This window comes from Saccoglossus kowalevskii, chromosome 14 (genome assembly GCF_978046115.1).
Source record: "Saccoglossus kowalevskii chromosome 14, keSacKowa6.1, whole genome shotgun sequence".
NCBI lineage: Eukaryota > Metazoa > Hemichordata > Enteropneusta > Harrimaniidae > Saccoglossus > Saccoglossus kowalevskii.
The window spans coordinates 36,099,773-36,388,130 of record NC_140654.1 but is presented as its reverse complement, the minus strand read 5'-3'; the positions used below and the strand labels follow the sequence as shown (position 1 = coordinate 36,388,130).

The 288,358-nt window shown below is 38.3% G+C and overlaps 1 protein-coding gene and 2 long non-coding RNA genes across 5 annotated transcripts; 1 reads left to right on the top strand and 2 right to left on the bottom strand.

The window, feature by feature from the left end:
- Window positions 1-7,198: 7,198 nt before the first annotated feature.
- LOC146734702 (uncharacterized) lies at window positions 7,199-8,065 on the bottom strand. The gene is made up of 2 exons (XR_014931643.1): window positions 7,715-8,065; window positions 7,199-7,438 (listed from the first exon to the last, which is right to left on the bottom strand). It is a non-coding gene; the product is annotated as an uncharacterized LOC146734702 (long non-coding RNA).
- Window positions 8,066-54,550: 46,485 nt separating this feature from the next.
- On the bottom strand, window positions 54,551-274,244 carry LOC102802756 (extracellular sulfatase Sulf-1-like). 3 transcript variants are annotated; one of them, XM_085508186.1, is made up of 19 exons: window positions 273,983-274,244; window positions 191,324-191,538; window positions 188,918-189,157; window positions 188,236-188,386; window positions 187,188-187,358; window positions 186,368-186,518; window positions 185,114-185,289; window positions 183,390-183,509; window positions 183,103-183,162; window positions 157,562-157,667; window positions 157,151-157,322; window positions 155,802-155,983; window positions 154,010-154,266; window positions 152,741-152,812; window positions 151,590-151,774; window positions 99,804-99,946; window positions 88,145-88,268; window positions 86,464-86,543; window positions 54,551-57,043 (listed from the first exon to the last, which is right to left on the bottom strand). In XM_085508186.1, exons 2-18 carry the CDS (start codon window positions 191,523-191,525, stop codon window positions 86,494-86,496), a joined length of 2,562 nt encoding a protein of 853 aa, XP_085364312.1. In that variant the 5' UTR covers window positions 191,526-191,538; window positions 273,983-274,244; the 3' UTR covers window positions 54,551-57,043; window positions 86,464-86,493. The 3 variants fall into 3 exon arrangements, with proteins under 3 accessions (XP_085364312.1, XP_085364310.1, XP_085364311.1); XM_085508184.1 differs by having other exon boundaries at window positions 86,498-86,543; XM_085508185.1 differs by lacking the exon at window positions 273,983-274,244 and adding an exon at window positions 242,947-243,022 and having other exon boundaries at window positions 86,498-86,543.
- Window positions 163,692-164,558, top strand: LOC146734701 (uncharacterized). The gene is made up of 2 exons (XR_014931642.1): window positions 163,692-164,042; window positions 164,319-164,558. It is a non-coding gene; the product is annotated as an uncharacterized LOC146734701 (long non-coding RNA).
- Window positions 274,245-288,358: the final 14,114 nt, after the last annotated feature.

Genomic DNA, 288,358 nt, shown 5'->3' with positions numbered 1-288,358 from the left:
GCTACCAATTACATCTGATATGCACAAACCATGCTAAATGGATTACATTACAGATATCAATTACATCTGATATACACCAAGAATGGTAAATGGATTACATCACAGCCAGCTATCAATTACATCTGATATACACCAACCATACTAAATGGATTACATTACAGCTATTAATTACATCTGACATACATTAACCATGCTAAATGGATTACATTGCAGATATCAATTACATCTGATATACACTAGCCATGTTAAATGGATTACATTACAGCTTTCAATTACGTCTGACATACACCAACCATGCTAAATGGATTACATTACAGCTACCAATTACATCTGATATACACAAACCATGCTAAATGGATTACATTGCAGATATCAATTACATCTGATATACACCAACCATGCTAAATGGATTACATTACAACTATCAATTACATCTGATATACACTAACCATGCTAAATGGATTACATTGCAGCTATAAATTGCATCTGATATACACCAACCATGCTAAATATATTACATTACAACTATCAATTACATCTAATATACACCAACCATGCTAAATGGATTACATTACAACTATCAATTACATCTGATATACACCAACCATGCTAAATGGATTACATTGCAGATGTCAATTACATCTGATATACACCAACCATGCTAAATATAATACATTACAGCTATCAATTACATCTGACATACACTAACCATGCAAAATGGATTACATTACATCTATCAATTACATCTGATATACACTAACCATGCTAAATGGATTACATTACAGCTACCAATTACATCTGATATGCACAAACCATGCTAAATGGATTACATTACAGATATCAATTACATCTGATATACACCAAGAATGGTAAATGGATTACATCACAGCCAGCTATCAATTACATCTGATATACACCAACCATACTAAATGGATTACATTTCAGCTATTAATTACATCTGACATACATTAACCATGCTAAATGGATTACATTGCAGATATCAATTACATCTGATATACACTAGCCATGCTAAATGGATTACATTACAGCTTTCAATTACATCTGACATACACCAACCATGCTAAATGGATTACATTACAGCTACCAATTACATCTGATATACACAAACCATGCTAAATGGATTACATTGCAGATATCAATTACATCTGATATACGCCGACCATGCTAAATGGATTACATTATAGCTATCAATTACATCTGACATGCACTAACCATGTTAAATGGATTACATTACAGCTATCAATTGCATCTGATATACACCAACCATGCTAAATGGATTACATCACAGGTATCAATTACATCTGATATACACTAACCATGGTAAATGGATTACATTACAGCTATCAATTACATCTGATATACACCAATCATGCTCAATAGATTACATCACAACAATCAATTACATCTGATATACACCAACCATGCTAAATGGATTACATCACAGCTATTAATTACATCTGATATACACCAACCATGGTAAATGGATTACATTACAGCTATCAATTACATCTGACATACACTAACCATGCTAAATGGATTACATTACATTACAGCTATCAATTACATCTGATATACACCAATCATGCTCAATAGATTACATCACAACAATCAATTACATCTGATATACACCAACCATGCTCAATGGATTACATTACAGTTTTTCAATTACATCTGATATACACCAACCATGCTAAATGGATTACATTACAGATATCAATTACATCTGATATACACCAGCCATACTAAATGGATTACATCACAGGTATCAATTACATCTGATATACACCAACCATGCTAAATGGATTACATTACAGCTTTCAATTACATCTGATATACACCAACCATGCTAAATGGGTTACATTGCAGCTTTCAATTACATCTGATATACACTAACCATGCTAAATGGATTACATTACAGCTACCAATTACATCTGATATACACTTACCATGCTAAATGGATTACATTACAGCTACCAATTACATCTGATATACATCAACCATACTAAATGGATTACATTACAGCTACCAATTACATCTGATATACACAAACCATGCTAAATGGATTACATTGCAGATATCAATTACATCTGATATACGCCGACCATGCTAAATGGATTACATTATAGCTATCAATTACATCTGACATGCACTATCCATGTTAAATGGATTACATTACAGCTATCAATTGCATCTGATATACACCAACCATGCTAAATGGATTACATCACAGGTATCAATTACATCTGATATACACTAACCATGGTAAATGGATTACATTACAGCTATCAATTACATCTGATATACACCAATCATGCTCAATAGATTACATCACAACAATCAATTACATCTGATATACACCAACCATGCTCAATGGATTACATTACATTTTTTCAATTACATCTGATATACACCAACCATGCTAAATGGATTACATTACAGCTTTCAATTACATCTGATATACACTAACCATGCTAAATGGATTACATCACAGCTATTAATTACATCTGATATACACCAACCATGGTAAATGGATTACATTACAGCTATCAATTACATCTGACATACACTAACCATGCTAAATGGATTACATTACATTACAACTATCAATTACATCTGATATACACCAATCATGCTCAATAGATTACATCACAACAATCAATTACATCTGATATACACCAACCATGCTCAATGGATTACATTACAGTTTTTCAATTACATCTGATATACACCAACCATGCTAAATGGATTACATTACAGCTATCAATTACATCTGACATACACTAACCATGGTAAATGGATGACATTACAGCTATCAATTACATCTGATATACACCAATCATGCTCAATAGATTACATCACAACAATCAATTACATCTGATATACAACAACCATGCTCAATGGATTACATTACATTTTTTCAATTACATCTGATATACACCAACCATGCTAAATGGATTACATTACAGCTTTCAATTACATCTGATATACACTAACCATGCTAAATGGATTACATCACAGCTATTAATTACATCTGATATACACCAACCATGGTAAATGGATTACATTACAGCTATCAATTACATCTGACATACACTAACCATGCTAAATGGATTACATTACATTACAACTATCAATTACATCTGATATACACCAATCATGCTCAATAGATTACATCACAACAATCAATTACATCTGATATACACCAACCATGCTCAATGGATTACATTAAACAGCGTCCGGATAACTTTCGGAAATTCCGTCGCGTTTCGGAAAGATTTAATTTTCACAACTTTTGAATATTTATTCATACTTTTAGGCTAGTGAGGAGGTTATAATAATTTTTCATTTCACTTTAACTCTGTTTTTTTCACCCCTCAGACCCCTTTGAAAAGTCACTTCTGGCCATTGTAATGGCCACTATTTTCTTAATGGCCAGAATACCAAGAAGAAATTTTTTAATGGTCAAAATATTGGCCAGTATTTTCAAACTGGTAGTTATAATGACCACTATTTTTACACTGGTCAGAATAGTAGTAATTTTTTATTTAATGATGGAGTGGGTGACAATCTATTTTTTTAATGGGTATTATAATGATCATTTTATTTTTCATTACATGAATAAAATGGTCATTTTTTTTCCATGTCACAGATATACCCGGTAATGGCACATGGGGATTGACAGCTCTCCTCTTTTTCCTCACTCGCTTCAGTTTGCTTCAATTTTAAGCCAGTACAATTGTAGGTAAACGTAAAATACAAGATTTTGAAAAATTTGAAAAAATATGACGTTTTGGGTTAATTTGTTTTTAAAATCACAACAAATCATGCACTTGATACTGTTGACTTAATATATAGTATAATGCAATAGGTTATTGAACATAGAAGATGACTCGTTTTCAAAATTCGGTCTAAACCCTTATCACGGGTGCTAATGAAGTGTGTGCAAACATTGAGCCCAGGCTAATCACCCAAAATACCATTGTACTTGATGTCCATTTGAAAATTTAACTATTATATTCATAACTATTCTTATTCATAACTATACTAAACTTGACAATCAATACAAGCACATTCTGTGACATTATTCTTGAGATAAAAATGGACTGACAATGAGACTCTGTACTACATCCTGTTCTTATAAAGGCAATGTCTATCATTATAATACCTTGAACAAACAAACAAGACATTCACTACTGAACCTTTGAAAAGTGTGCAACCCCAAAAATACTCAGCAACTGACTTTCCACCAAAAAAAGTCACATAAACAGCTGGTTACTCCAAAAAGTCACAGGGAGTTACTCCAAAAAGTCACATAAACAGCGAGTTATTAATCCGAAAAAGAGCCTGTCTTTATGAGTGGGGTTAAGCTCAAACATAAACAAAATTCCCATTTTAATAATGACAAAAAACTAAAGTTTAGTCTTCAAATACACCCAAACTATAACATTTTAAATTGAAATACTTAACCAGTAACTTTTCATAACATGTGTTATAAACTGTAGAAGTTTATGTTGAAGGGTTGATGGAAGGTGATTTTAAAGTGGCTAAGACAGTCAACTAAAAAATACCCATGATGCTCTGCTTTATTTTTATATTTTGCTATTTTCTCTATTATGAATGGTTTAATGTGATATGAAAATTATCTGTGAAAATATTCCACGACTACTGCATGTGTACAAAACGGTGTTGGGTGGTTCAGTAAGTTATATGGGGGGGGGGGGGTCTAGCATAGAGCTCCATGTGTGTAGCTAGCTGACTTAGCAGTGAATGGCATGTTTGTTTGTTCACGGTATTATAATGCTGTACAATAATAGTGTTCATGCTACATGAAGTACTGGCTAAGATTTTAGCTGATGTTTTGACTAGACCCAATTGCATCCATGCATTGGGAGGGCCAGTCCTTAGCACGGGCTAAGGGGCGCTGTTTACGAACGCAAAATTTCTGCTGCTGACATGTTTCATTCTAATTTATGAAGCGAAGTGCACTGGAACACGAGCGTAGACAGACCGACTTATTTGGATGCACAGGAACAGTATATAACGGCGTTACAGAATGCAGAGTTTTATTAGTGCATGTTGTAGACAGCGAACCAAATTGGCGTTGTATGCTCTACTACAGCGACCCAATCAGTGTGGAAGCATGTACGGAGTAATTAATGACTGGTGGGATACTAGTTGACGACTTCCCCAGAAGTCCAAGATATGGTGTTTCGCATGCGCACGCATGCCGTTTTGGAGTGTAACGTAAATTGCACATGTGATATTGCTTTTGAGTGTACCAATCAACATCACAAAAATTCCCTTCTAACAACTATCAGCAAACTAGTATCGGAAGCACCACAATGGTTTAAAAAAAAAACAATTGAAAAAACTGGTGATGATATTAATAAAAAAAAATAAGCATTATAAATCAATAAAACATGGAAAAGGAATGAAAAAAAAAAAATATTAAGGGAGAAAAATATATGGTGGTTGTTTCGATAATTTGTGGTTGGTTTATTTCGGTTAACAGTGTAGTTATAGAACTGTACCATTGCTGTTTAATTGTTTGTTCATAATTGCTGCCTCCCTTGGGAAACAAGTTTGGGTGTTCTTAGCCAGTGCACAGACCCTCAACACTGTGGCCTGTGCTATAACTGTTGGACCCTCCTGTGAGTGAACACAATTGCGTATAGCTGATAAGCAAACATTTGAGATTAGCTTAAATCTTAGCCTGTACTTGGTCAAAGTCCCTCTTATGACTATGACTTGGTGTAGCCTGAAACCAGACTACTGTGGATCAGCGATGTTTTGTAATGGATTACCTCCCTGATGAGTACATTTAAATAACAATGGAAACTAGCATATCACTGGCAACACATATAAGGATTTTGGCAAATTGTCACCGTTTTGTATGAAACTATTTTCACAACAACATTAATGTTTTACAATAAATTATATCAAACATATGTATAATTTAGTAGTATTAAAACTTTTTAAGTTTTTTTGAATTAAGAATGCACCAATCTTACTAGGAATCTATTCAAATCTAACCTAATGTGTGCTATTAATAATGGCTCATCAAAGGTATTGAATTACTGAACACACATCTTTGCATAGTTTCCAAAACTAAAATATTATTTCATGCACTGCCCCCTCTCATGTAACAGTTTGTTAAGAATACGTACATTATTTAAAATCATTTTAAAAATGTGACTGGAATATCCAGGCCCAAACTTCTGCTGCTGCAACATCCGACCATTCCTGCATGTACATGCAATTGTTTCTCTGAGATTCTGCATGCAACCAGTTTATTTTTTGAACTGAATAACAGATTCCTAGAAGTTTATTTTGACATTTTCAAATAACACTATATATAATTTAACAATTTCAGGAATAGATTAGATTGCTTGCTATTCCATTAGAAACTCTTACTTCCAAGTGTGATTTTCAACAAGCGTTCATATGTTTAGCTACTAGTAACCAAAGGGAAACAAAAGCATAGTGACAGGAAGTCAACACAGCAGAAAGTATGACAAAGGTTTACACTTCAAAAATGACTGGAAAGTAAATAATTTATAACCAAAGACCATCTATGCATAAACAACTAAAGATCTGGGAGGTACAGCTTTGCAAAGTAAAAATGTCATATGGGGGGAGGGGGGGGGTTAAAACATTGCTTCAAACACAGTCCCTCTATCACTGTGCTTCAAAACATCATCTTAATTATTCAGCTCAGTGTACAAACACATAAAGTACAGAAATTGGATAATTAATGAAAACATTAGACAAAACAAGAATATGTAAGCAATATTTTGTTTTGTTTTTGAAAAATCATGATGTAGTGCACAGCCATACAGACTGTTTTAGTGGATAATAATATTTTAGGTTTGCAATGTCATACTCCTCCAGATATTCATCAAGTTTTCTTGAGAGGCGATTAGCTTAAGGAGGGGGCTGTGCAAAATGTTTTTTCTCCTCTTTGTTTTTGTGCTATTCTTTTTCTAGTGTAAAATATTTTTTCTCAAAGATGTAGGCATGTCAAATTTGTTCATGTTTTTGATCTCTACAGGATTTTTTCAATAATATTTTCCTGTTAATTATTATTAACATGAAAGATTGTGGAGTGAGTGTGGGTGTGTACAAAAGGGTCAGCAAGAAGAACTATATAAGATAGCTGAAAATCATGAAATACCAGTTGAAAGATGTCACTTTTATTTGAGGGAAAACATAAAAAAAGGAATGTACAGTAACTCTACACACTTGGAACTTTCAAAATCTGTGTGCAAATGTAAAACTGATAAACATGCAAATGCTAAACCATTGCATCCATCAATACTGGTTAAACTTTTTTTTTCCCTTAACGTCCATAAATTCTGGTTCTTCAACTTCTTACGTTCCATTTATATAGTATTTCCTTTTTTTAAATTGTCATTATCTGCAAAAAATAATTCAGATTGCTATTAGCTTACAATGACCAGTTTTTAATTAAGACACTTTGTAATCAATTTTGGAAACAAAAATTTGTGGTGTCTGTATTCTGGCATATTTCTGTCCTCACTAATAACAATGTGGATAAAATGACATCTTGTGATATGTCAATTTTTCCCCTATGCAATTCAGATATACTTCCAAAAAGATGATACCCGGTACATTCTGATTGAAAAAATATAAATATCAAATAAAACAGAATAACATCAAATTGTTTCCTAACCGAATATATTAGGGGTTGTGCCATATATACACACAGTTCATCTCTTGAGAGACTAGGACAGTACACAGTCCCTCTGTGGACAGTACATTGCTGTACTTGGGAACCTAATTTCTGAGAACAATAGGGGGATTTAACTTCCTACAAGAGACAAAAGAATGTTATGTAACAATGCAGCTGCATGATTTTGTCTTTCAAAGTAGGAAGCTGTGTACATACAAAATTATAGAGTCCCTCCACAATGGGAATGCCACCATGCATGTACAACTTCATCGATCCCCAGGTACTTTCACAAAATAAATAATTGTATTATAATTATGATCCAATACAATACCATATTTGCTCTAAAATTACATTTGTGGATACTAAATCATGAAAATATTACATATTTCGACCATTGAAGATCCCTGTAATAATAATTAATAAACTAATAGAGTAATTATGTTAAGTGTAATATTGTTTCTATATTTTTTTTTCAAAATCAAAAAAATGATATTAAAAATATAAAAACAGTTTAGTTTGAAAAGTGAAATAATGGTATTCAGATGGTTATGATTTAAGCATGACCTTAGAAAACAGGGTCATGCAACTTCTGTCTGAGACAATGTGCAATGTGGATTATAACCTCCTGTATAATCTCATTAATACATATACATGTACCTAGAAGATTTATATATCTGAAACAGTTTTTACTAGTATTCCCATTAGTCAGTGTATAACAAGTGCACTATGCTATATCTGTTCTAAATATGATGAAAAATCCACTTGTTATAATGACACAAATTTCCACAGGTCATTGTTTACTTTTAGGCAGTTTTGTTTCCTTGCAGAGAAAACTTACCATTTTTGTTTCCCTTTCCTGATTTCATAGTGGAATAAAAATTGTTAATTTTTAGTTTCACTCGCATCAATAGAATGGACTTGGCTATTCAAGTTTTGATCAAATTTAATTTTTCTGATTATATTCCAACCACAAAATTGTCTCATTTTGTGTAGCTACACCCTGGCAGCCATGTTTGGCTTATGAAACAGGAGAAGATGTAACAGTGGTGTTGACATAGATTTATTATCAGTTTCTCTAAGGTGTTAATTTGGGTAGGGGGATTATAACTAAGGTTACATGAAAGGGGTAGCCACAGTAGCATGTCCCTGTTCTCTAAGGTCTATGATTTAAGTACCGTTATATAGACTAAATATTTTTTTGTCCAAGTTGAGCAAGAGTACCCATGATCAATTTGGCTGACCCAGAAATGCCTAGGACATTTACTGACTGCATATTACACTTTCATTATATTTTGTTTAAGTCTCGCCCATTTGCCCCCTGTATCTTCAAAAGTAGTGTTCATGCTACACAAAGTACGGGCTAAGATTTAAGCTAATCTCATATGTTTGAGTTCATGCACAGAAGGAAACAATGGTTAGCACGGGGTAAGGAATAGGCAAAATCTTCAGAAATTTTAACTATGAGTGCTCAGTAAGAGTAAGTAGGAAGGTTAGTTCTACAGCTATAAAACAATACCAAAGCAAATTCAGAAAGTGCAAATTGCAGAATAACAGGAAGTAGCACAGTATCTCATCATCGGTACATTTTTTCTTGAGTCAATCTCTCTATATGTGTTAGCGTTGATTGTCATGCAGGAAATGGCACACCAAAATAAAAAGTTATGAATATAGTAGTAAATCTCCTAAATGAACATTAAATACAATGTTTTTTTTAGCCGAGCTAAGCGTTCATGCATGCATGTTTTGTTTTGCCTGTGCTAAGGCTTTGGACTGACCAGATTTACTCTGTACCTAGTATTTCTTAGCCTGTATTCATGCACATTTTTTTAGCACAGGTTAAGGTATTGGACCTCTTAGCCTTTGCTAAAGAGCTCTACGTGAATGCTACGAATAAGTGTCTTCTGTTTATTTCTACCTTAGGTGCATACATTAAGATTCACTTCCCCTTTATATTGATCTCTACAACTCATTCAAATCAAATCAAAGATGAGCAAAGAATATTAGATTCAATTGAAATTTAGTATAAATCCATGCTAAATTAAAAGTTATTTTGAGTATGAGTTTTACTTTTTTCTTTTGTGCGCAAAGAAAAATGAACTGTTGCACACTGTAGGCATATATCATCTATACTAGTTTACAGGAAAAAGGGATTCTGTATGGTATTTGATGTTATGGGCATAATATATACATGTATAGTTAATACATGATTACTAAATTTCCCAGTGTACAGTACACTATTGCTGGTATTGTCTGAAGAGAAAAAAAAAAACAATATACATAGTCTTCAAAAATTTAAAAAAAACAAACATTTTGCAGTCAGTTAAATTATTTTATTAAAATAATTTGAAAACATTGCCATGAATGGAAACAAATTTACGTTGATGATTTTTTGCAGATTTCAGGAGTTGGAAATAACTTTTGTTTATACTTTTCTTGTATTAACAAACATAGGAGCTAATCCTCATTAACACCTACTTGAGCTTGTTGTTTGACAATTATGAATAATAATGAAGCATTACTTACACAGTGTGCCATGACTGAACAAAAACGAAAGCCCCAAAAGACTATCCTGCTACATAAACAGCAACAAAAGTATCTAATATTGTATTGAAGTCACTGTAAAATGGTAAAATAATTACAAATTCATACCTTGATGTGCCAGTTGCAGTACTGCAATCGTCCTATGATTCAACACCATCTAAATACTCCGCAGGTTATGCAGTCCACCAGCAGTCACTGGCATCAGCGTTACTATGAAATTTCACTGGGGATCGAGGCAATATTCGCGAAATTTCATTTAAGTGTACTTGGAAGCGCCAGTGAAACTTGGGGAAAAATAAATTCCCACACGTATATTGAGGCTGTTTTCTGGGCCATTATATTTAGAGACATGAACAAAAATACTGGTCATTTTATGTATGTAATGAAAAATAAAATGACCATTATACTGCCCATAAAAAAAAAATGTTCATCAACTCCATCATTTAAAAAGCAATTGTAATTATTCTGACCAGTATAAAAAACATGGGTCATTAAAACCACCATTTTAAAAACACTGGTAAATATTTTGGCCACTTAAAAAATTCTGGTCAATACTCTGGCCATTAAGAAAATAGTGGCCATTATAATGGCCAGAAGTGACTTTTTAAAGGGGTCTGAGGGGTGTAAAAACAGTGTTAAAGTGAAATGAAGAATTATTATAACCTTCTCACTAACCTAAAAGCACAAATAAATATTCAAAAGTTTTGAAAATTAAAACTTTCCGAAACGCGACGGAATTTCCGAAAGTAATCCGGACGCTGTTATTACAGTTTTTCAATTACATCTGATATACACCAACCATGCTAAATGGATTACATTACAGATATCAATTACATCTGATATACACCAGCCATACTAAATGGATTACATCACAGGTATCAATTACATCTGATATACACCAACCATGCTAAATGGATTACATTACAGCTTTCAATTACATCTGATATACACCAACCATGCTAAATGGGTTACATTGCAGCTTTCAATTACATCTGATATACACTAACCATGCTAAATGGATTACATTACAGCTACCAATTACATCTGATATACACTAACCATGCTAAATGGATTACATTACAGCTACCAATTACATCTGATATACATCAACCATACTAAATGGATTACATTACAGCTATCAATTACATCTGACATACACTAACCATGGTAAATGGATGACATTACAGCTATCAATTACATCTGACATACACTAACCATGCTGAATGGATTACATTACATTACAGCTATCAATTACATCTGATATACACCAATCATGCTAAATAGATTACATCACAACTATCAATTACATCTGATATACAACAACCATGTTAAAACGATTACATCACAGCTATCAATTACATCTGAAACACAATAAACATGCTAAATGGATTACATTACAGCTGTCAATTACATCTGATTTACTCTAACCATGCTAAATGGATTACATTGCAGATATCAATTACATCTGATATACACCAACCATGCTAAATGGATTACATTGCAGATATTAATTACATCTGATATACACCAACCATGCTAAATGGATTACATTACAGCTATCAATTACATCTGATATACTCTAACCATGCTAAATGGATTACATTGCAGATATCAATTACATCTGATATACACCAACCATGCTAAATGGATTACATTGCAGATATCAATTACATCTGTTATACACCAACCATGCTAAATGGATTACATTGCAGATATCAATTACATCTGATATACACCAACCATGCTAAATGGATTACATTGCAGATATCAATTACATCTGATATACACTAACCATGCTAAATGGATTACATTACAGCTATCAATTACATCTGATATACACCAACCATGCTAAATGGATTACATTGCAGATATCAGTTACATCTGATATACACCAACCATGCTAAATAGATTACATTACAGCTACCAATTACATCTGATATACACCAACCATGCTAAATGGATTACATTGCAGATATCAATTACATCTGATATACGCCGACCATGCTAAATGGATTACATTACTGCTATCAATTACATCTGACATGCACTAACCATGTTAAATGGATTACATTACAGCTATCAATTACATCTGATATACTCTAACCATGCTAAATGGATTACATCCCAGCTATCAATTACATCTGAAATACACTAACCATGCTAAATGGATTACATTACAGCTACCAATTACATCTGATGTACACCAACCATGCTAAATGGATTACATTACAGCTACCAATTACATCTGATATACACTAACCATGCTAAATTGATTACATTACAGCTACCAATTACATCTGATATACATAAACCATGCTAAATGGATTACATTACAGATATCAATTACATCTGATATACACCAACCATGCTAAATGGATTACATCACAGCTATCAATTACATCTGATACACACCAACCATACTAAATGGATTACATTACAGCTATCAATTACATCTGACATACATTAACCATGCTAAATGGATTACATTACAGATATCAATTACATCTGATATACACCAACCATACTAAATGGATTACATTACAGCTACCAATTACATCTGATATACACCAACCATGCTAAATGGATTACATTGCAGATATCAATTACATCTGATATACACCAACCATGCTAAATGGGTTACATCCCAGCTATCAATTACATCTGATATACAATAACCATGCTAAATGGATTACATTACAGCTACCAATTACATCTGACATGCACTAACCATGTTAAATGGATTACATTACAGCTATAAATTACATCTGAGATAAATTAACCATGCTAAATGGATTACATTACAGATATCAATTACATCTGATATACACCAACCATGCTAAATAGATTACATCACAGGTATCAATTACATCTGATATACTCTAACCATGCTAAATGGATTACATTACAGCTTTCAATTACATCTGATATATACCAACCATGCTAAATGGTTTACATTGCAGCTTTCAATTACATCTGATATACACTAACCATGCTAAATGGATTACATTACAGCTATCAATTACATCTGACATACACTAATCATGGTAAATGGATTACATTACAGCTATCAATTACATCTGACATACACTAACCATGCTAAATGGATTACATTACATCACAGCTATCAATTACATCTGATATACACCAATCATGCTCAATAGATTACATCACAACTATCAATTACATCTGATATACACCAACCATGCTCAATGGATTACATTACAGTTTTTCAATTACATCTGATATACACCAACCATGCTAAATGGATTACATTACAGCTTTCAATTACATCTGATATACACTAACCATGCTAAATGGATTACATTACAGCTATCAATTACATCTGACATACACTAACCATGGTAAATGGATGACATTACAGCTATCAATTACATCTGACATACACTAACCATGCTGAATGGATTACATTACATTACAGCTATCAATTACATCTGATATACACCAATCATGCTAAATAGATTACATCACAACTATCAATTACATCTGATATACAACAACCATGTTAAAACGATTACATCACAGCTATCAATTACATCTATAACACAATAAACATGCTAAATGGATTACATTACAGCTATCAATTACATCTGATATACACTAACCATGCTAAATGGATTACATTACAGCTACCAATTACATCTGATATACACGAACCATGCTAAATGGATTACATTGCAGATATCAATTACATCTGATATACACCAACCATGCTAAATGGATTACATTGCAGATATCAATTACATCTGATATACACCAACCATGCTAAATGGATTACATTGCAGATATCAATTACATCTGATATACACCAACCATGCTAAATGGATTACATTACAGCTACCAATTACATCTGATATACACCAACCATGCTAAATGGATTACATTGCAGATATCAATTACATCTGATATACGCCGACCATACTAAATGGATTACATTACAGCTATCAATTACATCTGACATACATTAACTATGCTAAATGGATTACATAACAGCTACCAATTACATCTGATATACACTAACCATGCTAAATGAATTACATTACAGCTACCAATTACATCTGATATACACAAACCATGCTAAATGGATTTACAGATATCAATTACATCTGATATACACCAACCACGGTAAATGGATTACATTACAGCTATCAATTACATCTGACATACACTAACCATGCTAAATGGATTACATTATATACAGCTATCAATTACATCTGATATACACCAATCATGCTAAATAGATTACATCACAACTATCAATCACATCTTAAATACAACAACCATGTTAAAGCGATTACATAACAGCTATCAATTACATATGATATACACTAAACATGCTAAATGGATTACATTACAGCTACCAATTACATCTGATATACACAAACCATGCTAAATGGATTACATTACAGATATCAATTACATCTGATATACACCAACCATGGTAAATGGGTTACATTACAGCTATCAATTACATCTGACATACACTAACCATGCTAAATGGATTACATTACATTACAGCTATCAATTACATCTGATATACACCAACCATGCTAAATGGATTACATCCCAGCTATCAATTACATCTGATATACACTAACCATGCTAAATGGATTACATTACAGCTACCAATTACATCTGATATACACTAACCATGCTAAATGGATTACATTGCAGATATCAATTACATCTGATATACACCAACCATGCTAAATGGATTACATGTGATATACACCAACCATGCTAAATGGATTACATTACAGCTACCAATTACATCTGATATACACCAACCATGCTAAATGGATTACATGTGATATACACCAACCATGCTAAATGGATTACATTACAGCTACCAATTACATCTGATATACACCAACCATGCTAAATGGATTACATCACAGCTATCAATTACATCTGATATACACCAACCATACTAAATGGATTACATTACAGCTACCAATTACATCTGATATACACCAACCATGCTAAATGGATTACATTGCAGATATCAATTACATCTGATATACACCAACCATGCTAAATGGATTACATCCCAGCTATCAATTACATCTGATATACACTAACCATGCTAAATGGATTACATTACAGCTACCAATTACATCTGATATACACTAACCATGCTAAATGGATTACTTTACAGCAACCAATTACATCTGATATACACAAACCATGCTAAATGGATTACATCTGATATACACCAACCATGCTAAATGGATTACATCACAGCTATCAATTACATCTGATATACACCAACCATGCTAAATGGATTACATTACAGCTTTCAATTACATCTGACATACACCAACCATGCTAAATGGATTACATTACAGTTTGAATTACATCTGATATACACCAACCATGCTAAATGGATTACATCCCATCTATCAATTACATCTGATATACACTAACCATGCTAAATGAATTACATCACAGCTATCAATTACATCTGATATACATCAACCATAAATGGATTACATTACAGCTATCAATTACATCTGATATACACTAACCATGCTAAATGTATTACATTACAGGTTTCAATTACATCTGACATACACCAACCATGCTAAATTGATTACATTGCAGCTTTCAATTACATCTGACATACACCAACCATGCTAAATGGATTACATTACAGCTTTCAATTACATCTGACATACACCAACCATGCTAAATGGATTACATTACAGCTTTCAATTACATCTGACATACACTAACCATGCTAAATGGATTACATTACTGCTACCAATTACATCTGACATACACCAACCATGCTAAATGGATTACATTACAGCTTTCAATTACATCTGATATACACCAACCATGCTAAATGGATTACGTTACAGCTTTCAATTACATCTGACATACAGACCATACTAAATGGATTACATTACGGCTATCAATTACATCTGATATACACTAACCATGCTAAATGGATTATATTACAGCTTTCAATTACATCTGACATACACCAACCATGCTAAATGGATTACATTACAGCTTTCAATTACATCTGATATACACCAACCATGCTAAATGGATTATATCACAGCTACCAATTACATCTGATATACGCCAACCATGCTAAATGGATTACATTGCAGATATCAATTACATCTGATATACAACAACCATGCTAAATGGATTACATTGCAGATATCAATTACATCTGATATACAACAACCATGCTAAATGGATTACATTACAGCCCTCATTTACATCTAATATACACCAACCATGCTAAATGGATTACATTGCAGATATCAATTACATCTGATATACACCAACCATGCTAAATATATTACATTACAGCTATCAATTACATCTGACATACACTAACCATGCTAAATGGATTACATTACAGCTACCAATTACATCTGATATGCACAAACCATGCTAAATGGATTACATTACAGACATCAATTACATCTGATATACACCAAGAATGGTAAATGGATTACATCACAACTATCAATTACATCTGATATACACCAACCATGCTAAATGGATTACATTGCAGATATCAATTACATCTGACATACACTAACCATGCAAAATGGATTACATTACAGCTATCAATCACATCTGATATACACTAACCATGCTAAATGGATTACATTACAGCTACCAATTACATCTGATATGCACAAACCATGCTAAATGGATTACATTACATTACAGCTATCAATTACATCTGATATACACCAATCATGCTCAATAGATTACATCACAACTATCAATTACATCTGATATACAACAACCATGTTAAAACGATTACATCACAGCTATCAATTACATCTATAACACAATAAACATGCTAAATGGATTACATTACAGCTATCAATTACATCTGATATACACTAACCATGCTAAATGGATTACATTACAGCTACCAATTACATCTGATATACACGAACCATGCTAAATGGATTACATTGCAGATATCAATTACATCTGATATACACCAACCATGCTAAATGGATTACATTGCAGATATCAATTACATCTGATATACACCAACCATGCTAAATGGATTACATTGCAGATATCAATTACATCTGATATACACCAACCATGCTAAATGGATTACATTACAGCTACCAATTACATCTGATATACACCAACCATGCTAAATGGATTACATTGCAGATATCAATTACATCTGATATACGCCGACCATACTAAATGGATTACATTACAGCTATCAATTACATCTGACATACATTAACTATGCTAAATGGATTACATTACAGCTACCAATTACATCTGATATACACTAACCATGCTAAATGAATTACATTACAGCTACCAATTACATCTGATATACACAAACCATGCTAAATGGATTTACAGATATCAATTACATCTGATATACACCAACCACGGTAAATGGATTACATTACAGCTATCAATTACATCTGACATACACTAACCATGTGTAATGGATTACATTATATACAGCTATCAATTACATCTGATATACACCAATCATGCTAAATAGATTACATCACAACTATCAATCACATCTTAAATACAACAACCATGTTAAAGCGATTACATAACAGCTATCAATTACATATGATATACACTAAACATGCTAAATGGATTACATTACAGCTACCAATTACATCTGATATACACAAACCATGCTAAATGGATTACATTACAGATATCAATTACATCTGATATACACCAACCATGGTAAATGGGTTACATTACAGCTATCAATTACATCTGACATACACTAACCATGCTAAATGGATTACATTACATTACAGCTATCAATTACATCTGATATACACCAACCATGCTAAATGGATTACATCCCAGCTATCAATTACATCTGATATACACTAACCATGCTAAATGGATTACATTACAGCTACCAATTACATCTGATATACACTAACCATGCTAAATGGATTACATTGCAGATATCAATTACATCTGATATACACCAACCATGCTAAATGGATTACATGTGATATACACCAACCATGCTAAATGGATTACATTACAGCTACCAATTACATCTGATATACACCAACCATGCTAAATGGATTACATGTGATATACACCAACCATGCTAAATGGATTACATTACAGCTACCAATTACATCTGATATACACCAACCATGCTAAATGGATTACATCACAGCTATCAATTACATCTGATATACACCAACCATACTAAATGGATTACATTACAGCTACCAATTACATCTGATATACACCAACCATGCTAAATGGATTACATTGCAGATATCAATTACATCTGATATACACCAACCATGCTAAATGGATTACATCCCAGCTATCAATTACATCTGATATACACTAACCATGCTAAATGGATTACATTACAGCTACCAATTACATCTGATATACACTAACCATGCTAAATGGATTACTTTACAGCAACCAATTACATCTGATATACACAAACCATGCTAAATGGATTACATCTGATATACACCAACCATGCTAAATGGATTACATCACAGCTATCAATTACATCTGATATACACCAACCATGCTAAATGGATTACATTACAGCTTTCAATTACATCTGACATACACCAACCATGCTAAATGGATTACATTACAGTTTGAATTACATCTGATATACACCAACCATGCTAAATGGATTACATCCCATCTATCAATTACATCTGATATACACTAACCATGCTAAATGAATTACATCACAGCTATCAATTACATCTGATATACATCAACCATAAATGGATTACATTACAGCTATCAATTACATCTGATATACACTAACCATGCTAAATGTATTACATTACAGCTTTCAATTACATCTGACATACACCAACCATGCTAAATTGATTACATTGCAGCTTTCAATTACATCTGACATACACCAACCATGCTAAATGGATTACATTACAGCTTTCAATTACATCTGACATACACCAACCATGCTAAATGGATTACATTACAGCTTTCAATTACATCTGACATACACTAACCATGCTAAATGGATTACATTACTGCTACCAATTACATCTGACATACACCAACCATGCTAAATGGATTACATTACAGCTTTCAATTACATCTGATATACACTAACCATGCTAAATGGATTACGTTACAGCTTTCAATTACATCTGACATACAGACCATACTAAATGGATTACATTACGGCTATCAATTACATCTGATATACACTAACCATGCTAAATGGATTATATTACAGCTTTCAATTACATCTGACATACACCAACCATGCTAAATGGATTACATTACAGCTTTCAATTACATCTGATATACACCAACCATGCTAAATGGATTATATCACAGCTACCAATTACATCTGATATACGCCAACCATGCTAAATGGATTACATTGCAGATATCAATTACATCTGATATACAACAACCATGCTAAATGGATTACATTGCAGATATCAATTACATCTGATATACAACAACCATGCTAAATGGATTACATTACAGCCCTCATTTACATCTAATATACACCAACCATGCTAAATGGATTACATTGCAGATATCAATTACATCTGATATACACCAACCATGCTAAATATATTACATTACAGCTATCAATTACATCTGACATACACTAACCATGCTAAATGGATTACATTACAGCTACCAATTACATCTGATATGCACAAACCATGCTAAATGGATTACATTACAGACATCAATTACATCTGATATACACCAAGAATGGTAAATGGATTACATCACAACTATCAATTACATCTGATATACACCAACCATGCTAAATGGATTACATTGCAGATATCAATTACATCTGACATACACTAACCATGCAAAATGGATTACATTACAGCTATCAATCACATCTGATATACACTAACCATGCTAAATGGATTACATTACAGCTACCAATTACATCTGATATGCACAAACCATGCTAAATGGATTACATTACATTACAGCTATCAATTACATCTGATATACACCAATCATGCTCAATAGATTACATCACAACTATCAATTACATCTGATATACACCAACCATGCTCAATGGATTACATTACAGTTTTTCAATTACATCTGATATACACCAACCATGCTAAATGGATTACATTACAGCTTTCAATTACATCTGATATACACTAACCATGCTAAATGGATTACATTACAGATATCAATTACATCTGATATACACAAACCATGCTAAATGGATTACATTACAGATATCAATTACATCTGATATACACCAACCATGCTAAATGGAGTACATCACAGCTATTAATTACATCTGATATACACCAACCATACTAAATGGATTACATTACAGCTACCTATTACATCTGATATACACCAGCCATACTAAATGGATTACATCACAGGTATCAATTACATCTGATATACACCAACCATGCTAAATGGATTACATTACAGCTTTCAATTACATCTGATATACACCAACCATGCTAAATGGGTTACATTGCAGCTTTCAATTACATCTGATATACACTAACCATGCTAAATGGATTACATTACAGCTACCAATTACATCTGATATACACTAACCATACTAAATGGATTACATTACAGCTATCAATTACATCTGACATACACTAACCATGGTAAATGGATGACATTACAGCTATCAATTACATCTGACATACACTAACCATGCTGAATGGATTACATTACATTACAGCTATCAATTACATCTGATATACACCAATCATGCTAAATAGATTACATCACAACTATCAATTACATCTGATATACAACAACCATGTTAAAACGATTACATCACAGCTATCAGTTACATCTATAACACAATAAACATGCTAAATGGATTACATTACAGCTATCAATTACATCTGATATACACTAACCATGCTAAATGGATTATATTACAGCTACCAATTACATCTGATATACACTAACCATGCTAAATGGATTACATTGCAGATATCAATTACATCTGATATACACCAACCATGCTGAATGGATTACATTACATTACAGCTATCAATTACATCTGATATACACCAATCATGCTAAATAGATTACATCACAACTATCAATTACATCTGATATACAACAACCATGTTAAAACGATTACATCACAGCTATCAATTACATCTGAAACACAATAAACATGCTAAATGGATTACATTACAGCTGTCAATTACATCTGATTTACTCTAACCATGCTAAATGGATTACATTGCAGATATCAATTACATCTGATATACACCAACCATGCTAAATGGATTACATTGCAGATATTAATTACATCTGATATACACCAACCATGCTAAATGGATTACATTACAGCTATCAATTACATCTGATATACTCTAACCATGCTAAATGGATTACATTGCAGATATCAATTACATCTGATATACACCAACCATGCTAAATGGATTACATTGCAGATATCAATTACATCTGTTATACACCAACCATGCTAAATGGATTACATTGCAGATATCAATTACATCTGATATACACCAACCATGCTAAATGGATTACATTGCAGATATCAATTACATCTGATATACACTAACCATGCTAAATGGATTACATTACAGCTATCAATTACATCTGATATACACCAACCATGCTAAATGGATTACATTGCAGATATCAGTTACATCTGATATACACCAACCATGCTAAATAGATTACATTACAGCTACCAATTACATCTGATATACACCAACCATGCTAAATGGATTACATTGCAGATATCAATTACATCTGATATACGCCGACCATGCTAAATGGATTACATTACTGCTATCAATTACATCTGACATGCACTAACCATGTTAAATGGATTACATTACAGCTATCAATTACATCTGATATACTCTAACCATGCTAAATGGATTACATCCCAGCTATCAATTACATCTGATATACACTAACCATGCTAAATGGATTACATTACAGCTACCAATTACATCTGATGTACACCAACCATGCTAAATGGATTACATTACAGCTACCAATTACATCTGATATACACTAACCATGCTAAATTGATTACATTACAGCTACCAATTACATCTGATATACATAAACCATGCTAAATGGATTACATTACAGATATCAATTACATCTGATATACACCAACCATGCTAAATGGATTACATCACAGCTATCAATTACATCTGATACACACCAACCATACTAAATGGATTACATTACAGCTATCAATTACATCTGACATACATTAACCATGCTAAATGGATTACATTACAGATATCAATTACATCTGATATACACCAACCATACTAAATGGATTACATTACAGCTACCAATTACATCTGATATACACCAACCATGCTAAATGGATTACATTGCAGATATCAATTACATCTGATATACACCAACCATGCTAAATGGGTTACATCCCAGCTATCAATTACATCTGATATACAATAACCATGCTAAATGGATTACATTACAGCTACCAATTACATCTGACATGCACTAACCATGTTAAATGGATTACATTACAGCTATAAATTACATCTGAGATAAATTAACCATGCTAAATGGATTACATTACAGATATCAATTACATCTGATATACACCAACCATGCTAAATAGATTACATCACAGGTATCAATTACATCTGATATACTCTAACCATGCTAAATGGATTACATTACAGCTTTCAATTACATCTGATATATACCAACCATGCTAAATGGTTTACATTGCAGCTTTCAATTACATCTGATATACACTAACCATGCTAAATGGATTACATTACAGCTATCAATTACATCTGACATACACTAATCATGGTAAATGGATTACATTACAGCTATCAATTACATCTGACATACACTAACCATGCTAAATGGATTACATTACATTACAGCTATCAATTACATCTGATATACACCAATCATGCTCAATAGATTACATCACAACTATCAATTACATCTGATATACACCAACCATGCTCAATGGATTACATTACAGTTTTTCAATTACATCTGATATACACCAACCATGCTAAATGGATTACATTACAGCTACCAATTACATCCGACATACACCAACCATGCTAAATGGATTACATTACAGCTTTCAATTACATCTGATATACACTAACCATGCTAAATGGATTACGTTACAGCTTTCAATTACATCTGACATACAGACCATACTAAATGGATTACATTACAGCTATCAATTACATCTGATATACACTAACCATGCTAAATGGATTACATTACAGCTTTCAATTACATCTGACATACACCAACCATGCTAAATGGATTACATTACAGCTTTCAATTACATCTGATATACACCAACCATGCTAAATGGATTATATCACAGCTACCAATTACATCTGATATACGCCAACCATGCTAAATGGATTACATTGCAGATATCAATTACATCTGCTATACAACAACCATGCTAAATGGATTACATTGCAGATATCAATTACATCTGATATACACCAACCATGCTAAATGGATTACATTACAGCCCTCATTTACATCTAATATACACCAACCATGCTAAATGGATTACATTACAACTATCAATTACATCTGATATACACCAACCATGCTAAATGGATTACATTGCAGATATCAATTACATCTGATATACACCAACCATGCTAAATATATTACATTACAGCTATCAATTACATCTGACATACACTAACCATGCTAAATGGATTACATTACAGCTACCAATTACATCTGATATGCACAAACCATGCTAAATGGATTACATTACAGACATCAATTACATCTGATATACACCAAGAATGGTAAATGGATTACATCACAACTATCAATTACATCTGATATACACCAACCATGCTAAATGGATTACATTGCAGATATCAATTACATCTGACATACACTAACCATGCAAAATGGATTACATTACAGCTATCAATTACATCTGATATACACTAACCATGCTAAATGGATTACATTACAGCTACCAATTACATCTGATATGCACAAACCATGCTAAATGGATTACATTACAGATATCAATTACATCTGATATACACCAAGAATGGTAAATGGATTACATCACAGCCAGCTATCAATTACATCTGATATACACCAACCATACTAAATGGATTACATTACAGCTATTAATTACATCTGACATACATTAACCATGCTAAATGGATTACATTGCAGATATCAATTACATCTGATATACACTAGCCATGTTAAATGGATTACATTACAGCTTTCAATTACGTCTGACATACACCAACCATGCTAAATGGATTACATTACAGCTACCAATTACATCTGATATACACAAACCATGCTAAATGGATAACATTGCAGATATCAATTACATCTGATATACACCAACCATGCTAAATGGATTACATTACAACTATCAATTACATCTGATATACACTAACCATGCTAAATGGATTACATTGCAGCTATAAATTGCATCTGATATACACCAACCATGCTAAATATATTACATTACAACTATCAATTACATCTAATATACACCAACCATGCTAAATGGATTACATTACAACTATCAATTACATCTGATATACACCAACCATGCTAAATGGATTACATTGCAGATGTCAATTACATCTGATATACACCAACCATGCTAAATATAATACATTACAGCTATCAATTACATCTGACATACACTAACCATGCCAAATGGATTACATTACATCTATCAATTACATCTGATATACACTAACCATGCTAAATGGATTACATTACAGCTACCAATTACATCTGATATGCACAAACCATGCTAAATGGATTACATTACAGATATCAATTACATCTGATATACACCAAGAATGGTAAATGGATTACATCACAGCCAGCTATCAATTACATCTGATATACACCAACCATACTAAATGGATTACATTTCAGCTATTAATTACATCTGACATACATTAACCATGCTAAATGGATTACATTGCAGATATCAATTACATCTGATATACACTAGCCATGCTAAATGGATTACATTACAGCTTTCAATTACATCTGACATACACCAACCATGCTAAATGGATTACATTACAGCTACCAATTACATCTGATATACACAAACCATGCTAAATGGATTACATTGCAGATATCAATTACATCTGATATACGCCGACCATGCTAAATGGATTACATTATAGCTATCAATTACATCTGACATGCACTAACCATGTTAAATGGATTACATTACAGCTATCAATTGCATCTGATATACACCAACCATGCTAAATGGATTACATCACAGGTATCAATTACATCTGATATACACTAACCATGGTAAATGGATTACATTACAGCTATCAATTACATCTGATATACACCAATCATGCTCAATAGATTACATCACAACAATCAATTACATCTGATATACACCAACCATGCTAAATGGATTACATTACAGCTTTCAATTACATCTGATATACACTAACCATGCTAAATGGATTACATTACAGATATCAATTACATCTGATATACACAAACCATGCTAATTGGATTACATTACAGATATCAATTACATCTGATATACACCAACCATGCTAAATGGATTACATCACAGCTATTAATTACATCTGATATACACCAACCATGGTAAATGGATTACATTACAGCTATCAATTACATCTGACATACACTAACCATGCTAAATGGATTACATTACATTACAGCTATCAATTACATCTGATATACACCAATCATGCTCAATAGATTACATCACAACAATCAATTACATCTGATATACACCAACCATGCTCAATGGATTACATTACAGTTTTTCAATTACATCTGATATACACCAACCATGCTAAATGGATTACATTACAGATATCAATTACATCTGATATACACCAGCCATACTAAATGGATTACATCACAGGTATCAATTACATCTGATATACACCAACCATGCTAAATGGATTACATTACAGCTTTCAATTACATCTGATATACACCAACCATGCTAAATGGGTTACATTGCAGCTTTCAATTACATCTGATATACACTAACCATGCTAAATGGATTACATTACAGCTACCAATTACATCTGATATACACTTACCATGCTAAATGGATTACATTACAGCTACCAATTACATCTGATATACATCAACCATACTAAATGGATTACATTACAGCTACCAATTACATCTGATATACACAAACCATGCTAAATGGATTACATTGCAGATATCAATTACATCTGATATACGCCGACCATGCTAAATGGATTACATTATAGCTATCAATTACATCTGACATGCACTAACCATGTTAAATGGATTACATTACAGCTATCAATTGCATCTGATATACACCAACCATGCTAAATGGATTAGATCACAGGTATCAATTACATCTGATATACACTAACCATGGTAAATGGATTACATTACAGCTATCAATTACATCTGATATACACCAATCATGCTCAATAGATTACATCACAACAATCAATTACATCTGATATACACCAACCATGCTCAATGGATTACATTACATTTTTTCAATTACATCTGATATACACCAACCATGCTAAATGGATTACATTACAGCTTTCAATTACATCTGATATACACTAACCATGCTAAATGGATTACATCACAGCTATTAATTACATCTGATATACACCAACCATGGTAAATGGATTACATTACAGCTATCAATTACATCTGACATACACTAACCATGCTAAATGGATTACATTACATTACAACTATCAATTACATCTGATATACACCAATCATGCTCAATAGATTACATCACAACAATCAATTACATCTGATATACACCAACCATGCTCAATGGATTACATTACAGTTTTTCAATTACATCTGATATACACCAACCATGCTAAATGGATTACATTACAGATATCAATTACATCTGATATACACCAGCCATACTAAATGGATTACATCACAGGTATCAATTACATCTGATATACACCAACCATGCTAAATGGATTACATTACAGCTTTCAATTACATCTGATATACACCAACCATGCTAAATGGGTTACATTGCAGCTTTCAATTACATCTGATATACACTAACCATGCTAAATGGATTACATTACAGCTACCAATTACATCTGATATACACTAACCATGCTAAATGGATTACATTACAGCTACCAATTACATCTGATATACATCAACCATACTAAATGGATTACATTACAGCTATCAATTACATCTGACATACACTAACCATGGTAAATGGATGACATTACAGCTATCAATTACATCTGACATACACTAACCATGCTGAATGGATTACATTACATTACAGCTATCAATTACATCTGATATACACCAATCATGCTAAATGGATTACATTACAACTATCAATTACATCTGATATACACCAACCATGCTAAATGGATTACATTGCAGATATCAATTACATCTGATATACACCAACCATGCTAAATATATTACATTACAGCTATCAATTACATCTGACATACACTAACCATGCAAAATGGATTACATTACAGCTATCAATTACATCTGATATACACTAACCATGCTAAATGGATTACATTACAGCTACCAATTACATCTGATATGCACAAACCATGCTAAATGGATTACATTACAGATATCAATTACATCTGATATACACCAAGAATGGTAAATGGATTACATCACAGCCAGCTATCAATTACATCTGATATACACAAACCATGCTAAATGGATTACATTGCAGATATCAATTACATCTGATATACGCCGACCATGCTAAATGGATTACATTATAGCTATCAATTACATCTGACATGCACTAACCATGTTAAATGGATTACATTACAGCTATCAATTGCATCTGATATACACCAACCATGCTAAATGGATTACATCACAGGTATCAATTACATCTGATATACACTAACCATGGTAAATGGATTACATTACAGCTATCAATTACATCTGATATACACCAATCATGCTCAATAGATTACATCACAACAATCAATTACATCTGATATACACCAACCATGCTCAATGGATTACATTACATTTTATCAATTACATCTGATATACACCAACCATGCTAAATGGATTACATTACAGCTTTCAATTACATCTGATATACACTAACCATGCTAAATGGATTACATCACAGCTATTAATTACATCTGATATACACCAACCATGGTAAATGGATTACATTACAGCTATCAATTACATCTGACATACACTAACCATGCTAAATGGATTACATTACATTACAACTATCAATTACATCTGATATACACCAATCATGCTCAATAGATTACATCACAACAATCAATTACATCTGATATACACCAACCATGCTCAATGGATTACATTACAGTTTTTCAATTACATCTGATATACACCAACCATGCTAAATGGATTACATTACAGATATCAATTACATCTGATATACACCAGCCATACTAAATGGATTACATCACAGGTATCAATTACATCTGATATACACCAACCATGCTAAATGGATTACATTACAGCTTTCAATTACATCTGATATACACCAACCATGCTAAATGGGTTACATTGCAGCTTTCAATTACATCTGATATACACTAACCATGCTAAATGGATTACATTACAGCTACCAATTACATCTGATATACACTAACCATGCTAAATGGATTACATTACAGCTACCAATTACATCTGATATACATCAACCATACTAAATGGATTACATTACAGCTATCAATTACATCTGACATACACTAACCATGGTAATTGGATGACATTACAGCTATCAATTACATCTGACATACACTAACCATGCTGAATGGATTACATTACATTACAGCTATCAATTACATCTGATATACACCAATCATGCTAAATAGATTACATCACAACTATCAATTACATCTGATATACAACAACCATGTTAAAACGATTACATCACAGCTATCAATTACATCTGAAACACAATAAACATGCTAAATGGATTACATTACAGCTGTCAATTACATCTGATTTACTCTAACCATGCTAAATGGATTACATTGCAGATATCAATTACATCTGATATACACCAACCATGCTAAATGGATTACATTGCAGATATTAATTACATCTGATATACACCAACCATGCTAAATGGATTACATTACAGCTATCAATTACATCTGATATACTCTAACCATGCTAAATGGATTACATTGCAGATATCAATTACATCTGATATACACCAACCATGCTAAATGGATTACATTGCAGATATCAATTACATCTGTTATACACCAACCATGCTAAATGGATTACATTGCAGATATCAATTACATCTGATATACACCAACCATGCTAAATGGATTACATTGCAGATATCAATTACATCTGATATACACTAACCATGCTAAATGGATTACATTACAGCTATCAATTACATCTGATATACACCAACCATGCTAAATGGATTACATTGCAGATATCAGTTACATCTGATATACACCAACCATGCTAAATAGATTACATTACAGCTACCAATTACATCTGATATACACCAACCATGCTAAATGGATTACATTGCAGATATCAATTACATCTGATATACGCCGACCATGCTAAATGGATTACATTACTGCTATCAATTACATCTGACATGCACTAACCATGTTAAATGGATTACATTACAGCTATCAATTACATCTGATATACTCTAACCATGCTAAATGGATTACATCCCAGCTATCAATTACATCTGAAATACACTAACCATGCTAAATGGATTACATTACAGCTACCAATTACATCTGATGTACACCAACCATGCTAAATGGATTACATTACAGCTACCAATTACATCTGATATACACTAACCATGCTAAATTGATTACATTACAGCTACCAATTACATCTGATATACATAAACCATGCTAAATGGATTACATTACAGATATCAATTACATCTGATATACACCAACCATGCTAAATGGATTACATCACAGCTATCAATTACATCTGATACACACCAACCATACTAAATGGATTACATTACAGCTATCAATTACATCTGACATACATTAACCATGCTAAATGGATTACATTACAGATATCAATTACATCTGATATACACCAACCATGCTAAATGGATTACATTACAGCTACCAATTACATCTGATATACACCAACCATGCTAAATGGATTACATTGCAGATATCAATTACATCTGATATACACCAACCATGCTAAATGGGTTACATCCCAGCTATCAATTACATCTGATATACAATAACCATGCTAAATGGATTACATTACAGCTACCAATTACATCTGACATGCACTAACCATGTTAAATGGATTACATTACAGCTATAAATTACATCTGAGATAAATTAACCATGCTAAATGGATTACATTACAGATATCAATTACATCTGATATACACCAACCATGCTAAATAGATTACATCACAGGTATCAATTACATCTGATATACTCTAACCATGCTAAATGGATTACATTACAGCTTTCAATTACATCTGATATATACCAACCATGCTAAATGGTTTACATTGCAGCTTTCAATTACATCTGATATACACTAACCATGCTAAATGGATTACATTACAGCTATCAATTACATCTGACATACACTAATCATGGTAAATGGATTACATTACAGCTATCAATTACATCTGACATACACTAACCATGCTAAATGGATTACATTACATTACAGCTATCAATTACATCTGATATACACCAATCATGCTCAATAGATTACATCACAACTATCAATTACATCTGATATACACCAACCATGCTCAATGGATTACATTACAGTTTTTCAATTACATCTGATATACACCAACCATGCTAAATGGATTACATTACAGCTTTCAATTACATCTGATATACACTAACCATGCTAAATGGATTACATTACAGCTATCAATTACATCTGACATACACTAACCATGGTAAATGGATGACATTACAGCTATCAATTACATCTGACATACACTAACCATGCTGAATGGATTACATTACATTACAGCTATCAATTACATCTGATATACACCAATCATGCTAAATAGATTACATCACAACTATCAATTACATCTGATATACAACAACCATGTTAAAACGATTACATCACAGCTATCAATTACATCTATAACACAATAAACATGCTAAATGGATTACATTACAGCTATCAATTACATCTGATATACACTAACCATGCTAAATGGATTACATTACAGCTACCAATTACATCTGATATACACGAACCATGCTAAATGGATTACATTGCAGATATCAATTACATCTGATATACACCAACCATGCTAAATGGATTACATTGCAGATATCAATTACATCTGATATACACCAACCATGCTAAATGGATTACATTGCAGATATCAATTACATCTGATATACACCAACCATGCTAAATGGATTACATTACAGCTACCAATTACATCTGATATACACCAACCATGCTAAATGGATTACATTGCAGATATCAATTACATCTGATATACGCCGACCATACTAAATGGATTACATTACAGCTATCAATTACATCTGACATACATTAACTATGCTAAATGGATTACATTACAGCTACCAATTACATCTGATATACACTAACCATGCTAAATGAATTACATTACAGCTACCAATTACATCTGATATACACAAACCATGCTAAATGGATTTACAGATATCAATTACATCTGATATACACCAACCACGGTAAATGGATTACATTACAGCTATCAATTACATCTGACATACACTAACCATGCTAAATGGATTACATTATATACAGCTATCAATTACATCTGATATACACCAATCATGCTAAATAGATTACATCACAACTATCAATCACATCTTAAATACAACAACCATGTTAAAGCGATTACATAACAGCTATCAATTACATATGATATACACTAAACATGCTAAATGGATTACATTACAGCTACCAATTACATCTGATATACACAAACCATGCTAAATGGATTACATTACAGATATCAATTACATCTGATATACACCAACCATGGTAAATGGGTTACATTACAGCTATCAATTACATCTGACATACACTAACCATGCTAAATGGATTACATTACATTACAGCTATCAATTACATCTGATATACACCAACCATGCTAAATGGATTACATCCCAGCTATCAATTACATCTGATATACACTAACCATGCTAAATGGATTACATTACAGCTACCAATTACATCTGATATACACTAACCATGCTAAATGGATTACATTGCAGATATCAATTACATCTGATATACACCAACCATGCTAAATGGATTACATGTGATATACACCAACCATGCTAAATGGATTACATTACAGCTACCAATTACATCTGATATACACCAACCATGCTAAATGGATTACATGTGATATACACCAACCATGCTAAATGGATTACATTACAGCTACCAATTACATCTGATATACACCAACCATGCTAAATGGATTACATCACAGCTATCAATTACATCTGATATACACCAACCATACTAAATGGATTACATTACAGCTACCAATTACATCTGATATACACCAACCATGCTAAATGGATTACATTGCAGATATCAATTACATCTGATATACACCAACCATGCTAAATGGATTACATCCCAGCTATCAATTACATCTGATATACACTAACCATGCTAAATGGATTACATTACAGCTACCAATTACATCTGATATACACTAACCATGCTAAATGGATTACTTTACAGCAACCAATTACATCTGATATACACAAACCATGCTAAATGGATTACATCTGATATACACCAACCATGCTAAATGGATTACATCACAGCTATCAATTACATCTGATATACACCAACCATGCTAAATGGATTACATTACAGCTTTCAATTACATCTGACATACACCAACCATGCTAAATGGATTACATTACAGTTTGAATTACATCTGATATACACCAACCATGCTAAATGGATTACATCCCATCTATCAATTACATCTGATATACACTAACCATGCTAAATGAATTACATCACAGCTATCAATTACATCTGATATACATCAACCATAAATGGATTACATTACAGCTATCAATTACATCTGATATACACTAACCATGCTAAATGTATTACATTACAGCTTTCAATTACATCTGACATACACCAACCATGCTAAATTGATTACATTGCAGCTTTCAATTACATCTGACATACACCAACCATGCTAAATGGATTACATTACAGCTTTCAATTACATCTGACATACACCAACCATGCTAAATGGATTACATTACAGCTTTCAATTACATCTGACATACACTAACCATGCTAAATGGATTACATTACTGCTACCAATTACATCTGACATACACCAACCATGCTAAATGGATTACATTACAGCTTTCAATTACATCTGATATACACCAACCATGCTAAATGGATTACGTTACAGCTTTCAATTACATCTGACATACAGACCATACTAAATGGATTACATTACGGCTATCAATTACATCTGATATACACTAACCATGCTAAATGGATTATATTACAGCTTTCAATTACATCTGACATACACCAACCATGCTAAATGGATTACATTACAGCTTTCAATTACATCTGATATACACCAACCATGCTAAATGGATTATATCACAGCTACCAATTACATCTGATATACGCCAACCATGCTAAATGGATTACATTGCAGATATCAATTACATCTGATATACAACAACCATGCTAAATGGATTACATTGCAGATATCAATTACATCTGATATACAACAACCATGCTAAATGGATTACATTACAGCCCTCATTTACATCTAATATACACCAACCATGCTAAATGGATTACATTGCAGATATCAATTACATCTGATATACACCAACCATGCTAAATATATTACATTACAGCTATCAATTACATCTGACATACACTAACCATGCTAAATGGATTACATTACAGCTACCAATTACATCTGATATGCACAAACCATGCTAAATGGATTACATTACAGACATCAATTACATCTGATATACACCAAGAATGGTAAATGGATTACATCACAACTATCAATTACATCTGATATACACCAACCATGCTAAATGGATTACATTGCAGATATCAATTACATCTGACATACACTAACCATGCAAAATGGATTACATTACAGCTATCAATTACATCTGATATACACTAACCATGCTAAATGGATTACATTACAGCTACCAATTACATCTGATATGCACAAACCATGCTAAATGGATTAAATTACATTACAGCTATCAATTACATCTGATATACACCAATCATGCTCAATAGATTACATCACAACTATCAATTACATCTGATATACACCAACCATGCTCAATGGATTACATTACAGTTTTTCAATTACATCTGATATACACCAACCATGCTAAATGGATTACATTACAGCTTTCAATTACATCTGATATACACTAACCATGCTAAATGGATTACATTACAGATATCAATTACATCTGATATACACAAACCATGCTAAATGGATTACATTACAGATATCAATTACATCTGATATACACCAACCATGCTAAATGGAGTACATCACAGCTATTAATTACATCTGATATACACCAACCATACTAAATGGATTACATTACAGCTACCTATTACATCTGATATACACCAGCCATACTAAATGGATTACATCACAGGTATCAATTACATCTGATATACACCAACCATGCTAAATGGATTACATTACAGCTTTCAATTACATCTGATATACACCAACCATGCTAAATGGGTTACATTGCAGCTTTCAATTACATCAGATATACACTAACCATGCTAAATGGATTACATTACAGCTACCAATTACATCTGATATACACTAACCATACTAAATGGATTACATTACAGCTATCAATTACATCTGACATACACTAACCATGGTAAATGGATGACATTACAGCTATCAATTACATCTGACATACACTAACCATGCTGAATGGATTACATTACATTACAGCTATCAATTACATCTGATATACACCAATCATGCTAAATAGATTACATCACAACTATCAATTACATCTGATATACAACAACCATGTTAAAACGATTACATCACAGCTATCAATTACATCTATAACACAATAAACATGCTAAATGGATTACATTACAGCTATCAATTACATCTGATATACACTAACCATGCTAAATGGATTATATTACAGCTACCAATTACATCTGATATACACTAACCATGCTAAATGGATTACATTGCAGATATCAATTACATCTGATATACACCAACCATGCTGAATGGATTACATTACATTACAGCTATCAATTACATCTGATATACACCAATCATGCTAAATAGATTACATCACAACTATCAATTACATCTGATATACAACAACCATGTTAAAACGATTACATCACAGCTATCAATTACATCTGAAACACAATAAACATGCTAAATGGATTACATTACAGCTGTCAATTACATCTGATTTACTCTAACCATGCTAAATGGATTACATTGCAGATATCAATTACATCTGATATACACCAACCATGCTAAATGGATTACATTGCAGATATTAATTACATCTGATATACACCAACCATGCTAAATGGATTACATTACAGCTATCAATTACATCTGATATACTCTAACCATGCTAAATGGATTACATTGCAGATATCAATTACATCTGATATACACCAACCATGCTAAATGGATTACATTGCAGATATCAATTACATCTGTTATACACCAACCATGCTAAATGGATTACATTGCAGATATCAATTACATCTGATATACACCAACCATGCTAAATGGATTACATTGCAGATATCAATTACATCTGATATACACTAACCATGCTAAATGGATTACATTACAGCTATCAATTACATCTGATATACACCAACCATGCTAAATGGATTACATTGCAGATATCAGTTACATCTGATATACACCAACCATGCTAAATAGATTACATTACAGCTACCAATTACATCTGATATACACCAACCATGCTAAATGGATTACATTGCAGATATCAATTACATCTGATATACGCCGACCATGCTAAATGGATTACATTACTGCTATCAATTACATCTGACATGCACTAACCATGTTAAATGGATTACATTACAGCTATCAATTACATCTGATATACTCTAACCATGCTAAATGGATTACATCCCAGCTATCAATTACATCTGATATACACTAACCATGCTAAATGGATTACATTACAGCTACCAATTACATCTGATGTACACCAACCATGCTAAATGGATTACATTACAGCTACCAATTACATCTGATATACACTAACCATGCTAAATTGATTACATTACAGCTACCAATTACATCTGATATACATAAACCATGCTAAATGGATTACATTACAGATATCAATTACATCTGATATACACCAACCATGCTAAATGGATTACATCACAGCTATCAATTACATCTGATACACACCAACCATACTAAATGGATTACATTACAGCTATCAATTACATCTGACATACATTAACCATGCTAAATGGATTACATTACAGATATCAATTACATCTGATATACACCAACCATACTAAATGGATTACATTACAGCTACCAATTACATCTGATATACACCAACCATGCTAAATGGATTACATTGCAGATATCAATTACATCTGATATACACCAACCATGCTAAATGGGTTACATCCCAGCTATCAATTACATCTGATATACAATAACCATGCTAAATGGATTACATTACAGCTACCAATTACATCTGACATGCACTAACCATGTTAAATGGATTACATTACAGCTATAAATTACATCTGAGATAAATTAACCATGCTAAATGGATTACATTACAGATATCAATTACATCTGATATACACCAACCATGCTAAATAGATTACATCACAGGTATCAATTACATCTGATATACTCTAACCATGCTAAATGGATTACATTACAGCTTTCAATTACATCTGATATATACCAACCATGCTAAATGGTTTACATTGCAGCTTTCAATTACATCTGATATACACTAACCATGCTAAATGGATTACATTACAGCTATCAATTACATCTGACATACACTAATCATGGTAAATGGATTACATTACAGCTATCAATTACATCTGACATACACTAACCATGCTAAATGGATTACATTACATTACAGCTATCAATTACATCTGATATACACCAATCATGCTCAATAGATTACATCACAACTATCAATTACATCTGATATACACCAACCATGCTCAATGGATTACATTACAGTTTTTCAATTACATCTGATATACACCAACCATGCTAAATGGATTACATTACAGCTTTCAATTACATCTGATATACACTAACCATGCTAAATGGATTACATTACAGCTATCAATTACATCTGACATACACTAACCATGGTAAATGGATGACATTACAGCTATCAATTACATCTGACATACACTAACCATGCTGAATGGATTACATTACATTACAGCTATCAATTACATCTGATATACACCAATCATGCTAAATAGATTACATCACAACTATCAATTACATCTGATATACAACAACCATGTTAAAACGATTACATCACAGCTATCAATTACATCTATAACACAATAAACATGCTAAATGGATTACATTACAGCTATCAATTACATCTGATATACACTAACCATGCTAAATGGATTACATTACAGCTACCAATTACATCTGATATACACGAACCATGCTAAATGGATTACATTGCAGATATCAATTACATCTTATATACACCAACCATGCTAAATGGATTACATTGCAGATATCAATTACATCTGATATACACCAACCATGCTAAATGGATTACATTGCAGATATCAATTACATCTGATATACACCAACCATGCTAAATGGATAACATTACAGCTACCAATTACATCTGATATACACCAACCATGCTAAATGGATTACATTGCAGATATCAATTACATCTGATATACGCCGACCATACTAAATGGATTACATTACAGCTATCAATTACATCTGACATACATTAACTATGCTAAATGGATTACATTACAGCTACCAATTACATCTGATATACACTAACCATGCTAAATGAATTACATTACAGCTACCAATTACATCTGATATACACAAACCATGCTAAATGGATTTACAGATATCAATTACATCTGATATACACCAACCACGGTAAATGGATTACATTACAGCTATCAATTACATCTGACATACACTAACCATGCTAAATGGATTACATTATATACAGCTATCAATTACATCTGATATACACCAATCATGCTAAATAGATTACATCACAACTATCAATCACATCTTAAATACAACAACCATGTTAAAGCGATTACATAACAGCTATCAATTACATATGATATACACTAAACATGCTAAATGGATTACATTACAGCTACCAATTACATCTGATATACACAAACCATGCTAAATGGATTACATTACAGATATCAATTACATCTGATATACACCAACCATGGTAAATGGGTTACATTACAGCTATCAATTACATCTGACATACACTAACCATGCTAAATGGATTACATTACATTACAGCTATCAATTACATCTGATATACACCAACCATGCTAAATGGATTACATCCCAGCTATCAATTACATCTGATATACACTAACCATGCTAAATGGATTACATTACAGCTACCAATTACATCTGATATACACTAACCATGCTAAATGGATTACATTGCAGATATCAATTACATCTGATATACACCAACCATGCTAAATGGATTACATGTGATATACACCAACCATGCTAAATGGATTACATTACAGCTACCAATTACATCTGATATACACCAACCATGCTAAATGGATTACATGTGATATACACCAACCATGCTAAATGGATTACATTACAGCTACCAATTACATCTGATATACACCAACCATGCTAAATGGATTACATCACAGCTATCAATTACATCTGATATACACCAACCATACTAAATGGATTACATTACAGCTACCAATTACATCTGATATACACCAACCATGCTAAATGGATTACATTGCAGATATCAATTACATCTGATATACACCAACCATGCTAAATGGATTACATCCCAGCTATCAATTACATCTGATATACACTAACCATGCTAAATGGATTACATTACAGCTACCAATTACATCTGATATACACTAACCATGCTAAATGGATTACTTTACAGCAACCAATTACATCTGATATACACAAACCATGCTAAATGGATTACATCTGATATACACCAACCATGCTAAATGGATTACATCACAGCTATCAATTACATCTGATATACACCAACCATGCTAAATGGATTACATTACAGCTTTCAATTACATCTGACATACACCAACCATGCTAAATGGATTACATTACAGTTTGAATTACATCTGATATACACCAACCATGCTAAATGGATTACATCCCATCTATCAATTACATCTGATATACACTAACCATGCTAAATGAATTACATCACAGCTATCAATTACATCTGATATACATCAACCATAAATGGATTACATTACAGCTATCAATTACATCTGATATACACTAACCATGCTAAATGTATTACATTACAGCTTTCAATTACATCTGACATACACCAACCATGCTAAATTGATTACATTGCAGCTTTCAATTACATCTGACATACACCAACCATGCTAAATGGATTACATTACAGCTTTCAATTACATCTGACATACACCAACCATGCTAAATGGATTACATTACAGCTTTCAATTACATCTGACATACACTAACCATGCTAAATGGATTACATTACTGCTACCAATTACATCTGACATACACCAACCATGCTAAATGGATTACATTACAGCTTTCAATTACATCTGATATACACCAACCATGCTAAATGGATTACGTTACAGCTTTCAATTACATCTGACATACAGACCATACTAAATGGATTACATTACGGCTATCAATTACATCTGATATACACTAACCATGCTAAATGGATTATATTACAGCTTTCAATTACATCTGACATACACCAACCATGCTAAATGGATTACATTACAGCTTTCAATTACATCTGATATACACCAACCATGCTAAATGGATTATATCACAGCTACCAATTACATCTGATATACGCCAACCATGCTAAATGGATTACATTGCAGATATCAATTACATCTGATATACAACAACCATGCTAAATGGATTACATTGCAGATATCAATTACATCTGATATACAACAACCATGCTAAATGGATTACATTACAGCCCTCATTTACATCTAATATACACCAACCATGCTAAATGGATTACATTGCAGATATCAATTACATCTGATATACACCAACCATGCTAAATATATTACATTACAGCTATCAATTACATCTGACATACACTAACCATGCTAAATGGATTACATTACAGCTACCAATTACATCTGATATGCACAAACCATGCTAAATGGATTACATTACAGACATCAATTACATCTGATATACACCAAGAATGGTAAATGGATTACATCACAACTATCAATTACATCTGATATACACCAACCATGCTAAATGGATTACATTGCAGATATCAATTACATCTGACATACACTAACCATGCAAAATGGATTACATTACAGCTATCAATCACATCTGATATACACTAACCATGCTAAATGGATTACATTACAGCTACCAATTACATCTGATATGCACAAACCATGCTAAATGGATTACATTACATTACAGCTATCAATTACATCTGATATACACCAATCATGCTCAATAGATTACATCACAACTATCAATTACATCTGATATACACCAACCATGCTCAATGGATTACATTACAGTTTTTCAATTACATCTGATATACACCAACCATGCTAAATGGATTACATTACAGCTTTCAATTACATCTGATATACACTAACCATGCTAAATGGATTACATTACAGATATCAATTACATCTGATATACACAAACCATGCTAAATGGATTACATTACAGATATCAATTACATCTGATATACACCAACCATGCTAAATGGAGTACATCACAGCTATTAATTACATCTGATATACACCAACCATACTAAATGGATTACATTACAGCTACCTATTACATCTGATATACACCAGCCATACTAAATGGATTACATCACAGGTATCAATTACATCTGATATACACCAACCATGCTAAATGGATTACATTACAGCTTTCAATTACATCTGATATACACCAACCATGCTAAATGGGTTACATTGCAGCTTTCAATTACATCTGATATACACTAACCATGCTAAATGGATTACATTACAGCTACCAATTACATCTGATATACACTAACCATACTAAATGGATTACATTACAGCTATCAATTACATCTGACATACACTAACCATGGTAAATGGATGACATTACAGCTATCAATTACATCTGACATACACTAACCATGCTGAATGGATTACATTACATTACAGCTATCAATTACATCTGATATACACCAATCATGCTAAATAGATTACATCACAACTATCAATTACATCTGATATACAACAACCATGTTAAAACGATTACATCACAGCTATCAATTACATCTATAACACAATAAACATGCTAAATGGATTACATTACAGCTATCAATTACATCTGATATACACTAACCATGCTAAATGGATTATATTACAGCTACCAATTACATCTGATATACACTAACCATGCTAAATGGATTACATTGCAGATATCAATTACATCTGATATACACCAACCATGCTAAATGGATTACATTGCAGATATCAATTACATCTGATATACACCAACCATGCTAAATGGATTACATTGCAGATATCAATTACATCTGATATACACCAACCATGCTAAATGGATTACATTACAGATATCAATTACATCTGATATACGCCGACCATACTAAATGGATTACATTACAGCTATCAATTACATCTGACATACATTAACTATGCTAAATGGATTACATTACAGCTACCAATTACATCTGATATACACTAACCATGCTAAATGAATTACATTACAGCTACCAATTACATCTGATATACACAAACCATGCTAAATGGATTTACAGATATCAATTACATCTGATATACACCAACCACGGTAAATGGATTACATTACAGCTATCAATTACATCTGACATACACTAACCATGCTAAATGGATTACATTACAGCTACCAATTACATCTGATATACACAAACCATGCTAAATGGATTACATTACAGATATCAATTACATCTGATATACACCAACCATGGTAAATGGGTTACATTACAGCTATCAATTACATCTGACATACACTAACCATGCTAAATGGATTACATTACATTACAGCTATCAATTACATCTGATATACACCAACCATGCTAAATGGATTACATCCCAGCTATCAATTACATCTGATATACACTAACCATGCTAAATGGATTACATTACAGCTACCAATTACATCTGATATACACTAACCATGCTAAATGGATTACATTGCAGATATCAATTACATCTGATATACACCAACCATGCTAAATGGATTACATTGCAGATATCAATTACATCTGATATACACAAACCATGCTAAATGGATTACATTGCAGATATCAATTACATCTGATATACACCAACCATGCTAAATGGATTACATGTGATATACACCAACCATGCTAAATGGATTACATTACAGCTACCAATTACATCTGATATACACCAACCATGCTAAATGGATTACATCACAGCTATCAATTACATCTGATATACACCAACCATACTAAATGGATTACATTACAGCTACCAATTACATCTGATATACACCAACCATGCTAAATGGATTACATTGCAGATATCAATTACATCTGATATACACCAACCATGCTAAATGGATTACATCCCAGCTATCAATTACATCTGATATACACTAACCATGCTAAATGGATTACATTACAGCTACCAATTACATCTGATATACACTAACCATGCTAAATGGATTACATTACAGCAACCAATTACATCTGATATACACAAACCATGCTAAATGGATTACATCTGATATACACCAACCATGCTAAATGGATTACATCACAGCTATCAATTACATCTGATATACACCAACCATGCTAAATGGATTACATTACAGCTTTCAATTACATCTGACATACACCAACCATGCTAAATGGATTACATTACAGTTTCAATTACATCTGATATACACCAACCATGCTAAATGGATTACATCCCATCTATCAATTACATCTGATATACACTAACCATGCTAAATGAATTACATCACAGCTATCAATTACATCTGATATACATCAACCATAAATGGATTACATTACAGCTATCAATTACATCTGATATACACTAACCATGCTAAATGTATTACATTACAGCTTTCAATTACATCTGACATACACCAACCATGCTAAATGGATTACATCACAGCTTTCAATTACATCTGACATACACCAACCATGCTAAATGGATTACATTACAGCTTTCAATTACATCTGACATACACCAACCATGCTAAATGGATTACATTACAGCTTTCAATTACATCTGACATACACTAACCATGCTAAATGGATTACATTACAGCTACCAATTACATCTGACATACACCAACCATGCTAAATGGATTACATTACAGCTTTCAATTACATCTGATATACACCAACCATGCTAAATGGATTACGTTACAGCTTTCAATTACATCTGACATACAGACCATACTAAATGGATTACATTACGGCTATCAATTACATCTGATATACACTAACCATGCTAAATGGATTATATTACAGCTTTCAATTACATCTGACATACACCAACCATGCTAAATGGATTACATTACAGCTTTCAATTACATCTGATATACACCAACCATGCTAAATGGATTATATCACAGCTACCAATTACATCTGATATACGCCAACCATGCTAAATGGATTACATTGCAGATATCAATTACATCTGATATACAACAACCATGCTAAATGGATTACATTGCAGATATCAATTACATCTGATATACAACAACCATGCTAAATGGATTACATTACAGCCCTCATTTACATCTAATATACACCAACCATGCTAAATGGATTACATTACAACTATCAATTACATCTGATATACACCAACCATGCTAAATGGATTACATTGCAGATATCAATTACATCTGATATACACCATCCATGCTAAATATATTACATTACAGCTATCAATTACATCTGACATACACTAACCATGCTAAATGGATTACATTACAGCTACCAATTACATCTGATATGCACAAACCATGCTAAATGGATTACATTACAGACATCAATTACATCTGATATACACCAAGAATGGTAAATGGATTACATCACAACTATCAATTACATCTGATATACACCAACCATGCTAAATGGATTACATTGCAGATATCAATTACATCTGACATACACTAACCATGCAAAATGGATTACATTACAGCTATCAATCACATCTGATATACACTAACCATGCTAAATGGATTACATTACAGCTACCAATTACATCTGATATGCACAAACCATGCTAAATGGATTACATTACAGATATCAATTACATCTGATATACACCAAGAATGGTAAATGGATTACATCACAGCCAGCTATCAATTACATCTGATATACACCAACCATACTAAATGGATTACATTACAGCTATTAATTACATCTGACATACATTAACCATGCTAAATGGATTACATTGCAGATATCAATTACATCTGATATACACTAGCCATGCTAAATGGATTACATTACAGCTTTCAATTACATCTGACATTCACCAACCATGCTAAATGGATTACATTACAGCTACCAATTACATCTGATATACACAAACCATGCTAAATGGATTACATTGCAGATATCAATTACATCTGATATACACCAACCATGCTAAATGGATTACATTACAACTATCAATTACATCTGATATACACCAACCATGCTAAATGGATTACATTGCAGCTATAAATTGCATCTGATATACACCAACCATGCTAAATACATGTATATTACATTACAACTATCAATTACATCTAATATACACCAACCATGCTAAATGGATTACATTACAACTATCAATTACATCTGATATACACCAACCATGCTAAATGGATTACATTGCAGATATCAATTACATCTGATATACACCAACCATGCTAAATATATTACATTACAGCTATCAATTACATCTGACATACACTAACCATGCAAAATGGATTACATTACAGCTATCAATTACATCTGATATACACTAACCATGCTAAATGGATTACATTACAGCTACCAATTACATCTGATATGCACAAACCATGCTAAATGGATTACATTACAGATATCAATTACATCTGATATACACCAAGAATGGTAAATGGATTACATCACAGCCAGCTATCAATTACATCTGATATACACCAACCATACTAAATGGATTACATTACAGCTATTAATTACATCTGACATACATTAACCATGGTAAATGGATTACATTGCAGATATCAATTACATCTGATATACACTAGCCATGCTAAATGCATTACATTACAGCTTTCAATTACATCTGACATACACCAACCATGCTAAATGGATTACATTACAGCTACCAATTACATCTGATATACACAAACCATGCTACATGGATTACATTGCAGATATCAATTACATCTGATATACGCCGACCATGCTAAATGGATTACATTACAGCTATCAATTACATCTGATATACACTAACCATGCTAAATGGATTACATTACAGCTTTCAATTACATCTGACATACACCAACCATGCTAAATGGATTATATTACAGCTTTCAATTACATCTGACATACACCAACCATGCTAAATGGATTACATTACAGCTTTCAATTACATTTGACATACACCAACCATGCTAAATGGATTACATTACAGCTTTCAATTACATCTGACATACACTAACCATGCTAAATGGATTACATTACAGCTACCAATTACATCTGACATACACCAACCATGCTAAATGGATTACATTACAGCTTTCAATTACATCTGATATACACCAACCATGCTAAATGGATTACGTTACAGCTTTCAATTACATCTGACATACAGACCATACTAAATGGATTACATTACAGCTATCAATTACATCTGATATACACTAAGCATGCTAAATGGATTACATTACAGCTTTCAATTACATCTGACATACACCAACCATGCTAAATGGATTACATTACAGCTTTCAATTACATCTGATATACACCAACCATGCTAAATGGATTATATCACAGCTACCAATTACATCTGATATACGCCAACCATGCTAAATGGATTACATTGCAGATATCAATTACATCTGATATACAACAACCATGCTAAATGGATTACATTGCAGATATCAATTACATCTGATATACAACAACCATGCTAAATGGATTACATTACAGCCCTCAATTACATCTGATATACACCAACCATGCTAAATGGATTACATTACAGCTTTCAATTACATCTGACATACACCAACCATGCTAAATGGATTACATTACAGCTTTCAATTACATCTGATATACACCAACCATGCTAAATGGATTATATCACAGCTACCAATTACATCTGATATACGCCAACCATGCTAAATGGATTACATTGCAGATATCAATTACATCTGATATACAACAACCATGCTAAATGGATTACATTGCAGATATCAATTACATCTGATATACAACAACCATGCTAAATGGATTACATTACAGCCCTCAATTACATCTGATATACACCAACCATGCTAAATGGATTACATTACAGCTATCAATTACATCTGACATACACTAACCATGCTAAATGGATTACATTACAGCTACCAATTACATCTGATATGCACAAACCATGCTAAATGGATTACATTACAGACATCAATTACATCTGATATACACCAAGAATGGTAAATGGATTACATCACAACTATCAATTACATCTGACATACACCAACCATGCTAAATGGATTACATTACAGCTTTCAATTACATCTGACATACACCAACCATGCAAAATGGATTACATTACAGCTATCAATTACATCTGATATACACTAACCATGCTAAATGGATTACATTACAGCTACCAATTACATCTGATATGCACAAACCATGCTAAATGGATTACATTACAGATATCAATTACATCTGATATACACCAACCATGCTAAATGGATTACATTACAGCTTTCAATTACATCTGACATACACCAACCATGCTAAATGGATTACATTACAGATATCAATTACATCTGACATACATTAACCATGCTAAATGGATTACATTGCAGATATCAATTACATCTGATATACACTAACCATGCTAAATGGATTACATTACAGCTATCAATTACATCTGATATACACCAACCATGCTAAATGGATTACATTACAGCTTTCAATTACATCTGATATACACAAACCATGCTAAATGGATTACATTACAGATATCAATTACATCTGATATACACAAACCATGCTAAATGGATTACATCACAGCTATCAATTACATCTGATATACACCAACCATGCTAAATGGATTACATTACAGATATCAATCACACCTGATATACACCAACCATGCTAAATGGATTACATTACAGCTTTCAATTACATCTGATATACACAAACCATGCTAAATGGATTACATTACAGCTACCAATTACATCTGATATACACCAACCATGCTAAATGGATTACATTACAGCTTTCAATTACATCTGACATACACCAACCATGCTAAATGGATTACATTACAGCTTTCAATTACATCTGATATACACAAACCATGCTAAATGGATTACATTACAGCTATCAATTACATCTGACATACACAAACCATGCTAAATGGATTACATCACAGCTATCAATTTTATCTGATATACACCAACCATGCTAAATGGATTACATTACAGATATCAATCACATCTGATATACACCAACCATGCTAAATGGATTACATCACAGCTTTCAATTACATCTGATATACACAAACCATACTAAATGGATTATATCACAGCTACCAATTACATCTGATATACACCAACCATGCTAAATGGATTACATTACAGCTATCAATTACATCTGATATACACCAACCATGCTAAATGGATTACATTACAGATATCAATCACATCTGATATACACCAACCATGCTAAATGGATTACATTACAGCTTTCAATTACATCTGATATACACAAACCATGCTAAATGGATTACATTACAGCTATCAATTACATCTGATATACACCAACCATGCTAAATGGATTACATTACAGATATCAATTACATCTGATATACACAAACCATGCTAAATGGATTACATTACAGCTTTCAATTACATCTGATATACACAAACCATGCTAAATGGATTACATTACAGCTATCAATTACATCTGATATACACCAACCATGCTAAATGGGTTACATTACAGCTATCAATTACATCTGATATACACTAACCATGCTAAATGGATTACATTACAGCTATCAATTACATCTGATATACACTAACCATGCTAAATGGGTTACATTACAGCTATCAATTACATCTGATATACATCAACCATAAATGGATTACATTACAGCTATCAATTACATCTGATATACACTAACCATGCTAAATGTATTACATTACAGCTTTCAATTACATCTGACATACACCAACCATGCTAAATGGATTACATTACAGCTTTCAATTACATCTGACATACACCAACCATGCTAAATGGATTACATTACAGCTTTCAATTACATCTGACATACACCAACCATGCTAAATGGATTACATTACAGCTTTCAATTACATCTGACATACACTAACCATGCTAAATGGATTACATTACAGCTACCAATTACATCTGACATACACCAACCATGCTAAATGGATTACATTACAGCTTTCAATTACATCTGATATACACCAACCATGCTAAATGGATTACGTTACAGCTTTCAATTACATCTGACATACAGACCATACTAAATGGATTACATTACGGCTATCAATTACATCTGATATACACTAACCATGCTAAATGGATTATATTACAGCTTTCAATTACATCTGACATACACCAACCATGCTAAATGGATTACATTACAGCTTTCAATTACATCTGATATACACCAACCATGCTAAATGGATTATATCACAGCTACCAATTACATCTGATATACGCCAACCATGCTAAATGGATTACATTGCAGATATCAATTACATCTGATATACAACAACCATGCTAAATGGATTACATTGCAGATATCAATTACATCTGATATACAACAACCATGCTAAATGGATTACATTACAGCCCTCATTTACATCTAATATACACCAACCATGCTAAATGGATTACATTACAACTATCAATTACATCTGATATACACCAACCATGCTAAATGGATTACATTGCAGATATCAATTACATCTGATATACACCAACCATGCTAAATATATTACATTACAGCTATCAATTACATCTGACATACACTAACCATGCTAAATGGATTACATTACAGCTACCAATTACATCTGATATGCACAAACCATGCTAAATGGATTACATTACAGACATCAATTACATCTGATATACACCAAGAATGGTAAATGGATTACATCACAACTATCAATTACATCTGATATACACCAAGAATGGTAAATGGATTACATCACAGCCAGCTATCAATTACATCTGATATACACCAACCATACTAAATGGATTACATTACAGCTATTAATTACATCTGACATACATTAACCATGCTAAATGGATTACATTGCAGATATCAATTACATCTGATATACACTAGCCATGCTAAATGGATTACATTACAGCTTTCAATTACATCTGACATACACCAACCATGCTAAATGGATTACATTACAGCTACCAATTACATTTGATATACACAAACCATGCTAAATGGATTACATTGCAGATATCAATTACATCTGATATACGCCGACCATGCTAAATGGATTACATTACAGCTATCAATTACATCTGATATACACTAACCATGCTAAATGGATTACATTACAGCTTTCAATTACATCTGACATACACCAACCATGCTAAATGGATTACATTACAGCTTTCAATTACATCTGACATACACCAACCATGCTAAATGGATTACATTACAGCTTTCAATTACATCTGACATACACCAACCATGCTAAATGGATTACATTACAGCTTTCAATTACATCTGACATACACTAACCATGCTAAATGGATTACATTACAGCTACCAATTACATCTGACATACACCAACCATGCTAAATGGATTACATTACAGCTTTCAATTACATCTGATATACACCAACCATGCTAAATGGATTACGTTACAGCTTTCAATTACATCTGACATACAGACCATACTAAATGGATTACATTACAGCTATCAATTACATCTGATATACACTAAGCATGCTAAATGGATTACATTACAGCTTTCAATTACATCTGACATACACCAACCATGCTAAATGGATTACATTACAGCTTTCAATTACATCTGATATACACCAACCATGCTAAATGGATTATATCACAGCTACCAATTACATCTGATATACGCCAACCATGCTAAATGGATTACATTGCAGATATCAATTACATCTGATATACAACAACCATGCTAAATGGATTACATTGCAGATATCAATTACATCTGATATACAACAACCATGCTAAATGGATTACATTACAGCCCTCAATTACATCTGATATACACCAACCATGCTAAATGGATTACATTACAGCTTTCAATTACATCTGACATACACTAACCATGCTAAATGGATTACATTACAGCTTTCAATTACATCTGATATACACCAACCATGCTAAATGGATTATATCACAGCTACCAATTACATCTGATATACGCCAACCATGCTAAATGGATTACATTGCAGATATCAATTACATCTGATATACAACAACCATGCTAAATGGATTACATTGCAGATATCAATTACATCTGATATACAACAACCATGCTAAATGGATTACATTACAGCCCTCAATTACATCTGATATATACCAACCATGCTAAATGGATTACATTACAGCTATCAATTACATCTGACATACACTAACCATGCTAAATGGATTACATTACAGCTACCAATTACATCTGATATGCACAAACCATGCTAAATGGATTACATTACAGACATCAATTACATCTGATATACACCAAGAATGGTAAATGGATTACATCACAACTATCAATTACATCTGACATACACCAACCATGCTAAATGGATTACATTAGAGCTTTCAATTACATCTGACATACACCAACCATGCAAAATGGATTACATTACAGCTATCAATTACATCTGATATACACTAACCATGCTAAATGGATTACATTACAGCTACCAATTACATCTGATATGCACAAACCATGCTAAATGGATTACATTACAGATATCAATTACATCTGATATACACCAACCATGCTAAATGGATTACATTACAGCTTTCAATTACATCTGACATACACCAACCATGCTAAATGGATTACATTACAGATATCAATTACATCTGACATACATTAACCATGCTAAATGGATTACATTGCAGATATCAATTACATCTGATATACACTAACCATGCTAAATGGATTACATTACAGCTATCAATTACATCTGATATACACCAACCATGCTAAATGGATTACATTACAGCTTTCAATTACATCTGATATACACAAACCATGCTAAATGGATTACATTACAGATATCAATTACATCTGATATACACAAACCATGCTAAATGGATTACATCACAGCTATCAATTACTTCTGATATACACCAACCATGCTAAATGGATTACATTACAGATATCAATCACATCTGATATACACCAACCATGCTAAATGGATTACATTACAGCTTTCAATTACATCTGATATACACAAACCATGCTAAATGGATTACATTACAGCTACCAATTACATCTGATATACACCAACCATGCTAAATGGATTACATTACAGCTTTCAATTACATCTGATATACACAAACCATGCTAAATGGATTACATTACAGCTATCAATTACATCTGACATACACAAACCATGCTAAATGGATTACATCACAGCTATCAATTTTATCTGATATACACCAACCATGCTAAATGGATTACATTACAGATATCAATCACATCTGATATACACCAACCATGCTAAATGGATTACATCACAGCTTTCAATTACATCTGATATACACAAACCATACTAAATGGATTATATCACAGCTACCAATTACATCTGATATACACCAACCATGCTAAATGGATTACATTACAGCTATCAATTACATCTGATATACACCAACCATGCTAAATGGATTACATTACAGATATCAATCACATCTGATATACACCAACCATGCTAAATGGATTACATTACAGCTTTCAATTACATCTGATATACACAAACCATGCTAAATGGATTACATTACAGCTACCAATTACATCTGATATACACCAACCATGCTAAATGGATTACATTACAGCTTTCAATTACATCTGATATACACAAACCATGCTAAATGGATTACATTACAGCTATCAATTACATCTGACATACACAAACCATGCTAAATGGATTACATCACAGCTATCAATTTTATCTGATATACACCAACCATGCTAAATGGATTACATTACAGATATCAATCACATCTGATATACACCAACCATGCTAAATGGATTACATCACAGCTTTCAATTACATCTGATATACACAAACCATACTAAATGGATTATATCACAGCTACCAATTACATCTGATATACACCAACCATGCTAAATGGATTACATTACAGCTATCAATTACATCTGATATACACCAACCATGCTAAATGGATTACATTACAGATATCAATCACATCTGATATACACCAACCATGCTAAATGGATTACATTACAGCTTTCAATTACATCTGATATACACAAACCATGCTAAATGGATTACATTACAGCTATCAATTACATCTGATATACACCAACCATGCTAAATGGATTACATTACAGATATCAATTACATCTGATATACACAAACCATGCTAAATGGATTACATTACAGCTTTCAATTACATCTGATATACACAAACCATGCTAAATGGATTACATTACAGCTATCAATTACATCTGATATACACCAACCATGCTAAATGGGTTACATTACAGCTATCAATTACATCTGATATACACTAACCATGCTAAATGGATTACATTACAGCTATCAATTACATCTGATATACACTAACCATGCTAAATGGGTTACATTACAGCTATCAATTACATCTGATATACACTAACCATGCTAAATGGATTACATTACAGCTACCAATTACATCTGACATACATTAACCATGCTAAATGAATTACATTACAGATATCAATTACATCTGATATACACTAACCATGCTAAATGGGTTACATTACAGCTATCAATTACATCTGATATACACCAACCATGCTAAATGGATTACATTACAGCTATCAATTACATCTGATATACACTAACCATGGTAAATGGATTACATTACAGCTATCAATTACATCTGATATACTCTAACCATGCTAAATGGATTACATTACAGCTTTTAATTACATCTGATATACACCAACCATACTAAATGGATTACATTACAGCTATCAATTACATCTGATATACACTAACCATGCTAAATGGATTACATTACAGCTATCAATTACATCTGATATACACTAACCATGCTAAATGGATTACATTACAGCTTTCAATTACATCTGATATACACCAACCATACTAAATGGATTACATTACAGCTATCAATTACATCTGATATACTCTAACCATGCTAAATTGATTACATTACAGCTTTCAATTACATCTGATATACACCAACCATACTAAATGGATTACATTACAGCTATCAATTACATCTGATATACTCTAACCATGCTAAATGGATTACATTACAGCTTTCAATTACATCTTATATATATACACCAACCATGCTAAATGGATTACACAAAATGACAGCTTATAATTACAACAGATATACATTTAATTATAAAGTCATCAATTTTTTTTGGCATCAAATTACAATAAAATATTCTAGTATTTCTATATAGAAAGGGGAATAAAATTTAGAAAGCAGTTCTTTTTTGTTTTAACACTTTAAAATTATGAATATGAATTTTACTTTATGTAAATAATGATTCTATGACAATACTAACTACAAATCAACATCCATAATTGCTATATTCACAAATCACCATAAAACTAAGCACATGTAAAAATGTTTTGAATCAAACTCAATATATTTGTTTTTAATGTTTGTACCTTGAGTACTTAAATAACATTCACTTTGTGTTTGAACTACAGTGACAGTGACAGAACAATTACATTACAAATCTATACACTGTTTTTCTAAAAGTGTGTGGGTCAAAATGACAGCCTTGGATTATCATTGCCCTAATAAATGGATATTTCACATATTTATTGCATGTTATGGTAATTAAGACACTCTCAAACTGCCGTATTAATAACATTCCCTCCCTCCCTTTCCACAAACAAGGCACTAAAGTCAAAAAGACTAATTTTCTTTGAATTTCACTTCGAAAAGTACATTGTAACTTCCCTGAAATCATGGTGAATTTGTGACGACTAACATATCCAGCAATATTAAATGACAAGGAGTATATTTTTTGTTGCAAATAAATATTCAATCTAGCCTCAATACTTTGCTAAAGTTGATAGCACAAACAAAATCCCCAAAATATTGACAACTGTGCAAACAAATCACTAACTGTTCAGTGGTGGGAAAAGTTATAAAATCTTTGTGTACTTCAATTATAATGTTGAATGTGTATTTACTGCGGCTAAATCACAAAATCTGAGCATATCAGGACAATTTGTTTTAAAGAAATAAACATACTAATAGAGTACATAATGGTGTCCAATAAGCAATGATCACTCAAATTCTGACTTTAATTTATGTACACAATTATATCTCACACTAAAATGTTAAAAGCATGTATTACTTATATCAATATGAAAAAAACAGTATTGACATGTTCAGTATTATACCTGCTTTGCTAGAAGACATTACCAATAATACATATATTATCATACAAAACAGATATTATACTACTCACTACACAAACCTTTGTATTCACTAACAATCTTTGCAATCTGTATCAATATGTTTCAGTCTTTTATATTATTTCATTTAAAATTTATTAAATATTATCATTCCAAAAACAAAGTCCACTCTGTATGAAACATCATTTTTAAATTATGTAGTCATGTTCTTCCAAATATTATTAATGTCCAGGGAAGCTACAAATAAAAAAGTGTCAACCTAGTTTGTCATGAAGTTAACCTTTATTTGATTCTAAAGATCTCGTCAGAAACTGGAAATCCTTTATTGTGATACTGACATGGAATTATTTTTTTACTTAAATTATAAATATGTAAAATTCATAGAGATTGATATTCTAGTACAATTTGGTAATATCAATTAAAGCTAAAACAAAATCTTCTTTTCAACTACATTATCAAAAGATTACAAAACAAAGGACATACAAAAATATAAACCAAAAAATATAAAGCATTTCAAAAAATAGGAAGTACCATAAATGTGAGGCAAGGCAAAATGATGCTGTGCATTATTGGTACAAACATGGTAAAAAGCCTGTATGTATTGGGGGAGTATAGAGGGTAAAATATGGATGAAGAGGGTAATATGGATGAAGAGGGTAATATGGATGAACAGGGTAATATGGTACAGGGATATGGATATGGATGAACAGGGTAATATGGTAAAGGGATATGGATATGGATGAACAGGGTAATATGGTACAGTGTAATATGGATGGCGGTAATCATAAACAGATCCTAAATACAAAAAATATTATAATAATATATACCATAAACAGAACAAGCCAAAGGTTTATCAGACAAGGCATATTTTTAAGTACCTGTAACTGTAACAGGAAAATAAAATAAAGCAATGTAACATCAATCTTGAAAGCTTTAATAAATAAATATTGCTAAAATGTATTCGGTGGGATTAGTAATTGCTTGGTTATTTTAGTTGTAGTATGATGGCATTCTATGTAGTATACAGTATGGCGTTCTATGTAGTATACAGTATGGCGTTCTATGTAGTATACAGTATGGCGTTCTATGTAGTATACAGTATGGCGTTCTATGTAGTATACAGTATGGCATTCTATGTAGTACACAGTATACTTAGTGCAAGCAATATATTAGATTATAGATTACATTGTTGTACAATGCACTCGAATGTGCATAAAGTCAGCAATTGTACTCAAGATTCAAAACAACCAGTATCCAGAACCTGACTCTTTTTCATAACCAGACGACTCATATTCTTCATCTTCACTAAATATCTGCACACCATCCCCTAGACCACTGCTTTCAAAGTCACCGCTACCTTCAAATAATTTTCCCTGTGAGGTCTCAAGGTATTGGCTATCCCAAGTATTATCCTTGCCATCCATTCCATAAGGAGCTAAATTAAAAAATATAAAAGATAAAATAAACAGATTCACTCTCAGTAATACATGATATTATAAGAAAGGTGCATTCAAAGAAGAAAGAGGCAAAGCAGAATGTGCAGTTATTTCAGTAAAGGAGGGATATAATTAAATGGAGTAAGAGGTAGAGAAAATTGGCTGGTGTTCCAGCAAAGAAGGAAGGAAAGAAAGGATGTGCTGTTATCTCAAGGAACGAATAGTGGGTGTTTTTTATGAAGGAAGAAATGAATTAGAATTTGCTTGTGTGTAAATGAGAATTGGAGTGGAGTCTATTGAACAAGCAGTCTGTCGGCTGAGATAGCTCCGCTGTTAGCAATGCACATTTCAATTAAAGAACAGAAGATATCATTAGAAAATGAACAATATGTATATATAGTACATTGTATCAAAGCAATCAGACTTGCTGTTCTCAATTAGAAGTGGAAAATATCACATTTTACCAAAAATATTCTCTAAAATTAGAGAATTGAAGATATCATCACAAAATGAAAAAACCTGAGAGAGGTCCACATGCTGTACCTATATATGTAATATCAAAGCAATTGATCTTATGGTTTTCAACAAGAAGTCGAAAATATCACTTTTTATCAAAAATTACAAAAATATTCACCAAAAATAGAGAATTTGAGATTTTGACATGAAATGAACAAATCTGAGAAAGAACCATCCAAGGTACTTGCATATCAAATTTAAAAACATTCTGACTTGCAGTTTCGAAGAAGAAGTTGAAATTGTAAAGTTGACGACAACCAGTAATATGAACAGCTTCGCTGTGTTGACTTTGCCGACAGCAGAGCTAAAAAGTGGGAAGGAATGACAGAGTAGTGCTGGCTAATGTGAACGAGTAATCATTGATTAAAGCATATTATTATATTGAGTCTTTATTCCTAGTTTTAATTCTATCTGAGAAAGCAAAGTACTGAGATGAATGCATGCACAGGTCAAGAGAGCACCCACATGAATACATGCACAGGTAAAATGAGTACCCAGATAAAAGCATGCACAGGTCAAGAGAGCACCCAGATGAAGACATACACAGGTCAAGAGAGCACCCAGATGAAGGCATACACAGGTCAAGAGAGCACCCAGATGAAGGCATACACAGGTCAAGAGAGCACCCAGATGAAGGCATACACAGGTCAAGAGAGCACCCAGATGAAGGCATGCACAGGTCAAGAGAGCACCCACATGAAGGCATACACAGGTCAAGAGAGCACCCAGATGAAGGCATACACAGGTCAAGAGAGCACCCAGATGAAGGCATACACAGGTCAAGAGAGCACCCAGATGAAGGCATACACAGGTCAAGAGAGCACCCAGATGAAGGCATGCACAGGTCAAGAGAGCACCCACATGAAGACATTCACAGGTCAAGAGAGCACCCAGATGAAGGAAGGCATGCACAGGTCAAGAGAAGAGCACCCATATGAATGCATGCACAGGTCAAGAGAGCACCCAGATGAAGGCATGCACAGGTCAAGAGAGCACCCACATGAATGCATGCACAGGTCAAGAGAGCACCCAGATGAAGGCATGCACAGGTCAAAAGAGCACCCAGATGAATGCTTGCACAGGTCAAGAGAGCACCCAGATGAAGGCATGCACAGGTCAAGAGAGCACCCAGATGAATGCATGCACAGGTCAAGAGAGCACCCAGATAAATGCATGCACAGATCAAGAGAGCACCCACATGAATGCATGCCCAGGTCAAGAGAGCACCCAGATAAATGCATGCACAGATCAAGAGAGCACCCACATGAATGCATGCCCAGGTCAAGAGAGCACCCAGATGAATGCATGCACAGGTCACGAAAGCACCCACATGAATGTATGCACAGGTCAAGAGAGCACCCAGATGAATGCATGCACAGGTCAAGAGAGCACCCAGATGAAGGCATGCACAGGTCAAGAGCACCCAGATGAATGCATGCACAGGTCAAGAGAGCACCCACATGAATGCATGCACAGGTCAAGAGAGCACCCAGATGAAGGCATGCACAGGTCAAAAGAGCACCCAGATGAATGCTTGCACAGGTCAAGAGAGCACCCAGATGAAGGCATGCACGTGCAGGTTGAGTAGAAATACAAAAACATGAATTAGTCAGATTAGTTATTTGTTAGAAAGTGAACTGTGAAACAATGCAAAGACAAACTATATTTCATTAATAAGTGAATGTTTTTGATAAAACTTTTCATGCAAGCAATCTGAAACCTTAGTCCTGTGAGCACAACTAATAAGCCTTTGATTTATCTCATTAAATTGACTGGATAATCCTAAGTAACTCTGAATTTGAAATTAATTCGACAAATGTAAAGCTGTTTTGTGATCGAAAGCTAGAAGAGGAATATGGACGACCTGCATAGCAGTATAACAAATAGAAAGTAAGCTAGTTTCTAAAAAAAAATATATTTAATATTACACTCAAGTTTAAGCTTTCCTTGATAAAAAGTGGTTTTCACATATGTAAATCACTAATGACATGTGATGAGACACATAGATAAAACAAGTCATTGAAAATGACATAGTCACTGTTAAATTTTTGAAAGTTTTCTTTGTGCACGTCATATTAAAGCGGAAGGGTTGTCGCAAGCGTGTCCTTGAAACTTGAGTTCCAAGTGGCGTATACAACAGAATGTTTATTTACATCAAAACATGTGTTCCTTGTTATTAGTAATATGGCCAAAAATAAAACAGCCATTATTCGGCCATCTTTGATCTGATTATGAAACACACTGATATGTATGATATATGTGCCAAATACGAATGAAAATGGTACATAAATTGTGGAAATATAGTAGTAAGGCCAAAAAGTCAGATGGCTGTCTATTGGCCATCCTTGACCAGATTTTGAAACAAATTGTCACGGACATGCATCCTAACATGTATAAAGTACATGTATGTGCCAAATTTGAATGAAAACTAACAGAGCACGTCCAAGATATTGCATAAAAAAAACAAAAACAAGATGCCTGCCAGTCGACTATCTTTGATCAAATTGCGAAATAAATCATCATGGACATGTATCCTAACATGTATAATCTATGTACCAAGTTTGAAGGAAAACTGACAAAGCATGTCCAAAATACAACATTTTCAAAAAACAAGATGGCTGCCAGTCGGCCATTTTGAATAGAATTGCTAAACCACTGCATGTGCATATATCCCACATAAAGTACTAGGCGAATGCGAAGAATGAACGCAATAGGTCCAAGGGATTCTGAGATATGACTCCGGACGGGCGCACGAATGCACAGAAGGAGACCCCGTTTTCGGACTGCGGCTGAACAGGGACTAATAAGATAATTCAGTTCTACTGACAGTTTTATGAAAAAGTAGTTTTTATAATTCTTCCTACTGTCAGTTCTAAATGTGAAGTACAAATTGCCCATCGCCATTTTATATGGTACATTTATACTAACATCTCACCATAGAGTAGCATAAACTAACATCTAAGCATAGAGTAGCATAAACTAACATCTCACCATGGAGTAGCATAAACTAACATCTCACCATAGAGTAGTATAACTAACTTCTCACCATAGAGTAGTATAAACTAACATCTCACCGTAGACGACCATAAGCCAACATCTCACCATGGAGTAGTATAAACTAACATCTCACAATAGAGTAATAAAAACATCTAACCATAGAGTAGTATAAACTAACATCTCACATGGAGTAGCATAAACTAACATCTCACCATAGAGTAGTATAACTAACTTCTCACCATAGAGTAATATAACTAACTTCTCACCATAGAGTAGTATAAACTAACATCTCACAGTAGAGTAGTATAAACTAACATCTCATCGCAGACGACCATAAGCCAACATCTCACAATAGAGTAGTATAAACTAACATCTCACCATAGAGTAGTATAAACTAACATCTCACAGTAGAGTAGTATAAACTAACATCTCACCGTAGACGACCATAAGCCAACATCTCACAATAGAGTAGTATAAACAAACATCTCACCATAGAGTAGTATAAACTAACTTCTCACCATAGACGACTATAAGCCAACATCTCACAATAGAGTAGTATAAAATAACATCTCACCATAGAGTAGTATAAACTAACATCTCACAGTAGAGTAGTATAAACTAACATCTCACCGTAGACGACCATAAGCCAACATCTCACAATAGAGTAGTATAAACAAACATCTCACCATAGAGTAGTATAAAATAACATTTCACCATAGAGTAGTATCAACTAACATCTCACCATAGAGTAATATAAACTAACATCTCACAATAGAGTAGTATAAACTAACATCTCACAATAGAGTAGTATAAACTAACATCTCACAATAGAGTAGTATAAACTAACATCTCACAGTAGAGTAGTATAAACTAACATCTCACCGTAGACGACCATAAGCCAACATCTCACAATAGAGTAGTATAAACAAACATCTCACCATAGAGTAGTATAAACTAACTTCTCACCATAGACGACTATAAGCCAACATCTCACAATAGAGTAGTATAAAATAACATCTCACCATAGAGTAGTATAAACTAACATCTCACAGTAGAGTAGTATAAACTAACATCTCACCGTAGACGACCATAAGCCAACATCTCACAATAGAGTAGTATAAACAAACATCTCACCATAGAGTAGTATAAAATAACATTTCACCATAGAGTAGTATCAACTAACATCTCACCATAGAGTAGTATAAACTAACATCTCACAATAGAGTAGTATAAACTAACATCTCACAATAGAGTAGTATAAACTAACATCTCACAATAGAGTAGTATAAACTAACATCTCACCATTGAGTAGTATAAACTAACATCACACCATACAGTAGTATAAACTAACATCTCACAATAGAGTAGTATAAACTAACTTCTCACCATAGAGTAGTATAAACTAACTTCTCACCATAGAGTAGTATAAAGTAACATCACACCATAGAGTAGTATAAACAAACATCTCACAATAGAGTAGTATAGACTAACATCACACAATAGACGACTATAAGCCAACATCTCACAATGGAGTAGTATAAACTAACATCTCAACATAGAGTAGTATAAACTAACATCTCAACATAGAGTAGTATAAACTAACATCTCACCATAGAGTAGTATAAACAAACATCTCACCATAGAGTAGTATCAACTAACATCTCACAATAGACGACTATAAGCTAACATCTCACAATAGAGTAGTAAAAACATCTCACCATAGAGTGGTATAAACTAACATCAAACCACAGAGTAGTATAAACTAACATCTCACCATAGAGTAGTATAACTAACATCTCACCAAAGAGTAGTATAAACTAACATCTCACCATAGAGTAGTATCAACTAACATCTCACAATAGACGACTATAAGCTAACATCTCACAATAGAGTAGTAAAAACATCTCACCATAGAGTGGTATAAACTAACATCACACCACAGAGTAGTATAAATAACTTCTCACCATAGAGGAGTATAAATAACTTCTCACCATAGAGTAGTATAAACTAACATCTCACCGTAGACGACCATAAGCCAACATCTCACAATAGAGTAGTATAAACTAACATCTCACCATAGACGACTATAAGCCAACATCTCACAATAAAGTAGTATAAACTAACATCTCACCATAGAGTAGTATAAACTAACATCTCAACATAGAGTAGTATAAACTAACATCTCACCATAGAGTAATATAAACTAACATCTCACCATAGACGACTATAAGCCAAAATCTCACAATAGAGTAGTATAAACTAATATCTCACCATGGAGTAGTATAAACTAACATCTCACAATAGAGTAGTATAAACAAACATCTCACAATAGACTATAAGCCAACATCTCACAATAGAGTAGTAAAAACATCTCACCATAGAGTAGTATAAACTAACATCTCACCGTAGACGACTATAAGCCAACATCTCACAATAGAGTAGTATAAACTAACATCTCACCATGGAGTAGTATAAACTAACATCTCACCATAGAGTAGTATAACTAACATCTCACCATAGAGTAGTATAACTAACTTCTCACCATAGAGTAGTATAAACTAACATCTCACCATAGAGTAGTATAAACTAATATCTCACCGTAGACGACTATAAGCCAACATCTCACAATAGAGTAGTATAAACTAACATCTCACAATAGAGTAGTATAAACTAACATCTCACCATAGAGTAGTATAAACTAACATCTCACCATAGAGTAATATAAACTAACATCTCACCAGAGTAGTATAAACAAACATCTCACAATAGACTACTATAAGCCAACATCTCACAATAGAGTAGTAAAAACATCTCACCATAGAGTGGTATAAACTAACATCACACCATAGAGTAGTATAAACTAACATCTCACCATAGAGTAGTACAAATAACTTCTCACCATAGAGGAGTATAAATAACTTCTCACCATAAAGTAGTATAAACTAACATCTCACCGTAGACGACCATAAGCCAACATCTCACAATAGAGTAGTATAAACTAACATCTCACCATAGACGACTATAAGCCAACATCTCACAATAAAGTAGTATAAACTAACATCTCACCATAGAGTAGTATAAACTAACATCTCAACATAGAGTAGAATAAACTAACATCTCACCATAGAGTAATATAAACTAACATCTCACCATAGACGACTATAAGCCAAAATCTCACAATAGAGTAGTATAAACTAATATCTCACCATGGAGTAGTATAAACTAACATCTCACAATAGAGTAGTATAAACAAACATCTCACAATAGACTATAAGCCAACATCTCACAATAGAGTAGTAAAAACTAACATCTCACCATGGAGTAGTATAAACAAACATCTCACAATAGACTATAAGCCAACATCTCACAATAGAGTAGTAAAAACATCTCACCATAGAGTAGTATAAACTAACATCTCACCGTAGACGACTATAAGCCAACATCTCACAATAGAGTAGTATAAACTAACATCTCACCATGGAGTAGTATAAACTAACATCTCACCATGGAGTAGTATAAACAAACATCTGACCATAGAGTAATATAAACTAACATCTCACAATAGACTATAAGCCAACATCTCACAATAGAGTAGTAAAAACATCTCACCATAGAGTAGTATAAACTAACATCTCACCGTAGACGACTATAAGCCAACATCTCACAATAGAGTAGTATAAACTAACATCTCACCATGGAGTAGTATAAACTAACATCTCACCATAGAGTAGTATAACTAACATCTCACCAGAGTAGTATAACTAACATCTCACAATAGAGTAGTATAAACTAACATCTCACAATAGAGTAGTATAAACTAACATCTCACCATAGAGTAGTATAAACTAACATCTCACCATAGAGTAATATAAACTAACATCTCACCAGAGTAGTATAAACAAACATCTCACAATAGACTACTATACGCCAACATCTCACAATAGAGTAGTAAAAACATCTCACCATAGAGTGGTATAAACTAACATCACACCATAGAGTAGTATAAACTAACATCTCACCATAGAGTAGTACAAATAACTTCTCACCATAGAGGAGTATAAATAACTTCTCACCATAGAGTAGTATAAACTAACATCTCACCGTAGACGACCATAAGCCAACATCTCACAATAGAGTAGTATAAACTAACATCTCACCATAGACGACTATAAGCCAACATCTCACAATAAAGTAGTATAAACTAACATCTCACCATAGAGTAGTATAAACTAACATCTCAACATAGAGTAGTATAAACTAACATCTCACCATAGAGTAATATAAACTAACATCTCACCATAGACGACTATAAGCCAAAATCTCACAATAGAGTAGTATAAACTAATATCTCACCATGGAGTAGTATAAACTAACATCTCACAATAGAGTAGTATAAACAAACATCTCACAATAGACTATAAGCCAACATCTCACAATAGAGTAGTAAAAACTAACATCTCACCATGGAGTAGTATAAACAAACATCTCACAATAGACTATAAGCCAACATCTCACAATAGAGTAGTAAAAACATCTCACCATAGAGTAGTATAAACTAACATCTCACCATAGAGTAGTATAACTAACATCTCACCATAGAGTAGTATAACTAACTTCTCACCATAGAGTAGTATAAACTAACTTCTCACCATAGAGTAGTATAAACTAACATCTCACCATAGAGTAGTATAAACTAACATCTCACCGTAGACGACTATAAGCCAACATCTCACAATAGAGTAGTATAAACTAACATCTCACAATAGAGTAGTATAAACTAACATCTCACCATAGAGTAATATAAACTAACATCTCACCAGAGTAGTATAAACAAACATCTCACCATAGAGTAGTATCAACTAACATCTCACAATAGACGACTATAAGCCAACATCTCACAATAGAGTGGTATAAACTAACATCTCACCATAGAGTAGTATAAATAACTTCTCACCATAGAGTAGTATAAATATCTTCTCACCATAGAGTAGTATAAACTAACATCTCACCGTAGACGACCATAAGCCAACATCTCACAAAAGAGTAGTATAAACTAACATCTCAGCATGGAGTAGTATAAACTAACATCTCACAATAGAGTAGTAAAAACATCTCACCATAGAGTAGTATAAACTAACATTACACCATAGAGTAGTATAAACTAACATCTCACTATAGAGTAGTATAAACTAACATCTCACAATAGACTATAAGCCAACATCTCACAATAGAGTAGTAAAAACATCTCACCATAGAGTAGTATAAACTAACATTACACCATAGAGTAGTATAAACAAACATCTCACCATAGAGTACTATAAACAAACATCTCACCAGAGAGTAGTATAAACTAACTTCTCACCATAGACGACTATAAGCCAACATCTCACAATAGAGTAGTATAAACTAACATCTCACCATAGAGTAGTATAACTAACATCACATCATAGAGTAGTATAAACTAACATCTCACCATAGAGTAGTATAAACAAACATCTCACCAAAGAGTAGTATAAACAAACATCTCACCATAGAGTAGTATAAACTAACATCTCACAATAGACTACTATAAGCCAACATCTCACAATAGAGTAGTAAAAACATCTCACCATATAGTATAAACTAACATCTCACCATAGATGACTATAAGCCAACATCTCACAATAAAGTAGTATAAACTAACATCTCACCATAGAGTAGTATAAACTAACATCTCAACATAGAGTAGTATAAACTAACATCTCACCATAGAGTAATATAAACTAACATCTCACCATAGACGACTATAAGCCAACATCTCACAATAGAGTAGTATAAACTAATATCTCACCATAGAGTAGTATAAACTAACATCTCAACATAGAGTAGTATAAACTAACATCTCACCATAGAGTAATATAAATTAACATCTCACCATAGACGACTATAAGCCAACATCTCACCATAGAGTAGTATAAACTAATATCTCACCATGGAGTAGTATAAACTAACATCTCACCATGGAGTAGTACAAACATCTCACCATAGAGTAATATAAACTAACATCTCACAATAGACTATAAGCCAACATCTCACAATAGAGTAGTAAAAACATCTCACCATAGAGTAGTATAAACTAACATCTCACCGTAGACGACTATAAGCCAACATCTCACAATAGAGTAGTATAAACTAACATCTCACCATAGAGTAGTATAAACTAACATCTCACCATAGAGTAGTATAAACTAACATCTCACCATAGAGTAATATAACTAACATCTCACCATAGAGTAGTATAACTAACTTCTCACCATAGAGTAGTATAAACTAACATCTCACCATAGAGTAGTATAAACTAACATCTCACCGTGGACGACTATAAGCCAACATCTCACAATAGAGTAGTATAAACTAACATCTCACAATAGAGTAGTATAAACTAACATCTCACCATAGAGTAGTATAAACTAACATCTCACCATAGAGTAATATAAACTAACATCTCACCAGAGTAGTATAAACAAACATCTCACCATAGAGTAGTATCAACTAACATCTCACAATAGACGACTATAAGCCAACATCTCACAATAGAGTGGTATAAACTAACATCTCACCATAGAGTAGTATAAATAACTTCTCACCATAGAGTAGTATAAATATCTTCTCACCATAGAGTAGTATAAACTAACATCTCACCGTAGACGACCATAAGCCAACATCTCACCATGGAGTAGTATAAACTAACATCTCACAATAGAGTAGTAAAAACATCTCACCATAGAGTAGTATAAACTAACATTACACCATAGAGTAGTATAAACTAACATCTCACTATAGAGTAGTATAAACTAACATCTCACAATAGACTATAAGCCAACATCTCACAATAGAGTAGTAAAAACATCTCACCATAGAGTAGTATAAACTAACATCTCACCATAGATGACTATAAGCCAACATCTCACAATAAAGTAGTATAAACTAACATCTCACCATAGAGTAGTATAAACTAACATCTCAACATAGAGTAGTATAAACTAACATCTCACCATAGAGTAATATAAACTAACATCTCACCATAGACGACTATAAGCCAACATCTCACAATAGAGTAGTATAAACTAAAATCTCATCACAGAGTAGTATAAACTAACATCACACCATAGAGTAGTAAAAACATCTCACCATAGAGTGGTATAAACTAACATCAAACCACAGAGTAGTATAAACTAACATCTCACCATAGAGTAGTATAACTAACATCTCACCAAAGAGTAGTATAAACTAACATCTCACCATAGAGTAGTATCAACTAACATCTCACAATAGACGACTATAAGCTAACATCTCACAATAGAGTAGTAAAAACATCTCACCATAGAGTGGTATAAACTAACATCACACCACAGAGTAGTATAAATAACTTCTCACCATAGAGGAGTATAAATAACTTCTCACCATAGAGTAGTATAAACTAACATCTCACCGTAGACGACCATAAGCCAACATCTCACAATAGAGTAGTATAAACTAACATCTCACCATAGACGACTATAAGCCAACATCTCACAATAAAGTAGTATAAACTAACATCTCACCATAGAGTAGTATAAACTAACATCTCAACATAGAGTAGTATAAACTAACATCTCACCATAGAGTAATATAAACTAACATCTCACCATAGACGACTATAAGCCAAAATCTCACAATAGAGTAGTATAAACTAATATCTCACCATGGAGTAGTATAAACTAACATCTCACAATAGAGTAGTATAAACAAACATCTCACAATAGACTATAAGCCAACATCTCACAATAGAGTAGTAAAAACATCTCACCATAGAGTAGTATAAACTAACATCTCACCGTAGACGACTATAAGCCAACATCTCACAATAGAGTAGTATAAACTAACATCTCACCATGGAGTAGTATAAACTAACATCTCACCATAGAGTAGTATAACTAACATCTCACCATAGAGTAGTATAACTAACTTCTCACCATAGAGTAGTATAAACTAACATCTCACCATAGAGTAGTATAAACTAATATCTCACCGTAGACGACTATAAGCCAACATCTCACAATAGAGTAGTATAAACTAACATCTCACAATAGAGTAGTATAAACTAACATCTCACCATAGAGTAGTATAAACTAACATCTCACCATAGAGTAATATAAACTAACATCTCACCAGAGTAGTATAAACAAACATCTCACAATAGACTACTATAAGCCAACATCTCACAATAGAGTAGTAAAAACATCTCACCATAGAGTGGTATAAACTAACATCACACCATAGAGTAGTATAAACTAACATCTCACCATAGAGTAGTACAAATAACTTCTCACCATAGAGGAGTATAAATAACTTCTCACCATAGAGTAGTATAAACTAACATCTCACCGTAGACGACCATAAGCCAACATCTCACAATAGAGTAGTATAAACTAACATCTCACCATAGACGACTATAAGCCAACATCTCACAATAAAGTAGTATAAACTAACATCTCACCATAGAGTAGTATAAACTAACATCTCAACATAGAGTAGAATAAACTAACATCTCACCATAGAGTAATATAAACTAACATCTCACCATAGACGACTATAAGCCAAAATCTCACAATAGAGTAGTATAAACTAATATCTCACCATGGAGTAGTATAAACTAACATCTCACAATAGAGTAGTATAAACAAACATCTCACAATAGACTATAAGCCAACATCTCACAATAGAGTAGTAAAAACTAACATCTCACCATGGAGTAGTATAAACAAACATCTCACAATAGACTATAAGCCAACATCTCACAATAGAGTAGTAAAAACATCTCACCATAGAGTAGTATAAACTAACATCTCACCGTAGACGACTATAAGCCAACATCTCACAATAGAGTAGTATAAACTAACATCTCACCATGGAGTAGTATAAACTAACATCTCACCATGGAGTAGTATAAACAAACATCTGACCATAGAGTAATATAAACTAACATCTCACAATAGACTATAAGCCAACATCTCACAATAGAGTAGTAAAAACATCTCACCATAGAGTAGTATAAACTAACATCTCACCGTAGACGACTATAAGCCAACATCTCACAATAGAGTAGTATAAACTAACATCTCACCATGGAGTAGTATAAACTAACATCTCACCATAGAGTAGTATAACTAACATCTCACCAGAGTAGTATAACTAACATCTCACAATAGAGTAGTATAAACTAACATCTCACAATAGAGTAGTATAAACTAACATCTCACCATAGAGTAGTATAAACTAACATCTCACCATAGAGTAATATAAACTAACATCTCACCAGAGTAGTATAAACAAACATCTCACAATAGACTACTATACGCCAACATCTCACAATAGAGTAGTAAAAACATCTCACCATAGAGTGGTATAAACTAACATCACACCATAGAGTAGTATAAACTAACATCTCACCATAGAGTAGTACAAATAACTTCTCACCATAGAGGAGTATAAATAACTTCTCACCATAGAGTAGTATAAACTAACATCTCACCGTAGACGACCATAAGCCAACATCTCACAATAGAGTAGTATAAACTAACATCTCACCATAGACGACTATAAGCCAACATCTCACAATAAAGTAGTATAAACTAACATCTCACCATAGAGTAGTATAAACTAACATCTCAACATAGAGTAGTATAAACTAACATCTCACCATAGAGTAATATAAACTAACATCTCACCATAGACGACTATAAGCCAAAATCTCACAATAGAGTAGTATAAACTAATATCTCACCATGGAGTAGTATAAACTAACATCTCACAATAGAGTAGTATAAACAAACATCTCACAATAGACTATAAGCCAACATCTCACAATAGAGTAGTAAAAACTAACATCTCACCATGGAGTAGTATAAACAAACATCTCACAATAGACTATAAGCCAACATCTCACAATAGAGTAGTAAAAACATCTCACCATAGAGTAGTATAAACTAACATCTCACCATAGAGTAGTATAACTAACATCTCACCATAGAGTAGTATAACTAACTTCTCACCATAGAGTAGTATAAACTAACTTCTCACCATAGAGTAGTATAAACTAACATCTCACCATAGAGTAGTATAAACTAACATCTCACCGTAGACGACTATAAGCCAACATCTCACAATAGAGTAGTATAAACTAACATCTCACAATAGAGTAGTATAAACTAACATCTCACCATAGAGTAATATAAACTAACATCTCACCAGAGTAGTATAAACAAACATCTCACCATAGAGTAGTATCAACTAACATCTCACAATAGACGACTATAAGCCAACATCTCACAATAGAGTGGTATAAACTAACATCTCACCATAGAGTAGTATAAATAACTTCTCACCATAGAGTAGTATAAATATCTTCTCACCATAGAGTAGTATAAACTAACATCTCACCGTAGACGACCATAAGCCAACATCTCACAAAAGAGTAGTATAAACTAACATCTCAGCATGGAGTAGTATAAACTAACATCTCACAATAGAGTAGTAAAAACATCTCACCATAGAGTAGTATAAACTAACATTACACCATAGAGTAGTATAAACTAACATCTCACTATAGAGTAGTATAAACTAACATCTCACAATAGACTATAAGCCAACATCTCACAATAGAGTAGTAAAAACATCTCACCATAGAGTAGTATAAACTAACATCTCACCATAGACGACTATAAGCCAACATCTCACCATAGAGTAGTATAAACAAACATCTCACCATAGAGTACTATAAACAAACATCTCACCAGAGAGTAGTATAAACTAACTTCTCACCATAGACGACTATAAGCCAACATCTCACAATAGAGTAGTATAAACTAACATCTCACCATAGAGTAGTATAACTAACATCACATCATAGAGTAGTATAAACTAACATCTCACCATAGAGTAGTATAAACAAACATCTCACCAAAGAGTAGTATAAACAAACATCTCACCATAGAGTAGTATAAACTAACATCTCACAATAGACTACTATAAGCCAACATCTCACAATAGAGTAGTAAAAACATCTCACCATATAGTATAAACTAACATCTCACCATAGATGACTATAAGCCAACATCTCACAATAAAGTAGTATAAACTAACATCTCACCATAGAGTAGTATAAACTAACATCTCAACATAGAGTAGTATAAACTAACATCTCACCATAGAGTAATATAAACTAACATCTCACCATAGACGACTATAAGCCAACATCTCACAATAGAGTAGTATAAACTAATATCTCACCATAGAGTAGTATAAACTAACATCTCAACATAGAGTAGTATAAACTAACATCTCACCATAGAGTAATATAAATTAACATCTCACCATAGACGACTATAAGCCAACATCTCACCATAGAGTAGTATAAACTAATATCTCACCATGGAGTAGTATAAACTAACATCTCACCATGGAGTAGTACAAACATCTCACCATAGAGTAATATAAACTAACATCTCACAATAGACTATAAGCCAACATCTCACAATAGAGTAGTAAAAACATCTCACCATAGAGTAGTATAAACTAACATCTCACCGTAGACGACTATAAGCCAACATCTCACAATAGAGTAGTATAAACTAACATCTCACCATAGAGTAGTATAAACTAACATCTCACCATAGAGTAGTATAAACTAACATCTCACCATAGAGTAATATAACTAACATCTCACCATAGAGTAGTATAACTAACTTCTCACCATAGAGTAGTATAAACTAACATCTCACCATAGAGTAGTATAAACTAACATCTCACCGTGGACGACTATAAGCCAACATCTCACAATAGAGTAGTATAAACTAACATCTCACAATAGAGTAGTATAAACTAACATCTCACCATAGAGTAGTATAAACTAACATCTCACCATAGAGTAATATAAACTAACATCTCACCAGAGTAGTATAAACAAACATCTCACCATAGAGTAGTATCAACTAACATCTCACAATAGACGACTATAAGCCAACATCTCACAATAGAGTGGTATAAACTAACATCTCACCATAGAGTAGTATAAATAACTTCTCACCATAGAGTAGTATAAATATCTTCTCACCATAGAGTAGTATAAACTAACATCTCACCGTAGACGACCATAAGCCAACATCTCACCATGGAGTAGTATAAACTAACATCTCACAATAGAGTAGTAAAAACATCTCACCATAGAGTAGTATAAACTAACATTACACCATAGAGTAGTATAAACTAACATCTCACTATAGAGTAGTATAAACTAACATCTCACAATAGACTATAAGCCAACATCTCACAATAGAGTAGTAAAAACATCTCACCATAGAGTAGTATAAACTAACATCTCACCATAGATGACTATAAGCCAACATCTCACAATAAAGTAGTATAAACTAACATCTCACCATAGAGTAGTATAAACTAACATCTCAACATAGAGTAGTATAAACTAACATCTCACCATAGAGTAATATAAACTAACATCTCACCATAGACGACTATAAGCCAAAATCTCACAATAGAGTAGTATAAACTAATATCTCACCATAGAGTAGTATAAACTAACATCTCAACATAGAGTAGTATAAACTAACATCTCACCATAGAGTAATATAAACTAACATCTCACCATAGACGACTATAAGCCAACATCTCACCATAGAGTAGTATAAACAAACATCTCACCATAGAGTACTATAAACAAACATCTCACCATAGAGTAGTATAAACTAACTTCTCACCATAGACGACTATAAGCCAACATCTCACCATAAAGTAGTATAAAGTAACATCTCACCATAGAGTAGTATAAAGTAACATCTCACCATAGAGTAGTATAAACTAACTTCTCACCATAGAGTAGTATAAACTACATGTAACTTCTCACCATAGACAACTATAAGCCAACATCTCACAATGGAGTAGTATAAACTAACATCACATCATGGAGTAGTATAAACTAACATCACACCATAGAGTAGTATAAACTAACATCTCACAATAGAGTAGTAAAAACATCTCACCATAGAGTAGTATAAACTAACATTACACCATAGAGTAGTATAAACTAACATCTCACCATAGAGTAGTATAAACTAACATCTCACCATGGAGTAGTATAAACTAACATCTCACCATGGAGTAGTATAAACTAACATCTCACAATAGAGTAGTAAAAACATCTCACCATAGAGTAGTATAAACTAACATTACACCATAGAGTAGTATAAACTAACATCTCACCATAGAGTAGTATAAACAAACATCTCACCAAAGAGTAGTATAAACAAACATCTCACCATAGAGTAGTATAAACAAACATCTCACCATAGAGTAGTATAAACTAACATCTCACAATAGACTACTATAAGCCAACATCTCACCATAGAGTAGTATAAACTAACATCTCACCATAGATGACTATAAGCCAACATCTCACAATAAAGTAGTATAAACTAACATCTCACCATAGAGTAGTATAAACTAACATCTCACCATAGAGTAGTATAAACAAACATCTCACCAAAGAGTAGTATAAACAAACATCTCACCATAGAGTAGTATAAACAAACATCTCACCATAGAGTAGTATAAACTAACATCTCACAATAGACTACTATAAGCCAACATCTCACAATAGAGTAGTAAAAACATCTCACCATAGAGTAGTATAAACTAACATCTCACCATAGATGACTATAAGCCAACATCTCACAATAAAGTAGTATAAACTAACATCTCACCATAGAGTAGTATAAACTAACATCTCAACATAGAGTAGTATAAACTAACATCTCACCATAGAGTAATATAAACTAACATCTCACCATAGACGACTATAAGCCAACATCTCACAATAGAGTAGTATAAACTAATATCTCACCATAGAGTAGTATAAACTAACATCTCAACATAGAGTAGTATAAACTAACATCTCACCATAGAGTAATATAAACTAACATCTCACCATAGACGACTATAAGCCAACATCTCACCATAGAGTAGTATAAACTAATATCTCACCATGGAGCAGTATAAACTAACATCTCACCATGGAGTAGTACAAACATCTCACCATAGAGTAATATAAACTAACATCTCACAATAGACTATAAGCCAACATCTCACAATAGAGTAGTAAAAACATCTCACCATAGAGTAGTATAAACTAACATCTCACCGTAGACGACTATAAGCCAACATCTCACAATAGAGTAGTATAAACTAACATCTCACAATAGAGTAGTATAAACTAACATCTCACCATAGAGTAGTATAAACTAACATCTCACCGTAGACGACTATAAGCCAACATCTCACAATAGAGTAGTATAAACTAACATCTCACAATAGAGTAGTATAAACTAACATCTCACCATAGAGTAGTATAAACTAACTTCTCACCATAGACGACTATAAGCCAACATCTCACAATAGAGTAGTATAAACTAACATCTCACCATGGAGTAGTATAAACTAACATCTCACCATTGAGTAGTATAAACTAACATCACACCATACAGTAGTATAAACTAACATCCCACAATAGAGTAGTATAAACTAACATCTCACCATAGAGTAGTATAAACTAACTTCTCACCATAGAGTAGTATAAACTAACATCTCACAATAGACTATAAGCCAACATCGCACAATAGAGTAGTAAAAACATCTCACCATAGAGTAGTATAAACTAACATCTCACCGTAGACGACTATAAGCCAACATCTCACAATAGAGTAGTATAAACTAACATCTCACAATAGAGTAGTATAAACTAACATCTCACCATAGAGTAGTATAAACTAACATCTCACCGTAGACGACTATAAGCCAACATCTCACAATAGAGTAGTATAAACTAACATCTCACAATAGAGTAGTATAAACTAACATCTCACCATAGAGTAGTATTAACTAACTTCTCACCATAGACGACTATAAGCCAACATCTCACAATAGAGTAGTATAAACTAACATCTCACCATGGAGTAGTATAAACTAACATCTCACCATTGAGTAGTATAAACTAACATCACACCATACAGTAGTATAAACTAACATCCCACAATAGAGTAGTATAAACTAACATCTCACCATAGAGTAGTATAAACTAACTTCTCACCATAGAGTAGTATAAAGTAACATCTCACCATAGACGACTATAAGCCAACATCTCACAATAGAGTAGTATAAACTAAAATCTCATCACAGAGTAGTATAAACTAACATCACACCATAGAGTAGTATAAACTAACATCTCACCATAGAGTAGTATAAAGTAACATCTCACCATAGAGTAGTATAAAGTAACATCTCACCATAGAGTAGTATAAACTAACTTCTCACCATAGACAACTATAAGCCATCATCTCACAATGGAGTAGTATAAACTAACACCACATCATGGAGTAGTATAAACTAACATCACACCATAGAGTAGTATAAACTAACATCACACCATAGAGTAGTATAAACTAACATCTCACCATAGAGTAGTATAAACTAACATCTCACAATAGACTATAAGCCAACATCTCACAATAGAGTAGTATAAACAAACATCTCACCATAGAGTACTATAAACAAACATCTCACCATAGAGTAGTATAAACTAACTTCTCACCATAGACGACTATAAGCCAACATCTCACCATAAAGTAGTATAAAGTAACATCTCACCATAGAGTAGTATAAAGTAACATCTCACCATAGAGTAGTATAAACTAACTTCTCACCATAGAGTAGTATAAACTACATGTAACTTCTCACCATAGACAACTATAAGCCAACATCTCACAATGGAGTAGTATAAACTAACATCACATCATGGAGTAGTATAAACTAACATCACACCATAGAGTAGTATAAACTAACATCTCACAATAGAGTAGTAAAAACATCTCACCATAGAGTAGTATAAACTAACATTACACCATAGAGTAGTATAAACTAACATCTCACCATAGAGTAGTATAAACTAACATCTCACCATGGAGTAGTATAAACTAACATCTCACCATGGAGTAGTATAAACTAACATCTCACAATAGACTACTATAAGCCAACATCTCACCATAGAGTAGTATAAACTAACATCTCACCATAGAGTAGTATAAACTAACATTACACCATAGAGTAGTATAAACTAACATCTCACCATAGAGTAGTATAAACAAACATCTCACCAAAGAGTAGTATAAACAAACATCTCACCATAGAGTAGTATAAACAAACATCTCACCATAGAGTAGTATAAACTAACATCTCACAATAGACTACTATAAGCCAACATCTCACCATAGAGTAGTATAAACTAACATCTCACCATAGATGACTATAAGCCAACATCTCACAATAAAGTAGTATAAACTAACATCTCACCATAGAGTAGTATAAACTAACATCTCACCATAGAGTAGTATAAACAAACATCTCACCAAAGAGTAGTATAAACAAACATCTCACCATAGAGTAGTATAAACAAACATCTCACCATAGAGTAGTATAAACTAACATCTCACAATAGACTACTATAAGCCAACATCTCACAATAGAGTAGTAAAAACATCTCACCATAGAGTAGTATAAACTAACATCTCACCATAGATGACTATAAGCCAACATCTCACAATAAAGTAGTATAAACTAACATCTCACCATAGAGTAGTATAAACTAACATCTCAACATAGAGTAGTATAAACTAACATCTCACCATAGAGTAATATAAACTAACATCTCACCATAGACGACTATAAGCCAACATCTCACAATAGAGTAGTATAAACTAATATCTCACCATAGAGTAGTATAAACTAACATCTCACCATAGAGTAGTATAAACTAACATCTCACCATAGAGTAATATAAACTAACATCTCACCATAGACGACTATAAGCCAACATCTCACAATAGAGTAGTATAAACTAACATCTCACCATAGAGTAGTATAACTAACATCACATCATAGAGTAGTATAAACTAACATCTCACCATAGAGTAGTATAAACAAACATCTCACCAAAGAGTAGTATAAACAAACATCTCACCATAGAGTAGTATAAACTAACATCTCACAATAGACTACTATAAGCCAACATCTCACAATAGAGTAGTAAAAACATCTCACCATATAGTATAAACTAACATCTCACCATAGATGACTATAAGCCAACATCTCACAATAAAGTAGTATGAACTAACATCTCACCATAGAGTAGTATAAACTAACATCTCAACATAGAGTAGTATAAACTAACATCTCACCATAGAGTAATATAAACTAACATCTCACCATAGACGACTATAAGCCAACATCTCACAATAGAGTAGTATAAACTAATATCTCACCATAGAGTAGTATAAACTAACATCTCAACATAGAGTAGTATAAACTAACATCTCACCATAGAGTAATATAAATTAACATCTCACCATAGACGACTATAAGCCAACATCTCACCATAGAGTAGTATAAACTAATATCTCACCATGGAGTAGTATAAACTAACATCTCACCATGGAGTAGTACAAACATCTCACCATAGAGTAATATAAACTAACATCTCACAATAGACTATAAGCCAACATCTCACAATAGAGTAGTAAAAACATCTCACCATAGAGTAGTATAAACTAACATCTCACCGTAGACGACTATAAGCCAACATCTCACAATAGAGTAGTATAAACTAACATCTCACCATAGAGTAGTATAAACTAACATCTCACCATAGAGTAGTATAAACTAACATCTCACCATAGAGTAATATAACTAACATCTCACCATAGAGTAGTATAACTAACTTCTCACCATAGAGTAGTATAAACTAACATCTCACCATAGAGTAGTATAAACTAACATCTCACCGTGGACGACTATAAGCCAACATCTCACAATAGAGTAGTATAAACTAACATCTCACAATAGAGTAGTATAAACTAACATCTCACCATAGAGTAGTATAAACTAACATCTCACCATAGAGTAATATAAACTAACATCTCACCAGAGTAGTATAAACAAACATCTCACCATAGAGTAGTATCAACTAACATCTCACAATAGACGACTATAAGCCAACATCTCACAATAGAGTGGTATAAACTAACATCTCACCATAGAGTAGTATAAATAACTTCTCACCATAGAGTAGTATAAATATCTTCTCACCATAGAGTAGTATAAACTAACATCTCACCGTAGACGACCATAAGCCAACATCTCACCATGGAGTAGTATAAACTAACATCTCACAATAGAGTAGTAAAAACATCTCACCATAGAGTAGTATAAACTAACATTACACCATAGAGTAGTATAAACTAACATCTCACTATAGAGTAGTATAAACTAACATCTCACAATAGACTATAAGCCAACATCTCACAATAGAGTAGTAAAAACATCTCACCATAGAGTAGTATAAACTAACATCTCACCATAGATGACTATAAGCCAACATCTCACAATAAAGTAGTATAAACTAACATCTCACCATAGAGTAGTATAAACTAACATCTCAACATAGAGTAGTATAAACTAACATCTCACCATAGAGTAATATAAACTAACATCTCACCATAGACGACTATAAGCCAAAATCTCACAATAGAGTAGTATAAACTAATATCTCACCATAGAGTAGTATAAACTAACATCTCAACATAGAGTAGTATAAACTAACATCTCACCATAGAGTAATATAAACTAACATCTCACCATAGACGACTATAAGCCAACATCTCACCATAGAGTAGTATAAACAAACATCTCACCATAGAGTACTATAAACAAACATCTCACCATAGAGTAGTATAAACTAACTTCTCACCATAGACGACTATAAGCCAACATCTCACCATAAAGTAGTATAAAGTAACATCTCACCATAGAGTAGTATAAAGTAACATCTCACCATAGAGTAGTATAAACTAACTTCTCACCATAGAGTAGTATAAACTACATGTAACTTCTCACCATAGACAACTATAAGCCAACATCTCACAATGGAGTAGTATAAACTAACATCACATCATGGAGTAGTATAAACTAACATCACACCATAGAGTAGTATAAACTAACATCTCACAATAGAGTAGTAAAAACATCTCACCATAGAGTAGTATAAACTAACATCTCACCATGGAGTAGTATAAACTAACATCTCACCATGGAGTAGTATAAACTAACATCTCACAATAGAGTAGTAAAAACATCTCACCATAGAGTAGTATAAACTAACATTACACCATAGAGTAGTATAAACTAACATCTCACCATAGAGTAGTATAAACAAACATCTCACCAAAGAGTAGTATAAACAAACATCTCACCATAGAGTAGTATAAACAAACATCTCACCATAGAGTAGTATAAACTAACATCTCACAATAGACTACTATAAGCCAACATCTCACCATAGAGTAGTATAAACTAACATCTCACCATAGATGACTATAAGCCAACATCTCACAATAAAGTAGTATAAACTAACATCTCACCATAGAGTAGTATAAACTAACATCTCACCATAGAGTAGTATAAACAAACATCTCACCAAAGAGTAGTATAAACAAACATCTCACCATAGAGTAGTATAAACAAACATCTCACCATAGAGTAGTATAAACTAACATCTCACAATAGACTACTATAAGCCAACATCTCACAATAGAGTAGTAAAAACATCTCACCATAGAGTAGTATAAACTAACATCTCACCATAGAGTAGTATAAACTAACATCTCAACATAGAGTAGTATAAACTAATATCTCACCATAGAGTAATATAAACTAACATCTCACCATAGACGACTATAAGCCAACATCTCACAATAGAGTAGTATAAACTAATATCTCACCATAGAGTAGTATAAACTAACATCTCAACATAGAGTAGTATAAACTAACATCTCACCATAGAGTAATATAAACTAACATCTCACCATAGACGACTATAAGCCAACATCTCACCATAGAGTAGTATAAACTAATATCTCACCATGGAGCAGTATAAACTAACATCTCACCATGGAGTAGTACAAACATCTCACCATAGAGTAATATAAACTAACATCTCACAATAGACTATAAGCCAACATCTCACAATAGAGTAGTAAAAACATCTCACCATAGAGTAGTATAAACTAACATCTCACCGTAGACGACTATAAGCCAACATCTCACAATAGAGTAGTATAAACTAACATCTCACAATAGAGTAGTATAAACTAACATCTCACCATAGAGTAGTATAAACTAACATCTCACCGTAGACGACTATAAGCCAACATCTCACAATAGAGTAGTATAAACTAACATCTCACAATAGAGTAGTATAAACTAACATCTCACCATAGAGTAGTATAAACTAACTTCTCACCATAGACGACTATAAGCCAACATCTCACAATAGAGTAGTATAAACTAACATCTCACCATGGAGTAGTATAAACTAACATCTCACCATTGAGTAGTATAAACTAACATCACACCATACAGTAGTATAAACTAACATCCCACAATAGAGTAGTATAAACTAACATCTCACCATAGAGTAGTATAAACTAACTTCTCACCATAGAGTAGTATAAACTAACATCTCACAATAGACTATAAGCCAACATCTCACAATAGAGTAGTAAAAACATCTCACCATAGAGTAGTATAAACTAACATCTCACCGTAGACGACTATAAGCCAACATCTCACAATAGAGTAGTATAAACTAACATCTCACAATAGAGTAGTATAAACTAACATCTCACCATAGAGTAGTATAAACTAACATCTCACCGTAGACGACTATAAGCCAACATCTCACAATAGAGTAGTATAAACTAACATCTCACAATAGAGTAGTATAAACTAACATCTCACCATAGAGTAGTATTAACTAACTTCTCACCATAGACGACTATAAGCCAACATCTCACAATAGAGTAGTATAAACTAACATCTCACCATGGAGTAGTATAAACTAACATCTCACCATTGAGTAGTATAAACTAACATCACACCATACAGTAGTATAAACTAACATCCCACAATAGAGTAGTATAAACTAACATCTCACCATAGAGTAGTATAAACTAACTTCTCACCATAGAGTAGTATAAAGTAACATCTCACCATAGACGACTATAAGCCAACATCTCACAATAGAGTAGTATAAACTAAAATCTCATCACAGAGTAGTATAAACTAACATCACACCATAGAGTAGTATAAACTAACATCTCACCATAGAGTAGTATAAAGTAACATCTCACCATAGAGTAGTATAAAGTAACATCTCACCATAGAGTAGTATAAAGTAACATCTCACCATAGAGTAGTATAAACTAACTTCTCACCATAGACAACTATAAGCCAACATCTCACAATGGAGTAGTATAAACTAACACCACATCATGGAGTAGTATAAACTAACATCACACCATAGAGTAGTATAAACTAACATCACACCATAGAGTAGTATAAACTAACATCTCACCATAGAGTAGTATAAACTAACATCTCACAATAGACTATAAGCCAACATCTCACAATAGAGTAGTATAAACAAACATCTCACCATAGAGTACTATAAACAAACATCTCACCATAGAGTAGTATAAACTAACTTCTCACCATAGACGACTATAAGCCAACATCTCACCATAAAGTAGTATAAAGTAACATCTCACCATAGAGTAGTATAAAGTAACATCTCACCATAGAGTAGTATAAACTAACTTCTCACCATAGAGTAGTATAAACTACATGTAACTTCTCACCATAGACAACTATAAGCCAACATCTCACAATGGAGTAGTATAAACTAACATCACATCATGGAGTAGTATAAACTAACATCACACCATAGAGTAGTATAAACTAACATCTCACAATAGAGTAGTAAAAACATCTCACCATAGAGTAGTATAAACTAACATTACACCATAGAGTAGTATAAACTAACATCTCACCATAGAGTAGTATAAACTAACATCTCACCATGGAGTAGTATAAACTAACATCTCACCATGGAGTAGTATAAACTAACATCTCACAATAGAGTAGTAAAAACATCTCACCATAGAGTAGTATAAACTAACATTACACCATAGAGTAGTATAAACTAACATCTCACCATAGAGTAGTATAAACAAACATCTCACCAAAGAGTAGTATAAACAAACATCTCACCATAGAGTAGTATAAACAAACATCTCACCATAGAGTAGTATAAACTAACATCTCACAATAGACTACTATAAGCCAACATCTCACCATAGAGTAGTATAAACTAACATCTCACCATAGATGACTATAAGCCAACATCTCACAATAAAGTAGTATAAACTAACATCTCACCATAGAGTAGTATAAACTAACATCTCACCATAGAGTAGTATAAACAAACATCTCACCAAAGAGTAGTATAAACAAACATCTCACCATAGAGTAGTATAAACAAACATCTCACCATAGAGTAGTATAAACTAACATCTCACAATAGACTACTATAAGCCAACATCTCACAATAGAGTAGTAAAAACATCTCACCATAGAGTAGTATAAACTAACATCTCACCATAGATGACTATAAGCCAACATCTCACCATAGAGTAGTATAAACTAACATCTCACCATAGAGTAGTATAAACAAACATCTCACCAAAGAGTAGTATAAACAAACATCTCACCATAGAGTAGTATAAACAAACATCTCACCATAGAGTAGTATAAACTAACATCTCACAATAGACTACTATAAGCCAACATCTCACAATAGAGTAGTAAAAACATCTCACCATAGAGTAGTATAAACTAACATCTCACCATAGATGACTATAAGCCAACATCTCACAATAAAGTAGTATAAACTAACATCTCACCATAGAGTAGTATAAACTAACATCTCAACATAGAGTAGTATAAACTAACATCTCACCATAGAGTAATATAAACTAACATCTCACCATAGACGACTATAAGCCAACATCTCACAATAGAGTAGTATAAACTAATATCTCACCATAGAGTAGTATAAACTAACATCTCAACATAGAGTAGTATAAACTAACATCTCACCATAGAGTAATATAAACTAACATCTCACCATAGACGACTATAAGCCAACATCTCACCATAGAGTAGTATAAACTAATATCTCACCATGGAGCAGTATAAACTAACATCTCACCATGGAGTAGTACAAACATCTCACCATAGAGTAATATAAACTAACATCTCACAATAGACTATAAGCCAACATCTCACAATAGAGTAGTAAAAACATCTCACCATAGAGTAGTATAAACTAACATCTCACCGTAGACGACTATAAGCCAACATCTCACAATAGAGTAGTATAAACTAACATCTCACAATAGAGTAGTATAAACTAACATCTCACCATAGAGTAGTATAAACTAACATCTCACCGTAGACGACTATAAGCCAACATCTCACAATAGAGTAGTATAAACTAACATCTCACAATAGAGTAGTATAAACTAACATCTCACCATAGAGTAGTATAAACTAACTTCTCACCATAGACGACTATAAGCCAACATCTCACAATAGAGTAGTATAAACTAACATCTCACCATGGAGTAGTATAAACTAACATCTCACCATTGAGTAGTATAAACTAACATCACACCATACAGTAGTATAAACTAACATCCCACAATAGAGTAGTATAAACTAACATCTCACCATAGAGTAGTATAAACTAACTTCTCACCATAGAGTAGTATAAACTAACATCTCACAATAGACTATAAGCCAACATCTCACAATAGAGTAGTAAAAACATCTCACCATAGAGTAGTATAAACTAACATCTCACCGTAGACGACTATAAGCCAACATCTCACAATAGAGTAGTATAAACTAACATCTCACAATAGAGTAGTATAAACTAACATCTCACCATAGAGTAGTATAAACTAACATCTCACCGTAGACGACTATAAGCCAACATCTCACAATAGAGTAGTATAAACTAACATCTCACAATAGAGTAGTATAAACTAACATCTCACCATAGAGTAGTATTAACTAACTTCTCACCATAGACGACTATAAGCCAACATCTCACAATAGAGTAGTATAAACTAACATCTCACCATGGAGTAGTATAAACTAACATCTCACCATTGAGTAGTATAAACTAACATCACACCATACAGTAGTATAAACTAACATCCCACAATAGAGTAGTATAAACTAACATCTCACCATAGAGTAGTATAAACTAACTTCTCACCATAGAGTAGTATAAAGTAACATCTCACCATAGACGACTATAAGCCAACATCTCACAATAGAGTAGTATAAACTAAAATCTCATCACAGAGTAGTATAAACTAACATCACACCATAGAGTAGTATAAACTAACATCTCACCATAGAGTAGTATAAAGTAACATCTCACCATAGAGTAGTATAAAGTAACATCTCACCATAGAGTAGTATAAACTAACTTCTCACCATAGACAACTATAAGCCAACATCTCACAATGGAGTAGTATAAACTAACACCACATCATGGAGTAGTATAAACTAACATCACACCATAGAGTAGTATAAACTAACATCACACCATAGAGTAGTATAAACTAACATCTCACCATAGAGTAGTATAAACTAACATCTCACAATAGACTATAAGCCAACATCTCACAATAGAGTAGTATAAACTAACATCTCACAATAGAGTAGTATAAACTAACATCTCACCATTGAGTAGTATAAACTAACATCACACCATACAGTAGTATAAACTAACATCCCACAATACAGTAGTATAAACTAACTTCTCACCATAGAGTAGTATAAAGTAACATCTCACCATAGAGTAGTATAAACTAACTTCTCACCACAGACAACTATAAGCCAACATCTCACAATAGAGTAGTATAAACTAACATCTCACCATAGACGACTATAAGCCAACATCTCACAATAGAGTAGTATAAACTAAAATCTCATCACAGAGTAGTATAAACTAACATCACACCATAGAGTAGTATAAACTAACATCTCACCATAAAGTAGTATAAAGTAACATCTCACCATAGAGTAGTATAAAGTAACATCTCACCATAGAGTAGTATAAACTAACTTCTCACCATAGAGTAGTATAAACTAACATCTCACAATAGAGTAGTATAAACTAACATCTCACCATTGAGTAGTATAAACTAACATCACACCATACAGTAGTATAAACTAACATCCCACAATACAGTAGTATAAACTAACTTCTCACCATAGAGTAGTATAAAGTAACATCTCACCATAGAGTAGTATAAACTAACTTCTCACCATAGACAACTATAAGCCAACATCTCACAATAGAGTAGTATAAACTAACATCTCACCATAGACGACTATAAGCCAACATCTCACAATAGAGTAGTATAAACTAAAATCTCATCACAGAGTAGTATAAACTAACATCACACCATAGAGTAGTATAAACTAACATCTCACCATAAAGTAGTATAAAGTAACATCTCACCATTGAGTAGTATAAAGTAACATCTCACCATAGAGTAGTATAAACTAACTTCTCACCATAGAGTAGTATAAACTAACTTCTCACCATAGACAACTATAAGCCAACATCTCACAATGGAGTAGTATAAACTAACATCACATCATGGAGTAGTATAAACTAACATCACACCATAGAGTAGTATAAACTAACATCTCACCATAGAGTAGTATAAAGTAACATCTCACAATAGACTATATGCCAACATCTCACAATAGAGTATACACTAACTAATTGGTATAAATTCCATCCATAGATATGTGCACATAAAATTGGATATTGTCTACATACATGTACACAGCATAGGAAATATGGTAGTAACTACCTTTCTATATTGCCATGTTCTCTCACATCCTCCACATTTTCAGAATCTGTACAAGAAAAATGATTTATCAGTTTCACCATAGCAACAATGAAAGACTAAAGAATTAATTGATGAATACTGCATTCGTTTAGAATTATTTTATATACAGACAAAAAGATATGACAATTATATAGAGTGTTATATACTGTATTTGCTTTATCAGAAGTGTGTCTCCAAAGAAAATGCACTTAACACCAAAAATGGTATGAGTGATGGAAAGCACAATATGTTTACAACCATGAGTATGAGTGATGGGAAGCATAATGTATTCACAACCAGGAGTATGAGTGATGGGAAGCACAATGTGGTCACAACAAGGAGTATGAGTGATGGGAAGCATAATGTGTTCACAACCAGGAGTATGAGTGATGGGAAGAACAATGTATGAGTGATGGGAAGCACAATGTATGAGTGATGGGAAGCATAATGTGGTCACAACAAGGAGTATGAGTGATGAGAAGCACAATGTGTTCACAACCAGGAGTATGAGTGATTGGAAGCACAATGTGGTCACAACCAGGAGTATGAGTGATGGGAAGCATAATGTGGTCACAACAAGGAGTATGAGTGATGAGAAGCACAATGTGTTCACAACCAGGAGTATGAGTGATTGGAAGCACAATGTGGTCACAACCAGGAGTATGAGTGATGGGAAGCATAATGTGTTCACAACCAGGAGTATGAGTGATGGGAAGCATAATATGTTCACAACCAGGAGTATGAGTGATGGGAAGCATAATGTGTTCACAATCATGAGTATGAGTGATGGGAAGCATAATGTGTTCACAGCCAGGAGTATGAGTGATGGGAAGCACAATGTATGAGTGATGGGAAACACAATGTTATCACAACCAGGAGTATGAGTGATGGGAAGCACAATGTGGTCACAACAAGGAGTATGAGTGATGGGAAGCATAATGTGTTCACAACAAGAACTATGAGTGATGGGAAGAATAATATGTTCACAATCAGGAGTATGAGTGATGGGAAGCATAATGTGTTCACACCCAGGAGAATGAGTGATGGGAAGCATAATGTGTTTACACACAGACGTATGAGTGATGGGAAGCACAATGTATAAGTGATGGGAAACACAATGTTATCACAACCAGGAGTATGAGTGATGAGAAGCATAATGTGTTCACAACCAGGAGTATGAGTGATGGGAAGAACAATGTATGAGTGATGGGAAGAACAATGTATGAGTGATGGGAAGCACAATGTATGAGTGATGGGAAGCATAATGTATGAGTGATGGGAAGCATAATGTGTTCACAACCAGGAGTATGAGTGATGGGAAGCACAATGTGGTCACAACAAGGAGTATGAGTGATGAAAAGCACAATGTGTTCACAACCAGGAGTATGAGTGATGGGAAGCACAATGTGGTCACAACCATGAGTATGAGTGATGGGAAGCATAATGTGTTCACAACCAGGAGTATGAGTGATGGGAAGCACAATGTGTTCACAACCAGGAGTACGAGTGATGGGAAGCACAATGTATGAGTGATGGGAAGCACAATGTACGAGTGATGGGAGGCACAATGCGTTCACAACAACTACATTCTAAGAGGAACTAAATAGCAACATTGATATCTTGACATACCTTGATATTCCAGCTCTGGTTTAGGATTACAGTCTTTTGGTCCTTTGCAACCCTTTAGCGAGTTTAGTGCATTTTTCAATTCTCGTCGAACTTTATCAGTCAAGGAGTGGATTATATTTGTTCTCTAAAAATGTAAAGCATTTAGTGAGGATTATGTATATTGATTGAGGGGGGGGGGGCTCATCATTAGGTTTCATTGGACAGTATAACATCACGGTGTCTGTCTCTTAAGCATACAAGGGAGAGTTCCAGTGATATGCTGCATGTGAAAAAGATACCTTGATTTTTCATACATGAACTGAGTATACAGACAGCACATGAAACAACTGCAGCAAGCCTGGGAAGTGGGCAGTATGTACTTTCTATATTTAGTTGTATCTATAGCTCGAAGAATTGTTTGCTGTTATCATAGTTATGCTTTAGTTGTGTGATATTCCCTATAGACCCAGGACACTGTATGCTTTAGTTGTGTGATATTCTCTATAGATCCAGGACACTGTATTCTTTAGTTGTGTGATATTCCCTACAGACCAAGGACACTGTATTCTTTAGTTGTGTGATATTCCCTATAGACCCAGGACACTGTATTCTTTAGTTGTGTGATATTCCCTATAGACCCAGGACACTGTATTCTTTAGTTGTGTGATATTCCCTATAGACCCAGGACACTGTATTCTTTAGTTGTGTGATATTCCCTATAGACCCAGGACACTGTATTCTTTAGTTGTGTGATATTCCCAATAGACCCAGGACACTGTATTCTTTAGTTGTGTGATATTCCATATAGACCCAGTACACTATTCTTTAGTTGTGTGATATTCCCTATAGACCCAGGACACTGTATTCTTTAGTTGTGTGATATTCCCTATAGACCCAGGACACTGTATTCTTTAGTTGTGTGATATTCCATATAGACCCAGTACACTATTCTTTAGTTGTGTGATATTCCCTATAGACCCAGGACACTGTATTCTTTAGTTGTATGATATTCCCTATAGACCCAGGACACTATTCTTTAGTTGTGTGATATTCCCTATAGACCCAGGACACTGTATTCTTTAGTTGTGTGATATTCCCTATAGACCCAGGACACTGTATTCTTTAGTTGTATGATATTCCCTATAGACCCAGGACACTATTCTTTAGTTGTGTGATATTCCCTATAGACCCAGTACACTATTCTTTAGTTGTGTGATATTCCCTATAGACCCAGGACACTGTAATCTTTAGTTGTGTGATATTCCCTATAGACCCAGGACACTGTATTCTTTAGTTGTATGATATTCCCTATAGACCCAGGACACTATTCTTTAGTTGTGTGATATTCCCTATAGACCCAGTACACTATTCTTTAGTTGTGTGATATTCCCTATAGACCCAGGACACTGTATTCTTTAGTTGTGTGATATTCCATATAGACCCAGTACACTATTCTTTAGTTGTGTGATATTCCCTATAGACCCAGTACACTATTCTTTAGTTGTGTGATATTCCCTATAGACCCAGGACACTGTATTCTTTAGTTGTATGATATTCCCTATAGACCCAGGACACTGTATTCTTTAGTTGTGTGATATTCCCTATAGACCCAGGACACTGTATTCTTTAGTTGTGTGATATTCCCTATAGACCCAGGACACTGTATTCTTTAGTTGTGTGATATTCCCTATAGACCCAGAACACTATTCTTTAGTTGTGTGATATTCCCTATAGACCCAGGACACTGTATTCTTTAGTTGTATGATATTCCCTATAGACCCAGGACACTATTCTTTAGTTGTGTGATATTCCATATAGACCCAGTACACTATTCTTTAGTTGTGTGATATTCCCTATAGACCCAGGACAACGTATGCTTTAGTTGTGTGATATTCCCTACAGACCAGTACACTATTCTTTAGTTGTGCAATATTCCCTACAGACCCAGTACACTATTCTTTAGTTGTGTGATATTCCCTATAGACCCAGGACACTATTCTTTAGTTGTGCGATATTCCCTATAGACCCAGTACACTATTCTTTAGTTGTGTGATATTCCCTACAGACCCAGTACACTATTCTTTAGTTGTGTGATATTCCCTATAGACCCAGTACACTATTCTTTAGTTGTGTGATATTCCCTATAGACCCAGGACACTATTCTTTAGTTGTGCGATATTCCCTACAGACCCAGTACACTATTCTTTAGTTGTGTGATATTCCCTATAGACCCAGTACACTATTCTTTAGTTGTGTGATATTCCCTATAGACCCAGGACACTATTCTTTAGTTGTGCGATATTCCCTATAGACCCAGTACACTATTCTTTAGTTGTGTGATATTCCCTATAGACCCAGTACACTATTCTTTAGTTGTGTGATATTCCCTACAGACCAGTACACTATTCTTTAGTTGTGTGATATTCCCTATAGACCCAGTACACTATTCTTTAGTTGTGTGATATTCCCTATAGACCCAGTACACTATTCTTTAGTTGTGTGATATTCCCTATAGACCCAGGACACTATTCTTTAGTTGTGTGATACTCCCTATAGACCCAGGACACTATTCTTTAGTTGTGTGATATTCCCTATAGACCCAGTACACTATTCTTTAGTTGTGTGATATTCCCTATAGACCCAGGACACTATTCTTTAGTTGTGTGATATTCCCTATAGACCCAGTACACTATTCTTTAGTTGTGTGATATTCCCTATAGACCCAGGACACTATTCTTTAGTTGTGTGATATTCCCTATAGAACCAGGACACTATTCTTTAGTTGTGTGATATTCCCTACAGACCCAGTACACTATTCTTTAGTTGTGCGATATTCCCTACAGACCCAGTACACTATTCTTTAGTTGTGTGATATTCCCTATAGACCCAGGACACTATTCTTTAGTTGTGCGATATTCCCTATAGAACCAGGACACTATTCTTTAGTTGTGTGATATTCCATATAGACCCAGGACACTGTATTCTTTAGTTGTGTGATATTCCCTATAGACCCAGGACACTGTATTCTTTAGTTGTGTGATATTCCCTATAGACCCAGGACACTGTATTCTTTAGTTGTGTGATATTCCCTATAGACCCAGGACACTGTATTCTTTAGTTGTGTGATATTCCATATAGACCCAGGACACTGTATTCTTTAGTTGTGTGATATTCCCTATAGACCCAGGACACTGTATTCTTTAGTTGTGTGATATTCCCTATAGACCCAGGACACTGTATTCTTTAGTTGTGTGATATTCCCTATAGACCCAGGACACTGTATTCTTTAGTTGTGTGATATTCCCTATAGACCCAGGACACTGTATTCTTTAGTTGTGTGATATTCCCTATAGACCCAGGACACTGTATTCTTTAGTTGTGTGATATTCCCTATAGACCCAGGACACTGTATTCTTTAGTTGTGTGATATTCCCTATAGACTCAGGACACTGTATTCTTTAGTTGTGTGATATTCCCTATAGACCCAGGACACTGTATTCTTTAGTTGTGTGATATTCCCTATAGACCCAGTACACTATTCTTTAGTTGTGTGATATTCCCTATAGACCCAGTACACTATTCTTTAGTTGTGTGATATTCCCTATAGACCCAGGACACTGTATTCTTTAGTTGTGTGATATTCCCTATAGACCCAGGACACCGTATGCTTTAGTTGTGTGATATTCCCTACAGACCAGGACACTATTCTTTAGTTGTGCGATATTCCCTACAGACCCAGTACACTATTCTTTAGTTGTGCGATATTCCCTATAGACCCAGTACACTATTCTTTAGTTGTGTGATATTCCCTATAGACCCAGTACACTATTCTTTAGTTGTGTGATATTCTCTATAGACCCAGTACACTATTCTTTAGTTGTGTGATATTCCCTATAGACCCAGGACACTATTCTTTAGTTGTGTGATATTCCCTATAGACCCAGTACACTATTCTTTAGTTGTGTGATATTCTCTACAGACCCAGTACACTATTCTTTAGTTGTGTGATATTCCCTATAGACCCAGGACACTATTCTTTAGTTGTGTGATATTCCCTATAGACCCAGTACACTATTCTTTAGTTGTGCGATATTCCCTATAGACCCAGGACACTATTCTTTAGTTGTGTGATATTCCCTACAGACCCAGTACACTATTCTTTAGTTGTGTGATATTCCTTATAGACCCAGTACACTATTCTTTAGTTGTGTGATATTCCCTATAGACCCAGTACACTATTCTTTAGTTGCGTGATATTCCCTACAGACCCAGTACACTATTCTTTAGTTGTGTGATATTCCCTATAGAGCCAGTACACTATTCTTTAGTTGTGTGATATTCCCTATAGACTCAGTACACTATTCTTTAGTTGTGTGATATTCCCTATAGACCCAGTACACTATTCTTTAGTTGTGTGATATTCCCTATAGACTCAGTACACTATTCTTTAGTTGTGTGATATTCCCTATAGACCCAGGACACTATTCTTTAGTTGTGTGATATTCCCTATAGACCCAGTACACTATTCTTTAGTTGTGTGATATTCCCTATAGACCCAGTACACTATTCTTTAGTTGTGTGATATTCTCTATAGACCCAGTACACTATTCTTTAGTTGTGTGATATTCTCTATAGACCCAGGACACTATTCTTTAGTTGTGTGATATTCCCTATAGACCCAGTACACTATTCTTTAGTTGTGTGATATTCCCTATAGACCCAGTACACTATTCTTTAGTTGTGCGATATTCCCTATAGACCCAGTACACTATTCTTTAGTTGTGTGATATTCCCTATAGACCCAGGACACTATTCTTTAGTTGTGTGATATTCCCTATAGACCCAGTACACTATTCTTTAGTTGTGTGATATTCCCTATAGACCCAGTACACTATTCTTTAGTTGTGCGATATTCCCTACAGACCCAGTACACTATTCTTTAGTTGTGTGATATTCCCTATAGACCCAGTACACTATTCTTTAGTTGTGTGATATTCCCTATAGACTCAGTACACTATTCTTTAGTTGTGTGATATTCCCTATAGACCCAGTACACTATTCTTTAGTTGTGTGATATTCCCTATAGACCCAGTACACTATTCTTTAGTTGTGTGATATTCCCTATAGACCCAGGACACTATTCTTTAGTTGTGTGATATTCCCTATAGACCCAGTACACTATTCTTTAGTTGTGTGATATTCCCTATAGACCCAGTACACTATTCTTTAGTTGTGTGATATTCCCTATAGACCCAGGACACTATTCTTTAGTTGTGTGATATTCCCTATAGACCCAGGACACTATTCTTTAGTTGTGCGATATTCCCTACAGACCCAGTACACTATTCTTTAGTTGTGCGATATTCCCTACAGACCCAGTACACTATTCTTTAGTTGTGTGATATTCCCTATAGACTCAGTACACTATTCTTTAGTTGTGTGATATTCCCTATAGACCCAGTACACTATTCTTTAGTTGTGTGATATTCCCTATAGACCCAGTACACTATTCTTTAGTTGTGCGATATTCCCTACAGACCCAGGACACTATTCTTTAGTTGTGTGATATTCCATATAGACCCAGGACACTGTATTCTTTAGTTGTGTGATATTCCCTATAGACCCAGGACACTGTATTCTTTAGTTGTGTGATATTCCCTATAGACCCAGGACACTGTATTCTTTAGTTGTGTGATATTCCCTATAGACCCAGGACACTGTATTCTTTAGTTGTGTGATATTCCCTATAGACCCAGGACACTGTATTCTTTAGTTGTGTGATATTCCCTATAGACCCAGGACACTGTATTCTTTAGTTGTGTGATATTCCCTATAGACCCAGGACACTGTATTCTTTAGTTGTGTGATATTCCCTATAGACCCAGTACACTATTCTTTAGTTGTGTGATATTCCCTATAGACCCAGGACACTGTATTCTTTAGTTGTATGATATTCCCTATAGACCCAGGACACCGTATTCTTTAGTTGTGTGATATTCCCTATAGACCCAGTACACTATTCTTTAGTTGTGTGATATTCCCTATAGACCCAGGACACTGTATTCTTTAGTTGTGTGATATTCCCTATAGACCCAGGACACCGTATGCTTTAGTTGTGTGATATTCCCTACAGACCAGTACACTATTCTTTAGTTGTGTGATATTCCCTATAGACCCAGTACACTATTCTTTAGTTGTGTGATATTCCCTATAGACCCAGGACACTATTCTTTAGTTGTGCGATATTCCCTACAGACCCAGTACACTATTCTTTAGTTGTGTGATATTCCCTATAGACCCAGGACACTATTCTTTAGTTGTGTGATATTCCCTACAGACCCAGTACACTATTCTTTAGTTGTGTGATATTCCTTATAGACCCAGTACACTATTCTTTAGTTGTGTGATATTCTCTATAGACCCAGGACACTGTATTCTTTAGTTGTGTGATATTCCCTATAGACCCAGTACACTATTCTTTAGTTGTGCGATATTCCCTATAGACCCAGTACACTATTCTTTAGTTGTGTGATATTCCCTATAGACCCAGTACACTATTCTTTAGTTGTGCGATATTCCCTATAGACCCAGTACACTATTCTTTAGTTGTGTGATATTCCCTATAGACCCAGTACACTATTCTTTAGTTGTGTGATATTCCCTACAGACCCAGTACACTATTCTTTAGTTGTGTGATATTCCCTATAGACCCAGTACACTATTCTTTAGTTGTGTGATATTCCATATAGACCCAGTACACTATTCTTTAGTTGTGTCATATTCCCTCTTGACCCAGTACACTATTCTTTAGTTGTGTGATATTCCCTATAGACCCAGGACACTATTCTTTAGTTGTGTGATATTCCCTACAGACCCAGGACACTATTCTTTAGTTGTGTGATATTCCCTATAGACCCAGTACACTATTCTTTAGTTGTGTGATATTCCCTACAGACCCAGGACACTATTCTTTAGTTGTGTGATATTCCCTATAGACCCAGGACACTATTCTTTAGTTGTGTGATATTCCCAATAGAACCAGGACACTATTCTTTAGTTGTGTGATATTCCCTATAGACCCAGTACACTATTCTTTAGTTGTGTGATATTCCCTATAGTTCCAGGACACTGTATTCTTTAGTTGTGTGATATTCCCTATAGACCCAGTACACTATTCTTTAGTTGTGCGATATTCCCTATAGACCCAGGACAGTATTCTTTAGTTGTGTGATATTCCCTATAGACCCAGTACACTATTCTTTAGTTGTGTGATATTCCCTACAGACCCAGTACACTATTCTTTAGTTGTGCGATATTCCCTACAGACCCAGTACACTATTCTTTAGTTGTGTGATATTCCCTATAGACCCAGTACACTATTCTTTAGTTGTGTGATATTCCCTATAGACCCAGGACACTATTCTTTAGTTGTGCGATATTCCCTACAGACCCAGTACACTATTCTTTAATTGTGTGATATTCCCTATAGACCCAGGACACTATTCTTTAATTGTGCGATATTCCCTATAGACCCAGGACACTATTCTTTAGTTGTGCGATATTCCCTATAGACCCAGTACACTATTCTTTAGTTGTGTGATATTCCCTATAGACCCAGTACACTATTCTTTAGTAGTGTGATATTCTCTATAGACCCAGGACACTGTATTCTTTAGTTGTGTGATATTCCCTATAGTTCCAGGCCACTGTATTCTTTAGTTGTGCAATATTCCCTATAGACCCAGTACACTATTCTTTAGTTGTGTGATATTCTCTATAGACCCAGGACACTGTATTCTTTAGTTGTGTGATATTCCCTATAGTTCCAGGCCACTGTATTCTTTAGTTGTGCGATATTCCCTATAGACCCAGGACACTATTCTTTAGTTGTGTGATATTCCCTATAGACCCAGTACACTATTCTTTAGTTGTGTGATATTCCCTATAGACCCAGTACACTATTCTTTAGTTGTGTGATATTCTCTATAGACCCAGGACACTGTATTCTTTAGTTGTGTGATATTCCCTATAGTTCCAGGCCACTGTATTCTTTAGTTGTGCGATATTCCCTATAGACCCAGGACACTATTCTTTAGTTGTGTGATACTCCCTATAGACCCAGTACACTATTCTTTAGTTGTGTGATATTCTCTATAGACCCAGTACACTATTCTTTAGTTGTGTGATATTCCCTATAGACCCAGTACACTATTCTTTAGTTGTGTGATATTCCCTATAGACCCAGGACACTATTCTTTAGTTGTGCGATATTCCCTACAGACCCAGTACACTATTCTTTAGTTGTGTGATATTCCCTATAGACCCAGGACACTATTCTTTAGTTGTGTGATATTCCCTATAGACCCAGGACACTATTCTTTAGTTGTGCGATATTCCCTACAGACCCAGTACACTATTCTTTAGTTGTGCGATATTCCCTACAGACCCAGTACACTATTCTTTAGTTGTGTGATATTCCCTATAGACCCAGTACACTATTCTTTAGTTGTGTGATATTCCCTATAGACCCAGTACACTATTCTTTAGTTGTGTGATATTCTCTATAGACCCAGTACACTATTCTTTAGTTGTGTGATATTCCCTATAGACCCAGTACACTATTCTTTAGTTGTGTGATATTCCCTATAGACCCAGGACACTATTCTTTAGTTGTGTGATATTCCCTATAGACTCAGTACACTATTCTTTAGTTGTGCGATATTCCCTATAGACCCAGGACACTATTCTTTAGTTGTGTGATATTCCCTATAGACCCAGGACACTATTCTTTAGTTGTGTGATATTCCCTATAGACCCAGTACACTATTCTTTAGTTGTGTGATATTCTCTATAGACCCAGGACACTATTCTTTAGTTGTGCGATATTCCCTACAGACCCAGTACACTATTTTTTAGTTGTGTGATATTCCCTATAGACCCAGTACACTATTCTTTAGTTGTGTGATATTCTCTATAGACCCAGGACACTATTCTTTAGTTGTGCGATATTCCCTACAGACCCAGTACACTATTCTTTAGTTGTGTGATATTCCCTATAGACCCAGTACACTATTCTTTAGTTGTGTGATATTCTCTATAGACCCAGGACACTATTCTTTAGTTGTGTGATATTCCCTATAGACCCAGTACACTATTCTTTAGTTGTGTGATATTCCCTATAGACCCAGGACACTATTCTTTAGTTGTGCGATATTCCCTATAGACCCAGTACACTATTCTTTAGTTGTGCGATATTCCCTATAGACCCAGTACACTATTCTTTAGTTGTGCGATATTCCCTACAGACCCAGTACACTATTCTTTAGTTGTGCGATATTCCCTATAGACCCAGTACACTATTCTTTAGTTGTGCGATATTCCCTATAGACCCAGTACACTATTCTTTAGTTGTGTGATATTCCCTACAGACCCAGTACACTATTCTTTAGTTGTGTGATATTCCCTACAGACCCAGTACACTATTCTTTAGTTGTGCGATATTCCCTATAGACCCAGTACACTATTCTTTAGTTGTGTGATATTCCCTACAGACCCAGTACACTATTCTTTAGTTGTGCGATATTCCCTATAGACCCAGTACACTATTCTTTAGTTGTGTGATATTCCCTATAGACTCAGTACACTATTCTTTAGTTGTGCGATATTCCCTATAGACCCAGGACACTATTCTTTAGTTGTGCGATATTCCCTACAGACCCAGTACACTATTCTTTAGTTGTGTGATATTCCCTATAGACCCAGGACACTGTATTCTTTAGTTGTGTGATATTCCCTATAGACCCAGGACACTGTATTCTTTAGTTGTGTGATATTCCCTATAGACCCAGGACACTATTCTTTAGTTGTGTGATATTCCCTATAGACCCAGGACACTATTCTTTAGTTGTGTGATATTCCCTATAGACCCAGGACACTGTATTCTTTAGTTGTGTGATATTCCATATAGACCCAGGACACTGTATTCTTTAGTTGTGTGATATTCCCTATAGACCCAGGACACTATTCTTTAGTTGTGTGATATTCCCTATAGACCCAGGACACTATTCTTTAGTTGTGTGATATTCCCTATAGACCCAGGACACTGTATTCTTTAGTTGTGTGATATTCCCTATAGACCCAGGACACTATTCTTTAGTTGTGTGATATTCCCTATAGACTCAGTACACTATTCTTTAGTTGTGCGATATTCCCTATAGACCCAGGACACTATTCTTTAGTTGTGTGATATTCCCTATAGACCCAGTACACTATTCTTTAGTTGTGTGATATTCCCTACAGACCCAGTACACTATTCTTTAGTTGTGCGATATTCCCTATAGACCCAGTACACTATTCTTTAGTTGTGTGATATTCCCTATAGACTCAGTACACTATTCTTTAGTTGTGCGATATTCCCTATAGACCCAGGACACTATTCTTTAGTTGTGCGATATTCCCTACAGACCCAGTACACTATTCTTTAGTTGTGTGATATTCCCTATAGACCCAGGACACTGTATTCTTTAGTTGTGTGATATTCCCTATAGACCCAGGACACTGTATTCTTTAGTTGTGTGATATTCCCTATAGACCCAGGACACTATTCTTTAGTTGTGTGATATTCCCTATAGACCCAGGACACTATTCTTTAGTTGTGTGATATTCCCTATAGACCCAGGACACTGTATTCTTTAGTTGTGTGATATTCCATATAGACCCAGGACACTGTATTCTTTAGTTGTGTGATATTCCCTATAGACCCAGGACACTATTCTTTAGTTGTGTGATATTCCCTATAGACCCAGGACACTATTCTTTAGTTGTGTGATATTCCCTATAGACCCAGGACACTGTATTCTTTAGTTGTGTGATATTCCCTATAGACCCAGGACACTGTATTCTTTAGTTGTGCGATATTCCCTATAGACCCAGTACACTATTCTTTAGTTGTGTGATATTCCCTATAGACCCAGTACACTATTCTTTAGTTGTGCGATATTCCCTACAGACCCAGTACACTATTCTTTAGTTGTGCGATATTCCCTATAGACCCAGTACACTATTCTTTAGTTGTGCGATATTCCCTATAGACCCAGTACACTATTCTTTAGTTGTGCGATATTCCCTATAGACCCAGTACACTATTCTTTAGTTGTGTGATATTCCCTATAGACCCAGTACACTATTCTTTAGTTGTGTGATATTCCCTATAGACCCAGTACACTATTCTTTAGTTGTGCGATATTCCCTATAGACCCAGTACACTATTCTTTAGTTGTGTGATATTCCCTATAGTTCCAGGCCACTGTATTCTTTAGTTGTGTGATATTCCCTAAAGTTCCAGGACACTGTATTCTTTAGTTGTGTGATATTCCCTATAGACCCAGGACACTGTATTCTTTAGTTGTGTGATATTCCCTATAGTTCCAGGCCACTGTATTCTTTAGTTGTGTGATATTCCCTATAGTTCCAGGCCACTGTATTCTTTAGTTGTGTGATATTCCCTATAGTTCCAGGCCACTGTATTCTTTAGTTGTGTGATATTCCCTATAGACCCAGGACACTGTATTCTTTAGTTGTGTGATATTCCCTACAGACCCAGGACACTGTGTTCTTTAGTTGTGTGATATTACATACAATATCCTGATTAAGATAAACAATAATTTACACCAAGCATTACCTGATGAGGGTCTTCTTTCATATCAAAGAACTCAAGAAACCCAGTAACAAATTCACAATATAAAAAGTTGTGTGTAGTGTTGATTGTTCGCAAACACCAATATGTATTATTAACAGCACTGGGACAGAAACAAAATGATCCTACTGGAAAAGAAAATAACATATACAATATTGTATTATTGATAATTTTTTAAAAATCTGTTATATTTGTTATATTTTACCAAAAGCAAAATTCTTTATGAGTATTTATATTTGAGTTTCACTTAATCTACCACAGTTGCATTTCTGGCAATACAGGTACTATACATTGCATTTAAATACCTAGACTGAACTAGTTTCAGTAATACAAGTGTAGCTATTTTTTATGATATTCATTGTTTTATTGGATAAGTGTATAGAATGCCAGTGTTCAACAAAGGAAATGGGCAGTGTAATGACCAACTGTAATCAGTGAGATGAGTCCAGGTGGCCAGCAGAACTACCTGTAATCAGTGAGATGACTTCGGGTGGCCAGCAGAACCAACCGTAAACAGTGAGATGAGTCCAGGTGGCCAGCAGAACAACCGTAAACAGTGAGATGAGTCATGGTGGCCAGCAGAACCAACTGTAATCAGTGAGATGAGTCCATGTGGCCAGCAGAACTACCTGTAATCAGTGAGATGAGTCCAGGTGGCCAGCAGAACCAACTGTTATCAGTGAGATGACTTCAGGTGGCCAGCAGAACCAACTGTAATCAGTGAGATGAGTCCAGGTGGCCAGCAGAACTACCTGTAATCAGTGAGATGAGTCCAGGTGGCCAGCAGAACCAACTGTAATCAGTGAGATGACTTCAGGTGGCCACCAGAACCAACTGTAATCAGTGAGACGAGTCCAGCTGGCCAGCAAAACTACCTGTAATCAGTGAGACGAGTCCAGGTGGCCAGCAGAACCAACTGTAATCAGTGAGATGACTCCAGGTGGCCAGCAGAACTAACCGTAATCAGTGAGATGGATCCAAGTGGCCAGCAGAACCAACTATAATCAGTAAGATGACTCCAGGTGGCCAGCAGAACTAACCGTAATCAGTGAGATGAGTCCAGGTGGCCAGCAGAACCAATTAATCAGTGAGATGGATCCATGTGGCCAGCAGAACCAACCGAAATCAGTGAGATGGATCCATGTGGCCAGCAGAACCAACCGAAATCAGTGAGATGGATCCATGTGGCCAGCAGAACCAACCGTAAACAGTGAGATGACTTGGGGTGGCCAGCAGAACCAACCGTAAACAGTGAGATGACTTCAGGTGGCCAGCAGAACCAACTGTAATCAGTGAGATGACTTCAGGTGGCCACCAGAACCAACTGTAATCAGTGAGATGACTTCAGGTGGCCAGCTGAACTACCTGTAATCAGTGAGATGAGTCCAGGTGGCCAGCTGAACTACCTGTAATCAGTGAGATGAGTCCAGGTGGCCAGCAGAACCAACTGTTATCAGTGAGATGACTTCAGGTGGCCAGCAGATCCAACTGTAATCAGTGAGATGAGTCCAGATGGCCAGCAGAACCAACTGCAATCAGTGAGAAGACTCCAGGTGGCCAGCAGAACCAACCGAAATCAGTGAGATGACTTCGGGTGGCCAGCAGAACCAACCGTAAACAGTGAGATGAGTCCAGGTGGCCAGCAGAACCAACCGTAAACAGTGAGATGAGTCCAGGTGGCCAACAGAACCAACCGAAATCAGTGAGATGAGTCCAGGTGGCCAGCAGAACCAACCGTAAACAGTGAGATGAGTCCAGGTGGCCAGCAGAACCAACCATAAACAGTGAGATGAGTCCAGGTGGCCAGCAGAACCAACTAATCAGTGAGGTGGATTCATGCGGCCAGCAGAACCAACCGAAATCAGTGAGATGACTTGGGGTGGCCAGCAGAACCAACCGTAAACAGTAAGATGAGTCCAGGTGGCCAGCAGAACCAACCGAAATCAGTGAGATGACTTCAGGTGGCTAGCAGAACCAACTGTAATCAGTGAGATGAGTCCAGGTGGCCAGCAGAACCAACCGAAATCAGTGAGATGACTTCAGGTGGCCAGCACAACCAACTGTAATCAGTGAGATGAGTCCAGGTGGCCAGCTCAACTACCTGTAATCAGTGAGATGAGTCCAGGTGGCCAGCAGAACCAACTGTTATCATTGAGATGACTTCAGGTGGCCAGCAGATCCAACTGTAATCAGTGAGATGAGTCCAGATGGCCAGCAGAACCAACTGTAATCAGTGAGAAGACTCCAGGTGGCCAGCAGAACCAACCGAAATCAGTGAGATGACTTCGGGTGGCCAGCAGAACCAACTGAAATCAGTGAGATGAGTCCAGGTGGCCAGCTCAACTACCTGTAATCAGTGAGATGAGTCCAGGTGGCCAGCAGAACCAACTGTTATCATTGAGATGACTTCAGGTGGCCAGCAGATCCAACTGTAATCAGTGAGATGAGTCCAGATGGCCAGCAGAACCAACTGTAATCAGTGAGAAGACTCCAGGTGGCCAGCAGAACCAACCGAAATCAGTGAGATGACTTCGGGTGGCCAGCAGAACCAACCGTAAACAGTGAGATGAGTCCAGGTGGCCAGCAGAACTACCTGTAATCAGTGAGGTGAGTCCAGGTGGCCAGCAGAACCAACTGTTATCAGTGAGATGACTTCAGGTGGCCAGCACATCCAACTGTAATCAGTGAGAAGACTCCAGGTGGCCAGCAGAACCAATCAAAATCAGTGAGATGACTTCGGGTGGCCAGCAGAACTACCTGTAATCAGTGAGATGAGTCCAGACGGCCAGCAGAACCAACCGTAATCAGTGAGAAGACTCCAGGTGGCCAGCAGAACCAACCGAAATCAGTGAGATGAGTCCAGGTGGCCAGCAGAACCAACCGTAAACAGTGAGATGAGTCCAGCTGGCCAGCAGAACCAACCGTAAACAGTGAGATGAGTCCAGGTGGCCAGCAGAACCAACCGTAAACAGTGAGATGAGTCCAGGTGGCCAGCAGAACCACCTGTAATCAGTGAGATGAGTCCAGGTGGCCAGCAGAACCAATTAATCAGTGAGAAGGATCCATGTGGCCAGCAGAACCAACCGAAATCAGTGAGATGGATCCATGTGGCCAGCAGAACCAACCGAAATTAGTGAGATGGATCCATGTGGCCAGCAGAACCAACCGTAAACAGTGAGATGACTGCAGGTGGCCAGCAGAACCACCTGTAATCAGTGAGATGAGTCCAGGTGGCCAGCAGAACCACCTGTAATCAGTGAGACGAGTCCAGGTGGCCAGCAGAACCAACTGTAATCAGTGAGATGAGTCCAGGTGGCCAGCAGAACCAACTAATCAGTGAGATGGATCCATGTGGCCAGCAGAACCAACCAAAATCAGTGAGATGACTTCGGGTGGCAAGCAGAACCAACCGTAAACAGTGAGATGAGTCCAGGTCGCCAGCAGAACCAACTTATCAGTGAGATGACTTCAGGTGGCCAGCAGAACCAACAGTAATCAGTGAGATGAGTCCAGGTGGCCAGCAGAACCAACCGTAATCAGTGCGAAGGATCCAAGTGGCCAGCAGAACCAACTAATCAATGAGATGGATCCATGTGGCCAGCAGAACCAACCGAAATCAGTGAGATGACTTGGGGTGGCCAGCAGAACCAACCGTAAACAGTAAGATGAGTCCAGGTGGCCAGCAGAACCAACCGTAAACAGTAAGATGAGTCCAGGTGGCCAGCAGAACCAACCGAAATCAGTGAGATGAGTCCAGGTGGCCAGCAGAACCAACCGAAATCAGTGAGATGACTTCAGGTGGCCAGCAGAACCAACTGTAATCAGTGAGACGAGTCCAGGTGGCCAGCACAACCAACCAAAATCAGTGAGATGGATCCATGTGGCCAGCAGAACCAACCGAAATCAGTGAGATGGATCCATGTGGCCAGCAGAACCAACCGAAATCAGTGAGATGACTTCGGGTGGCAAGCAGAACCAACCGTAAACAGTGAGGTCAGTCCAGGTGGCCAGCAGAACCAACTGTTATCAGTGAGATTGACTTCAGGTGGCCAGCAGAACCAACAGTAATCAGTGAGATGGATCCAAGTGGCCAGCAGAACCAACTGTAATCAGTGAGATGTGGCCAGCAGAACCAACTGTAATTAGTGAGATGAGTCCAGGTGGCCAGCAGAACCAACTGTAATCAGTGAGATGACTCCAGGTGGCCAGCAGAACTAACCGTAATCAGTGAGATGGATCCAAGTGGCCAGCAGAACCAACTGTAATCAGTAAGATGACTCCAGGTGGCCAGCAGAACTAACCGTAATCAGTGAGATGAGTCCAGGTGGCCAGCAGAACCAATTAATCAGTGAGAAGGATCCATGTGGCCAGCAGAACCAACCGAAATCAGTGAGATGGATCCATGTGGCCAGCAGAACCAACCGAAATTAGTGAGATGGATCCATGTGGCCAGCAGAACCAACCGTAAACAGTGAGATGACTGCAGGTGGCCAGCAGAACCACCTGTAATCAGTGAGATGAGTCCAGGTGGCCAGCAGAACCACCTGTAATCAGTGAGACGAGTCCAGGTGGCCAGCAGAACCAACTGTAATCAGTGAGATGAGTCCAGGTGGCCAGCAGAACCAACTGTAATCAGTGAGATGAGTCCAGGTGGCCAGCAGAACCAACTAATCAGTGAGATAAATCCATGTGGCCAGCAGAACCAACCAAAATCAGTGAGATGACTTCGGGTGGCAAGCAGAACAAACTGTAATCAGTGAGATGAGTCCAGGTGGCCAGCAGAACAACCGTAAACAGTGAGATGAGTCATGGTGGCCAGCAGAACCAACTGTAATCAGTGAGATGAGTCCATGTGGCCAGCAGAACTACCTGTAATCAGTGAGATGAGTCCAGGTGGCCAGCAGAACCAACTGTTATCAGTGAGATGACTTCAGGTGGCCAGCAGAACCAACTGTAATCAGTGAGATGAGTCCAGGTGGCCAGCAGAACTACCTGTAATCAGTGAGATGAGTCCAGGTGGCCAGCAGAACCAACTGTGATCAGTGAGATGACTTCAGGTGGCCACCAAAACCAACTGTAATCAGTGAGACGAGTCCAGCTGGCCAGCAAAACTACCTGTAATCAGTGAGACGAGTCCAGGTGGCCAGCAGAACCAACTGTAATCAGTGAGATGACTCCAGGTGGCCAGCAGAACTAACCGTAATCAGTGAGATGGATCCAAGTGGCCAGCAGAACCAACTATAATCAGTAAGATGACTCCAGGTGGACAGCAGAACTAACCGTAATCAGTGAGATGAGTCCAGGTGGCCAGCAGAACCAATTAATCAGTGAGATGGATCCATGTGGCCAGCAGAACCAACCGAAATCAGTGAGATGGATCCATGTGGCCAGCAGAACCAACCGTAAACAGTGAGATGACTTGGGGTGGCCAGCAGAACCAACCGTAAACAGTGAGATGACTTCAGGTGGCCAGCAGAACCAACTGTAATCAGTGAGATGACTTCAGGTGGCCACCAGAACCAACTGTAATCATTGAGATGACTTCAGGTGGCCAGCTGAACTACCTGTAATCAGTGAGATGAGTCCAGGTGGCCAGCTGAACTACCTGTAATCAGTGAGATGAGTCCAGGTGGCCAGCAGAACCAACCGAAATCAGTGAGATGGATCCATGTGGCCAGCAGAACCAACCGAAATTAGTGAGATGGATCCATGTGGCCAGCAGAACCAACCGTAAACAGTGAGATGACTGCAGGTGGCCAGCAGAACCACCTGTAATCAGTGAGATGAGTCCAGGTGGCCAGCAGAACCACCTGTAATCAGTGAGACGAGTCCAGGTGGCCAGCAGAACCAACTGTAATCAGTGAGATGAGTCCAGGTGGCCAGCAGAACCAACTAATCAGTGAGATGGATCCATGTGGCCAGCAGAACCAACCGAAATCAGTGAGATGACTTCGGGTGGCAAGCAGAACCAACCGTAAACAGTGAGATGAGTCCAGGTCGCCAGCAGAACCAACTTATCAGTGAGATGACTTCAGGTGGCCAGCAGAACCAACAGTAATCAGTGAGATGAGTCCAGGTGGCCAGCAGAACCAACCGTAATCAGTGCGAAGGATCCAAGTGGCCAGCAGAACCAACTAATCAATGAGATGGATCCATGTGGCCAGCAGAACCAACCGAAATCAGTGAGATGACTTGGGGTGGCCAGCAGAACCAACCGTAAACAGTAAGATGAGTCCAGGTGGCCAGCAGAACCAACCGTAAACAGTAAGATGAGTCCAGGTGGCCAGCAGAACCAACCGAAATCAGTGAGATGAGTCCAGGTGGCCAGCAGAACCAACCGAAATCAGTGAGATGACTTCAGGTGGCCAGCAGAACCAACTGTAATCAGTGAGACGAGTCCAGGTGGCCAGCACAACCAACCAAAATCAGTGAGATGGATCCATGTGGCCAGCAGAACCAACCGAAATCAGTGAGATGGATCCATGTGGCCAGCAGAACCAACCGAAATCAGTGAGATGACTTCGGGTGGCAAGCAGAACCAACCGTAAACAGTGAGGTCAGTCCAGGTGGCCAGCAGAACCAACTGTTATCAGTGAGATTGACTTCAGGTGGCCAGCAGAACCAACAGTAATCAGTGAGATGGATCCAAGTGGCCAGCAGAACCAACTGTAATCAGTGAGATGTGGCCAGCAGAACCAACTGTAATTAGTGAGATGAGTCCAGGTGGCCAGCAGAACCAACTGTAATCAGTGAGATGACTCCAGGTGGCCAGCAGAACTAACCGTAATCAGTGAGATGGATCCAAGTGGCCAGCAGAACCAACTGTAATCAGTAAGATGACTCCAGGTGGCCAGCAGAACTAACCGTAATCAGTGAGATGAGTCCAGGTGGCCAGCAGAACCAATTAATCAGTGAGAAGGATCCATGTGGCCAGCAGAACCAACCGAAATCAGTGAGATGGATCCATGTGGCCAGCAGAACCAACCGAAATTAGTGAGATGGATCCATGTGGCCAGCAGAACCAACCGTAAACAGTGAGATGACTGCAGGTGGCCAGCAGAACCACCTGTAATCAGTGAGATGAGTCCAGGTGGCCAGCAGAACCACCTGTAATCAGTGAGACGAGTCCAGGTGGCCAGCAGAACCAACTGTAATCAGTGAGATGAGTCCAGGTGGCCAGCAGAACCAACTGTAATCAGTGAGATGAGTCCAGGTGGCCAGCAGAACCAACTAATCAGTGAGATAAATCCATGTGGCCAGCAGAACCAACCAAAATCAGTGAGATGACTTCGGGTGGCAAGCAGAACCAACTGTAATCAGTGAGATGAGTCCAGGTGGCCAGCAGAACAACCATAAACAGTGAGATGAGTCATGGTGGCCAGCAGAACCAACTGTAATCAGTGAGATGAGTCCATGTGGCCAGCAGAACTACCTGTAATCAGTGAGATGAGTCCAGGTGGCCAGCAGAACCAACTGTTATCAGTGAGATGACTTCAGGTGGCCAGCAGAACCAACTGTAATCAGTGAGATGAGTCCAGGTGGCCAGCAGAACTACCTGTAATCAGTGAGATGAGTCCAGGTGGCCAGCAGAACCAACTGTGATCAGTGAGATGACTTCAGGTGGCCACCAAAACCAACTGTAATCAGTGAGACGAGTCCAGCTGGCCAGCAAAACTACCTGTAATCAGTGAGACGAGTCCAGGTGGCCAGCAGAACCAACTGTAATCAGTGAGATGACTCCAGGTGGCCAGCAGAACTAACCGTAATCAGTGAGATGGATCCAAGTGGCCAGCAGAACCAACTATAATCAGTAAGATGACTCCAGGTGGACAGCAGAACTAACCGTAATCAGTGAGATGAGTCCAGGTGGCCAGCAGAACCAATTAATCAGTGAGATGGATCCATGTGGCCAGCAGAACCAACCGAAATCAGTGAGATGGATCCATGTGGCCAGCAGAACCAACCGTAAACAGTGAGATGACTTGGGGTGGCCAGCAGAACCAACCGTAAACAGTGAGATGACTTCAGGTGGCCAGCAGAACCAACCGAAATCAGTGAGATGACTTCGGGTGGCCAGCAGAACCAACCGTAAACAGTGAGATGAGTCCAGGTGGCCAGCAGAACCAACTGCAATCAGTGAGAAGACTCCAGGTGGCCAGCAGAACCAACCGAAATCAGTGAGATGACTTCGGGTGGCCAGCAGAACCAACCGTAAACAGTGAGATGAGTCCAGGTGGCCAGCAGAACCAACCGTAAACAGTGAGATGAGTCCAGGTGGCCAACAGAACCAACCGAAATCAGTGAGATGAGTCCAGGTGGCCAGCAGAACCAACCGTAATCAGTGAGATGAGTCCAGGTGGCCAGCAGAACCAACCATAAACAGTGAGATGAGTCCAGGTGGCCAGCAGAACCAACTAATCAGTGAGATGGATTCATGCGGCCAGCAGAACCAACCGAAATCAGTGAGATGACTTGGGGTGGCCGGCAGAACCAACCGTAAACAGTAAGATGAGTCCAGGTGGCCAGCAGAACCAACCGAAATCAGTGAGATGACTTCAGGTGGCTAGCAGAACCAACTGTAATCAGTGAGATGAGTCCAGGTGGCCAGCAGAACCAACCGAAATCAGTGAGATGAGTCCAGGTGGCCAGCTCAACTACCTGTAATCAGTGAGATGAGTCCAGGTGGCCAGCAGAACCAACTGTTATCATTGAGATGACTTCAGGTGGCCAGCAGATCCAACTGTAATCAGTGAGATGAGTCCAGATGGCCAGCAGAACCAACTGTAATCAGTGAGAAGACTCCAGGTGGCCAGCAGAACCAACCGAAATCAGTGAGATGACTTCGGGTGGCCAGCAGAACCAACAGTAATCAGTGAGATGAGTCCAGGTGGCCAGCTCAACTACCTGTAATCAGTGAGATGAGTCCAGGTGGCCAGCAGAACCAACTGTTATCATTGAGATGACTTCAGGTGGCCAGCAGATCCAACTGTAATCAGTGAGATGAGTCCAGATGGCCAGCAGAACCAACTGTAATCAGTGAGAAGACTCCAGGTGGCCAGCAGAACCAACCGAAATCAGTGAGATGACTTCGGGTGGCCAGCAGAACCAACCGTAAACAGTGAGATGAGTCCAGGTGGCCAGCAGAACTACCTGTAATCAGTGAGGTGAGTCCAGGTGGCCAGCAGATCCAACTGTAATCAGTGAGAAGACTCCAGGTGGCCAGCAGAACCAATCAAAATCAGTGAGATGACTTCGGGTGGCCAGCAGAACTACCTGTAATCAGTGAGATGAGTCCAGACGGCCAGCAGAACCAACCGTAATCAGTGAGAAGACTCCAGGTGGCCAGCAGAACCAACCGAAATCAGTGAGATGAGTCCAGGTGGCCAGCAGAACCAACCGTAAACAGTGAGATGAGTCCAGCTGGCCAGCAGAACCAACCATAAACAGTGAGATGAGTCCAGGTGGCCAGCAGAACCAACTGTTATCAGTGAGATGACTTCAGGTGGCCAGCAGAACCAACTGTAATCAGTGAGATGAGTCCAGGTGGCCAGCAGAACTACCTGTAATCAGTGAGATGAGTCCAGGTGGCCAGCAGAACCAACTGTAATCAGTGAGATGACTTCAGGTGGCCACCAGAACCAACTGTAATCAGTGAGACGAGTCCAGCTGGCCAGCAAAACTACCTGTAATCAGTGAGACGAGTCCAGGTGGCCAGCAGAACCAACTGTAATCAGTGAGATGACTCCAGGTGGCCAGCAGAACTAACCGTAATCAGTGAGATGGATCCAAGTGGCCAGCAGAACCAACTATAATCAGTAAGATGACTCCAGGTGGCCAGCAGAACTAACCGTAATCAGTGAGATGAGTCCAGGTGGAGAGCAGAACCAATTAATCAGTGAGATGGATCCATGTGGCCAGCAGAACCAACCGAAATCAGTGAGATGGATCCATGTGGCCAGCAGAACCAACCGAAATCAGTGAGATGGATCCATGTGGCCAGCAGAACCAACCGTGAACAGTGAGATGACTTGGGGTGGCCAGCAGAACCAACCGTAAACAGTGAGATGACTTCAGGTGGCCAGCAGAACCAACTGTAATCAGTGAGATGACTTCAGGTGGCCACCAGAACCAACAGTAATCAGTGAGATGAGTCCAGGTGGCCAGCAGAACCAACCATAATCAGTGTGAAGGATCCAAGTGGCCAGCAGAACCAACTAATCAATGAGATGGATCCATGTGGCCAGCAGAACCAACCGAAATCAGTGAGATGACTTGGGGTGGCCAGCAGAACCAACCGTAAACAGTAAGATGAGTCCAGGTGGCCAGCAGAACCAACCGTAAACAGTAAGATGAGTCCAGGTGGCCAGCAGAACCAACCGAAATCAGTGAGATGACTTCAGGTGGCTAGCAGAACCAACTGTAATCAGTGAGATGAGTCCAGGTGGCCAGCAGAACCAACCGAAATCAGTGAGATGACTTCAGGTGGCCAGCAGAACCAACTGTAATCAGTGAGGTCAGTCCAGGTGGCCAGCAGAACCAACTGTTATCAGTGAGATTGACTTCAGGTGGCCAGCAGAACCAACAGTAATCAGTGAGATGGATCCAAGTGGCCAGCAGAACCAACTGTAATCAGTGAGATGTGGCCAGCAGAATCAACTGTAATTAGTGAGATGAGTCCAGGTGGCCAGCAGAACCAAGTGTAATTAGTGAGATGAGTCCAGGTGGCCAGCAGAACCAACTGTAAACAGTGAGATGACTTGGGGTGGCCAGCAGAACCAACCGTAAACAGTGAGATGACTGCAGGTGGCCAGCAGAACCACCTGTAATCAGTGAGATGAGTCCAGGTGGCCAGCAAAACCACCTGTAATCAGTGAGACGAGTCCAGGTGGCCAGCAGAACCACCTGTAATCAGTGAGATGAGTCCAGGTGGCCAGCAGAACCAACTGTAATCAGTGAGATGAGTCCAGGTGGCCAGCAGAACCAACTAATCAGTGAGATAAATCCATGTGGCCAGCAGAACCAACCAAAATCAGTGAGATGACTTCGGGTGGCAAGCAGAACCAACTGTAATCAGTGAGATGAGTCCAGGTGGCCAGCAGAACCAACTGTAATCAGTGAGATGAGTCCAGGTGGCCAGCAGAACCAACCGAAATCAGTGAGATGACTCCAGATGGCCAGCAGAAACAATCGAAATCAGTGAGATGGTTTTGGGTGGCCAGCAGAACCAGCCGTAATCAGTGAGATGAGTCCAGGTGGCCAGCAGAACCAACCGAAATCAGTGAGATGACTTCAGGTGGCCAGCAGAACCAACTGTAATCAGTGAGATGAGTCCAGGTGGCCAGCAGAACTACCTGTAATCAGTGAGATGAGTCCAGGTGGCCAGCAGAACTACCTGTAATCAGTGAGACGAGTCCAGGTGGCCAGCAGAATCAACTGTAATCAGTGAGATGAATCCAGGTGGCCAGCAGAACCAACTAATCAGTGAGATGGATCCATGTGGCCAGCAGAACCAACCGAAATCAGTGAGATGTATCCATGTGGCCAGCAGAACCAACCGAAATCAGTGAGATGACTTCGGGTGGCAAGCAGAACCAACCGTAAACAGTGAGATGGATCCAAGTGGCCAGCAGAACCAACTGTAATCAGTGAGATGAGTCCAGGTGGCCAGCAGAACCAACTGTAATCAGTGAGATGACTCCAGGTGGCCAGCAGAACCAACTGTTATCAGTGAGATGACTTCAGGTGGCCAGCTGAACCAACTGTAATCAGTGAGATGACTTCAGGTGGCCAGCAGAACCAACAGTAATCAGTGAGATGGATCCAAGTGGCCAGCAGAACCAGCAGTAATCAGTGAGATGGATCCAAGTGGCCAGCAGAACCAACTGTAATCAGTGAGATGACTCCAGGTGGCCAGCAGAACTAACCGTAATCAGTGAGATGGATTCAAGTGGCCAGCAGAACCAACTGTAATCAGTGAGATGACTCCAGGTGGCCAGCAGAACTAACCGTAATCAGTGAGATGGATCCAAGTGGCCAGCAGAACTAACCGTAATCAGTGAGATGGATCCAAGTGGCCAGCAGAACCAACTGTAATCAGTGAGATGAGTCCAGGTGGCCAGCTGAACTACCTGTAATCAGTGAGATGACTTCAGGTGGCCACCAGAACCAACAGTAATCAGTGAGATGAGTCCAGGTGGCCAGCAGAACCAACCATAATCAGTGTGAAGGATCCAAGTGGCCAGCAGAACCAACTAATCAATGAGATGGATCCATGTGGCCAGCAGAACCAACCGAAATCAGTGAGATGACTTGGGGTGGCCAGCAGAACCAACCGTAAACAGTAAGATGAGTCCAGGTGGCCAGCAGAACCAACCGTAAACAGTAAGATGAGTCCAGGTGGCCAGCAGAACCAACCGAAATCAGTGAGATGACTTCAGGTGGCTAGCAGAACCAACTGTAATCAGTGAGATGAGTCCAGGTGGCCAGCAGAACCAACCGAAATCAGTGAGATGACTTCAGGTGGCCAGCAGAACCAACTGTAATCAGTGAGGTCAGTCCAGGTGGCCAGCAGAACCAACTGTTATCAGTGAGATTGACTTCAGGTGGCCAGCAGAACCAACAGTAATCAGTGAGATGGATCCAAGTGGCCAGCAGAACCAACTGTAATCAGTGAGATGTGGCCAGCAGAATCAACTGTAATTAGTGAGATGAGTCCAGGTGGCCAGCAGAACCAAGTGTAATTAGTGAGATGAGTCCAGGTGGCCAGCAGAACCAACTGTAAACAGTGAGATGACTTGGGGTGGCCAGCAGAACCAACCGTAAACAGTGAGATGACTGCAGGTGGCCAGCAGAACCACCTGTAATCAGTGAGATGAGTCCAGGTGGCCAGCAAAACCACCTGTAATCAGTGAGACGAGTCCAGGTGGCCAGCAGAACCACCTGTAATCAGTGAGATGAGTCCAGGTGGCCAGCAGAACCAACTGTAATCAGTGAGATGAGTCCAGGTGGCCAGCAGAACCAACTAATCAGTGAGATAAATCCATGTGGCCAGCAGAACCAACCAAAATCAGTGAGATGACTTCGGGTGGCAAGCAGAACCAACTGTAATCAGTGAGATGAGTCCAGGTGGCCAGCAGAACCAACTGTAATCAGTGAGATGAGTCCAGGTGGCCAGCAGAACCAACCGAAATCAGTGAGATGACTCCAGATGGCCAGCAGAAACAATCGAAATCAGTGAGATGGTTTTGGGTGGCCAGCAGAACCAGCCGTAATCAGTGAGATGAGTCCAGGTGGCCAGCAGAACCAACCGAAATCAGTGAGATGACTTCAGGTGGCCAGCAGAACCAACTGTAATCAGTGAGATGAGTCCAGGTGGCCAGCAGAACTACCTGTAATCAGTGAGATGAGTCCAGGTGGCCAGCAGAACTACCTGTAATCAGTGAGACGAGTCCAGGTGGCCAGCAGAATCAACTGTAATCAGTGAGATGAATCCAGGTGGCCAGCAGAACCAACTAATCAGTGAGATGGATCCATGTGGCCAGCAGAACCAACCGAAATCAGTGAGATGTATCCATGTGGCCAGCAGAACCAACCGAAATCAGTGAGATGACTTCGGGTGGCAAGCAGAACCAACCGTAAACAGTGAGATGGATCCAAGTGGCCAGCAGAACCAACTGTAATCAGTGAGATGAGTCCAGGTGGCCAGCAGAACCAACTGTAATCAGTGAGATGACTCCAGGTGGCCAGCAGAACCAACTGTTATCAGTGAGATGACTTCAGGTGGCCAGCTGAACCAACTGTAATCAGTGAGATGACTTCAGGTGGCCAGCAGAACCAACAGTAATCAGTGAGATGGATCCAAGTGGCCAGCAGAACCAGCAGTAATCAGTGAGATGGATCCAAGTGGCCAGCAGAACCAACTGTAATCAGTGAGATGACTCCAGGTGGCCAGCAGAACTAACCGTAATCAGTGAGATGGATTCAAGTGGCCAGCAGAACCAACTGTAATCAGTGAGATGACTCCAGGTGGCCAGCAGAACTAACCGTAATCAGTGAGATGGATCCAAGTGGCCAGCAGAACTAACCGTAATCAGTGAGATGGATCCAAGTGGCCAGCAGAACCAACTGTAATCAGTGAGATGAGTCCAGGTGGCCAGCTGAACTACCTGTAATCAGTGAGATGAGTCCAGGTGGCCAGCAGAACCAACTGTTATCAGTGAGATGACTTCAGGTGGCCAGCAGATCCAACTGTAATCAGTGAGATGAGTCCAGATGGCCAGCAGAACCAACTGCAATCAGTGAGAAGACTCCAGGTGGCCAGCAGAACCAACCGAAATCAGTGAGATGACTTCGGGTGGCCAGCAGAACCAACCGTAAACAGTGAGATGAGTCCAGGTGGCCAGCAGAACCAACCGTAAACAGTAAGATGAGTCCAGGTGGCCAGCAGAACTACCTGTAATCAGTGAGACGAGTCCAGGTGGCCAGCAGAATCAACTGTAATCAGTGAGATGAATCCAGGTGGCCAGCAGAACCAACTAATCAGTGAGATGGATCCATGTGGCCAGCAGAACCAACCGAAATCAGTGAGATGTATCCATGTGGCCAGCAGAACCAACCGAAATCAGTGAGATGACTTCGGGTGGCAAGCAGAACCAACCGTAAACAGTGAGATGGATCCAAGTGGCCAGCAGAACCAACTGTAATCAGTGAGATGAGTCCAGGTGGCCAGCAGAACCAACTGTAATCAGTGAGATGACTCCAGGTGGCCAGCAGAACCAACTGTTATCAGTGAGATGACTTCAGGTGGCCAGCTGAACCAACTGTAATCAGTGAGATGACTTCAGGTGGCCAGCAGAACCAACAGTAATCAGTGAGATGGATCCAAGTGGCCAGCAGAACCAGCAGTAATCAGTGAGATGGATCCAAGTGGCCAGCAGAACCAACTGTAATCAGTGAGATGACTCCAGGTGGCCAGCAGAACTAACCGTAATCAGTGAGATGGATTCAAGTGGCCAGCAGAACCAACTGTAATCAGTGAGATGACTCCAGGTGGCCAGCAGAACTAACCGTAATCAGTGAGATGGATCCAAGTGGCCAGCAGAACTAACCGTAATCAGTGAGATGGATCCAAGTGGCCAGCAGAACCAACTGTAATCAGTGAGATGAGTCCAGGTGGCCAGCTGAACTACCTGTAATCAGTGAGATGAGTCCAGGTGGCCAGCAGAACCAACTGTTATCAGTGAGATGACTTCAGGTGGCCAGCAGATCCAACTGTAATCAGTGAGATGAGTCCAGATGGCCAGCAGAACCAACTGCAATCAGTGAGAAGACTCCAGGTGGCCAGCAGAACCAACCGAAATCAGTGAGATGACTTCGGGTGGCCAGCAGAACCAACCGTAAACAGTGAGATGAGTCCAGGTGGCCAGCAGAACCAACCGTAAACAGTAAGATGAGTCCAGGTGGCCAGCAGAACCAACCGAAATCAGTGAGATGACTTCAGGTGGCTAGCAGAACCAACTGTAATCAGTGAGATGAGTCCAGGTGGCCAGCAGAACCAACCGAAATCAGTGAGATGACTTCAGGTGGCCAGCACAACCAACTGTAATCAGTGAGATGAGTCCAGGTGGCCAGCAGAACTACCTGAAATCAGTGAGATGAGTCCAGGTGGCCAGCAGAACCAACCATAAACAGTGACATGAGTCCAGGTGGCCAGCAGAACCAACTGTAATCAGTGAGATGAGTCCAGGTGGCCAGCTCAACTACCTGTAATCAGTGAGATGAGTCCAGGTGGCCAGCAGAACCAACTGTTATCATTGAGATGACTTCAGGTGGCCAGCAGATCCAACTGTAATCAGTGAGATGAGTCCAGATGGCCAGCAGAACCAACTGTAATCAGTGAGAAGACTCCAGGTGGCCAGCAGAACCAACCGAAATCAGTGAGATGACTTCGGGTGGCCAGCAGAACCAACCGTAAACAGTGAGATGAGTCCAGGTGGCCAGCAGAACTACCTGTAATCAGTGAGGTGAGTCCAGGTGGATAGCAGAACCAACTGTTATCAGTGAGATGACTTCAGGTGGCCAGCAGATCCAACTGTAATCAGTGAGAAGACTCCAGGTGGCCAGCAGAACCAATCAAAATCAGTGAGATGACTTTGGGTGGCCAGCAGAACTACCTGTAATCAGTGAGATGAGTACAGACGGCCAGCAGAACCAACCGTAATCAGTGAGAAGACTCCAGGTGGCCAGCAGAACCAACCGAAATCAGTGAGATGAGTCCAGGTGGCCAGCAGAACCAACCGTAAACAGTGAGATGAGTCCAGCTGGCCAGCAGAACCAACCGTAAACAGTGAGATGAGTCCAGGTGGCCAGCAGAACCAACCGTAAACAGTGAGATGAGACCAGGTGGCCAGCAGAACCAACTGTAATCAGTGAGATGAGTCCAGGTGGCCAGCAGAACTACCTGTAATAAGCGAGATGAGTCCAGGTGGCCAGCAGAACCACCTGTAATCAGTGAGACGAGTCCAGGTGGCCAGCAGAACCAACTGTAATCAGTGAGATGAGTCCAGGTGGCCAGCAGAACCAACTAATCAGTGAGATGGATCCAGGTCGCCAGCAGAACCAACTTATCAGTGAGATGACTTCAGGTGGCCAGCAGAACCAACAGTAATCAGTGAGATGAGTCCAGGTGGCCAGCAGAACCAACCGTAATCAGTGCGAAGGATCCAAGTGGCCAGCAGAACCAACTAATCAATGAGATGGATCCATGTGGCCAGCAGAACCAACCGAAATCAGTGAGATGGATCCATGTGGCCAGCAGAACCAACCGAAATCAGTGAGATGACTTGGGGTGGCCAGCAGAACCAACCGTAAACAGTAAGATGAGTCCAGGTGGCCAGCAGAACCAACCGTAAACAGTAAGATGAGTCCAGGTGGCCAGCAGAACCAACCGAAATCAGTGAGATGACTTCAGGTGGCTAGCAGAACCAACTGTAATCAGTGAGATGAGTCCAGGTGGCCACCAGAACCAACCGAAATCAGTGAGATGACTTCAGGTGGCCAGCAGAACCAACTGTAATCAGTGAGACGAGTCCATGTGGCCAGCAGAACCAACCGAAATCAGTGAGATAGATCCATGTGGCCAGCATAACCAACCGAAATCAGTGAGATGACTTCGGGTGGCAAGCAGAACCAACCCTAAACAGTGAGGTCAGTCCAGGTGGCCAGCAGAACCAACTGTTATCAGTGAGATTGACTTCAGGTGGCCAGCAGAACCAACAGTAATCAGTGAGATGGATCCAAGTGGCCAGCAGAACCAACTGTAATCAGTGAGATGTGGCCAGCAGAACCAACTGTAATTAGTGAGATGAGTCCAGGTGGCCAGCAGAACCAACTGTAATCAGTGAGATGACTCCAGGTGGCCAGCAGAACTAACCGTAATCAGTGAGATGGATCCAAGTGGCCAGCAGAACCAACTGTAATCAGTAAGATGACTCCAGGTGGCCAGCAGAACTAACCGTAATCAGTGAGATGAGTCCAGGTGGCCAGCAGAATCAATTAATCAGTGAGAAGGATCCATGTGGCCAGCAGAACCAACCGAAATCAGTGAGATGGATCCATGTGGCCAGCAGAACCAACCGAAATTAGTGAGATGGATCCATGTGGCCAGCAGAACCAATCGTAAACAGTGAGATGACTTGGGGTGGCCAGCAGAACCAACCGTAAACAGTGAGATGACTTCAGGTGGCCAGCAGAACCAACTGTAATCAGTGAGATGACTGCAGGTGGCCAGCAGAACCACCTGTAATCAGTGAGATGAGTCCAGGTGGCCAGCAGAACCACCTGTAATCAGTGAGACGAGTCCAGGTGGCCAGCAGAACCAACTGTAATCAGTGAGACGAGTCCAGGTGGCCAGCATAACCAACTGTAATCAGTGAGATGAGTCCAGGTGGCCAGCAGAACCAACTGTAATCAGTGAGATGAGTCCAGGTGGCCAGCAGAACCAACCGAAATCAGTGAGATGACTCCAGGTGGCCAGCAGAACCAACCGAAATCAGTGAGATAAATCCATGTGGCCAGCAGAACCAACCAAAATCAGTGAGATGACTTCGGGTGGCAAGCAGAACCAACTGTAATCAGTGAGATGAGTCCAGGTGGCCAGCAGAACCAACTGTAATCAGTGAGATGAGTCCAGGTGGCCAGCAGAACCAACCGAAATCAGTGAGATGACTCCAGGTGGCCAGCAGAACCAACCGAAATCAGTGAGATGACTCCAGATGGCCAGCAGAAACAATCGAAATCAGTGAGATGGTTTTGGGTGGCCAGCAGAACCAGCCGTAAACAGTGAGATGAGTCCAGGTGGCCAGCAGAACTACCTGTAATCAGTGAGATGAGTCCAGGTGGCCAGCAGAACCAACCGAAATCAGTGAGATGACTTCAGGTGGCCAGCAGAACCAACTGTAATCAGTGAGATGAGTCCAGGTGGCCAGCAGAACTACCTGTAATCAGTGAGATGAGTCCAGGTGGCCAGCAGAACTACCTGTAATCAGTGAGACGAGTCCAGGTGGCCAGCAGAATCAACTGTAATCAGTGAGATGAATCCAGGTAGCCAGCAGAACCAACTAATCAGTGAGATGGATCCATGTGGCCAGCAGAACCAACCGAAATCAGTGAGATGTATCCATGTGGCCAGCAGAACCAACCGAAATCAGTGAGATGACTTCGGGTGGCAAGCAGAACCAACCGTAAACAGTGAGATGGATCCAAGTGGCCAGCAGAACCAACTGTAATCAGTGAGATGAGTCCAGGTGGCCAGCAGAACCAACTGTTATCAGTGAGATGACTTCAGGTGGCCAGCTGAACCAACTGTAATCAGTGAGATGACTTCAGGTGGCCAGCAGAACCAACAGTAATCAGTGAGATGGATCCAAGTGGCCAGCAGAACCAACAGTAATCAGTGAGATGGATCCAAGTGGCCAGCAGAACCAACTGTAATCAGTGAGATGACTCCAGGTGGCCAGCAGAACTAACCGTAATCAGTGAGATGGATCCAAGTGGCCAGCAGAACCAACTGTAATCAGGGAGATGACTCCAGGTGGCCAGCAGAACTAACCGTAATCAGTGAGATGGATCCAAGTGGCCAGCAGAACTAACCGTAATCAGTGAGATGGATCCAAGTGGCCAGCAGAACCAACTGTAATCAGTGAGATGAGTCCAGGTGGCCAGCAGAACCAACTGTAATCAGTGAGATGAGTCCAGGTGGCCAGCAGAACCAACTGTAATCAGTGAGATGAGTCCAGCTGGCCAGCAGAACCAACTGTTATCAGTGAGATAAGTCCAGCTGGCCAGCAGAACCAACCGTAAACAGTGAGATGACTTCAGGTGGCCAGCAGAACCAACTGTAATCAGTGAGATGACTCCAGGTGGCCAGCAGAACTAACCATAATCAGTGAGATGGATCCAGGTGGCCAGCAGAACTAACCATAATCAGTGAGATGAGTCCAGGTGGCCAGCAGAACCAACCGTAATCAGTGAGATGGACCCTAGTGGCCAGCAGAACCAACTGTAATCAGTGAGATGATTCCAGGTGGCCAGCAGAACCAACTGTAATCAGTGAGATGAGTCCAGGTGGCCAGCAGAACCAACTGTAATCAGTGAGATGAGTCCAGGTGGCCAGCAGAACGAACCGAAATCAGTGAGATGACTCCAGATGGCCAGCAGAAACAATCGAAATCAGTGAGATGGTTTTGGGTGGCCAGCAGAACCAGCCGTAAACAGTGAGATGAGTCCAGGTGGCCAGCAGAACTACCTGTAATCAGTGAGATGAGTCCAGGTGGCCAGCAGAACCAACCGAAATCAGTGAGATGAGTCCAGGTGGCCAGCAGAACCAACCGAAATTAGTGAGATGGATCCATGTGGCCAGCAGAACCAACCGTAAACAGTGAGATGACTGCAGGTGGCCAGCAGAACCACCTGTAATCAGTGAGATGAGTCCAGGTGGCCAGCAGAACCACCTGTAATCAGTGAGACGAGTCCAGGTGGCCAGCAGAACCAACTGTAATCAGTGAGATGAGTCCAGGTGGCCAGCAGAACCAACTAATCAGTGAGATGGATCCATGTGGCCAGCAGAACCAACCGAAATCAGTGAGATGACTTCGGGTGGCAAGCAGAACCAACCGTAAACAGTGAGATGAGTCCAGGTCGCCAGCAGAACCAACTTATCAGTGAGATGACTTCAGGTGGCCAGCAGAACCAACAGTAATCAGTGAGATGAGTCCAGGTGGCCAGCAGAACCAACCGTAATCAGTGCGAAGGATCCAAATGGCCAGCAGAACCAACTAATCAATGAGATGGATCCATGTGGCCAGCAGAACCAACCGAAATCAGTGAGATGACTTGGGGTGGCCAGCAGAACCAACCGTAAACAGTAAGATGAGTCCAGGTGGCCAGCAGAACCAACCGTAAACAGTGAGATGAGTCCAGGTGGCCAGCAGAACCAACCGAAATCAGTGAGATGAGTCCAGGTGGCCAGCAGAACCAACCGAAATCAGTGAGATGAGTCCAGGTGGCCAGCAGAACCAACCGAAATCAGTGAGATGACTTCAGGTGGCCAGCAGAACCAACTGTAATCAGTGAGACGAGTCCAGGTGGCCAGCACAACCAACCGAAATCAGTGAGATGGATCCATGTGGCCAGCAGAACCAACCGAAATCAGTGAGATGGATCCATGTGGCCAGCAGAACCAACCGAAATCAGTGAGATGACTTCGGGTGGCAAGCAGAACCAACCGTAAACAGTGAGGTCAGTCCAGGTGGCCAGCAGAACCAACTGTTATCAGTGAGATTGACTTCAGGTGGCCAGCAGAACCAACAGTAATCAGTGAGATGGATCCAAGTGGCCAGCAGAACCAACTGTAATCAGTGAGATGTGGCCAGCAGAACCAACTGTAATTAGTGAGATGAGTCCAGGTGGCCAGCAGAACCAACTGTAATCAGTGAGATGACTCCAGGTGGCCAGCAGAACTAACCGTAATGAGTGAGATGGATCCAAGTGGCCAGCAGAACCAACTGTAATCAGTAAGATGACTCCAGGTGGCCAGCAGAACTAACCGTAATCAGTGAGATGAGTCCAGGTGGCCAGCAGAACCAATTAATCAGTGAGAAGGATCCATGTGGCCAGCAGAACCAACCGAAATCAGTGAGATGGATCCATGTGGCCAGCAGAACCAACCGAAATTAGTGAGATGGATCCATGTGGCCAGCAGAACCAACCGTAAACAGTGAGATGACTGCAGGTGGCCAGCAGAACCACCTGTAATCAGTGAGATGAGTCCAGGTGGCCAGCAGAACCACCTGTAATCAGTGAGACGAGTCCAGGTGGCCAGCAGAACCAACTGTAATCAGTGAGATGAGTCCAGGTGGCCAGCAGAACCAACTGTAATCAGTGAGATGAGTCCAGGTGGCCAGCAGAACCAACTAATCAGTGAGATAAATCCATGTGGCCAGCAGAACCAACCAAAATCAGTGAGATGACTTCGGGTGGCAAGCAGAACCAACTGTAATCAGTGAGATGAGTCCAGGTGGCCAGCAGAACAACCGTAAACAGTGAGATGAGTCATGGTGGCCAGCAGAACCAACTGTAATCAGTGAGATGAGTCCATGTGGCCAGCAGAACTACCTGTAATCAGTGAGATGAGTCCAGGTGGCCAGCAGAACCAACTGTTATCAGTGAGATGACTTCAGGTGGCCAGCAGAACCAACTGTAATCAGTGAGATGAGTCCAGGTGGCCAGCAGAACTACCTGTAATCAGTGAGATGAGTCCAGGTGGCCAGCAGAACCAACTGTGATCAGTGAGATGACTTCAGGTGGCCACCAAAACCAACTGTAATCAGTGAGACGAGTCCAGCTGGCCAGCAAAACTACCTGTAATCAGTGAGACGAGTCCAGGTGGCCAGCAGAACCAACTGTAATCAGTGAGATGACTCCAGGTGGCCAGCAGAACTAACCGTATTCAGTGAGATGGATCCAAGTGGCCAGCAGAACCAACTATAATCAGTAAGATGACTCCAGGTGGACAGCAGAACTAACCGTAATCAGTGAGATGAGTCCAGGTGGCCAGCAGAACCAATTAATCAGTGAGATGGATCCATGTGGCCAGCAGAACCAACCGAAATCAGTGAGATGGATCCATGTGGCCAGCAGAACCAACCGTAAACAGTGAGATGACTTGGGGTGGCCAGCAGAACCAACCGTAAACAGTGAGATGACTTCAGGTGGCCAGCAGAACCAACTGTAATCAGTGAGATGACTTCAGGTGGCCACCAGAACCAACTGTAATCATTGAGATGACTTCAGGTGGCCAGCTGAACTACCTGTAATCAGTGAGATGAGTCCAGGTGGCCAGCTGAACTACCTGTAATCAGTGAGATGAGTCCAGGTGGCCAGCAGAACCAACTGTTATCAGTGAGATGACTTCAGGTAGCCAGCAGATCCAACTGCAATCAGTGAGATGAGTCCAGATGGCCAGCAGAACCAACTGCAATCAGTGAGAAGACTCCAGGTGGCCAGCAGAACCAACCGAAATCAGTGAGATGACTTCGGGTGGCCAGCAGAACCAACCGTAAACAGTGAGATGAGTCCAGGTGGCCAGCAGAACCAACCGTAAACAGTGAGATGAGTCCAGGTGGCCAACAGAACCAACCGAAATCAGTGAGATGAGTCCAGGTGGCCAGCAGAACCAACTAATCAGTGAGATAAATCCATGTGGCCAGCAGAACCAACCAAAATCAGTGAGATTACTTCGGGTGGCAAGCAGAACCAACTGTAATCAGTGAGATGAGTCCAGGTGGCCAGCAGAACAACCGTAAACAGTGAGATGAGTCCAGGTGGCCAGCAGAACCACCTGTAATCAGTGAGACGAGTCCAGGTGGCCAGCAGAACCAACTGTAATCAGTGAGATGAGTCCAGGTGGCCAGCAGAACCAACTGTAATCAGTGAGATGAGTCCAGGTGGCCAGCAGAACCAACTAATCAGTGAGATAAATCCATGTGGCCAGCAGAACCAACCAAAATCAGTGAGATGACTTCGGGTGGCAAGCAGAACCAACTGTAATCAGTGAGATGAGTCCAGGTGGCCAGCAGAACAACCGTAAACAGTGAGATGAGTCATGGTGGCCAGCAGAACCAACTGTAATCAGTGAGATGACTCCATGTGGCCAGCAGAACTACCTGTAATCAGTGAGATGAGTCCAGGTGGCCAGCAGAACCAACTGTTATCAGTGAGATGACTTCAGGTGGCCAGCAGAACCAACTGTAATCAGTGAGATGAGTCCAGGTGGCCAGCAGAACCAACTGTGATCAGTGAGATGACTTCAGGTGGCCACCAAAACCAACTGTAATCAGTGAGACGAGTCCAGCTGGCCAGCAAAACTACCTGTAATCAGTGAGACGAGTCCAGGTGGCCAGCAGAACCAACTGTAATCAGTAAGATGACTCCAGGTGGACAGCAGAACTAACCGTAATCAGTGAGATGAGTCCAGGTGGCCAGCAGAACCAATTAATCAGTGAGATGGATCCATGTGGCCAGCAGAACCAACCGAAATCAGTGAGATGGATCCATGTGGCCAGCAGAACCAACCGTAAACAGTGAGATGACTTGGGGTGGCCAGCAGAACCAACCGTAAACAGTGAGATGACTTCAGGTGGCCAGCAGAACCAACCGAAATCAGTGAGATGACTTCGGGTGGCCAGCAGAACCAACCGTAAACAGTGAGATGAGTCCAGGTGGCCAGCAGAACCAACTGCAATCAGTGAGAAGACTCCAGGTGGCCAGCAGAACCAACCGAAATCAGTGAGATGACTTCGGGTGGCCAGCAGAACCAACCGTAAACAGTGAGATGAGTCCAGGTGGCCAGCAGAACCAACCATAAACAGTGAGATGAGTCCAGGTGGCCAGCAGAACCAACTAATCAGTGAGATGGATTCATGCGGCCAGCAGAACCAACCGAAATCAGTGAGATGACTTGGGGTGGCCAGCAGAACCAACCGTAAACAGTAAGATGAGTCCAGGTGGCCAGCAGAACCAACCGAAATCAGTGAGATGACTTCAGGTGGCTAGCAGAACCAACTGTAATCAGTGAGATGAGTCCAGGTGGCCAGCAGAACCAACCGAAATCAGTGAGATGACTTCAGGTGGCCAGCACAACCAACTGTAATCAGTGAGATGAGTCCAGGTGGCCAGCTCAACTACCTGTAATCAGTGAGATGAGTCCAGGTGGCCAGCAGAACCAACTGTTATCATTGAGATGACTTCAGGTGGCCAGCAGATCCAACTGTAATCAGTGAGATGAGTCCAGATGGCCAGCAGAACCAACTGTAATCAGTGAGAAGACTCCAGGTGGCCAGCAGAACCAACCGAAATCAGTGAGATAACTTCGGGTGGCCAGCAGAACCAACAGTAATCAGTGAGATGAGTCCAGGTGGCCAGCTCAACTACCTGTAATCAGTGAGATGAGTCCAGGTGGCCAGCAGAACCAACTGTTATCATTGAGATGACTTCAGGTGGCCAGCAGATCCAACTGTAATCAGTGAGATGAGTCCAGATGGCCAGCAGAACCAACTGTAATCAGTGAGAAGACTCCAGGTGGCCAGCAGAACCAACCGAAATCAGTGAGATGACTTCGGGTGGCCAGCAGAACCAACCGTAAACAGTGAGATGAGTCCAGGTGGCCAGCAGAACTACCTGTAATCAGTGAGGTGAGTCCAGGTGGCCAGCAGAACCAACTGTTATCAGTGAGATGACTTCAGGTGGCCAGCAGATCCAACTGTAATCAGTGAGAAGACTCCAGGTGGCCAGCAGAACCAATCAAAATCAGTGAGATGACTTCGGGTGGCCAGCAGAACTACCTGTAATCAGTGAGATGAGTCCAGACGGCCAGCAGAACCAACCGTAATCAGTGAGAAGACTCCAGGTGGCCAGCAGAACCAACCGAAATCAGTGAGATGAGTCCAGGTGGCCAGCAGAACCAACCGTAAACAGTGAGATGAGTCCAGCTGGCCAGCAGAACCAACCATAAACAGTGAGATGAGTCCAGGTGGCCAGCAGAACCAACTGTAATCAGTGAGATGAGTCCAGGTGGCCAGCAGAACTACCTGTAATCAGTGAGATGAGTCCAGGTGGCCAGCAGAACCAACTGTAATCAGTGAGATGACTTCAGGTGGCCACCAGAACCAACTGTAATCAGTGAGACGAGTCCAGCTGGCCAGCAAAACTACCTGTAATCAGTGAGACGAGTCCAGGTGGCCAGCAGAACCAACTGTAATCAGTGAGATGACTCCAGGTGGCCAGCAGAACTAACCGTAATCAGTGAGATGGATCCAAGTGGCCAGCAGAACCAACTATAATCAGTAAGATGACTCCAGGTGGCCAGCAGAACTAACCGTAATCAGTGAGATGAGTCCAGGTGGCCAGCAGAACCAATTAATCAGTGAGATGGATCCATGTGGCCAGCAGAACCAACCGAAATCAGTGAGATGGATCCATGTGGCCAGCAGAACCAACCGAAATCAGTGAGATGGATCCATGTGGCCAGCAGAACCAACCGAAATCAGTGAGATGGATCCATGTGGCCAGCAGAACCAACTGTAATCAGTGAGATGAGTCCAGGTGGCCAGCAGAACCAACCGTAAACAGTGAGATGAGTCCAGCTGGCCAGCAGAACCAACCGTAAACAGTGAGATGAGTCCAGGTGGCCAGCAGAACCAACCGTAAACAGTGAGATGAGTCCAGGTGGCCAGCAGAACCAACCATAATCAGTGCGAAGGATCCAAGTGGCCAGCAGAACCAACTAATCAATGAGATGGATCCATGTGGCCAGCAGAACCAACCGAAATCAGTGAGATGACTTGGGGTGGCCAGCAGAACCAACCGTAAACAGTAAGATGAGTCCAGGTGGCCAGCAGAACCAACCGTAAACAGTAAGATGAGTCCAGGTGGCCAGCAGAACCAACCGAAATCAGTGAGATGACTTCAGGTGGCTAGCAGAACCAACTGTAATCAGTGAGATGAGTCCAGGTGGCCAGCAGAACCAACCGAAATCAGTGAGATGACTTCAGGTGGCCAGCAGAACCAACTGTAATCAGTGAGGTCAGTCCAGGTGGCCAGCAGAACCAACTGTTATCAGTGAGATTGACTTCAGGTGGCCAGCAGAACCAACAGTAATCAGTGAGATGGATCCAAGTGGCCAGCAGAACCAACTGTAATCAGTGAGATGTGGCCAGCAGAACCAACTGTAATTAGTGAGATGAGTCCAGGTGGCCAGCAGAACCAAGTGTAATTAGTGAGATGAGTCCAGGTGGCCAGCAGAACCAACTGTAATCAGTGAGATGACTCCAGGTGGCCAGCAGAACTAACCGTAATCAGTGAGATGGATCCAAGTGGCCAGCAGAACCAACTGTAATCAGTAAGATGACTCCAGGTGGCCAGCAGAACTAACCGTAATCAGTGAGATGAGTCCAGGTGGCCAGCAGAACCAATTAATCAGTGAGAAGGATCCATGTGGCCAGCAGAACCAACCGAAATCAGTGAGATGGATCCATGTGGCCAGCAGAACCAACCGAAATCAGTGAGATGGATCCATGTGGCCAGCAGAACCAACCGAAATTAGTGAGATGGATCCATGTGGCCAGCAGAACCAACCGTAAACAGTGAGATGACTTGGGGTGGCCAGCAGAACCAACCGTAAACAGTGAGATGACTGCAGGTGGCCAGCAGAACCACCTGTAATCAGTGAGATGAGTCCAGGTGGCCAGCAGAACCACCTGTAATCAGTGAGACGAGTCCAGGTGGCCAGCAGAACCAACTGTAATCAGTGAGATGAGTCCAGGTGGCCAGCAGAACCAACTGTAATCAGTGAGATGAGTCCAGGTGGCCAGCAGAACCAACTAATCAGTGAGATAAATCCATGTGGCCAGCAGAACCAACCAAAATCAGTGAGATGACTTCGGGTGGCAAGCAGAACCAACTGTAATCAGTGAGATGAGTCCAGGTGGCCAGCAGAACCAACAGTAATCAGTGAGGTCAGTCCAGGTGGCCAGCAGAACCAACTGTTATCAGTGAGATTGACTTCAGGTGGCCAGCAGAACCAACAGTAATCAGTGAGATGGATCCAAGTGGCCAGCAGAACCAACTGTAATCAGTGAGATGTGGCCAGCAGAACCAACTGTAATTAGTGAGATGAGTCCAGGTGGCCAGCAGAACCAAGTGTAATTAGTGAGATGAGTCCAGGTGGCCAGCAGAACCAAGTGTAATTAGTGAGATGAGTCCAGGTGGCCAGCAGAACCAACTGTAATCAGTGAGATGACTCCAGGTGGCCAGCAGAACTAACCGTAATCAGTGAGATGGATCCAAGTGGCCAGCAGAACCAACTGTAATCAGTAAGATGACTCCAGGTGGCCAGCAGAACTAACCGTAATCAGTGAGATGAGTCCAGCTGGCCAGCAGAACCAACCATAAACAGTGAGATGAGTCCAGGTGGCCAGCAGAACCAACTGTAATCAGTGAGATGAGTCCAGGTGGCCAGCAGAACTACCTGTAATCAGTGAGATGAGTCCAGGTGGCCAGCAGAACCAACTGTAATCAGTGAGATGACTTCAGGTGGCCACCAGAACCAACTGTAATCAGTGAGACGAGTCCAGCTGGCCAGCAAAACTACCTGTAATCAGTGAGACGAGTCCAGGTGGCCAGCAGAACCAACTGTAATCAGTGAGATGACTCCAGGTGGCCAGCAGAACTAACCGTAATCAGTGAGATGGATCCAAGTGGCCAGCAGAACCAACTATAATCAGTAAGATGACTCCAGGTGGCCAGCAGAACTAACCGTAATCAGTGAGATGAGTCCAGGTGGCCAGCAGAACCAATTAATCAGTGAGATGGATCCATGTGGCCAGCAGAACCAACCGAAATCAGTGAGATGGATCCATGTGGCCAGCAGAACCAACCGAAATCAGTGAGATGGATCCATGTGGCCAGCAGAACCAACCGAAATCAGTGAGATGGATCCATGTGGCCAGCAGAACCAACTGTAATCAGTGAGATGAGTCCAGGTGGCCAGCAGAACCAACCGTAAACAGTGAGATGAGTCCAGCTGGCCAGCAGAACCAACCGTAAACAGTGAGATGAGTCCAGGTGGCCAGCAGAACCAACCGTAAACAGTGAGATGAGTCCAGGTGGCCAGCAGAACCAACCATAATCAGTGCGAAGGATCCAAGTGGCCAGCAGAACCAACTAATCAATGAGATGGATCCATGTGGCCAGCAGAACCAACCGAAATCAGTGAGATGACTTGGGGTGGCCAGCAGAACCAACCGTAAACAGTAAGATGAGTCCAGGTGGCCAGCAGAACCAACCGTAAACAGTAAGATGAGTCCAGGTGGCCAGCAGAACCAACCGAAATCAGTGAGATGACTTCAGGTGGCTAGCAGAACCAACTGTAATCAGTGAGATGAGTCCAGGTGGCCAGCAGAACCAACCGAAATCAGTGAGATGACTTCAGGTGGCCAGCAGAACCAACTGTAATCAGTGAGGTCAGTCCAGGTGGCCAGCAGAACCAACTGTTATCAGTGAGATTGACTTCAGGTGGCCAGCAGAACCAACAGTAATCAGTGAGATGGATCCAAGTGGCCAGCAGAACCAACTGTAATCAGTGAGATGTGGCCAGCAGAACCAACTGTAATTAGTGAGATGAGTCCAGGTGGCCAGCAGAACCAAGTGTAATTAGTGAGATGAGTCCAGGTGGCCAGCAGAACCAACTGTAATCAGTGAGATGACTCCAGGTGGCCAGCAGAACTAACCGTAATCAGTGAGATGGATCCAAGTGGCCAGCAGAACCAACTGTAATCAGTAAGATGACTCCAGGTGGCCAGCAGAACTAACCGTAATCAGTGAGATGAGTCCAGGTGGCCAGCAGAACCAATTAATCAGTGAGAAGGATCCATGTGGCCAGCAGAACCAACCGAAATCAGTGAGATGGATCCATGTGGCCAGCAGAACCAACCGAAATCAGTGAGATGGATCCATGTGGCCAGCAGAACCAACCGAAATTAGTGAGATGGATCCATGTGGCCAGCAGAACCAACCGTAAACAGTGAGATGACTTGGGGTGGCCAGCAGAACCAACCGTAAACAGTGAGATGACTGCAGGTGGCCAGCAGAACCACCTGTAATCAGTGAGATGAGTCCAGGTGGCCAGCAGAACCACCTGTAATCAGTGAGACGAGTCCAGGTGGCCAGCAGAACCAACTGTAATCAGTGAGATGAGTCCAGGTGGCCAGCAGAACCAACTGTAATCAGTGAGATGAGTCCAGGTGGCCAGCAGAACCAACTAATCAGTGAGATAAATCCATGTGGCCAGCAGAACCAACCAAAATCAGTGAGATGACTTCGGGTGGCAAGCAGAACCAACTGTAATCAGTGAGATGAGTCCAGGTGGCCAGCAGAACCAACTGTAATCAGTGAGGTCAGTCCAGGTGGCCAGCAGAACCAACTGTTATCAGTGAGATTGACTTCAGGTGGCCAGCAGAACCAACAGTAATCAGTGAGATGGATCCAAGTGGCCAGCAGAACCAACTGTAATCAGTGAGATGTGGCCAGCAGAACCAACTGTAATTAGTGAGATGAGTCCAGGTGGCCAGCAGAACCAAGTGTAATTAGTGAGATGAGTCCAGGTGGCCAGCAGAACCAAGTGTAATTAGTGAGATGAGTCCAGGTGGCCAGCAGAACCAACTGTAATCAGTGAGATGACTCCAGGTGGCCAGCAGAACTAACCGTAATCAGTGAGATGGATCCAAGTGGCCAGCAGAACCAACTGTAATCAGTAAGATGACTCCAGGTGGCCAGCAGAACTAACCGTAATCAGTGAGATGAGTCCAGGTGGCCAGCAGAACCAATTAATCAGTGAGAAGGATCCATGTGGCCAGCAGAACCAACCGAAATCAGTGAGATGGATCCATGTGGCCAGCAGAACCAACCGAAATCAGTGAGATGGATCCATGTGGCCAGCAGAACCAACCGAAATTAGTGAGATGGATCCATGTGGCCAGCAGAACCAACCGTAAACAGTGAGATGACTTGGGGTGGCCAGCAGAACCAACCGTAAACAGTGAGATGACTGCAGGTGGCCAGCAGAACCACCTGTAATCAGTGAGATGAGTCCAGGTGGCCAGCAGAACCACCTGTAATCAGTGAGACGAGTCCAGGTGGCCAGCAGAACCAACTGTAATCAGTGAGATGAGTCCAGGTGGCCAGCAGAACCAACTGTAATCAGTGAGATGAGTCCAGGTGGCCAGCAGAACCAACTAATCAGTGAGATAAATCCATGTGGCCAGCAGAACCAACCAAAATCAGTGAGATGACTTCGGGTGGCAAGCAGAACCAACTGTAATCAGTGAGATGAGTCCAGGTGGCCAGCAGAACCAACTGTAATCAGTGAGATGAGTCCAGGTGGCCAGCAGAACCAACCGAAATCAGTGAGATGACTCCAGATGGCCAGCAGAAACAATCGAAATCAGTGAGATTGTTTTGGGTGGCCAGCAGAACCAGCCGTAAACAGTGAGATGAGTCCAGGTGGCCAGCAGAACTACCTGTAATCAGTGAGATGAGTCCAGGTGGCCAGCAGAACCAACCGAAATCAGTGAGATGACTTCAGGTGGCCAGCAGAACCAACTGTAATCAGTGAGATGAGTCCAGGTGGCCAGCAGAACTACCTGTAATCAGTGAGATGAGTCCAGGTGGCCAGCAGAACTACCTGTAATCAGTGAGACGAGTCCAGGTGGCCAGCAGAATCAACTGTAATCAGTGAGATGAATCCAGGTGGCCAGCAGAACCAACTAATCAGTGAGATGGATCCATGTGGCCAGCAGAACCAACCGAAATCAGTGAGATGTATCCATGTGGCCAGCAGAACCAACCGAAATCAGTGAGATGACTTCGGGTGGCAAGCAGAACCAACCGTAAACAGTGAGATGGATCCAAGTGGCCAGCAGAACCAACTGTAATCAGTGAGATGAGTCCAGGTGGCCAGCAGAACCAACTGTAATCAGTGAGATGACTCCAGGTGGCCAGCAGAACCAACTGTTATCAGTGAGATGACTTCAGGTGGCCAGCTGAACCAACTGTAATCAGTGAGATGACTTCAGGTGGCCAGCAGAACCAACAGTAATCAGTGAGATGGATCCAAGTGGCCAGCAGAACCAACAGTAATCAGTGAGATGGATCCAAGTGGCCAGCAGAACCAACTGTAATCAGTGAGATGACTCCAGGTGGCCAGCAGAACTAACCGTAATCAGTGAGATGGATTCAAGTGGCCAGCAGAACCAACTGTAATCAGTGAGATGACTCCAGGTGGCCAGCAGAACTAACCGTAATCAGTGAGATGGATCCAAGTGGCCAGCAGAACCAACTGTAATCAGTGAGATGAGTCCAGGTGGCCAGCTGAACTACCTGTAATCAGTGAGATGAGTCCAGGTGGCCAGCAGAACCAACTGTTATCAGTGAGATGACTTCAGGTGGCCAGCAGATCCAACTGTAATCAGTGAGATGAGTCCAGATGGCCAGCAGAACCAACTGCAATCAGTGAGAAGACTCCAGGTGGCCAGCAGAACCAACCGAAATCAGTGAGATGACTTCGGGTGGCCAGCAGAACCAACCGTAAACAGTGAGATGAGTCCAGGTGGCCAGCAGAACCAACCGTAAACAGTAAGATGAGTCCAGGTGGCCAGCAGAACCAACCGAAATCAGTGAGATGACTTCAGGTGGCTAGCAGAACCAACTGTAATCAGTGAGATGAGTCCAGGTGGCCAGCAGAACCAACCGAAATCAGTGAGATGACTTCAGGTGGCCAGCACAACCAACTGTAATCAGTGAGATGAGCCCAGGTGGCCAGCAGAACTACCTGAAATCAGTGAGATGAGTCCAGGTGGCCAGCAGAACCAACCATAAACAGTGACATGAGTCCAGGTGGCCAGCAGAACCAACTGTAATCAGTGAGATGAGTCCAGGTGGCCAGCAGAACCAACTGTTATCATTGAGATGACTTCAGGTGGCCAGCAGATCCAACTGTAATCAGTGAGATGAGTCCAGATGGCCAGCAGAACCAACTGTAATCAGTGAGAAGACTCCAGGTGGCTAGCAGAACCAACCGAAATCAGTGAGATGACTTCGGGTGGCCAGCAGAACCAACCGTAAACAGTGAGATGAGTCCAGGTGGCCAGCAGAACTACCTGTAATCAGTGAGGTGAGTCCAGGTGGCCAGCAGAACCAACTGTTATCAGTGAGATGACTTCAGGTGGCCAGCAGATCCAACTGTAATCAGTGAGAAGACTCCAGGTGGCCAGCAGAACCAATCAAAATCAGTGAGATGACTTTGGGTGGCCAGCAGAATCAATTAATCAGTGAGAAGGATCCATGTGGCCAGCAGAACCAACCGAAATCAGTGAGATGGATCCATGTGGCCAGCAGAACCAACCGAAATTAGTGAGATGGATCCATGTGGCCAGCAGAACCAATCGTAAACAGTGAGATGACTTGGGGTGGCCAGCAGAACCAACCGTAAACAGTGAGATGACTTCAGGTGGCCAGCAGAACCAACTGTAATCAGTGAGATGACTGCAGGTGGCCAGCAGAACCACCTGTAATCAGTGAGATGAGTCCAGGTGGCCAGCAGAACCACCTGTAATCAGTGAGACGAGTCCAGGTGGCCAGCAGAACCAACTGTAATCAGTGAGATGAGTCCAGGTGGCCAGCATAACCAACTGTAATCAGTGAGATGAGTCCAGGTGGCCAGCAGAACCAACTAATCAGTGAGATAAATCCATGTGGCCAGCAGAACCAACCAAAATCAGTGAGATGACTTCGGGTGGCAAGCAGAACCAACTGTAATCAGTGAGATGAGTCCAGGTGGCCAGCAGAACCAACTGTAATCAGTGAGATGAGTCCAGGTGGCCAGCAGAACCAACCGAAATCAGTGAGATGACTCCAGGTGGCCAGCAGAACCAACCGAAATCAGTGAGATGACTCCAGATGGCCAGCAGAAACAATCGAAATCAGTGAGATGGTTTTGGGTGGCCAGCAGAACCAGCCGTAAACAGTGAGATGAGTCCAGGTGGCCAGCAGAACTACCTGTAATCAGTGAGATGAGTCCAGGTGGCCAGCAGAACCAACCGAAATCAGTGAGATGACTTCAGGTGGCCAGCAGAACCAACTGTAATCAGTGAGATGAGTCCAGGTGGCCAGCAGAACTACCTGTAATCAGTGAGATGAGTCCAGGTGGCCAGCAGAACTACCTGTAATCAGTGAGACGAGTCCAGGTGGCCAGCAGAATCAACTGTAATCAGTGAGATGAATCCAGGTAGCCAGCAGAACCAACTAATCAGTGAGATGGATCCATGTGGCCAGCAGAACCAACCGAAATCAGTGAGATGTATCCATGTGGCCAGCAGAACCAACCGAAATCAGTGAGATGACTTCGGGTGGCAAGCAGAACCAACCGTAAACAGTGAGATGGATCCAAGTGGCCAGCAGAACCAACTGTAATCAGTGAGATGAGTCCAGGTGGCCAGCAGAACCAACTGTTATCAGTGAGATGACTTCAGGTGGCCAGCTGAACCAACTGTAATCAGTGAGATGACTTCAGGTGGCCAGCAGAACCAACAGTAATCAGTGAGATGGATCCAAGTGGCCAGCAGAACCAACAGTAATCAGTGAGATGGATCCAAGTGGCCAGCAGAACCAACTGTAATCAGTGAGATGACTCCAGGTGGCCAGCAGAACTAACCGTAATCAGTGAGATGGATCCAAGTGGCCAGCAGAACCAACTGTAATCAGGGAGATGACTCCAGGTGGCCAGCAGAACTAACCGTAATCAGTGAGATGGATCCAAGTGGCCAGCAGAACTAACCGTAATCAGTGAGATGGATCCAAGTGGCCAGCAGAACCAACTGTAATCAGTGAGATGAGTCCAGGTGGCCAGCAGAACCAACTGTAATCAGTGAGATGAGTCCAGGTGGCCAGCAGAACCAACTGTAATCAGTGAGATGAGTCCAGCTGGCCAGCAGAACCAACTGTTATCAGTGAGATAAGTCCAGCTGGCCAGCAGAACCAACCGTAAACAGTGAGATGACTTCAGGTGGCCAGCAGAACCAACTGTAATCAGTGAGATGACTCCAGGTGGCCAGCAGAACTAACCATAATCAGTGAGATGGATCCAGGTGGCCAGCAGAACTAACCATAATCAGTGAGATGAGTCCAGGTGGCCAGCAGAACCAACCGTAATCAGTGAGATGGACCCTAGTGGCCAGCAGAACCAACTGTAATCAGTGAGATGATTCCAGGTGGCCAGCAGAACCAACTGTAATCAGTGAGATGAGTCCAGGTGGCCAGCAGAACCAACTGTAATCAGTGAGATGAGTCCAGGTGGCCAGCAGAACGAACCGAAATCAGTGAGATGACTCCAGATGGCCAGCAGAAACAATCGAAATCAGTGAGATGGTTTTGGGTGGCCAGCAGAACCAGCCGTAAACAGTGAGATGAGTCCAGGTGGCCAGCAGAACTACCTGTAATCAGTGAGATGAGTCCAGGTGGCCAGCAGAACCAACCGAAATCAGTGAGATGAGTCCAGGTGGCCAGCAGAACCAACCGAAATTAGTGAGATGGATCCATGTGGCCAGCAGAACCAACCGTAAACAGTGAGATGACTGCAGGTGGCCAGCAGAACCACCTGTAATCAGTGAGATGAGTCCAGGTGGCCAGCAGAACCACCTGTAATCAGTGAGACGAGTCCAGGTGGCCAGCAGAACCAACTGTAATCAGTGAGATGAGTCCAGGTGGCCAGCAGAACCAACTAATCAGTGAGATGGATCCATGTGGCCAGCAGAACCAACCGAAATCAGTGAGATGACTTCGGGTGGCAAGCAGAACCAACCGTAAACAGTGAGATGAGTCCAGGTCGCCAGCAGAACCAACTTATCAGTGAGATGACTTCAGGTGGCCAGCAGAACCAACAGTAATCAGTGAGATGAGTCCAGGTGGCCAGCAGAACCAACCGTAATCAGTGCGAAGGATCCAAGTGGCCAGCAGAACCAACTAATCAATGAGATGGATCCATGTGGCCAGCAGAACCAACCGAAATCAGTGAGATGACTTGGGGTGGCCAGCAGAACCAACCGTAAACAGTAAGATGAGTCCAGGTGGCCAGCAGAACCAACCGTAAACAGTGAGATGAGTCCAGGTGGCCAGCAGAACCAACCGAAATCAGTGAGATGAGTCCAGGTGGCCAGCAGAACCAACCGAAATCAGTGAGATGAGTCCAGGTGGCCAGCAGAACCAACCGAAATCAGTGAGATGACTTCAGGTGGCCAGCAGAACCAACTGTAATCAGTGAGACGAGTCCAGGTGGCCAGCACAACCAACCGAAATCAGTGAGATGGATCCATGTGGCCAGCAGAACCAACCGAAATCAGTGAGATGGATCCATGTGGCCAGCAGAACCAACCGAAATCAGTGAGATGACTTCGGGTGGCAAGCAGAACCAACCGTAAACAGTGAGGTCAGTCCAGGTGGCCAGCAGAACCAACTGTTATCAGTGAGATTGACTTCAGGTGGCCAGCAGAACCAACAGTAATCAGTGAGATGGATCCAAGTGGCCAGCAGAACCAACTGTAATCAGTGAGATGTGGCCAGCAGAACCAACTGTAATTAGTGAGATGAGTCCAGGTGGCCAGCAGAACCAACTGTAATCAGTGAGATGACTCCAGGTGGCCAGCAGAACTAACCGTAATGAGTGAGATGGATCCAAGTGGCCAGCAGAACCAACTGTAATCAGTAAGATGACTCCAGGTGGCCAGCAGAACTAACCGTAATCAGTGAGATGAGTCCAGGTGGCCAGCAGAACCAATTAATCAGTGAGAAGGATCCATGTGGCCAGCAGAACCAACCGAAATCAGTGAGATGGATCCATGTGGCCAGCAGAACCAACCGAAATTAGTGAGATGGATCCATGTGGCCAGCAGAACCAACCGTAAACAGTGAGATGACTGCAGGTGGCCAGCAGAACCACCTGTAATCAGTGAGATGAGTCCAGGTGGCCAGCAGAACCACCTGTAATCAGTGAGACGAGTCCAGGTGGCCAGCAGAACCAACTGTAATCAGTGAGATGAGTCCAGGTGGCCAGCAGAACCAACTGTAATCAGTGAGATGAGTCCAGGTGGCCAGCAGAACCAACTAATCAGTGAGATAAATCCATGTGGCCAGCAGAACCAACCAAAATCAGTGAGATGACTTCGGGTGGCAAGCAGAACCAACTGTAATCAGTGAGATGAGTCCAGGTGGCCAGCAGAACAACCGTAAACAGTGAGATGAGTCATGGTGGCCAGCAGAACCAACTGTAATCAGTGAGATGAGTCCATGTGGCCAGCAGAACTACCTGTAATCAGTGAGATGAGTCCAGGTGGCCAGCAGAACCAACTGTTATCAGTGAGATGACTTCAGGTGGCCAGCAGAACCAACTGTAATCAGTGAGATGAGTCCAGGTGGCCAGCAGAACTACCTGTAATCAGTGAGATGAGTCCAGGTGGCCAGCAGAACCAACTGTGATCAGTGAGATGACTTCAGGTGGCCACCAAAACCAACTGTAATCAGTGAGACGAGTCCAGCTGGCCAGCAAAACTACCTGTAATCAGTGAGACGAGTCCAGGTGGCCAGCAGAACCAACTGTAATCAGTGAAATGACTCCAGGTGGCCAGCAGAACTAACCGTATTCAGTGAGATGGATCCAAGTGGCCAGCAGAACCAACTATAATCAGTAAGATGACTCCAGGTGGACAGCAGAACTAACCGTAATCAGTGAGATGAGTCCAGGTGGCCAGCAGAACCAATTAATCAGTGAGATGGATCCATGTGGCCAGCAGAACCAACCGAAATCAGTGAGATGGATCCATGTGGCCAGCAGAACCAACCGTAAACAGTGAGATGACTTGGGGTGGCCAGCAGAACCAACCGTAAACAGTGAGATGACTTCAGGTGGCCAGCAGAACCAACTGTAATCAGTGAGATGACTTCAGGTGGCCACCAGAACCAACTGTAATCATTGAGATGACTTCAGGTGGCCAGCTGAACTACCTGTAATCAGTGAGATGAGTCCAGGTGGCCAGCTGAACTACCTGTAATCAGTGAGATGAGTCCAGGTGGCCAGCAGAACCAACTGTTATCAGTGAGATGACTTCAGGTAGCCAGCAGATCCAACTGTAATCAGTGAGATGAGTCCAGATGGCCAGCAGAACCAACTGCAATCAGTGAGAAGACTCCAGGTGGCCAGCAGAACCAACCGAAATCAGTGAGATGACTTCGGGTGGCCAGCAGAACCAACCGTAAACAGTGAGATGAGTCCAGGTGGCCAGCAGAACCAACCGTAAACAGTGAGATGAGTCCAGGTGGCCAACAGAACCAACCGAAATCAGTGAGATGAGTCCAGGTGGCCAGCAGAACCAACTAATCAGTGAGATAAATCCATGTGGCCAGCAGAACCAACCAAAATCAGTGAGATTACTTCGGGTGGCAAGCAGAACCAACTGTAATCAGTGAGATGAGTCCAGGTGGCCAGCAGAACAACCGTAAACAGTGAGATGAGTCCAGGTGGCCAGCAGAACCACCTGTAATCAGTGAGACGAGTCCAGGTGGCCAGCAGAACCAACTGTAATCAGTGAGATGAGTCCAGGTGGCCAGCAGAACCAACTGTAATCAGTGAGATGAGTCCAGGTGGCCAGCAGAACCAACTAATCAGTGAGATAAATCCATGTGGCCAGCAGAACCAACCAAAATCAGTGAGATGACTTCGGGTGGCAAGCAGAACCAACTGTAATCAGTGAGATGAGTCCAGGTGGCCAGCAGAACAACCGTAAACAGTGAGATGAGTCATGGTGGCCAGCAGAACCAACTGTAATCAGTGAGATGACTCCATGTGGCCAGCAGAACTACCTGTAATCAGTGAGATGAGTCCAGGTGGCCAGCAGAACCAACTGTTATCAGTGAGATGACTTCAGGTGGCCAGCAGAACCAACTGTAATCAGTGAGATGAGTCCAGGTGGCCAGCAGAACCAACTGTGATCAGTGAGATGACTTCAGGTGGCCACCAAAACCAACTGTAATCAGTGAGACGAGTCCAGCTGGCCAGCAAAACTACCTGTAATCAGTGAGACGAGTCCAGGTGGCCAGCAGAACCAACTGTAATCAGTAAGATGACTCCAGGTGGACAGCAGAACTAACCGTAATCAGTGAGATGAGTCCAGGTGGCCAGCAGAACCAATTAATCAGTGAGATGGATCCATGTGGCCAGCAGAACCAACCGAAATCAGTGAGATGGATCCATGTGGCCAGCAGAACCAACCGTAAACAGTGAGATGACTTGGGGTGGCCAGCAGAACCAACCGTAAACAGTGAGATGACTTCAGGTGGCCAGCAGAACCAACCGAAATCAGTGAGATGACTTCGGGTGGCCAGCAGAACCAACCGTAAACAGTGAGATGAGTCCAGGTGGCCAGCAGAACCAACTGCAATCAGTGAGAAGACTCCAGGTGGCCAGCAGAACCAACCGAAATCAGTGAGATGACTTCGGGTGGCCAGCAGAACCAACCGTAAACAGTGAGATGAGTCCAGGTGGCCAGCAGAACCAACCGTAAACAGTGAGATGAGTCCAGGTGGCCAACAGAACCAACCGAAATCAGTGAGATGAGTCCAGGTGGCCAGCAGAACCAACCGTAAACAGTGAGATGAGTCCAGGTGGCCAGCAGAACCAACCATAAACAGTGAGATGAGTCCAGGTGGCCAGCAGAACCAACTAATCAGTGAGATGGATTCATGCGGCCAGCAGAACCAACCGAAATCAGTGAGATGACTTGGGGTGGCCAGCAGAACCAACCGTAAACAGTAAGATGAGTCCAGGTGGCCAGCAGAACCAACCGAAATCAGTGAGATGACTTCAGGTGGCTAGCAGAACCAACTGTAATCAGTGAGATGAGTCCAGGTGGCCAGCAGAACCAACCGAAATCAGTGAGATGACTTCAGGTGGCCAGCACAACCAACTGTAATCAGTGAGATGAGTCCAGGTGGCCAGCTCAACTACCTGTAATCAGTGAGATGAGTCCAGGTGGCCAGCAGAACCAACTGTTATCATTGAGATGACTTCAGGTGGCCAGCAGATCCAACTGTAATCAGTGAGATGAGTCCAGATGGCCAGCAGAACCAACTGTAATCAGTGAGAAGACTCCAGGTGGCCAGCAGAACCAACCGAAATCAGTGAGATAACTTCGGGTGGCCAGCAGAACCAACAGTAATCAGTGAGATGAGTCCAGGTGGCCAGCTCAACTACCTGTAATCAGTGAGATGAGTCCAGGTGGCCAGCAGAACCAACTGTTATCATTGAGATGACTTCAGGTGGCCAGCAGATCCAACTGTAATCAGTGAGATGAGTCCAGATGGCCAGCAGAACCAACTGTAATCAGTGAGAAGACTCCAGGTGGCCAGCAGAACCAACCGAAATCAGTGAGATGACTTCGGGTGGCCAGCAGAACCAACCGTAAACAGTGAGATGAGTCCAGGTGGCCAGCAGAACTACCTGTAATCAGTGAGGTGAGTCCAGGTGGCCAGCAGAACCAACTGTTATCAGTGAGATGACTTCAGGTGGCCAGCAGATCCAACTGTAATCAGTGAGAAGACTCCAGGTGGCCAGCAGAACCAATCAAAATCAGTGAGATGACTTCGGGTGGCCAGCAGAACTACCTGTAATCAGTGAGATGAGTCCAGACGGCCAGCAGAACCAACCGTAATCAGTGAGAAGACTCCAGGTGGCCAGCAGAACCAACCGAAATCAGTGAGATGAGTCCAGGTGGCCAGCAGAACCAACCGTAAACAGTGAGATGAGTCCAGCTGGCCAGCAGAACCAACCATAAACAGTGAGATGAGTCCAGGTGGCCAGCAGAACCAACTGTAATCAGTGAGATGAGTCCAGGTGGCCAGCAGAACTACCTGTAATCAGTGAGATGAGTCCAGGTGGCCAGCAGAACCAACTGTAATCAGTGAGATGACTTCAGGTGGCCACCAGAACCAACTGTAATCAGTGAGACGAGTCCAGCTGGCCAGCAAAACTACCTGTAATCAGTGAGACGAGTCCAGGTGGCCAGCAGAACCAACTGTAATCAGTGAGATGACTCCAGGTGGCCAGCAGAACTAACCGTAATCAGTGAGATGGATCCAAGTGGCCAGCAGAACCAACTATAATCAGTAAGATGACTCCAGGTGGCCAGCAGAACTAACCGTAATCAGTGAGATGAGTCCAGGTGGCCAGCAGAACCAATTAATCAGTGAGATGGATCCATGTGGCCAGCAGAACCAACCGAAATCAGTGAGATGGATCCATGTGGCCAGCAGAACCAACCGAAATCAGTGAGATGGATCCATGTGGCCAGCAGAACCAACCGAAATCAGTGAGATGGATCCATGTGGCCAGCAGAACCAACTGTAATCAGTGAGATGAGTCCAGGTGGCCAGCAGAACCAACCGTAAACAGTGAGATGAGTCCAGCTGGCCAGCAGAACCAACCGTAAACAGTGAGATGAGTCCAGGTGGCCAGCAGAACCAACCGTAAACAGTGAGATGAGTCCAGGTGGCCAGCAGAACCAACCATAATCAGTGCGAAGGATCCAAGTGGCCAGCAGAACCAACTAATCAATGAGATGGATCCATGTGGCCAGCAGAACCAACCGAAATCAGTGAGATGACTTGGGGTGGCCAGCAGAACCAACCGTAAACAGTAAGATGAGTCCAGGTGGCCAGCAGAACCAACCGTAAACAGTAAGATGAGTCCAGGTGGCCAGCAGAACCAACCGAAATCAGTGAGATGACTTCAGGTGGCTAGCAGAACCAACTGTAATCAGTGAGATGAGTCCAGGTGGCCAGCAGAACCAACCGAAATCAGTGAGATGACTTCAGGTGGCCAGCAGAACCAACTGTAATCAGTGAGGTCAGTCCAGGTGGCCAGCAGAACCAACTGTTATCAGTGAGATTGACTTCAGGTGGCCAGCAGAACCAACAGTAATCAGTGAGATGGATCCAAGTGGCCAGCAGAACCAACTGTAATCAGTGAGATGTGGCCAGCAGAACCAACTGTTATCATTGAGATGACTTCAGGTGGCCAGCAGATCCAACTGTAATCAGTGAGATGAGTCCAGATGGCCAGCAGAACCAACTGTAATCAGTGAGAAGACTCCAGGTGGCCAGCAGAACCAACCGAAATCAGTGAGATGACTTCGGGTGGCCAGCAGAACCAACCGTAAACAGTGAGATGAGTCCAGGTGGCCAGCAGAACTACCTGTAATCAGTGAGGTGAGTCCAGGTGGCCAGCAGAACCAACTGTTATCAGTGAGATGACTTCAGGTGGCCAGCAGATCCAACTGTAATCAGTGAGAAGACTCCAGGTGGCCAGCAGAACCAATCAAAATCAGTGAGATGACTTCGGGTGGCCAGCAGAACTACCTGTAATCAGTGAGATGAGTCCAGACGGCCAGCAGAACCAACCGTAATCAGTGAGAAGACTCCAGGTGGCCAGCAGAACCAACCGAAATCAGTGAGATGAGTCCAGGTGGCCAGCAGAACCAACCGTAAACAGTGAGATGAGTCCAGCTGGCCAGCAGAACCAACCATAAACAGTGAGATGAGTCCAGGTGGCCAGCAGAACCAACTGTAATCAGTGAGATGAGTCCAGGTGGCCAGCAGAACTACCTGTAATCAGTGAGATGAGTCCAGGTGGCCAGCAGAACCAACTGTAATCAGTGAGATGACTTCAGGTGGCCACCAGAACCAACTGTAATCAGTGAGACGAGTCCAGCTGGCCAGCAAAACTACCTGTAATCAGTGAGACGAGTCCAGGTGGCCAGCAGAACCAACTGTAATCAGTGAGATGACTCCAGGTGGCCAGCAGAACTAACCGTAATCAGTGAGATGGATCCAAGTGGCCAGCAGAACCAACTATAATCAGTAAGATGACTCCAGGTGGCCAGCAGAACTAACCGTAATCAGTGAGATGAGTCCAGGTGGCCAGCAGAACCAATTAATCAGTGAGATGGATCCATGTGGCCAGCAGAACCAACCGAAATCAGTGAGATGGATCCATGTGGCCAGCAGAACCAACCGAAATCAGTGAGATGGATCCATGTGGCCAGCAGAACCAACCGAAATCAGTGAGATGGATCCATGTGGCCAGCAGAACCAACTGTAATCAGTGAGATGAGTCCAGGTGGCCAGCAGAACCAACCGTAAACAGTGAGATGAGTCCAGCTGGCCAGCAGAACCAACCGTAAACAGTGAGATGAGTCCAGGTGGCCAGCAGAACCAACCGTAAACAGTGAGATGAGTCCAGGTGGCCAGCAGAACCAACCATAATCAGTGCGAAGGATCCAAGTGGCCAGCAGAACCAACTAATCAATGAGATGGATCCATGTGGCCAGCAGAACCAACCGAAATCAGTGAGATGACTTGGGGTGGCCAGCAGAACCAACCGTAAACAGTAAGATGAGTCCAGGTGGCCAGCAGAACCAACCGTAAACAGTAAGATGAGTCCAGGTGGCCAGCAGAACCAACCGAAATCAGTGAGATGACTTCAGGTGGCTAGCAGAACCAACTGTAATCAGTGAGATGAGTCCAGGTGGCCAGCAGAACCAACCGAAATCAGTGAGATGACTTCAGGTGGCCAGCAGAACCAACTGTAATCAGTGAGGTCAGTCCAGGTGGCCAGCAGAACCAACTGTTATCAGTGAGATTGACTTCAGGTGGCCAGCAGAACCAACAGTAATCAGTGAGATGGATCCAAGTGGCCAGCAGAACCAACTGTAATCAGTGAGATGTGGCCAGCAGAACCAACTGTAATTAGTGAGATGAGTCCAGGTGGCCAGCAGAACCAAGTGTAATTAGTGAGATGAGTCCAGGTGGCCAGCAGAACCAACTGTAATCAGTGAGATGACTCCAGGTGGCCAGCAGAACTAACCGTAATCAGTGAGATGGATCCAAGTGGCCAGCAGAACCAACTGTAATCAGTAAGATGACTCCAGGTGGCCAGCAGAACTAACCGTAATCAGTGAGATGAGTCCAGGTGGCCAGCAGAACCAATTAATCAGTGAGAAGGATCCATGTGGCCAGCAGAACCAACCGAAATCAGTGAGATGGATCCATGTGGCCAGCAGAACCAACCGAAATCAGTGAGATGGATCCATGTGGCCAGCAGAACCAACCGAAATTAGTGAGATGGATCCATGTGGCCAGCAGAACCAACCGTAAACAGTGAGATGACTTGGGGTGGCCAGCAGAACCAACCGTAAACAGTGAGATGACTGCAGGTGGCCAGCAGAACCACCTGTAATCAGTGAGATGAGTCCAGGTGGCCAGCAGAACCACCTGTAATCAGTGAGACGAGTCCAGGTGGCCAGCAGAACCAACTGTAATCAGTGAGATGAGTCCAGGTGGCCAGCAGAACCAACTGTAATCAGTGAGATGAGTCCAGGTGGCCAGCAGAACCAACTAATCAGTGAGATAAATCCATGTGGCCAGCAGAACCAACCAAAATCAGTGAGATGACTTCGGGTGGCAAGCAGAACCAACTGTAATCAGTGAGATGAGTCCAGGTGGCCAGCAGAACCAACTGTAATCAGTGAGGTCAGTCCAGGTGGCCAGCAGAACCAACTGTTATCAGTGAGATTGACTTCAGGTGGCCAGCAGAACCAACAGTAATCAGTGAGATGGATCCAAGTGGCCAGCAGAACCAACTGTAATCAGTGAGATGTGGCCAGCAGAACCAACTGTAATTAGTGAGATGAGTCCAGGTGGCCAGCAGAACCAAGTGTAATTAGTGAGATGAGTCCAGGTGGCCAGCAGAACCAACTGTAATCAGTGAGATGACTCCAGGTGGCCAGCAGAACTAACCGTAATCAGTGAGATGGATCCAAGTGGCCAGCAGAACCAACTGTAATCAGTAAGATGACTCCAGGTGGCCAGCAGAACTAACCGTAATCAGTGAGATGAGTCCAGGTGGCCAGCAGAACCAATTAATCAGTGAGAAGGATCCATGTGGCCAGCAGAACCAACCGAAATCAGTGAGATGGATCCATGTGGCCAGCAGAACCAACCGAAATCAGTGAGATGGATCCATGTGGCCAGCAGAACCAACCGAAATTAGTGAGATGGATCCATGTGGCCAGCAGAACCAACCGTAAACAGTGAGATGACTTGGGGTGGCCAGCAGAACCAACCGTAAACAGTGAGATGACTGCAGGTGGCCAGCAGAACCACCTGTAATCAGTGAGATGAGTCCAGGTGGCCAGCAGAACCACCTGTAATCAGTGAGACGAGTCCAGGTGGCCAGCAGAACCAACTGTAATCAGTGAGATGAGTCCAGGTGGCCAGCAGAACCAACTGTAATCAGTGAGATGAGTCCAGGTGGCCAGCAGAACCAACTAATCAGTGAGATAAATCCATGTGGCCAGCAGAACCAACCAAAATCAGTGAGATGACTTCGGGTGGCAAGCAGAACCAACTGTAATCAGTGAGATGAGTCCAGGTGGCCAGCAGAACCAACTGTAATCAGTGAGATGAGTCCAGGTGGCCAGCAGAACCAACCGAAATCAGTGAGATGACTCCAGATGGCCAGCAGAAACAATCGAAATCAGTGAGATTGTTTTGGGTGGCCAGCAGAACCAGCCGTAAACAGTGAGATGAGTCCAGGTGGCCAGCAGAACTACCTGTAATCAGTGAGATGAGTCCAGGTGGCCAGCAGAACCAACCGAAATCAGTGAGATGACTTCAGGTGGCCAGCAGAACCAACTGTAATCAGTGAGATGAGTCCAGGTGGCCAGCAGAACTACCTGTAATCAGTGAGATGAGTCCAGGTGGCCAGCAGAACTACCTGTAATCAGTGAGACGAGTCCAGGTGGCCAGCAGAATCAACTGTAATCAGTGAGATGAATCCAGGTGGCCAGCAGAACCAACTAATCAGTGAGATGGATCCATGTGGCCAGCAGAACCAACCGAAATCAGTGAGATGTATCCATGTGGCCAGCAGAACCAACCGAAATCAGTGAGATGACTTCGGGTGGCAAGCAGAACCAACCGTAAACAGAGAGATGGATCCAAGTGGCCAGCAGAACCAACTGTAATCAGTGAGATGAGTCCAGGTGGCCAGCAGAACCAACTGTAATCAGTGAGATGACTCCAGGTGGCCAGCAGAACCAACTGTTATCAGTGAGATGACTTCAGGTGGCCAGCTGAACCAACTGTAATCAGTGAGATGACTTCAGGTGGCCAGCAGAACCAACAGTAATCAGTGAGATGGATCCAAGTGGCCAGCAGAACCAACAGTAATCAGTGAGATGGATCCAAGTGGCCAGCAGAACCAACTGTAATCAGTGAGATGACTCCAGGTGGCCAGCAGAACTAACCGTAATCAGTGAGATGGATTCAAGTGGCCAGCAGAACCAACTGTAATCAGTGAGATGACTCCAGGTGGCCAGCAGAACTAACCGTAATCAGTGAGATGGATCCAAGTGGCCAGCAGAACCAACTGTAATCAGTGAGATGAGTCCAGGTGGCCAGCTGAACTACCTGTAATCAGTGAGATGAGTCCAGGTGGCCAGCAGAACCAACTGTTATCAGTGAGATGACTTCAGGTGGCCAGCAGATCCAACTGTAATCAGTGAGATGAGTCCAGATGGCCAGCAGAACCAACTGCAATCAGTGAGAAGACTCCAGGTGGCCAGCAGAACCAACCGAAATCAGTGAGATGACTTCGGGTGGCCAGCAGAACCAACCGTAAACAGTGAGATGAGTCCAGGTGGCCAGCAGAACCAACCGTAAACAGTAAGATGAGTCCAGGTGGCCAGCAGAACCAACCGAAATCAGTGAGATGACTTCAGGTGGCTAGCAGAACCAACTGTAATCAGTGAGATGAGTCCAGGTGGCCAGCAGAACCAACCGAAATCAGTGAGATGACTTCAGGTGGCCAGCACAACCAACTGTAATCAGTGAGATGAGTCCAGGTGGCCAGCAGAACTACCTGAAATCAGTGAGATGAGTCCAGGTGGCCAGCAGAACCAACCATAAACAGTGACATGAGTCCAGGTGGCCAGCAGAACCAACTGTAATCAGTGAGATGAGTCCAGGTGGCCAGCAGAACCAACTGTTATCATTGAGATGACTTCAGGTGGCCAGCAGATCCAACTGTAATCAGTGAGATGAGTCCAGATGGCCAGCAGAACCAACTGTAATCAGTGAGAAGACTCCAGGTGGCTAGCAGAACCAACCGAAATCAGTGAGATGACTTCGGGTGGCCAGCAGAACCAACCGTAAACAGTGAGATGAGTCCAGGTGGCCAGCAGAACTACCTGTAATCAGTGAGGTGAGTCCAGGTGGCCAGCAGAACCAATCAAAATCAGTGAGATGACTTTGGGTGGCCAGCAGAACTACCTGTAATCAGTGAGATGAGTACAGACGGCCAGCAGAACCAACCGTAATCAGTGAGAAGACTCCAGGTGGCCAGCAGAACCAACCGAAATCAGTGAGATGAGTCCAGGTGGCCAGCAGAACCAACCGTAAACAGTGAGATGAGACCAGGTGGCCAGCAGAACCAACTGTAATCAGTGAGATGAGTCCAGGTGGCCAGCAGAACTACCTGTAATAAGCGAGATGAGTCCAGGTGGCCAGCAGAACCACCTGTAATCAGTGAGACGAGTCCAGGTGGCCAGCAGAACCAACTGTAATCAGTGAGATGAGTCCAGGTGGCCAGCAGAACCAACTAATCAGTGAGATGGATCCATGTGGCCAGCAGAACCAACCGAAATCAGTGAGATGACTTCGGGTGGCAAGCAGAACCAACCGTAAACAGTGAGATGAGTCCAGGTCGCCAGCAGAACCAACTTATCAGTGAGATGACTTCAGGTGGCCAGCAGAACCAACAGTAATCAGTGAGATGAGTCCAGGTGGCCAGCAGAACCAACCGTAATCAGTGTGAAGGATCCAAGTGGCCAGCAGAACCAACTAATCAATGAGATGGATCCATGTGGCCAGCAGAACCAACCGAAATCAGTGAGATGGATCCATGTGGCCAGCAGAACCAACCGAAATCAGTGAGATGACTTGGGGTGGCCAGCAGAACCAACCGTAAACAGTAAGATGAGTCCAGGTGGCCAGCAGAACCAACCGTAAACAGTAAGATGAGTCCAGGTGGCCAGCAGAACCAACCGAAATCAGTGAGAAGACTCCAGGTGGCCAGCAGAACCAACTGTAATCAGTGAGATGAGTCCAGGTGGCCAGCAGAACCAACTGTTATCATTGAGATGACTTCAGGTGGCCAGCAGATCCAACTGTAATCAGTGAGATGAGTCCAGATGGCCAGCAGAACCAACTGTAATCAGTGAGAAGACTCCAGGTGGCCAGCAGAACCAACCGAAATCAGTGAGATGACTTCGGGTGGCCAGCAGAACCAACCGTAAACAGTGAGATGAGTCCAGGTGGCCAGCAGAACTACCTGTAATCAGTGAGGTGAGTCCAGGTGGCCAGCAGAACCAACTGTTATCAGTGAGATGACTTCAGGTGGCCAGCAGATCCAACTGTAATCAGTGAGAAGACTCCAGGTGGCCAGCAGAACCAATCAAAATCAGTGAGATGACTTTGGGTGGCCAGCAGAACTACCTGTAATCAGTGAGATGAGTACAGACGGCCAGCAGAACCAACCGTAATCAGTGAGAAGACTCCAGGTGGCCAGCAGAACCAACCGAAATCAGTGAGATGAGTCCAGGTGGCCAGCAGAACCAACCGTAAACAGTGAGATGAGTCCAGCTGGCCAGCAGAACCAACCGTAAACAGTGAGATGAGTCCAGGTGGCCAGCAGAACCAACCGTAAACAGTGAGATGAGACCAGGTGGCCAGCAGAACCAACTGTAATCAGTGAGATGAGTCCAGGTGGCCAGCAGAACTACCTGTAATAAGCGAGATGAGTCCAGGTGGCCAGCAGAACCACCTGTAATCAGTGAGACGAGTCCAGGTGGCCAGCAGAACCAACTGTAATCAGTGAGATGAGTCCAGGTGGCCAGCAGAACCAACTAATCAGTGAGATGGATCCATGTGGCCAGCAGAACCAACCGAAATCAGTGAGATGACTTCGGGTGGCAAGCAGAACCAACCGTAAACAGTGAGATGAGTCCAGGTCGCCAGCAGAACCAACTTATCAGTGAGATGACTTCAGGTGGCCAGCAGAACCAACAGTAATCAGTGAGATGAATCCAGGTGGCCAGCAGAACCAACCGTAATCAGTGTGAAGGATCCAAGTGGCCAGCAGAACCAACTAATCAATGAGATGGATCCATGTGGCCAGCAGAACCAACCAAAATCAGTGAGATGGATCCATGTGGCCAGCAGAACCAACCGAAATCAGTGAGATGACTTGGGGTGGCCAGCAGAACCAACCGTAAACAGTAAGATGAGTCCAGTGGCCAGCAGAACCAACCGTAAACAGTAAGATGAGTCCAGGTGGCCAGCAGAACCAACCGAAATCAGTGAGATGACTTCAGGTGGCTAGCAGAACCAACTGTAATCAGTGAGATGAGTCCAGGTGGCCACCAGAACCAACCGAAATCAGTGAGATGACTTCAGGTGGCCAGCAGAACCAACTGTAATCAGTGAGACGAGTCCAGGTGGCCAGCACAACCAACCAAAATCAGTGAGATGGATCCATGTGGCCAGCACAACCAACCAAAATCAGTGAGATGGATCCATGTGGCCAGCAGAACCAACCGAAATCAGTGAGATGGATCCATGTGGCCAGCAGAACCAACCGAAATCAGTGAGATGACTTCGGGTGGCAAGCAGAACCAACCCTAAACAGTGAGGTCAGTCCAGGTGGCCAGCAGAACCAACTGTTATCAGTGAGATTGACTTCAGGTGGCCAGCAGAACCAACAGTAATCAGTGAGATGGATCCAAGTGGCCAGCAGAACCAACTGTAATCAGTGAGATGTGGCCAGCAGAACCAACTGTAATTAGTGAGATGAGTCCAGGTGGCCAGCAGAACCAACTGTAATCAGTGAGATGACTCCAGGTGGCCAGCAGAACTAACCGTAATCAGTGAGATGGATCCAAGTGGCCAGCAGAACCAACTGTAATCAGTAAGATGACTCCAGGTGGCCAGCAGAACTAACCGTAATCAGTGAGATGAGTCCAGGTGGCCAGCAGAATCAATTAATCAGTGAGAAGGATCCATGTGGCCAGCAGAACCAACCGAAATCAGTGAGATGGATCCATGTGGCCAGCAGAACCAACCGAAATTAGTGAGATGGATCCATGTGGCCAGCAGAACCAACCGTAAACAGTGAGATGACTTGGGGTGGCCAGCAGAACCAACCGTAAACAGTGAGATGACTTCAGGTGGCCAGCAGAACCAACTGTAATCAGTGAGATGACTGCAGGTGGCCAGCAGAACCACCTGTAATCAGTGAGATGAGTCCAGGTGGCCAGCAGAACCACCTGTAATCAGTGAGACGAGTCCAGGTGGCCAGCAGAACCAACTGTAATCAGTGAGATGAGTCCAGGTGGCCAGCAGAACCAACTGTAATCAGTGAGATGAGTCCAGGTGGCCAGCAGAACCAACTAATCAGTGAGATAAATCCATGTGGCCAGCAGAACCAACCAAAATCAGTGAGATGACTTCGGGTGGCAAGCAGAACCAACTGTAATCAGTGAGATGAGTCCAGGTGGCCAGCAGAACCAACTGTAATCAGTGAGATGAGTCCAGGTGGCCAGCAGAACCAACCGAAATCAGTGAGATGACTCCAGATGGCCAGCAGAAACAATCAAAATCAGTGAGATGGTTTTGGGTGGCCAGCAGAACCAGCCGTAAACAGTGAGATGAGTCCAGGTGGCCAGCAGAACTACCTGTAATCAGTGAGATGAGTCCAGGTGGCCAGCAGAACCAACCGAAATCAGTGAGATGACTTCAGGTGGCCAGCAGAACCAACTGTAATCAGTGAGATGAGTCCAGGTGGCCAGCAGAACTACCTGTAATCAGTGAGATGAGTCCAGGTGGCCAGCAGAACTACCTGTAATCAGTGAGACGAGTCCAGGTGGCCAGCAGAATCAACTAATCAGTGAGATGGATCCATGTGGCCAGCAGAACCAACCGAAATCAGTGAGATGTATCCATGTGGCCAGCAGAACCAACCGAAATCAGTGAGATGACTTCGGGTGGCAAGCAGAACCAACCGTAAACAGTGAGATGGATCCAAGTGGCCAGCAGAACCAACTGTAATCAGTGAGATGAGTCCAGGTGGCCAGCAGAACCAACTGTTATCAGTGAGATGACTTCAGGTGGCCAGCTGAACCAACTGTAATCAGTGAGATGACTTCAGGTGGCCAGCTGAACCAACTGTAATCAGTGAGATGACTTCAGGTGGCCAGCAGAACCAACAGTAATCAGTGAGATGGATCCAAGTGGCCAGCAGAACCAACAGTAATCAGTGAGATGGATCCAAGTGGCCAGCAGAACCAACTGTAATCAGTGAGATGACTCCAGGTGGCCAGCAGAACTAACCGTAATCAGTGAGATGGATCCAAGTGGCCAGCAGAACCAACTGTAATCAGTGAGATGACTCCAGGTGGCCAGCAGAACTAACCGTAATCAGTGAGATGGATCCAAGTGGCCAGCAGAACTAACCGTAATCAGTGAGATGGATCCAAGTGGCCAGCAGAACCAACTGTAATCAGTGAGATGAGTCCAGGTGGCCAGCAGAACCAACTGTAATCAGTGAGATGAGTCCAGGTGGCCAGCAGAACCAACTGTAATCAGTGAGATGAGTCCAGCTGGCCAGCAGAACCAACTGTTATCAGTGAGATAAGTCCAGCTGGCCAGCAGAACCAACCGTAAACAGTGAGATGACTTCAGGTGGCCAGCAGAACCAACTGTAATCAGTGAGATGACTCCAGGTGGCCAGCAGAACTAACCATAATCAGTGAGATGGATCCAGGTGGCCAGCAGAACTAACCATAATCAGTGAGATGAGTCCAGGTGGCCAGCAGAACCAACCGTAATCAGTGAGATGGACCCAAGTGGCCAGCAGAACCAACTGTAATCAGTGAGATGATTCCAGGTGGCCAGCAGAACCAACTGTAATCAGTGAGATGAGTCCAGGTGGCCAGCAGAACCAACTGTAATCAGTGAGATGAGTCCAGGTGGCCAGCAGAACGAACCGAAATCAGTGAGATGACTCCAGATGGCCAGCAGAAACAATCGAAATCAGTGAGATGGTTTTGGGTGGCCAGCAGAACCAGCCGTAAACAGTGAGATGAGTCCAGGTGGCCAGCAGAACTACCTGTAATCAGTGAGATGAGTCCAGGTGGCCAGCAGAACCAACCGAAATCAGTGAGATGAGTCCAGGTGGCCAGCAGAACCAACTGAAATCAGTGAGATGAGTGCAGGTGGCCAGCAGAACCAACCGAAATCAGCGAGATGAGTCCAGGTGGCCAGGTGGGCCAGCAGAACCAACCGAAATCAGCGAGATGAGTCCAGGTGGCCAGCAGAACCAATCGAAATCAGCGAGATGAGTCCAGGTGGCCAGCAGAATCATATTTCAATTAGAATGAAGGCTAATGATTTAATCAAAAATGTTTCTGATTTGAGTTTAACTACATTTAGACAACTTACACGTCCAAAGAGGAGGGGTTTTCCAGTGATTATTATGGTGATAAAAGCAATTTAATCCAGGCTTCTGACAGGCATCTTCCTCTTCCTTTAGTTCAACGTCAGTTATTTTTTTACCTGCTTTCTTCAGTTTTTTAGCTTTCTTTTGTACACGCTGGTCAATTTCTTCTTCTGACAGATCAAATTTTCTTTCATACAGATAAATAAATGATGAATTATTCAAATTTGGTGAAAATTGTCTACCTGAGGCATGCATTCTCAAAAGAAAGATCTTAACAGATCTAACAGTAACCACTTTTCAATGCATTGACACCAACAAAACTAGTTAACATACGGAAAAAAATCATCAGCTAGGGTGTTCAAATTCAATCAACCTAGAGATGACATTCCAACAAAGTATCTCACTGTGAGCAAGCTAACATAAAGTCACTTTCTATTTATTTGATGGAAGACAATAAGCTCTTACTTTCATACTAGAATAAGCATTTCATTGGATTTGGATGATATGCATTAAGACACCACAGAAGCCTAACAATACATGTCTGTGACAAAACTAATAGCCTCTACGAAAGATCTAGAGCTAGAAGTGTGAATGGAATTTAATATGAAAACCAGAGTCATGTCAACAAGAGATCTAGTGAACATTAACTTGAACACAAACAATTGAGTCAGCACTCTTCCCCTCATGTAAAACATTTATAATTTTAGTACTAAGGATGTAATGATTCAAGATCTCTAAAGAGAGGTGAACAGTGAGAAATGTTTGCTGATAATTCTAAATGTAGAAAAAATCATATGCATTCATCACTGTAATTATTCATTGCATTTTTAGTGTTTTGTTCCTAAGAAACTTCTCATTTCATTCCAAAACGGAGTTCTAATCAAAACAATGTTAGTAATTTATACATTGCATAATTGACATATAGTTGTGATACATATGCATACAATTAGGCGTATACCACACTTGTCAAACTATGCATGTATAAAGATGCAATGGTATACTTCAAGCAGTCTAGACAGACTAATGTTTTTTATGAAGGTAAGTGACATTTAGAAAACGTGCACTGAAATGCATGCAACCATCAGCTTATCTTGCTACATGTAACATGAAAAACCCATACAAACACAATATGTGCAAATCAAATGCAACTCACTTGTGTAATCTCTCAATGTATTTGTCCAAAACAGCCATCTTATCAGTTTCAGATAAATTTTCTTTTCTATTTCTGCAAAAAATTTGAAAAAGAGAAATCTGACTACACAGTTCAGTTGACACCAGTCAGAGAGGAATCAGACCATACAGTTCAGTTGACACCAGTCAGAGAGGAATCAGACAGTATAGTTAAGTTGTCACCAGTCAGAGAGGAATCAGACCATACAGTTCAGTTGAGTTTACACCAGTCAGAGAGGAATCAGACCATACAGTTCAGTTGACACCAGTCAGAGAGGAATCAGACCATACAGTTCTGTTCAGTTGACACCAGTCAGAGAGGAATCAGACCATACAGTTCAGTTGACACCATTCAGAGAGGAATCAGACCACATAGTTCAGTTGTCACCAGTCAGAGAGGAATCAGACCATACAGTTCAGTTGACACCAGTCAGAGAGGAATCAGACCACATAGTTCAGTTGACACCAGTCAGAGAGAAATCAGAACATACAGTTCAGTTGTCACCTGTCAGAGAGGAATCAGACCATACAGTTAAGTTGACACCAGTCAGAGAGGAATCAGACCATACAGTTCAGTTGTCACCAGTCAGAGAGGAATCAGACCATACAGTTAAGTTGTCACCTGTCAGAGAAGAATCAGACCATACAGTCAAGTTGACACCAGTCAGAGAGGAATAAGACCATACAGTTCAGTTGACACCAGTCAGAGAGGAATCAGAACATACAGTTCAGTTGTCACCTGTCAGAGAGGAATCAGACCATACAGTTCAGTTGTCACCAGTCAGAGAGAAAACAGACCATACAGTTCAGTTGTCACCAGTCAGAGAGGAATCAGACCATACAGTTCAGTTGTCACCAGTCAGAGAGGAAACAGACCATACAGTTCAGTTGTCACCAGTCAGAGAGGAAACAGACCATACAGTTCAGTTGTCACCAGTCAGAGAGAAAACAGACCATACAGTTCAGTTGTCACCAGTCAGAGAGGAATCAGACCATACAGTTCAGTTGTCACCAGTCAGAGAGGAATCAGACCATACAGTTCAGTTGACACCAGTCAGAGAGAAAACAGACCATACAGTTCAGTTGTCACCAGTCAGAGAAGAATCAGACCACATAGTTCAGTTGACACCAGTCAGAGGAGAATCAGATCGTACAACTCATTTGTCACCAGTCAGAGTAGAATCAGACCATACAAAAAACATCCACATTGGATGCAAGTATTTAAAATATAAAAATAACCAAACATCCTTACTTCTTTTCACCAGTAGAATAAACAGTTGCAGATTCTACAATACTACTGTCATCATCATCTTCATCACTTTCTTCCAGATCTTCTTCATCCAATTCCAAGTCCCCAGATTTACATATGCAATATTTACGTTTTGGTGGCTTTGCTTTTCTCAGATAATTATGGATATCCTTTAAATCTTTAATTTTTTCCCTGAGTTCCTTTATTTGCATTGATACAAACTGTGAATGTTCATTCCACGCTTCTTTTGATGATGAGACCTAGAAAAACCAGATACTCTCTCTGAATATAGTAAAATCTAACTTTACTACACACATGCACCTCACTCAATACACTGAATAAATCTAACTTTACTACACACATGCACCTCACTCAATACACTGAATAGATCTAACTTTACTACACATGCACCTCACCCAATACACTGAATAGAACTAACTTTACTACACACATGCACCTCACTCAATACACTGAATAGAACTAACTTTACTACACGCATGCACCTCACTCAATACACTGAATAGAACTAACTTTACTACACGCATGCACCTCACTCAATACACTGAATAGATCTAACTTTACTACACATGCACCTCACTCAATACACTGAATAAATCTAACTTTACTACAAGCATGCACCTCACTCAATACACTGAATAGAACTAACTTTACTACACACATGCACCTCACTCAATACACTGAATAGAACTAACTTTACTACACACATGCACCTCGCTCAATACACTGAATAGAACTAACTTTACTACACATGCCCCTCGCTCAATACACTGAATAGAACTAACTTTACTACACACATGCACCTCACTCAATACACTGAATAAATCTAACTTTACTACACACATGCACCTCACACAATACACTGAATAAATCTAACTTTACTACACACATGCACCTCACTCAATACACTGAATAGAACAAACTTTACTACACACATGCACCTCACTCAATACACTGAATAGATCTAACTTTACTACACACATGCACCTCACTCAATACACTGAATAGAACTAACTTTACTACACACATGCACCTCACTCAATACACTGAATAGAACTAACTTTACTACACACATGCACCTCACTCAATACACTGAATAGATCTAACTTTACTACACATGCACCTTACTCAATACACTGAATAGATCTAACTTTACTACACATGCACCTTACTCAATACACTGAATAGATCTAACTTTACTACACACATGTACCTCACTCAATACACTGAATAGATCTAACTTTACTACAAATGCACCTCACCCAATACACTGAATAGAACTAACTTTACTACACACATGCACCTCACTCAATACACTGAATAGAACTAACTTTACTACACATGCACCTCACTCAATACACTGATAGAACTAACTTTACTACACATGCACCTTACTCAATACACTGAATAGAACTAACTTTACCTACACACATTCACCTCACTCAACACACTGAATAGAACTAACTTTACTGCACACATGCACCTCACTCAATACGCTGAATAGATCTAACTTAACTACACACATGCACCTCACTCAATACACTGAATAGATCTAACTTTACTACACACATCCACCTCACCCAATACACTGAATAGAACTAACTTTACTACACACATGCACCTCACTCAATACACTGAATAGATCTAACTTTACTACACACATGCACCTCACCCAATACACTGAATAGAACTAACTTTACTACACACATGTACCCCACCCAATACACTGAATAGAACTAACTTTGAGAGGAAAGAGTTACTTTTACTATCGACATACCATATTATCACACATTACTGTTCTGTTTGGATAAATCTGACATTTGGGGTCGACAACAGCATTTCTTACTGATCCATCAGACAGTGCTTTATTGTCAGGTAACTGGAATGAAAATGGATCATCTAAATCTGCCTCTGTATCGCGGACATTTCTAGATCTCATGAATCGAGGTTTATAATCATCTATATACAGAAAAACAAATAAACAAGTAATTACAACACATATTTCATTTGAGTCCTCAAGTTTAAGTAATATTTAAAGTTTGAACATGACAGGTCATGTCAATGCTCTAGAACAGCATTTGTTAAAACAAAATGGCCACCAGTTGTCCATTTTGAATTTGATCTTAGGCATGTTTGAGATACATACACAAAGGTAAACAGTGGCACTATGGCCGCTACGCCGAGGCGGCACTATGGCCGCTACGCCGAGGCGGCACTATGGCCGCTACGCCGAGGCGGCACTATGGCCGCTACGCCGAGGCGGCACTATGGCCGCTACGCCGAGGCGGCACTATGGCCGCTACGCCGAGGCGGCACTATGGCCGCTACGCCGAGGCGGCACTATGGCCGCTACGCCGAGGCGGCACTATGGCCGCTACGCCGAGGCGGCACTATGGCCGCTACGCCGAGGCGGCACTATGGCCGCTACGCCGAGGCGGCACTATGGCCGCTACGCCGAGGCGGCACTATGGCCGCTACGCCGAGGCGGCACTATGGCCGCTACGCCGAGGCGGCACTATGGCCGCTACGCCGAGGCGGCACTATGGCCGCTACGCCGAGGCGGCACTATGGCCGCTACGCCGAGGCGGCACTATGGCCGCTACGCCGAGGCGGCACTATGGCCGCTACGCCGAGGCGGCACTATGGCCGCTACGCCGAGGCGGCACTACGGCCGCTACGCCGAGGCGGCACTACGGCCGCTACGCCGAGGCGGTACTACGGCCGCTACACCGAGGCGGTACTACGGCCGCTACACCGAGGCGGTACTACGGCCGCTACACCGAGGCGGCACTACGGCAGCTATGCAATGATGGGCTGCTACGCCAAGGTGGTACTACGGCAGCTATGCAATGATGGGCCGCTATGCCGAGGCGCCACTATGGCCGAGGCACCACTATGGCCGCGGCACTATGGCCGCTACGCCGAGGCGCCACTATGGCCGCGGCACTATGGCCGCTACGCCGAGGCGCCACTATGGCCGCTACGCCGAGGCGGCACTATGGCCGCTACGCCGAGGCAGTACTACGGCAGCTACGCCGAGGCGGCACTATGGCCGGTACGCCAAGGTACGGCAGCTATGCAATGATGGGGTATAGTAGATCCAAACACCAATGAGTAATGAATTACCTTGGCTTATATGTTCTCTAATAAATAATCGCTGTGACTTTTTTTCCTTTTTGCCAAGTTTTCTGCTGCTGTTATTACACCGACATTTCTTTCTCTTTTTTCTGCTTTTCTTTTCATTTCTGCATTTTTTAAATCGAAGTGTTCCATCTTCGTTCATCACACACTCCTTGAGCTGACAGAGTTAAAACAAAAGATGATGGTTTGCAATATGGTTTCAGTTTGAAATGTGTTTCTAAGCTAACATTAATATCTGTTCAACTGATTTTCTGACCTTCTGTTTAAACTCCCAGTGTTGTATTAAGTCTGGTCTGTATGATGACTGATATTCTGGTTTACCTGCTCTGGTTGTCATAGTTACGGATATTTTATTTATCTGATTTGGCTGTCATGGTATCTGGTCATCAGGCTTACCTGCTCTGGTTGGCATGGTGACTGATATTCTGGTTTGGCACATTCCTCTTTCATCCTCTCATTTCTTGGTAAGTAATTTGAGCGTTCCCTTTCCTCAATTGGTTTCCTAGCAATAAATAATCATTACTTAATGGTGTTCTGTGATCTAACTGTCTTGTTATATTTACACAATGTCCTCAGAGTCTTGTTACATTGATGTTTATGGAAAGCTTAATATGTGGATGGATAGACAGTCTGATTTATGGCACTACAAAAGCTCCAAATGATGTTTTTATTTTTTATAGTATAGTAGAAGGTAAATACGAAATGAGTTCACAAAAGAATAGACCAATACAGTTCATTATACATTGGAATAGACCAGTCCAAATGATTTCACACAAGAATAGACCAATACAGTTCATTATACATTGGAATAGACCAGTACAAATGATTTCACACAAGAATAGACCAGTACAGTTCATTATATATTGGAATAGACCAGTCCAAATGAGTTCACACAAGAATAGACCAGTACAGTTCATTATATATTGGAATAGACCAGTCCAAATGAGTTCACACAAGAATAGATCAGTACAGTTCATTATACATTGGAATAGACCAGTCCAAATGATTTCACACAAGAATAGACCAGTACAGTTCATTATACATTGGAATAGACCAGTCCAAATGAGTTCACACAAGAATAGATCAGTACAGTTCATTGTACATTTGATTATGCATTGGAATAGACCAGTACAAATGATTTCACACAAGAATAGACCAGTACAGTTCATTATACATTGGAATAGACCAGTCCAAATGATTTCACACAAGAATAGACCAGTACAGTTCATTATACATTGGAATAGACCAGTCCAAATGATTTCACACAAGAATAGATCAGTACATTTGATTATGCATTGGAATAGACCAGTCCAAATGATTTCACACAAGAATAGACCAGTACAGTTCATTATACATTGGAATAGACCAGTCCAAATGAGTTCACACAAGAATAGATCAGTACAGTTCATTGTACATTTGATTATGCATTGGAATAGACCAGTACAAATGATTTCACACAAGAATAGACCAGTACAGTTCATTATACATTGGAATAGACCAGTCCAAATGATTTCACACAAGAATAGACCAGTACAGTTCATTATACATTGGAATAGACCAGTCCAAATGATTTCACACAAGAATAGATCAGTACATTTGATTATGCATTGGAATAGACCAGTCCAAATGATTTCACACAAGAATAGACCAGTACAGTTCAATATACATCGGAATAGACCAGTTCAAATGATTTCACACAAGAATAGACCAGTACAGTTCATTATACATCGGAATAGACCAGTTCAAATGATTTCACACAAGAATAGACCAGTCCAAATGATTTCACACAAGAATAGACCAGTACAGTTCATTATACATTGGAATAGACCAGTCCAAAGAACAACTCACTGTAGTTTGTTTTAATGTTGAATAAATATTATATTATTATTAAAATCAGTCACAGTACAACAGTGACATATTGCGCGAAATTGTTGCAAGGACAATACTTTTCTCGATTTGCGTGCCGTCGTGCGTCGATAAAAAATGCACGGAATGGTCGGCAGTTGCGATCAAGTTCATTTACTAGTGTGACCTTCGTGGCTGGCGAAAAGCAAGATGCCGTTTAATCTTTTAGATAGGCGTCAAGGAGGAGTGAAAGGCCTTAATTTGGTTCTACAATGGGCGTCATGAAATGTTGGAAAATTACAGTCAATCAAAAAAACTGTTCACATGACAACAACAAATATTCACTATATTTAATATGTATTATTTTTTTGTTAGTCGCAAATTGATCACGGTACGGCAGCTTACTTGTTTTCGAAGTGTTGCAATTGTTGATTAGTACTCAGTGGTGATTATATTAACGTACAAAAATAAATTCGTTGAATTGTTATGAAATGCAAGTAAAATTCAACTTAGTTTTATCGTAAGCAAATGATTTCGATTACATGCTAACGCTCCATGCCATACGATATCCGCCACGTTATCCATGCTGACGAGGTGTGTTTATTGACAAGATAGGTCAAGTCGCTAATCAACCAATCAAAATGATGGATGGTGCCCATGTGCTCAAATTACCATGAACATTTAAACGCCACCACGACGTTTGAATCCCGGTGAGAGCACTGCAAACCTCTTAAATCACGAAGTAAACTTTAAATTTACACAATACATAATCAATTCCTACAACAATAATAAAAAGGCAGTTTTTCTGGCGAAACTCTCGCCAGGTTAGCAATAGTTTCTCACGATCACCAAACCCGAGACACAAACGATAATACAAAGTGTCTAAATACCATAACAATGGGAAACAATACACTAACCAACCATGTGCCAACTGAATCTAGAAGATAGTGGTGAATCAAAGATGGAAATTTGTCTGAGTGGTCATATTTCTACGTGTGTATCCTTAACTGTATGAATTGATATACATCATGAGTATTTAACGAGTTATTTATGTGTGTATGTATGTGTATATATATATATTGTTTCATTAATCTTTATTCTACAATATTTAACTATTAAGCATGTATCTGAACGCCTAATTTGCATAGTGCTTGACAATAATGTTTCATGGTATTAATGGGAATTTAAGGCAATTATGAAAAAATGGCACCAAAACAACCCAGTATTGAAATAAAACTAACTGGTTAAAGTAAGATTCCCAGATGCATGCTTTTCGGGGGCCCTTAAGCCCATTCAACACTGTATTTTGTCTGCAATCGTGTATGGTTGTTTTGCTAAATCTTTTTTTTGTTTTTTTGTTTTTTTTTGCTATTGATCTTTTTGTTTCTGTGTGTGTATTATGTCAAAGGTCAAAATAGTGTCTTTAAATGTTAGAGGTATTAGGAAAAAGTATAAACGGAAAGAAATATTTCAATTTTTACGTAAACAAAAAGCACATTGTTTTACTACAGGAAACTTATTCAAGTCAAGGTGTCGAAAAAGTTTAGAAATCTGATTGGGGAGGCGAGTTGTTTTTATGTCATGGTTCAAACCACAGGGCTGGCACCGCCGTTCTTATAAACAAATCTAGTGATCTGAATATTGGCAGAAATGTCAAAGATTTACAAGGTAGATACATCCTTTTAGAGTTGTCCAAGGGGGATTACACGTTCGTTATTGCAAATATTTATAACAGCGTCCGGATTACTTTCGGAAATTCCGTCGCGTTTCGGAAAGTTTTAATTTTCAAAACTTTTGAATATTTATTTGTGCTTTTAGGTTAGTGAGAAGGTTATAATAATTCTTCATTTCACTTTAACACTGTTTTTACACCCCTCAGACCCCTTTAAAAAGTCACTTCTGGCCATTATAATGGCCACTATTTTCTTAATGGCCAGAGTATTGACCAGAATTTTTTAAGTGGCCAAAATATTTACCAGTGTTTTTAAAATGGTGGTTTTAATGACCCATGTTTTTTATACTGGTCAGAATAATTACAATTGCTTTTTAAATGATGGAGTTGATGAACATTTTTTTTTTATGGGCAGTATAATGGTCATTTTATTTTTCATTACATACATAAAATGACCAGTATTTTTGTTCATGTCTCTAAATATAATGGCCCAGAAAACAGCCTCAATATACGTGTGGGAATTTATTTTTCCCCAAGTTTCACTGGCGCTTCCAAGTACACTTAAATGAAATTTCGCGAATATTGCCTCGATCCCCAGTGAAATTTCATAGTAACGCTGATGCCAGTGACTGCTGGTGGACTGCATAACCTGCGGAGTATTTAGATGGTGTTGAATCATAGGACGATTGCAGTACTGCAACTGGCACATCAAGGTATGAATTTGTAATTATTTTACCATTTTACAGTGACTTCAATACAATATTAGATACTTTTGTTGCTGTTTATGTAGCAGGATAGTCTTTTGGGGCTTTCGTTTTTGTTCAGTCATGGCACACTGTAAGTAATGCTTCATTATTATTCATAATTGTCAAACAACAAGCTCAAGTAGGTGTTAATGAGGATTAGCTCCTATGTTTGTTAATACAAGAAAAGTATAAACAAAAGTTATTTCCAACTCCTGAAATCTGCAAAAAATCATCAACGTAAATTTGTTTCCATTCATGGCAATGTTTTCAAATTATTTTAATAAAATAATTTAACTGACTGCAAAATGTTTGTTTTTTTTAAATTTTTGAAGACTATGTATATTGTTTTTTTTTTTCTCTTCAGACAATACCAGCAATAGTGTACTGTACACTGGGAAATTTAGTAATCATGTATTAACTATACATGTATATATTATGCCCATAACATCAAATACCATACAGAATCCCTTTTTCCTGTAAACTAGTATAGATGATATATGCCTACAGTGTGCAACAGTTCATTTTTCTTTGCGCACAAAAGAAAAAAGTAAAACTCATACTCAAAATAACTTTTAATTTAGCATGGATTTATACTAAATTTCAATTGAATCTAATATTCTTTGCTCATCTTTGATTTGATTTGAATGAGTTGTAGAGATCAATATAAAGGGGAAGTGAATCTTAATGTATGCACCTAAGGTAGAAATAAACAGAAGACACTTATTCGTAGCATTCACGTAGAGCTCTTTAGCAAAGGCTAAGAGGTCCAATACCTTAACCTGTGCTAAAAAAATGTGCATGAATACAGGCTAAGAAATACTAGGTACAGAGTAAATCTGGTCAGTCCAAAGCCTTAGCACAGGCAAAACAAAACATGCATGCATGAACGCTTAGCTCGGCTAAAAAAAACATTGTATTTAATGTTCATTTAGGAGATTTACTACTATATTCATAACTTTTTATTTTGGTGTGCCATTTCCTGCATGACAATCAACGCTAACACATATAGAGAGATTGACTCAAGAAAAAATGTACCGATGATGAGATACTGTGCTACTTCCTGTTATTCTGCAATTTGCACTTTCTGAATTTGCTTTGGTATTGTTTTATAGCTGTAGAACTAACCTTCCTACTTACTCTTACTGAGCACTCATAGTTAAAATTTCTGAAGATTTTGCCTATTCCTTACCCCGTGCTAACCATTGTTTCCTTCTGTGCATGAACTCAAACATATGAGATTAGCTTAAATCTTAGCCCGTACTTTGTGTAGCATGAACACTACTTTTGAAGATACAGGGGGCAAATGGGCGAGACTTAAACAAAATATAATGAAAGTGTAATATGCAGTCAGTAAATGTCCTAGGCATTTCTGGGTCAGCCAAATTGATCATGGGTACTCTTGCTCAACTTGGACAAAAAAATATTTAGTCTATATAACGGTACTTAAATCATAGACCTTAGAGAACAGGGACATGCTACTGTGGCTACCCCTTTCATGTAACCTTAGTTATAATCCCCCTACCCAAATTAACACCTTAGAGAAACTGATAATAAATCTATGTCAACACCACTGTTACATCTTCTCCTGTTTCATAAGCCAAACATGGCTGCCAGGGTGTAGCTACACAAAATGAGACAATTTTGTGGTTGGAATATAATCAGAAAAATTAAATTTGATCAAAACTTGAATAGCCAAGTCCATTCTATTGATGCGAGTGAAACTAAAAATTAACAATTTTTATTCCACTATGAAATCAGGAAAGGGAAACAAAAATGGTAAGTTTTCTCTGCAAGGAAACAAAACTGCCTAAAAGTAAACAATGACCTGTGGAAATTTGTGTCATTATAACAAGTGGATTTTTCATCATATTTAGAACAGATATAGCATAGTGCACTTGTTATACACTGACTAATGGGAATACTAGTAAAAACTGTTTCAGATATATAAATCTTCTAGGTACATGTATATGTATTAATGAGATTATACAGGAGGTTATAATCCACATTGCACATTGTCTCAGACAGAAGTTGCATGACCCTGTTTTCTAAGGTCATGCTTAAATCATAACCATCTGAATACCATTATTTCACTTTTCAAACTAAACTGTTTTTATATTTTTAATATCATTTTTTTGATTTTGAAAAAAAAATATAGAAACAATATTACACTTAACATAATTACTCTATTAGTTTATTAATTATTATTACAGGGATCTTCAATGGTCGAAATATGTAATATTTTCATGATTTAGTATCCACAAATGTAATTTTAGAGCAAATATGGTATTGTATTGGATCATAATTATAATACAATTATTTATTTTGTGAAAGTACCTGGGGATCGATGAAGTTGTACATGCATGGTGGCATTCCCATTGTGGAGGGACTCTATAATTTTGTATGTACACAGCTTCCTACTTTGAAAGACAAAATCATGCAGCTGCATTGTTACATAACATTCTTTTGTCTCTTGTAGGAAGTTAAATCCCCCTATTGTTCTCAGAAATTAGGTTCCCAAGTACAGCAATGTACTGTCCACAGAGGGACTGTGTACTGTCCTAGTCTCTCAAGAGATGAACTGTGTGTATATATGGCACAACCCCTAATATATTCGGTTAGGAAACAATTTGATGTTATTCTGTTTTATTTGATATTTATATTTTTTCAATCAGAATGTACCGGGTATCATCTTTTTGGAAGTATATCTGAATTGCATAGGGGAAAAATTGACATATCACAAGATGTCATTTTATCCACATTGTTATTAGTGAGGACAGAAATATGCCAGAATACAGACACCACAAATTTTTGTTTCCAAAATTGATTACAAAGTGTCTTAATTAAAAACTGGTCATTGTAAGCTAATAGCAATCTGAATTATTTTTTGCAGATAATGACAATTTAAAAAAAGGAAATACTATATAAATGGAACGTAAGAAGTTGAAGAACCAGAATTTATGGACGTTAAGGGAAAAAAAAAGTTTAACCAGTATTGATGGATGCAATGGTTTAGCATTTGCATGTTTATCAGTTTTACATTTGCACACAGATTTTGAAAGTTCCAAGTGTGTAGAGTTACTGTACATTCCTTTTTTTATGTTTTCCCTCAAATAAAAGTGACATCTTTCAACTGGTATTTCATGATTTTCAGCTATCTTATATAGTTCTTCTTGCTGACCCTTTTGTACACACCCACACTCACTCCACAATCTTTCATGTTAATAATAATTAACAGGAAAATATTATTGAAAAAATCCTGTAGAGATCAAAAACATGAACAAATTTGACATGCCTACATCTTTGAGAAAAAATATTTTACACTAGAAAAAGAATAGCACAAAAACAAAGAGGAGAAAAAACATTTTGCACAGCCCCCTCCTTAAGCTAATCGCCTCTCAAGAAAACTTGATGAATATCTGGAGGAGTATGACATTGCAAACCTAAAATATTATTATCCACTAAAACAGTCTGTATGGCTGTGCACTACATCATGATTTTTCAAAAACAAAACAAAATATTGCTTACATATTCTTGTTTTGTCTAATGTTTTCATTAATTATCCAATTTCTGTACTTTATGTGTTTGTACACTGAGCTGAATAATTAAGATGATGTTTTGAAGCACAGTGATAGAGGGACTGTGTTTGAAGCAATGTTTTAACCCCCCCCCTCCCCCCATATGACATTTTTACTTTGCAAAGCTGTACCTCCCAGATCTTTAGTTGTTTATGCATAGATGGTCTTTGGTTATAAATTATTTACTTTCCAGTCATTTTTGAAGTGTAAACCTTTGTCATACTTTCTGCTGTGTTGACTTCCTGTCACTATGCTTTTGTTTCCCTTTGGTTACTAGTAGCTAAACATATGAACGCTTGTTGAAAATCACACTTGGAAGTAAGAGTTTCTAATGGAATAGCAAGCAATCTAATCTATTCCTGAAATTGTTAAATTATATATAGTGTTATTTGAAAATGTCAAAATAAACTTCTAGGAATCTGTTATTCAGTTCAAAAAATAAACTGGTTGCATGCAGAATCTCAGAGAAACAATTGCATGTACATGCAGGAATGGTCGGATGTTGCAGCAGCAGAAGTTTGGGCCTGGATATTCCAGTCACATTTTTAAAATGATTTTAAATAATGTACGTATTCTTAACAAACTGTTACATGAGAGGGGGCAGTGCATGAAATAATATTTTAGTTTTGGAAACTATGCAAAGATGTGTGTTCAGTAATTCAATACCTTTGATGAGCCATTATTAATAGCACACATTAGGTTAGATTTGAATAGATTCCTAGTAAGATTGGTGCATTCTTAATTCAAAAAAACTTAAAAAGTTTTAATACTACTAAATTATACATATGTTTGATATAATTTATTGTAAAACATTAATGTTGTTGTGAAAATAGTTTCATACAAAACGGTGACAATTTGCCAAAATCCTTATATGTGTTGCCAGTGATATGCTAGTTTCCATTGTTATTTAAATGTACTCATCAGGGAGGTAATCCATTACAAAACATCGCTGATCCACAGTAGTCTGGTTTCAGGCTACACCAAGTCATAGTCATAAGAGGGACTTTGACCAAGTACAGGCTAAGATTTAAGCTAATCTCAAATGTTTGCTTATCAGCTATACGCAATTGTGTTCACTCACAGGAGGGTCCAACAGTTATAGCACAGGCCACAGTGTTGAGGGTCTGTGCACTGGCTAAGAACACCCAAACTTGTTTCCCAAGGGAGGCAGCAATTATGAACAAACAATTAAACAGCAATGGTACAGTTCTATAACTACACTGTTAACCGAAATAAACCAACCACAAATTATCGAAACAACCACCATATATTTTTCTCCCTTAATATTTTTTTTTTTTCATTCCTTTTCCATGTTTTATTGATTTATAATGCTTATTTTTTTTTATTAATATCATCACCAGTTTTTTCAATTGTTTTTTTTTTAAACCATTGTGGTGCTTCCGATACTAGTTTGCTGATAGTTGTTAGAAGGGAATTTTTGTGATGTTGATTGGTACACTCAAAAGCAATATCACATGTGCAATTTACGTTACACTCCAAAACGGCATGCGTGCGCATGCGAAACACCATATCTTCGACTTCTGGGGAAGTCGTCAACTAGTATCCCACCAGTCATTAATTACTCCGTACATGCTTCCACACTGATTGGGTCGCTGTAGTAGAGCATACAACGCCAATTTGGTTCGCTGTCTACAACATGCACTAATAAAACTCTGCATTCTGTAACGCCGTTATATACTGTTCCTGTGCATCCAAATAAGTCGGTCTGTCTACGCTCGTGTTCCAGTGCACTTCGCTTCATAAATTAGAATGAAACATGTCAGCAGCAGAAATTTTGCGTTCGTAAACAGCGCCCCTTAGCCCGTGCTAAGGACTGGCCCTCCCAATGCATGGATGCAATTGGGTCTAGTCAAAACATCAGCTAAAATCTTAGCCAGTACTTCATGTAGCATGAACACTATTATTGTACAGCATTATAATACCGTGAACAAACAAACATGCCATTCACTGCTAAGTCAGCTAGCTACACACATGGAGCTCTATGCTAGACCCCCCCCCCCCCATATAACTTACTGAACCACCCAACACCGTTTTGTACACATGCAGTAGTCGTGGAATATTTTCACAGATAATTTTCATATCACATTAAACCATTCATAATAGAGAAAATAGCAAAATATAAAAATAAAGCAGAGCATCATGGGTATTTTTTAGTTGACTGTCTTAGCCACTTTAAAATCACCTTCCATCAACCCTTCAACATAAACTTCTACAGTTTATAACACATGTTATGAAAAGTTACTGGTTAAGTATTTCAATTTAAAATGTTATAGTTTGGGTGTATTTGAAGACTAAACTTTAGTTTTTTGTCATTATTAAAATGGGAATTTTGTTTATGTTTGAGCTTAACCCCACTCATAAAGACAGGCTCTTTTTCGGATTAATAACTCGCTGTTTATGTGACTTTTTGGAGTAACTCCCTGTGACTTTTTGGAGTAACCAGCTGTTTATGTGACTTTTTTTGGTGGAAAGTCAGTTGCTGAGTATTTTTGGGGTTGCACACTTTTCAAAGGTTCAGTAGTGAATGTCTTGTTTGTTTGTTCAAGGTATTATAATGATAGACATTGCCTTTATAAGAACAGGATGTAGTACAGAGTCTCATTGTCAGTCCATTTTTATCTCAAGAATAATGTCACAGAATGTGCTTGTATTGATTGTCAAGTTTAGTATAGTTATGAATAAGAATAGTTATGAATATAATAGTTAAATTTTCAAATGGACATCAAGTACAATGGTATTTTGGGTGATTAGCCTGGGCTCAATGTTTGCACACACTTCATTAGCACCCGTGATAAGGGTTTAGACCGAATTTTGAAAACGAGTCATCTTCTATGTTCAATAACCTATTGCATTATACTATATATTAAGTCAACAGTATCAAGTGCATGATTTGTTGTGATTTTAAAAACAAATTAACCCAAAACGTCATATTTTTTCAAATTTTTCAAAATCTTGTATTTTACGTTTACCTACAATTGTACTGGCTTAAAATTGAAGCAAACTGAAGCGAGTGAGGAAAAAGAGGAGAGCTGTCAATCCCCATGTGCCATTACCGGGTATATCTGTGACATGGAAAAAAAATGACCATTTTATTCATGTAATGAAAAATAAAATGATCATTATAATACCCATTAAAAAAATAGATTGTCACCCACTCCATCATTAAATAAAAAATTACTACTATTCTGACCAGTGTAAAAATAGTGGTCATTATAACTACCAGTTTGAAAATACTGGCCAATATTTTGACCATTAAAAAATTTCTTCTTGGTATTCTGGCCATTAAGAAAATAGTGGCCATTACAATGGCCAGAAGTGACTTTTCAAAGGGGTCTGAGGGGTGAAAAAAACAGAGTTAAAGTGAAATGAAAAATTATTATAACCTCCTCACTAGCCTAAAAGTATGAATAAATATTCAAAAGTTGTGAAAATTAAATCTTTCCGAAACGCGACGGAATTTCCGAAAGTTATCCGGACGCTGTTTTATGCTCCCAATGCAACTACAGACCAGAAAAAGTTTTTTACTAAGCTTAGTCACGAAATTAAAGTTAACTTTCCTCACTCTAACTGCATTATTGCAGGAGATTTTAATGTCCCCCTCGACCCGATTATAGATAAATACGGTAGCGGAATCGATAATAAAGGGCCTGCTAGAAGAACAATTTACAGCTTGTTGAATGATTTGAAATTACTTGATTTGTATAGAAAATTTAACCCATCAAATTATCGGTTTACTTGAAGGCGTAGAAATTCTGGTTCACGATTAGATTACTTTTTGGTTCCCGAATGGTTACAAAACTCGGTCAAAAGTTGTAATATTATGCCAAGCATTCGTACTGACCATAGCATGGTCCTTATGACCTTTGAAATTCCTGATTGTGGAAGAGGTCCCGGATTTTGGAAGTTTAATAATAGCCTTTTAAACGATGAAATTTATGTCGCGCAAATTGATGCTCTGATCATTGAAGTACAGAGAGAGTGTAACTTTTTGTATTACAATGCTCAACAAACATTTGAACATTTAAAATTCAAAATCAGAGAGAAAACCATTATTTATAGTAAAAACAAGCAAAGGAATCTGCGTAATCTGCATAATAGTCAGAATAAATTCATTTTGATTATGGCAAACCATACTCTAGCACCAGCCTTAGCAGTCTTCCTAAAAAACAGCTATGGAACAAAACAGCAACAACTATCAGTGTATTAGGCTACATTTTGTGTTCATTCTATATTCTGTATTCACCATTGGCTGCAAATTGTCTTTATTGTTTTTGATTTGTTTTATTTTTTTAGAAAAGTTTTTATTTTCTGTTTTCTTTTTTAGATTGTAGTTTTTTTTTTAATTTCTTTCTGTAAGACCCTTTTTATCCTTTCCTAAGGATTTTATGCGTCTAATAAAAAAATAAATAAATAAATAAATAACAAAGAGAACAACTTAAATAGAAAATTACAACAACTGGAAGAGCGTATTGATGAAACCCTTGATCAAAGCATTTTGCTGCAATATGAGCAAGTGAAAAATGAACTGGAAAAGTTGATTGCGCAACAAATACTATTATTCGGTCACGGGTAAATTGGTATCAATGTGGAGAAAAGAGCAATAAATATTTCCTAAACCTAGAAAAAAATAATTATAAAAAGAAGTCCATTGACAAACTTAAGGATGGGGACACTTATATTACAGTATTGAACACCTTGCAAGATTTTTACGAGAATTTATATTCCAAAAGAAAGTTGGAATAGTTATAGCTTCCTTGAAACTGCTCATATTCCAAGCCTCAATCATGAGCAATCAAATATCTGCGAAGGAGAAATTACTAAAGACGAGTTATTTGAAGCTCTTAAGAGTAGTCCTAAGAATAAAACCCCTGGCTGTGATGGAATTCTGCCCGAATTCTATTTGCGATTTTGAAAAAATATCAGTGATTGTCTTCTGGCATGCATAAATTATGCATACAACAATGTCTCTCTCTCTCTGCAACACAAAGACAAGCTGTGATTACGTTATTGCCAAAGCCCGAAAAAGACCCACTTCATATACATAACTGGAGACCAATCTCACTACTAAATACAGATTATAAGCTTGCAAGTCGCTGTATAGCAGCAAGACTAAATAAAGTATTACCTATTATTATCCATGAAGATCAGTCCGCCTTTATAAAAGGCAGACGTATTACAGATAATATTCGTCTAATTTGTGACATTATTGAATGGTGCGAAGAAACTGGTAACCAAGGTGCACTATTATTTCTAAAGCATTGGATTCATTAGAATGGTCATTTATGTATAAAGCCTTAGACGCATTTAATTTCGGGCCTTCATTAATAAAATGGGTACAAACATTCTATACAAACATTCAAAGTTGCGTTTTGAACAAAGGTGCCAGTACTGGGTGGTTTGAGGTACACAGAGGGTAAGGATGTCCTTTGTCCACTGCTCTATTTGTTGTTTCGATAGAACTACTTTTAATTCATATTAGAAATAATGAACGTATTAGGGGGTATTACATTACCCTCTGGATACCAGAGAAAAATATCTGCTTATGCAGACGATACGACATTCATACTTAAAGACAGCTCATCCATTCAGATTTTCCTAATATCATATCTGATTTTAGTAATCAGTCCGGTTTGACTTTAAATTTAGAGAAGACAGAACTAATTCTAGTAGGCAATCAGAATGGGGGATGGGTGCTTCCACAGGGCTTATCGCTGTCTTTTGGTCCCGTTAGGGTACTTGGGGTGTATGTAGGTCACGATAAATACGAAAATGAAAAACTTAATTTTTGGCCAAAAATTAAAAAAATGAAAGATAAACTTCAGATATGGAAATAGAGAGATTCAACCCTTCAAGGCTAAGCATTATTGGGCAAATGCTTCGGAGCCTCACAGTTAATTTACATTATGAATAGTATACCCGTACCAGTTAATGGTATTAAAGAAGCAGGCACATATCTATTTAAGGGGTTAGCATACGTTCACTGGTTCAATTTTTTGGCCTCAATTTACAGACTGAAACATACATCTTACCCATACATGTTATATACCATAATAAAGATCTTGTTTCAAACTTTGGAAATATGGCAATTTTTTTTAATTATGCAAATACCAAGTCACGTGATCACAAGAATACGCGAAAATGGAGTAAAACGGTTAATGACGCAATTAATAATTAATTTGCAGCACGACTGAATATATTTTTTTATGTAAATATTATAGAGAGGTGCTTCATGTACAATGTTCTTCGTTTTTTTGCAACTATAATTTGTTTTTATGTAGCCTTATTTCAAATGTTTGGACGTTAATACCTGAGTAAAAACAACATGTCTCTATATAAAAATAAGCAAAAAATCAAAACGAAGGCAGACAGAAAAAAATCCAGGAACATTCCGCCAGTACTCTATATAGCGGTAAAGTTGACCAAAAATGGTGACGATCTGACCTTTCGTTTGTTAGAAATTGCGTACTGAATCTGTAGAACTACATAGAAATCAATTTCAAGATAAACGCAAAAAACGTCCAAGGTCAATAAATCTCAAACTAAGCCTAAACATTTTGAAAAATATGAAGTTATAATTATTGAAACATGTCTGCCTAGCGACCAGCTACTAAATAATGCCTTCTAATGTCGGGGCTAAATGTTATACACGTTAAAGACAGGATGAAATATGTTTTGAAATCTCAGAACGGCCCAACCGTGTGTCAACCGACAACGTGATGACTTCCCGCGAAAGTGACGTACTAATTTGCATATTACTAATATGGTGTGGAGGCGGAGTTATTCCAAATAAAGAAAATGGTTTAAGCCGTGTGCACAAGATATCTTCAAGTTTGTTTTGATTAATGTTCACTGTAAAACTGATAGCCGTGTGGCACGTCGTAGAAAGCGTGCGAACACGGTTTCTTTTTTAGCAACCGTGGAGCAATGACTTCGTTTTTTTCCGCTCGTTTTTGTGACCGCTTGTTGAATTCGACTAGACAATTTCCGCTTTATTTTCGATCGCGAAAACCCCGAAATATCACCGCCCGCTCGCTCGCAGAAAATTTCCGAGGTTCACATTGTCTTATAATTGTCTTACTGGTTTTTATAAATGTTGAACAGCCGACAAAAGTTCAAATACTTTTCGTTTTAACTATCTATAATTATATGCACGCAATCTGACCCTTTGACTTCGATTTGGCTTGGATTGAATATTTTATTTTCAACAATACTCTGACGTGAAATACAAAATGTATTTCAACACAAGTACGACCATGGACGTACTCTCCATGGTACGACATGGTTGTCTGGGTTTTCTTTCCCGACTGTTGAGTCTTCGCAATGTGTTTACGGTTTGTATAATTATTGTTGTTTTCCTCAAGGCGAAAACAAGCTGAAGGACCATGAATCTAAATGGCAGTTCCATGCATGGGCTGAGTGAAAGAAAATATTTAATCTAAGCCTAAAATAAAACCTAATATTACACCTCTTTGTGTATTTGTTAATTTAACATGTTTGTCATGACAGTATATCTAGAAAAATCTCCTCTTTCGTTGATAATTTCCATTGTTTGGAATGTCTGTCGACCGTGCCCCAATAATTTGTTCGGGAAATCGATCCCCGTTGGTTTATCCATACTGATTTTAGGACGGGCGTCGGGCCCGATGTTCGGCATTCATCACAATCAGCCGAGACAAAACATTGACCGTAATTCATGGGGATCATGTCCCGTAATTTGTGGGCTGAAAACCCAAGTAATTAAATAATTATTTTTATTATATATATTTTATTTTACATCGCGAAACTACAACAGAGCTTGGATGTTCGCGGTGAAACAGCCGCCTTGAAGTCGATACAACTTCAACTAGCCATTTCTTACTTTGAAATCAAAAAAATAAAAATTCCAAGAGCATCGGGGAATATATTAATAACCATTTTTAGTAATCGCTAGATTTATTTTATCCGAATACATGAAATGCACGAGATTTTCGACATTTATTGACAACTTCCGCGCTGAAAATGGTTGAAAATGTGGGTGTGGTTCTCTCGCAAAATCCTGTTGATAATACGGACAAATATGGTTCTGTGACCCAGGTCGTGCTCCGATCAGGTGACTTTCAGCAAATCAATGATCTTGTAACAAAGCATATTTGACGCTAATTGAAGGGTCGTCGTACCGTCCAATCTCCGGCTTCGATTCACCTATTTTTTTTGTTCTGTGACAGGCTTCAAAATTATCCACTGAAAAACATAGGTATATTTTGACTAACGGAGGGGATTTGACCTCAGTTCAGAAAGAAGAAAAAGTAAGCTGAGTCCACGGCGAATCAGTTTTCTTTGCTAGTCGTGAAATAAAGTAACCCAGAGTAGGGTCGATGATTTTCAGCCCTGAAGGACTTCCGCGTGAATTCTGATTTTCGAATTGTTCATCGTCTGGCCACCAAATATTTATGGCTATAACTAAATTTGACACGTTTTTTTTCTGAATTATTCATTTATGTCAAGCTCTGTTCTGTTTTTTCAGAGCATGTGGCCGTTTTAGTCAAAATATTTTTTGTGGGAACACTTTTACGGTACGTATAGATCGAGCTCATTCACTGATCGTGACTTAATTTTGAAAATTAAATGTCAAATTATACCAGACCGACCGCCTGTGGACCGACGTGGTTTTGGTATCGTTATTTTTGGAATTAATCATTAACATTTTCCTCGTGTCTCTGCTCTATCGAAAGAAGTTACGCATGCCCTTTTTACGTAACTAACTCATTAAAATAAAATATTACATTTAGAACCGAAAACACGTAACAAGAGGTCCCAGTTAAGTTGCTTTGACGATTGAGTTTCATGCAACTATTAGTTTTGAAAAACCGCCATTTCGACTACGCAGTGATCAGTGTTTTGGCGAGCAGTCAATGTTTTCAATGGGCGAGCGAGCGAGCGAAAAAAAGAGCGATTAAAATGCTGTCGGTTTCCTGTCGGACAAGACCGCGCAGTCGGAAATCAAGCAATAAGCTGTGGGTGTAAAAGCGCAAGGTTGGGCGAAATGAGTACCGTAATTACGTAAACTTTGTAGTATTGATATGCAAATCGGATCTTTCATCAAGTGTAGATTAGGATTACTTTCATGCGAGTGTTGTGCTTGTGTTGGTGGTGTTTATAAACAATAACACGTGGCAATGTTTTGAAATAAAAAAAACGTCGAAATATGCCTTATAAAATGGAGTTTTTGTTTAGAATAAAAGCACAGTCATAGATACTGTCATAACAATCAATAATTTAAAATAAAAAAAAATATCGAAAAAAACACATTAAACGTATGCTAACCCCTTAATTTTCTGTGGAAAGGAAAAAAACATTAAGAACAATACCATGATTGGCCACTTTTCTCAAGGTGGCGTTAACTGTTTAGATCTTGAACTAATGAATAAAGCATTAAAATTAACGTGGATAAACAGAATATTAGAATCACAGTCATCCTGGTCTAATTTTCCAAACCATTATTTTAATAAATTGGGAGGGCTGGCCTTGCTTATGAATTGTAATTATTCGATTGACTCGCTCTCAGTCAAGATACCTATTTTTTATCGTGAAATTCTTAGTCACTGGGCAGAGTTCCAAAAATCACAAAAGATTGCCGAACCTAAGCCAGGGATGCATATAATATGAAACAATAAGTACGTACTTATTGATGGAAAATCGGTATTTTACCGCAATTGGTTTGACCACGGTGTGAAGTACGTAAGTGATTTGACTGATGAGAATGGGGAGGTTTTGTCATTCAATCAGTTCCAGACTAAATTTAATATAAAGTCAGATTTTATTAAATATTATGGTTTAACGTTCGCAATCCCCACAGAATAGAAATCTCAATTAAAACGGCGTACGTCGCCAAAGGAGACGAGACCTATTTGCGAAAACTACAAGCGATATAGAAAATTCAAATGTAATGACTACTACAATGTTTTAAGAAATTCTCAACAATATTAAATCAGACGATCCCCAGTAGCTAGTATTGCGGGTTGATAATATGCAAATAACACAAGGATTGTCACGACAATACACCTGGGTCAGTTCTGTGATGTTTATTCCAACGTTTCGCCCTAGAAATAGGGCTTCTTCAAGAAAACTCTGTTGGGATGCCGTGAGATGTAAATTGGCATGCCAAATAAGAAAATTGACAATGACAAATGCAATCAAAGAAAGCTTAGAAAGAACTCCCATGTGCTGAGAGTATTGGAGACACATTAAATATAATTCGAAATTACTTAGCTGAAAACTAATTATGCAAATCAGAAAATTAATATGACCAGATTTGAGTGTAAAACTAATGAGGTCTGCGCAATGTAACAGAAAATCTATGTCTCCAAGTTTAATTGAAATGTGATTAGAACCAAAAAATTATGAATTATTATGCTTATTAGGGAATTAATATGAACAGATTTTTACCCCAAACTAATTAGGTTTGTACATTGTCCTAGAGCATCTTTGTACTAAGTTACATTGAAATGGAATAATTAGCACCGTGAAAACTCCAAAATTTCGACCCCTCTAAAAATTTGACCGCCTATTTATTTGCCGGGTTTCGGTGTTTTATTCACCTCCAAATTTTCGACTCCACTAAAAATTGCCGACTCATTCTTATTCGAAAATTGCGACCAGTTTTAGTTTTCCCCCAAACGAAAAAAAAAAACGATGTGAGCGTTCAAACGGGACCTTCCTCAAAGGCATGAATCCGGGTTTCTGATTGACTGAGAGATTTTTATTTTATTGGTAACGAAAATATATTCTAAATAAACGAAGTTTCAAATAAAAACGAACACAAAAATCTCGGCATGCTGCGTTTCTGAATTGTTGATTATTACTGTACTCAGTAGTGATTATAATAATGTACACAAAATAAATTTGTTGAATGGTTATGAAATACAAATAAAAGTCAACTTAGTTTCATCGTAAGCGAATGATTCCGATCTCGTATAAACGTTTGATGCTGTAGGATATCCGCCATGTTCTCTTAGGTCAAATAGGTCAAATCGCTAATTAACCAATCAAAAAGCTGGATGATGCGAAAACGGCATGATTTTTTTTAAATAAAAAAATTAGTTGTTTTTAAAAAATAAACTGGTCATCTGAAGAATAATTTAACATTGTTCACAGTGATAACAGCTCATTCTCGAAAGGAAGCTTACCCGCTCACGCTAGTCACGATAAAAATCATACACGTGTACTCTTGAATAGACAGACGTCAATGACTACGGTAAAACTTAGACTCTATTTTAGCCGGCAGGATTGATTGAAATGTCCGAAAAATGACGCCAAAATACACCTTAAAAGTCCCATTTTATTTTCTTAAATCCCATTATATTTTTTAATCCAAGGGCGAATTTACGGCAGAATTTGGTCCCTCAAATCACCGGTACGGTGCTCAAATAAGGGACACGTGAGCTTTGATTCTAACCGGATACATTGCACTGGGTCGGGGAGATCGTTTGCTAAACTTCCATGTATCTTTTGTCCAATGGGTACCTGTACTTCGAACATTCGCAAGTTTTCCTAGGTAGTGCGAGACAGCTTTGTCTTTTGACCTATTAGTTTTGTGCTGACCTCTTCTCCGCGTCTTGATGTTTTGTTTTGCTTGTCATAATACTCACTGATTGATGACTTTGTTTAGATTTTGAGTTACAACTCGGCCACGACCTTTGCTTTTACCGTGAAACATGAGGAAGTTTACGTCAATTGACGGACATTGCATTTTTTTAAAACTAATGAAGCACACTGTCTATCATCCCCATTTTTTTTTGCTGATTTCTATTCTGAAAAATTCGACCGTCCGAAAATGCACCTTAATTTTGACTCTAAAAACACGTCACATTTCTAACACAAATTATTTAAAACCAGTCGAAATTTTGGAGTTTTTACGGTACTTTAGATATCAGTGTGAAAGATTAAAATTGGTTAATTACGCAAATTAGGTAATTAATATGTACAGATTTTAACCCACAATTATTCAGGTCTGTCTATTGTCCTACAGCATCCATGTACATTCATTGATATGTGATGTATAGTACCTGAGATATCAGTGTGAAAGTTGGTTAATTATGCAAATTAGGTGATTAATATGCACAAATATTTACCGGAAACTAATTGGGTTTGCATAATTCTAGATTCATTGAAATATGATGATTAGTACTTTAGATATCAGTAGAAAAGCTGAAAATTAATTATGCAAATTAGGTAATTAATATGCACAATTATTTACCCTAAAACTAATCAGGTCTCTGCATAGTCCTAAAGGATCTATGTACCAAGTTTCATTGAAATGCGATGATTAGTACTTGAGATACATGTGGAAAAGCTGAAAATTAACTAATTATGCAAATTAGGTGATTAATATGCACAAATATTTATCGAAAACAATCAATCTCTGCATAGTCCTTGAGTACTTGAGTACTTGAGATATCAGTGGAAAAACCGAAAATTGACTAATCATTATGCAAATTAGGTAATTAGTATCCACGGATTATTACCAAAAACTAATCAAAACCTAGCATTAGTTCAGAGCATCTATGTACCAAGTTTCATCAAAATCCAATGAGTGGTTGTTTAGATATCAGTGGAACAGTCATGGAACCACTAAAAAATAGCTAATTATCATGCAAATTAGGTAATTAATATGCACGGATTTTTACCAAAAATTAATCAAATCTGCGCATATGTTCAGAGCATCTATGTACCAAGTTTCATCAAAATCCAATGAGTGGTTCTTTAGATATCAGTGGAACAGTCATAGAACAGCTAAAAATTAGCTAATTATCATGCAAATTAGGTAATTAACGAGCATGGATTTTTACCAAAACCTAATCAAATCTGCGCATTGGCCCAGAGCATCTATGCACCAAGTTTCATCAAAAACCGATGTATGGTTCTTGAGATAGCAGTGGAACAGTCGGACACACATACACACATACACACATACACACATACACACATACACACATACAGACACACTAACTGCAAAGACTCCCATTTTGTGCTTCGCACATGGGAGTCAAAAACTGACCTAAAAGAAGGTTTCTTACATTTGAAATTGACGAGACACAATTTTGTCCATATAAGCGTTGCGCAAATAAAGAAACAATTTGGGGATACAATATCCTCACACAAAAATGACTGATTTCCACAGAGACGAGAACTGCGCATGCGTCATCAAAACTCGGATTAAACTCTGGTAATTTCGGGAAAAGTTGGATTTTCCAGCAGTTTTGAAGGAAAAATGTTAAAAATCAAAGAAAAACACAGTGAAACTTTGAAGAATCGAAAAAATAACTTGATGTGCATAATAGCACCATCAATTCCTGTCTCTGTACCAACTCTGAACTGAATTGGATCACACGTGTGAGAAAAAGCTGGTAACGTGGAAATGTGCACACACGAATGCACAGACATGACCCAAATTAATAACCCCCCGCCCGGATCATAGATCCGGCGGGGGCTAAAAATATCATGTGACTGAAATTAACACAAATCAAAGAAAGCTTAGAAAGAACTCCTGTATGCTGAGAGAGTATTAAAGACACATTAAAAATTAATTCATAATTACTTGTACATGAGATATTGACGGAAAAGCTGAAAACTAATTATGTAAATCAGGTAACTAATATGAACAGAACAAAACAAAAAAATTATGAATTATTATGCTAATTAGAGGATTAATATTAATCAGGCCTGTCTATTGTCCTAGAGCATTTATGTACCAAATTTTATTCAAATGTGATGATCACTAATTGAGAAATCAGTGTTAATTATGTGAATTAGGTGATTAATAAGCATAAATACTAATTGGGTCTCTGCATAGTCCTAGGTTCATTGAAATGTGATGATGAATACTCTATAAAAGTTTCATTAAAATCCAATTAGTGGTTCTTTATATATCAGTGGAACATTCATGGAAAAAAATTACTAATTACAGTACTCATTTCGCCGAACCTCCCGCCCGCTTCCGGATTTCGATCGCTTTTTTTTCGCTCGCTTTGTTCAATTCGACCGCGCAATTTCCGCTTTTTTTTTCGACCGCGCAAATCCGGAAGTATCCGCTCGCGCAATCGCTCGCTCGCTCGCCTGACAGCGCAACCGCCCGCATTTACAGTTCATTACCTACTGTTTCATGTACAAGTGTATCATTTTTGTTTTTTATGATGTTAAAATAAGAATCAATACAATCAGAAATTTATAGAACGACCGTTGAAAAAATACGGTGGATCACACGGCCATACAAAATTGGTAATAATACATACGCGTAGTAATAATGTCCACCATAAACAAGATCGAACCAAACATGTGAAATCAAATACGACACTGACACAGTCACAACTAATATGAAATAAAACCATTCTATTTTTGGTGGAGAGCGAAAAATGTCTACTGTAGATTACGGTATTCGTTGAGTAACCGTGTGTAGGGTGATGGTTGTCATGCACGCATGGTTTGGGTTTAACACGGGTCAAGTTGTAGTTATGTTAAAATCCGTGGCACCTATAACAATTGAAGAATATCTGCAGGAATAGTAAGACTGTGAAAAAAAACGACTGATCGATTGTTATAGAATGACCGTAGTGTACAATTTGTCAAACAAATACAATACTTGCAAATGTAATGTCGGCCAGCGCCCATCTTGTCCGAAGTTGTCGAAGCCGACATCAATGGAGATCGCGTTTTTTAACTAGGCGGCTGGCAAGCGGACTAACACGTTACATAAACTTGTTGAATTACAATTATGGTTTTTATTTTTGCGCCCAATGTCTCGTTATAAAATAAAGGATTCAAATTTTGCAGGGTATTCCGTTTTTTGCGAACTCTGGGCGAAATACTTTCATGAGCTGTACGTAGTTCACTTACAGCCAAAAAAAGTTTGCTTGGACATTAAGTTGTGAGACGCGACAAAACAAACGCTGCCAGTGATAGATAGATAAAAGAACAAAATAAACGCAATCAAAGGCGCCGACCACACGCTTTGGAAATAAATAGAACGCGTTGCTAAGAGGAATCGCACCTGCATCTCGACGACGTCTCCGGTCATGAGCAGGGTTTGCCGCGTCTTAGAAAAATTGAAAGTTAAAAAGGAATCAGTGTCGGGGAACCATTCACAATGTTTGCATGAAAAGTCCCACGCGAAAGAGTTTTTTTTTTCCTGTTACAAACACTATGGTACCTGAATCCCGATTAATTCATAAATAATAATAATAATAATTTTATTGCATCCTTAGAAATGCAATGAAATTCTTTTGTTTTGGGGGAAAAAACCTGGAAAAAAAAAACTGATTTTGACAAAATAATTTAGAAATTGATATTAAGAATAATTCATAACAAAATCCATATGTACCCATATTTTTTTTTCATAATTACTGATTACACACGAATATTACAGAAAAAAATAATTTGCTATATTATCTATATTTGTGCCTTTTATTTGTCTTGAATCGTGACTGAAAGGAGCTGGATGAAATTACAAACTATGTAGTGTGTTCGACAACTCATGTATGAACAACAATTTTAATAAATATGATTTTACTTGGTAAAATTACTGTATTTTTCTACATAAAAACAAAAGAATTTCATAATGTCTTTGTTATCATAGCGTTGTTGGTAATAATTGAAAATGATACATCCACGTGAACCTGCTTATATGAGATTGAAGGAGTCTCTGTTTACAACAGCCGTATACATCTAACTGCGTCATCGCTAACTTTCCTTGTGGACCACGAGCTCTGTTCCTTGTTTGCACGTTATCATGTTCACACAATCGCAGACATTATTTGTAAGGGTGCCCTTTGAAATGGCACATTTTCTCAATGTTTTAGCGAGTACTCCGCGGGTATATGGCTTGTTCTCACATCAGCATAATTTTCCTCGAGTTCACTCATCGCTTTCCCACATGCACTTCTCGTTCTTTGCTGCTAACTTTTTTGCACTATAATATGGTGTTGTTTTTGTCTTTCTAAACATCGAGTTTATTTTTGACATTCAACGAGATCGCTTGAATTTTGAATTTGATGACGGTTCGAATTTATCCACTTTTACAGCGATCAACATTGCGTTCGAGTAGAGTTACTAGTAATTACAAGCCTGATTTACATTTTTCTTGCGGTGTTTTTTGTTAATGTATTAAATATAAGTGCTTTGGGAAATAACATAATTATATTGCGCGAGTGAAAGAGTTTGGTGAGACTGTCACAACACGTTTTATTTATTTCCAACGCGCGTGGTCGGTGCCTCTGATTGCGTTTATTTTGTATTTTTGTTTTCAAAATGTATCACTGGCTGCGTTTGTTTTGTTTTCCTCAACAAATTAACTGTTCCGAGATCTCTTTCATTTTTCGTCCGGCTGCTGCCAATCCAATAATTCGTCACCGCATGTACTCAGACAAGCGATTAATCATCACAGTACTAGTAGTTTAAGTCCAATTGATTTGTAGAAATTCAGCTATGCGATAATTATATGTGCAGTTTTGTTTTGCGCACCCAGACACGAGCAAAAGTTAACCAATAGATTTTCTGAACTACAGCATTCGTATTACTTATGCAAATTGAGTAAGGGTCACAGTGTGAGTTGCGTTCGCAAATAACAAAGTGTCAAATTACTAATATTTTGAGCGCCGTTCGGAATAAATTTAGTCAAAATCACACACAGAAACACACACACAACACACAAATACTAGTACTCAATACATATCGCGATTGACCAGTTATATAGTTGAACTACACACACAAGGACGTAAATATGTAAATACAGGTCACAGTTCGACTTGCGGAGCAAACGTTACAATGTGTCAAGTGATTTGAAGGCGTCTTTGTTCCGACACAGAGAAGCAATAGGCGTTGTGTTTTGAATCGTCATTAAAACCTAAATTTATTACAAATAAAAACTTAAGTTTATACATACAATGTACGATCATTGTTACTTCAGAGGTCGGTTGGCAAGGGGACGATGTTTCTGAAGCCAGCCATAGCAGGAGCGAGCGAGCGAACAAAAGCGAACGCGAGCGAGCGAACAAAAGCGAACGCAAGCGAGCGGAAAAAAAGCGGTCGGTTTCCGGTCGGAAAGCAGCGAGCGGTCGGAAATTAAGCGATAAGCGGTCGGCAAAAAAGCGATAAAAGCGGGAGGTTGAGCGGAATGAGTACTGTATGCTAATAAGGTGATTAATATGCACAAATATTTACCCAAAAACTAGTCAGGTCTCTGCACAGTCCTTAAGTAACAATGTACCAAGTTTCATTGAAATGTGATGATTAGTACTTAAAATATCAAAAGCTGAAAATTAATTAATTATGCAAATTAGCTAATTAATATATACTGATATTACCCTGAAAACTATCAGGTCTGTGCAGTGTCCTATGACATCTATGTACCAAATTTCATTGAAATGTGATTACTACTTGAAATATCAAAAGCTGAAAATTAATTATGCAAATTAGCTAATTAATATAAACTGACATTACCCTAAAAACTATCAGGTTTGTGCAGTTTTATTGAAATGTGATGATTAGTACTTGAGATATCAGTGGACAAGCCGAAAATTGATTAATCATTATGCAAATTAGTTAATTAATATTGCACTGATTTTTACCCAAAACTAATCAAATCTGCGCATTAGTTTGGAGCATCTGTGTGCCAAGTTTCATCAAAATCCAATGAGTGGTTCTTAAGATATCAGTGGAACAGTCATGGAACAGCTAAAAATCAGCTAATTATCATGCAAATTAGGTACTTAATATGCATGGATTTTTACCAAAACCTAATCAAATCTGCTCATTGGCCCAGAGCATCTATGCACCAAGTTTCATCAAAAACCGATGTATGGTTCTTGAGATAGTAGTGGAACAGTCGGACACACATACACACACACACACACACACACACACACACACACACACACACACTGCAAAGACTCCCTTTTTGTGCTTCGCACACGGGAGTCAAAAAGCGTTAATTCTTCTAATAAAGGTTACCAATTATTTCTGAATTCACTATTTAAATGAAATTGAATCACATGCAGACTCTTCCGTTCAGAGGAAAGGTGTGTTGTTACTAGATAATGTGCTTACCCTCTCTCAACCAGGAAAGTGTCTCTCCATTGTCTTTTCTTTTTGTCCCCTGACCTTCCTCTGAAAAATACAAATGAAAGGAACATTGTTCCTGCAAGCTTATGATAATTTCATGTTGAAATTATTGTTCACACTATTCAACTGTTCATCTGAAGCAGCTTTTTTTTAGTGATCACTGGAAAAAGAATTGTTACACCATATGAGTGGATACATTGTAACTCTACACAGTGTACACTTCATGTCCAGATAAACAATTCTATAAGGAGATGTGTATAATAGTGACTAACCTGGTACCATTGAATAACAGTTTTAATACTGATTTTCCATCCATTTCTTGTGGTATTGGGATGCCAGCCATGTCCAGTATTGTTGGCGCTATGTCAACATTTAATATGATGTTAGGAATTCTGTAGTGAAAGATGGAAAAAAAATTCTCACCTCCAACACAAATAATGCAACTTGCATATATTTCTCAACTCCAACTGAACTGAACTGAACTGAACTAGCCAATCAGTGACCATGATTTTTGTAACAGCGCCCCAGTGTCAAAAACAAACTAGAAATATAAAAACTTGTCTCAACTATAGAGGGTCAAAATCACAATTACAAGAAACTTACATTTTTTTTGTCTAAAAAACCAGATATCTATGAGGACTTGGTGTTTCTGAATGTATAGGTGTCACAGAGGACATGGGTTTGAATTGCAACATGAACAGCTGGTAGTTGTTAATATTATTTACTCTGTTTTGGTACATTTTGACAAATAAAGTGTATATCAGAACATGGCAGTCCCCCCCCCCAATGTAGAGAGAGATGTGTTTGTTTCAAATAATTTTGTTTTTACTGGCAGAGCTAGCTAGGCAGAGCTACAGTGTACACAAGATTTCCAAGCCGTGTATTCAACAGGCAGGCAAACAAGCAAGTTAAATCTTCAGTCAGGAAACATTATATAAATCAGTTCAATTAGATAAATATGTTTCTTTGTCATTGTAAATTGTGAATGTAATATTTCTATTCAATTTTCTCAATGTCAATTCTGCGATAATTGAGCTGTATCTTAATTGGAACATGTTAATTTGGTGATGTTAGTTTTATGCTTTGGAAATTTAAAATGTAGTAGATAATATTTGATGATTTTTCCTAAGTAACTATTCAAAATAGCTAGATGTTCTTAGCAATGGTTCTTTATCGTTAGCATAAAACAATTTTTTAAACATATAGGTAGAACATAAGAATGTATGGACACACAAGAGCCATAAAAACAAACTGTTTAACTCATTCACTGTGCTGTACCTACGCAAGTACACCAATCTATTGTGAAATCTTTTATTGATTCCATAATAGTGTGCTTTCATATATAAATAAAGTAATAGCACTCATTTCCAACTAAAATGTACGACTATCTCAGCTATGTTGCATATATTAAGAGGTTTGTATTGGATTATTTATTATCTTCACATATTATTATGAGATTAATGCCATTATGAATAAACATGTCCTAGTTGGTTCAATAAGTCGGCCATTTTGAATAAGAACATGACTCAAATGACATGGTGTAGGAATGACCAGTCATTGTATGTCAGCAACAGCTGAGATAGCTCTACTGTTAGCAATGCACATTTCAATAAAACAATTGAAGATATCATCACAAAATGAAAGTACCTAAAAAGTATATATATATAAAATATCAAAGCAATCTGTCAAAAGTATCACTTTTTATCATCATCTCATAATTTTCTTCTATGATATTTAATTTTTTTTTAAGTTTCCAGTGTAACAGTTTTTAGTACCATATTTGATCTATAAATAGTGCTGGCGATATGTAAATTTCAGGTGTATCTATAGTCAAAATAAGTAGTATTTTAATGATTTAGTAAAGGATTTTTGTTTTATATGTACTTCTATTGGAGATAGGCAAGAGCAAAACAGTATATGCAAAATCAGCACTAATTATCTTACTAAGAATAAATAAAATTGTATTTATATCAGGTGTGACCTGATGCAAACTTACTGAATACCAGGAGGTATATTTGGCCCTCGTATATAGAATGGAACCCTTATATCAAAATCATAGGGCATGGACTTCCCTTTAACAAGACCAAATTGACCTGCATGGTAGCCGTGATCTGATGTAAAAATTATAAAAGTATTGTCCAGTTCATCCATCTCTTTCAACATATTGTACGACTGAAAAACAAAACAAAAAAAGACAAGATACATGAATGTTGGGAATTAAAGTTGCATTTCTACTTCACAAATCTGTGAGGTACTATACCATGACTAATATATACACCACCAACTGTAGAGATTGTGGACAGGTAATGAGAAATTATCTGCACATAATATGAATTCAAGTGTGCCTCCTACATAGAAATATATGAACAGCCATTCGGGAAGATTTTTCTCTCTTATTTATGGTATAATTTCTGAGAAAATATTGTGAACACAAGCAGAAAGATAGAAGGGCACTGGGGCAAAATGAACTATCCCCCTTTCTAAATGCAAAGTTGGTTCATACGCCATCTGGTGGAAATATGAAATTAAAATGCACTATTTGGCTTTGAGTTTTATTATCCCTAAAAAATAAAGGATAAAAATATAAACAAACATATTTTAGATTTTTTTTAGATTTTTAGTGTGTTTTTAACAAAAATCTGAATTAGGTACATTTTCTGTCATGTTTTGTAACACAAATGCCAACATTAATTTATACATGCCTTAACATTTCTAACCATTTTGGACATTATTTCCATAAAACAGTGATTTGTAATGATAGCCATACATGCAGAAACACTTAAAGTAATCAATGTTTATTTCTTTGTGTAATGAACTAAAACTTTGTTTTTCTTCTACATAAAATTATTTATTCAGTCAGTCAGTTTTTTTCTCACTTTTCCACTAATTATTTAAAATATTCAAACTTTGTGAATGTTGTACTTCTTCAATCGAAATGTAACGTCACATGGAATGTGTCTTCATGACTGTATCACATGTGGTGTCCTGTGTTGTCATATAACTAATTTGTTTGGTACATTTAGTTGATATTGGCAGCTTACAGTGTGGCTTCATTTATATTGTTAATCAGCTTTGAAATGTATAATGTGATGTGCAACTTATTTACTTGGAGTTAACTACTCCATACTGAACTGTAAACAACTAGACTATACTTCCTTGGGTAAGGCCTGAAATGTTCTCTATAGTGTTTATATGAAAGGTGCATTTAAAGATGAGAATTTTACAAATAACATTCAGAGATTTTCTTTACCTTTTCTACAGCATCATCAACAGATAATAATGTTTGTAACCTTTTTTGTTGTAAAATATCTGTAAATGCAATCTGCTGTGGTTCCATTTTAGTAGTATATTGAAAAATCCAGTGCTTGTCATGATTGGGGGCTATATTCCATGTTGGAGTCCTACATAATAGAATGATTGGTAAATTATGCTACACTGTCTGAAGGTTTTTGCTAGATTTAAACAAATATTTAGATTCTAGTCAAAAATATTACTTCTGATTTGTTCTTATTTCATACTTACAATATTTTTGCAGAAACCTGAAAAAAAGTCTTGAGCAGGCTTTTTAAGGCAAAATGCACCCTGACGAGAAAACATTATTTTTCACCTTGTCTGAATTATATTACAATAAACTTTTATCCAATCCAATATTGCATAATTTATACCAGTTAGGAAGCTGAAGTACGTGTATGTCTTGTATGTACAGTACTCAAGATATTGGTGACATTTCACATAAAATTGTCTTTGCATGGTTACAATTTTTATCTTTTCATCTTTAAGCTTGGAAATATTATTAATCACTATAAAATGTCAACAAAGTTCAATTTTTTTGTGACTAATGTATAATTTTCATAATATGGTTTGTTAAACATAGAAATGAGTGCACTAACTGAATACATCTACACTGCTGACCAGATGTCAGCAATATACTACTAGTAATATGGTTAAGATTGTAATGGTTACACTATATTTGTTGTTGGTCTTATCTATTACATAAGAATAATATGCAATCTTAAATTTTAGAGTAAAACGACAGACCGAGGAATAATTCACAACTATACAAATTTCACCTATGTGTCATGACTCCAGAAAACATATGCTGATACTGTGGAGCTGCATCTTCAGGTCCATGGGGTGCTGGCATTGATAACACTATTGCTACAGGTCGCGTTGGATAAACTTGTTTTGATAACTTGAAGAATGTGACACTATCATTGGCTATCAGATCTGTCAAGTAATCTCTGCAAAAATAAAAAGTATTGATTTCTTATTTTAAACTGAGAAAACATGATATTGCCACTCAAGATATCATTAAATGTTTGGTTATCAACAAAAAATCATGCAGTTTAAAAATTTATGAATGACAAAAAACACAAAATAGAATCTTCCACTCCCCAAACGTCCTTTCTTAGATTATACTATTATTGTGCGTGTTGATTAAGTGTGATTCTATTTCATTAAAACATAATATCAGTACCCTAATTTTCACTACATCGCATTAAATAATAATTTCTGCATTGAGTTTGGGATTTATTTGTGTAAACCAGCATTTTAATATCAGCATTGTAGTAAGTGTTCTAGATTTTGTATTCCAATTCAAGAGCGAAAAAGCCCTAAATAGAACATGCACATAGATGGACAAGACCACGGACGAGGCCAGCGAAGACAAAATCAACATAAATTTTGTATATTTCTATGAACTGGTAGTAATACCGACTGTACAATATTATGTGAGTAATGATTTTTTCGCATGTTAAGAAAACAGACGTGAAACCGGATGAACACTTTGTAGCAAAAAATTTGCATGTTCCTTACAAGGAGTTTTCTTGCAAAATGCACAATAATATTCACATTTTAAGCAAAAATAATTCATAATATTACAGGTTTTCCTGTATACTATTTCACTGTACACCTGCAATCACTATATAAAAGAGATTACGACTCAGTTAGATATTTAGGCCAGATTATTCAGTCTCAGGGCGGAATGTAACAGGTCTTCTCGTGCCAGCTATAAGACTTTGCTTCAGCCAATCAGATAGCTAGATTGAGATTAGATGGAACATTATCATAATATTTACATGTACTTGGCAACCCTCGATCAGAATTTAGAATACTAACTTGTAATAGTCATTTTTCATTCGAATTTTTTTGCCATTTCTATTGATAGTATAATTATAAAATCTGGAGTTGTGAACCAATCCGACCCATTCCATCCATCCTGGTGGTATATATGTACCATTATAGGTATTTAAATATTTACCAAAATAACCTGAAATAAATTAAAACGCTGTTAATGTATATTTTAGTAGATTCAAAGCATTCCCTGCATGTAAAATGAAAAACATTACAATATGTTAACAAATTGAAGCAACATGAGAAGGGATTGGTACAACATGAGAAGGGATTGGTACAACGTGAGAAAGGATTGGTACAACGTGAGAAGGGATTGGTACAACGAGAGAAGGGATTGGTACAACGTGAGAAGGGATTGGTACAACGAGAGACACTTGATATTGTTTGGTTGTGTATTCGTTTGCTAATGAATGAAATGTCAACTCCAATTGCATATGTAATGTCTGGGGTAATTTATTATGCACAATGCCACCCATGCACAGATTTGCTTGGACTTAGATATAAACAGTGCTGTGCCTAGATGTAAAGTGTGCACATGTGCACTCGTTCTTGCGTCAATTTCAGTGTGCACACACTGCCTATATAAATACTGTTACATACATCTTGAAAGTATTAGAGTAAGTGTTCATGGCTTTCTAACATTCTATGTAAAATTATGGCAACCTACCTGTTCTATAAGTATTATCTTTCAAAAATGTTGCAAATGTTTTTGTTTCAGGTCCTCTTCTCCAGCTCAAAGAACCACAGTGTTCATTATTTGTATACACATTATGATTATGTGTGTGAAGTCCTGTTAATATTGTACTTCGAGATGGACAGCACATCGGAGTTGTCACAAAGGCATTATTAAATGTAGCACCACCTTCACCTAATATATGGCGTGTTTTATTCATAGCATCCATTGAACCTGAAATATATAACAAGCCATGCATGGCACAGTCCCAGTTAATTGTCAAATTTAAGATATATAGTTTTGTTTATAGTAATATAGCTGAAACAAACATGTCAGGAATATGATGATGATGATTGTTTAACATTTAAATGATTGACATTTATATCAGATATTGCTTTGGAACAGCATTAATTAAAACAACATCAGCCATTTTGAATACATGTATAATGAATATAGCGGTATAAAATTTTAACATAATCAATCAAAGCAAGTCAGAGATATGGCACTAAAACCACATTCATTAAAACAAGTCATTGAAAATGACACAGTCCCCGTTAAATTTTTGAAAGTTCTCTTGGTGCTCATCATATTAAAGCGAAGGGGTTGTCGCAAGCGTGTCCTTGAAACTTGAGTTTCAATACAACAGATTGTTTATTTACATCAAAACACGTGTTCCGTATAGTAGTAAGATGGCCAAAAATAAAAACAGTCGTTATTCGGCCATCTTTGATCTGATTATGAAACACACTGATATGCATGATGTATGTGCCAAATACAAATGAAAATGGTACATAAATTGTGGAAATATAGTAGTAAGGCCAAAAAGTCAGATGACTGTCAATTGGCCATCCTTGACCAGATTTTGAAACAAATTGTCATGGACATGCATCCTAACATGTGTAAAGTACATGTATGTACCAAATTTGAATGAAAACTGACAGAGCACGTCCAAGAAACCGCATAAAAAAACAAAAACAAGATGCCTGCCAGTCGACCATTTTGATCAAATTGCGAAATAAATCGTCATGGACATGTATCCTAACATGTATGATCTATGTACTAAATTTGAATGAAAACTGACAAAGCATGTCCAAAATACAACATTTTCAAAAAACAAGATGGCTGCCAGTCGTCCATTTTGAATTGAATAGCTAAACCACTGCATGTGCATATGTCCCACAAAGTACTAGGCACATGCAAAGAATTAATGGAATCGGTCCAAGGGATTCTGAGAAATGACTCCGAACGGACGCACAGATGGGCGGAGACTGAATTATAAGCCCTTTTTTCGGACTTCGTCCGAACGGGGACTAAAAATAGCCGCCAGTCATCCATTTTGAATCTTATCTGAAAAACAAATTGATGTGCACCAAGGTCCTATGTAAGGGTCAGTTAAATGTACACAATAAACCATCTGGAGAGGGCATGCAATGCAAGGATGTGCAACCTGCAAGGGTCATGCAATGCCAGGATGTGCAACCTGCAAGGGTCATGCAATGCCAGGATGTGCAACCTGCAAGGGTCATGCAATGCCAGGATGTGCAACCTGCAAGGGTCATGCAATGCCAGGATGTGTAACCTGCAAGGGTCATGCAATGCCAGGATGTGTAACCTGCAAGGGTCATGCAATGCCAGGATGTGTAACCTGCAAGGGTCATGCAATGCCAGGATGTGCAACCTGCAAGGGTCATGCAATGCCAGGATGTGTAACCTGCAAGAGTCATGCAATGCCAGGATGTGTAACCTGCAAGGGTCATGCAATGCCAGGATGTGTAACCTGCAAGGGACATGCAATGCCAGGATGTGTAACCTGCAAGGGACATGCAATGCTAGGATGTGCAACCTGCAAGGGTCATGCAATGCCAGGATGTGTAACCTGCAAGGGTCATGCAATGCCAGGATGTGTAACCTGCAAGGGACATGCAATGCTAGGATGTGTAACCTGCAAGGTTCATGCAATGCCAGGATGTGTAACCTGCAAGGGTCATACAATGCCAGGATGTGTAACCTGCAAGGGACATGCAATGCTAGGATGTGTAACCTGCAAGGGTCATGCAATGCCAGGATGTGTAACCTGCAAGGGTCATGCAATGCCAGGATGTGTAACCTGCAAGGGACATGCAATGCCAGGATGTGTAACCTGCAAGGGACATGCAATGCTAGGATGTGTAACCTGCAAGGGTTATGCAATGCCAGGATGTGTAACCTGCAATGGACATACAATGCTAGGATGTTTAACCTGCAAGGGTCATGCAATGCCAGGATGTGTAACCTGCAAGGGTCATACAATGCCAGGATGTGTAACCTGCAAGGGTCATGCAATGCCAGGATGTGCAACCTGCCAAAGTAGAAACCTGATAATAAAGAAATGATATGCACTGCTAATATATTTCTGATTACCTAACATCAGATCCTGATCATCAGTCATGATTAATATGATATTTGGCTTGCTGCTTTTGTTCTTTGCTTTGTTTGATTGTTTATTCTCTCTTAAATTGCTAGAATAGGATGGCTTGTTACGATTTCTTTCTGGAGCTGCATCTATGACAGTGACGAAGTATAGAAGGGGTGCCAACAAAGAAAATAGCCATGGTAACTGCATTGTTAGTTATCAGCTGTAAAAAAAGAGTAATGATGAATATATTATTGGCAAATTTATAAGTAGTATACAATTGTTTCATTATTGGCAAGACAAATGATAACAAGATGCCCTAATATAATCAAAATTATATTAAACACGCCATGCATGGCACAGTCCCAGTTAGTTATCGAATTTAAGATATATAGTTTTGTTTATAGTAATATAGCTGGAATATAAACATGTCAGAAATATGATTATGATGTCATTTGTATCTGATTGTCAAACGAGTATTTACAGATATTTCTCTGGAACAGCATTAATTTAAACAAAATCAGCCATTTTGAATACACGTATAATGAATACTAGTATATAAAATTTGAACATACATGTAGTCAGTCAAAGCAAGTTAGAGATATGGCTCTAGAAGCCCATTGATTAAAACAAAATGAATCTGATCTAAAAATTAAAAATATAGCTGCATAGCAGCGATGACGGGTTTCGAGCCTGCGTGGCTCATGGCAAATTGCACTTGCTCGATGTGATTATTTGACGAATGTTTCATGTCTAGAATGAAAGATAGCAGACAAACTACACAACATATGGATTTGATTTCACAGGAATAAGATAAACTTAATGCAAGGACAAATAGTTCATGAGTTATAGAACTTTTTCTCTTTTACTAAATCCAAGATGGCTGCCAAAGGAAGCCATTTTTCGATAATCTAATTTAGTAACTTTGTAGAGCTATCAACAGAGATACTATATGCTAAATTGCTTTTCAAACAAGGAAGCAGTTTTTAACAAGATAATTTTTTGAGGTTTTTTGAATTTTTGTGATAAATTCAACATGGCCGCCCAAACCACTTGAATCATGGGAAATATTTTCATGAACACATAATCATCTCATTGAGCGGATGTTGTATGCCAAGTTTTGTTTAAATCTGGCAAATCGTTCATAAGTTATAGCGTACTTTCACTTTTTACTAAATCCAAGATGGCTGCCAAAGGAAACCATTTTTCGAAAATCGGCTTCAGTAACTTTGTAGAGCTATCAACAGAGACACTATATGCTAAATAGATTGTCAAACAAGCAAGCAGTTTTTAAGATAATAATTTCTTGAGGTTTTTGGCAATTTTGTGATAAATTCAAGATGGCCGCCAAAACCACTTGAGTCATGGGAAATATTTTTATGAACACATAATCATCTTATTGAGTGGATGTTGTATGCCAAGTTTTGTCGAAATCTGGAAAATTGTTCATAATTTATAGCGTAATTTCACTTTTCACTAAATCCAAGATGGCTGCCAAAGGAAGCCATTTTTCAAAAATCTGCTTCAGTACCTTTGTAGAGCTATCAACAGAGATACTATATGCTAAATTGATTGTCAACCAAGCAAGCAGTTTTTAAGAAGATAATTTTTTGAGATTTTTTGCAATTTTTTGATAAATTCAATATGGCCGCCAAAACCACTTGAATCATGGGAAATATTTTTATGAACACATAATCATCTTATCGAAGGGATGTTCTATGCCAACTTTGGTTTCAATCTGGCAAATTGTTCATGAGTTATAGCGTACTTTCACTTTTGACTAAATCCAATATGGCTGCCAAAGGAAGCCATTTTTCAAAAATCTGCTTCAGTAGCTTTGTAGAGCTATGGCCATAGGTGCTTCAAAGCAAATTTCTCATCACATGAATAAGCCATTTTTAAGTAGAAGATTTTAAAAGTTTTTTGTCAATTTTCAGAAAGTCAGTCTAATATGGCGGCCAAGGTCACATGATCGCTAAAGATTTTATTGCTGATATTTGCTAGACATGAACCAATGATGCCACACAAAAAAACCGGAAGTTCCTAGACCCTCAGAAAGTGGTGCAATTGAGCACTTCCGGTTTGTGTTCTACCTAAGATGGCGGCCAGGTCATGTGATCTACATAGCTGGTTTTGGGATATGAACCACAACTCATTTCCCTTTATCAGCATGCAAAATAGCAAATCAATCGCAGCATTATTTTTCAAGTTACAGCGGTTACAAAAAACGGCGGAAAAATAATAATAATAAATATAGCTGCAGAGCAGCTATTAACGGCTTTCAAGAAAAAAGGGCCATAACACTATCAAATTTGAAAAAAAAAAGTTTGAAGATTTGATTTGTGCAATGTATATAAGTGTAGGTTACACGATGTTCTGGCCCAATGCCTTCATTATAGCGCTATTTCCATGTCTCTAATTTCAATACTGCTTGAAATATTAGAGACATGCATATTTAATGAGATCTATGACCATATATGGTCAATGGATATGTTGGCCAATTCTCTTTTCTATTGCCTTCAATATAGTGTTTGTTCCATGTTTGTACATGGAATAGCGCTTGAGATATTAGAGACATGAATATATGGTCAACGGATATGTTGGCCAATTTTCTTTCCCAGTTCCTTCAATATAGCATTGGTACCATGTTTATACATGCAACAGTGCTTGAGATATTGGAGACATGCATATTTAATGAGTTCTATGACCATATATGGTCAACAGATATGTTGGCCAATTCTCTTTGCTATAGCCTTCAATATAGTGTTTGTTCCATGTTTGTACATGAAATAGCGCTTGAGATATTAGAGACATGCATATTCAATGAGTTCTATGACCATATATGGTCAACGGATATGTTGGCCAATTCTCTTTGCTATTGCCTTCAATATAGCATTGGTACCATGTTTATACTTGCAATGGTGCTTGAGATATTGGAGACATGCATATTTAATGAGTTATATGACCATATATGGTCAACAAATATGTTGGCCAATTCTCAGGTCCATTGCCTTCAATATAGCATTGGTACCATATTTGTACATGCAATACTCCATGAGATATTAGACACATGTATATTTAATGAGTTTTATGACCATATATGGCCAATGGATATGTTGGCCAATTCTCTTTTCTATTGCCTTCAATATAGTGTTTGTTCCATGTTTGTACATGGAATAACACTTGAGATATTAGAGACATGCATATTAAATGAGTTCTACGACCATATATGGTCAACGGATATATTGGCCAATTTTCTTGTCCATTGCCTTTAATATAGCATTGGTACCATGTTTATACTTGCAATGGTGCTTGAGATATTGGAGACATGCATATTTAATGAGTTATATGACCATATATGGTCAACTAATATGTTGGCCAATTCTCTTGTCCATTGCCTTCAGTATACCATTAGTTCCATGTTTGTACATGCAATAGTGCTTGAGATATTGGAGACATGCATATTTAATGAGTTATATGACCATATATGGTAATTGAACATGTTGACAATTTATCTTGTCCAAACCCTTCAATATAGCAATGGATCCATGTCTGTATGTGCAATAGTGCCTGAGATATTATAGATATGCATATTTAATGAGGTATATGACCTTATATGGTCAACGAATATGTTGGCTCATTTATTTGACCATTATCTTCAATATAGCATTAGTTTCACGTTTGTGCATGCAATAGTGCTTGAGATATAAAAGACACGCATATTTAATGAGTTCTATGACCATATATGGTTAACGAATATTTTGGCCAATTCCCTTGTCCGTTGCCTTTAATATTCCGTTGGTTCCATGTTTGTACATGCAATAGTTTTTGAGATATAAGAGACATGCATATTTAATGAGTTCCAAGATGGCGGCCGAACCACGTGACTAATCGAAAATCTGTTCCAGTCACTTTTAATGGCACGACATGTAGAAGGTATATACAAATTTTCAGGCAAAATGGTGCAGCCGTTTCAGAGAAGAAGTCGTTTGAAGTTGGCGGAAGAATAATAATAATAAACATAACAAAAACAATAGGCTTTCAAGCCTGAAGGGACTTGAAAGCCTAATAATAATCAAAGCAATTACAATAGGGTTTCGCCCCATAGGGCTCGAAACCCTAATAATGTGCATCAGGAACCTGTAATGTCTAATGTATGCACCAAGTTTGAACAAAATCCATCCATAAATGCTTAATATTTGATAATTTTTAGCATAAAATGGGCACCATTCGGCCATTTTGAATAGGATCGTCAAACCAATATATCTGTCTATCTATGACATGATAATAATCTTTGAATCTTATCTGAAGAACAAAATGATGTGCATCAAGGTCCTATAATGTCCAACGTATATACCAAGTTTGAACAAAATCCATTCGGCCATTTTTAATAGGATCATCAAACCAATATATCTGTATATCTATGGCATGATGTATTATGAGTATTCAAAATTTGAACATTTGAATCAGTCACAGCAAGTCAGAGATATGGCACAAGAACCACATTTATTAAAACAAAATGGCCGCCAGTCAGCCATTTTGAATCTTATCTGAAAAACAGTGATGTGCATCAAGGTCCTATAATGCCCAATGTATATACCAAGTTTGAACAAAATCCATCTGTAAACAGTCGAGAAATGCTCGATTTTGATGATTTTTTAGCACAAAAATGGCCACCATTCAGCCATCTTGAATCAGATCGTGAAACAAATTGATGTTCATATGTATAATATCATGTATGATGTACGTGTGAAGTTTGATTGTGATTGGTCCAGGCATTTCTAAGATACAGGTCCGGAGGCAAGCAAGCACACACACATGGACGGACGGACTGACAGAAGCACAGAGGTCAAAACATAAGTTCCTGTTTTCGGACTGCGTCCGAACAGGGTCTAACAAGCAGCTCGTTAGCTGATATACATGTGGCTCGAGACTGTATACATTGTAGTTACATTTACAAAAGTACATTTTTTTTATTAAAAATTACAAAAATATTCACTAAAATTAAAGAATTGAACATGCCATTTTCAAGAAGAAGTTGAAAATTTTAACAGCGCCAAATGGATGATAGATGCTGGAAAACCAACACCAGAAGACAAATGCTGAGTTCTCACTGTTTACTGTTTTCAACAATTCTAATCTGAATCTTTGGGATGGTAAATAGACATTATTTTTTGTATGCTAAATTTGTTTTGGAATGCAAGAGCAAACTGCTTTATTTTTAGAAAATTTTATTTATAAATTTTGTACCATGATGTCAATTCAAAATGGCAAAATGGTATTTATTGTGATCTGGGTCTAGTTTTCAGATTATCTCACTTTGTAGCTATAAGAACTTTATGGCAGAACTGCATTTAATTATTGTGACAGGCAAGAAATATATCATTGTTATGTTAGTTGCTATCCTGTCATGAGACAAGACAATTCTATATGTTGTTTGATTTAATAAGATTGTTCTTTGTACATGGAATTCAGTTGAATTTAGATTGCACATGTATGGTGTGATGTGTGCTGCAAAAAAATATCCATGACATGAAAATTTTGTGAAGACATATATAACTAATTCAGTTGCTTATTTCAAAAGATTTATACATGTATCTACATTTGCTTTATATAGTGTCACCTAAAGCTGTATGGAGAAAACAAACCAACACTTGCTTTGTATAGTGTCACCTAAAGCTGTATAGAGAAGACAAACCAACACTTGCTTTATATAGTACCACCTAAAGCTGTATGGAGAAGACAAACCAACACTTGCTTTATATAGTACCACCTAAAGCTGTATAGAGAAGACAAACCAACACTTGCTTTATATAGTACCACCTAAAGCTGTATAGAGAAGACAAACCAACACTTGCTTTATATAGTACCACCTAAAGCTGTATAGAGAAGACAAACCAACACTTGCTTTATATAGTGTCACCTAAAGCTGTATGGAGAAGACAAACCAACACTTGCTTTATATAGTACCACCTAAAGCTGTATGGAGAAGACAAACCAACACTTGCTTTATATAGTGTCACCTAAAGCTGTATGGAGAAGACAAACCAACACTTGCTTTATATAGTACCATCTAAAGCTGTATGGAGAAGACAAACCAACACTTGCTTTATATAGTACCACCTAAAGCTGTATAGAGAAGACAAACCAACACTTGCTTTATACAGTACCACCTAAAGCTGTATAGAGAAGACAAACCAACACTTGCTTTATATAGTGTCACCTAAAGCTGTATGGAGAAGACAAACCAACACTTGCTTTATATAGTACCACCTAAAGCTGTATGGAGAAGACAAACCAACACTTGCTTTATATAGTGTCACCTAAAGCTGTATGGAGAAGACACACCAACACTTGCTTTATATAGTGTCACCTAAAGCTGTATAGAGAAGACAAACCAACACTTGCTTTATATAGTACCACCTAAAGCTGTATGGAGAAGACAAACCAACACTTGCTTTATATAGTGTCACCTAAAGCTGTATAGAGAAGACAAACCAACACTTGCTTTATATAGTACCACCTAAAGCTGTATGGAGAAGACAAACCAACACTTGCTTTATATAGTGTCACCTAAAGCTGTATGGAGAAGACACACCAACACTTGCTTTATATAGTGTCACCTAAAGCTGTATGGAGAAGACAAACCAACACTTGCTTTATATAGTACCACCTAAAGCTGTATGGAGAAGACAAACCAACACTTGCTTTATATAGTACCACCTAAAGCTGTATAGAGAAGACAAACCAACACTTGCTTTATATAGTGTCACCTAAAGCTGTATGGAGAAGACACACCAACACTTGCTTTATATAGTGTCACCTAAAGCTGTATAGAGAAAACAAACCAACACTTGCTTTATATAGTACCACCTAAAGCTGTATAGAGAAGACAAACCAACACTTGCTTTATATAGTGTCACCTAAAGCTGTATGGAGAAGACAAACCAACACTTGCTTTGTATAGTGTCACCTAAAGCTGTATGGAGAAGACAAACCAACACTTGCTTTATATAGTACCACCTAAAGCTGTATAGAGAAGACAAACCAACACTTGCTTTATACAGTGTCACCTAAAGCTGTATGGAGAAGACAAACCAACACTTGCTTTATAAAGTACCACCTAAAGCTGTATGGAGAAGACAAACCAACACTTGCTTTATATAGTGTCACCTAAAGCTGTATAGAGAAGACAAACCAACACTTGCTTTATATAGTACCATCTAAAGCTGTATGGAGAAGACAAACCAACACTTGCTTTATATAGTACCATCTAAAGCTGTATGGAGAAGACAAACCAACACTTGCTTTATATAGTGTCACCTAAAGCTGTATGGAGAAGACGCACCAACACTTGCTTTATATAGTACCATCTAAAGCTGTATGGAGAAGACAAACCAACACTTGCTTTATATAGTACCACCTAAAGCTGTATAGAGAAGACAAACCAACACTTGCTTTATATAGTGTCACCTAAAGCTGTATGGAGAAGACGCACCAACACTTGCTTTATATAGTACCATCTAAAGCTGTATGGAGAAGACGCACCAACACTTGCTTTATATAGTACCATCTAAAGCTGTATGGAGAAGACAAACCAACACTTGCTTTATATAGTGTCACCTAAAGCTGTATGGAGAAGACGCACCAACACTTGCTTTATATAGTACCATCTAAAGCTGTATGGAGAAGACGCACCAACACTTGCTTTATATAGTACCATCTAAAGCTGTATGGAGAAGACAAACCAACACTTGCTTTATATAGTGTCACCTAAAGCTGTATGGGGAAGACAAACCAACACTTGCTTTATATAGTGTCACCTAAAGCTGTATGGGGAAGACAAACCAACACTTGCTTTATATAGTGTCACCTAAAGCTGTATAGAGAAGACAAACCAACACTTGCTTTATATAGTACAACCTAAAGCTGTATGGGGAAGACAAACCAACACTTGCTTTGTATAGTACCATCTAAAGCTGTATGGAGAAGACAAACCAACACTAGCTTTATATAGTGTCACCTAAAGCTGTATGGAGAAGACAAACCAACACTTGCTTTATATAGTACCACCTCAAGCTGTATGGGGAAGACAAACCAACACTTGCTTTATATAGTGTCACCTAAAGCTGTATGGGGAAGACAAACCAACACTTGCTTTATATAGTACCACCTAAAGCTGTATGGAGAAGACAAACCAACACTTGCTTTATATAGTGTCAACTAAAGCTGTGTGGAGAAGACACACCAACACTTGCTTTATATAGTACCACCTAAAGCTGTATAGAGAAGACAAACCAACACTTGCTTTATATAGTACCACCTAAAGCTGTATAGAGAAGACAAACCAACACTTGCTTTATATAGTGTCACCTAAAGCTGTATGGAGAAGACAAACCAACACTTGCTTTATATAGTACCACCTAAAGCTGTATGGAGAAGACAAACCAACACTTGCTTTATATAGTGTCACCTAAAGCTGTATGGAGAAGACAAACCAACACTTGCTTTATATAGTACCATCTAAAGCTGTATGGAGAAGACAAACCAACACTTGCTTTATATAGTACCACCTAAAGCTGTATAGAGAAGACAAACCAACACTTGCTTTATACAGTACCACCTAAAGCTGTATAGAGAAGACAAACCAACACTTGCTTTATATAGTGTCACCTAAAGCTGTATGGAGAAGACAAACCAACACTTGCTTTATATAGTACCACCTAAAGCTGTATGGAGAAGACAAACCAACACTTGCTTTATATAGTGTCACCTAAAGCTGTATGGAGAAGACACACCAACACTTGCTTTATATAGTGTCACCTAAAGCTGTATAGAGAAGACAAACCAACACTTGCTTTATATAGTACCACCTAAAGCTGTATGGAGAAGACAAACCAACACTTGCTTTATATAGTGTCACCTAAAGCTGTATAGAGAAGACAAACCAACACTTGCTTTATATAGTACCACCTAAAGCTGTATGGAGAAGACAAACCAACACTTGCTTTATATAGTGTCACCTAAAGCTGTATGGAGAAGACACACCAACACTTGCTTTATATAGTGTCACCTAAAGCTGTATGGAGAAGACAAACCAACACTTGCTTTATATAGTACCACCTAAAGCTGTATGGAGAAGACAAACCAACACTTGCTTTATATAGTACCACCTAAAGCTGTATAGAGAAGACAAACCAACACTTGCTTTATATAGTGTCACCTAAAGCTGTATGGAGAAGACACACCAACACTTGCTTTATATAGTGTCACCTAAAGCTGTATAGAGAAAACAAACCAACACTTGCTTTATATAGTACCACCTAAAGCTGTATAGAGAAGACAAACCAACACTTGCTTTATATAGTGTCACCTAAAGCTGTATGGAGAAGACAAACCAACACTTGCTTTGTATAGTGTCACCTAAAGCTGTATGGAGAAGACAAACCAACACTTGCTTTATATAGTACCACCTAAAGCTGTATAGAGAAGACAAACCAACACTTGCTTTATACAGTGTCACCTAAAGCTGTATGGAGAAGACAAACCAACACTTGCTTTATAAAGTACCACCTAAAGCTGTATGGAGAAGACAAACCAACACTTGCTTTATATAGTGTCACCTAAAGCTGTATAGAGAAGACAAACCAACACTTGCTTTATATAGTACCATCTAAAGCTGTATGGAGAAGACAAACCAACACTTGCTTTATATAGTACCATCTAAAGCTGTATGGAGAAGACAAACCAACACTTGCTTTATATAGTGTCACCTAAAGCTGTATGGAGAAGACGCACCAACACTTGCTTTATATAGTACCATCTAAAGCTGTATGGAGAAGACAAACCAACACTTGCTTTATATAGTACCATCTAAAGCTGTATGGAGAAGACAAACCAACACTTGCTTTATATAGTGTCACCTAAAGCTGTATGGAGAAGACGCACCAACACTTGCTTTATATAGTACCATCTAAAGCTGTATGGAGAAGACGCACCAACACTTGCTTTATATAGTACCATCTAAAGCTGTATGGAGAAGACAAACCAACACTTGCTTTATATAGTGTCACCTAAAGCTGTATGGGGAAGACAAACCAACACTTGCTTTATATAGTGTCACCTAAAGCTGTATGGGGAAGACAAACCAACACTTGCTTTATATAGTGTCACCTAAAGCTGTATAGAGAAGACAAACCAACACTTGCTTTATATAGTACAACCTAAAGCTGTATGGGGAAGACAAACCAACACTTGCTTTGTATAGTACCATCTAAAGCTGTATGGAGAAGACAAACCAACACTAGCTTTATATAGTGTCACCTAAAGCTGTATGGAGAAGACAAACCAACACTTGCTTTATATAGTACCACCTCAAGCTGTATGGGGAAGACAAACCAACACTTGCTTTATATAGTGTCACCTAAAGCTGTATGGGGAAGACAAACCAACACTTGCTTTATATAGTACCACCTAAAGCTGTATGGAGAAGACAAACCAACACTTGCTTTATACAGTGTCACCTAAAGCTGTATGGAGAAGACAAACCAACACTTGCTTTATATAGTACCACCTAAAGCTGTATGGGGAAGACAAACCAACACTTGCTTTATATAGTACCATCTAAAGCTGTATGGAGAAGACAAACCAACACTTGCTTTATATAGTACCACCTAAAGCTGTATGGGGAAGACAAACCAACACTTGCTTTATATAGTACCATCTAAAGCTGTATGGAGAAGACAAACCAACACTTGCTATATATAGTACCACCTAAAGCTGTATGGGGAAGACAAACCAACACTTGCTTTATATAGTACCACCTAAAGCTGTATGGAGAAGACAAACCAACACTTGCTTTATACAGTGTCACCTAAAGCTGTATGGAGAAGACAAACCAACACTTGCTTTATATAGTACCACCTAAAGCTGTATGGGGAAGACAAACCAACACTTGCTTTATATAGTACCATCTAAAGCTGTATGGGGAAGACAAACCAACATTTGCTTTATATAGTACCACCTAAAGCTGTATGGGGAAGACAAACCAACACTTGCTTTATATAGTACCATCTAAAGCTGTATGGAGAAGACAAACCAACACTTGCTTTATATAGTACCACCTAAAGCTGTATGGGGAAGACAAACCAACACTTGCTTTATACAGTACCATCTAAAGCTGTATGGAGAAGACAAACCAACACTTGCTTTATATAGTGTCACCTAAAGCTGTATGGGGAAGACAAACCAACACTTGCTTTATATAGTACCACCTAAAGCTGTATGGAGAAGACAAACCAACACTTGCTTTATACAGTGTCACCTAAAGCTGTATGGAGAAGACAAACCAACACTTGCTTTATATAGTACCACCTAAAGCTGTATGGAGAAGACAAACCAACACTTGCTTTATATAGTACCATCTAAAGCTGTATGGGGAAGACAAACCAACATTTGCTTTATATAGTGTCAACTAAAGCTGTGTGGGGAAGACAAACCAACACTTGCTTTATACAGTACCCCATAAAGCTGTGTGGAGAAGACACACCAACACTTGCTTTATATAGTACCACCTAAAGTTGTATGGAGAAGACAAACCAACACTTGTTTTATATAGTGTCACCTAAAGCTGTATGGGGAAGACAAACCAACACTTGCTTTATATAGTGTCACCTAAAGCTGTATAGAGAAGACAAACCAACACTTGCTTTATATAGTACCACCTAAAGCTGTATGGAGAAGACAAACCAACACTTGCTTTATATAGTACCACCTAAAGCTGTATAGAGAAGACAAACCAACACTTGCTTTATATAGTGTCACCTAAAGCTGTATAGAGAAGACAAACCAACACTTGCTTTATATAGTACCACCTAAAGCTGTATAGAGAAGACAAACCAACACTTGCTTTATATAGTACCACCTAAAGCTGTATGGAGAAGACAAACCAACACTTGCTTTATATAGTGTCACCTAAAGCTGTATAGAGAAGACAAACCAACACTTGCTTTATATAGTACCACCTAAAGCTGTATAGAGAAGATAAACCAACACTTGCATTATATAGTGTCACCTAAAGCTGTATTGAGAAGACAAACCAACACTTGCTTTATACAGTGTCACCTAAAGCTGTATGGGGAAGACAAACCAACACTTGCTTTATATAGTGTCACCTAAAGCTGTATGGAGAAGACAAACCAACACTTGCTTTATATAGTGTCACCTAAAGATGTATAGAGAAGACAAACCAACACTTGCTTTATATAGTACCACCTAAAGCTGTGTGGAGAAGACAAACCAACACTTGCTTTATATAGAACCACCTAAAGCTGTATAGAGAAGACAAACCAACACTTGCTTTATATAGTGTCACCTAAAGCTGTATGGAGAAGACAAACCAACACTTGCTTTATATAGAACCACCTAAAGCTGTATATAGAAGACAAACCAACACTTGCTTTATATAGTGTCACCTAAAGCTGTATGGAGAAGACAAACCAACACTTGCTTTATATAGAACCACCTAAAGCTGTATGGGGAAGACAAACCAACACTTGCTTTATATAGTACCACCTAAAGCTGTGTGGAGAAGACAAACCAACACTTGCTTTATATAGAACCACCTAAAGCTGTATAGAGAAGACAAACCAACACTTGCTTTATATAGTGTCACCTAAAGCCGTATGGAGAAGACAAACCAACACTTGCTTTATATAGTACCACCTAAAGCTGTATGGAGAAGACAAACCAACACTTGCTTTATATAGAACCACCTAAAGCTGTATAGAGAAGACAAACCAACACTTGCTTTATATAGTACCACCTAAAGCTGTGTGGAGAAGACAAACCGACACTTGCTTTATATAGAACCACCTAAAGCTGTATAGAGAAGACAAACCAACACTTGCTTTATATAGTGTCACCTAAAGCTGTATGGAGAAGACAAACCAACACTTGCTTTATATAGTGTCACCTAAAGCTGTATGGAGAAGACAAACCAACACTTGCTTTATATAGTGTCACCTAAAGCTGTATGGAGAAGACAAACCAACACTTGCTTTATATAGTGTCACCTAAAGCTGTATGGAGAAGACAAACCAACACTTGCTTTATATAGTGTCACCTAAAGCTGTATGGGGAAGACAAACCAACACTTGCTTTATATAGTACCACCTAAAGCTGTATAGAGAAGACAAACCAACACTTGCTTTATATAGTGTCACCTAAAGCTGTATGGGGAAGACAAACCAACACTTGCTTTATATAGTACCACCTAAAGCTGTATAGAGAAGACAAACCAACACTTGCTTTATATAGTGTCACCTAAAGCTGTATGGAGAAGACAAACCAACACTTGCTTTATATAGAACCACCTAAAGCTGTATATAGAAGACAAACCAACACTTGCTTTATATAGTGTCACCTAAAGCTGTATGGAGAAGACAAACCAACACTTGCTTTATATAGAACCACCTAAAGCTGTATGGGGAAGACAAACCAACACTTGCTTTATATAGTACCACCTAAAGCTGTGTGGAGAAGACAAACCAACACTTGCTTTATATAGAACCACCTAAAGCTGTATAGAGAAGACAAACCAACACTTGCTTTATATAGTACCACCTAAAGCTGTATAGAGAAGACAAACCAACACTTGCTTTATATAGTACCACCTAAAGCTGTATAGAGAAGACAAACCAACACTTGCTTTATATAGTACCACCTAAAGCTGTATGGAGAAGACAAACCAACACTTGCTTTATATAGTGTCACCTAAAGCTGTATAGAGAAGACAAACCAACACTTGCTTTATATAGTGTCAACTAAAGCTGTGTGGAGAAGACACACCAACACTTGCTTTATATAGTGTCACCTAAAGCTGTATAGAGAAGACACACCAACATTTGCTTTATATAGTGTCACCTAAAGCTGTATGGGGAAGACAAACCAACACTTGCTTTATATAGTACCACCTAAAGCTGTATGGAGAAGACAAACCAACACTTGCTTTATATAGTGTCACCTAAAGCTGTATGGAGAAGACAAACCAACACTTGCTTTATATAGTGTCAACTAAAGCTGTGTGGGGAAGACAAACCAACACTTGCTTTATACAGTACCCCATAAAGCTGTATGGAGAAGACGCACCAACACTTGCTTTATATAGTACGACCTAAAGCTGTGTGGAGAAGACACACCAACACTTGCTTTATATAGTGTCACCTAAAGCTGTATAGAGAAGACAAACCAACACTTGCTTTATATAGTGTCACCTAAAGCTGTATAGAGAAGACAAACCAACACTTGCTTTATATAGTGTCACCTAAAGCTGTATGGGGAAGACAAACCAACACTTGCTTTATATAGTACCACCTAAAGCTGTGTGGGGAAGACAAACCAACACTTGCTTTATATAGTACCACCTAAAGCTGTATAGAGAAGACAAACCAACACTTGCTTTACATAGTGTCACCTAAAGCTGTATGGGGAAGACAAACCAACACTTGCTTTATATAGTGTCACCTAAAGCTGTGTGGGGAAGACAAACCAACACTTGCTTTATATAGTACCACCTAAAGCTGTATGGAGAAGACAAACCAACACTTGCTTTATACAGTGTAACCTAAAGCTGTATGGGGAAGACAAACCAACACTTGCTTTATATAGTGTCACCTAAAGCTGTATAGAGAAGACAAACCAACACTTGCTTTATATAGTACCACCTAAAGCTGTATGGAGAAGCCAAACCAACACTTGCTTTATATAGTGTCACCTAAAGCTGTATGGGGAAGACAAACCAACACTTGCTTTATATAGTACCACCTAAAGCTGTATGGAGAAGACAAACCAACACTTGCTTTATATAGTACCATCTAAAGCTGTATGGGAAAGACAAACCAACACTTGCTTTATATAGTGTCAACTAAAGCTGTGTGGAGAAGACACACCAACACTTGCTTTATATAGTGTCACCTAAAGCTGTATAGAGAAGACACACCAACACTTGCTTTATATAGTGTCACCTAAAGCTGTATGGGGAAGACAAACCAACACTTGCTTTATATAGTACCATCTAAAGCTGTATGGAGAAGACACACCAACACTTGCTTTATATAGTGTCACCTAAAGCTGTATAGAGAAGACACACCAACACTTGCTTTATATAGTGTCACCTAAAGCTGTATGGGGAAGACAAACCAACACTTGCTTTATATAGTACCATCTAAAGCTGTATGGGGAAGACAAACCAACACTTGCTTTATATAGTGTCCACTAAAGCTGTGTGGAGAAGACACACCAACACTTGCTTTATATAGTACCACCTAAAGCTGTATGGAGAAGACAAACCAACACTTGCTTTATATAGTACCATCTAAAGCTGTATGGAGAAGACAAACCAACACTTGCTTTATATAGTACGACCTAAAGCTGTGTGGGGAAGACAAACCAACACTTGCTTTATATAGTGTCACCTAAAGCTGTATGGAGAAGACAAACCAACACTTGCTTTATATAGTGTCACCTAAAGCTGTATAGAGAAGACAAACCAACACTTGCTTTATATAGTACCACCTAAAGCTGTATAGAGAAGACAAACCAACACTTGCTTTATATAGTGTCACCTAAAGCTGTATGGGGAAGACAAACCAACACTTGCTTTATATAGTGTCACCTAAAGCTGTATAGAGAAGACACACCAACACTTGCTTTATGTAGTACCACCTAAAGCTGTGTGGGGAAGACAAACCAACACTTGCTTTATATAGTGTCACCTAAAGCTGTATAGAGAAGACACACCAACACTTGCTTTATATAGTACCACCTAAAGGTGTATGGGGAAGACAAACCAACACTTGCTTTATATAGTGTCACCTAAAGCTGTATGGGGAAGACAAACCAACACTTGCTTTATATAGTACCACCTAAAGCTGTGTGGGGAAGACAAACCAACACTTGCTTTATATAATACTACCTAAAGCTGTATAGAGAAGACACACCAACACTTGCTTTATATAGTGTCACGTAAAGCTGTATAGAGAAGACACACCAACACTTGCTTTATATAGTACCACCTAAAGCTGTATGGGGAAGACAAACCAACACTTGCTTTATACAGTGTCACCTAAAGCTGTATGGGGAAGACAAACCAACACTTGCTTTATATAGTGTCACCTAAAGCTGTATGGGGAAGACAAACCAACACTTGCTTTATATAGTGCCACCTAAAGCTGTATGGAGAAGACAAACCAACACTTGCTTTATATAGTACCACCTAAAGCTGTATGGAGAAGACAAACCAACACTTGCTTTATATAGTGTCACCTAAAGCTGTATGGAGAAGACAAACCAACACTTGCTTTATATAGAACCACCTAAAGCTGTATATAGAAGACAAACCAACACTTGCTTTATATAGTGTCACCTAAAGCTGTATGGAGAAGACAAACCAACACTTGCTTTATATAGAACCACCTAAAGCTGTATGGGGAAGACAAACCAACACTTGCTTTATATAGTACCACCTAAAGCTGTGTGGAGAAGACAAACCAACACTTGCTTTATATAGAACCACCTAAAGCTGTATAGAGAAGACAAACCAACACTTGCTTTATATAGTACCACCTGAAGCTGTATAGAGAAGACAAACCAACACTTGCTTTATATAGTACCACCTAAAGCTGTATAGAGAAGACAAACCAACACTTGCTTTATATAGTACCACCTAAAGCTGTATGGAGAAGACAAACCAACACTTGCTTTATATAGTGTCAACTAAAGCTGTGTGGAGAAGACACACCAACACTTGCTTTATATAGTGTCACCTAAAGCTGTATGGAGAAGACACACCAACATTTGCTTTATATAGTGTCACCTAAAGCTGTATGGGGAAGACAAACCAACACTTGCTTTATATAGTACCACCTAAAGCTGTATGGAGAAGACATACCAACACTTGCTTTATATAGTGTCACCTAAAGCTGTATGGAGAAGACAAACCAACACTTGCTTTATATAGTGTCAACTAAAGCTGTGTGGGGAAGACAAACCAACACTTGCTTTATACAGTACCCCATAAAGCTGTATGGAGAAGACGCACCAACACTTGCTTTATATAGTACGACCTAAAGCTGTGTGGAGAAGACACACCAACACTTGCTTTATATAGTGTCACCTAAAGCTGTATAGAGAAGACAAACCAACACTTGCTTTATATAGTGTCACCTAAAGCTGTATAGAGAAGACAAACCAACACTTGCTTTATATAGTGTCACCTAAAGCTGTATGGGGAAGACAAACCAACACTTGCTTTATATAGTACCACCTAAAGCTGTGTGGGGAAGACAAACCAACACTTGCTTTATATAGTACCACCTAAAGCTGTATAGAGAAGACAAACCAACACTTGCTTTACATAGTGTCACCTAAAGCTGTATGGGGAAGACAAACCAACACTTGCTTTATATAGTGTCACCTAAAGCTGTGTGGGGAAGACAAACCAACACTTGCTTTATATAGTGTCACCTAAAGCTGTATAGAGAAGACAAACCAACACTTGCTTTATATAGTACCACCTAAAGCTGTATGGAGAAGACAAACCAACACTTGCTTTATACAGTGTAACCTAAAGCTGTATGGGGAAGACAAACCAACACTTGCTTTATATAGTGTCACCTAAAGCTGTATAGAGAAGACAAACCAACACTTGCTTTATATAGTGTCACCTAAAGCTGTATAGAGAAGCCAAACCAACACTTGCTTTATATAGTGTCACCTAAAGCTGTATGGGGAAGACAAACCAACACTTGCTTTATATAGTACCACCTAAAGCTGTATGGAGAAGACAAACCAACACTTGCTTTATATAGTACCATCTAAAGCTGTATGGGAAAGACAAACCAACACTTGCTTTATATAGTGTCAACTAAAGCTGTGTGGAGAAGACACACCAACACTTGCTTTATATAGTGTCACCTAAAGCTGTATAGAGAAGACACACCAACACTTGCTTTATATAGTGTCACCTAAAGCTGTATGGGGAAGACAAACCAACACTTGCTTTATATAGTACCATCTAAAGCTGTATGGAGAAGACACACCAACACTTGCTTTATATAGTGTCACCTAAAGCTGTATAGAGAAGACACACCAACACTTGCTTTATATAGTGTCACCTAAAGCTGTATGGGGAAGACAAACCAACACTTGCTTTATATAGTACCATCTAAAGCTGTATGGGGAAGACAAACCAACACTTGCTTTATATAGTGTCAACTAAAGCTGTGTGGAGAAGACACACCAACACTTGCTTTATATAGTACCACCTAAAGCTGTATGGAGAAGACAAACCAACACTTGCTTTATATAGTACCATCTAAAGCTGTATGGAGAAGACAAACCAACACTTGCTTTATATAGTACGACCTAAAGCTGTGTGGGGAAGACAAACCAACACTTGCTTTATATAGTGTCACCTAAAGCTGTATGGAGAAGACAAACCAACACTTGCTTTATATAGTGTCACCTAAAGCTGTATAGAGAAGACAAACCAACACTTGCTTTATATAGTACCACCTAAAGCTGTATAGAGAAGACAAACCAACACTTGCTTTATATAGTGTCACCTAAAGCTGTATGGGGAAGACAAACCAACACTTGCTTTATATAGTGTCACCTAAAGCTGTATAGAGAAGACACACCAACACTTGCTTTATGTAGTACCACCTAAAGCTGTGTGGGGAAGACAAACCAACACTTGCTTTATATAGTGTCACCTAAAGCTGTATAGAGAAGACACACCAACACTTGCTTTATATAGTACCACCTAAAGGTGTATGGGGAAGACAAACCAACACTTGCTTTATATAGTGTCACCTAAAGCTGTATGGGGAAGACAAACCAACACTTGCTTTATATAGTGTCACCTAAAGCTGTATGGGGAAGACAAACCAACACTTGCTTTATATAGTACCACCTAAAGCTGTGTGGGGAAGACAAACCAACACTTGCTTTATATAATACTACCTAAAGCTGTATAGAGAAGACACACCAACACTTGCTTTATATAGTGTCACCTAAAGCTGTATAGAGAAGACACACCAACACTTGCTTTATATAGTACCACCTAAAGCTGTATGGGGAAGACAAACCAACACTTGCTTTATACAGTGTCACCTAAAGCTGTATGGGGAAGACAAACCAACACTTGCTTTATATAGTGTCACCTAAAGCTGTATGGGGAAGACAAACCAACACTTGCTTTATATAGTGCCACCTAAAGCTGTATGGAGAAGACAAACCAACACTTGCTTTATATAGTACCACCTAAAGCTGTATGGAGAAGACAAACCAACACTTGCTTTATATAGTGTCACCTAATGCTGTATGGAGAAGACAAACCAACACTTGCTTTATATAGTGTCACCTAAAGCTGTATGGGGAAGACAAACCAACACTTGCTTTATATAGTACCACCTAAAGGTGTATGGGGAAGACAAACCAACACTTGCTTTATATAGTGTCACCTAAAGCTGTATGGGGAAGACAAACCAACACTTGCTTTATATAGTGTCACCTAAAGCTGTATAGAGAAGACAAACCAACATTTGCTTTATATAGTGTCACCTAAAGCTGTATGGGGAAGACAAACCAACACTTGCTTTATATAGTACCACCAAAAGCTGTATGGAGAAGACAAACCAACACTTGCTTTATATAGTGTCACCTAAAGCTGTATGGAGAAGACAAACCAACACTTGCTTTATATAGTGTCACCTAAAGCTGTATGGAGAAGACAAACCAACACTTGCTTTATATAGTGTCACCTAAAGCTGTATGGGGAAGACAAACCAACACTTGCTTTATATAGTGTCACCTAAAGCTGTATGGAGAAGACAAACCAACACTTGCTTTATATAGTGTCACCTAAAGCTGTATAGAGAAGACACACCAACACTTGCTTTATATAGTGTCACCTAAAGCTGTATGGGGAAGACAAACCAACACTTGCTTTATATAGTACCATCTAAAGCTGTATGGAGAAGACACACCAACACTTGCTTTATATAGTGTCACCTAAAGCTGTATAGAGAAGACGCACCAACACTTGCTTTATATAGTGTCACCTAAAGCTGTATGGGGAAGACAAACCAACACTTGCTTTATATAGTACCATCTAAAGCAGTATGGGGAAGACAAACCAACACTTGCTTTATATAGTGTCAACTAAAGCTGTGTGGAGAAGACACACCAACACTTGCTTTATATAGTACCACCTAAAACTGTATGGAGAAGACAAACCAACACTTGCTTTATATAGTACCATCTAAAGCTGTATGGAGAAGACAAACCAACACTTGCTTTATATAGTACGACCTAAAGCTGTATGGAGAAGACAAACCAACACTTGCTTTATATAGTACGACCTAAAGCTGTGTGGGGAAGACAAACCAACACTTGCTTTATATAGTGTCACCTAAAGCTGTATGGAGAAGACAAACCAACACTTGCTTTATATAGTACCACCTAAAGCTGTATGGAGAAGACAAACCAACACTTGCTTTATATAGTGTCACCTAAAGCTGTATAGAGAAGACAAACCAACACTTGCTTTATATAGTACCACCTAAAGCTGTATAGAGAAGACAAACCAACACTTGCTTTATATAGTGTCACCTAAAGCTGTATGGGGAAGACAAACCAACACTTGCTTTATATAGTGTCACCTAAAGCTGTATAGAGAAGACACACCAACACTTGCTTTATGTAGTACCACCTAAAGCTGTGTGGGGAAGACAAACCAACACTTGCTTTATATAGTGTCACCTAAAGCTGTATAGAGAAGACACACCAACACTTGCTTTATATAGTGTCACCTAAAGCTGTATAGAGAAGACACACCAACACTTGCTTTATATAGTACCACCTAAAGCTGTATGGGGAAGACAAACCAACACTTGCTTTATACAGTGTCACCTAAAGCTGTATGGGGAAGACAAACCAACACTTGCTTTATATAGTGTCACCTAAAGCTGTATGGGGAAGACAAACCAACACTTGCTTTATATAGTGCCACCTAAAGCTGTATGGAGAAGACAAACCAACACTTGCTTTATATAGTACCACCTAAAGCTGTATGGAGAAGACAAACCAACACTTGCTTTATATAGTGTCACCTAATGCTGTATGGAGAAGACAAACCAACACTTGCTTTATATAGTGTCACCTAAAGCTGTATGGGGAAGACAAACCAACACTTGCTTTATATAGTACCACCTAAAGGTGTATGGGGAAGACAAACCAACACTTGCTTTATATAGTGTCACCTAAAGCTGTATGGGGAAGACAAACCAACACTTGCTTTATATAGTGTCACCTAAAGCTGTATAGAGAAGACAAACCAACATTTGCTTTATATAGTGTCACCTAAAGCTGTATGGGGAAGACAAACCAACACTTGCTTTATATAGTACCACCAAAAGCTGTATGGAGAAGACAAACCAACACTTGCTTTATATAGTACCATCTAAAGCAGTATGGGGAAGACAAACCAACACTTGCTTTATATAGTGTCAACTAAAGCTGTGTGGAGAAGACACACCAACACTTGCTTTATATAGTACCACCTAAAACTGTATGGAGAAGACAAACCAACACTTGCTTTATATAGTACCATCTAAAGCTGTATGGAGAAGACAAACCAACACTTGCTTTATATAGTACGACCTAAAGCTGTGTGGGGAAGACAAACCAACACTTGCTTTATATAGTGTCACCTAAAGCTGTATGGAGAAGACAAACCAACACTTGCTTTATATAGTACCACCTAAAGCTGTATGGAGAAGACAAACCAACACTTGCTTTATATAGTGTCACCTAAAGCTGTATAGAGAAGACAAACCAACACTTGCTTTATATAGTACCACCTAAAGCTGTATAGAGAAGACAAACCAACACTTGCTTTATATAGTGTCACCTAAAGCTGTATGGGGAAGACAAACCAACACTTGCTTTATATAGTGTCACCTAAAGCTGTATAGAGAAGACACACCAACACTTGCTTTATGTAGTACCACCTAAAGCTGTGTGGGGAAGACAAACCAACACTTGCTTTATATAGTGTCACCTAAAGCTGTATAGAGAAGACACACCAACACTTGCTTTATATAGTACCACCTAAAGGTGTATGGGGAAGACAAACCAACACTTGCTTTATATAGTGTCACCTAAAGCTGTATGGGGAAGACAAACCAACACTTGCTTTATATAGTACCACCTAAAGCTGTGTGGGGAAGACAAACCAACACTTGCTTTATATAATACTACCTAAAGCTGTATAGAGAAGACACACCAACACTTGCTTTATATAGTGTCACCTAAAGCTGTATAGAGAAGACACACCAACACTTGCTTTATATAGTACCACCTAAAGCTGTATGGGGAAGACAAACCAACACTTGCTTTATACAGTGTCACCTAAAGCTGTATGGGGAAGACAAACCAACACTTGCTTTATATAGTGTCACCTAAAGCTGTATGGGGAAGACAAACCAACACTTGCTTTATATAGTGCCACCTAAAGCTGTATGGAGAAGACAAACCAACACTTGCTTTATATAGTACCACCTAAAGCTGTATGGAGAAGACAAACCAACACTTGCTTTATATAGTGTCACCTAAAGCTGTATGGAGAAGACAAACCAACACTTGCTTTATATAGTGTCACCTAAAGCTGTATGGGGAAGACAAACCAACACTTGCTTTATATAGTGTCACCTAAAGCTGTATAGAGAAGACAAACCAACACTTGCTTTATATAGTGTCACCTAAAGCTGTATAGAGAAGACAAACCAACATTTGCTTTATATAGTGTCACCTAAAGCTGTATGGGGAAGACAAACCAACACTTGCTTTATATAGTACCACCTAAAGCTGTATGGAGAAGACAAACCAACACTTGCTTTATATAGTGTCACCTAAAGCTGTATGGAGAAGACAAACCAACACTTGCTTTATATAGTGTCACCTAAAGCTGTATGGAGAAGACAAACCAACACTTGCTTTATATAGTGTCACCTAAAGCTGTATGGAGAAGACAAACCAACACTTGCTTTATATAGTGTCACCTAAAGCTGTATGGGGAAGACAAACCAACACTTGCTTTATACAGCGTCACCTAAAGCTGTATGGAGAAGATAAACCAACACTTGCTTTATATAGTACCACCTAAAGCTGTATGGAGAAGACAAACCAACACTTGCTTTATATAGTACCACCTAAAGCTGTATGGGGAAGACAAACCAACACTTGCTTTATATAGTACCACCTAAAGCTGTATGGGGAAGACAAACCAACACTTGCTTTATATAGTACCATCTAAAGCTGTATGGAGAAGACAAACCAACACTTGCTTTATATAGTACCACCTAAAGCTGTATGGGGAAGACAAACCAACACTTGCTTTATATAGTGTCACCTAAAGCTGTATGGGGAAGACAAACCAACACTTGCTTTATATAGTACCACCTAAAGCTGTATGGAGAAGACAAACCAACACTTGCTTTATACAGTGTCACCTAAAGCTGTATGGAGAAGACAAACCAACACTTGCTTTATATAGTACCACCTAAAGCTGTATGGAGAAGACAAACCAACACTTGCTTTATATAGTACCATCTAAAGCTGTATGGGGAAGACAAACCAACACTTGCTTTATATAGTGTCAACTAAAGCTGTGTGGGGAAGACAAACCAACACTTGCTTTATACAGTACCCCATAAAGCTGTGTGGGGAAGACAAACCAACACTTGCTTTATATAATACTACCTAAAGCTGTATAGAGAAGACACACCAACACTTGCTTTATATAGTGTCACCTAAAGCTGTATAGAGAAGACACACCAACACTTGCTTTATATAGTACCACCTAAAGCTGTATAGAGAAGACAAACCAACACTTGCTTTATATAGTACCACCTAAAGCTGTATAGAGAAGACACACCAACACTTGCTTTATATAGTGTCACCTAAAGCTGTATGGAGAAGACAAACCAACACTTGCTTTATATAGTGTCACCTAAAGCTGTATGGGGAAGACAAACCAACACTTGCTTTATATAGTGTCACCTAAAGCTGTATAGAGAAGACAAACCAACACTTGCTTTATATAGTGTCACCTAAAGCTGTATAGAGAAGACAAACCAACATTTGCTTTATATAGTGTCACCTAAAGCTGTATGGGGAAGACAAACCAACACTTGCTTTATATAGTACCACCTAAAGCTGTATGGAGAAGACAAACCAACACTTGCTTTATATAGTGTCACCTAAAGCTGTATGGAGAAGACAAACCAACACTTGCTTTATATAGTGTCACCTAAAGCTGTATGGAGAAGACAAACCAACACTTGCTTTATATAGTGTCACCTAAAGCTGTATGGAGAAGACAAACCAACACTTGCTTTATATAGTGTCACCTAAAGCTGTATGGGGAAGACAAACCAACACTTGCTTTATACAGCGTCACCTAAAGCTGTATGGAGAAGATAAACCAACACTTGCTTTATATAGTACCACCTAAAGCTGTATGGAGAAGACAAACCAACACTTGCTTTATATAGTACCACCTAAAGCTGTATGGGGAAGACAAACCAACACTTGCTTTATATAGTACCACCTAAAGCTGTATGGGGAAGACAAACCAACACTTGCTTTATATAGTACCATCTAAAGCTGTATGGAGAAGACAAACCAACACTTGCTTTATATAGTACCACCTAAAGCTGTATGGGGAAGACAAACCAACACTTGCTTTATATAGTGTCACCTAAAGCTGTATGGGGAAGACAAACCAACACTTGCTTTATATAGTACCACCTAAAGCTGTATGGAGAAGACAAACCAACACTTGCTTTATACAGTGTCACCTAAAGCTGTATGGAGAAGACAAACCAACACTTGCTTTATATAGTACCACCTAAAGCTGTATGGAGAAGACAAACCAACACTTGCTTTATATAGTACCATCTAAAGCTGTATGGGGAAGACAAACCAACACTTGCTTTATATAGTGTCAACTAAAGCTGTGTGGGGAAGACAAACCAACACTTGCTTTATACAGTACCCCATAAAGCTGTATGGAGAAGACGCACCAACACTTGCTTTATATAGTACGACCTAAAGCTGTGTGGAGAAGACACACCAACACTTGCTTTATATAGTACCACCTAAAGTTGTATGGAGAAGACAAACCAACACTTGCTTTATATAGTGTCACCTAAAGCTGTATGGGGAAGACAAACCAACACTTGCTTTATATAGTACCATCTAAAGCTGTATGGGGAAGACAAACCAACACTTGCTTTATATAGTGTCAACTAAAGCTGTGTGGGGAAGACAAACCAACACTTGCTTTATACAGTACCCCATAAAGCTGTATGGAGAAGACGCACCAACACTTGCTTTATATAGTACGACCTAAAGCTGTGTGGAGAAGACACACCAACACTTGCTTTATATAGTACCACCTAAAGTTGTATGGAGAAGACAAACCAACACTTGCTTTATATAGTGTCACCTAAAGCTGTATGGGGAAGACAAACCAACACTTGCTTTATATAGTGTCACCTAAAGCTGTATAGAGAAGACAAACCAACACTTGCTTTATATAGTACCACCTAAAGCTGTATAGAGAAGACAAACCAACACTTGCTTTATATAGTACCACCTAAAGCTGTATGGAGAAGACAAACCAACACTTGCTTTATATAGTGTCACCTAAAGCTGTATAGAGAAGACAAACCAACACTTGCTTTATATAGTACCACCTAAAGCTGTATAGAGAAGACAAACCAACACTTGCATTATATAGTGTCACCTAAAGCTGTATTGAGAAGACAAACCAACACTTGCTTTATACAGTGTCACCTAAAGCTGTATGGGGAAGACAAACCAACACTTGCTATATATAGTGTCACCTAAAGCTGTGTGGAGAAGACAAACCAACACTTGCTTTATATAGAACCACCTAAAGCTGTATAGAGAAGACAAACCAACACTTGCTTTATATAGTGTCACCTAAAGCTGTATGGAGAAGACAAACCAACACTTGCTTTATATAGTGTCACCTAAAGCTGTATGGAGAAGACAAACCAACACTTGCTTTATATAGTGTCACCTAAAGCTGTATGGGGAAGACAAACCAACACTTGCTTTATATAGTGTCACCTAAAGATGTATAGAGAAGACAAACCAACACTTGCTTTATATAGTACCACCTAAAGCTGTGTGGAGAAGACAAACCAACACTTGCTTTATATAGAACCACCTAAAGCTGTATAGAGAAGACAAACCAACACTTGCTTTATATAGTGTCACCTAAAGCTGTATGGGGAAGACAAACCAACACTTGCTTTATATAGTACCATCTAAAGCTGTATGGAGAAGACAAACCAACACTTGCTTTATATAGTACCACCTAAAGCTGTATGGGGAAGACAAACCAACACTTGCTTTATATAGTACCATCTAAAGCTGTATGGAGAAGACAAACCAACACTTGCTTTATATAGTACCACCTAAAGCTGTATGGGGAAGACAAACCAACACTTGCTTTATATAGTGTCACCTAAAGCTGTATGGGGAAGACAAACCAACACTTGCTTTATATAGTACCACCTAAAGCTGTATGGAGAAGACAAACCAACACTTGCTTTATACAGTGTCACCTAAAGCTGTATGGAGAAGACAAACCAACACTTGCTTTATATAGTACCACCTAAAGCTGTATGGAGAAGACAAACCAACACTTGCTTTATATAGTACCATCTAAAGCTGTATGGGGAAGACAAACCAACACTTGCTTTATATAGTGTCAACTAAAGCTGTGTGGGGAAGACAAACCAACACTTGCTTTATACAGTACCCCATAAAGCTGTATGGAGAAGACGCACCAACACTTGCTTTATATAGTACGACCTAAAGCTGTGTGGAGAAGACACACCAACACTTGCTTTATATAGTACCACCTAAAGTCGTATGGAGAAGACAAACCAACACTTGCTTTATATAGTGTCACCTAAAGCTGTATGGGGAAGACAAACCAACACTTGCTTTATATAGTGTCACCTAAAGCTGTATAGAGAAGACAAACCAACATTTGCTTTATATAGTACCACCTAAAGCTGTATAGAGAAGACAAACCAACACTTGCTTTATATAGTACCACCTAAAGCTGTATGGAGAAGACAAACCAACACTTGCTTTATATAGTGTCACCTAAAGCTGTATAGAGAAGACAAACCAACACTTGCTTTATATAGTACCACCTAAAGCTGTATAGAGAAGACAAACCAACACTTGCATTATATAGTGTCACCTAAAGCTGTATTGAGAAGACAAACCAACACTTGCATTATATAGTGTCACCTAAAGCTGTATTGAGAAGACAAACCAACACTTGCTTTATACAGTGTCACCTAAAGCTGTATGGGGAAGACAAACCAACACTTGCTTTATATAGTGTCACCTAAAGCTGTGTGGAGAAGACAAACCAACACTTGCTTTATATAGAACCACCTAAAGCTGTATAGAGAAGACAAACCAACACTTGCTTTATATAGTGTCACCTAAAGCTGTATGGAGAAGACAAACCAACACTTGCTTTATATAGTGTCACCTAAAGCTGTATGGAGAAGACAAACCAACACTTGCTTTATATAGTGTCACCTAAAGCTGTATGGGGAAGACAAACCAACACTTGCTTTATATAGTGTCACCTAAAGATGTATAGAGAAGACAAACCAACACTTGCTTTATATAGTACCACCTAAAGCTGTATAGAGAAGACAAACCAACACTTGCATTATATAGTGTCACCTAAAGCTGTATTGAGAAGACAAACCAACACTTGCTTTATACAGTGTCACCTAAAGCTGTATGGGGAAGACAAACCAACACTTGCTTTATATAGTGTCACCTAAAGCTGTGTGGAGAAGACAAACCAACACTTGCTTTATATAGAACCACCTAAAGCTGTATAGAGAAGACAAACCAACACTTGCTTTATATAGTGTCACCTAAAGCTGTATGGAGAAGACAAACCAACACTTGCTTTATATAGTGTCACCTAAAGCTGTATGGAGAAGACAAACCAACACTTGCTTTATATAGTGTCACCTAAAGCTGTATGGGGAAGACAAACCAACACTTGCTTTATATAGTGTCACCTAAAGATGTATAGAGAAGACAAACCAACACTTGCTTTATATAGTACCACCTAAAGCTGTGTGGAGAAGACAAACCAACACTTGCTTTATATAGAACCACCTAAAGCTGTATAGAGAAGACAAACCAACACTTGCTTTATATAGTGTCACCTAAAGCTGTATGGGGAAGACAAACCAACACTTGCTTTATATAGTACCATCTAAAGCTGTATGGAGAAGACAAACCAACACTTGCTTTATATAGTACCACCTAAAGCTGTATGGGGAAGACAAACCAACACTTGCTTTATATAGTACCATCTAAAGCTGTATGGAGAAGACAAACCAACACTTGCTTTATATAGTACCACCTAAAGCTGTATGGGGAAGACAAACCAACACTTGCTTTATATAGTGTCACCTAAAGCTGTATGGGGAAGACAAACCAACACTTGCTTTATATAGTACCACCTAAAGCTGTATGGAGAAGACAAACCAACACTTGCTTTATACAGTGTCACCTAAAGCTGTATGGAGAAGACAAACCAACACTTGCTTTATATAGTACCACCTAAAGCTGTATGGAGAAGACAAACCAACACTTGCTTTATATAGTACCATCTAAAGCTGTATGGGGAAGACAAACCAACACTTGCTTTATATAGTGTCAACTAAAGCTGTGTGGGGAAGACAAACCAACACTTGCTTTATACAGTACCCCATAAAGCTGTATGGAGAAGACGCACCAACACTTGCTTTATATAGTACGACCTAAAGCTGTGTGGAGAAGACACACCAACACTTGCTTTATATAGTACCACCTAAAGTCGTATGGAGAAGACAAACCAACACTTGCTTTATATAGTGTCACCTAAAGCTGTATGGGGAAGACAAACCAACACTTGCTTTATATAGTGTCACCTAAAGCTGTATAGAGAAGACAAACCAACATTTGCTTTATATAGTACCACCTAAAGCTGTATAGAGAAGACAAACCAACACTTGCTTTATATAGTACCACCTAAAGCTGTATGGAGAAGACAAACCAACACTTGCTTTATATAGTGTCACCTAAAGCTGTATAGAGAAGACAAACCAACACTTGCTTTATATAGTACCACCTAAAGCTGTATAGAGAAGACAAACCAACACTTGCATTATATAGTGTCACCTAAAGCTGTATTGAGAAGACAAACCAACACTTGCATTATATAGTGTCACCTAAAGCTGTATTGAGAAGACAAACCAACACTTGCTTTATACAGTGTCACCTAAAGCTGTATGGGGAAGACAAACCAACACTTGCTTTATATAGTGTCACCTAAAGCTGTGTGGAGAAGACAAACCAACACTTGCTTTATATAGAACCACCTAAAGCTGTATAGAGAAGACAAACCAACACTTGCTTTATATAGTGTCACCTAAAGCTGTATGGAGAAGACAAACCAACACTTGCTTTATATAGTGTCACCTAAAGCTGTATGGAGAAGACAAACCAACACTTGCTTTATATAGTGTCACCTAAAGCTGTATGGGGAAGACAAACCAACACTTGCTTTATATAGTGTCACCTAAAGATGTATAGAGAAGACAAACCAACACTTGCTTTATATAGTACCACCTAAAGCTGTGTGGAGAAGACAAACCAACACTTGCTTTATATAGAACCACCTAAAGCTGTATAGAGAAGACAAACCAACACTTGCTTTATATAGTGTCACCTAAAGCTGTATGGAGAAGACAAACCAACACTTGCTTTATATAGTGTCACCTAAAGCTGTATGGAGAAGACAAACCAACACTTGCTTTATATAGAACCACCTAAAGCTGTATAAAGAAGACAAACCAACACTTGCTTTATATAGTGTCACCTAAAGCTGTATGGAGAAGACAAACCAACACTTGCTTTATATAGAACCACCTAAAGCTGTATGGGGAAGACAAACCAACACTTGCTTTATATAGTACCACCTAAAGCTGTGTGGAGAAGACAAACCAACACTTGCTTTATATAGAACCACCTAATGCTGTATAGAGAAGACAAACCAACACTTGCTTTATATAGTGTCACCTAAAGCTGTATGGAGAAGACAAACCAACACTTGCTTTATATAGTGTCACCTAAAGCTGTATGGGGAAGACAAACCAACACTTGCTTTATATAGAACCACCTAAAGCTGTATAGAGAAGACAAACCAACACTTGCTTTATATAGTACCACCTAAAGCTGTGTGGAGAAGACAAACCAACACTTGCTTTATATAGAACCACCTAAAGCTGTATAGAGAAGACAAACCAACACTTGCTTTATATAGTGTCACCTAAAGCTGTATGGAGAAGACAAACCATCACTTGCTTTATATAGTGTCACCTAAAGCTGTATGGAGAAGACAAACCAACACTTGCTTTATATAGTGTCACCTAAAGCTGTATGGAGAAGACAAACCAACACTTGCTTTATATAGTGTCACCTAAAGCTGTATAGAGAAGACACACCAACACTTGCTTTATGTAGTACCACCTAAAGCCGTGTGGGGAAGACAAACCAACACTTGCTTTATATAGTGTCACCTAAAGCTGTATAGAAAAGACACACCAACACTTGCTTTATGTAGTACCACCTAAAGCCGTGTGGGGAAGACAAACCAACACTTGCTTTATATAGTGTCACCTAAAGCTGTATAGAGAAGACACACCAACACTTGCTTTATATAGTACCACCTAAAGCTGTATGGGGAAGACAAACCAACACTTGCTTTATATAGTACCATCTAAAGCTGTATGGAGAAGACAAACCAACACTTGCTTTATATAGTACCACCTAAAGCTGTATGGGGAAGACAAACCAACACTTGCTTTATATAGTGTCACCTAAAGCTGTATGGGGAAGACAAACCAACACTTGCTTTATATAGTGTCACCTAAAGCTGTATAGAGAAGACAAACCAACACTTGCTTTATATAGTACCACCTAAAGCTGTATGGAGAAGACAAACCAACACTTGCATTATATAGTGTCACCTAAAGCTGTATTGAGAAGACAAACCAACACTTGCTTTATACAGTGTCACCTAAAGCTGTATGGGGAAGACAAACCAACACTTGCTTTATATAGTGTCACCTAAAGCTGTGTGGAGAAGACAAACCAACACTTGCTTTATATAGAACCACCTAAAGCTGTATAGAGAAGACAAACCAACACTTGCTTTATATAGTGTCACCTAAAGCTGTATGGAGAAGACAAACCAACACTTGCTTTATATAGTGTCACCTAAAGCTGTATGGAGAAGACAAACCAACACTTGCTTTATATAGTGTCACCTAAAGCTGTATGGGGAAGACAAACCAACACTTGCTTTATATAGTGTCACCTAAAGCTGTGTGGGGAAGACAAACCAACACTTGCTTTATATAGTACCACCTAAAGCTGTATGGAGAAGACAAACCAACACTTGCATTTTATAGTGTCACCTAAGGCTGTATTGAGAAGACAAACCAACACTTGCTTTATATAGTACCACCTAAAGCTGTATAGAGAAGACAAACCAACACTTGCTTTATATAGTACCACCTAAAGCTGTGTGGAGAAGACAAACCAACACTTGCTTTATATAGAACCACCTAAAGCTGTATAGAGAAGACAAACCAACACTTGCTTTATATAGTGTCACCTAAAGCTGTATGGAGAAGACAAACCAACACTTGCTTTATATAGTGTCACCTAAAGCTGTATGGAGAAGACAAACCAACACTTGCTTTATATAGAACCACCTAAAGCTGTATAGAGAAGACAAACCAACACTTGCTTTATATAGTGTCACCTAAAGCTGTATGGAGAAGACAAACCAACACTTGCTTTATATAGAACCACCTAAAGCTGTATGGGGAAGACAAACCAACACTTGCTTTATATAGTACCACCTAAAGCTGTGTGGAGAAGACAAACCAACACTTGCTTTATATAGAACCACCTAAAGCTGTATAGAGAAGACAAACCAACACTTGCTTTATATAGTGTCACCTAAAGCTGTATGGAGAAGACAAACCAACACTTGCTTTATATAGTACCACCTAAAGCTGTATGGAGAAGACAAACCAACACTTGCTTTATATAGTGTCACCTAAAGCTGTATAGAGAAGACAAACCAACACTTGCTTTATATAGTGTCACCTAAAGCTGTATAGAGAAGACAAACCAACATTTGCTTTATATAGTGTCACCTAAAGCTGTATGGGGAAGACAAACCAACACTTGCTTTATATAGTGTCACCTAAAGCTGTATGGAGAAGACAAACCAACACTTGCTTTATATAGTGTCACCTAAAGCTGTATGGAGAAGACAAACCAACACTTGCTTTATATAGAACCACCTAAAGCTGTATAGAGAAGACAAACCAACACTTGCTTTATATAGTGTCACCTAAAGCTGTATGGAGAAGACAAACCAACACTTGCTTTATATAGAACCACCTAAAGCTGTATGGGGAAGACAAACCAACACTTGCTTTATATAGTACCACCTAAAGCTGTGTGGAGAAGACAAACCAACACTTGCTTTATATAGAACCACCTAAAGCTGTATAGAGAAGACAAACCAACACTTGCTTTATATAGTGTCACCTAAAGCTGTATGGAGAAGACAAACCAACACTTGCTTTATATAGTACCACCTAAAGCTGTATGGAGAAGACAAACCAACACTTGCTTTATATAGAACCACCTAAAGCTGTATAGAGAAGACAAACCAACACTTGCTTTATATAGTACCACCTAAAGCTGTGTGGAGAAGACAAACCAACACTTGCTTTATATAGAACCACCTAAAGCTGTATAGAGAAGACAAACCAACACTTGCTTTATATAGTGTCACCTAAAGCTGTATGGAGAAGACAAACCATCACTTGCTTTATATAGTGTCACCTAAAGCTGTATGGAGAAGACAAACCAACACTTGCTTTATATAGTGTCACCTAAAGCTGTATGGAGAAGACAAACCAACACTTGCTTTATATAGTGTCACCTAAAGCTGTATAGAGAAGACACACCAACACTTGCTTTATGTAGTACCACCTAAAGCCGTGTGGGGAAGACAAACCAACACTTGCTTTATATAGTGTCACCTAAAGCTGTATAGAAAAGACACACCAACACTTGCTTTATGTAGTACCACCTAAAGCCGTGTGGGGAAGACAAACCAACACTTGCTTTATATAGTGTCACCTAAAGCTGTATAGAGAAGACACACCAACACTTGCTTTATATAGTACCACCTAAAGCTGTATGGGGAAGACAAACCAACACTTGCTTTATATAGTACCATCTAAAGCTGTATGGAGAAGACAAACCAACACTTGCTTTATATAGTACCACCTAAAGCTGTATGGGGAAGACAAACCAACACTTGCTTTATATAGTACCACCTAAAGCTGTATAGAGAAGACAAACCAACACTTGCTTTATATAGTGTCACCTAAAGCTGTATGGGGAAGACAAACCAACACTTGCTTTATATAGTGTCACCTAAAGCTGTATAGAGAAGACAAACCAACACTTGCTTTATATAGTGTCACCTAAAGCTGTATAGAGAAGACAAACCAACATTTGCTTTATATAGTGTCACCTAAAGCTGTATGGGGAAGACAAACCAACACTTGCTTTATATAGTACCACCTAAAGCTGTATGGAGAAGACAAACCAACACTTGCTTTATATAGTACCACCTAAAGCTGTGTGGAGAAGACAAACCAACACTTGCTTTATATAGAACCACCTAAAGCTGTATAGAGAAGACAAACCAACACTTGCTTTATATAGTGTCACCTAAAGCTGTATGGAGAAGACAAACCAACACTTGCTTTATATAGTGTCACCTAAAGCTGTATGGAGAAGACAAACCAACACTTGCTTTATATAGAACCACCTAAAGCTGTATAGAGAAGACAAACCAACACTTGCTTTATATAGTGTCACCTAAAGCTGTATGGAGAAGACAAACCAACACTTGCTTTATATAGAACCACCTAAAGCTGTATGGGGAAGACAAACCAACACTTGCTTTATATAGTACCACCTAAAGCTGTGTGGAGAAGACAAACCAACACTTGCTTTATATAGAACCACCTAAAGCTGTATAGAGAAGACAAACCAACACTTGCTTTATATAGTGTCACCTAAAGCTGTATGGAGAAGACAAACCAACACTTGCTTTATATAGTACCACCTAAAGCTGTATGGAGAAGACAAACCAACACTTGCTTTATATAGAACCACCTAAAGCTGTATAGAGAAGACAAACCAACACTTGCTTTATATAGTACCACCTAAAGCTGTGTGGAGAAGACAAACCAACACTTGCTTTATATAGAACCACCTAAAGCTGTATAGAGAAGACAAACCAACACTTGCTTTATATAGTGTCACCTAAAGCTGTATGGAGAAGACAAACCATCACTTGCTTTATATAGTGTCACCTAAAGCTGTATGGAGAAGACAAACCAACACTTGCTTTATATAGTGTCACCTAAAGCTGTATGGAGAAGACAAACCAACACTTGCTTTATATAGTGTCACCTAAAGCTGTATAGAGAAGACACACCAACACTTGCTTTATGTAGTACCACCTAAAGCCGTGTGGGGAAGACAAACCAACACTTGCTTTATATAGTGTCACCTAAAGCTGTATAGAAAAGACACACCAACACTTGCTTTATGTAGTACCACCTAAAGCCGTGTGGGGAAGACAAACCAACACTTGCTTTATATAGTGTCACCTAAAGCTGTATAGAGAAGACACACCAACACTTGCTTTATATAGTACCACCTAAAGCTGTATGGAGAAGACAAACCAACACTTGCTTTATATAGAACCACCTAAAGCTGTATAGAGAAGACAAACCAACACTTGCTTTATATAGTACCACCTAAAGCTGTGTGGAGAAGACAAACCAACACTTGCTTTATATAGTACCATCTAAAGCTGTATGGAGAAGACAAACCAACACTTGCTTTATATAGTACCACCTAAAGCTGTATGGGGAAGACAAACCAACACTTGCTTTATATAGTACCACCTAAAGCTGTATAGAGAAGACAAACCAACACTTGCTTTATATAGTGTCACCTAAAGCTGTATGGGGAAGACAAACCAACACTTGCTTTATATAGTGTCACCTAAAGCTGTATAGAGAAGACAAACCAACACTTGCTTTATATAGTGTCACCTAAAGCTGTATAGAGAAGACAAACCAACATTTGCTTTATATAGTGTCACCTAAAGCTGTATGGGGAAGACAAACCAACACTTGCTTTATATAGTACCACCTAAAGCTGTATGGAGAAGACAAACCAACACTTGCTTTATATAGTGTCACCTAAAGCTGTATGGAGAAGACAAACCAACACTTGCTTTATATAGTGTCACCTAAAGCTGTATGGAGAAGACAAACCAACACTTGCTTTATATAGTGTCACCTAAAGCTGTATGGGGAAGACAAACCAACACTTGCTTTATACAGCGTCACCTAAAGCTGTATGGAGAAGATAAACCAACACTTGCTTTATATAGTACCACCTAAAGCTGTATGGAGAAGACAAACCAACACTTGCTTTATATAGTACCACCTAAAGCTGTATGGGGAAGACAAACCAACACTTGCTTTATATAGTACCATCTAAAGCTGTATGGAGAAGACAAACCAACACTTGCTTTATATAGTACCACCTAAAGCTGTATGGGGAAGACAAACCAACACTTGCTTTATATAGTGTCACCTAAAGCTGTATGGGGAAGACAAACCAACACTTGCTTTATATAGTACCACCTAAAGCTGTATGGAGAAGACAAACCAACACTTGCTTTATACAGTGTCACCTAAAGCTGTATGGAGAAGACAAACCAACACTTGCTTTATATAGTACCACCTAAAGCTGTATGGAGAAAACAAACCAACACTTGCTTTATATAGTACAATCTAAAGCTGTATGGGGAAGACAAACCAACACTTGCTTTATATAGTGTCAACTAAAGCTGTGTGGGGAAGACAAACCAACACTTGCTTTATACAGTACCCCATAAAGCTGTATGGAGAAGACGCACCAACACTTGCTTTATATAGTACGACCTAAAGCTGTGTGGAGAAGACACACCAACACTTGCTTTATATAGTACCACCTAAAGTTGTATGGAGAAGACAAACCAACACTTGCTTTATATAGTGTCACCTAAAGCTGTATGGAGAAGACAAACCAACACTTGCTTTATATAGTGTCACCTAAAGCTGTATAGAGAAGACAAACCAACACTTGCTTTATATAGTACCACCTAAAGCTGTATAGAGAAGACAAACCAACACTTGCTTTATATAGTACCACCTAAAGCTGTATGGAGAAGACAAACCAACACTTGCTTTATATAGTGTCACCTAAAGCTGTATAGAGAAGACAAACCAACACTTGCTTTATATAGTACCACCTAAAGCTGTATAGAGAAGACAAACCAACACTTGCATTATATAGTGTCACCTAAAGCTGTATTGAGAAGACAAACCAACACTTGCTTTATACAGTGTCACCTAAAGCTGTATGGGGAAGACAAACCAACACTTGCTTTATATAGTGTCACCTAAAGCTGTGTGGAGAAGACAAACCAACACTTGCTTTATATAGAACCACCTAAAGCTGTATAGAGAAGACAAACCAACACTTGCTTTATATAGTGTCACCTAAAGCTGTATGGAGAAGACAAACCAACACTTGCTTTATATAGTGTCACCTAAAGCTGTATGGAGAAGACAAACCAACACTTGCTTTATATAGTGTCACCTAAAGCTGTATAGAGAAGACACACCAACACTTGCTTTATGTAGTACCACCTAAAGCCGTGTGGGGAAGACAAACCAACACTTGCTTTATATAGTGTCACCTAAAGCTGTATAGAGAAGACACACCAACACTTGCTTTATATAGTACCACCTAAAGCTGTATGGGGAAGACAAACCAACACTTGCTTTATATAGTACCATCTAAAGCTGTATGGAGAAGACAAACCAACACTTGCTTTATATAGTACCACCTAAAGCTGTATGGGGAAGACAAACCAACACTTGCTTTATATAGTACCATCTAAAGCTGTATGGAGAAGACAAACCAACACTTGCTTTATATAGTACCATCTAAAGCTGTATAGAGAAGACAAACCAACACTTGCTTTATATAGTGTCACCTAAAGCTGTATGGAGAAGACAAACCAACACTTGCTTTATATAGTACCACCTAAAGCTGTATGGAGAAGACAAACCAACACTTGCTTTATATAGAACCACCTAAAGCTGTATAGAGAAGACAAACCAACACTTGCTTTATATAGTACCACCTAAAGCTGTGTGGAGAAGACAAACCAACACTTGCTTTATATAGAACCACCTAAAGCTGTATAGAGAAGACAAACCAACACTTGCTTTATATAGTGTCACCTAAAGCTGTATGGAGAAGACAAACCATCACTTGCTTTATATAGTGTCACCTAAAGCTGTATGGAGAAGACAAACCAACACTTGCTTTATATAGTGTCACCTAAAGCTGTATGGAGAAGACAAACCAACACTTGCTTTATATAGTGTCACCTAAAGCTGTATAGAGAAGACACACCAACACTTGCTTTATGTAGTACCACCTAAAGCCGTGTGGGGAAGACAAACCAACACTTGCTTTATATAGTGTCACCTAAAGCTGTATAGAGAAGACACACCAACACTTGCTTTATATAGTACCACCTAAAGCTGTATGGGGAAGACAAACCAACACTTGCTTTATATAGTACCATCTAAAGCTGTATGGAGAAGACAAACCAACACTTGCTTTATATAGTGTCAACTAAAGCTGTGTGGGGAAGACAAACCAACACTTGCTTTATACAGTACCCCATAAAGCTGTATGGAGAAGACGCACCAACACTTGCTTTATATAGTACGACCTAAAGCTGTGTGGAGAAGACACACCAACACTTGCTTTATATAGTACCACCTAAAGTTGTATGGAGAAGACAAACCAACACTTGCTTTATATAGTGTCACCTAAAGCTGTATGGAGAAGACAAACCAACACTTGCTTTATATAGTACCACCTAAAGCTGTATGGAGAAGACAAACCAACACTTGCTTTATATAGTACCACCTAAAGCTGTATGGAGAAGACAAACCAACACTTGCTTTATGTAGTACCACCTAAAGCTGTGTGGGGAAGACAAACCAACACTTGCTTTATATAGTGTCACCTAAAGCTGTACAGAGAAGACACACCAACACTTGCTTTATATAGTACCACCTAAAGCTGTGTGGGGAAGACAAACCAACACTTGCTTTATACAGTGTCACCTAAAGCTGTGTGGGGAAGACAAACCAACACTTGCATTATATAGTACCATCTAAAGCTGTGTGGGGAAGACAAACCAACACTTGCTTTATACAGTACCACCTAAAGCTGTATGGAGAAGACAAACCAACACTTACTTTATATAGTGTCACCTAAAGCTGTATAGAGAAGACACACCAACACTTGCTTTATATAGTACCACCTAAAGCTGTGTGGGGAAGACAAACCAACACTTGCTTTATATAGTACCATCTAAAGCTGTATAGAGAAGACAAACCAACACTTGCTTTATATAGTGTCACCTAAAGCTGTATAGAGAAGACACAACAACACTTCCTTTATGTAGTACCACCTAAAGCTCTGTGGAGAAGACAAACCAACACTTGCTTTATATAGTACCATCTAAAGCTGTATGGAGAAGACAAACCAACACTTGCTTTATATAGTACCACCTAAAGCTGTGTGGGGAAGACAAACCAACACTTGCTTTATATAGTGTCACCTAAAGCTGTATAGAGAAGACACACCAACACTTGCTTTATATAGTACCACCTAAAGCTGTGTGAGGAAGACAAACCAACACTTGCTTTATACAGTGTCACCTAAAGCTGTGTGGGGAAGCCAAACCAACACTTGCTTTATATAGTACCATCTAAAGCTGTATAGAGAAGACAAACCAACACTTGCTTTATATAGTACCATCTAAAGCTGTATGGAGAAGACAAACCAACACTTGCTTTATACATTGTCACCTAAAGCTGTATGGAGAAGACAAACCAACACTTGCTTTATATAGTACCACCTAAAGCTGTATAGAGAAGACAAACCAACACTTGCTTTATATAGTACCACCTAAAGCTGTATGGAGAAGACAAACCAACACTTCCTTTATGTAGTACCACCTAAAGCTGTGTGGAGAAGACAAACCAACACTTGCTTTGTATAGTACCACCTAAAGCTGTATAGAGAAGACAAACCAACACTTGCTTTATATAGTACCATCTAAAGCTGTATGGAGAAGACAAACCAACACTTGCTTTATACATTGTCACCTAAAGCTGTATGGAGAAGACAAACCAACACTTGCTTTATATAGTACCACCTAAAGCTGTATGGAGAAGACAAACCAACACTTGCTTTATATAGTACCATCTAAAGCTGTATGGAGAAAACAAACCAACACTTGCATTATATAGTGTCACCTAAAGCTGTATAGAGAAGACAAACCAACACTTGCATTATACAGTACCACCTAAAGCTGTATGGAGAAGACAAACCAACACTCGCATTATATAGTGTCACCTAAAGCTGTATAGAGAAGACAAACCAACACTTGCTTTATATAGTACCACCTAAAGCTGTATGGAGAAGACAAACCAACACTTGCTTAATATAGTGTCACCTAAAGCTGTATAGAGAAGACAAACCAACACTTGCTTTATACATTGTCACCTAAAGCTGTATGGAGAAGACAAACCAACACTTGCTTTATACATTGTCACCTAAAGCTGTATGGAGAAGACAAACCAACACTTGCTTTATACATTGTCACCTAAAGCTGTATAGAGAAGACAAACCAACACTTGCTTTATATAGTACCATCTAAAGCTGTATGGAGAAGACAAACCAACACTTGCTTTATACATTGTCACCTAAAGCTGTATGGAGAAGACAAACCAACACTTGCTTTATACATGGTCACCTAAAGCTGTATGGAGAAGACAAACCAACACTTGCTTTATACAGTGTCACCTAAAGCTGTATGGGGAAGACAAACCAACACTTGCTTTATATAGTACCATCTAAAGCTGTATGGAGAAGACAAACCAACACTTGCTTTATACAGTGTCACCTAAAGCTGTATGGAGAAAACAAACCAACACTTGCTTTATACAGTGTCACCTAAAGCTGTATGGAGAAAACAAACCAACACTTGCTTTATATAGTACCACCTAAAGCTGTACAGAGAAAACAAACCAACACTTGCTTTATATAGTGTCACCTAAAGCTGTATGGAGAAGACAAACCAACACTTGCTTTATATAGTGTCACCTAAAGCTGTATGGGGAAGACAAACCAACACTTGCTTTATATAGTGTCACCTAAAGCTGTATAGAGAAGACACACCAACACTTGCTTTATATAGTACCACCTAAAGCTGTATGGAGAAGACAAACCAACACTTGCTTTATATAGTGTCACCTAAAGCTGTATGGAGAAGACAAACCAACACTTGCTTTATATAGTACCACCTAAAGCTGTATGGAGAAGACAAACCAACACTTGCTTTATACAGTGTCACCTAAAGTGTATGGAGAAGACAAACCAACACTTGCTTTATATAGTACCACCTAAAGCTGTATGGGGAAGACAAACCAACACTTGCTTTATATAGTGTCACCTGAAGCTGTATGGAGAAGACAAACCAACACTTGCTTTATATAGTACCATCTAAAGCTGTATGGAGAAGACAAACCAACACTTGCTTTATATAGTACCACCTAAAGCTGTATGGAGAAGACAAACCAACACTTGCTTTATATAGTACCACCTAAAGCTGTATGGAGAAAACAAACCAACACTTGCTTTATATAGTACCACCTAAAGCTGTATAGAGAAGACAAACCAACACTTGCTTTATATAGTACCACCTAAAGCTGTATAGAGAAGACAAACCAACACTTGCTTTATACAGTACCACCTAAAGCTGTATAGAGAAGACAAACCAACACTTGCTTAATATACTGTCACCTAAAGCTGTATAGAGAAGACAAACCAACACTTGCTTTATATAGTGTCACCTAAAGCTGTATGGAGAAGACAAACCAACACTTGCTTTATACAGTGTCACCTAAAGCTGTATAGAGAAGACAAACCAACACTTGCTTTATACAGTGTCACCTAAAGCTGTATGGAGAAGACAAACCAACACTTGCTTTATACAGTGTCACCTAAAGCTGTATGGAGAAGACAAACCAACACTTGCTTTATACAGTGTCACCTAAAGCTGTATGGAGAAAACAAACCAACACTTGCTTTATACAGTGTCACCTAAAGCTGTATGGAGAAAACAAACCAACACTTGCTTTATATAGTACCACCTAAAGCTGTACAGAGAAAACAAACCAACACTTGCTTTATATAGTGTCACCTAAAGCTGTATGGAGAAGACAAACCAACACTTGCTTTATATAGTGTCACCTAAAGCTGTATGGGGAAGACAAACCAACACTTGCTTTATATAGTGTCACCTAAAGCTGTATAGAGAAGACACACCAACACTTGCTTTATATAGTGTCACCTAAAGCTGTATGGGGAAGACAAACCAACACTTGCTTTATATAGTGTCACTTAAAGCTGTATAGAGAAGACACACCAACACTTGCTTTATATAGTACCACCTAAAGCTGTATAGAGAAGACAAACCAACACTTGCTTTATATAGTACCATCTAAAGCTGTATGGAGAAGACAAACCAACACTTGCTTTATATAGTACCACCTAAAGCTGTATGGAGAAGACAAACCAACACTTGCTTTATATAGTACCACCTAAAGCTGTATAGAGAAGACAAACCAACACTTGCTTTATATAGTGTCACCTAAAGCTGTATAGAGAAGACACACCAACACTTGCTTTATGTAGTACCATCTAAAGCTGTATGGAGAAGACAAACCAACACTTGCTTTATATAGTACCACCTAAAGCTGTATGGAGAAGACAAACCAACACTTGCTTTATATAGTACCACCTAAAGCTGTATGGAGAAGACAAACCAACACTTGCTTTATATAGTACCACCTAAAGCTGTATGGAGAAGACAAACCAACACTTGCTTTATACATTGTCACCTAAAGCTGTATGGAGAAGACAAACCAACACTTGCTTTATACATTGTCACCTAAAGCTGTATGGAGAAGACAAACCAACACTTGCTTTATATAGTGTCACCTAAAGCTGTATGGGGAAGACAAACCAACACTTGCTTTATACAGTGTCACCTAAAGCTGTATGGAGAAGACAAACCAACACTTGCTTTATATAGTACTACCTAAAGCTGTATGGAGAAGACAAACCAACACTTGCTTTATATAGTACCATCTAAAGCTGTATGGAGAAGACAAACCAACACTTGCTTTATATAGTACCATCTAAAGCTGTATGGAGAAGACAAACCAACACTTGCTTTATATAGTACCATCTAAAGCTGTATGGAGAAGACAAACCAACACTTGCTTTATATAGTACCACCTAAAGCTGTATGGAGAAGACAAACCAACACTTGCTTTATATAGTACCATCTAAAGCTGTATGGAGAAGACAAACCAACACTTGCTTTATATAGTACCATCTAAAGCTGTATGGAGAAGACAAACCAACACTTGCTTTATATAGTACCACCTAAAGCTGTATAGAGAAGACAAACCAACACTTGCTTTATACAGTGTCACCTAAAGCTGTATGGAGAAGACAAACCAACACTTGGTTTATATAGTACCACCTAAAGCTGTATGGAGAAGACAAACCAACACTTGCTTTATATAGTACCACCTAAAGCTGTATGGAGAAGACAAACCAACACTTGCTTTATATAGTACCACCTAAAGCTGTATGGAGAAGACAAACCAACACTTGCTTTATACAGTGTCACCTAAAGCTGTATGGAGAAGACAAACCAAAACTTGGTTTATATAGTACCACCTAAAGCTGTATGGAGAAGACAAACCAACACTTGCTTTATACAGTGTCACCTAAAGCTGTATGGAGAAGACAAACCAACACTTGCTTTATATAGTACCACCTAAAGCTGTATGGGGAAGACAAACCAACACTTGCTTTATATAGTGTCACCTAAAGCTGTATGGAGAAGACAAACCAACACTTGCTTTATATAGTAACATCTAAAGCTGTATGGAGAAGACAAACCAACACTTGCTTTATATAGTACCACCTAAAGCTGTATGGAGAAGACAAACCAACACTTGCTTTATATAGTACCACCTAAAGCTGTATGGAGAAGACAAACCAACACTTGCTTTATATAGTACCATCTAAAGCTGTATGGAGAAGACAAACCAACACTTGCTTTATATAGTGTCACCTAAAGCTGTATGGAGAAGACAAACCAACACTTGCTTTATATAGTACCACCTAAAGCTGTATAGAGAAGACAAACCAACACTTGCTTTATATAGTACCACCTAAAGCTGTATAGAGAAGACACACCAACACTTGCTTTATATAGTACCATCTAAAGCTGTATGGAGAAGACAAACCAACACTTGCTTTATATAGTACCACCTAAAGCTGTATGGAGAAGACAAACCAACACTTGCTTTATACAGTACCACCTAAAGCTGTATGGAGAAGACAAACCAACACTTGCTTTATATAGTACCACCTAAAGCTGTATGGAGAAGACAAACCAACACTTGCTTTATATAGTACCACCTAAAGCTGTATGGAGAAGACAAACCAACACTTGCTTTATATAGTGTCACCTAAAGCTGTATAGAGAAGACAAACCAACACTTGCTTTATATAGTGTCACCTAAAGCTGTATGGGGAAGACAAACCAACACTTGCTTTATATAGTGTCACCTAAAGCTGTATGGGGAAGACAAACCAACACTTGCTTTATATAGTGTCACCTAAAGCTGTATGGAGAAGACAAACCAACACTTGCTTTATACAGTGTCACCTAAAGCTGTATAGAGAAGACAAACCAACACTTGCTTTATACAGTGTCACCTAAAGCTGTATGGAGAAGACAAACCAACACTTGCTTTATACAGTGTCACCTAAAGCTGTATAGAGAAGACAAACCAACACTTGCTTTATACAGTGTCACCTAAAGCTGTATGGAGAAGACAAACCAACACTTGGTTTATATAGTACCACCTAAAGCTGTATGGAGAAGACAAACCAACACTTGCTTTATACAGTGTCACCTAAAGCTGTATGGAGAAGACAAACCAACACTTGCTTTATATAGTACCACCTAAAGCTGTATGGGGAAGACAAACCAACACTTGCTTTATATAGTGTCACCTAAAGCTGTATGGAGAAGACAAACCAACACTTGCTTTATATAGTAACATCTAAAGCTGTATGGAGAAGACAAACCAACACTTGCTTTATACAGTACCACCTAAAGCTGTATGGAGAAGACAAACCAACACTTGCTTTATATAGTACCACCTAAAGCTGTATGGAGAAGACAAACCAACACTTGCTTTATATAGTACCATCTAAAGCTGTATGGAGAAGACAAACCAACACTTGCTTTATATAGTGTCACCTAAAGCTGTATGGAGAAGACAAACCAACACTTGCTTTATATAGTACCACCTAAAGCTGTATAGAGAAGACAAACCAACACTTGCTTTATATAGTACCACCTAAAGCTGTATAGAGAAGACACACCAACACTTGCTTTATATAGTACCATCTAAAGCTGTATGGAGAAGACAAACCAACACTTGCTTTATATAGTACCACCTAAAGCTGTATGGAGAAGACAAACCAACACTTGCTTTATATAGTACCACCTAAAGCTGTATGGAGAAGACAAACCAACACTTGCTTTATATAGTACCACCTAAAGCTGTATGGAGAAGACAAACCAACACTTGCTTTATATAGTACCACCTAAAGCTGTATGGAGAAGACAAACCAACACTTGCTTTATATAGTGTCACCTAAAGCTGTATAGAGAAGACAAACCAACACTTGCTTTATATAGTGTCACCTAAAGCTGTATGGGGAAGACAAACCAACACTTGCTTTATATAGTGTCACCTAAAGCTGTATGGAGAAGACAAACCAACACTTGCTTTATACAGTACCACCTAAAGCTGTATGGAGAAGACAAACCAACACTTGCTTTATATAGTGTCACCTAAAGCTGTGTGGAGAAGACAAACCAACACTTGCTTTATATAGTACCACCTAAAGCTGTATGGAGAAGACAAACCAACACTTGCTTTAATGCCAAGGATCCTGTGTAGAAAGAAAAGCCAACATTTGGTTTAATGTCATTGAATCCTGTGTGAAAACACAAGCAAACACCATGTGATCATTGTATCTGAACTGACTATATGGCTTCAACAACTGTATTCAACACTGGAGGTGTAAACAGTACATATAGTTCAAAATAGCAGACCCAAAAAAAACAGCAAGAATAATAAGCCTCTGCTTTGACTCAACAATACTCTTTTCATGAAAGTGATTTTGGGTAACAATGCAACTAGATTGTCCATGTCAGAATTTATGGTTGATACAGAGAAGGCACTATGTGTACAGCACATATAATCATGGTTGATACAGAGAAGGCACTATGTGTACAGCACATATAATCATGGTTGATACAGAGAAGGCACTATGTGTACAGCACATATAATCATGGTTGATACAGAGAAGGCACTATGTGTACAGCACATATAATCACACTAAAAAGAAACTCTTCATAGGAACATTTTTAACAATCTGGTAAATTTAATTTAATTCTAAATATATATATGAGAGATTGGAGGAGTAAGACGTGTTGTTTAAGAATATGCGGTCTACCATGCTACTAAAATCATGACTTGTAGACAACATTATGTCAATTTGAACAGAAATTCAGAAAGTCAACTTTTCCAATATTGCAACTGTGGTTGATGGAACATTTACTGTGTGCACTGTGACATGGAACCACTCTATTCAACTTAACCAGGCAGGGAACAAAAGTTAAGATGCAAATTAAATAAATTCTAAACTGTTGTTTCTGGTCCAGAGATATTTATTGATAATACAAAATGAACAAATCTGAGAGAGGTCCACATGTAGTACAAAATGTACCTACATGTATACATTGAAGTCGAAAATATCACTATTTACCAAAAATGACAAAAATATTCACCAAAATTAGAGAATTGAAGATATCATCACAAAATGAACAAATCCGAGAGAAGTCCACATGTAGTACCTATATATGTAATATCAAAGCAATTGGACTTTCGGTGTTTAACAAGAAGTCAGAATATCACTTTTTACTAATATTCACTAAAATTAGTGAATAGAAGATACCATCACGAAATGAACAAATCTGAGAGAGGTCTACCCAAGGTACATATACACCAAGTATCAATGCATTCAGGCTTGTAGTTTTCAAAAAGAAGTTGAAAGAGTAAATCAAAGAAAGCTTAAGAAAGAACTCTCGTGTGCTGAGAGTATTGAAGACACATTAAAAAATTAATTAAAAATTACCTGTACATGAGATATTGATGGAAAAAGCTGAAAACTAATTATGTACATCAGGTAACTAATATGAACAGAACAACAAAAATTATGAATTATTATGCTAATTAGAGAATTAATATGAACAAATTTTAACCCAAAATTAATCAGGCCTGTCTATTGTCCTAGAGCATTTATGTACCAAATTTTATTCAAATGTGATGATCAGTAATTGAGATATCAGTGTTAATTAATTATGTTAATTAGGTGATTAATAAGCATAAATATTTACCAAAAACTAATTGGGTTTCTGCATAGTTCTCTTTAAAAGTTTCATTAAAATCCAATTTGTGGTTCTTTATATATCAGTGGAACATTATGCAAATTAGGTAATTAATATCCAATTAAAACTAATTAGATCTCTGCATAATCCTAGAAGATCTATGTAGCAAGTCTCATTGAAATATGATGATTACTACTTGATATATCAAAAGCTGAAAATTAATTAATTATGCAAATTAGATAATTAATATGTACTCATATTACCCTAAAAACTATCAGGTTTGTGCAGTGTCCTGACATCTATGTACCAAGTGTCATTGAAATGTGATGATTACTACTTGAAATATCAAAAACTGAAAATTAATTAATTATGCAAATTAGGTAATTAATATGTACTGATATTAGCCTAAAACTATCAGGTCTGTGCAGTGTCCTATGATGTCTATGTACCAATTATTTCATTGAAATGTGATGATTACTACTTGAAATATCAGAAGCTGAAAATTAATTAATTATGCTAATTAGATAATTAATATGTACTGATATTACCCAAAAAACTATCAGGTCTGTGCAGTGTCCTATGACATCTATGTACTAAGTGTCATTGAAATGTGATGATTACTACTTGAAAAATCAAAAGCTGAAAATTAATTAATTATGCTAATTAGATAATTAATATGTACTGATATTACCCAAAAAACTATCAGGTCTGTGCAGTGTCCTATGACATCTATGTACCAAGTTTTATTGAAATGTGATGATTAGTACTTGAGATATCAGTGGAAAAGCTGAAAATTGATTAATCATTATGCAAATTAGGTAATTAATATTGCACAGATTTTTACCCAAAACTAATCAAATCTGTGCATTAGTTTGGAGCATCTGTGTGCCAAGTTTCATCAAAATCCAATGAGTGGTTCTTTAGATATCAGTGGAACAGTCATGAAACAGCTAAAAATCAGCTAATTATCATGCAAATTAGGTAATTAATATGCATGGATTTTTACCAAAACCTAATCAAATCTGCGCATTGGCCCCGAGCATCTACGCACCAAGTTTCATATCAGTGGAACAGACGGACACACATACACACACAGACACACTAACTGCAAAGACTCCCTTTTTGTGCTTCGCACACGGGAGTCAAACATTGACACGGATGACAGACGCCGACGGACAATCGTATGATAAGCTCCGCTCGACAAAGTCGACAGCGGAGCTAAAAAAGGTATGATAGATATCCTTTAAATGTTTTGAAGGGCACCATAGGAAACTTATATTGTTTATTTGTGTGTATGTGTGCAAGATTAATTGTAAAAATGTGCGCGACTGGTAACATTTTAGCAGGGCTTGTAACTTTGATGACATGATGTATAATGAATATATGAAATTTGAACAGAATCAGTCAAAGTATGTATAGCATGTCTAATGAATGTACAGAGTTTGAACAAAATCCATGAAATGCTTGATTTTTTGAGTTTTTTGAAGAAAAGTGGCCATTTTGAATTGGATGGTCAAACCAATAAATCTCTACATCTATTACAGGAATGCCAGAAATGCTTGATTTCAATACAAAAATTGCAGTCATTTGGCCATCTAAGAAATAGGTCTGGGCGCACACACACACGAACAGACAAAAAAAGATCAAACCATAAGTCCAAGTTTTTGGACTGCATCCGAATGGGGACTAAAAACAAGTTGAAAGTAGTTAATTAGTATTAAAATTCTGTGAATTTTTATGGAGGACATGGATTCATTTTTATTATAAGACTCCCAGGGAACAATTCTTCTGGATCTAATTAACTCGAGTGTGCGAAAAGTAGAGGATAATTAAAAATGGCGACAAAGGTTTTTTTACTTTACGGTATTTACTTTTTTTCTTCATGAACCAACGACAAAGTTTTTGACCACCAAAACGTAATTAGATAATAATGCCATTAGGTTCATGTGCTGCAAGTTACAGTGCACCTATCTAGCAGTAGTCCCACAGAAAATGATTTAGCTCAAATTTTGTGTCAAAATCCTGAAAATATCCATTTTTATGCAATCTAACCAGACAATTTTTTATGTGAAAGGTAGTAAATTGAATTACTAACATTGAACATGTTCAGGTCAATGACCTCATAGTTAACACTTTCCAACATTTATATTAGACGCAGAAGCACCATAGGACATGTGAAAAAGTGAAAATGTCAGCACAATTTATTTTTTGTTTGCATCATTGACTATCACATTTAATTGAACAAGTCATTGAAAATGACACAGTCCCCGTTAAGTTCTCAATGTGCTCGTCATATTAAAGCGAAGGGGTTGTCGCGAGTGTGTCCTTGAAACTTGAGTTCCAAGTGGCGTATACAACAGATTGTTTATTTACATCAAAACACATGTTTCGTGTCATAGTAATATGGCCAAAATAAAAACAGCTGTTATTCAGCCATCTTTGATCTGATTATGAAACACACTGATATGTATGATGTATGTGCCAAATACGAATGAAAATGGTACATAAATTGTGGAAATATAGTAGTAAGCCCGAAAAGTCAGATGGCTGTCAATCAGCCATCCTTGACCAGATTTTGAAACAAATTGTCATGGACATGCATCCTAACATGTATAATCTATGTACCAAGTTTGAATGACAACTGACAAAGCATGTCCAAAATACAACATTTTCAAAAAACAAGATGGCTGCCAGTCGGCCATTTTGAATCAAATCACTAAACCACTGCATGTGCATATGTTCCACATAAGGTACTAGGCACATGCAAAGAATGAACGAAATCGGTCTACAGGATTCTGAAATATGACGTTGGATAGACTGATGCATGAACAAACAGACACACAGACGATCGGACAGACAAACTCAGAAACTCATGGACGGTCGGGGACATGTATCCTAACATGTATGATCTATGTACTAAATTTGAATGAAAACTGACAAAGCATGTCCAAAATACGACATTTTCAAAAAACAAGATGGCTGCCAGTCTGCCATCTTTGATCCAAATGTGAAATAAATCATCATGGACATGTATCCTAACATGTATAATCTATGTACCAAGTTTGAATGAAAACTGACAAAGCATGTCCAAAATACAACATTTTCAAAAAACAAGATGGCTGCCAGTCGGCCATTTTGAATCGAATTGCTAAACCACTGCATGTGCATATGTCCCACATAAAGTACTAGGCACATGCAAAGAATGAACAGAATCGGTCCAAGGGATTCTGAGATATGACTCCGGACGGGCGCATGGACGCACAGACTGACGGAGACCGAATTATAAGTTCCCGTTTTCGGACTTCGTCCAAACGGGGACTAATTATTAACACAAACAGAGTAAAACAGAAAGTATGCACTCATGCAGGATAGCATCAACTTGATATGATAAGTATACTGCCTTCATGTATGGAGACATTCTTGTGATTACCTAATAGCATATTGTATCCCAGTAGAAATAAGCAAATCTACAGTATGATACTTCTCATTACAATTATTGACAGGATGTACATAGCACTCCCTTTATCCCGTGTGATGACTCATTACAACATGTATTCTCTCAGTATCTTCATATTGAAAACATTTCTCTTTAAAATGAAGCATAAATGTTTTGACTGGTGATAACTTGATATAGATACTGACCTCAATGTTACCCTCAATATTTAACATATACTTTTTATTTGTTTCCACTAGAATTATCTGTTTTTCTATTTACAAATTTAACCTTTTATAAAACTTTATTGACCTTGAACCTGAAAAGAATGTCATCTACTTAAATAAATCAATTTTTAATAATGGCTCATTTTCATAGCAATAGAAAATACTTATATAATTTAGTATGTATTGTGTTTCTAAGTAGGCCATACCTGGTTAATAATGTTGCCAGTCAGATCATATTTTGTTATTATTACCAGTCAGGCCATAACTGGTTAATAATAGTGTTACCAATCAGGTCATATCTAGTTCAATAATGTAGTATTATTTGGTAAACTTGTTAATTTGATAATTATTTACTATATGAATTCTTTTATTGATTCACATTTATTCTGTTTGGACTATAGTATATTTTCTAGGTATTTTTTATCAATGTAATCAATACTGCACTATTGTGATTTTATTCACAGCGTCCTACTATTTCCATTAAGAAACATGATTTTAAAATTCATATAGATATTTTCACTCACAGAACCACTTTCCCTAGGAATATCAGCAACATGCAAATCATATAATACACATACTGTAAATTTTTACTGCTTTATTTTTGCTATTTCATGATTTTATGGCATTCATGGTGAAAAAATTATTTGAAAGTGACTGACACTGTGTCAAAAAAAAAACAGAGAAATTTTCAATGCAATAACATTTTGTGATATAAATCGACATACGAAAATTTGTCTCTTGTACGAATTGAAGTGATTCACAGCAAAAACCATCTATCATCCAAAGTAACCAAACATAGCCTATCCAATCTTATTAGCACATTTGTTCTCTGACATATCACATATCACCAGTATAATAAGAATTTCTTAAAATTTAGTTGAAATTAAGTAACCTTACCAACCAGACAGTGTCCTTGGCTTGTAATCTACTGTGCAATGCTACATCTGTTCTTTGGCTAGCTTTTATTGGTTTTATGCAAATCACTCGGCTTTGCCCAAGGGGCATGTAAAGACAAACTGAGCACCGCCTATTTTTGTCACTTCTCAAATGGTCTCAGATTACTTCACATGAATAATACATTTACCTTCAGTTACTCGACTATTCCATTATAAAACAAGGGTGTAAGTAAAAACAGATTGTGGGGACATCTAACTCCACATCTACTCATAATTATTTTAACTGAAATATCCTTCGTAAGTTAAAGAACATTTTTGCAGACCTTGCTTGATATAAAGATTCCCTTCCGCTACGATAAAAGATAACACCCCTTTAGACTCAATATAATGACCATGTTTTCTCAATTGAGACAAGCCATTGTCACAATAAAACCTTTGAATACTAGTAGTTATTCAGTGTTTATAGCTCAAATAGAAAATTTGAAAATCAAACTCTTGATAAAATAAATGATATACCAAAAGAAATATATAATTGTTGACATTTATCAATGAATAATTCATAAACAATAATCATCATTTGTTGTGAATCATTGGATTAAATCACCATTGCACAACAGAAGTTACAAATCCTTGAAAAGTCATATAAGGGTTCAATAAACTATTTTAGACTGTGTGACGAAACAATCTGCAATTTGAATTGTAACAAGTCTTTAGACATAGCTGATTTAACATCATAAAAAGACATACTTCAGGGAGAAAAAAAACTAATTTCCAAACTTAGTGAATGTCAGTATGGGTCAGTGAACATATTGTAGCACAAATTTAGAGTTGTGAATGAATGGTACCTTGTTGATTGATTGTTATGTTTTTGCTCACTGCTGAAAAGCTTATATGTAGGATATACATAATTCATGATAACCTAATCAAAAGATTCCTACAGGGACTTTACAGTGAAATGGCTTACATTAGACATACACAAAAGACGAATACTTGGATTATAACATGGGTACCCTGAATCCAGCCATCTGATTGGCTGAAGCAAGGTCTCATATCTGGCATTAGAAGACCTGTGATTCCATCTGAAACTGAAAAAACAAGCAGCCTATCGGCTGAGATAGCTCCGCTGTTAGCAATGCACATTTCAATTAAAGAACTGAAGACATCATTAGAAAATGAACAATATTTATAGTATCAAAGCAATCGGACTTGCAGTTTTTAACAAGAAGTCAAAAAATATCACTTTCTACCAAAAATGACAAAAATATTCACCAAAATTAGAGAATTGAAGATATCATCATGAAATGAACAAATCTGAGAAAGGTCTACCTGTAATATCTATATATGTAATATCAAAGCAAATGAACTTTTGGTTTTTAACAAGAAGTCGAAAATATCACTTTTTACCAAAAATTACAAAAATATTCACCAAAATTAGAGAATTGAAGATATCATCACGAAATGAACAAATCTGAGAAAGGTCTACATGTAGTATCTATATATGTAATATCAAAGCAATTGAACTAATGGTTTTTAACAAGAAGTCGAAAATATCACTTTCTACCAAAAATGACAAAAATACACCAAGTATCAAAGCATTCAGGCTTGTAGTTTTCAAGAAGTCGAAAAAGTAAAACATTGACACGGACGACGGACGCCGACGACGACGACGGACGCTGACAGACAATCACTCATATGATAAGCTCCGCTCGACAGAGTCAACAGCGGAGCTAAAAATGGCTTAAATATCTAACTGAATTCAAATTGCATGACTGAGCACTGTTCATAAAGTGATTGTGGCTGTGTGATCAACTGATCAAAACTACTACGAGGTTATTACAAGGATACCGAAAAGTATGCAAGAAGACAGTACAGTATACTGTCCTAGGGGCATATCTTGTGGTATCCGCATAATAACCATATTATTATACATCTTTTCCTTCCAAGGATACATCATGGGAATGCCGAAATCCAAAAAGTTTAGAACAGAATCGGCAAATATTGTGTACAGTCCGATCAAACCCTAGTGGCAGCCATGTTTGTTTTTATAATTATTATTCCGTATTTGGAATTTGCATTTCCTAATATGGTAGGATGAAAATAATCTTAATATACTGTAAAATTACAGCTCGCTGTAACTTATGGCATTACGGTAACAGATGTATAATAATTATTGTCAAATTGCCAAAAATGGAATTATATTGCGCATTTTGCTAGGTAACTTTCTGTGAGGAATGTGCTTGTTCATTGCAGTATAACGTTAAAATTGAACATGTGACATCATCAGCATGTCTTGTCACTCGGCGAGCCTGTCATTCATTTTGTAAAAGCAAAGAATCACAACTAAAAACATTGTATTTTACTGATTTGCTCTGTTTATGTGTAGAAATAGTACATTATCACTAGTTCATTTGGAAACATAATGAAAAAAAATTGTGAAATCATTACATAACGCAACATTGAAAATCGGAGTATTATGTTTTCAAAATTATCACTTTATAAGGTGTTTATAAAAAACATGGCTCTGTAACACTCCTTAGAATAGTAGTATAATCCAAGAAAAGTCACAGAATTGAAAATTTACACATAGCAAAGTGAAATGAACAGTGCACAGTGTCAGGGCTCCCACTACCCGATTGCCACATCGCCAATTGCGATAACAAATTCCAATTGACTAATACTATTCCGATGTGGCAAAAAAATTGGCGAGTACTTAGACCTGAACATACAATCATGTAATTAGAAGTCAATATTTATTGTGGTGAACGTAGTGATAACTGGAATGACGGAAGCACTAACAGTCTATTGTACTGAGAAACAGACGCTAACCTCGATTTGCATAACCACTGCGTCTATTAAACAGCTGTGTTACATGCACATGTGCACTCACAGTTAGATATTTCTAAAATCATCGAAGTATGTTCGTGTTTTATCGGAACAACTTCGAGAGTACCCGAAATTAAATTTTGTTACGCCAAGTTGGTTCGTAAGTTTTCGTTGTTATTTTTAAATGCTGGCAGTAGCACTTCCGGGATCAAAAAGACCAATAAGTTCGCGACACATTTCCATAACAATGGCATTCAAACGAACACTGACCAACTTTTGGAGAATGATTTGGAAAAAAAATCTCAGGAGCAATGTTCTGCGTCAGAAACGAGAAAAGACGCAAAATAAAATCAGAATGGTTTTCACGCTACCCGTGGTTGATGTACGAATCTGAGAAACAACTGTTCTTTTGCAAATTGTGTATTGCAGCAGGTAGAAGCAATATCTTCACCACAGGTAAATGATCAGAAAATCCAAAAGCAGACGATTTTTCAAAACACAAGTCATTGAAAATGACAGTCCCTGTTAAATTTTTGAAAGTTCTCTTTGTGCTCGTCATATCAAAGCGAAGGGGTTGTCACGAGCGTGTCCTTGAAACTTGAGTTCCAAGTGGCGTATACAACAGATTGTTTATTTACATCAAAATACGTATTCCGTGTAGTAGTAATATGGCCAAAAATAAAAACAGCCGTTGTAGCCGCCAATTTAAAGGACTATGACAGTTGTCTGGTTTTGCGTTATACGTTTCTTGAATTGTATTTTTTACTATACGTAAGTGTTCCAAATATAGCGTAGTTAGTGTGAAATCACATTTAGTGAGGGAGGCCATTAGGGGGTACCCCTATTGGCAGCAGTTCTAGAATCCAACAGTTTGTTTACAAGACTGGACGGCTGCATAGTAGTTTTATGGTTTCTCTTTGATTTAGACGGTTTCTCACTTCACTTATACAGCAAACGTCACGATTTGAATCTTGTATTTACCTACCTGTTAGTGAACTGTTGGAAGGAATCGTTACGCAATAAATGTATAAAGTTGCACTGTTATCGCAGTCTGCTAGTTTGTTATTGTCAGCACTTCGCCGTCTGCACGCGATCTGCACGAGAACTTGTACGTACAAATAGGACGATTTATTCTGGTGGGTTACATATTTAGTATCGATTGGGAACTTATAAAACTCATGCGGAATTACTATAGGAAACTAGTGTTTTCGATTATCCTAGTACGATTTGCGACTACAGTCGTTATTTGGCCATCTTTTATCTGATTATGAAACACACTGATATGTATGATGCATGTGCCAAATACGAATGAAAATGGTACATAAATTGTGGAAATATAGTAGTAAGGCCAAAAAGTCAGATGGCTGTAAATCGGCCATCCTTGACCAGATTTTGAAACAAATTGTCATAGACATGTATCCTAACATGCATCATCTATGTACCAGGTTTGAATGACAACTGACAAAGCATGTCAAAATACAACATTTTTAAAAAACAAGATGGCTGCCGCATAACCATTGCATGTGCATATGTCCCACATAAGGTACTAGGCACATGCAAAGAATGAACTGAATCGGTCCACAGGATTCTGAAATATGACTCTGGACAGACTGACGCACGGACAGACAGACGGACACACGGACGGACAGACTCAGGAACTCACAGACAGTCGGGGACATGTATCCTGACATGTATGATCTATGTACTAATTTTGAATGAAAACTGACAAAGCATGTCCAAAATATGACATTTTCAAAAAGTCAGATGGCTACCAGTCGGCCATCTTTGATCCAATTGTGAAATAAATCGTCATGGAGATGTATACTACCATGTATAATCTAAGTACCAAGTTTGAATGAAAACTGACAAAGCATGCAAGATGGCTGCCAATCGGCCATTTTGAATCGAATCGCTAAACCACTGCATGTGCATATGTCCCACATAAAGTACTAGGCACATGCAAAGAATGAACAGAATCGGTCCAAGGGATTCTGAGATATGACTCCGGACGGGCGCATGGACGCACAGACTGACGGACGGACGGACGGACGGACGGACGGAGACCGAATTATAAGTCTAATAAAAAAAGTAATGATCGTAAGTTCGCTGTTATTGAAGAGATGCCTTGAGCAGCAACGAATGCGTACAGTGCCGTCAACGAGGCTATTTTATTGGTTTCTTTTTTGTAAACTCAAAATGTATACGTAATATTTTTATTTGTGTGCAGAATACATTGTATCATGTACCAATTATTACTGAAATCAGTAGCACAAGGTTTAATTTACATTTCTAAGTAAAATAGCAATATTTTTCTTTCTTTTTTTGAAATTATTAATTAATTACTGATGGTTAAAATTTAGGGTCCGGACCTCACTGAGTTTAACATTGATAACAGTTTTCAACTGCACTTAAACCAACATTTCAACAGAAAGTTCATGTGGGGAAGGCTGATAAAACCATGTATTCTAGAGAATATGTTGCCTTCAAATGTCTTGATAATAAACAAGGAGAGGAAACACGTTGTGACGATGGAAAATAAAGTAAAATGAAATCATATTTTAGTGTCTCCTTTTTTTTTTTTTATTATTCCTTTTCAAATTCCCCACAATTAATTTTCTGACTAACCAGAATTGAAAATGGCTAAGAAAAAATGAATCTGGCTAAAGTAATGGCTAAAGTTGGTATTTTGGTAAAGGGAGCCCTGAGTATTTCTTGTGCGAGCATGTTATAATGAGGTTATACTGGGGAAACTATATGCTTGGGCATTTGGAGGCAGATATAAGATCTCTGTGGGTAAAATTAGCATATCTGAGGCAGATAATAACCTCGCTATTTAATGCACTAATTATATTCCTTACCAAATACCCATGCTTGCCATTTATAACTTCTGAATACAATGTGATGGGATAAAGCTTTGGTTTGGTTTGGTTTCCATGGTAGGCAGCATCTACCAATCCCAGTAGGAACCATGGTAGGCAGCCTCTACCAATCCCAGTAGGAACCATGGTAGGCAGCCTCTACCAATCCCAGTAGGAACCATGGTAGGCAGCCTCTACCAATCCCAGTAGGAACCATGGTAGGCAGCCTCTACCAATCCCAGTAGGAACCATGGTAGGCAGCCTCTACCAATCCCAGTAGGCACCATGGTAGGCAGCATCTACCAATCCCAGTAGGAACCATGGTAGGCAGCCTCTACCAATCCCAGTAGGAACCATGGTAGGCAGCCTCTACCAATCCCAGTAGGCACCATGGTAGGCAGCCTCTACCAATCCCAGTAGGCACCATGGTAGGCAGCCTCTACCAATCCCAGTAGGCACCATGGTAGGCAGCATCTACCAATCCCAGTAGGAACCATGGTAGGCAGCCTCTACCAATCCCAGTAGGAACCATGGTAGGCAGCCTCTACCAATCCCAGTAGGAACCATGGTAGGCAGCCTCTACCAATCCCAGTAGGCACCATGGTAGGCAGCATCTACCAATCCCAGTAGGCACCATGGTAGGCAGCCTCTACCAATCCCAGTAGGAACCATGGTAGGCAGCCTCCACCAATCCCAGTAGGCACCATGGTAGGCAGCATCTACCAATCCCAGTAGGCACCATGGTAGGCAGCCTCTACCAATCCCAGTAGGAACCATGGTAGGCAGCCTCTACCAATCCCAGTAGGAACCATGGTAGGCAGCCTCTACCAATCCCAGTAGGAACCATGGTAGGCAGCCTCTACCAATCCCAGTAGGCACCATGGTAGGCAGCCTCTACCAATCCCAGTAGGCACCATGGTAGGCAGCCTCTACCAATCCCAGTAGGCACCATGGTAGGCAGCATCTACCAATCCCAGTAGGAACCATGGTAGGCAGCCTCTACCAATCCCAGTAGGAACCATGGTAGGCAGCCTCTACCAATCCCAGTAGGAACCATGGTAGGCAGCCTCTACCAATCCCAGTAGGCACCATGGTAGGCAGCATCTACCAATCCCAGTAGGCACCATGGTAGGCAGCCTCTACCAATCCCAGTAGGAACCATGGTAGGCAGCCTCCACCAATCCCAGTAGGCACCATGGTAGGCAGCATCTACCAATCCCAGTAGGCACCATGGTAGGCAGCCTCTACCAATCCCAGTAGGAACCATGGTAGGCAGCCTCTACCAATCCCAGTAGGAACCATGGTAGGCAGCCTCTACCAATCCCAGTAGGAACCATGGTAGGCAGCCTCTACCAATCCCAGTAGGAACCATGGTAGGCAGCCTCTACCAATCCCAGTAGGAACCATGGTAGGCAGCCTCTACCAATCCCAGTAGGAACCATGGTAGGCAGCCTCTACCAATCCCAGTAGGCACCATGGTTGGCAGCCTCTACCAATCCCAGTAGGCACCATGATAGGCTGCCCCTACCAATCCCAGTAGGAACCATGATAGGCTGCCTCTACCAATCCCAGTAGGCACCATGGTAGGCAGCCTCTACCAATCCCAGTAGGCACCATGGTAGGCAGCCTCTACCAATCCCAGTAGGCACCATGGTAGGCAGCCTCTACCAATCCCAGTAGGCACCATGGTAGGCAGCCTCTACCAATCCCAGTAGGCACCATGGTAGGCAGCCTCTACCAATCCCAGTAGGCACCATGGTAGGCAGCCTCTACCAATCCCAGTAGGCACCATGGTAGGCAGCCTCTACCAATCCCAGTAGGCACCATGGTAGGCAGCCTCTACCAATCCCAGTAGGCACCATGGTAGGCAGCCTCTACCAATCCCAGTAGGCACCATGGTAGGCAGCCTCTACCAATCCCAGTAGGCACCATGGTAGGCAGCCTCTACCAATCCCAGTAGGCACCATGGTAGGCAGCCTCTACCAATCCCAGTAGGCACCATGGTAGGCAGCCTCTACCAATCCCAGTAGGAACCATGGTAGGCAGCATCTACCAATCCCAGTAGGAACCATGGTAGGCAGTCTCTACCAATCCCAGTAGGAACCCTGGTAGGCAGCCTCTACCAATCCCAGTAGGCACCATGATAGGCTGCCTCTACCAATCCCAGTAGGCACCATGATAGGCTGCCTCTACCAATCCCAGTAGGAACCATGATAGGCTGCCTCTACCAATCCCAGTAGGCACCATGGTAGGCAGCATCTACCAATCCCAGTAGGAACCATGGTAGGCAGTCTCTACCAATCCCAGTAGGCACCATGGTAGGCAGCCTCTACCAATCCCAGTAGGCACCATGGTAGGCAGCCTCTACCAATCCCAGTAGGCACCATGGTAGGCAGCCTCTACCAATCCCAGTAGGCACCATGGTAGGCAGCATCTACCAATCCCAGTAGGAATCATGGTAGGCAGCATCTACCAATCCCAGTAGGAATCATGGTAGGCAGCATCTACCAATCCCAGTAGGCACCATGGTAGGCAGCCTCTACCAATCCCAGTAGGCACCATGGTAGGCAGCCTCTACCAATCCCAGTAGGCACCATGGTAGGCAGCATCTACCAATCCCAGTAGGAATCATGGTAGGCAGCCTCCACCAATCCCAGTAGGCACCATGGTAGGCAGCCTCTACCAATCCCAGTAGGAACCATGGTAGGCAGTCTCTACCAATCCCAGTAGGAACCCTGGTAGGCAGCATCTACCAATCCCAGTAGGCACCATGATAGGCTGCCTCTACCAATCCCAGTAGGCACCATGGTAGGCTGCCTCTACCAATCCCAGTAGGCACCATGGTAGGCTGCCTCTACCAATCCCAGTAGGAACCATGGTAGGCAGCCTCTACCAATCCCAGTAGGCACCATGGTAGGCAGCCTCTACCAATCCCAGTAGGCACCATGGTAGGCAGCCTCTACCAATCCCAGTAGGCACCATGGTAGGCAGCCTCTACCAATCCCAGTAGGAACCATGGTAGGCAGCATCTACCAATCCCAGTAGGAACCATGGTAGGCAGCATCTACCAATCCCAGTAGGAACCATGGTAGGCAGCCTCTACCAATCCCAGTAGGAACCATGGTAGGCAGCCTCTACCAATCCCAGTAGGAACCATGGTAGGCAGCCTCTACCAATCCCAGTAGGAACCATGGTAGGCAGCCTCTACCAATCCCAGTAGGAACCATGGTTGGCAGCCTCTACCAATCCCAGTAGGCACCATGGTAGGCAGCCTCTACCAATCCCAGTAGGCACCATGGTTGGCAGCCCCTACCAATCCCAGTAGGCACCATGATAGGCTGCCCCTACCAATCCCAGTAGGAACCATGATAGGCTGCCCCTACCAATCCCAGTAGGAACCATGATAGGCTGCCTCTACCAATCCCAGTAGGCACCATGGTAGGCAGCCTCTACCAATCCCAGTAGGCACCATGGTAGGCAGCCTCTACCAATCCCGGTAGGCACCATGGTAGGCAGCCTCTACCAATCCCGGTAGGCACCATGGTAGGCAGCCTCTACCAATCCCAGTAGGCACCATGGTAGGCAGCCTCTACCAATCCCAGTAGGCACCATGGTAGGCAGCATCTACCAATCCCAGTAGGAACCATGGTAGGCAGCATCTACCAATCCCAGTAGGAACCATGGTAGGCAGCATCTACCAATCCCAGTAGGAACCATGGTAGGCAGCATCTACCAATCCCAGTAGGAACCATGGTAGGCAGCATCTACCAATCCCAGTAGGAACCATGGTAGGCAGCCTCTACCAATCCCAGTAGGCACCATGGTAGGCAGCCTCTACCAATCCCAGTAGGAACCATGATAGGCTGCCCCTACCAATCCCAGTAGGAACCATGGTAGGCAGCCTCTACCAATCCCAGTAGGAACCATGGTAGGCTGCCTCTACCAATCCCAGTAGGAACCATGGTAGGCAGCCTCTACCAATCCCAGTAGGAACCATGGTAGGCAGCCTCTACCAATCCCAGTAGGAACCATGGTAGGCAGCCTCTACCAATCCCAGTAGGAACCATGGTAGGCAGTCTCTACCAATCCCAGTAGGAACCATGGTAGGCAGTCTCTACCAATCCCAGTAGGAACCATGGTAGGCAGCATCTACCAATCCCAGTAGGCACCATGGTAGGCAGCCTCTACCAATCCCAGTAGGAACCATGGTAGGCAGCCTCTACCAATCCCAGTAGGAACCATGGTAGGCAGTCTCTACCAATCCCAGTAGGAACCATGGTAGGCAGCCTCTACCAATCCCAGTAGGAACCATGGTAGGCAGCCTCTACCAATCCCAGTAGGCACCATGGTAGGCTGCCTCTACCAATCCCAGTAGGAACCATGGTAGGCAGTCTCTACCAATCCCCGTAGGAACCATGGTAGGCTGCCTCTACCAATCCCAGTAGGAACCATGGTAGGCTGCCTCTACCAATCCCAGTAGGCACCATGGTTGGCAGCCTCTACCAATCCCAGTAGGCACCATGATAGGCTGCCTCTACCAATCCCAGTAGGAACCATGATAGGCAGCCTCTACCAATCCCAGTAGGCACCATGGTAGGCAGCCTCTACCAATCCCAGTAGGCACCATGGTAGGCAGCATCTACCAATCCCAGTAGGCACCATGGTAGGCAGCATCTACCAATCCCAGTAGGAACCATGGTAGGCAGCATCTACCAATCCCAGTAGGAACCATGGTAGGCAGCCTCTACCAATCCCAGTAGGCACCATGGTAGGCAGTCTCTACCAATCCCAGTAGGCACCATGGTAGGCAGTCTCTACCAATCCCAGTAGGCACCATGATAGGCTGCCTCTACCAATCCCAGTAGGAACCATGGTAGGCAGCCTCTACCAATCCCGGTAGGCACCATGATAGGCTGCCTCTACCAATCCCAGTAGGCACCATCATAGGCTGCCTCTACCAATCCCAGTAGGAACCATGATAGGCTGCCTCTACCAATCCCAGTAGGCACCATGGTAGGCAGCATCTACCAATCCCAGTAGGAACCATGGTAGGCAGTCTCTACCAATCCCAGTAGGCACCATGGTAGGCAGCCTCTACCAATCCCAGTAGGCACCATGGTAGGCAGCCTCTACCAATCCCAGTAGGCACCATGGTAGGCAGCCTCTACCAATCCCAGTAGGCACCATGGTAGGCAGCATCTACCAATCCCAGTAGGAATCATGGTAGGCAGCATCTACCAATCCCAGTAGGAATCATGGTAGGCAGCATCTACCAATCCCAGTAGGCACCATGGTAGGCAGCCTCTACCAATCCCAGTAGGCACCATGGTAGGCAGCCTCTACCAATCCCAGTAGGCACCATGGTAGGCAGCATCTACCAATCCCAGTAGGAATCATGGTAGGCAGCCTCCACCAATCCCAGTAGGCACCATGGTAGGCAGCCTCTACCAATCCCAGTAGGAACCATGGTAGGCAGTCTCTACCAATCCCAGTAGGAACCCTGGTAGGCAGCATCTACCAATCCCAGTAGGCACCATGATAGGCTGCCTCTACCAATCCCAGTAGGCACCATGGTAGGCTGCCTCTACCAATCCCAGTAGGCACCATGGTAGGCTGCCTCTACCAATCCCAGTAGGAACCATGGTAGGCAGCCTCTACCAATCCCAGTAGGCACCATGGTAGGCAGCCTCTACCAATCCCAGTAGGCACCATGGTAGGCAGCCTCTACCAATCCCAGTAGGCACCATGGTAGGCAGCCTCTACCAATCCCAGTAGGAACCATGGTAGGCAGCATCTACCAATCCCAGTAGGAACCATGGTAGGCAGCATCTACCAATCCCAGTAGGAACCATGGTAGGCAGCCTCTACCAATCCCAGTAGGAACCATGGTAGGCAGCCTCTACCAATCCCAGTAGGAACCATGGTAGGCAGCCTCTACCAATCCCAGTAGGAACCATGGTAGGCAGCCTCTACCAATCCCAGTAGGAACCATGGTTGGCAGCCTCTACCAATCCCAGTAGGCACCATGGTAGGCAGCCTCTACCAATCCCAGTAGGCACCATGGTTGGCAGCCCCTACCAATCCCAGTAGGCACCATGATAGGCTGCCCCTACCAATCCCAGTAGGAACCATGATAGGCTGCCCCTACCAATCCCAGTAGGAACCATGATAGGCTGCCTCTACCAATCCCAGTAGGCACCATGGTAGGCAGCCTCTACCAATCCCAGTAGGCACCATGGTAGGCAGCCTCTACCAATCCCGGTAGGCACCATGGTAGGCAGCCTCTACCAATCCCGGTAGGCACCATGGTAGGCAGCCTCTACCAATCCCAGTAGGCACCATGGTAGGCAGCCTCTACCAATCCCAGTAGGCACCATGGTAGGCAGCATCTACCAATCCCAGTAGGAACCATGGTAGGCAGCATCTACCAATCCCAGTAGGAACCATGGTAGGCAGCATCTACCAATCCCAGTAGGAACCATGGTAGGCAGCATCTACCAATCCCAGTAGGAACCATGGTAGGCAGCATCTACCAATCCCAGTAGGAACCATGGTAGGCAGCCTCTACCAATCCCAGTAGGCACCATGGTAGGCAGCCTCTACCAATCCCAGTAGGAACCATGATAGGCTGCCCCTACCAATCCCAGTAGGAACCATGGTAGGCAGCCTCTACCAATCCCAGTAGGAACCATGGTAGGCTGCCTCTACCAATCCCAGTAGGAACCATGGTAGGCAGCCTCTACCAATCCCAGTAGGAACCATGGTAGGCAGCCTCTACCAATCCCAGTAGGAACCATGGTAGGCAGCCTCTACCAATCCCAGTAGGAACCATGGTAGGCAGTCTCTACCAATCCCAGTAGGAACCATGGTAGGCAGTCTCTACCAATCCCAGTAGGAACCATGGTAGGCAGCATCTACCAATCCCAGTAGGCACCATGGTAGGCAGCCTCTACCAATCCCAGTAGGAACCATGGTAGGCAGCCTCTACCAATCCCAGTAGGAACCATGGTAGGCAGTCTCTACCAATCCCAGTAGGAACCATGGTAGGCAGCCTCTACCAATCCCAGTAGGAACCATGGTAGGCAGCCTCTACCAATCCCAGTAGGCACCATGGTAGGCTGCCTCTACCAATCCCAGTAGGAACCATGGTAGGCAGTCTCTACCAATCCCCGTAGGAACCATGGTAGGCTGCCTCTACCAATCCCAGTAGGAACCATGGTAGGCTGCCTCTACCAATCCCAGTAGGCACCATGGTTGGCAGCCTCTACCAATCCCAGTAGGCACCATGATAGGCTGCCTCTACCAATCCCAGTAGGAACCATGATAGGCAGCCTCTACCAATCCCAGTAGGCACCATGGTAGGCAGCCTCTACCAATCCCAGTAGGCACCATGGTAGGCAGCATCTACCAATCCCAGTAGGCACCATGGTAGGCAGCATCTACCAATCCCAGTAGGAACCATGGTAGGCAGCATCTACCAATCCCAGTAGGAACCATGGTAGGCAGCCTCTACCAATCCCAGTAGGCACCATGGTAGGCAGTCTCTACCAATCCCAGTAGGCACCATGGTAGGCAGTCTCTACCAATCCCAGTAGGCACCATGATAGGCTGCCTCTACCAATCCCAGTAGGAACCATGGTAGGCAGCCTCTACCAATCCCGGTAGGCACCATGATAGGCTGCCTCTACCAATCCCAGTAGGCACCATCATAGGCTGCCTCTACCAATCCCAGTAGGCACCATCATAGGCTGCCTTTACCAATCCCAGTAGGCACCATGATAGGCTGCCTCTACCAATCCCAGTAGATACCACAGTAGAATGTCTACCAATCCCAGTAGATACCACAGTAGAATGTCTACCAATCCTAGTAGATACCACAGTAGAATGTCTACCAATCCCAGTAGATACCACAGTAGAATGTCTACCAATCCCAGTAGATACCACAGTAGAATGTCTACCAATCCCAGTAGATACCACAGTAGAATGTCTACCAATCCCAGTAGGCACCATGATAGGCTGCCTCTACCAATCCCAGTAGGAACCATGGTAGGCAGCCTCTACCAATCCCAGTAGGCACCATGATAGGCTGCCTCTACCAATCCCAGTAGGCACCATCATAGGCTGCCTCTACCAATCCCAGTAGGCACCATCATAGGCTGCCTTTACCAATCCCAGTAGGCACCATGATAGGCTGCCTCTACCAATCCCAGTAGATACCACAGTAGAATGTCTACCAATCCCAGTAGATACCACAGTAGAATGTCTACCAATCCCAGTAGATACCACAGTAGAATGTCTACCAATCCCAGTAGATACCACAGTAGAATGTCTACCAATCCCAGTAGATACCACAGTAGAATGTCTACCAATCCCAGTAGATACCACAGTAGAATGTCTACCAATCCCAGTAGATACCACAGTAGAATGTCTACCAATCCTAGTAGATACCACAGTAGAATGTCTACCAATCCTAGTAGATACCACAGTAGAATGTCTACCAATCCCAGTAGGCACCATGATAGGCTGCCTCTACCAATCCCAGTAGGAACCATGGTAGGCAGCCTCTACCAATCCCAGTAGGCACCATGATAGGCTGCCTCTACCAATCCCAGTAGGCACCATCATAGGCTGCCTCTACCAATCCCAGTAGGCACCATCATAGGCTGCCTTTACCAATCCCAGTAGGCACCATGATAGGCTGCCTCTACCAATCCCAGTAGATACCACAGTAGAATGTCTACCAATCCCAGTAGATACCACAGTAGAATGTCTACCAATCCTAGTAGATACCACAGTAGAATGTCTACCAATCCCAGTAGATACCACAGTAGAATGTCTACCAATCCCAGTAGATACCACAGTAGAATGTCTACCAATCCCAGTAGATACCACAGTAGAATGTCTACCAATCCTAGTAGATACCACAGTAGAATGTCTACCAATCCTAGTAGATACCACAGTAGAATGTCTACCAATCCCAGTAGGCACCATGATAGGCTGCCTCTACCAATCTCAGTAGATACCACAGTAGAATGTCGACCAATCCCAGTAGATACCACAGTAGAATGTCTACCAATCACAGTAGATACCACAGTAGAATGTCTACCAATCCTAGTAGATACCACAGTAGAATGTCTACCAATCCCAGTAGGCACCATGATAGGCTGCCTCTACCAATCTCAGTAGATACCACAGTAGAATGTCTACCAATCCCAGTAGATACCACAGTAGAATGTCTATCAATCCCAGTAGACACCACAGTAGAATGTCTACCAATCCCAGTAGATACCACAGTAGAATGTCTACCAATCCCAGTAGATAACACAGTAGAATGTCTACCAATCCCAGTAGATACCACAGTAGAATGTCTACCGATCCCAGTAGGCACCCCTGTAGGATGCTTCTAATAATCCCAATATGTGTGATGATGGAATTTGTTATAAATTCCAGTGCCCATCACAGTTGATCACATTACCAATCCCAGTAGGCGTGATTGGCTACTTGACCATTGCACAGTTTCTTACACTAAAAGAACAGAATGTATCCTAAAATTGTCACGACTTTATATTTCACGACTTTATTGCATTCGTAAATAAAATAATTTGGTGAAAAAGCATTTTACAGTAGCTCAGCTTGATCAGCTTGTAATACCACAAGTTGATTGTAAATAGTACCAGAGATTTGGTGGTAATTTCTGGTAGTTAAATTGTAAGGTATAGTGTAGTGTAGTAGTTACCTTTGACTAATGGTTGTATAGAGATCAATGTAACAAAAGGTCCATATGTGATAGTTTAAGCAGCGCTGTGACAAGGCATGTAGAAGACTCAATGGATGGAAGAACTTTGCTATGCATGGCAGAAAACACAGCAAACTATGTAAAGTGTTGTGCAAGATATGTTGTGACTCCCAACAACATTAAGCCAAGCAGAAATAACACAAGGTATAGACTATTTATATCACAATGAACAGCAAGGACTCCTTTCATTATTTTCATTCATAGTCGTGCTGCACAATTTTAATTATCATACACTTTTTATTTTTTTTCAAATCAAGAAAAGAGTTTGTTGAATTCAGTAACTTATTTTCATAACCTGATACAGCGGCTTTTGGTTATTTCATATATTATATATTAACTTTTTTTTATTTTGTAATTAGTTATTTTTATAGCATTATACATCTTATTTTAAAAGATTTTGCAATTACAAAAACTTTAATAAAGAAAATCAATAAACAGGTCATTGAAAAATGATCTCATAGGAGTTAAACACCTCAAAGAAAGGGTGGATTATGTGTGACAATCTCATGCAATTATTGCAGAAGAATGCAACGACCTATTTAAATTTGTCAACACAAGTTGGTGTGGTAAATAGTGTGGATAGTTGTGAGCATTTTTTCATTAAGTAATAAGATATAAAAATGAAACCAACATGGCCACCAGACAACCAATTTGGTAAAAAAAACATGGGCACAAGACAACCACTTTAGTCAAACCAGCATGGCCACCAGACAACCATTTTAGTAAAACCAACATGGCCACCAGACAACCATTTTAGTAGAACCAACATGGCCACCAGACAACCATTTTAGTAAAACCAACATGGCCACCAGACAACCATTTTAGTAAAACCAACATGGCCACCAGACAACCATTTTAGTAGAACCAACATGGCCACCAAACAACCATTTTTTATCACACAAAAAGTTTCATGACATGTTGAAATGATGCTTTTGGGTTCAAAATGGTCAAACCACAAACATTTTGTAATTTTTTTTTTTACAAATACTGCAATCATATATTTATACTTAAATGATTTATATTGGAAGCTATCATTGTTCTTATTGCAATACATGCAGTATTTATAAATATGGAGCTATAAATACCAAAGTGTTAAGACTAAAAATCCCAAGAGCAACTATATAAATATATAGAGTACAGTCTGAGTATAACTTTAGCTGGCTTGAAACTGTCTGTCATTACTGTGAAATATCTAAATTGTGCTGAATATATCTCATATTAGTAACATAGGTAAACACTGAAAAAAATGTTAGATTATTGATGACAATGTCACTTAAAAAATTATTAGTTTTCATGAAAGGGCTAAGGCAGGTAATAGCCAGCTTGGGAGTTAAAGGGGCACCTTCCAGTTAAGCCTAATCTCACAACAAATTTACTTTCTGGATTAAAATAACAATGGATAAAAAAAGATAGATTAACATGGTAAACAACATAAACAATAATGTCCCATGATTCTTTGGTGCAATCCATGGGATTGAGCGTTTCCTCTTTAAAGGGGCACCTTTCAGTTAAGATTAATTTTACAACAAATTTACTTTCTGGATTAAAATAACAATGGATAACAAAAGATAGATTAACATTGTAAACAACATAAACAATAGTGTCCCATGATTCTTTGGTGCAATCCATGGGATTGAGCGGTTCCCCTTTAAGTTATGACCAGACTATACTGTAAAGCATGTACATGTACACAAGTACATGTTCTATTGTAAAATCTTTCAATGATTCCATTTTGAAGTCGTTAAACATGTTATTATACTATGTTTTATACTTCAAACATCTTCATAGGCTACTAAAGAAGAGCCATTACCCATAATGCCTAGCTACTTTGAATAGTTTGTCAGGAAAATTAGTACCAAATATATAATATAATATATAATATATTGTCCATATGCAATTTAAAAACCATATAAGCTGAGAAGCACTATGCATATCACAGACATTACAGCCCACCCTCAACCTATACTTGATGAGATCCATAAGAAGAATCTACATATCAAATAACAAGGCAACCAGACTAGTGTTTGAGAGCCAGTGATGTGGTTACTAGACTAGGGAATCCATATTGTTGTGTTTGATAGCCAGTGATGTGGTTACTAGACTAGGGAATCCATACTGTTGTGTTTGATAGCCAGTGATGTGGTTACTAGACTAGGGAATCCATATTGTGTTTGAGAGCCAGTGATGTGGTTACTAGACTAGGGAATCCATATTGTTGTGTTTGATAGCCAGTGATGTGGTTACTAGACTATGGAATCCATATTGTTGTGTTTGATAGCCAGTGATGTGGTTACTAGACTAGGGAATCCATATTGTTGTGTTTGATAGCCAGTGATGTGGTTACTAGACTATGGAATCCATATTGTGTTTGAGAGCCAGTGATGTGGTTACTAGACTAGGGAATCCATATTGTTGTGTTTGATAGCCAGTGATGTGGTTACTAGACTATGGAATCCATATTGTTGTGTTTGATAGCCAGTGATGTGGTTACTAGACTAGGGAATCCATATTGTTGTGTTTGATAGCCAGTGATGTGGTTACTAGACTATGGAATCCATATTGTTTTTGATAGCCAGTGATGTGGTTACTAGACTAGGGAATCCATATTGTTGTGTTTGATAGCCAGTGATGTGGTTACTAGACTATGGAATCCATATTGTTGTGTCTGATAGCCAGTGATGTGGTTACTAGACTAGGGAATCTATATTGTGTTTGATAGCCAGTGATGTGGTTACTAGACTATGGAATCCATATTGTGTTTGATAGCCAGTGGTGTGGTTACTAGACTATGGAATCCATATTGTTGTGTTTGATAGCCAGTGGTGTGGTTACTAGACTATGGAATCCATATTGTGTTTGATAGCCAGTGATGTGGTTACTAGACTAGGGAATCCATATTGTTGTGTTTGATAGCCAGTGATGTGGTTACTAGACTATGGAATCCATATTGTTGTGTTTGAGAGCCAGTGATGTGGTTACTAGACTAGGGAATCCATATTGTTGTGTTTGATAGCCAGTGGTGTGGTTACTAGACTATGGAATCCATATTGTGTTTGATAGCCAGTGATGTGGTTACTAGACTAGGGAATCCATATTGTTGTGTTTGATAGCCAGTGATGTGGTTACTAGACTATGGAATCCATATTGTTGTGTTTGAGAGCCAGTGATGTGGTTACTAGACTAGGGAATCCATATTGTGTTTGATAGCCAGTGATGTGGTTACTAGACTATGGAATCCATATTGTTGTGTTTGATAGCCAGTGGTGTGGTTACTAGACTAGGGAATCCATATTGTTGTGTTTGAGAGCCAGTGATGTGGTTACTAGACTATGGAATCCATATTGTGTTTGTCATCTATTTTAATCCAATAAACCTATGCTGATAGATTAATCTGATAAGAAAATTAAATCTCTTTTGAAAATCAGAACAAACAAACCAATTAATATAAAATCATAGATGACATGTACATATCGTGTATAGAAGTTTTATTGAAAAGCACAGACTTAAAAGCTCCGCTAATACCACGCTATAGATTCATGGATCTGGATTCAGATTGCAAGCCAGATGTAGACACATTCATGATGCAGACAATACATCGTCTCATGCTGTGTTGCAGACAATAACAATGCAGTCTGATACACTTGTTTTGTTTCACCAAAGTTCATACTTTAATACGTGCAAAGCTTGGTATAAGGTGATAATCTGCACATTCCTGCTGAAATTCAAAACATGATACACATGATGCAATTGGCAGGTTTCACAATGACATGAAATACAACACACAGCAAAGCTATTGCTACTTTGCGAGTTGCCTCTTGAAAATGTGAGAAATCAAGTTTTACAAATTTGGGATTTATAAAGTGTTTCTCATACAATACCTAACTGTGATACCTTGTAAACTTGAATGAATTGAACCCTTTACATTCTTAACACACGGTTAGAAGCAATAGTCCTAATAATGGTATGGTCCTAAGCATACTTGTGTATTTAACATTGCAATGTTAATTAATTGGGTCAATGAAAATAAATACTCTTAACTATTTAATTTCATGAGACAAATTCTTGAGAATTTAGAGTCGGTCAGTTATTTTTAGGTAGTGTCACTTTGACTGACCAAAGAATCACTTCATATTTTAACCTGTTGACCCCCCCCCCCCCAACATTCAATATTGCTATTAACTGATAGAAACAAGAAACATTGTACTTCTAAGAATACAATAAACTTGTCATGTTACCACAAACACACAACTGTAAATCGATTAATGTTTGCTGCTAGGAATTTTTGTCATTTGATGATTCTTCTACAACATACAAAATTCTACAATTTTATATAAACCCACTTGTAATTATCATCCACACTCTGGTTCAGATTGATACAAAAATCTGGCAGTAATCACTTGTCTGCTGATATCATGGGATGATTCCACAAACTGTATTTAACCCCAAAAGCTCCAGACAATGTTTGTACAATGAATAAAGTTCGGCAATAACACTGTGCTGATGTGTGCTAATCTGCCCCGTCTTATGATACATTTAGCTGACTGGCGGCTATAAAATCACCAAAGTTGAACATGTCATCAACACTTTCTCTGGCATCCTGTGACCTTTCCACCTTGGAATTAATATCACACGCGAACCGCCTTTTTTTTGTTTTCTCTTAGATTTTCTGCCTGTTTTATATATTAGGTTATATATTTGACCAAATGTTGATTTTTGAAGCTTATTGGAAAATGGCTGCCAGCAATTAAAAGTCAACCAAATGAAAAATAAATAGACATCTGCCGACTCTAGGCAATGTTGTTTACTGGAAACAATACTTTTTTACCAATATTTAAAACACTGAACAGATTTCAATGTAACTTGGTATATAGGTGCTGCAGAATATTCCAGACTTGTTTAGTTCTTGGTTCAAATTTGTGAATATTAAATATCTAATCATAGTAACACTTCAGGAAAGCGTAAAAGACAGTTCTTGCACATAAACACAAGTCTACAGAAAATAAAAGTGGGCACCAGGGACAACAAAAACAGCAGGAATGTGTGGAATGCCAAGATATTTAGCTCTATTGTACTTTTTGTTCTGTCTACATTACATGGTACAAGCGAGTATTAACTTTAGTTTACTTTAGTTTCACACGTTCCAATATATTCAGACCCAAGTCAACAATTGTTCACATGCTATCTCGCACAATATACAATTATGGAAAATTAAAATTGTAGCTTACATAAGGACCATGATAAAGGGTGGTACCCAGACTTAACTTTTAACCCAGAAGAGATAATTATAACTCTTCAAATCCAACCCAGACGTTACTTTCTAAGGACAGCAATCACTCAACTCATCTATCAATCACTTATTTCACTCATCCAAGTTAATTATAACTCTTCCAATCCATACAATTACAGTATACATGCACATGTAGCTCCCCTAATCTCTTATATTACTGTGTTCAGGAGAGCCATTTTAAACTTGAAAAACAAAAGCTGATGAAAGGTTCTGGGAAAAGTTGAGGATGAATTTCACTTCCTTCTATTCTATGTCCATGATATAATCAAAGAAAGCTTAGAATGAACTCTCGTGTGCTGAGAGTATTGAAGACACATTAAAAATCAATTCAAAATTACTTGTACTTGAGATATTGATGGAATAGCTGAAAACTAATTATGTAAATCAGGTAACTGATATGAACAGATTTGAGTGTAAAACTAATAAGGCCTGCGTAATGTATTATCTATGTTTCATTGAAATGTGATTAGAACAAAGAAACTATGAATTATTATTAGAGAATTAATATGAACAAATTTCAACTTAAAATTAATCGGGCCTGTCTATTCTAGAGCATTTATGTACCAAATTTTATTCAAATGTGATGATCAGTAATTAAGATATCAGTGTTAATTAATTATTTTAATTAGGTGATTAATAAGCATAAACACTAATTGGGTCTCTGCATAGTCCTAGGTTCATTGAAATGTGATGATGAATACTCTATAAAAGTTTCATTAAAATTAGTGGAACATTCATGGAAAAAATGTACTAATTATGCTATTAAGGTGATTAATATGCACAAATATTTACCCAAAAACTAGTCAGGTCTCTGCACAGTCCTTAAGTAACTATGTACCAAGTTTCATTGAAATGTGATGATTACTACTTAAAATATCAAAAGCTGAAAATTAATTATTTATGCAAATTAGGTAATTAATATGTACTGATATTGCACTAAAAACTATCAGGTCTGCAGTGTCCTATGATATCTATGTACCAAGTTTTATTGAAATGTGATGATTAGTACTAGAGATATCAGTGGAAAAGCCAAAAATTGATTAATCATTATGCAAATTAGGTAATCAATATTGCACAGATTTTCACCCAAAACTAATTAAATCTGCGCATTAGTTTAGAGCATCTATGTGCCAAGTTTCATCAAAATCCAATGAGTGGTTCTTTAGATATCAGTGGAACAGCTAATTATCATGCAAATTAGGTAATTAATATGCATGTTTTTCACCAAAACCTAATCAAATCTGCGCATTGGCCCAGAGCATCTATGTGCCAAGTTTCATCAAATATCAATGTATGGTTCTTGAGATATCAGTGGAGCGCGCGCGCGCACGCGCACACGCACGCACGCACGCACGCACGCACGCACGCGCACACGCACAAGCGCTTCGCCTGCACCCACGCCTGCACCCACCCACCCACGCCACGCCCGCACACCACCCACATCCCCCACACCCCCCCACACACACACACACCCACCCACACCCACTCACACACACACACACACAAAACCATCAAACGCTTTTACCAGAATAAGAGGTTGGTCATAGTTACCATGTCACATTCATTGGTATACAAGATAAACTAGATATCAAATCTCTGACCCTTCAATATCCAATTGCAAAGAGCAATTAAAATTTACTACAATGTACACTCGTTTAGTAAATCTAATACTGAAAAGTTTAAATGTAGCTGTGGGTCCATATATTTGTTATTAGTCTTTGTGATGGTATTTTGGTCATTCTGATAACATTTGGTGTCCTTAAAAATGATTCATTTTAGATATTAGGATTTCATCGACACAGAAGAGCTATGGTACCTCCCACAGACTTGCTTAACACAAACATGCAATGTAAAACGACATCGCAAATAAAAAGCAGAATATTTTCTTGCATCACACCATCAAAACTATCGCCAATCGATAATATGTTTATAAAACCACCACAAAACGATTACTTTGATGTTCTCTTCCTACAATTTAGAGCTCTGGACCAATGGCAGTCATTTTTGGCAGGTCAAATGAGGACATCACTGAAGTGTATTCTCAATGGACACTCCTTAAAGCGTCAACATGTTGTCTGATTCAGATGTGGCCTGTGTATACTGCCAACAATTCTTATGAGAAAAATGTACAAATACCTGTCTTTCAATATACAGGAAAAATAGACGAGTAAATACCAAGAGGTCCATAACAAACTACTGATAGTAGCTGATAACCATTTCATTAGCTGTTATACATTCCCAGGAAAGTTCCAATACAGTGATGTAATAATTTTGTCCTCGTTCAACCTATAATCTAAATTTGGGAAAAAACAACTTCAAACAGATCATTTTTGTCGCAGTTTTGATGCTGGCGAGTGTTTATTAAACATGCTATTGATTGGTGAGTTTTAATTGTGTGATACCAGGGAATGTTATTTTTCATTTGCAATGCCACACTTGTGTTATCTATTGAAAGAACCATGTGTAGCTCTTCTGTGTTGATACAATTTCTATATTCAAAGAATAACAACTTTAAGGACACTCAATGTAACAGAAATGACTGAATTACTATGACAAAGACAAAAGTCTAACATAAGAAGAGCCTTGGACACGCAGCTATAAAAGGTACTCATGAAAAATACTCTATATATCAAATTTGTGACCCTGCACATTTAGAATTGTTAAAGAATTGTAAGTTTCAATTGTTCAAAAGGCTTAGGACAAATGAAATTGATTACTATTATTACTTGCTTAGAGCCACTTATAACATTTCTTCTTTATTAACCAGACACTTTGCGATAAGTGTCTTTTGTGATCAGTGATGTACAACTAAATCTTCATAGATTTTTTGCTTTGCAATTCTTGCCATCAATCAAAAAAATTCATTTCCCTAATTATTTTTAATTCTGCAGACACATTATATTGAAATGAACACTCAATACAGCTATGACAGTCAACCTTTGAATCATCAATTGGTGTTTATAAGATCACTACAATGCTCAAGTGAATGTGGTTCAGTTTGTGTGTGTGTGTCTTTACATAGAGTTAAGAAAAAATGGAAAGTACAATTATCAAATTTTGGGGAGTAAACAAAACAAGCCATGCATGACATAGTCCTGACAGTTTAAATTTAAGATATATATAGTATTGTTTAGAGTTATATAGTTTGAACATAAACATGTCAGAGATATGGATCCAGAGTTAGCAGGACCAGCGCAATACAAACGTTACCTTGATAATAGGATTGTGTTCAAATAATAGTGGCGTTCACGTTAGAGATCTCGGCACGTGCTGAGACTCGGGACCGAGTCGGCACGTGCCGAAAATTGTGTGTGAACGGTCGGGACCGAGTCGGCACGTGCCGAAAAGAACTCGATCTCGGTCCCGATGAATGCTTGGGACCGAAACTCGGCACGTGCCGAGATTTGCTGCCTGAACGCTCGGCACGAGCCGAAATCACGCCCTCGGTGGTAAATTTAAGAAAAACATAAGTTGATTGATACTAGCATGAAATTACGATGACAGGAAATTCGGATATACTAGTAGATGGTTGGATGCTGTAGTAATGAATGCAAACCGTCATCAGCGACGCATATTTATGTGCTGCTACAACCTCTATTTTCTTGCACATTTTACATTGACGTAACAAATATAAATGTTTCGAATCTTCTTTGCGGTTCATGTGCACGATGGCTCGTAATAAACACCATTGCAACAAATGGATACAATTTCACTATAACAATTATTATTATCATCATATGCGTATCGTTTGGGCCAACAGATCGAAGAATGAGAACGTGATTTCGGCACGAGCCCAGTCGGTCCTAAGTGGGTCCTGAATAACGTGAACACAACTGCTGTAATCCCTCTGCAAACACAACTGATTAAAACTTTCGGCACGTGCCGAGATCCCGTAACGTGAACGTAGTAAATAGAAGCTGACATTTTTGGACTAACATTATGTAATTGAAACACAAAATATAAGTATTAAGGGGATTACAAAAGAGGCTATAGTTAATATGGGCAGATGATTTGCTGGAGCTGTTGGTAAATTTATGGAATTGATTTTGCTGTGACAATGTATACATGTATGAACAATTATGTGAATATGGTGTTGTGTGTTATAGGAAGTAGGTGATGTCTTGTGTCTTTTGGTTATGTTATTTGAATCAAGAGAGTTAAAGTACTTGATCGGAAAGAATGATTATAATTGTTCTTTGGCAGTGAATGGCTTATTTGTACTTGACTGTGACCCACCCACCACTCGATTGTAATTTGGCCAGCTGCTATTAGACATCACTCAGCATGACTAGTTGGAAGACAACCATGTAAAAATAGTGTGAATAGAATAAACGTCTGTAATGAACAAGGAAAAAATAAAGTTTTTATTTTTTATCTTAACCATCAATATACAACAAGTTTACAAAAAAATTCGAGTAAGAATAAAGTAAAAAGTTTAACCAATAGGAGATACAGGTGATGGTTGAATTATCTCGCCTGGAAGAAAATAAAAAAACAAGTGGTAAGGATTATATATTGTAATGAATGATTTGAGTAAGGTGTTGAGTAGAGGAATGTTCAATAGGAAGAACATTGTTGAAATGCTTTGGATATGATTGGACTTTCCATAAATTAAATCTTGAGGCACATTGTAAATAACTAGTGAGAGGATGCTGAAAGCACTACCGTGCATTCAAGCATCCTCTCAATGAAAACACAGGTTATGCACATTTACATTATAATGAGGTAAATTAGTGTTGTAAACGGACTGTCATGATTAAATCTGGTATGATGTGCATGGAACGACTCATGGTGCAAAAGCAGATAAGTGTTGACGGAAGACCCAAATGATAGGTATCACCACCGACCAATTTGGTAGTAGTCATATTGCCAAAAATACTATATCTTGTTGTTTTCAATAAGTATATGTGCAGCAACAATAAACTGTACAAAACCAGTAGTTAACTGTTTACAAGACAGTATTATAGACTCATATCATGTAAAGTTACAGGGTGTTGTACAAATATACCCCCTTACTTTTAGGCTATTGTATGTTCATCCATGGAAGGTACTAACAGAAGGAGCCACAATGCCTCTCCAGTGGCCACTTAAGCTTCTTAACAGGCTTATTTTCTTTTGTTTCAACCCAAGTTAATCCTGATGAGGACATTGTTTAGCTCATCTTTGATGTCAATGATAGTTTGCGATTGTTTACACAAGTAACGAGCTAGCGGAATATGATACAACCCCGCCGATTTTTAAATGTGACCATCAAATATATGCGCATTAATACGCATTACGGTCATCATACATGCGCACTCGGTTGATTTAGGTGTGAAGGGTCAAAATACGTATTTCACAATCAGAAATTCAACAGATTAACGTTTGACTTCACAGATTTCACATGTTTTAGTTTTAGCAACTGTAACAAGAACAAGATTTCGAGTGTCTACAACAAAAATTCCTAAGAACTCCTAAAAAATATTATCACAGAGAAAGTGTCTAGGCATGGCCTTCTTTTGATACTATCTTTTCTGGTGGTGTTTGCCGATGCCCGGTGGTCGAAAATTTCGATAGTTTCGGGCGTCAAACCCACGCAATGACAATGGTTCCATTGAATAATGCAGTCGTTATTATCACAGGCAATCATTGATTAAGTCTCATCACCGTTACAAATACAAAAAAATTCACGATAGTTCATCAGTTCTTCTCCAATTAATGTTATGCCTGCTAATTTTTCATTAAAGTTCGTCAAGATCTCCGGAAACAACAGCATTCAAACTAGACGCCATTTTCAGCATTTTACATGCGAGGTTCGTCTATCGCTTCCGAACATGCTCCGAATATCACCGAATGCTCGAGACTAGCATAACCCATTGTACGAAGGTGTTAAGAGCTAACAGAACCAATGTTTGTGAACAAACATTGACAAACGATCATGGGGTAAAGCTAAAACAATAGCGTTGTGGCTCCTTCCGTTAGTACCTTCCATGGTTCATCCAACTGTCCATTCAGAATGAATAAGAAATAAAGTAGGTGCAAAGAGACTATATGGAATGTAATTGTACTTCATAGAGTTATCAATGATGATATCAATTCCATCAGACTGATAGAACCGGTAAAAGTAATGAATTTATCGCATGACAATGGTAATGTGTCATCTGACATATAACCGGAGTTAATTGACCATGTGCAAAAACAGCATTGTTGGGTTGCACAAGACAGCCCACACCCATGCTATAAAGAGTAAACTTCTTGTATCACCAATGACAGGGCTGTAAACGAGTCAACATCAAACCAGAAACATAGACTGTAAATGCATGGACCTGTTTGTACAGAATCCCAGTTCATCCCTCATTATTTATGTGGATCATGTTAAAAAGATCTCAACCCATTATGAGGCCAATGAAAAACAAATTTGGTGTTTCCAGTATTAGGGTAAAAAATATTGGGTAGTTAGGCAGGAATTATATTATTTTAGATTTATTTTTTCCCCAACATGTTCAGTCTTTATCAAATACAATTATTTTTAAATAATTTTTTTTTTACATGATGATATTACTATCAAATTTTGTTTATTTTAGAAAAAGGTAACTCATTTCCATAAAAATAAAATTAATAACAAATGACAACACATGTCATTGTTTAAGGTTGAGGTGAGTGGCATGAACTGTTGATCGATGGCACCATTTCAAAAATGGCAGCTGGCAACAGAAAAACCTTCACTGATGTACATGTGTATGTAGTGAGCACAAGGAATTGGCCCCTATCAGTTTCTGCCTAATAAATGACAGTTATGTACATTCCTGCTGTGGCCATTTACCTACAGTAGCAACATCACAAGCATGATAAAAGCCCCCTGATGTACACATTGCAGCTCTTGCTGTTTCTTGCATGTGACAAAAATTCGCCTAAATCATAAGAAACTTGTAGTGAGCCAAACAATGATCATGAACAAGTAAGAATGAATACAGCCAGCCATGCCAATATGGTGAATCAAATGCAATTTCTTGCATGACTTTCTGCTCAATATTATAGTGTGTGGTAGCCAATGCCGAATAGTCAATGGTGTGGTCACAAATGATCATGAAGATTAATCATGATCACATACTTCATATACATTATAACATTACATTAATGGGCAAAGCCTATAAATCAGATCCATGCCCCTAGACATGGCTACATCCGAGGTCATCATTTTGCCAATGCCATTCTTGCATGTCATTATTGCTGTGGTTGCATAGACTAGACTATTAATGTACAAGTATTTACACATATCGGCCTTAATTGGTTTTAGATGCTATTTTATTGAGATGCATCACAACAACTGTGGCCGGTAGGTTAGGTAATTGTTACTAGTCGCACCGTGCACACACATATGATTTCACAGGCCATAGGCCTAGTAAATCGCTGTCATCATTTATATACGATGCAATATTTATTTTTGGCCATTAGTTTCTCTGATTCATGACATCATGTGCCAATAAATCCTGAAAATTGGCTTTGCTAAGCGATGAGTCGTTTAGTACAAAACACTGAATGATCATAGATGGTGTGTAGAGTTTTAGAGGTAAAGCAATTGTTAAGAATATATTAAAATTTGTGGAAAAGGGCAAAGGCTCTTACCTTAGTACAATGTCTGTACGGCGTCCTGGGCTGGCTGGCAAAATAATCACGTCATCGAAAGATGCGTGTACGTGTACTGTAGACAATTTCCATGACGCTGCATTGCATGCGTAGAGTCAACGTCACGATTTCTGCTTATCAATTTTTCTCCGCTTTTTTCAACAAATAATTCACTTTTTTCTCATAGGAAAACGTCGTCAATCTTATTTTATTAGCCTGAACTTTGTCTTGACAGCGCAAATTATACCCAAATAAACGTCTTTGGATGATTTCTGGCACCCAAAATTGATTCTCGACTCAGTCCTAATTACGCGTTTAGGAATGACCTGGTGATCCAAAATTGACCTCGAATGAAAATACTGCCGCCTACGGCGGGTCCCGGGATCATTGCGTCCAGGAACTGATGCTTGATTATAATGACTTTAACATTAAAATTATTGACATCCAGCCATCTTGTACCTGATCCGCGAACAAGTACTTGTCCATGTTGAGAGGTATTGCTCTAGAACAGTATTGATTTAAACAAAATTGAACACATACAGCAATGCATATTCCCACTGAGATCAGTGAACTTTAAATGTGTATCACCAGTGATCAAGTAGAAACAGCCAAAATTTCTTATCAGATATCTCAATTTTTGCATGATATTTTCACACAGGACATCTGTTGTTTGTACTAAGGGAAGATTCTATACTGATGAATTAAGGGTTGATAAAGTCTAAAATACAATTATTAACAACGGCGACAATAACAATAACAACAAACATTTTTCCCTTAATATACCTTTCCCTTTCATCTTTGATGATACCAATTATTACTAAAAATTACAAAAATATTATTTTAAACTAGAGAAATAATGATATTGTCATGAAATAACAAAAAAACTGATATAGGCCCATCCAAGCTACCAGATATACTGTATACACCTCTTTCACTTTTTGAATGCCATTACAATAATGCGCAACTTGTTTTTATTTACATTTTTAAAAATTGGTTATGATAATGTTGGACCAAAGGGACATACTAGTAAAAGTAACTTGGCAATAAATCTTGATCTACACGAGTTTTTATTTTGAAAAAGGTGACAAAAGTTAACTCAAAAGGTTAATTAGTACTAATAATGAACACACATCAGTGATGAAATGACATGTGCTGCATTGCAGTCTAGTATTCTCAAGGGTTTTAACGAGTTATGAGACAGTAATGTACATCCACTCTGATCAGTGAAGTATTTGAAAGCTGTCAAGCATCCTAAAATATAGAGATATGGAGCACAATTTTGTCAATAACTCATGGTATCTTAACACTAGACACAGGACAATGAAACTTGGGCAATATTTTGTACCCATCAGTGATGCATATATACCTAATTCTGAGATTGTTAGAATAAAAATTACTCAAGTTATCATTGCAAATTACCAATATTAAAAGGAGGGCATATTCAAATTTCATGTATACGTCAGTTGCTATACATGTCCCATATTGAACAGAAACCAGGCATGACCACTGCCCACTTTCTTTTTTTTTCCCTAATTATTATTACAAGTAAGGCAAAAAATGTATGTTGTGAATTGGCATGGGAAAAGGGAAAATGTTCATTGTTTTAAAGGCCCAATTTTTCTGTAAGTTTTCTGCCCTGTTTCATCGAAGGTGAGTTTTCTGCCCAGTTTTCATCGAACGTGAGTTTTCTGCCGTTTTCATTGAAGGTGAGTTTTCTGCCCTGTTTCATCTAAGGTGAGTTTTCTGCCCAGTTTTCATTGAAGGTGAGTTTTCTGCTCTGCTCTCTTTGCAAGCAAGTTTACTGTCTTATTTTCATTCCAGGTGAGTTTTTTCATTGCTGGTGTTTTCTGCCCTGTTTCATCTAAGGTGAGTTTTCTGCCCAGTTTTCATCAAAGGTGGGTTTTCTGCCCTGTTTTCATTGAAGGTGAGTTTTCTGACCTGTTTTCATTGAAGGTGAGTTTTCTGACCTGTTTTCATTGAAGGTGAGTTTTCTGACCTGTTTTCATTGAAGGTGAGTTTTCTGCCCAGTTTTCATCACAGGTGAGTTTTCTGCCCAGTTTTCATCGAAGGTGAGTTTTCTGCCCTGTTTTCATTGAAGGCGGGTTTTCTGACCTGTTTTCATTGAAGGTGAATTTTCTGCCCTGTTTTCATTGAAGTTTAGTTTTCTGCTCTGCTCTCTTTGCAGGCAAGTTTACTGTCTTATTTTCATTCCAGGTGAGTTTATGACTTGTTTTCATTGCTGGTGTTTTCTAAGTAAATTAGTATCAGGAAAGTGAAACCCAGCTTATAGCAAGTTTAGAACTCAGTTTAGTACTCACAATTAGAATCTGTTTTAAATTGTACTTTGGCTTTTAAAGGAATGTCATAATTTTCTGAGTTATACAGCAACCACATTTCTGCAAACCGTCAATATTATGTCTAATGTCAAACCATACATTACATACGTCAACTGTAGCAACAACATCCCATTCACCTTGTCGTCATCACTGACGTCACACTTTTATTTGGGACTACACCAAATAGCCTATCATTTCTTCGAGAAACACATGGTTTAATTTTTGTCGTCGACCACTACACAATCAATGTTTTCTCAGCTTTGATTCATCAAAATCATGACTGTGAACATCACTTTACAACGAGAAATACGTTGAATTTGCAATGTACTCACCGGCTATGTGCTTTCCTCGTCACGCACACATGCTACAGTGTTCAACCAACGGTGTCCGCTTTCTCAGGCAGTGTCCTTTTCGTGATGGACCTTGTTGTTTTTTAAGCGAACAACTCGGATAAAATGGTAGATACCGACGGGTATTTCTCTCTTGTGAGGTGTGTTAATCATTAACTACGTAAATTTGTTGGTAACAGACCGTCGCATAGACCAGCATACAGTATACTCTTTGTGTAATAATATGACTCGATAATCAAATAACCGAACAAGTCGGAGGGCAAGAGAAATGCAAATTAGTGGTTTCAGTGTGATTGCAGCTACTTTGACATGGGGTGGTAAGGTTGGCAAACAAGGGTGAATAATTACGATGTCATAAGCTTTTGTAAGCTAATAGTAACAAAAATACACATGTCTAACGAAAGACCAAATTTGGTGGCCAATCCTTTGCAAGTCAGCAATATATGGTGGTTAAATTTCCCCTCGAAACAGACAAGGGCATGCTCTTTGAATGGGGTGGGTAGCAGAATGAGTCTGTATGAAAATACACATGCCAAAAAAAGTTTTGGATAAAAAAGTTTGCTCAACCAAATTTTGCACACCGCCAACATCAACCTCGCGATGAAATTTAGTGTTCTTTCGGACTAATGCTGACTAATAGTTGTTCGAGGTAAACTTGTTAGCACTCTTACAATTCAGAGCCGTCGGCACGAAATTTTGCATGAGGGGGGGGGGGGCGTGTGGCCACACCGAGTACGCTTTCTTACTAGGGGGGATTTTGAAAATTATACCTTCTGAAACATTATTTCCTGCATTTTGAGGGACACATTTTGCTGACACAAAGGGTTTCAGTTGATTTAGAGGGCGACGCCCTCAACATTTTTCGCTAGGCGACCGCCCTCTGCTCCTCCGGTGCCGCCGCCACAAGCTCAACTTTTCTAAATGCATTCACCATATACTTGTGGTCTTCGGAAGATAACAAGTCATTACACAGTCAATCTGGAGTTACACTTGGTGTTATTTATCGCTTTCTATTTCTTTGAAAACCAACAGAGAAGTAAATTCTGTTTAAGTCTGACCAATACAATAATGAAAAGTGAAGGGAAACCAAATATTGTAGATATATTTTTGTCAGATGGAATTAATTTCAAATTAAATTTTCTCTTCAGTGAGGTTTTCTCACCTGCCTATGGAGCATAATTGTTTATTTTAAAAAAGATTTTGGTTATTTAGTTGCTGAGAGGGTTTTAAACTGTAATAGCCCCGAGAATTGTGTCTATTGGATTTGAATGTTTCACACTATGTAGGTAGCGTGTTTATAAAGAAAATGACGTCGAGGTTGTTTATGTTGTGCCTTGCTCTCAAACAATGATACCAGAAGTGTTAAATACTTGAGTTGTTTTAATTACGTGGCTAACACCTTGTGTGCGATACATAATGAGTGACAAAAAACAGATTATCAACAATCCCAGACGCTCTTTTGTAGATCCAACACGACACCAGCTGTGTGAATGTTCCACAGGCAACAAAGCAAAACAATAGGAGCTAGTTACCATTGAACTTTTCTGACCAACTGCAGAAAACAAATTGGAAGAATGAATAATTTGCATAAACAATCACTTACGAGTAATTTAATTTTTTCAATAATAAATGGCTGTAACACTCGCGTGCGTTGCAAGTACGACTTATTTATTTATTTACTAATAACTCGTACGTTGCAAGTAAGACGTATTTATTTATTTACTAATAACTCGTACGTTGCAAACACGAATTGTTTATTTATTTACTAATAACTCGTGCGTTGCAAGTGCGAATTATTTATTTATTTACTAATAACTCGTGCATTACAAGTACGACGTATTTATTTATTCACTCAATCTCGTGCGTTGCAAGTACGACGTATTTATATATTTACTAATAATTCGAACGTTGCAAGTACGACGTATTTATTTATTTACTAATAACTTGTACGTTGCAAGTGCGACGTATTTATTTATTTACTAATAACTCGTACGTTACAAGTACGACGTATTTATTTACTAATAACTCGTACGTTGCAAGTACGACGTATTTATTTATGTACTAATAACTCGAACGTTGCAAGTACGACGTATTTATTTATTTACTAATAACTCGTACGTTGCAAGTGCGACGTATTTATTTATTTACTAATAACTCGTACGTTGCAAGTAAGACGTATTTATTTATTTACTCATAACTCGTACGTTGCAAGTAAGACGTATTTATTTATTTACTAATAACTTGTACGTTGCAAGTAAGACGTATTTATTTATTTACTAATAACTTGTACGTTGCAAGTACGAATTATTTATTTATTTATTTACTAATAACTCGTACGTTGCAAGTAAGACGTATTTATTTATTTACTAATAACTTGAACGTTGCAAGTACGACGTATTTATTTATTTATTTACTAATAACTTGTACGTTGCAAGTACGAATTATTTATTTATTTATTTATTTATTTACTAATAACTCGTACGTTGCAAGTAAGACGTATTTATTTATTTACTAATAACTTGAACGTTGCAAGTACGACGTATTTATTTATTTACTAATAACTCGTACGTTACAAGTGCGACGTATTTATTTATTTACTAATAACTCGTACGTTGCAAGTAAGACGTATTTATTTATTTACTAATAACTTGAACGTTGCAAGTACGACGTATTTATTTACTAATAACTCGTACGTTACAAGTACGACGTATTTATTCATTTACAAATAACTCGTACGTTACAAGTACGACGTATTTATTTATTTACTAATAACTCGTACGTTACAGGTACGACGTATTTATTTATTTACTAATAACTCGTGCGTTGCAAGTGCGACGTATATATTTATTTAGTAATAACTCGTACGTTGCAAGTTTGACGTATTTATTTATTTACTAATAACTCGTACGTTGCAAGTGCGACGTATTTATTTATTTACTAATAACTCGTACGTTGCAAGTGCGACGTATTTATTTATTTACTAATAACTCGTACGTTGCAAGTGCGACGTATTTATTTATTTACTAATAACTCGTACGTTGCAAGTGCGACGTATTTATTTATTTACTAATAACTCGTACGTTACAAGTGAGACGTATTTATTTATTTACTAATAATTCGTGCGTTGCAAGTACGACGTATTTATTTATTTACTAATAACTCGAACGTTACAAGTACGACGTATTTATTTATTTACTAATAACTCGTACGTTACAAGTGTGACGTATTTATTTATTTACTAATAACTCGTCCGTTGCAAGTGCGACGTATTTATTTATTTACTAATAACTCGTACGTTACAAGTAAGACGTATTCATTTATTTACTAATAACTCGTGCGTTGCAAGTGCGACGTGTTTATTTATTTACTAGTAACTCGAACGTTACAAGTAGACGTATCTATTTACTAATAACTCGTACGTTGCAAGTGCGACGTATTTATTTATTTATTTACTAGTAACTCGAACGTTACAAGTAGACGTATATATTTATTTACCAATAACTCGTACGTTACAAGTAAGACGTATTCATTTATTTACTAATAACTCGTACGTTGCAAGTGCGACATATTTATTTATTTACTAGTAACTCGTACGTTGCAAGTACGAATTATTTATTTATTTATTTATTTATTAATAACTCCTGCGTTGCAAGTGGGACGTATTTATTTATTTATCAATAACTCGCACGTTACAAGTATGACGTATTTATTTACTTACTAATAACTCGAACGTTGCAAGTACGACGTATTTATTTACTTACTAATAACTCGTACGTTGCAAGTGCGACGTATTTATTTATTTACTAATAACTCGTGCGTTGAAAGTACGACGTATTTATTTATTTACTAATAACTCGTACGTTACAAGTAGACGTATATATTTATTTACTAATAACTCGTACGTTTCAAGTACGACGTATTTATTTATTTATTTACTCATAACTCGTACGTTACAATTGCGACGTATTTATGTTTTTACTAATAACTCGTACGTTACAAAAAAGACGTATTTATTTATTTACTAATAACTCGTACGTTACAAGTACGACGTATTTATTTATTTACTAATAACTCGTAAGTTGCAAGTACGACGTATTTATTTATTTACTAATAACTCGTACGTTACAAAAACGACGTATTTATTTATTTAGTAATAACTCGCACGTTGCAAGTGCGACGTATTTATTTATTTACTAATAACTCGTGCGTTGCAAGTGCGACGTATTTATTTATTTACTAATAACTCGTACGTTACAAGTACGACGTATTTATTTACTAATAACTCGTACGTTGCAAGTACGACGTATTTATTTATTTACTAATAACTCGTACGTTGCAAGTGCGACGCATTTATTTATTTACTAATAACTCTTACGTTGCAAGTAAGACGTATTTATTTATTTACTAATAACTCGTACGTTGCAAGTAAGACGTATTTATTTATTTACTAATAACTTGAACGTTGCAAGTACGACGTATTTATTTATTTACTAATAACTCGTGCGTTACAAGTACGACGTATATATTTATTTAGTAATAACTCGTACGTTGCAAGTGCGACGTATTTATTTATTTACTAATAACTCGTACGTTACAAGTAAGACGTATTCATTTATTTACTAATAACTCGTGCGTTGCAAGTGCGACGTATTTATATATTTACTAGCAACTCGAACGTTACAAGTAGACGTATCTATTTATTTACTAGTAACTCGAACGTTACAAGTAGACGTATATATTTATTTATCAATAACTCGTACGTTACAATTGCGACGTATTTATTTATTTACTAATAACTCGTACGTTACAAAAACGACGTATTTATTTATTTACTAATAACTCGTGCGTTGCAAGTGCGACGTATTTATTTATTTACTAATAACTCGTACGTTACAAGTACGACGTATTTATTTACTAATAACTCGTACGTTGCAAGTACGACGTATTCATTTATTTACTAATAACTCGTACGTTGCAAGTGCGACGTATTTATTTATTTACTAATAACTCGTACGTTGCAAGTAAGACGTATTTATTTATTTACTAATAACTCGTACGTTGCAAGTAAGACGTATTTATTTATTTACTAATAACTTGAACGTTGCAAGTACGACGTATTTATTTATTTACTAATAACTCGTGCGTTACAAGTACAACGTATATATTTATTCAGTAATAACTCGTACGTTGCAAGTGCGACGTATTGATTTATTTACTAATAACTTGTACGTTACAAGTAAGACGTATTTATTTATTTACTAATAACTCGTGCGTTGCAAGTGCGACGTATTTATTTATTTACTAGCAACTCGAACGTTACAAGTAGACGTATCTATTTATTTACTAATAACTCGTACGTTGCAAGTGCGACGTATTTATTTATTTACTAGTAACTCGAACGTTGCAAGTACGAATTATTTATTTATTTATTTATTTATTTATTTATTTATTTATTTATTTATTTATTTATTTATTTATTTATTTATTTATTTATTTATTTATTTATTTATTTATTTATTTATTTATTTATTTATTTATTTATTTATTTATTTATTAATAACTCCTGCGTTGCAAGTGGGACGTATTTATTTATTTACCAATAACTCGCACGTTACAAGTATGACGTATTTATTTACTTACTAATAACTCGAACGTTGCAAGTACGACGTATTTATTTACTTACTAATAACTCGTACGTTGCAAGTGCGACGTATTTATTTATTTACTAATAACTCGTGCGTTGAAAGTACGACGTATTTATTTATTTACTAATAACTCGTACGTTACAAGTAGACGTATATATTTATTTACTAATAACTCGTACGTTTCAAGTACAACGTATTTATTTATTTATTTACTCATAACTCGTACGTTACAATTGCGACGTATTTATTTATTTACTAATAACTCGTACGTTACAAAAAAGACGTATTTATTTATTTACTAATAACTCGTACGTTACAAGTACGACGTATTTATTTATTTACTAATAACTCGTAAGTTCCAAGTACGACGTATTTATTTATTTACTAATAACTCGTACGTTACAAAAACGACGTATTTATTTATTTAGTAATAACTCGCACGTTGCAAGTGCGACGTATTTATTTATTTACTAATAACTCGTGCGTTGCAAGTGCGACGTATTTATTTATTTATTTACTAATAACTCGTACGTTACAAGTACGACGTATTTATTTACTAATAACTCGTACGTTGCAAGTACGACGTATTTATTTATTTACTAATAACTCGTACGTTGCAAGTGCGACGTATTTATTTATTTACTAATAACTCGTACGTTACAAGTAAGACGTATTCATTTATTTACTAATAACTCGTGCGTTGCAAGTGCGACGTATTTATTTATTTACTAGCAACTCGAACGTTACAAGTAGACGTATCTATTTATTTACTAGTAACTCGAACGTTACAAGTAGACGTATATATTTATTTATCAATAACTCGTACGTTACAATTGCGACGTATTTATTTATTTACTAATAACTCGTACGTTACAAAAACGACGTATTTATTTATTTACTAATAACTCGTGCGTTGCAAGTGCGACGTGTTTATTTATTTACTAATAACTCGTACGTTACAAGTACGACGTATTTATTTACTAATAACTCGTACGTTGCAAGTACGACGTATTTATTTATTTACTAATAACTCGTACGTTGCAAGTGCGACGTATTTATTTATTTACTAATAACTCGTACGTTGCAAGTAAGACGTATTTATTTATTTACTAATAACTCGTACGTTGCAAGTAAGACGTATTTATTTATTTACTAATAACTTGAACGTTGCAAGTACGACGTATTTATTTATTTACTAATAACTCGTGCGTTACAAGTACAACGTATATATTTATTCAGTAATAACTCGTACGTTGCAAGTGCGACGTATTTATTTATTTACTAATAACTCGTACGTTACAAGTAAGACGTATTCATTTATTTACTAATAACTCGTGCGTTGCAAGTGCGACGTATTTATTTATTTACTAGCAACTCGAACGTTACAAGTAGACGTATCTATTTATTTACTAATAACTCGTACGTTGCAAGTGCGACGTATTTATTTATTTACTAGTAACTCGAACGTTACAAGTAGACGTATATATTTATTTATCAATAACTCGTACGTTACAAGTAAGACGTATTCATTTATTTACTAATAACTTGAACGTTGCAAGTGCGACGTATTTATTTATTTACTAGTAACTCGAACGTTACAAGTAGACGTATATATTTATTTATCAATAACTCGTACGTTACAAGTAAGACGTATTCATTTATTTACTAATAACTCGTACGTTGCAAGTGCGACGTATTTATTTATTTACTAGTAACTCGTACGTTGCAAGTACGAATTATTTATTTATTTATTTATTAATAACTCCTGCGTTGCAAGTGCGACGTATTTATTTATTTACCGACAACTCGCACGTTACAAGTAAGACGTATTTATTTACTTACTAATAACTCGTACGTTGCAAGTGCGACGTATTTATTTATTTACTAATAACTCGTGCGTTGGAAGTACGGCGTATTTATTTATTTACTAATAACTCGTACGTTACAAGTAGACGCATATATTTATTTACTAATAACTCGTACGTTTCAAGTACGACGTATTTATTTATTTATTTACTCATAACTCGTACGTTACAATTGCGACGTATTTATTTATTTACTAATAACTCGTACGTTACAAAAACGACGTATTTATTTATTTACTAATAACTCGTACGTTACAAGTACGACGTATTTATTTATTTACTAATAACTCGTAAGTTGCAAGTACGACGTATTTATTTATTTACTAATAACTCGTACGTTACAAAAAACGACGTATTTATTTATTTACTAATAACTCGTACGTTACAAGTACGACGTATTTATTTATTTACTAATAACTCGTACGTTACAAAAACGACGTATTTATTTATTTACTATAACTCGTACGTTGCAAGTGCGACGTATTTATTTATTTACTAATAACTCGTGCGTTGCAAGTGCGACGTATTTATTTACTAATAACTCGTACGTTGCAAGTACGACGTATTTATTTATTTACTAATAACTCGAACGTTGCAAGTACGACGTATTTATTTATTTACTAATAACTTGTACGTTACAAGTACGACGTATTTATTTACTAATAACTCGTACGTTGCAAGTACGACGTATTTATTTATTTACTAATAACTCGAACGTTGCAAGTACGACGTATTTATTTATTTACTAATAACTCGTACGTTGCAAGTGCGACGTGTTTATTTATTTACTAATAACTCGTACGTTACAAGTGCGACGTATTTATTTATTTACTAATAACTCGTACGTTGCAAGTAAGACGTATTTATTTATTTACTAATAACTTGAACGTTGCAAGTACGACGTATTTATTTACTAATAACTCGTACGTTACAAGTACGACGTATTTATTCATTTACAAATAACTCGTACGTTGCAAGTACGACGTATTTATTTATTTACTAATAACTCGAACGTTGCAAGTACGACGTATTTATTTATTTACTATTAACTCGTACGTTACAAGTAAGGCGTATTTATTTATTTACTATTAACTCGTACGTTACAAGTACGACGTATTTATTTATTTACTAATAACTCGTACGTTGCAAGTGCGACGTATTTATTTATTTACTAATAACTCGTACGTTGCAAGTACGACGTATTTATTTATTTACTAATAACTCGAACGTTGCAAGTACGACGTATTTATTTATTTACTAATAACTCGAACGTTGCAAGTACGACGTATTTATTTATTTACTAATAACTCGTACGTTACAAGTACGACGTATGTATTTATTTACTAGTAACTCGTATGTTACAAGTGCGACGTATTTATTTATTCACTAATAACTCGTACGTTGCAAGTACGACGTATTTATTTATTTACTATTAACTCGTACGTTACAAGTAAGGCGTATTTATTTATTTACTAAAATCTCGTACGTTGCAAGTACGACGTATTTATTTATTTTTTTAAACAACGATGTTTTAAGAATTGAACATACACAATCAATTAAATAAATATAAACGCCATACTTTTAACGTGCGGCTATTAGTAAATAAATATATATGCAAACGAATTAAAATGAAATAATTGCCAATACGCCGTTCTTGCAACATACAAGTTATCAGTAAGTAAATATAATCGGTATGATATAAAACATGTATGCGGCCGACACTTCCAGGGTGGCAAATGATGACATCCATCTGCCTACAATAAATCATCTACTTTTAATTTCACGAAATTGCTTCAAAAAATAGTAATTGTTAAATGGATAAATAAAATAACTATCAAACTACTATTCAAAATAGCTTTTCAGAGGCTATAATATTTTAGAATTGTTAGTCCCAGAAGCCTAAAAAACTTGTTAATTGTAATCCCTGTATGGTATGGATGCTATTCAGCTCTCTCTTTATATAATAGTCAGTTTCCCATATGCATATGTTTCTAATATTCTTGAATTGGTTTGAACAATATAGTTTTTGCTTCCTTGACTGACAAACTCCCCCATTCAGAATAATGGTAACCCAGCCATGACATAGTACTTTGAACAGCACATTTTCTTAATTAGAAATTAACCAGATACATGACCTTTGAGACAAATTAGTCTGATGTGCTGGGATTATGTTTTACAAAGTGCAAATTATTTTAAACGAATGATGATATTGTGGTGCTATGACCGTGACTCATTGAACATTTTTCACCAACAACTGTCAGAGACCACATTCCACAACTAACAAGACTTTAGTATTAAACAGTACATAAATGTTAGGAGTGCACCGATAATCGTTTAGTTGACATAAATTCATAAATTTAAGCTGTAAATTTTCTAGAATCCTATTATATTTATGTAAATAAAAAGAAGTGTTACAGATTGTGTACCACTGTCTGTTCAATGTTAATTGCAGTTCAGTTGAAACAAAGTTTGTTTTTCTTTAAAAGTCGCACTTTCATCGTAACTTTGCATGTACGTATGAGAAGTTTCCAGAAACACATACGTGACAAGTTATTACCAAGCTGGTTGCTAAAATACCGATTCGAATTTACAGACGTGATTACCATTTGAATGAACTGCGTACAGCTTTGCATACACGGTGTCCATACCATTAAACAGCGTGTAATTTGGTGTTAATTTATGCTAATTTATTAATTAAGACGTTTTGATAATTTTATTGTATTTGTGGAGACAATGTTTGTCTCGCATAAAATCCAAGCGGTTTACAGTAGTAATTCCCCTTTGCCCTCATCATGATTGACACCTTTCCTGAGATTCCATCTTGGTAGCACTGCATTTAATAATACTGATAACATACCAGCATTTAGAAAGTCAAAATGCTTTCAGTGTAGTTATGATAATTAATATTTTAAATGTTGAAATATCTTGCCCAACTACATGTTTAGTTTATCTGCGCAAGGCACAACTCCAGAATGCAACATTTTATGTACATCATTTGAACATAGAGGGCAGCAATTACAAGACTTTATACTTTGTTTGCATCTCGGCAAGTAAAATGATGCAACTTTATGTACGGTGTATTGTAGCCATGTATTTATGTACGGTGTATTGTAGCCATGTATTTATGTACGGTGTATTGTAGCCATGTATTTAGGTACGGTGTATTGTAGCCATGTATTTATGCACGGTGTATTGTAGCCATGTATTTATGTACGGTGTATTGTAGCCATGTATTTATGTACGGTGTATTGTAGCCATGTATTTATGTACGGTGTATTGTAGCCATGTATTTATGTACGGTGTATTGTAGCCATGTATTTATGCACGGTGTATTGTAGCCATGTATTTATGTACGGTGTATTGTACCCATGTATTTATGTACGGTGTATTGTAGCCATGTATTTATGTACGGTGTATTGCAGCCATGTATTTATGTACGGTGTATTGTAGCCATGTATTTATGTACGATGTATTGTAGCCATGTATTTATGTACGGTGTATTGTAGCCATGTATTTAGGTACGGTGTATTGTAGCCATGTATTTAGGTACGGTGTATTGTAGCCATGTATTTATGTACGGTGTATTGTAGCCATGTATTTATGTACGACGTATTGTAGCCATATATTTATGTACGGTGTATTGTAGCCATGTATTTATGTACGGTGTATTGTAGCCATGTATTTAGGTACGGTGTATTGTAGCCATGTATTTATGTACGGTGTATTGTAGCCATGTATTTATGTACGATGTATTGTAGCCATGTATTTAGGTACGGTGTATTGTAGCCATGTATTTATGTACGATGTATTGTAGCCATGTATTTATGTACGGTGTATTGTAGCCATGTATTTAGGTACGGTGTATTGTAGCCATGTATTTAGGTACGGTGTATTGTAGCCATGTATTTAGGTACAGTGTATTGTAGCCATGTATTTATGTACGGTGTATTGTAGCCATGTATTTATGTACGGTGTATTGTAGCCATGTATTTATGTACGGTGTATTGTAGCCATGAATTTATGTACGGTGTATTGTAGCCATGTATTTATGTACGGTGTATTGTAGCCATGTATTTATGTACGGTGTATTGTAGCCATGTATTTATGTACGGTGTATTGTAGCCATGTATTTATGTACGGTGTATTGTAGCCATGTATTTATGTACGGTGTATTGTAGCCATGTATTTATGTACGGTGTATTGTAGCCATGTATTTATGCACGGTGTATTGTAGCCATGTATTTATGTACGGTGTATTGTAGCCATGTATTTATGTACGGTGTATTGTAGCCATGTATTTATGTACGGTGTATTGTAGCCATGTATTTAGGTACGGTGTATTGTAGCCATGTATTTAGGTACGGTGTATTGTAGCCATGTATTTATGTACGGTGTATTGTAGCCATGTATTTATGTACGACGTATTGTAGCCATGTATTTATGTACGGTGTATTGTAGCCATGTATTTATGTACGGTGTATTGTAGCCATGTATTTAGGTACGGAGTATTGTAGCCATGTATTTAGGTACGGTGTATTGTAGCCATGTATTTAGGTACGGTGTATTGTAGCCATGTATTTATGTACGATGTATTGTAGCCATGTATTTAGGGACGGTGTTTTGTAGCCATGTATTTATGTACGATGTATTGTAGCCATGTATTTATGTACGGTGTATTGTAGCCATGTATTTAGGTACGGTGTATTGTAGCCATGTATTTAGGTACGGTGTATTGTAGCCATGTATTTAGGTACGGTGTATTGTAGCCATGTATTTATGTACGGTGTATTGTAGCCATGTATTTATGTACGGTGTATTGTAGCCATGTATTTATGTACGGTGTATTGTAGCCTTGAATTTATGTACGGTGTATTGTAGCCATGTATTTATGTACGGTGTATTGTAGCCATGTATTTATGTACGGTGTATTGTAGCCATGTATTTATGTACGGTGTATTGTAGCCATGTATTTATGTACGGTGTATTGTAGCCATGTATTTATGTACGGTGTATTGTAGCCATGTATTTAGGTACGGTGTATTGTAGCCATGTGTTTATGTACGGTGTATTGTAGCCATGTGTTTATGTACGGTGTATTGTAGCCATGTATTTATGTACGGTGTATTGTAGCCATGTATTTATGTACAGTGTATTGTAGCCATGTATTTAGGTACGGTGTATTGTAGCCATGTATTTAGGTACGGTGTATTGTAGCCATGTATTTAGGTACGGTGTATTGTAGCCATGTATTTAGGTACGGTGTATTGTAGCCATGTATTTAGGTACGGTGTATTGTAGCCATGTATTTAGGTACGGTGTATTGTAGCCATGTATTTATGTACGGTGTATTGTAGCCATGTATTTATGTACGGTGTATTGTAGCCATGTATTTATGTACGGTGTATTGTAGCCATGTATTTATGTACGGTGTATTGTAGCCATGTATTTATGTACGGTGTATTGTAGCCATGTATTTATGTACGGTGTATTGTAGCCATGTATTTATGTACGGTGTATTGTAACCATGTATTTATGTACGGTGTATTGTAGCCATGTATTTATGTACGGTGTATTGTAGCCATGTATTTATGTACGGTGTATTGTAGCCATGTATTTATGTACGGTGTATTGTAGCCATGTATTTATGTACGGTGTATTGTAGCCATGTATTTATGTACGGTGTATTGTAGCCATGTATTTATGTACGGTGTATTGTAGCCATGTATTTATGTACGGTGTATTGTAGCCATGTATTTATGTACGGTGTATTGTAGCCATGTATTTATGTACGGTGTATTGTAGCCATGTATTTATGTACGGTGTATTGTAGCCATGTATTTATGTACGGTGTATTGTAGCCATGTATTTATGTACGGTGTATTGTAGCCATGTATTTATGTACGGTGTATTGTAGCCATGTATTTATGTACGGTGTATTGTAGCCATGTATTTAGGTACGGTGTATTGTAGCCATGTATTTATGTACGGTGTATTGTAGCCATGTATTTATGTACGGTGCATTGTAGCCATGTATTTATGTACGGTGCATTGTAGCCATGTATTTATGTACGGTGTATTGTAGCCATGTATTTATGTACGGTGTATTGTAGCCATGTATTTATGTACGTTGTATTGTAGCCATGTATTTATGTACGGTGTATTGTAGCCATGTATTTATGTACGGTGTATTGTAGCCATGTATTTATGTACGGTGTATTGTAGCCATGTATTTATGTACGTTGTATTGTAGCCATGTATTTATGTACGGTGTATTGTAGCCATGTATTTATGTACGGTGTATTGTAGCCATGTATTTATGTACGGTGTATTGTAGCCATGTATTTATGTACGGTGTATTGTAGCCATGTATTTAGGTACAGTGTATTGTAGCCATGTATTTAGGTACGGTGTATTGTAGCCATGTATTTATGTACGGTGTATTGTATCCATGTATTTATGTATGGTGTATTATAGCCATGTATTTATGTACGATGCATTGTAGCCATGTATTTATGTACGGTGTATTGTAGCCATGTATTTAGGTACGGTGTATTGTAGCCATGTATTTAGGTACAGTGTATTGTAGCCATGTATTTATGTACGGTGTATTGTAGCCATGTATTTAGGGACGGTGTATTGTAGCCATGTATTTATGTACGGTGTATTGTAGCCATGTATTTATGTACGGTGTATTGTAGCCATGTATTTATGTACGATGTATTGTAGCCATGTATTTATGTACGGTGTATTGTAGCCATGTATTTATGTACGGTGTATTGTAGCCATGTATTTAGATACGGTGTATTGTAGCCATGTATTTATGTACGGTGTATTGTAGCCATGTATTT

Coding starts and splice junctions, on each gene's coding strand:
- LOC102802756 (XM_085508184.1), bottom strand. CDS start 191,525: ATGCAGTTACCATGGCTATTTTCTTTGTTGGCACCCCTTCTATACTTC. Junction 185,290..186,367: donor TTGATGATGCTGTAGAAAAG/GTAAAGAAAATC, acceptor TTTGTTTTTCAG/TCGTACAATATGTTGAAAGA. Junction 86,544..88,144: donor ACCAGAGCTGGAATATCAAG/GTATGTCAAGAT, acceptor TTTCTTGTACAG/ATTCTGAAAATGTGGAGGAT.